The following is a 288,358-nucleotide window of genomic DNA, read 5'->3' as shown; positions in this document are numbered from 1 at the left end:
ACTCCACATCCTTGCAAACACTTGTTTATTGATTTATTCATGATGGCCATTCTGACAGGTGTGAGGTGCTATCTCATTGTGGTTTTAATTTGCATCTCTCTGATGATTAGTAAAATTGAATATTTTTTCATATGTCTATTGACCATCTCTATGTCCTCTTTAGGTAAGTGTTTATGCAGGGTCTTTGCCCGTTTTATAATTTGTTTGTTTTTGTGGTGTTGAGTCTTATAAGTTCTTTATAAATTCTGGATATTAACCCTTACCAGATGTATCATTGGTGAGTATGTTCTCCCTTTCAGTGGGATGTCTTTTCATTTTGTTGATGTCTTCCTTTGCTGTGCAAAATCTTTTTAGTTTGATGGAGTCCCACTTACTTATTTTTTTCTTTGGTTCCCTTGCCCAGGGTGCTGTATTAGAAAAGATTTTTATGAGAAATATGTAAGATTATACTGACTATATTTTCTAGGATTTTTATGGTCTTTAATCCATTTTGAGTTGGCTCTTGTGTATGGTGTAAGGAAGTAGTCTAGTTTGATTTTTTTTGCATGTATTTGTCCAGGTTTTCCAACACCATGTATTGAATAGACTGTCTTTACCCCATTGTAAGTCCTTGCCTCCTTTGTCAAATACTAACTGACCATAAAGGCATGGATTTATTTCTGGGCTCTCTATTATATCCCATTGATCTATATGTTTTTTTAATGCTAGTGCCAGGCTGTTTTGATTACTGTCACCTTTTTGTATATAGTTACATCAGGTACTATGATTCCTCAAATTTTGTTCTTCTTTTTAAAGATTGTTGATGCTATTCAGGGTCTTTTATAGTTCTGTATGAATTTTTGAAATATTTTCTCTAGTTTTGTGAAATAAGACCATTGGTATCTTGATAGGAATTATGTTGGATCTATAGATTTCTTTGGGTAGTGTGGCTATTTTAAGAATGTTAAATCTCCCCTTTTATGAATGCATTATATGCTTTCACTTATTTATATCTTCCTCAATTTTTTTCCTTTGGTGTCTTGTAATTTTCCAAATACCAATCTTTTATATCCTTTGTTAAATTAACTCCTAGGTATTTTATTCTTTGTTGTTGCAATTATAAATGGTATTGTTTTTTTAGTTGCCCTCTCTGATAACTGATATATAAAAAAGACCATTGATTTCTGAATATTAATTTTGTATCCTGCTTTTTTACTGAATTCATTTATCAGTTCTAGTAGGTTTTTGGTAATATCTTTAGGGTTGTCTACATAGAGTATCATGTCATCTGCAAATAATGAGTTTTACTTCTTTATTTTCAATTGGGAAGCCTTCTATTTCTTCTTGTCTGCTTGCTGTGACTAGATATCCCCTTGTTGGGTCGTTTCCTTTATCATGATGTCATTATATAACGTCCTTTGTCTCTTTCTACAGCTTTTGTTTTAAAGCCTATTTTGTCAGATATAAGTATTGCTTTCCCAGTTTTTTTTACTTTGATTTGCATGAAACATCTTTTTCCATTTCTTTAGTTTTTCTTCATATATATATAATTTCTCTGGTAGGTCTCTTATAGACAGCATATATATGGGCCTTATATTCTTATTTATTCAGCCACTTTATGTCTTTTGATTGGAACATTTAAGCCACTTACATTTAAAGCAATTATTGATTGGTATATATTTTCTGATATTCTTAGGGGTCATAGGAAGACATTATACTTTATTCTCCTGTATAGAAATGAATAGACTTCTATAAAAGCTAATTAACTCATTTAAGGATTTATATCATTGGACTGAGGTAAACTATTCATTCTATTACATTTCAGCATAGCAGCCACGAACGGGATGGGCTTTCTTTTTTGCAAACCATGAATTCCCAGAGGAGAGTCGGACTCTGTGGCAAGGCCTAAATTGAAAGAAACAGTACAACTAGAGCTATGATGAATCCACTACAACATTCTTTAGCTCCTTTTAGAAACTATTTAGTTTTAGATTTCTAACCACAGTAAACACATTTACTGCAGCTAGGATCTAGGTGGTTGTTGTAGCAAGGTAGTTCTCTGGGGTAATTGCGTAAATTCCCCTGTATAAAGAACATGGAGAAATTGTACATGAAAATGTTTTCTTTAGTGTATTGCCAGCCCCTAGTTTGAAACAAAAGGGAAAATAAGCATCATTTGTCATCCATTTTCTTTGATGCAAAGTCATTTTTGTTTTGCTTTGTTTTGTTTTTTTAACTTGCAATAGGACTTAATAGAGGTTCTGAGACAAAGAATCAAAGAGCTTAGTTCAAGCCTCAGCTTTGCTATTACAGTTTTGTTGCTTTAGACAAAGCCCATTCACCTCTGTGCTCCAATCTTCTCATTCACAAGTCTGTAATTAGAACACTAACCTGTGTTGGGAACCACCCTGCCTAGTTTCAGAAGCTGTAACCCCTATGGCTAAGGCTGAGTAAGTGACCTTGGGAAAATAAGCCACTAAGGAGACAAAGCTTATCTCCCTGGCAAGAGCGCTGATTCTTCTCCTTTTACTTCATCCATAAGTGGCCCCCAGTGCTTAGTTGGTTAGCCAATGATGGGTAAGATTCTTCAAAGGAAGGACAACCTAAGACAGGCACTATCATGGGTAGACCCCAGGGAAGGACTTCGGGGGGCTATGGAGAAAGGGGGTGATGGACCCTGGCCCCTGGACTTTGACATAGCTTGAGTCCTCATTCTGTCTGCATGAAGTCATCTAATCTCTTGGCTGCCTTACTTCCCCTGCCTGACTTAAGCCTGAAACAATGACAAAGGGCAGTGCAGCCCTGTGTTGGAAAAAGCGGGTTCCCCAGGAGATCAGGCCTAAGGAAGAATATATAAAATCCTATGAAACCTGCTTTGCTAACAGTGCTCTTAATTAAATGATAAGGGTCCATGAGAAATGAGTTTATTTCCCAAAGTTTTGTAGCCCCTTAGCTAACAGACCCTGCCTCAGAATAGGTCCTCAGAGTTCTATGTATGTTATCTATTGTTTAATCCTTACTGTCTGACAGTGATTAGTGAGCTTACCTGTATTCCTGTGCAAAATGAACCCAATAAAAACCCATTGAGGAAAAGGCTCTTGGCCCTTTTCCTTTGAGAGATAGGCCACCTTTCCTCTCCTAGCAGATCGTGTCTTGGTAGACTTATTCTCATCCATGGCAGCCGGGGACCCTGTGGGTGGATCTCCCCCCACAAACCTGTGTATGTCTGAGAATTAATTCATAAACCAAATAAATATTTGAATGAAAAAGTAGTGGGAGGATACAGAAAACTAAAAAAAATTACTTATTGCATTTGGGATAACTTTATGTTCAATTATATTTTGTCTTTCACCAAATGTCTTGAGCAGCTGCATAAATAAGAAATGAATTTGACTACAAGTATTAATATCCAAATAGTAGCTATCCAAATCAGAAGGGCATTTCCTGTTCAGTGAATATGAAGTCTGGAGGCAGAAAACAATTCAGGGGTTTTAGTAAAGTTCATGGCTTTCTTCCCATTCTGAATTATTTGTAGGGTATATATTTTGTCATCTAAATGTGTGTTTCCACCTTCTCTTTCCCAGAAAAAAAATGGCTGTTTACAACTGAGAAATCAACATAAGGCTTGGAAGAGGAGCAACTAGAAGTTAATTTTTCTAGACACCCTCCCTTATTAAACTTCCCTTCACACATCAGTGTCAAGCAAAAGGGTCTATAGCCACTCTTGCAGTGCAATAGACCTAACCTTACAGCCTGGAAGATAGGGAGCATGTAAGGGATAAAAGGATTGGTGCCAGGAATGACTTGGGGGTAAGCAACCAACAATATCTGCTAAATCTCAACCACAGAAAATTCAATACATTTTCTGGAGATCATAACTCACATCCTACAGTTGCTGCTGTTCCTTTACATTCTTACATGATTTTAAAAAATATTTTATTTATTTATATTTTATTGTATTGTATTATTTTATTGTCACTCAAGTAGTTGCCTACAAATGCTCCCCACCACTCCCCCTCACCCCAGCCATCCCCATCTCTCTCCCCTGATTCCACTCCTCCTTGGTTTTGTTCATGTGTTCTTTATAGTAAATGAGTGGATCAAAAAACAATGGTGTATTTACACAATATAATACTCCATAGCAGAAAGAAAGGGTAGGAGGGGCTCCTACCCTTTGCGACAGCATGGATGGAACTGGAGAGCATTATGCTAGGTGAAATAAGCCAGGTAGTAAAAGGGTAAAGGGTAACACCATATGATTTCACCTTTAAGTGGAACCTAATCAATAAAACAAACAAGCAAGCAAAATAAAACTAGAGACATTAAAATCAAGGGGGGAAGGGTTTTCAGGAACATTATTCTATTTTTTGTTTAAATAATCATAGCAAGATGACCTCAAGTGCTCCAGGTCTCTATTCATTTCATTTGGGACACAAAGATTATAAATTAGTTTGTAGTTGTACCCTTGGTCTAAGTCATTGTTCCCCAAAATGTAAACATCCTGTGGGAGTCAAATTATCAGCTTCACATATTAAGTAAGCAATTTCTTACCAACAAAAGGTTGGATCCTCTTTTTAAGAGCAGACAGATCACTAGCCTGGTCCCTATCTTTCTTTGGAATTTTTTCACTGTTAGACCCTCACTCACACTTTGTAAACTAGTCAGAGTGCAAACTGTTATACTATAAAGTTACCTACTTGTCCCTTTATCTGTAAATATAAATAGAAAGGTGACTTTCTACTCATTATTCTCCAAAGATATATGACCTCAATCAAGGTGAATTTCTATATCTGCTCTCAAGGCAACACAGGTGGTAATAATTTCCTCCTTATTCCTCACTCCTTCTAAATAAAATCTTTCCTACTTCATTGGGCATTCTATTGAACATAATATACTTACTAAACCACTGCTTTTTGCATTATCAACAAAACCTACTTAGAATAAAAGAAAACTGATCTGATGAGCCATTGAAACCAAACGGTCTGCCTCCTCTCCTCATCTTAACCTTCAAAATCTGACAAGAGGCAGAAGGACTCTATCCATATGTGCATGGCGGTCGAACTTGTTCAACCTCTCAAGAGTTCTAAAAGTAGGGTTGAGGAAGCTGGTATGGTAACCACAAGGAATAATAATCAGATTCTGCAACCCCATAGAATCCTCCACTGGACTTGATTAACCTTGAGAGGCTCTAGGACATGTTTCCAGAATAATAAAACAAAAACATATTGGCCAGGCTCAACCTTGCATACTAAATCCAAACAGCTCATTTTCTTCTAAACCAGGTAGGTGACATCTGTGGGGGTAGGGAATTAGGAAAGCTGTTTTCCATTTTCTTACACAAACAATGTATTTCTCTTCTCTTAGAGGAGTCGGGCTCAAATTCTCAGGGGTATTGGGAAGCAGTCTCTACATATCTCATGGGGAAAAACCCACAAGTTTTATTTTTTAAAGAGCATTACTGGGCCTTAGTCCTGTGTTTATGCACAAACCCCTATGCCCTCTTCCTGGCATTATTTCCCAACCTCACTAAGGGCAGCAAGAACAAGTCTATCTCCCTGATTCCTTTGCCCTGCCTCTTCCTCATTGTGGGAGTTCAATTCATAACAGTTTTATAAAATGCAAACTTACAATATCTAAAAGTGTAATATTTATGTAATGTAGAAATCTTTTTCTTGGATAAATAGATCGATGAGAGCTTTAGTTTGATCACGCAATGGGAAATGTTGTGTAAAATAAAATGCAGGCAAGAGAAAAGGCCTCAGATTTCAAATGCAGCTCATCTGGAAGGAAAACTTTAGCTTCTAAACCTATAATGAAGCAGGATGCCAAAGAGAGGTGACCTACTTTAAAGGCATGGATAGCCTGACAGTAAAAGGTGAAGAAGATGACAGGTGCTTTCAACGACATTAGAGTTGGGTCCTGAGGCAGAGAGAGTCTGTGTCTAAAATAAATGTGATGCTTGATAGGTTTTATATTCCTTGGAAACCTCTGGGAAAAATGTTTCCAGTAGTTTGCTTTCCAAACCTTTTTCTTGGTAAAAGTAAAGAGGGGGAATGTGTCACCTAAAACCCAAGCAACTGGCTTCCCTTGGCAGCTAAGTCAATCTCTATTCATAGAATGGGCATGTTCCTGAGCCTTAGCAATTTGTTTCCTGTATTCTCAGAACACATATCAGCCTGGTGAGTCTCAGTTCATGTGCTTGACATATTGCAGTGTTATACTGCAAAATAAAACACTCTTTCTCTCCAAGTGTACTGAGTTTTCAGAGGGGAGTTCTCCCCTGGCAGGCACATTGGTCAAATCTGGCGACTGCACCCACGACCCTGGTCTCCATGCGCACTGCGTGTTGTACAATGAAACACATGGCCCACTCATCATGGTAGCAAACACCTCTCTAAAGAATTCACAGAGCAGAAATAAGTGAGAGCTAATAGATAGTTTTGAATATTTACTGCAATTCCAGGTGGTTGTCACTACTTTTACTTATGAAACTTCAGTCTCCTTAAATTGCTACTCCTCGTATCATCTGTACTTGACTAAAAAGAAAAAATATTTCAAATGAAAATAATCTTGCTAATTATATAGTGAAATGTTATTGTATACTTACATTAAAATTTTTCCAATGGAATAACAGAAAAAGAAATACAATAAGAATCTAAAACATTTTATCTAGTTTTACATGCAATCATTTCTTTTATTTTAAATATGAAACTCAAAAACCATTGTTTATCATATGTATTTTGGAAGATCTCTCTCAATTGTATTAAGTTCATTCCTATATATTGTTTCAGGTGAGACATTTTATTTTCCTACACTTCTTTGTATTTTTAGGCTTCTGCTTAGATTGTTAAAATATTGTGACATCTAGATTGTCTAAAAATATTAAGATACAATTACTATTTTCTTTCTTTTTTAAAAATATTTTTTAAATTTATTTTTTAGAGAGAGGGGAAGGGAAGGAGAAAGAGTGGGAAAGAAACATCAATGTGTGGTTTCCTCTCATGTGTTCCCTGCTGGGGACCTGGCCTGCAACCCAGGCACATGCCCTGACTGGAATGATTCCCAGTGACGCTTTGCTTGACAGGCCCATGCTCAATCCACTGAGCTACACCAGCCAGGGCTACAATTACTATTTTCATTGTTGTAAGCAGGAAGACTTTTCTCCTACCTGAATAACAGTTTCTGCAAGGGTGCATGGGGTATTTAAAATAGAGGATGCTTAAGGTAATTTCCTGTTCCAAAGAATCAATGACCAGTTTACATCACAATGGAAAATATATGAGAGTTTTCTGTGGAATTTTCTTGCTCTTGCCTCTGAGAAGCACTGTTACTAACTGTGATAGCTAGTCTCCAAAGATCATCCCTCCTGTGAACTACACCTTCCTTTAATTAGTTGAACTTCTTTTAATTAGTAGAATGCAGCAGGAGTGATGATATGTGATTCCCAGTGCTACATGCTAAGAGACGAAGGCGTCCACCTGGGTATACTAGAACACTTGCTCTGGAGAAGTCATCAGCCATGTAAGTAATTCAATGACAGTGAGGCTGCCATGTTGTGGGGACTCCAAGCTTGTCATGTTAAGAAGTCACACAGAAAGCAAAAGATATACAGTCTGTTCCCATTTCAGCTGAGGGCCAACCTTGTGAACAAAAGCTCCATCTTGAATATTCATCTTTTTTTGTTTGTTTGTTTTTTTAGATTTACACCCACTTTTTTTATTTAGTTATTTTTCAAGTACAGTTTTTTGTCTATTTCTCCCATCCAAGCCCCCCACCGCCCCGTGCTCCCCACCTCCCTCCCATTTCCACCCCCCTTAGTTCTCATCCCTGTGTCCTTCCTATTTGTTTCTCCAAATCCCTCCCCCTTTTTCCCCTTAAATTCCCTTCCCTCTCCCCTCTGGTCACTGTCCCCTTGTTCTCTATTTCAGTGTTAATTGGACCTTTCAGATAACATGTGCTGCTGTGGTAGCGATGTTTCTGCAATTATATGAGAGATGTGAACCCCATCAGCCCACTATGAAAGACACTAAATTATAGTAAGCAACTAAGATTTGGGGGTGGTTTGCTACATAGCATTAGATAAAACATATTACCTAACTTCATTTTGATCCATGCTCTCCATTAAAGTCTTCATTTATCACAGTGATACAGTTTTCTTCATATATGTTGATCTTTTTCCTTTTTTTATTCCACTAAGAACAGGGCCTACATTTTGAAAGAGACATAAAAAGGTGGCTGGTTGGGTAGTAAATACCTTGTACAAACATACTATAAAGGGAGGCTCCTAATCCCCATTATATGTAGTAGTTGACTTTCTTATGACTTAAAGCAAGACATTGCATACTTTTCCCAAGTCTCACTGTATATAGTTTGTGTAATTATTACAGAATCTATTGCATTGAAATATTTAATAATGCCAAGAAACAACAACAAAAGTCAGGACTGAAAACCTATAGATTCCACCATAAAAGAAAGTTTTCCATAACAGAAAATTTAAATTTCTCTGTTCCATCCTAGATTTCTTTTGAAGATTTGTCTGATACCCATGAGGCTCATATTTATATCAACCATCTCTTCATTTAAAAAATGATCATTAAAATGACCTTATGTCAATTTCAAATGTTAATGTCACATTTAATTACACAGATAAGAAGTTGTATCTGATTCTATACTTAATATTAAAAATTCTTATCTAGGAAATGGTGATAAGAAAAAATAGCATGTTTTCCCAGATACTGTATTGTACACATTTAATTAAAGGCCAACTTTTCCAAGTCCTACCCTCCCTTGCTTACCTCACACTCCGCTGGAAATGCAGGAAAGGTCTAAAGCTTTGTGAAGGATGTTCATATTGATGTTTAGAGAGAATGAAGAATTCCAATATATGTAAGTAAATGAGCAAAAATAGTACCAAATAGAGGGGCACAGCTGGTTGCTAAAGCTAAAGAAAATGTCTGGAATTTGCCCCTGGGCTTCGATGCTTTGGTTTTAACTTTCCTTAGTTGGTCATTGACTTCTTGAGAAAATAATAAAAGAATCTAGACCCCAAAATATAAACTATATTGTTATGATGATGGAAGTATAAGTTTGAATTTTGAGGGGCATTATTGATGCTGGAAGTGCTGGTGAAGTAGACTGCCTGATCACATCTGCAATGGCTGATAAAATCCAGAAGCGTGATCTGTAGGCCTCCTGGAAAGAGAAGGTCTGAGGTTTCTTTGAGGCACAGCCCGTCTTAGCAGCCCAGGATCTCCAATAATGCTAACTGCTGCTTGCCACTCCTAAAAACAGTGTTTTCTTGACATTACTACTGACTGCAGAGAAAATCTTCCCCTTTTCTTCCCATTAGAACGTCCAGCTTGCTATGGAGAAGAACTGCCTGCTATGGGGAATGTGGTAGTAGTGCACTTTTTGCCTAGTGCTCTGGGCTGAGGAATAGATGGCAGTGGCAATGCATACTCACATGGGTTCAACCTGAAAGAGTATGGCCCTTGTCACCAATCACCACTGAAAAGAAAATTACCTAAAATAATTCTTACTTGGTAGCTGGATGACTTCCCTACCATCCTCAGAATATAAAAACTCAAGAAACTAGCCTCCTTAAGTGGGATTCATCCCAGTATTGAGTTCCCATATGGTGTTCATTATGTTCAGTATAGTGGAAAAAATTGACTTCTCTCCCCATCCTAGAGGAAAAATACTCACCACCATTGTACCTTTAAAAACAAGTTACAGAATATAGGTAGACAGCTAAATTATAAGTAAAAGGAGAAATCTATATGGAAGAAAAAATTATACCAAATTTACATAAATATTGAATTGCTTTTTTGACATGTGGGAAGAGAGAAAGTTTAGTGCTTAAAAATCAAAACTAGAACATAAAATGTCATGCAACAGTTTTTCCCATTGGTTTTCATGAAAGGAAAGAGGGACCGATTTGTCTGAAATTATGGCTGGTGGTACATATATTTAAATCTATTTGCTAGCATTTCTATTTTTAACCTCTGAATGTAGGTTAAGGCTGTATACTTTCTCACACTTCAATAGCTGTTAAATGAGACTGTTCTCAACCACCAAAAATAAAATTTTAGGATAGAGAACAAAATTGTCCCTACCAGTTTCTCTCTGCATATTAATATACTAATATTATTACTAGATTGCATAATTAAGACAACATATTTTAATAACTACCCAAATCATGAAAGTTATATTCATATATCTGCAGATATAAATTTATGTTTATTCAACACAGACAGCATGTTTCTATACTTACAACTAGACAGAGAAAACAAAACAAGACAAAAAAAACCCTTTCTGCTCAACCAATATCAATTGTTTGCAAAAGTACCTGAAATCAATATAAAAAGACAGATCTTTATAATTTTTACAAGTAAGATATTTCATTATGTTTGAATAGAATGGTCTTTCCCAAACAGTCCTTGGGTAGTTGTACTTTTACTTGACAAAAATTAAAAATAATAAATAACCAAACAGACAGTAATCTTTCTAAGGTTGAAAGATTAGAGAAGTATCAGATCTTTATAGGCTCTCAGAGTCTTTAATACACTAATGCAAATTGGGAATATCCAAAAGAGGCAAGTAATACACAGAGTGTGCTAAATATATTCGACTGAAAAACCCTTGTGCACACATAAGTGTGTGTATTTGTATGTGTATTCAACATTTGTTAACCCATAAAAGAAGTATCATTCTGGCTTCACAGCTTGGAGGAAAATGTTGGCACAGTGTATGATTTATAGAACTACATATTTCATACACACATACATACATGTATACACATCTCTCTATATCAAAAAATCACCTATATAAAACAATAGTTCTTAAATTATATAATTTATAAGAATCATTGGAATACCCATCTTTAAAATTGTGGTTTTGGAAGCCCCTATAAATAGAAATTCAAATTCAGTTAAGTTTTGTGAGGAAGTGAGAAATCTATAGATTTAGTAAGCACTCTAGGTAATTCCAATACAGAATTATGTGTCTTACTTAGAGAAACACTGATTTAACATTATATTTCTAATAAATTGAGTTTTGCATGTATTTGTATGTGTTCCACAGCCCAGTATCATAAAGTGAGTAAAGATGAAAATGCACTATTAAATTTAGGAAAAGGAAACAGTGTCCTCATTTATTGTCGCACTTCCCTCCACAGCCACTGAGGGATGGTAGAGATCTTTATTGGTCCTTATGTTATTGGTCACTGTGCCTGATTAAATACTGGATGCATTTAGTTTTGGTCTTTTAACACAGCCTAGGATGCCTCTGCTCAAAACCAGCAGCCCCAGGTAGTCATCATAACATCTCATGTTGGCCCACTTATCACAAGTCTTCATCTTTGGAATTGGATGTTGGGGAAGAGAAGGGGGAGAGAAAAGTAAAATGTTAACCTTTTTTTGACTTTTGCCTTTGATACCCCTTCAGTTTGTTTCCCCTCTTTTTCCATCCCTTATTGAGATACTCAATAAGCATTTACAAAGTTTCCATTTTAATGGTAGAATTCAAATCCCCACAGAGTGCTCACCTACACATGGGGAGTAGAGTTCATCCATCAACCACAGCAACAACAGAGGAAGGTGGGCCCTCATCATGTGGGAAGTGGTGCATTTTTCTGAACTGAAGAAGAAAATCTAAATAAATCTATCATGTATTTAAAGGCCACAGATATCATCAAAGATGTATGCACCTTGGATGGAGGGACCAGGTTTTCCCAGATATTGTGAGAGAACATCAGGAGGTTCAACTATTACCAAATGTTTAAAATAAACAATGAACACTTCAGAGATCAGTTAGTGCACTGGAAGTTTCAAAAGGCAAACTAGAGGGAACAGGGGCATGTTCTTAAAAGAAGGGTTGAGATCTTAAATAGCACTTAGGGTATTAACAAAGAAGATAAAGGAGTAATATCTAAGTGAATTTGATATTAATCAAATATCCAGACATACTTGATAGAAGAGGCTAGTGAATGGGCAATTCATGCATTTTCAGTGAATTTTAAAGAAACATGAGGGCTTTCTTTTTGAAACCTATAATGGCCCAACCTGTGAAGAAGATTTTAAACATGCTATTTTGGATCCAGGAGAAAACAACTAAGGATACTCCTAGAATAAACCTTTCTGGCAGTGTTTGATTTAACAATGAAATGAGAAGGGAGATTTGGTGACTTTAACTCCTCTAAGAAAAGAGAATAGGAGAGATTATATACTTTTCATTCATTTTTATTTAGGCTTTATTATTAACATTTTTATTATTATTTGTAGAAGAAAAATTAATAGAAGGGATCTACTTGGAAAGATCTGTTTTATGGAGATTTAAATTATTTGCAGCAACAAGGAACTGACTTAATGATGGAAGGGGATTTATAGTATTGACTACCTACTATGGTGTGTAGGTAGAATTAATTTTGATATGCATATTATATAACTTTCTCTTGCAAATTAAGTTGGGTAATATATTGGGTTGGCCAAAAAGTTCATTTTTTTTCCATAAGATGAATGTAGTAGTGCTTAGTTGTCTTTAACTTCATTTGAAACACTTTTGTTAGATTGTATTGTGACAGCTGTCCTATCAGTGTGCATTTAAAAAAACATCAGAATTGGTGAATTTTTGTGTAGCCATTTTAATGTTGAAGATGAAAGAAAACATGCAATATATTTAGTGTACTATGCTTTATTATTTTCAGAAAGGTAAAAATGCAACTGAAATGCAAAAAAACAAATAAAAGATTTGTGCAGTATATGGAGAAGGTGCTATGATGGATCAAATGTGTTAAAAGTGCTTTGTGAAGTTTTGTGCTGCAGATTTCTCACTGGATGATACCATGGTCGGGTAGATCAGATGAAGCTGATAGCAAACAAATTGAGACATTAATTGAAAATGATCAATGTTCTACCATGCCAGAGAAAGCTGACATGCTCAAAATATCCAAATCAACAAAGTTATTAGTGAGAATGAAAAAATGTGTCTTTTATTTAATGGAAAAAACCATACAGACTTTTTGGCCAACCCAATAGCTGGCCATGATTTGAAATGAAAAAGGGTATGGCAAGAGCATAAAGCTAGTGGTAACTCCTTTTGTCCTATCAAGAGTGTGGCCTTAGCCCTGGCTGGTGTAGCTCAGTGGTTTGAGCACGGGCCTGGGAACCAGACAATCGCGGTTTGATTCCCAGTTAGGGCACATACTGGGGTTGCAGGCCAGTTCCCTGCAGGCCAGTTCCCAGTAGGGGATGCATGAAAGGCAACCATACGTTGATGATTCTCTCCCTCTCTTCTTCCCTTCCCCTCTAAAAGATAAATAAATAAAATCTTAAAAAAAAAAGAGTGTGGCCTTAGTGTCAGCTTATATAATATCTCGCCTTTACCAGTTCTAACAGCCTTAGATGATCTTAACTTGATAAAATGTCCATGTTGCTAGACCCAAGGCATGCACAAAATAGTATTAAGGATCAAAGAGATGAAGATACAAGCTGGATATACATGGTATGTGTGTATATATATATACATAAAATCTCATAGTTTATATATGTAACATATATATTACATACATATATTAACTTCTGTCTGCTTATTCCTCTGCAAGACTGGATCCATGTTTCTTTGTGCATGAGTCTATGTCCAGTTCCTAGAGCATTGCCTGCCATATAAAAAGACTTCACAATTTACAATAGCCAAGAGTTGGAAGCAACCTAGGTGCCCATCAGTAAATGAATGGATCAAAAAATTGTGGTACATATACACAATGGAATTCTGTGCAGCAGAGAGAAAGAAGGAGCTCCTACCCTTTGGAACAACATGGATGGAACTGGGAAGCATTATGCTGAGTGAAATAGGCCAGGTGTTGAAAGACAAATACCATATGATCTCACCTTTAACAGGAAGCTAAACAAGAAAACAAACAAGCAAGCAGAATAAAAACAAAGACACTGAAATAGAGAACAAGGGGACAGTGACCAGAGGGGAGAGGGAAGGGAATTTAAGGGGGAGAAAGGGGAGGGATTTGGAGGAACAAATATGAAGGACACAGGGACGAGAACTAAGGGGGGTGGAAATGGGAGGGAGGTGGGGAGCAAGGGGTGGGAGGGGCTGGGATGGGAGAAATAGAGAAAAAACTGTACTTGAAAAATAACTAAATAAAATTATTTTAAAAAGACTTCAGTAAATATGTGTTGACAGACTTGCTAGCAATCAATGTTTTGTAAGTTTATGTAATATGAATACATCCCTATAGCCTTGTAATGTGTGAAAAGTCTGGTGTGCAGAACACTTTGTCATGAATTATACATTTCAACTCTTAAATTTCTTTCTATGTAACTCCATGCAAGCAACAAGAGCATGTGAACATTTAAAACTCTTGGATCCCTGCAGTGAGTTTGTTTCACAATATTATCTTCACTTAAAAACAATTTTGGCTTTCCCTTTCCAAATATTTCAATACCATGTGCTAGTGCATTATAAAAATGTTGCGTTATTCAAAGACACATTATGTTACTGTAGACCAAATTTACCCTTTCTATGTTACTTTTCACTGACTTTGGCTTGGTTTATTATAGCTCAACATAATACTTACCAATCAGTGATGCAGTTTGTATAATTTTTATAGTGGGTTAAAATAAAAGTATGTTTCCAAGGATTCTAATTGGTGACTAAAATGTAACTGGCTAAACTCACTGCGATCCACAGCCCAGGAATGTTTGCTCCATCTGTGGAGAATAAATCCTGATAATGGATGAATTCCTCAGTGGCCAACTTTCTTTGAAAAGCACTAACATCACGCTTCTTTTCATTTGTGTCACTAAAAAAAGGAAGAACATAACTTGGGTCATTAAAAAGCAAAAGACATAACTATATGTTAACATGTTTTAAACCCAGGGAATTGAAAATTATCTGGAGAAGCTCTCTGAGGTAGAAAGAGAATGTAGACTATAAATGCACATCACTTTCAGAGCATGGTAAAGTCAAAAATTTGTTCAATTGAGCCACAGAAAGTCGGGGACCACCTGTACACGTGATCTGTGTCTTGGCTGCTCCAGCAGAATACCACAAACTGGCTGATTTAAACAACACGCGTTTATACAGTTCTGGAGGCCTGGAGTCTGGTGTATGCATCAAAATCTTGGTAATTTTATCCTTAAATTTCTCATTCAGTTTTGCAAACTCTGGGTGTAGACACTGTGACAAAAGAGAGGGAAATGTGGGAGGGGGAATTTGGCTGCGTTTACAAATGTCTATCAATAGCAAAACATTCACAAAGAAAAAGCAAAAGAAAAACAAGGGAGGCTTATAGAGTGTTTCCATAAACCCCCTCTAACAAAAAATTGAAGTAAGGAGGAGATCAAACATTTATATATGGAGTGATCGTTTACGACAACCGTCCTCAGATTTTGACCCTTCAGACTCCTTAATGAGTGCTTGATTTGTCAGCTCTAACTTCTTTCTGGGTGGAGTCTGGTCAAAAGGTTAGAAAGAAAGGGGAAGGGGAATTATAGAATCAGAAAGGAAAAGACATCCTGACTCTGTGGTCTGTCTTCAGATAATCAGACCTTGTATAACAAAAAGAGAAAGTAAGTTTGACATTCATTAGTATGTAATAAAAAGTCCCTGATCAAGTAACAACCTTTGATCTTACAACTTGGATAAGTGTTTATTATCTATAATATTAATATACTTAAAGTTTAATAGTGTAGTATATTTGTATATATTTACTGGCATTTAGTCTCTGGAATAGATGTTAACATTTGAAATATTCTAATCAGGATTCCACATGCCAAATGATATTAAAATTAGCATATGGAAAAATTGCAATCACCTATCTATATTCTATAAGCAACTATGGGCAAATTTTTAATATTCATGTTTAAATTTGTACCAGAAGTCTTATTAATTAGCATAAGCAATTCTAGATAATTTTTAATGATTGAAAAAGTAATGTTAAAGATAAATGACCAGAAAATTTATAAAGGTGAGCCTGTATCTTCATAAATAGGATATAATAAGTTGATGAACCCAGAAGCCTGACCTCTTCCAAGACATTTTCCAAATGAGTGTTCTGCTGAGAGACTTAACCAAATCCTGCAGTCAGTATTTATTGCATTCTTGTGCTGTAGTGACTTCTTCATGCAAAATAGATGATAGCCTAAGAAACAGAGAGCCAAGGCATCAACACGCTTAACAACAGTTTGTAGAACTATACCAATATACACATATATATATAATATATACACGTATTACATGTATATATAATTCAAATCTATGTATTAGAATAATAAGACGTATGTATATGGCAGAATTCAGCCTGAGAAAATTTGAAGATTCCAGGTATTACAATTTGGTGGAAGAAACCAAAAGCTCAAGACCTATTGTAGGGGCTATTACTATTTATCAAAATACCCTCAACAGCCAAACTGAATTAACTTGTCTTGAAATAATATGAAAAAAATATGATTGTCATCATTCATTTCTAACTCACTCAATCTTCCCTATGAATTTTCACCAGATCAATATCCAATATATAAAATTAAAGTTAAACACATGATGTTGACTTAGCTTATTTATGCAAAAGTAGCATTTACTAAATAACCATCATATTGATTCATTTTTTTTACTATTTTTTTTGAAAAATTACTATTCTTTTTATATGGGAATATTTGTTAGTTTGACAAGGCAAAATACAATCTGTTCAACAGTATTTCAGTTTTCATAGAGATATATAATAATATCATGGTTATTACAGAAAATTATTTTTTCTCTTTTTTAAAATAATTTATTTAATTGTTCAGGTACAGTTTTCTGTCTTTTACTCCCATCCCAGGTCACCCCCCAGTGCTCCCCACCTCCCTCCCATTTCCACCCCCCTTAGTTGTTGTCCATGTGTCCTTTATACTAATTCCTGTAAATCCTTCCCCTTTTCCCCTGAAATTCCCTCCCCTCTCCTCTCTGGTCACTGTCAGCCTGTTCTCTATTTCAGTGTCTTTGGTTATATTTTGCTTGCTTGTTTGTTTTGTTGCTTAGCTTCCCGTTAAAGGTGAGATCATATGGTATTTGTCTTTCACCACCTGGCTTATTTCACTCAGCATAATGCTTCCCAGTTCCATCCATGCTGTTGCAAAGGGTAGGAGCTCCTTCTTTCTTTCTGCTGCATAGAATTCCATTGTGTATATGTACCATAGTTTTTTGATCCATTCATTTACCGATGAACACCTAGGATGCTTCCAACTCTTGGCTATTATAAATTGTGCTGCTATAAACATTGGGGTGCATAGGTTCTTTTGGATTGGTGTTTCAGGGTTCTTAGGATATAATCCTAGCAGTGGAATTGCTGGGTCGAAAGGCAGGTCCATTTTTAGTTTTCTGAGAAAATTCCATACTGTTTTCCATAGCGGTTGTACCAGTCTGCAATCCCACCAACAATGAATTAAGGTCCCCTTTTTTCTACAACCTCTCCAACACTTGTTTGTTGTTTTGTTTATGATGGCTATTCTGACTGGTGTAAAGTGTATTTCATTGTGGTTTTAATTTGCATCTCTCTGATAGCTAGCAACATTGAGCATCTTTTTATGTGTCTCTGGATCCTCTGCATGTTCTCCTTGGAGAAATGTCTATTAAAGTCCTTTGCCCACTTTTTAGTTGGGTTGCTTGTCTTCTTGGAGTGGAGTTGTATAAGTTCTTTGTATATTTTGGAGATTAAACCTTTGTCTGAGGTATCATTGGCAAATATGTTTTTCCATATGGTTGGTTCTCTTTTTATTTTAAAACTGTTTTCTTCAGTCGTGCAAAAGTTTTTAATTTTAATGAGATCCAATTTGTTTATTCTTTCCTTTATGTCCCTTGCTCTATGGGACATATCAGTAAAAATGTTGCTGGGTGAAATATCTGAGATTTTCCTGCTGATGTTCTCCTCTAGGACTTTAATGGTGTCACGACTTATATTTAAGTCTTTTATCCACCTTGAATTTATTTTGGTGTATGGTGTAAGTTGGTGCTCGAGTTTCATTTTTTTTGCACGTAGATGTCCAGTTCTCCCAACACCATTCATTATTAATGAATGCTTAGTAATTTTAACACATATGTTTGTTATATAGTTTATTCTGCCATTTAGCAAATAAAATTACTTGCTAATCCAAAAAAAAGCAGGTTAGCTCCAGAGCCAGATTGCCTTGTTGTGTACTCTGGCTCCACCACTTATCACATGTTTTAAAAAGAGCTTCCGTTTCTTTATCTGTTAAATGTTGAAAATTAACTTACAGCTAAAGATAAATAACCTTTACCTGTAAAATGCTGAAAAATTTTCAAAATAAAGTAAGATTTTATTTAAAGAATACAAAAATCTATGTGAGGAGCATAGCATGAAGACTGGCATAGCAAATATACTTGATACACACTGATTATAGGGGTCAGGTGGGGCATTATTTGAGATGAAAGAAGGTAAAAATAAAATGAAAACTAACATTAAAATATAATTTTGACAATGTTATTAATCTTTGTCTAATGAGAAACATATAAACAACCACTTTAGGTACTTTCCCAGTTTCATTAGATAAGATGCTCTTTCAGATGTCCTATTTTCAGTTTCTCTCCAAGATGTTAGCTAAGCACATGGAGGCGAGGGGAGGTTTCTGAAAAAGGTTATAGACAAGGAAGACTGGACCTTGAAACCCATACAGTGTCTCATGATCATTCGGACTTTATTGCTGAGCTTGAATTTCACCTTCTTTTTTGAAATATATAGTATACATGCATATCAAACTTTATTATTGACATCTACACTGATATGTCTCATAAAATCGCCAAGCAACATAGACCAAAGAAGACTATTGATTTTTTCCCTATGCCCAGTCAAACCCACTTTTCACTCTGTCTTCATTATCTGCTTCATCCACCATCCATTTCATTGTTCCTGTCCCAGAACTAAGATTTGTCTTATGTTCCTTTGTGTGTCACACTGTGTATTGGCAAGTCCAGTTGGCTCTTGTCTAATATGCTCCTGGTACATCCTTTTATCTTTAATTCCCCTCTACTGCTATATTCCAAATCACTATCATCTTGCGATGTCATCTACTATAATAGCTTTACCATCCTTCTCCATGCTTTCATTCTTGCAACTCATAACATGTTTTCCACATAGCCATCTCAGTGATCTTTTAAAACTGAGATCATGTCCCTACAATGCTTGAAACCTCTCTATGGCTTCCCATCACATTTAGATTACACTCACATTAGGTAATATAGCTTTTAAAATAGAATTTGATTTGGCCCCTCACTACTTCCCCAGCTTAGGTAGTATCATTCTTCTGTGGTATGAGCTCAATGATTTTCGCTTGATTTCCATTCTAGACTTCTGAATTTCCTATCATTTTACTTGTTCACCTATCCTTAATATTCATATATTTGTCTTTTTCTTATCCTGCAGATGCCCAATGATTCAGCTGAAATGTTACCTCCTTAGAGAACTCTTCTCTCATTATGAAATAAATCATCTAAAAAAACTCACCTAGTCACACTCTACCAATTCACATTTGAAATTTTCTTATCATTCATTCATTCAACTCATTAATTTAGTTTCTCTTCTCTGTCCTCACTATAATTTAAGCTACTTGAGAAAAGAGAATAAAACAGTGCCTGAAACAGTAGGACTGAATGAATTAAATAAAGTATTGAACTCATTGAAAAATAAATTGACTGGATCAATGCTATCATGACTAGAGTGATATGCTCTCAGAATTGATGATCAATTACTGCTTAATCAAGTCCCCTCTGGCTGTTTGTGTTGGTGCTCACTCCTAGGTTTGATATTTACCTGTGGTTAGCTTTAGTTTCAAAGCTAGACCTCTGTACAACATTATCAAAACAGCTCAAGTTCTTGCAGCTTGAATCACACCTTAATGTCCATATACATGCATAATCAATAAACTGACTTCCTTGAATGCACACCATCAATGCTGCTGTAACATCATCCCATGCTATGTTAGCAATGGACATACACGGGGCTTCTTCCAAGAGATTTAATAACCTAGGATTAGTGTACCACTAATATCTGTGTTCTGGAACACCTTCATACCTATCTGAGTATTTCTGAAAAGAGCTCCCCTATCCCAGCTCATCATGAATAATAATGACTTCACTGCACTAGTCAGTGGGGGGGGCGGTGGTAGATGCCATTGAGTGAACGTATGTTCTGTGTGGGCCTCACATTCAAAATGACTGAGCAAATAAAGCAACAAATCTGCATCAAATTTTGTGTTAAGTTTGAACATTCCTTCACGGAAGCTATTTGGATGATTCAAAAGGCCCCAGTTTTGGGCAACTGGTGATTGGCAGCTTTGTCATGACAAACGCCTGCTCATGCATCACTGTCTTGTACAAAGTTTTTGGTGAAACATTAAATCACCCAAGTGACTCAGCCCCGCTACAGCCCAAATAAGGTGCCCTGAAACTTCTGGCTTTTCGCAGAATGAAAATCATCCTTGAGAGGGAAGAGATTCGAGGCTGTCAGTGAGATTCAGGAAAATATGATGAGGCAGCTGACAACAAAGGGGAAAACTGTGTAAGGTCCCAAGGTACCTACTTTGAATGGAAATGAGGCATCCTTGTCTTATGTACAGTGTTTCTTGTACCTTGTATCTTCAATAAATGTCTCTATTTTTCCTATTACATGGCTGGATACCTTCTGGACAGACCTCATAGGTACAATAGAAACAAAATATTAACTGACACAGTCTCAACCTTGGACTCTTGTAACCTTTAGAATTCAGTAAAAGAAAAAGAAAGAGCCCTGGCTGGTGTGGCTCAGTGGATTGAGTGCAGGTTTGAGAATCAAAGAATCGCTCGTTCAATTCTCAGTCAGGGCATATGCTTGAGTTGCAGGCCCCTTTGGGGGGTGTGCATAGGCAACCACACATCGATGTTTCTTTCCCCTTCTTTCTTCCTCCCTTCCCCTCTCTAAAAGTAAATAAATAAAAATCTTTAAAAAAGAAAGATCATAGCACCTGTGAAAGACATGTAAGTGAGACAGAAAATTAAGAGATCTTAATATTAATGAAGCTAAGAGAGGAAGCTCAAAGATGAGTTCAATGAGAGATGGAAAAGTAACCACTGTCTATGAAATATGGAAGTCCTCTGGGACTTGGACAAACAGGCGCTTCACTAAAGGCACGTATGTAAAATGATGTAACTTAAGGTGAATGGGTTATTTTAAAAAGTAAAGTAGGGATTATAAGTACCTGTTTGGGAAAATATTAAAGTGAAAGGGAGCAGAGCACTGGGTTGTGAAAGGAGGAGAAGTGGTCAAAGGAGACATATTGTTTTCACCGCAACTGATCGCGCATTCCGTAACTGAAAGAAATAATCTGTGCGGTAGAAATAGATGTCGTAGTAGAAAGGAGAAGTGAACATAGCCGAATAAAAGTCTTGAGAAAGAGAACCAAGAAGATTTATACATGAAGAGAAAAAGACTGATTTATTATGAGGAGCGGGCTGGAATAATCATGGATGCTGAGAAGGCCCACTGGAAACCCGAGACCCAGGAAAGCTGGTGCTGTCATTCCACTCTGAGGCGGAAGGCCTGAGAACAAGACAAGGCGGTGGCGAGGCATTTGCAAGGGAGCAGGTGCGATGATAGAAGCTATGGATGTGAGGGAGTCAAAAACTGAAAAAGTTACATGCTGTGAATGGAAGGCCTCAATGAGGCTGAGAAATTTTGGAGTGCTGCTTAGAATAAGGGAGATGGACGAATAGGAGTTGGTAGTTTGAGAACATGCACTTGAAACTGAAATTTTAATTGGGTTCTCTTTTGTATTTTCATGTTGAGTTTTGTTAAGTTCTTTAAATGTTGAATATTAACCCTTCATCAGATGTATCAGCAAATATGTTCTCTCATTTCATGGGCTGTGTTTTCATTTTGTTGATGATTTCCTTTGATGTGCAAACACATTTTAGTTTGATGTAATTTTATATATTTATTTTTCTTTTGTTCTTCTTGCCTGGGGAGATATATCTGATAAAACATTGCTTGGAGCAATGTCTGAGGTTTTGCTGCCTACGTTTTCTTCTACAGTTTTTATGGTTTTCAGTCTACCATTTAAGTCTTTGATTCATTTTGAATTTATCATTGTGTGTGGTATAAGAAGGTGGTCTAGTTTCATTTTTCTGCACATATCTGTCTAATTTTCCCAATGCCATTTGTTGAATAAACTAACTTTAACCCATTGTATGCACTTGCTTCCTCTGTTGAATATTAATTGACTAAAAAGGTACAGGTTTATTTCTGGGCTCTCACTTCTGTTCCACTGAGGTCTGTGACTGTTTTAAAGGGCAAAGGAACTTGCAGTTATATATTGCAAGTTCCCCCAGTGAGGTCTCAGCCCGCCTTTCTGGTACTTGAGCTCTGAGCGGCACTTCTTGATGATTGAGGGGTAAGTCAGATGACGTAGGCTTAAGCACCAAGCCTGACTTGAAATCAGAATCTCTAATTTGCCTAACTTCTCAGCATGCTGACCAAGATGGTTGACACACAGTTTCCATTTACTTCAATGCTTTACTTAGTCCTGTCTGTGTGCTCAGCTCAGCATTCAAAATATGCAACATCACTAACAAGCTTATATAGCTCAGTCCATTTTCAAAGGACATCACTTTTTTCCTTCAAGAGACAAGCCGTATACAGCATATTGTCTGAAGAAGATGAATCAGTGTGAAGCATCCCCCAAATGCCAGAAAAGTAGGAGGATGAGGATAGATTATGAGTTTATAAAATCCACATGAAATATGCCCTCCAGTTATAAAATGATGCTCAGGAAGCCTGAGGAGTAATGGCAAGATTCTCAGTATCAATGACTGCTGTAAACAAACGTGCAGTAGACCACGCAAGAGGTGTTCCTGTGGGAGCTGAGGCATCGGTGGGATAATCCACTTATCTGTCCCAGGCATTCTCCAAGAGTGGTCCTGGACCAGCAGCCTCAGCCTAGAAATGTGTTAGGAGGGCACATTCTTGGCCTCCCACTGCAGACCGATTAGATCAGAAACTCTGTGGTCATGGGCTTAGACAACAGTGTGGTGACTGAGGGGCAGTAGGGGAGTGAGTGGAAGTGGAAGAGGGTATAAGGGGGATAAATGGTAATGGGAAAAGTGCAATAAAAATAAAAAGAAACGTGTGGGTGGTTTCCAACAATCTATGTTTTAAAAAGCCCTTTAGGTAATTCTCAGGTACTCCCAGTATGGGAACTCTTGACCTATCCAAACCATTGCAACAATTTGCACGGTAACATAGTCTGTTCTCAGAAAATCCTCCCACTGAAAAACCCTGTACCTTTTTTCATATGCCTTGCAATAACCTAATCCTCTGGGGAGCAGAAAAGAACATTACTGAAATGCAGCCAGAGAAGAGGCACTGGCCTCAGTTGTCATGCTAACTTATGCATGCAAACAGTGATATGACCTACAGGGTCACTGATTAGCAGATTTGGCCACAACTGCACACAGCTGCGAGGTCAGAAGCATCATCTTTGTTGGCAAAGAGCTACACAAATAATTCCTTAATTAAAATGCCTGTTTTGTACCTAAACAAAATGCACCACTAGTATTTACCTTATTATAATGAAAAGTCCTATGGACTATGAAATGTCAAAAATACATCAAATCGAATTCTGAGCCATTTTTCAATAAAGAAAGGTAGTAGAACATCCTGGGAGGCTGGTTGCTAATAGAGAGGTTATTTTAGGAGGACCTGCTGAGGACCATATGTGTTTTCAAAATTCAGGTACCTGAGATAGTGTGTGTTTAGCTGCTGTTTTAAATTCATCAGGAACATGCTGAGCGGCAGCCAGAGAGAAACCCACGACCAAATGATCAACCCAAACAAAACATATTTAGGTTTAGACTCTCTAACTTGTTTGTCTTACCCCCCAACATTCCCTTCCATCAACTTTGGCTGTGGCTCCTGCTCCATCCTGAGATGGCTCTGGTCCCGCTCCTCCGCATGGTCCAGGAAAGACCACAGCCAAGCCTGTCCTGTCCAATCAACAGCTGCCTGCTTATCTGACCAGAACAGCACCGTGGGGCAAAGTTCCTCTCCCTGAGATAAGCAGCCCCTTCCATTCTGGGAAATGAATTGGCCCTGGAGAAGTAATGTGTGCAGAGCAGATTACAAGGAAAATAGAAGCAGAAGCCAGAGTAGGACAAGGTAGAGAAAAAGAGATAAAGATGGAATGAGGAAAAAAATAGTGAGGAAGAGTAATTGGGTGGTAAAGCAGAGGGCAATCAGAGAAGCAAAACTGTTATTATCATCACTCAAACTTAGAAAAATTACACAGTATTCAAAAATTTGTAAACCAAGTATCTCTTCTGCAAATAACAACAACAAAATTGAAGAATCAATACTCTACAGCTATGTAGCAGTTTCACTCATATGGGAAACAGTTTTCCTATTTAATTCAATGCAAATTATCTCATTGTATTGTTTTCTATCGGTCTTTTAACATTGTTTATAATAAAACTATAACAAATCAGGCTTGTGATTAAGTATAGGTGAGCAGTATTGCTCAATTTTGGCAGTTAATTTTAAAACCATCTATTATACAAAAAATGCAGCTATAACTAAGACCTGATTTCATTCTCTATAATAACTAGAATTATACAAGTTTATCTTCCAACATCTATTTTTCTAGTGAAGAATAAGATCAATTTCCACCATTGCACTGCAAAAGTTTTTAATTCATGCCATACCTGACTGTTTAGTCAGGGCCACTGACCTCCTTCCCCTAAATTGTCAAATTGAAAAGAAAAATGATACCAGCCAACACAACAATAGCTGTCCAGTGAGAATGAATCAAAATTACACTTACTTTTTTGGTCAGGTCAACAAAAATATAATATATCTTTTGGTGTGCTGTGGAATTTTAGTAATTAGTTTTTGTGTGCCATGAGATGGGAAAGGCCGGAAATCACTGGAATGAGGTGACCCCTGGTGAGCCTTCCCTACAGCCCTGGAGAACCTTTCTCACTCACTCTGTGATCCATGAAATGGATCCGCTCTCATCACTTTGACTGACTGCAGATACCACTGCTCTCAGATGGAGTCATCAGACTTGAGTTGTGCAGAAAAAAATCAGATTTCTGTTCAAGGGATTATTTCCAAATGTCCACTTAATTTTTAAAGGAAGTCAACTGAACATATATCAAGATGATTTCAAAGAGTATAATTATGCATAATATTTTATATCTCCCAAAGAAGAATCTGTCTGACTATACTCTTTATTTGTTTTATTTTACTCTAAGTATGAGGATTTGGCAGGGATCTTGTCACAATCTTATTTTTTGGTCATATGTGGTTAAATTACCTGTGGCTAAAACTCATAATTGTGATTAATTCTAATTAAGAGGTAAAAACTTTTAAAGCTTTTTACTCAGGTAATGTGGATTTACTGCATCATCTTTGCTATTCACAAATGTTCTCTGTGTGAAAATGTGCTATTCTCATGCCATCTGCTAATGGTAACATTACAGAAGAAGCCAAAAAACTCTTTCCCACCAGCACTATGCCATAGGCATCTTTTGGGACAACTGGCACAAACACAGCAAGACCAGGAGCAAGAGAAAGTCCTGCCACAAAAAGCAAAAATATACGCTGGGGTGCCCTGCCGCCAGCACTAAGACTGCTCCCCGCTCTGCTGCACACACACTGTCTGCATGTGGGGAGGCGGCAAGAAGTCCATGCCTTGAGGCTGGATGGGGGCGACTTCTCCTGGGGCTCTGAGTGTTGTATGCACAGAACAAGGACTACTGGTGTGGCCTACAAGGCATCCAACAGTGAACTGGTCCACGCCAGTACCCTAGAAATGACCAGTACCCTAGAAGCGGACTACACTGTGCTCACTGACAGGACACTGGACCAATAGTGGTACACGTCCCACTAGGCATTGTCCCTGGGCCATAAGATGGGGGCCAAGCTGACTCCTGATGAGAAGGAGTGTTTAAACAAAAACAACTGGAGAAAATGATGAACAAATACGATAAAAAGAAGAATGGCACCATTAGCAGTCTGCTAGAGAGCAGTTCCAGCAGGCAAGCTCCTTGCATGCATTGCTTCAAGACCAGGCCAAATGTTGCACACAGATGGCTCTGCGGTAGAAGGAAAGAGCTGGAGTTCTCGCTGAGGAAAACCAGGAACCAGAAAGGCCAATAAATCTCCTCCCTCCTTAAAATAAATAAAGCCAAACAATCTTAAATAAAAATAAACATATAATGTTCTTGAACATGATTTTAAATCAGAACCACCAGAAATGAAGACGGATATGCAAATAGTGACTTTTACCATTTTATCTCACTCATTTTATTTTTTCAAGTTACTGAATCATATTTATTGTCTTGTAAACACCTCCACACATTAAGTCACATAAAACAAGTATAAAAATATTTCAAGAAATATTGCTAAACAGCATTTACCAACGAATTTCAACAGTCACATGGTGCAATGGGATCTATGTGTGCATCAGGAAGAAAAAAATTAGTAAGTATAGTGTTAGCATGGGAACACTGTCGTCTTTCCAAAGCAAGTTACACGGGTAGATATTCAATTCTATATTTGAGTCAGGCACCATTTTTTGATGTCCAGCCACTGACAAATGAAAGCCTCACTACTCACCACTCTGTCAGTCTGGTCAGAGCAGGCCGATAATAAAACCCAGATGCTCCTTTTCTTGGTACTATTTGTAAGTTCCCACCACAGGCCAGGACCTTCACCCCAACTCCACTCTGTAGCTAACACAACACAGGCCACTCACCATTCCCTAGTCTCTCTAGCCACTTTTGGAACATTTTAGTGCATGAGTTCATCACTCTTGACATAACTTTGAGTTGGGTCCCATCATGTTCCAGTAGTCATCTTACTCAGTTTAGCATGCAAATGCACACATGCAAGTTCAACTACTTGAATGCTTGTTATACAAATGATCAGTGTTCTATAAATTCAAAAACAATTATGCAATTTTCTACCATTGCAATTTATATCTCAACCATTGTTAAAAAATAATTTGTGTCCTGACTGTTGTAGCCCAGTGGATTGAGTGTAGGCTGTGAACCAAAGGATCACCAGTTTGATTACCAGTCAGGGCACATGCCTGGGTTGTGGACCAGGTCCCCAGTAAGGGGTGCTTGAGAGGCAACTGTACACTGATACTTCTCTCCCTCTCTTTCTCCTTCTCTTCCCATTTGTATAAAAATGAATAAATAAAATTTTTAAAAAATAATTTGTCATGTGTTTTAAATGCTCTACAGAGAAAGAAGTCCATTTTCATCCCATGAGTTGCAGTTGAAAGATTGAGTAGCCAGATTTTGGCCAGTAATTTTTTGATACTGCCAGCCATTTAAAACAAAAAAGGAAAAGAAAAACTTTTAAATTGCATATAACTCCTGCCAACTTATAAAATGTTTTCAATTGAATAAACTTGGAATGCATCAGTAATATTAAGAGGAAATAGGCATCTTGATTGATGTCTCTGAATGAATCACAAATGCTTTTAACTATCAATATAAATGTCCTGTTTTGATATCATTTGGATCATAACCTACTCAGTCATTCATTTGTACTTATGCCTGGGTCATACACATCGCCTGGGCTCTGACAATGTATTAAGCATTGTACTAAATCTTGGGAAGGCTCAGAATGACAATTTAGAAACTCTATTCAAGCAATCTAATAGGAAAGGTAGTCAATAAAATAAAGATTTCAACTGAGCATGTTCATGAACTTGATACACAGTATGCAACCAGTGCATTTAAAGTAAATTGTAGGCCTAGACTTTTTAGAGGAAGTGGCATTTTGCTAAATAATAAGAAGCCACCAAAACATCTGAGGTACATGACAGAGTGTGCCAAAGCATAGAGGGTTAAAACCAAGGCTATTCAAACTTAAATGGAAGTTGGTGGACAGTTCTAAAGAGGAGTACTACTGATGCCTGGAAGTAGCAGAATAAAAAGTAGGGAAAAGTAAAAGATCCCAAGGGACTGAAGATAAATTAAGGAGAATGAATACTGTCTTGAGCATGATGGAGAGGCATTGAAAGAATGATACAAATTTCTTTTAAGAAACTTTTCTGAATCTTTAAACTCATATGGAACTGAAAAGGCTCCAAACAGCCAAAGATATCTTGAGAAAGAAGAATAAAGCTGGGGGTATCACACTTTCTAATTTCAAACTCTATTACAAAATTATAGTAAACAGAACTGTATGGTACTAGCATAAAGATCAACTCATAGACCAATGAAACAAATTAGAAAGTCCAGAAATAAAACCCATGCACATATTGTTAAGTAATCTACAACAAAAACTTTTCATTAATAAATTGTCCATGAATCACTGCTAATTCAGTGTGTTTGTAGAGGGAAGGAGAGTCTAGAGCTTCCTACTCTGCCATCTTGCTTACTTTTCTCAGGCAAATGGCATTTTGAATGAGAATATATCTATGTGAATTTCTTTCATCCTCTAGTCATCTTGCTTCAGAAATTTAGTTTACCTAGTGCCATTTTTTTGCTAGATGCCAAAATTAGTACAGTACTGTATGCTCTCTCAAAATAAGCAGGAAAATTACCATGCTCAATATTGGAAAAAATCTAGCCTTCATTTTCAAGGGACATACACAAATTTAAAGATAAATATGAGAAATACTAAAATTTTAGAGAAACTAAAGGTGAATAAATTCATTGTAGTCACATAAAGCAGGGTAGATTAGCTAAAATCATTTTCAAATTGAAGTCATAAATAAAGATATTACATTTAGAAAGTGCTTAATATTTTGGTTGAATTTATTCCAGTTCTGTATTGTAGCTCTTCAGGTTTGTGTTTATATTTACATATACATATGCATTTGTATTTAGATTTAAACTATGTGATTGTTTAATTTGGGAGGTTTCAGTCTATCAACAACAGGAATAATTCAAGCTCTGTAACTAGCAGATACTGGCCAGGTCGCTGGATTACCATCACTAGCCAGATACTGTGATGGTATCTGGCTTCTGCCAATCACTCTATAATTGTATCTTACAACCATCCCAGACTTTTCTGACATAATTCAACAACATCAAACAGTTTGTAATTCTCTCTATCGCTTTTCCTCATGCTTAAAATCTCTATCTTTCTTTAAATTACCTGATTCACCCTAAGACTCAGTTTTGTCATCAGTTGCTACAGAAAGCCTTACTTGGGCCTCCCAAGCTGAGTTGTACATCTCATCCTTAGTGTCAGTAATGATGGACCAAGTGTAACATGCAGTTCATGACTACTTCATGCACTTTATTTGTAAAAATATACCTGTATTTTCCCTCTTCCCCACAAGACTCTAAATGTCTTTTAGAAGTGTCTTATTTGTCTTTGATTGCTAAATCAAAGGTCTGCGCAAAATTAGATGCTTAGTCAACTTTTGTGAAAACAATCCATTTATTGAAAATGAATACGCTGAAACTTTCTGAACACTTCAAATAAGCACTCTTCTACTATGCTTTAAAAATCCGGGGGTCAGCCCTGACCAGCATGGCTCAGTTGGTTGGGCGCCATGCTGCAAAGTGAGGGAGGGGTAGCCAGTTCCATTCCTAGTCGGGGCGCATGCCTGAGTTGTGGGTTTGGTCCCCGATAAGGTGAGTACGAGAGGCAACCAACTGATGTTTATCTCCTTCTCTTTGTCTCTCCCTTGCCCTCTCTATAAAAATATATCAACATTTTTTGAAAAAAAATTGGGAGATCAATTAATACTATCAAGAAAGTGAAAAAAACTCCATATTTTTAATTACCTAAGTTGTATCCAGAATATCAAAAGAGTTTTTCAAGCCAGTAATAAAAAGATAAGTAACCCATTTTTGACAAAGGATCTGGACAGACATTTCTCCAAAAAAAATAACACAAATGACCAATAAGCACAAACCACATAAGATATCACCTCACAACTTTAGGATAGCTATGATAGAAAAGACAAACACTTATAAAAAAATTAAAACGCACTTTATCAAGTGTTGACCGGGTTATTGAGAAACTGAAACCCACGTACACCCTCATACATGTCTGCTGGAAATGCAAAATGGTGAAATCACTTTGAAAAATTGTTTGGCATTTCCTCAAAATGTTAAACATAGAATTACCATGTGTCCCAGAAATTCCATTTAGCTATATGCTCCAAAGAATTAAAAATGTATTGCACTAAAATGTTTATACAAATATTCATAGAATTATTACTCATAATAGCCAAAAAGTAGAAACAACTGATTATTGTGTATCAATTGATGAATTGGAAATGGAAAAATGGGGAGATGTTAATCAAAGAGTACAAATGTTCAGTTATAAGGTGAATAAGTTCTGGGTTTCTGGAACATAGTATAGTCATTATAGTTAACATTATTGTACAATTGAAAGTTGCTAGGAAAGTGAGTCTTAAATGTTTTTATGACAAGAACAAAAATGGTAATTATGTGAAGTTGAAGGATGTGTTCATTTTTCATGGTAAACACTTTGCAATATATATGCGTAACAAATCATTACATTGTACACTGTAAATGTATATAATGTTATATGTCAATTATATCCATATAAAACTGGAAAAAATTCTAAAAAGTGGGAAGTGACTGCTAGTGGCTATGAGCTTCTGTTTGGGTGTGATAAAAGTAGTAGAAAATCTAAATTCGATTTTGGTAATGGTTCAACAGTGCTGTGAATATACAAAACAACAACAATATTTAATTAACCTTTTAAATGGTTGAATTGAATAGTATGTGAATTATGTCTCAATAAAGCTATTTAATTCAAGCATGCAGATATTACAAACAAAATAGTTCTGTTTCTTCAAATGCTCATATATGAGTTTTGTTCTCTGACTTCTCTAAAAGTGGGAAGGTAAATTTTAATCAAAAGGCTGCATGATAGATATAGGTGTAGAACAAAGAATTAGGGTTATCCAAGCAAGCTTCTGGTACTTATTTTTGATTAAGTAAAAACACTGCCTGCCAAGGATCCCTGTGTCTAGTCAGGTTCTCCCAGGTGCTAAGAATGAAGCATAATACTCCTTTTTCATTTTTTTGTCTTAGGTACTGTCTACAGATATTTCTGTAGAAGCAATATTATTTAATGTAGCTTACTAATACCATACAGAGTAAACAGGAGTTTCAGCTCTTCCTCAAAAGCCAGACTTAACTTGATGCTATTCACTAATTTATTAATGAGAAGCAACCCTTTGAAATTTTTTCAATTACAGTTTATTTTCAATATTATTTTACAGCAGTTTCAGGTGTACAACATAGTTGTTAAGCAATCAAGAACCACTGTGCACAGGACAATGATGCCACAGTTCTCTTCAAAGTAGGCACCTTGGGACCTCACACAGTTCTCCCAATCTTCATTAGCTGCCAAGAATCTCATTGACAATCTAACGTGTCTTTCCTTTCAAAGGTGATTTTAGTTTTAGGAAAAGCCAGAAGTCCCAGGGCACCAGATCTCAGCTGTAAGTGGGTCTGGGTCACCTGGGTGATTTGATGTTTTGCTAAAAAACCTCTACACAAGAGGTGATGCATAAAGGGGATCCTTACCATTATGAAGCTGTCAATCGCAAGTTGCCCACAGCTTCAGCCTTCTGAATCATCCGAGTAGTTTCCACGGAGGAATGTTCAGACTTAATGCAGAATTTGATGCAGATTCATTGCTCTACTTGCTCAGTCATTTCGGATGCAAGGGCCACACAGTACACATCCTCACTCAGCCATGTCTGTCATATACCACCCCACCCACTAGTAAGCGAGCATGTACTCACATTCACTCCTATATACAATGTTTCTTGTATCTTGCATTTTCTTTGGTAAATGTCTCTATTTTTCATATTACATGGCTGTATACCTTTTGGACAGGCCCCCATATGTTTCAAAGTGTTCCCCCACCTAGCACCATACATAGTTTCTGCAGTATTGTTGACTATACTTCTTATGCTCTACTTTACATCCCCATGACTCTTTTATAATTGCTAATTTGTACCACTTAATCCCCTGACCTTAGCAGAAGTTTCTTAAGTCACCCAGTTGTCAGGATGTTATATGGTATTGAACTTTGAAGGGAGTATCAATTTTTTCCTTGTTGACGCAAGTCTGGTGCCTTATTCGGCAGAACATTGCCTCTCAAAAAGTAACTCTGAGGCTCATTTATCTATGCTAAGAAGTGGTGCCTATTTTGTTTCTCTGGGATGGCCTGGACACTCCTACTTCCCCAAACACCTTCCAGCCAGTGTTTCACTGGAAGAGCTCATTGAGAGGACATGACTGCTAGTTGACCCACTGCTGGACCAGGCAGTTGGGGGCTCCTCACCCCCATCTCTGTCCTTGGAATGTATGCTCCATCCACCATTCCCACAATGGGAGCTCTTTGGAGATGCAGCCTTCAGAGATTAAGGTGTTGAGACCATCTGGACTGCCTATGTGGAACCCTGTTTAAGCCTATATATGAACTGAAGATTCTGATGTCTTGCAGCCACCCAAGACAAGGCTCATATGTAAGTTTTCTTGCTTAGTAAATGTGCCACCTACCAATCTGGAGTGACTGCTTTATTTGGTCTCTTCTTGCCCTCTGTATACAGGTGTTAGTTTCAGATTTCATTCAGGGAACTCCCAAGGCTACAAACCAACATCTCAGCTCCACCCTCACCTCCTTTGCATGCCTGCCTCATCCACCTCATTCAGATGTGTATTGTGATGTTCACTGTTATTAACAGAAATGAACTGGTTCTTTACCACTGAATGGATATTGCAGGCATATTTCATACATGTAAGAGACTTGAGTAGAAACAAACCTTTTGCTTCTCTTGAGCTTTTTCTTAGATTCGACCTCAAACAAAGGAGTCTTCTTAAAACTATGCCAGTGCTTCCCAAGATGTGCCCAGTCACTAGGGAATTATGGCTTCTGCACAGTGTGCTGGTGACATGAGAGTGGAGGGATCAGGAATGACATGGTCAGAAGAGCCGGCAGTAAGTTATAGCCCAATCAGTATTTGTTTCCTTGTAGTTGGTAAAGGCACTGATGCGCTTTAAATAAATTATCTACAGCTACAGTTAATAGTCCAAGAAAAGCCTGAATGACACAAGGATATATTCACCTTTGTGGAAATCACAGGTTTTGGTTTTTCCCCTCAAGGCACTTGCCTGTGGGAGATGCTGGTAACTGTCCTCCATTATTTCATATAATAGCGTTTGATTCTGCAGACTATACCAATAAAACCCAGTTCCTGAAACTGGGCTCGGTAGTTGCTTGCCCTGTTATCTCATTCTTATCTTTATCTTTTTATTTAAAAATTATAAAACCCAGTTACTTCCTATTTTCAAGTATCTTATTTATGTATTTTTAGAGATAGAGGAGGGGAAGGGAAGGAGAAAGAAAGGGATATAAACATCAATATGTGAAAGAAACATTAGTCAGTTGCCTCTCATATGCCCCCAACTGAGGATGTGGCCTGCAACCCAGGCATATGTGTGACCAGGAATCACACCAGTGGCCTTTCAGTTTGCATGAAGACACCCAACTCACTGAGCCACACCAGTCAGGGTACTTCCCATCTTTTAATGGAAGTGTTCCTTTCAAAGGCTGCAGGGTGAGGTGCAAACTAGACGGGCTAAATTTGCAAGGTTAGCTAGAATGGGGAGTCTTCACAAACATACCATGTAAAGCAGAAGCTAGGGGTGGTAACACCAGAATAAGATCAGAGGTTTAAGTCTCTGAATGTTCTTGAATTAAAACAGAAAGTGTGCCTCTACAGCAATTTAACACTAGTTGAAAGATCAAGCTAACTAGCAGAAAGGCAACCAAGTCATGTGTATAATTGGCCTTAGGTCCTAAGTTCAAGATCAGGGGAGACTCTTAAAGTGGTAAGAGAATTTCAGATGACAAGATTCTAATAGGTGGAAAAACCCTAAGGGCTACTAGAGTAACTGGTCTGATGATAATGAGAATTCAAAGTCTAGAGTCCAGCACAAAGAACAGTGAAGTTCTGGTACAGAAATACAGCTGCAAGGTACCTTCTTGGCACTCACCTTTGAATTTTTATTTTCCACTTCTTCATACCATAGCTAATAATGAGTCTCCAAGTTCTGTCAATTCGAACTTTTTAAAAAGTCTTCGGTGGGATCACTGTGCTCATCATTCCTCTCAGCTAATACAAAAGCCTCCCAGCAGGTCTCCCTTCCTTACTTTCTTCCAATCTGTTCTTCACCCTGCTGTGAAAGTGATCTTTCTATCGCACATTAGGAATTCCTTGTTTTATATCCATCGGTAACTTCCCATTGCCTTTAGTATGATACCAAACACTTTCTAGGGCTTTCAGCAGCGGGCTCTGCCTTGACTCTGCTGAATCCTTCACAACTACTCATCAGCAGCTGTGTGTAAGTGTGCTGGTGTTGTCCAGAGGCGTCATGGTCGCTCAGGTCTAATTAGCTTCACACGTTGTGCTGACTCTGCCCTGACGGAGTGCCCTTTATCCGCCTCCATTTTACCTGGTCGACTCCCACCTGTCCCTCTGTACGAAATTCGGGTTTTACCTCCTCTGGGAAGAGACTTTGTTACTCTCTCATCTTCCTTCCCAAGTCTGACTTTCTTACATGTCTTCATTGTTATGCTCAAATCTAGAATAACGAATTAGCTACTTACTGTATTGTACCTGCGGTTTATCAGTCTGTCTTCTCCACGGTTCTGTGTAGTCAGAGTGTTTTTGCATTTATTGCTCGTCATTTCCAGCACAGGGATCTTAAGTAGGTTTCAACTTGCAATCCAGCTCCCGGGCAGATAGCTGTCTAGGACAGGTGGAGGTCATCATAGTAGCAAATGATTGGCATGATTGATCGGTGGTGTCTGTCTTGGGTACAGGTTGTGGAAATAGCAACATGCATATCATATATTTGTGTTCTCACAGTTTTGGTGAATGATTTAATGAAAAATGCAGGCATTAAGAAAACAGTAAAATTTTATAGGACTAAAAGCAAAACTGAGTTAAGGTTGGCCCAGGAGCATTAAGCTTCTTCATGCCTATGAACAGTATTTGTATTGGAGTCTGAGTAAGGCTGAATCAATATATGATTATGCAGTCACGAAAGTTAAGAATAGTCTCTTCCTGGCATGTGCTCCCTCCCAGGAACACTGCCACGCCTTTCCTCTTTCTCAGGGTTGCTGCTTTACTTTTCTGTCCTGAGCTCTGAGGGTCCCCATGAGATGCGCAACCAAGAGAGTGATGGGAAGTGGCAGCTCGTTTCTGGCTAACCCCCGGCGCCTGTCTCCAAGGCCCCCTTTTCTGTGCCTTTTCAGTGAGCCCAGAGCAGCTCAGCTTTGGCTCGCTCCTGTCTCTGTGATTTTTATCTCTCATTGAGTCCAAGCAGCCCTGCCTAGACACACTGGTGTTGCTTCTTTTACCCTAAGCTGTTCCTTGTATCACTCTCCCCAGCTTTAATAAACTTAGTCTCAAAATAGCCCTGGCTGGTGTGGCTCAGTGGACTGAGTGTCGGCTTGCAAACCAAACAGTCGCCGGTTTGATTCCCAGTCAGGAGGACACATACCTAGGTTGCGAGCCAGGTCCCTCCCCAGCAGGGGGCGTGTGAGAAGAAATTACATACTGATGTTTCTTGCCCTCTCTTTTCCCTTTCTTTTACTCTAAAATTAAATAAAGTATTTTTTAAAAAAAATAAAAGATAATACAAAAGAATCAGTTTCATATTTGCTGACTCTAGAGATAAACAAGGAATTGTCATAGCTGGCCAGTAACGTATACTAAACTGAACTTTTAGATGGAAAGGTAAAGTTTCTTGAGAATCTTTTGAAGAGACAGACTTTTAAAATAATCGCAATTTACTCTGGCTGGTATAGCTCAGTGTATTGAATGCGTGCTTGCAAACCAAAGGGTTGCTGGTTCAATTCCCAGTCAGGCCACATGCCTGTGTTGTAGGTCAGGTCCCCAATAGAGAATGTGCGAGACACAACCATACATTCATGTTTCTCTCCCTCTCTCCTTCCCTTCCCCTCTCCATAAAAATAAAAATAAATAAATAAAATAATCACAATATATTTTGTCTCTATAAAGTATTGGAATTGTCACCAAGTGAGTACTAGGGATGATTACAATAACCTTAATAGACAAGCTGCAGTATTAAAAACGTTTCACTAATCTTAACATATATTAAGTTTATGGAACAAGTAATATGAAGGATCATGGTTTAAACTTAGAAAGCAAGGGAACTTTGTTGCTCCTTTTGTCCCAGGAAAGATGTCACCTTACAAGTGGGAGTGCTTCAGAAGACAAGCTGGGTCTTTCAATAACTAACTTAGAGCTCTTGGGTGAGATGCTCATTTGCTTCAACTTTTTCCCCATAAGTATGTTTTTTTTTAAGATATTTGATTTTTTAATGGTGGTTTAATGCTAACCTTCAAGCCTAAGATCACATCTTTCAACATTCTTGACCTATCTGCAAAGTTTATAGCTTATAGCAATGGTTGTGATTAGTAAAATATTCAAAGGAGATACACACACATGCTTGTTTTGTTTAATATGATGCTGTAGGTGGCAACCCCTTCTCACTTTGTGTCTGTTTTCAGGGAAACCATGTTCAGCTGTACAGTCCAAAAATACCACGTGGAAACAGTGGTATTTTGGAAACAGTGATTGAGTTCGCAATATAAGATAGAAAGCTCGGTAGCGTATGTAGCTGGTTTAACTGATGGTGTGTTCTTAATACGGACTTTAATTATGCCACATCAGCTTATGTTGCTAGATGATGGGAGCATAAAAATTGAGAAAATAACCCAAAGGACTATACCATTTATGATGGAAAGGTCAGAGAAGCAAGTAACTTGGCTCAAGTCAATTTAATTGAAGAAGACCTACTGTGATAGGCAAAAGGTTACACACAAGGCTAAATAAGCTTCTTGTTTTAGCCTATCTAACTATAGGAGTTAGAAAAATGTCACTTTAAGTTTCTGGGATTTTTTCCCCTGTTTATTTGAAAAATAATTGTGTTGGGATAGGATGACCAACTTTTAACAATTTGTTCTTAAACTGTTAGAATTTTGTGAGTCACTTGGCTGACTAAAACATAAGATAATTGCCTTGTAAATATTACTCATCAGGATATGGGAATTAGTGATGATCAAGTCATGAGGTTTTTCAAATTCTCTCATTATATAAAAAGAAAAACAAAGCATAATGTACATGAGGTCAATTAAAATGCAGCTACAGAGGTATTCTGTATATTCATTACTAACTCGGGCTTTAAAAAAAACTCAGGACACAGGCAAATACACAGGATGGGGCAAAAGTAGGTTTATAGTTGAGAGTACACGAAACAAAATCTATTCTTGTATCATTATTTATTAATTATTGTATTATTTTTCATACAAACAACTGTATACCTACTTTGATCCCATCCTGCATTAGAAAAGGTCTGATGAACACTGGCCAGCAGGCTCACTTGGTTGGAGCGTAGTCACCAAAACATTGCGGGTTCAATTTCAGGTCCTGTCAGGTACCTAGGTTGCACGTTACAGGGGCAGCAGATGATGGTTCTCTCTCACACTGATGTTTCTCTCTCTCAAAAATCAATAAACTTATCCTCAGGTGGGAATAAAAAAAAGGAAAAGAAAAAATGAAAGTCCTGATAAGCACAAATTGAAAATAAAGAAACCGTGTTGCCCGATCATTTTTGCTTTTGTTGTAGAGTAGATATTTGTCTTTTACTGAGGGGAAGGGCTGTTTCTCAGAATCTTAAACTGTTTTTCTTTCTTTGAGGATGGAGAGGGGCAGAGACAAGTTCCAACAGTAAAATTTGAAATTGCCTGATACTTGCTTTGCCAGTGTCTCCTACAGAAGAATGAATCTGGAGGCCAGCAAGGGTGACCTTGAGTCCTGCACACTTTCCTGGGGGGGAGGGAAAGGATGCTGCCCTGGCTGCCTGGGTGCTGTGTGGGAGGTGGCCGAGGCCCCAGCTGCGCACCGGGCAGGGCTCAGTGCTCACAGCAGCGGGGTCCTCACTGAACTGCTTTTGTGGTGTTTGATGGCGGATGTTGCTCTGTCTGCTATATTATTGATGATTTTTCATGTCTTTCTCAGTGAGACTGTAAATTACTCAATACTCTTTCCATAAATTTCTTTTGCTGCTTTAGTGAGCTGAAACCAGTTTATGAGGCATGCAAGTAATCTTCTGGACTGATCCAAGTAGCTATGGCCACAGACACTTGGGCTGCAATGTTCAACCTTAATTTTATAATGCCTTAGGGTATTTACAGATCTTAAACACGAATTGCCAAAATAGAGTGGTCACAGAAGATATGTACTTTAAAGCATGTATTTATTTAATTGTGTGTTTGGAGTGCTGAATTGACCACTGTTTTCTTAGTCCATGACCTTGGGCAGGTTCATTAACTTCTCTAAAAGTCAGTTTTCTCATCTATAAAAAAGGGACAAAAATCCTACTTACCTCAAAAAATTGCTTTTAGGATTGAAACAAAAGTATATACATAAAATATTAAGCAAAGTGCTTGGTTCAAGTGAAACATAAATAAGACCTACTTTTAATAAATATATTCTAATTCATATTGTAGTAGGAAAACGTATATTTTTAAAATCAATTTTAAATTTAATTTTGTTTCTCCTTTATTCTAGTACTATAATGTTGACATTTTTGTTTGATTTTTCAGTCTATTATCTCATTGTTTAAATTTTTAAAAAATAATTGCCTCATTGAATTGTTTTTTAGACTTCTGTGTGTGAAATAACCCAGGCACACGGGTAAGGAAATCATACCAGAAGCGACCTATTTATGTCGTATTTCTAGAACAGAACTATTTCAAAAAACTCAATTTTATGAAAATAAGCCAGCAGCTCCAAGAGTTTAAATGATTACTTGGTGCCACCCAGGAGTACCTGGAGTAAAACCCAAGTCCATACAACTTCAAACCTTTGCTACTTCTGCTTCCTAACTTCTGTGTGAGGCACCTGGTAAGCACTGAATACATTGCTTTAGCTCCTACCCCAACTGCCTCTTACTTACATCATGGATTCATTTGGGAAAAAAAAATGACTGATGAACTATAACAAATGAAGACTGAGTGGAGATAATTGATCCCTTTATTCTCTCTGTCCAAATATTAGAACGCTCAAAGTTATTAGAGGCAGGGTTGTAGGACATTTATACTTGCTATATATACAGTAAGGACTTTGGTAAGGACTCAGGAAGGACTTTGGTTCAATCCCCTTTCCTTTACTTCTTGCTCTATGACACGTCTGACTTCCATTTACCTATCTGTATAATGAGACTACTACTGTCATTTTTATATGAAATGAAGGAAATAGCTCCTTACTGTGACTAGATTGAAAATAGAAGTTATCAATGTCCTTTCATCACAGGAAAAGAAGGCAGAGTCGGAACCCTAAACCCAACTAAATTAGTATATGTGAGGTCTGTCCAGAAGGTAGCCAGCCATGTAATATGAAAAATAGAGATACTTACTGATGATGAAAGATGCAGGAAACATTGTACATAAGAAAATGATGCATCAGTCTCCTTCAAAGTAGGCACTTGGGACTACACACAGTTTTAGTCACCAGCAGGTGCCCTATTGTATTTTACTGAATGTAATTAATGGTCTGAAATCTCCTATCTTTCAAAGGTAATTTTAGTTTTGGGAAAAGCTAGAAGTCACAAGGTACCAGGGCTGTAGATGGGCTGAGTCACCTGGGTAAGTTGATGTTTCACCAAAAACTCTTCATGAGATGTGATTCATGAGTGGGCACATTATTGTGATGAAGCTGCCAATCACCAGTTGCCCATAGCTGCAAACTTCTGAATCATCCAAATAGTTTCTGTGGAGAAATGTTCAAGCTTAATGCAAAATTTGATGCAAGTTTGTTGCTCCACTTGTTCATTTTGAATGCAGTAAATATGCTCTCTCAACAGCATCTACGACCCCTACTGACCAGTACAGTGAAGTCGTCATTGTTCACATGTTCGCATTCCAGACCACTCTCCTTGGCTGCCAGGTTATATCGATTTCATGCAAACTGTTCTCATTATGTTAACAATGGCTGGATTTTTCTGGACAGACATAATTTAGCCAAACTTGGCACATCAGCAGAAACTGTGAACACCAACAATAGTAAACAAACCCTCGGGCTAGGTTTCTGCAGCTATCATGAAATTGGATCAAAACCCTGAGTTATTTAGTTTTCTGTGGTTTGACAATATAGCAGAAATATAAACCAAGACTAGATAGTCTGACTTCACTGACAATGTGTCACTAAGGCAACATCGATAAATGTTGACAACAGGATAAATCCACCTAATTCATATCTCAGTTTCAATTACCCAAGGATATATTTACACATAGTTGTATTAAATGTCTAATTTTTCTGCAGTTTCAGTTTTTATATACATTAAGTGTTCAGTTTGCCTATCGTTGCTTATTTTAGAGTCAAGGAAAAAAAGACCATTTTGCTATGGTGATCTGCTTATTATGACGTATATGTTTTGTCTTGTTTAGACAAGGTTTAAAAATATGTTCTGCATAAGCAACTTAAAAGTAATTTACAATGTTTCATTTTCTTTTTATTATCCATTTAACCATTTACATGATGACTTGTACTTCTCCACTTAGTATCTCCCAAATCCAAACAAACATGGAGTCCTGCTGAATTCGCATACTAAATAACTTTCTAATTCCTTCCCCACCACTGCTCCAGCTTTACTACTAAGGGGAATCAGAGGTTTTCTTTTTCTTAATCCTTTTTGGGATCGTGATTATTTTTTAGAAACAAATGACTCAAGAAGGACATTTAACTCCCCCTTACCTGCCTAAGGAATTCAGATAGAAAAACCTGCTTAAAGGAAGGGAACATCGCTTTCGAAGGACAGTATTGTCTAAGTGTGGCAGACAGAGAGAAAGCTAGCAAAGTCTGTTAGTTGGACTCCCCTGCATGTGTCCCACTGTTGCTGGGTGGCCCAGCAGGAATTCGATTACCATGCATTTGCCCTTTCTCACCTACCTGTGAACTGCTTTCTTTCCCTTCGAGGTTCCAGGCTCCTGCCTCCCTCCCCTTAGTTCAGAATGGCACATGAGCCTCAACTGACCAACGTATCCTTGGCTCCAACATTCTCAGGGAATCCCTTTACAGAGGGGTTGGCAAAAGTAAATTTACAGATGTGAGTATGCGAAACACAGAATTTATTCTTCTATTGCTCTGTATTAATTATTTTATTATTTTCTGCACATAATAAATTTGATTATTTTATCTTGTTAATCTAACTCATGTCAATTTTATTATTAGACCATCCAGAAGAACTTAGAAGGGTAGAAGGAAATTATCTACTCTTACCTACACTACACAGCGTGATTACCAGCTCTTACCATCTGTTACCACTAAGACCTCCTCTAGGATTCTGTATATCCAACCTCTCCCTGCTATCCAGCCTCACTTCATGCCAATTCTTATATTTCATGTTCAAGAAACACAAAAGAACTGGCAATTCTGTGGACATGCTAGACTAGTTCTCACTCACATGTCCTTGTGCATGTTACATCCTATCTCGCTAGATCTTTGTCATCTTATAAAACTTAGCTTTGACATTACCTCCTCCAAAAAGACTCCCTGACCTATCTCTCACCGCCAAGCTGATTAGGTGTGTCCATAGTATCTTGTGCATATCTCTATCGCTAGTATTTCTTCAACATAAAGAAAAACATAAATTGCTTAATTTGTGAGTCTGCTTCCCAAACTATTCCCAAACTATTCTGAGACCTCCTTTAGAGAGGAGTATGATATCATCACTGATCTCAGCACCTCGCACGATGCCTGACACGATTCCTAGGAGACACTCAATCCATGTTTGACTAAGCGAATATATTCATGCCATAATCTGCCAGAAAATTTGTTGTTGGGTCAGTTATAAATGCCTTCCTGAAATTTCTCACATTTATCAGCTGATTTATATTTTGCTCCAAGTCCAGTGTGAAACCATACTAGTCAGAGAAGACTTAATAGCATTCCACATAAATGCAGATGGACCCCTTGAGAGCATGATTTGCAATGAACATTCCTAGAGGAGTTTTGGGTGGAATTTTTATAGTAAGTTCTCTCAACTGTGGGGAATTTGTACAATTAATTAATTTAAGTCAGGTTTAAATATGTCCCCACCAAATTCTCTGACAAGGGCAATGTGATCTTGCTAAAGGTAAAAAAAACAGGAGTCTGAGACTGTGTTGTTTCTGGCATTAGGAAAAAAAATTCTTTCTCAAACAGAATGAGTAATGAATTAGAGACTAATAATGGTTTGTTTAAAAAAAGAAAAAGAGTAAAATTTAAAAACCTATTCAGAAAATACACACTTGATGCCAAAGACATAATGGACCATCCTCTTAGAAATAGGTTTATTATAATGGAAAAGAGAATAACTTTTTTCCTCTTTGAATTCAAGTCTCTCCAGCAATTGCTGAACCCTTTATTCATTAGTTGACTAATGATGAAAGCTTATTTTTTACTAACAGTCTATAGAGGCCAAAGGCAGACCTTTGCATATGTAAAAACTGTGGTTATCATTATGTGTTAAAGAAAATAAAGAATCAAAGCAAATTAGTCAAGCTGAAAGAACTTGCAAAGAATAGCATTATATTTAGCAGACTGAGGGGAGTAGTTCCTCTTTTTTCGTGTCCAACTATTCAACAAATAACTAAGAGAAGGACCAATAAAAAGCACTTGGGGTGAAGTAGGAGAAACAGGGAGGATGAATAGTACCAGAGCAATGTCACACTTAATAGATGCCAGTCATGGTTTGAAGTGCTTTACATAAATGAATCCATTAATGATCCTCACAACCTCAAGAGTTAGGCATTATAATCCACAAATTACCATGTTTTGCAGTGTACAATGTGCACTTTTTGCCCAAATTTTTGAGGGAAAAATAAGGATGCACATTATACATGGGTATAAAGAGTGCATGCCATGGGTATAATAATAGGTATAATAAACTCGTGTATAAATGTGCACCAAAACATTAGAGCACATTATGCATGGCAAAATATGGTATATGGAAACTAAGAACTTAAAAAACTTACCCATTTTTCAGACAACTTGTACTCCGACTGCAGAGTCTGTGCTGTGTGTAGAATGCTAAAAGGGAATTAGACATCAGCCCACAAGTGCCATTCATGAGAATAAAAATATTATGAGCATGATCTAATTGACACAAGTTAGTAAGCCAGGACAAATAAAATAGGAAAATTGAGATAAATTGTTAAGTGACCCAGCAGTTTACACATATCTAGTGACAGTTTACAACCATCTAGTAAGTCACAACATCTAGTCTTCTGGAACCAAGGACACTTAAAAGAAAATGGTTTATACTTCTCCCCAACCAGAGGGCAAACAGTTTACATCATCCTACTCAGACCGGTAACAGAAATCCAATTAGTACCATTTGTGCCAACCACACCCAAACACAGATGAAGTCAGGGGAATAAATGTCAGTTTGGCACATCAGCATATAGCTGATGAATATTCTATCAAGATCCTCCCCTAAGACCCCCCTAATATTCCCACCTTTAGAAAATAGGTAAGAACTTTCAAGACAAAAACCCAGAGTGGGTCTGAAGCACATGCATGCCCTTCTTCCCTCTCGTGGGTGCATCTTTACTTTTCCCTCCTGAACTCTAGGATCCCCGTGAGACTTGCGACCAGTGGAGTAATGGGCAGCAGCAGCTCACCCAGGGCTAACCCCCTGACCGTGCCTCCAAGGCCCCATTTTCCCCGACTTTTCAGTGAGCCAACAGCAGCCCTGCTGTGGCTCACTTCTTCCCTGCAACATTCTTAGAGAGTCAAAGCAGAGCACTGCCTAGGTGCTCTCTCAGGCTTCTTCTAAGATTTTCCTTTGTTTCACTGTCCCCAGCTGTAATAAATACTGAAAATCACCTGGATCTGTGTTTTCTACATGAAGTCAAGAATCCACATTTTGGGCCAGCCTGAGGTAGACCTCTTCCAAGCCAGGTCCCTTTCCAGTGACGTAATGAGTGATAGTCACGTGTTTTCCCTTAGTCACCACATTAGCCATAACATGGAGAAAAGTGCCTGGTATATAGGAGATGCTCAAAATATCCATTCTTTGAGTTAGTGGAGTGATAACACTGTTTTCAACGCTCTAAGAGGAAGGAGGGCAGAGAACTAATATATATCAACTAGCTTCCTCTCAGACAGGCACTATCACTACTCAGTTGCTCATTTGGATTGGTGTGTATAAGCAAGAATTCAGATGCCAGACTAGCTGGCTTTGAATCCAGGCTCCACCATGACATGGCTGTGTGGACTTGAGGACACTTCCTTTTCCTGTGCCACATTGTCCTCATCAGTAAAATGGGGAAAATAACAGTAGCTACCCAATAGATTAGTATGAGTAAAGGAGTGAATAAGGTAAAATGCTTATTAAAATAGTACTTTTGCAGTGTTATCTATTATTCCTAGTAGTTACATTTAATCATTAGTGCATGCAATACCCAACTTTAGTGCCTAGAGAATATCCAAATCAGTTTCATCTTGGATGGTTGTACTCTGTAATAAATGTCAAAGGAATGCAGAAACAAGAAAGGAGGTTTCAGGGAGATCAGCAAGAAGAAGGAAGAAGGGTTGGGGATACAGGGATAATTCAGGTAGATAAGAGATTATGGAAGAGAAAAAAATCCCTGGCTGGTGTAGCTCAGTGGATTGAGCATGGGCCTGTGAACCAAAGGGTTGCTGGTTTGATTTCCAGTCATGGCACATGCCTGGGTTGCAGGCCAGGTCCCCAAGTAGAGGGCGCATGAGAGACAACCACACATTGATGTTTCTCTCCCTGTCTTTCTTCTTCCTTTCCTCTCTGTCTAAATATAAATAAAATCTTTTTTTAAAAAGACAAAAAAATATGGCTGTGTGGACTTATGGAGAAAAATGATCTTGAAAAACAATAGTAGTAAGGTTTACTTGAGAGGATTTCAGCCCAGTTGTTAATCATTTTAATTTTATTTAAATCTATTGGTCTTTTCAGAGAAAAATCAAACCAAAGAAAATCTAAAAATGTAATACATTTACTTATATAACTCTAACTTCTCATATGTTAAAGAACCTTTGCATCTCCACTGATCATTAGATTTCTGTTTTATCAAAACTCAGTAATATAAATTTTCCTTGACAATTGACACAGGCCTGGCACTCCCAAAATCCTTGTGTTTGGCTTAAATCTATCCAAGAGCAATAGTGTCCTAAAACCATATTAGCAGATTTCTATTTAATGGCTTGTTGAAAGAAACAGGCCTTAAGGCAAGGCCCAGCGAACTGAAGTGTGCCTTCTAGTTGACACTGCAATTGAAAGTCCACAGCAGAGCAGGGAAGTAATCAACAGCCACTGAAAATGGACAGCTCTTTAATTCCCAGCCCTGTTCTCTCTGGGTCAGGCCTCAAGTGTAATGAGGCAATAGTGCCCGACAGCCTACTTTACTGATTTCAGTGCTGTGTGCTTTTTCTTAAGACAGGCAGGCCAAATGATAGTTTAGTTTGGCATTTCTTTCCAGTTTTTAAGGGTCTTTTTATTTTAAAATATTGGTTTTTATAGAAAGCATCTATTTGTGCTTTTTTGTTTTTGTCTGGGGAGAGGTGTGGAATAGAGATGTTCTGGCCATCTGTAGTTGATTCTGAGAGTAAACATATGCAGGCCCCAAGATCTTAGCAAACTATTTGTTCCATATGGTAAAGCAAAATATTCTTGTATCCTATCTCCAAACTAGGATTATTTCATACATGAATGAGAGAAAAACAGGCACATTAAATTGTAATCATGTGCTCAATTTCAAGATGTTAGACTCTCACTGTTGACCTTTATATGGTGGCCTGTTTATGAAAACAAATTATGGGAATTAAGTCGGCAAATGAAGCCACTATGAAAGGAAGAGAGAAGCTTCCGACTTAAGCACGAGGCTGCATTAAAAGCAGCTCGCTGCATGAATATATTTAGTCAGTAAGACAGTCAACTGGAAAACTAAATTAGGATCTTTAGTATAAAAATCGGGGGCTCAGTGAGAAATACTTAAAGAGAAAACTCACCGAGCCAGGAGAGTGATTATTTATGGAGGACAATCCAGTTGAACATGGTGGAGGTTTTTTCCCTAGTTTCAGAGTATAGAAGAGAGCTACAAGACCAAATAAAGCTTTCACAACTGTTGAATAAGAATACTTGGGCGATGAACAGTCTATTGGAATACGTTTAAACTGGATGAATGTCAGGTCTGCTCTTTTCATCCAAAGCAGGGAGAGAGGGACATGTCAAGACAATGTATGCATTTAAATATGAAGTATTTAAATGTTGTGCTTATTATGTGCAAACCCAAGGATGAGATAAAATAAACAGTGCATATATATCCAGTTACTTGCCTGACAAGTTCTTAATATATATATGTATGTATTTTAGCCAAAGCGGGGAGAGATTATTAAATTGAACGTTGGAAATGGGTGAAGGATTGTAGAATGTTGAAGAAGAAAAGAAAGCATGTATCATAAATCAATCTTAAACAATCATAGTAGAAAGATCATTTTAGTATAACTGATACTGGCTTGGTGCCAGGAGTAGGAGAGGGACCACAGAAGGCTGCCCTGGACGGCGTCGTGTTGCTCTTGTAACCAACTTGGTGCAGTACCTGATGACAGATTCCCGCCCCTGAGCAGAGGCAGGGTAGGGGGGAAGCATTGCATAGGAGTCTGCGTGAGGCTAGTAAGCGTAACTGATGGAAGAAAAAGCCCTCCTACCCGCTCTACTTTCTCTTTGAAGGGGGAACCATAGAATACGTGTACCTAAAGCTTAACATAGCGCGGGGAGGTGCGGACCTGGAAAAGGATGGGATCTGCTGGGGAGCTGAACCCTCTGCAGAGCACAGAAGCTTGCAGTGGGAGATTTAAATAAAGGGAAAGCAGAGACTCAGCCCTTCTCTTCCACTGGGATCTGTGGCCTGTGAGGGAGCACCAGCACAACTGGCAGCAGCAGTTGGAAGGTGCCAGGTGGCAACGGAAGCAGCTACGGAGTGAGGATGGCGCTGTGGGCCTGCAGCACAGACCCCAGGGAGTTTGAAGGCAGAGAGCAGTCCGCCTAGCAGCCTCGTGCTCTGAAGTACAGATAAAGATGGACTGGGAATTCTGGACGTGATTTTGGGTTTCAGTCTTTCTGTATTTTCTGTGTTTGGCAGAAGAGAGAAGTCTGGAAGCCTGCCATTCTCCCAATGGTGGAACATTTTAATGAAGACCTTTTTTTCCCCTACCAACCTTTGTCTTATGCCTGTGTTTGGTGATGGGAAGCCAAATCCCTTTTTTTGTTCAGTAACACCACCATCTGTTATGTAAGTGAAAAGTGCCTTTTATAAGTTTATAATATCTTTTTAAGGGATAGCATTTGCCCAGCTGAGGAAGCCTGGATTTTTGTGTGGGCTTAGCAACAGAAACCTAGAAAAGGCAATAAACTGAGTAGATGTTACTTCTGGGAAACAAAGAGAGGGTATCCAGGAAAAATGTTAGAACCAGAGAGGTATTAATGGATACTGCAATTCTGAGACATGATGATAAAAATAAGAGAGTATGAGACTCTGCTACATACAAAGGCAGTAAATTCTAAAAATAAGGCATGTGGTCAAAAATGGAGGCTCAAGAGCTGGAAGAATGTCAGAGAAAAGTAAGAGGTGGGAGTATGCATGTAAGGAGAGTATCAGAAGATTCTGTTATTGAAGGGTTCTGATGTTTTTTCTCCTTGGATAGACCTCCCAGTTGCGCACTGTCTCTAAAATATACCTGGCTGTTGGAACAGAAGGGTCACAAGTGCAGCTAAGTAGCACCATGAATGGAGGTAAAAGAAAGAAAGAAAAGAGGAAGGGAGGAAGGAGGGAGGGAGGGAGGGAGGGAGGGAGGGAGGAAGGAAGGAAGGAAGGAAGGAAGGAAGGAAGGAAGGAAGGAAGGAAGGAAGGAAGGAAGGAAAAGCTTCCCCAGCAGCAGGATGCTAGAGTAATGTGAAGTCTCGGAGAGGAGTAGGACTGAACAAAGTACAAATGGACTCTTAGAGTGGTGAAACTATAATATCATATTATCATAATGGTGGGTACATAACTATGCATTTTCAAAATGTACAGAACTTTATGGCACAGAACTAAACCTTAATATACACAAATTAAAATGACCATTTGGGAGGTAGGAACAACTCAGAATGGAACACAGAATGCAAAAACAAATGTATTGGATTTGTAATTGTATTACAAAGGTACAAAACAATTTAACTGAAGATAAAATATGTGATAACCTAAGTAATTTTGAAAATGAGTGAGGTATATAAGTCTAAAAGCAAAAGAAACTGAACCCAGAAATATATTTGAACTAATAAAGTTGTTTTCCATGGGGGACACATAAACAATTCTGAAACCAATATCCATGCACACAGGAAAGTAAGTAAATAGGCTGCAGGTGCCTGGAACCAGCTTTCTCACTGCTGGAGTGGGAGCTCTCAGGTGTGCAAGGGCAGAGTCTAGTATGATCCGTGTGCTAATGAATTAAAGTTTGAGACACCCCTCTGAACTCATTTTTAGCAATATAGGTGCAAATGGTTACATGTATAAATATGTATAGATAAATATACACACACAGATTATACGCATAAATATATTTTCTTGCTCTGTTAGCTGAAAGGGCCTAGAAGTAATGAGACCTTCACAACCAGAGGTACCTAGATCCTTATTTTATTCCATTCTCTAATAACAGGAGCAAACCCTCATTAGCAAAATGTCTGATTCTAAGACTGGGGCAACAAATACACTAGATGATCATGGAGTATCGTCTGCAGAAAGTCAGGAAGCACACAAAACAAACAGATAACAAACAACAACATGAAATTCCACGATGAAGGAGATATACAAAAAAATCACAGAAACCAACTGGAAGGGTTCCTTATGGCCAAAACTGGAACAATTTAAGCAACCGAATAAAGTAGTCTTGTGTTTTAACCCAAAGTGTAAAATAAATATCCTTGGGTTGCTGTTACCAAACCAAAGTTTATGTGCCCAAAGGTTCAAAAGGCCAAAACTCAGAATGTCAGAGTTTGGGGTAAGACAACATTTACCATTTGAGAAGGCAGCAACTGAAATGATGGGGCACCTACCAGTGCCTCCAATCCATCTTGCTCACTGTACTAGGTTAAACATTTTTAAAGGGCTAGAGGAACAGGCAAGCACAAGTACTGGTGGGGCAAGTTTTAATCAGAGAACCTTGAAACTTGGCCATTTTTGGTAAAGGAACATCAATATCACATCTTCTTGGACAACAGGCCCTTGGCTTTTGAAAGGGTTCCAGTGTTCAAATAGGGTTATGCCCTGGTCCTTTGGGGGCCTGTGTCTGTGTGCATGGTGGTTGGGGGAAGAGACTTTGGTTCCAGGTGCAGCTGGAGGTCAAAGGTATTTTTTCTGCACATGCTTTGACTGCATGACTTATGGTTTTGTCTGTTGTCTCTGAAAAACAGCTCCATACTTTTTAAAACAGGATAGCACCATTTGAAGTTGGTTCAGCAGTTACAGCTTTACTGATGAAAATGAATGAATAAAAAAATTAGAAAAATAGACAAATCTCTGGGGAAGAAAAATTTTAATAATTTATACAGATACTCTCAAGACACAAGAATCATAACCCTTGAAATGAATTGATGAAGATGGCACTTTATTTCTTTCTAAGGTCCATAGCTGTTTTAATGAGAAAAAAACATCAAACCAGCTTCAGTAGAAAAGCATTCTACAAAATACCTGACCAGTGTTCTTCAAAACTGTTAAAGTTATCAAAAATGAGGGAGTCTGAGAAGCTATCACAACCAAGGGAGTCTACAAGAGACGTGACAACTAAGTGTAATGTGTACTGATTATGGGATACTAGATAAGGAAAAAAGATACTAGGTAAAAACTAAGGAAATATAAATAAGACATGGGATTTAGTTAATAGTAATGTATCATTATTGCCTCATTAGCTGTAATAAATATCAAACTAATGTGAGATATTAACAGGAAACACTGAGCAGAGCATTTAGGAATTCTCTAAACTATCTTCTCAATATTTTAGTAAGTCTAAAAGTATACTAAAAATAAAGTCTATTAATGAATTTTGAAAAGACAGCATAAAAATCTTATTTGTGCAAGATATATACTATTACTTATAGATTAAGCTAGCATACATAAATTTTAAAAAATAAAGCAAGAAAGGGGGATTAAAACTGAAACTAATTGGGGTGATCTTGGTAGGCTTCATTGAAAAGCTAACATTTGAACAAAGGCCTAAAGAAGGAAAGGAAAAACTATCTTTGCTGTAAATAATAAGGATGGGTATCTGAGGGAAACATGTTTCTGGGAGAGGAAACAATGGGTGAGAATTCCTAAAAATGAGAGAATACTTGACTCAAAGAGAAATGCTCAAAGAGAAATGAGAGGGGCAGTTATGGCTCCCATGGGTAAGAGAGGGAGTAGACTTGAGGTCAAAAGGCACAGAAAATCATATGTGTGTGTGTCAGGAGGGGGAGGGGAGAGAAAGAGGAAAGAGAGATTTAGCTCATACTCTTGTTAGTGAAAATGGGTTTTTGCAGTGTTGTGAAAAGGAATTTCAAAGAGTACATGTGTAAGAGAAGTTTAAACATAGTGGCAAAATATATTGGAGTGAAGGGAAATAATACGCCCTCAGGGGAGTAGAGGGCAGGCATGATCTAGCATCAAATGCTCTGAGATCCTTGATAATCCTCCATCTTTTCTTGGTTTGGGGAAATGGGCAGAATTTCTTCCCACTATCCAACTTACTTCCTGTTTTTTTTTTTTTCTGGGCTTGTGCCAAGCCCTCTTCTCAACCAATGCCTTTCCTGGGTTTGTCAGGGTTCTGTGCCCTTATTCAATCTATTATTTCCCCAGACTAGGCTCCACCCCTGTATGTCACCATTTTGGCTCCTACAGTTCATGCCCCCAAATTTTACTGCATCATCTGGTTTATCCCACATGAGCTTACCTCCCCCTGTTCTATCATAGCTTCTACTGAGCATGAACCTAGCAAAGGAATTTCCTCTCCTGTTCTTATCCCTCCCTCAGTAATGCCAGTGAATAACCAGTAAACCATTCTTTCCTGCCCACTTCAGGGATTATACCCCTCAGCAAATGATGTGGCTGCCTCGTGGGGGGATCTTGAATGCTGTGGCTTCCTGGTGAATGAAGCTTAATGTTCAATTTAGCTCCCTAGTTTATTAGGTTTAATGTCTCATTCCAGTTGCTTCCTTCCTTTGTTAATAACTAGTTAACTACCAATGCTAACAATACTGTAAGAGATGTATTCCTGAGGAACTATGACACTTGGATATTAGTCCATTTGTGATGTAGAACCATTAGATTCAAGTAACCAGTGTGAGTCATCTAGGTTCAGGGAACTCCTGAGTTCGAGCCTCAGTGGGGAGGAACAGTTTGTTAAACCCTACTGGTGGTGATAATGCCCTCCAGTCAATGATGAGCAGAGTGGGCTCTGGAAAACTTCTGGGCTACAGCAGAGCTACTAACCTCAGGCTTAGCAACCACCAGAACAAACAATAGGTTACCAGCATCCAGTAGCAATTTTGAAGCCTTCTATTCCAAGGGAACAAAAAAACCTTTCCTCCCCAGCAGAAAGTCTAAGAATTTTCTCTGGGAATAAGGATGCCCCTGGAAGGCACTTTTAATTATCTTGAAGAAAAAGATTTTTAGGGTGGAAGAAAGGCGTTCTCCCTAGAAGGGAGAAGAGGATTTGGTAAATTTACTACAATGTTAAAATAACTAAAATATTATTTTTATTTCAAACTAATGACACAGGTTGTATAGTATAAAAGATATTCTAAATGGGCTACAAGTGTGCCAAGTTGGGAAACATGTTATTTCAGGAAATGGATGTGTTGGCCATTGTATGATGCATATAGTGTAGTGTTTGAAGACATGTGTAAAGCTCATTTAGGGTAAAGCTCATTAGGGAAAGACTCCATTTATATGGAGTCTTTCCATCTGAAAAAAATTCCTCCCTGCTTGTCTGCTTGTATATTGGAGGACAAGGTAAAGACAGTAAAAATTGGTATATACAATGGTAGGTTCCCAATTTGAACTGTTATCTTTCTATTCTGCTGAATTTCCACCAGGAATCTTCATGGGGCAGAATATTTGGTTTGCAGAATAGTTTATGCTGTACAATTCTTTTATAATAGAAAATGCTTTTCCCAGGGAGTCCAGAATTACAGTAGTTAAGGAACTAGATTGGGGAATTGTCAAATAACATATATATATATATATAAATCACTTCTCTGCCAATTTTTGAAATGAGAAAAAATGTATACAGTAAGAGCTTTATAAAACATTTGTGGAATCAAAAAATTCTAAATTGACCTAAGAGGTATATCTCAGAAATATTTTCCTATTCATTTTTGTATGTAGCTAAAGGAGCCCAAATTCTCTACCTTGAAGCTGCTTTTTTTAGGAATATATTGACCTTAAACTGTTTACTAATAAACAAAAGACTCAGAAAGAACCTTTGACCTGTCCAAGGTATTCAGACAGAGAAACCTTTTCCAGGTAGGAAATTTTAGGATGTCACCTTAGTTTAATTTGAAAAAATAGTATGACAGACAAGAGGGCTTCAGGCAGATGCCTATTAGCTTCATACCCACTAAGTCCAATGTCACTGAGTCATCTAGGAAGAAATTTTCTTCCACATGAGCTTCGTTCTTCCTCAACTACCTGTGAACTGCCCTCTCTCACTTCTGAAATCTAATACCCTGTCCCTCCCTTCCTCTTCTGTCCAAAAACGTCTTATAAATCCAGTATAGCCTCACTGTCTTTGGGATTTTCTTGGATTTATCATGCTTATGTGAATTCCCCATGCACATGTTTTAAACTCTAAATTTCTCCTGTTAATCTGTCTCTCTTAATTTGCCTAAGTAGCCTTGCCAAAAAAATTTAGAAGGTGGGAGAAAAAGTCTTAATATTTTTTAGTCTCCCCACATAACTAATGGTGAGGGAGAGAAAATGGGAAAGAGAAGGCAGCAAGCTAAAAAAGAGACTAATATGAAATATTTAACATCTTTAATATTTAACAACACAAATAAAAATTATGAAATGTGTTTCTTTGAAGCAGGTTTGTACTAGGAATTTGTGTCAGAAAGTGTATAATCAAATAACTTCCCCCAAATAAGAAAGACTCTGACTCTCTAAGATTAGATCACTGGTACAAACTCAGCAGTGGGGAAGATAAAAGCTTATATTACAAGTTGCAATTAAATATTAGACAAAAATAACAGTTTGTGGTATAAATGGCAACCCTTTAAAAGTCAGATGAAAGATGTCCTTATTTCAGGGCTGAAATAGAGAGACAGGCACATAACTTGCCCAGGAGGCTTCTCTGTCAATTTGCAACAAGCTGCCCCTTTCAGATTGACACATCCTTCAGCAGGACATGGGTCTCAGTTAGTGGAGTGTGGAGCAGATTTTGACATGCATGTCCCCTCTGCTGGGCACTCATGAACATGGACTTGTGCATTACAAAACCAAAACGTGGATGGGGAGAAAAGCACTCCTCCATCTTTGCTAACAGTACAGAGTAGGTGAAAGTCCCATTAACCACCACAGTAGCCTGTGCACTGGCCATCAGTGTTTAAAAATAAATATCCAGTAACTGAGGGGAAAAAAGAAGACTTTTATCTATAAAGAATGGATGCTAGCTAGGGTACACAAGAAATAGAAAAGGGGATCTTGGCTATCAGTTAACTTTTGTATTTAGTTACCATTATTGGGGTTAAAAACAAATTAATACTTTTTGTCCATCTTCTAAGTTCTTCTAGCTGGGCTAATAACAAAATCAACAGGCACAGATTAACAGGAGAAAACCAAATTTTTAATGTGCATGAGGAATTCACATAATCATGGAAATTCCAAAGACAGTGAAACAACAGTGGGTACATAAGAAATTGTGGACAAAGGAGAGAAGTGGGGTAACCAGATATTACATTTCAGAAGGGAGAATGGGCTACACCCAGGTATCTGAGGAAGAATGAGCACACATGACAGGAAAATCCTTGCTGGGTAACTCAGGAGCAATGGGATGCAAGGGGTTTCAAGCTGAAAGGAGGCTGCCCAGGGCCCTCCTCTGTCCCACATTTAATTGAAATCAGGCTAAGATTTCCTTCCTGAAGCAGGCTTCTCTGTCTGATTGGCTTAGGCAGGGAAGAAGGGAGGGTCAAAGGCTCCTTCTGAGCATCATTTCTTAAAAACCAGCTATCCCAAAAAGCAGCCTCAGGATGGCAGAACTTCTGTCCCTTCACGATTCGGGCTGACATTCAAGTTCCTGGGGTCAGAGCTGGTGTGAACTGCTGCTGCTAAGTATACCTTCCAGAGCAATAACTAAGTATTTCACTGGATGTCCATAGTTCATGATCTAAGGTACATTAGAAAGGACAGGTATTAAAGCTATATAGATGGAGAAATGAAAATTCTTCTTGTCCTTACTAGCACAGGCTTGTGAGTACTGTTTCTTATGTTCAGTTCTTTGGGAAAGTGAGTCTAGAAACTGTTAGAGACCAACTGCTGGGCCACATTCCCGATTAGAAAAATAAGTATTAGCCTCTATTTAATGTTTCTTTGTCTCTTCGTTTTCTTAGAAAGAGAAATGGGCTTCCATTGAAGAAAAAAATTTTAAGAAATCATAGTAGCAGCAAGAGCTTTTATTTTTAGAGTATATTATATTGGTGGCAGATAATAGAAAAAGAAAAGTGTGCTAAAAACATAGCAAGAGAATACCCACTATGTGCCAAACATCACATTACCCAATGAGAAATACCAGTGGCAGGACACTGGCCCCACCCTGCAGAATGCAGTGAGTAGAGCAGTAGACAAAAGGGACTTCCACGGATGCACACTCCACAGTAAAGGCCCACTTCTTTAGGTGCATATGTGGTTCAATCCACAAACCACCCAATGAGAGGAAAGTAACCATTTTACAAAGAGGAAATTGCAGATGAAGGAACTATGAATAATTTGTACAGCAAGCAGGACATGGAGCTGGATTTAAATCCAGCATGTTGTATCTGATGATGAAGTTTGTTATTATTAACCTATAAATTTGAGCTTTCTTCCTTATTAACCTTCCAATACTTCTCTGTATTTATTTATTTTTAGAGAGAGGAGAATAGAAGGAGAAACAAAGAAAGAGAAACATCAATGTGTGGTTGCCTCTGACACACCCCCTACTGGGGACCTGGCCCACAACACAGGCATGTGCCCTGACTGGGAATCAAACCAGCAACCTTTCAGTTTACAGGCCAGCACTCAGTCCACTGAGCCACACCAGCCCGGGCTAACCTTCCCATGCTTAAATTTATATCACAACAATTATTGATGAGAATTTTATTATAAGACAGTGGCTTTGAATAGAGGTCCCATTCACCAATTAACAAATTATTATTAAAAATATACAGGATATTACATTTATTATTGTTACCTCTATATAGGAAATTGTCAGAATATCACCCAAGTTCAACTATTAAATTCTTAATTTTAAAAGTTAAACACCATTTTAGAGCTAGACAAGGATTTATTTATGAGCTGACATTCCAGCTTTTATTCATATCAATGACTATAGATAATTCAGTGTTTTTAAAGGGCAAATCTGAGTGAACTGGTGCTCAAAAAGTAAGTGTATAACATGAAGTTTGACTTTGAAGCTCCTACTTTTTGGGATACACACCTACGAGAGATTCAAAAGTAGTCAGTAGTTATTTGTTTTTACCATATAGCATAGCCTTTAAAATCTCAAGTGCCATATGAATTTATTTTTTAACTACCTTTCACACAGAACATGCTTTATGATGGCATTATTTAAAATCTGAGTGCCAGTTCTATACTTTCTGTTGTGTAAAGAAGGGGAGGCGTGATTGTTCTGGCTTCTAATCAAGAGTGAAGTGTGGGGGAGTATAACAGATGCTGAACATTTAGTCATGCAGTCTGAAGTGCTGCAGGAGGATTGAGCCACGAGATGACTGTCCTGGATAAGCAGGCTGAGTACCTATGCGCAAAGCACATGTCAGATGGTATTTCCCCCCTGTCCTCTCCAGCGTCGGAAACCTAAGGCAAACAGTAGGGGGAGAAGCAATGTCAACTATTTTATGTCCATAGTTATTCCTAATGTTCTGTCACGGTTTGCCTCTACCCTGTTTCTTCTATGCTACTTCAAAGTATTCATTTCTTCAGATTGCAAAGCACAGTTCAAAAGGACATGCCTTCTTACTTACAAAGAACAAACAGGCAGAAATTCTTTAATGTGGCATTAGGTAGGATGTTTCACAAAATATGAACTTATGATAAAGGGAGAAATTTGTTCCCTTTAATGCACTTATGCATCTTTTTGAGACAAAGGAGAAAACTTAGATGCTCTCGGAGCTTGAATTGTTCTCGTTATTTCACCTACTAGATTTATGAATGAGAAAACTAAGGTCTACTTAGTAAAAGAGCCTATAGTAGAATCTAGTTTCCCAGCTTCCAATATCATTTTACTGAAGAGTTCCAATAGGGCTTTTTTGTAGATTCCATGTCCAGGTCATTTAAAGCAATGGGCAAAGAAACATTTGTCAGCACAACAGAAAAAAAATTACATCCAGCTCTAGAATACTCTCTCCCTAAACAATGCATAGCTTACTTGGGATTTTCTTTATGAGATTCCAGTCTTCTTCAATGCTCCATGTTTATCAATGTATAACAAAGACTTACATAACACCGATATGTTTGATTTTAGGTCCCTGCAATTAACAGAGGGTTTGTGGGAGTAGAGACCTGGTAGAATTTCTATTGTAAAGAAGAAGGTCTCAAGTGCCACGGTGCAGCGGCAGTTCCTCCCAAAACTTCCTCTGCTTTGCTTATTGTTGACTCAAATATTACAAAATGTCATTTATGTAAGGTGGAAGTAAATTTCATTTTGATGATTTGGGTTTTTTTGCAATTTTTAAATTGAGTTATTTTGCCCTTTTATTTTGTATTTGCACACATATTACAATCATATCTGAGGTCCAATGAGTCAAATTTTGAAGATAAGCTGTGAAAAGGAAGAAGAGAGTTCTAGGCTTATGCCTCTGGGAAATTTTAAATGGGTCAGTGATGAAGAATGAAAATATTGTGTCCTTTCACTGAAATTATAGGACAGGGACACAAAATCACCTGATTTTACTTATGAATGCATTTTACTGGGTTGGTGAGTCAAATCTTTCTATCCTGCTGGTCATTATTTATGGAAAACACCTTTCAAATGCACCACTGGTTTCGCCAAGTTTATAGCCATTTGATAAGTAATTGTTCAGAATATTTTCAACTAGTATTGGAATTCCAAAACAACCAGAATAAAAATCTAGTTTTGAAAGCCTGGGAAGCAATGAACTTAGTAGCAACAAAAGTTATTGCCCAGAAAAACACTAATACTGCCAGCATGCAACATTTGCACAAGCAAAATGCAATGATACAGTATGATAAAATGACATGGTTCCACTTTTGAATAGTAAACAAGCTGATGTATTGATGGCATGTTACATCATGCTGAAACTGTTGGGTATAGTAAATTGAAAAAGAACAGCTTCTCCTTCCAGGTTGATAAGTTGACAGATTTCGCCAATAAATGTCATGACAATAGCATTTATAGGATTTGCAAATGATGTTGAAATTCAGGAACACTTTTCTGCTGCAAATGTGGTAGGTAGTTAGGCATGAACAGAGCAAAGATGATAGGTGAGGTAAAGAAGGTCACCAGGGCAGAAAGCCCTGGGTGCCTAGCAATGCGCAAAAGTGGGAAAACAAGGACCTTCCCTCAGGGGCGACCTTTCCTGCCCTGGCATATTGCTAGTCACGTGGTTTTAGACCATCTTCGAGGAGGATCAAGAGGCCAGAGAATAGCCTTGTATAACCTCATACAAACCCTTTCATGACCACTTCCTTAAGGCACTGGACCCTCAGGACAGTGAAGTTCTGACCTATATCAAATAATTATAGGAACAAAGTCTTGAGAGTGTTGACCACATAGACAGAGTTTTGGTAAAACTAGAGGTGGCATCTAGGCCTCAGCTGTGTTTCAACTCCAGGCCCAGAAAAGCAGCAAAGCCAGACAGAACAGTGCCACAGCTGACATTAGGAGCAAATACAATTACTAATGACTCCCTTCCCCAGCACTGACCAACCAGTGGAAACCATGACCCTGAAAAGACACACCTGGAAAACTGATGAATATTCTATTGAGATACTCCCCTGAGATCTCCCCTAAAATTCCTGTTTTTAAAAAACAGGTAAAACTCCTCAAGACACAAAAAGCCAGTGCGGGCTCCCTCAGGAGCAAGCCCATACCTTTCTCTCACCCTCTTTTCTCAGGTAGTGTATTTCTACTTTTTTTCTCCTGAGCTTAAGAGTCCAGTGAAATCTGCGACCAGGGGAAGAGTAGACAGTGGCAACTCATCCAGGCTACCCCTTTGACACTGTCTCCAAGAGCCCCTTTTCTCTGACTTTCCAGTGAGCTAACAAGCAGCTCTACCTCGGCTCACTTCTGTCACTACGACTTTTACTTCAGCAGCTCCCTTCTTTCTTACAAAGTTTCTAGACAGCCAGAGCAGCCCCACCTAGGGTGTCTCCTGTTGCTTCTTCTGTCTTAGGCCCTTCCTTTGCCTCACTGTCCCAGCTTTAATAAACATGCTCTCAAAATCACCTGAACTCACACAGTGAAATCGTTCTTGGATGAAGTGAAGAACTCACAGGCTATATAGCCCAGTGTAAGGCAGATCCTACTCCAGGTCTGATCCCTTTCAAGTGACAAAAAGAACTGCATCAAACAAGCAAGGATAAGACAAAGTTTTGAAACAAAAGATTTGTCTTGAAGGAAGGCTGGCATCGGTATTGGTAGAGCCCTTTCAATGATTGGCTTCGCGGAGCATTTCACCTCTTGTAAATAATGTCACAACACATTGCTTCCTTCACAGGCAGATGCTGCTACCAAAAATCTTTTAGAAATGAAATTTTTTAAAAATCTTAGATGATGGTAAAAATGGCTAATTTTATTAAATAGTGACAATTTAGTTCTGAATGCTTTAAAAACCTTGTAAAACCTGGAAAGTTGCTTATACCTTTCGCACTGCATACAGAAATCTGGTGGCTTAGCAGAGGAATAATTAACAGGGTGTTTACGTTGAAAGTTAAGTTGCAGATGCTCTTGAAGTGTTTTGAAGATGAATGACTACAGGAAAGTGTCTACCTAGCAAACAATTTTTATAACACAAACCAGCTAAATAAGTGTCCTTCAGAAAAAAAATGTTTTGATTTCAAATGATGAGTATTAGAGTTAAGACAAAACAGAATGTTTGGAAAAAGCTTTGTTTGAAAAGGAAATCTTGAAATGGTTCCATGGCCACTTGGCACTGAGAGAGAGAGAAGATATTGGTGGATCTCAAGTCTTTCTGAAAACCATGGCAGCCAAAGTGCAAACCAGGAAGTATCTTTCCCACAACCCCTTCCACCATAAGTGCGTAATGGGGTGATGATCCTTTCTTTGAATCTTCTCAGCCTGAGAATTGACTTGGAGAAAGGAAAAACTTTGCAAACTGCAGTCTGATCATACATTTAAGATGAAATGTGTCAATCTGTCTGAAAACAAGTTCTCAATCTCTATGAGAGGAGAATAACTTCCCATTCATAGAAAAGCACTAAATAGTGTGTATGAGCAAGTTTCATTTTCTTTTTCTTTTTTTCTTTTTTAAATTGAAATGATTGGGGTGACATTGGTTAAAAATTATATAGGTTTCAGGTGTACAGTTTTATAAAACATCATCTGAATATTGCACTGTGCTCACCACCCAAGTCAAGTCTCCTTCTGTCGCCATTTATCTCCCCTTTACCTTCTTCTTCCTTCCCCCGCCCCCTTTCCCTCTGGCAATCACCATATTGTTGTTTGTGTTTATAAGTTTTTGTTCTTCTTACTGTTCTTTGTGTAATCTCTTCACCTTTTCCTTCCATCTCCATGACCCTTTTCCCCTCTGACAGCTGTCAGGCAGTTCCCTGTATCTGTGAGTCTGTTTCTATTTTGTTAGTTTATTTCGTTCATTCAATTCCACACATAAGTGAAATCACATGGTACTTGTCTTTCTCTGACTGGCTTATTTCACTTAGCACAGTACTCTTCAGGTCCATCCAGGCTGTCGAAACAGGTGAGACCTTTTTTGTTTATGGCCAACTAGCGTTTTATTGTGTAAATGTACCACAGGTTTTTTGTTCACTCAGCTATTACATGAGAACTTGGGCTGCTTGTAAATCTTGGCTATAAATAACACTGCAATGAACATAAGGGGGCAAGTTAGAAAACTAATGTATGCACCTTAGCAGTGCTAACAAAAAAGTACATTATTTAATTTTTATTGGAATGTTTCTTGGTAAGCAAATTACAGTACTTTATTACTATGAGTCATTAAGCATTCATTAGCATTACTTAGAAAAGTCGTTTGGACTTGTGGTTAATAAATAAATATGCATTTGTCACCTAACTTTTGCAAGGTTTTTTCCTAAGTACAGTAAATAATGTGACCAATTTGTAAGCTATGTTTCCTGCATCCCCATAACTTGTTATCTGCAGTGATCACATATAAATTTCACTAACTGCAATAATAGACAATATGGAAATTGTTGCTCATGGTTAGTACAGAAAACGAGTTCTGTAAGAGTTCAGAAGAGGTGTAGATAACCCCTAAAAGAGGAGACAAACGAGTCTTAATAAGAGAGGTGGACCTTAAGCTGTGCTTTGGAATATAAGTAAAATAAAAGTAGATAAAGTGAGACCAGAATTACAAGTAAAAGGGCTGTTTGATGAAAACTAACCTGACTCTCTTGACAAAAGAGCAAATTTTGCACAGAAGAATGGGAGAAAGGCAAATTAGAGATGGATGACTTGAATGACAAGGACATTGGACTTTAAGTAGTTATCTGTTGCATCGTACTAAAGACATTTGGGGAGATATTGTTGTGATACTACGTGAAGAGTGGTTCAGAGAAGCCGGGGATTAAAAGCAGAAAACCAATTAACAACCTTTGGCAATGAACTGCTTGTGAATTAACAAGAGCCTTCACTAAATATATTGAAAAGGTTAATGGAAAAGAACATTTTATTTTTTTCTTGATTCTATAACTTTTTCTGGAAGGACCTTATCAAAGTATTCCTGGAACTTAAAATCCATGTTTGTCTCCCTGAATGCAATTCCGCAAGGCTGAATAAATGAAATGAGTTTCATAAACTTGATATGAACTCATTAACTTCAGCGAAGGTGTGAAAGGCTGCACTCTTACATTTTCCAGCCAAGTGGGATGTCTATAATAAAACACCTATCACTTCAGGGATTTTAAATTAGCAAGCCATCTGGCAGAAAACAAATTAATGAGGACAGCATTACTCATGACGGAGGGCTTGAGTTTGACTCAGTGGGCTAGGCAGCATTGGGGATGATCTTATTATTTGTTTCTAAGTTAGTTTCATTTGTTATTAAAATATAATAGCTTTGAGGGTCACATTTTAAAACAGATTTCTATGTTGTAAAACCAAAACTATGCATGCAAAAGTCAATAAGTAATTATGCCTTAGATGCAAACACCATTGATTAGTTTAGATCTAGACAGTACTACTCTGTGGAGGTCTCATCAGATGTTCACATTCATTATTACCATAAGGCACTTGTTAAGGTCCAGTAGCGCCCTATTAAATTTGCTTGACTGCAACATCTTCTTAAGTTGGCTCCCTTGATGATGCAGGACTGTTGCTGTTTGAGAAAAACAAAACAAAACTAGTGTTGACGAGAGTGGAAGGGTTTATTCACAGCTGGCAGGTAGAAAGGTGATTGATTTAACTCTCAGAAAAGCAATTTAGCAGTATTATTAAAAACAAAAAATGCTCCAAACATTTCACCTACTAGTCTCATACATTTGACCATATAATAATTGTAACAATAAAATGAAAAAGAAATTCTGATTGTCTGAGAGTGGGTCCATAAACCATGCAAACCATGCCATATTCTTGTGCTGAAATAGTGTCAAGCTCATGACAGTTGGGGGGTTTTGAAGAGACACTGGGCAAGGAGTAAAGATGTAGGAGACTAGTTTATATTTGAGCTTCTGAAAGCTCACAGAATATTCTGAATCTGAAATGTGGGCTTTCTATGCACATGGCATAAATGCAGTCATAAATTTATATTATACACACACACACACAACTTCAAACGTATTCCATACTATCTGATGGAAATTCTTGCATGTAGACTTACAAGTACTATTTCTATATATTTTATAATACCCAAATTTTCTATGATAAATGTGCATCACTTTTTAAATTTTTTTATTTTTTATTATTTTATTGTTGTTCAAGCATAGTTTTCTTTTACTCCCATCCCAGCCCACCCACCCAGCCCTCCCTCCCATTTCCACCCTCCCTGGTTTTTGTCCATGTATCTTTGATACTTGTTCCTGTAAATTCTTCCCCTTTTCCCCTGAAATTCCCTCCCCTCTGGACACTGTCAGCCTTTTCTCTGTTTCAGTGTCTTTGGTTATATTTTTCTTGCTTGTTTGTTTGTTTTGTTGTTTAGGTTCCTGCTAAAGATGAAATCATGTGGTATTTGTCTTTCACCACCTGGCTTATTTTGCTTAGCATAATGCTTTCCAGTTCCATCCATGCTATTGCAAAGGGTAGAAGCTCCTTCTTTCTTTCTGATGCATAGAATTCCATTGTGTTTATGTACCATAGTTTTTGGATCCATTCATTTACTGACTGGCACCTAGGTTGCTCCCAACTTTCGGCTATTGTAAATTGTGCTGCTTATGAACATTGGGGTGCATAGGTTCTTTTGGATCGGTGTTTCAGGGTTCTTAGGATATAACCTGGCAGTGGAATTGCCAGGTCAAAAGGCAAATTTATTTTCAGTTTTCTTAGAAAATTCCATACTGTTTTCCATAATGGTTGTACCAGTCTGCAATCCCACAAACAGTGAATTAGGATCCCCTTTTCTCCACATCCTCTCCAACACTTGTTGTTTGTTGCTTTGTTTATGGTGGTCATTCTGAATGGTGTAAAGTGGTATCTCATTGTAGTTTTAATTTGCACCTCTGTGATAACTAGTGATACTGAGCATCTTTTTATGTGTCTCTGGATCCTCTGTATGTTCTCCTTGGAGAAGTGTCTGTTTAAGTCCTTTGCTCATTTTTTAATTGGGTTGCTTGTCTCCTTAGAGTGGAATCATGTGAGTTCTTTGAGACAGATTCACGTTATCTCCACTCCCATCATTGCCTGCAGGGGATTTTGGTGATTGAAGTTGTGATATTTCCATTCAGATATTTTATAAACTTATAACAAGTCAGAGTGATGATTTTCATAAGACATGTTTCAATGCCCAATCATATTATTGCAAGGCACAAGCAAAACTTCAGAAAAACTTCTTGAGGTTTTGAAGTGATGTGACTTCATTTTTTCTGAAGATCTACAGAAAATGACCTCCTATTTTGTTTCATTTGCTTTCTAACAATGATTCCTATAGTTTAAATAATTTCTCACATAGCTTTAAAATGTGACAAAGTCTGCCCTGGACAATGTGGCTCAGTTGTTTGGAGTGTTTTCCTATAAAAAAGGTCATGGGTTTGATTTCCAGTCAGGGCACGTGCCTCGGTTGTGGGTTTGGTCCTTGGTCCTGAGGAGAAGCAACCTATCAATGTTTCTCTTTCACTTTAATATTTATCTCCCTCTCTTTTTTCCTCCCTTCCCCTCTCTCTAAAATCAATAAGCATGTTCTCTGATGAGGGTAAAAAATAATTTAAAAAAATGTGACACAGTCTAGTGATATCCAATTGTCTATGTTCCTCAGGGGGTATAGCAGGGATTTAAATGAAATAGTCATAGGCGATTTCCTTCTCTACAACCCTCTGTCTCATCCCAGCAGTCCCAAGGCATATATAACCTGCAGGTTTAGAGTAATAAAGATTTTCTCCAGCAGTGTGTTCCTTTCTCCTCCTCCTGCTTCTCCTCTTTTGGTCCTCCGCAAGAGGAAATGAAATCTCTTGTTTTATGGCTAATTCTACTGAGTGAAGAAGTTTGATCATTTTGTGTCTTATGATGGCAAATAAAAAGGTATTAGCTAAATAACTACTTATTAAGTTCACTTAGTAGCTATAAGATGAAGAAAGATAATTATAATTTCTCCCTTTCCAAAGTTGCATTTACGTTTGATTTGTATTGATTTCTAAATCCTATAATTTTGCTTTTAAAAAGGAAAGAATATGAATATCATGAATGCAGCAATCAGCATCTCAAATTTTCATAGGTTAGTATTAAATTGAATTGAATCTAATATTTCAAATATGTCACAGAAATGTAGAATATGGTAATTATATCCAAAAACCTATGACAAGGATATAGATGAAAAAGACGTAGTTTTACATAATCCCACATGGAAATGGGTTAGGTTCCCTGGATTATAATTAACAATGTGATCTGTATGGCTAAGAGGCTAATGTGACCTTATGTAACGTTAATGGAAACAAGCGCCCAGAAGAAGAATGAGGTAGTTCAACTATTTCGTTCACTTTGAAGGAATTCTACTTCACTATAAAAACACATTTTTGTCTAAGTAATCACAATGATGAGATGACTTTAAAAAAATCAGTATTACATTTTTAAATGGTTAGAAAAAAGAATATTTATGGAATGAGGATAAAATAGAAGGAGTGTTAAGTTTCTTTACTTGAAAGGCAGTATAATGGGAGGTGACTATGTTCCATACTTACACTATCATGCATTTCTCATGTCAAAATTTTAATTTAATTCATTTCATGTTTTGAGTGTTCACCTTATTTCTAGCATGATAATGGGACTGAGAACCAAAAATGGGTTTTAATTCTGGCTGTTTCATTCACTATTATATAACCTTGGTGAAATATTTCATTTTATAAGTTATAATATTTTCAACTTTAATGTGGGAATGATCATACCTATTTCACAGGGTGGAGCCATGTGTTAAATTACATAATGTATGGAATATAACAGAGGTCAACTCAGAGCAAGCACTTGACCTGTCTTCGTGAGCATGGCTACTATTAATATTAAATATATTTAGTAGGTGCCCAGTGGAGTGAACTAGGACCAAAATGTTAAAATGGCTGATATACCAGATCTGTCCAGGAAGTATCCAGTATTTACTGTGGAAAATAGAGATATTTACTGAAGAACATACAAGCTGCAAGAAATGTTGTATATAGGACAATGATGCCTCAGTCTCCTTCAAAGTAGGCACTTTGTGACCTTACACAGTTCTCCTACTTGCCATCAGCTGCCCTGTTGTATTTTCCTAAATCTCATCAATGGTCTGAAATCTCTTCCTTTTCAAAAGTGATTTCAGTTTTGGGAAAAGCCAAAAGTTGCAAGGCACCAAATCTGGACTGTAGGGGGCTTAGTCACCCAGGTGTTTTGATGTTTTGCCGAAACCTCTGCACAAGACGTGATGCTAGAGTGGGTGCATTGTCATGATGAAGCTGCCAATCACCAGTTACCCATAGCTGTGGCCTTCTAAATTATCCAAATCGTTTCTGCTGAGGGATGTTCAAGCTTAAAGCAAAATTTGATGCAGATTCTTTTCTCCTCTTGCTCAGCCATTTTGAATGTGACAGCCACAGAGTACACATGCTCACTCAATGGTATCTCCTGCCCCTACTGACTAGTACAATGAAGTTGTCATTGTTCACTCATGTGCATTCCAGGTACTCTCCTTGGCTGTCAGGTTACAGCAACATTGAGCAAACTGTTCTCTTTCTATTAACAATGGTTGAAGTTTTCTGGAAAGATCTCATATTGAAATAAACAATAACTTTCTGTTTTCACATTCTTTACTGGCCCTTCTGAAACATTTTTTGGTTCACAAATGCCTTGGAAATTTTGATTAAAGCTATGAGTCTTCTCTCTCTCTCTCTCTCTCTCTCTCTCTATATATATATATATATATATATATATATATATATATATATGCATAAGCAAGCATAAACTCAAACACAAAATTTTGTTATTTCAGGAGTTAGATTTGCTCACTGAAACCCTTCCTTAGTATGTGTCTACAATAAATAAAAATGAATTAAATTGGTAAAATTAGAAATTTCGCAGAGAAGGACAAGGAATGTGCTTCCACTGGAAAAAAAATTTTGAGAATTCCATCTGTTGGGAGTTAATATTATGCATTCTATAAGTCTCAGTAATAATGCCGTAAGGACAAGAAACAAAAGATTGAAAATGTTATTCCAAGTCCAATAAATATTAGAGTTCATTGAGCAGTAGCCAAAGGATTTATTAAACATTCTCTAGACATAGGATGGCAAATGAGTTGAAAATTAATCCTTGTTCATTTGCTGACTTATACTCATTTTTTTCCAACAACTACATTGAAATCAGTATCAGAGTTAATGTTTTGTCAACAAAACAAATCCCATTGCACCAATTTTCTAAATCTTTGCAAGCCATGGTCTCTTTTGATAAACATAAAAAAATTCTAATTTCTCATTTAATGTGATTTGAAATTGCAAATAGCTAAATATTTAAATAAACATTAAGCTACTGACAATTTTGAAAACATTTTTTGAAATTAAATTGGGTCTTAAAAATCCCAATATGCCTTTCTTCATGTTCACTTTCCTTGTGCTTTGTCCTTATTCACTCCAAAGCTTGTTATGCACTTAAATAATATTGTTATACTTCTGGCTCGAGGGAAGCAAAAATAACAGAGAATTAAAGCAGTAATGCAAATTATTCTAACCTGTCTTATTTCTTTGGTTATTATGGTACCTAATGTCATTATCTGCCCTGATCCAGAGGCAAGCATTTGTCCCAAGCTGCAAATCATAACCCACAACTTGGATTCAAGAGATTGATCCAGGTGCAAGCAAAAAAATGGGAAAGACGATTGGAATCACTCTCCTACAGTTTAAACTGGAACAAATAAATTCATGCATTGGAGTTGCAAATATTCTGTATATATGCATGTGTAGCCAGGTGATCAGGGATATCTCTGTTTTTGTGGTCATAGAGGTATATGAATATAACATCAGAGGACTCCCTCATGACACAGGCAGACTGCAGATGCCCACAGAGAGCAGCAGAGGTGTAGGACCACACAGACTCTCCTGAGAGTGTCCAGTTCCAATGTGCCAGAGATGCCCTGATGCCTCTGATGTCTCCCTTCAATTCCATAAATTATGCTGTGTCTTGTCAATAAATTTGTTTTACACAAGCTAGATCAAGTTAAGTTCTAATCAGCTGCAATTAAAATAATACAATAACTAAGAATTTCAGGTTTTTATTTTCCTTGACTTTGAAACTTTTATTTAAAACTGTGAAATCTTTTCCAAATGAACTAGGAAAATTCTCAACTCTCCTCCATGAAAAAAATCCTTGCTCGGATTCAAGCAGGCAATAAGTGTCTTGGTCACTTCCCAGACCTCTCTTTTCCCTAAAGGTGACTTCATGTGCAAAAAGGCCTTGGTATCTGCAAAACATTGTGTAGTCAATCAAAAAAAAAAAAAAAAAAAAAAAAAAAAAAAAAAAAAAAATTCTTTATTTGTCTTTTTTTTTTGCGAGAATATTTTTTTTCTTTATCAAACAACCCTCTCTTTTCTTTTTTTTTTTTCTTCAGACGTGGGGTGGATTTTGTGGTTTGGGGACCTGTCTTTTTTTACTCCATTTTTAAAAAAAAAAAAAAGAAAAAGTATTCCTGGGAACAAAGATAAGAATTGTAATACCATGCTCAGAACTTTGATCTTTTACCTTCACCGAACAGACCACTGAACATTTGGGAGGGTGGTGGTGACTTGATTGAAATCTAGCTAGAATATGAATAAATCTTCATGAGAGCAAATGGACTGGAGAGTAAGATATCATCATTGGAGAAAATAGATTGGGGGATAGGTATAAAGACTGTTAAAGACCTATGTGAAGTAGAACATAGAACACAGGTACAGTGTGGTAGCATACAATGAGAAGGTAGAACACTATATATTTGGTTGTAGATTTCTTCTTCAATTGCATTATTTTCCTTGTTTTTGTCATCTATCTGGATGCAAAACAATTGTACAAAAGTGCTACTTTCTCTCAGTGTGCAAATCAAGTCTTTCGTTCGATCATTAAAAACCCATCTCTAATCCCTTCTCAGATCTCATCTACTTTTCCCCTTCATGCTCTCTCAGTCCAGCTGGACTGACATCTTGCCTTTTCTTGAACTTGTAAGACATGGCTTAGAGCTTTCACACTTAACTGTTTACTTGAAATGTTCTTTCTTCAGAAATCTGCTTGTCTTGTTCCTGTCCCTCCTTTAAGTTTTTATGTAAATGATGCCTTATTTTTTTATTTTATATACATTACCTTATTTTGCATCTTTGCTAAAATAGCAACCTTCTTATTATCCTTTCCTGCTTTATTATTTTCTTTAGCATTTAGTGTTTAACATCACCAATTCTTTTTTTCTTCTTTATTGTTTTCTCCACTAGCATATAAGTCCTAAGAGGTCTGAATGTTTTACCACTTTGTTACTGCAAACTCAGCATTTAGAACAATATTCCTAGAGTTGTAGTGCTCAAATATATTTGTCAAATGCATAAAGTGGTATGCTTTGCAATGTATGTAGCTGCTAACAAGATTTTTATATTTTTTTCATTTCAGTTATTTACACCTTATGTCACCACCACCTTGTGACTTGGGGCAAATTAGTGCATAGAAAACCTCTGAATAACAGAGGCAACTCACCCATTCCCACCTGACCAGGTCTACACACAACCTCCCCACTCACCCACCCCAATGCTCAGTCTCTCTCATTCTCTCTCAGAGAAAATGTGAGGGAGATTTTTTATTCTGACTTATTTTCAATGTTGAATAGAAGATGAGATCCATCTTAAAGTCAATTAAAAACAGACATATCATATGTACACATATTTCATCACATAGTCTGTATGTCTATATCTATATATCTATGTATATCACATGGACACAGACAACAGTGTGGTGACACCAGAGGTAAATGGAATGGGGACAGGTAGAAGAGGGTAAAGGGGGAATAAATGGTGATGGGAAGAGTTGACTTAGGGCGGTGAACACACAATACAGTGTACAGATGATGTATTGTAAAATTGTACACCTGAGCTCTGGCTGGTGTGGTTCAGTGGACTGAGTGCATGCTGCAAACCAAAGAGTTGTTGGCTGGATTCCCAGTCAGGGCACATGCCTGGGTTGTAGGCTGGGTCCCCAGTGGGGTCCATATGAGAAGCAACCACACACTGATGTCTCTCTCCCTCTCTTTCTCTCTCCCTTCCCCTCTGAATAAATAAATGAATGAATGAATGAATGAATGAACAAATAAATGAAATATTTTTAATTAAAAACAATTGTACACCTGAAAACTATGTAATTTGATTAACCAATGTTACCCCAACAAATTCAATAAAATGTTAATAAAAATGTCTACATTAGAAAGTAAACTATGTCCCCTTACAAACAGAATTGAGTGACAGAGGTGGGTGGGTGGGGGTCAAGGTATGGCGAAAAAGAAGACAACTGTACTTGAAAAACAATTAAAAATTATAAAAAGAAATTAAAATAGAATATTTACTTTGTAATTAATTGCTATTTAGGCATTTCCATTATTCCTAAGTTATTAAAATATAAAAGTTTAAATATTACATAAGAACTTCATGAAGATTTTTGTCTCAGAAGAAAAATATTGTCACTGCTCATTGTTCTTCATGTGTGTCAGCTGAAAATTAAATATATAATGCTGCCTAAAAAAAAACAAATGTATTTCCTAAAATACTAATATTACTTGATGGTCTTACGGGTGATACTCATTTTTTTATCTGTTATATTTTAAACTTTTATACTATTTTTTGTTGTGGTTTTTTTTTAATTGTAACTGTTGTTCAAATACAGTTTTCTGGCTTTTACTCCCATCCCAGCCCAACCCACCCCAGTAAAATTTTATACTATTAAGTTATAAATTTTAGAAATCAAACAAATGTTACGATATTTAATATTAAAAAAGAATAACGAGATAAGCCACAGATTGCAAGAAGATATTTGCCAAGATATGTGATAAAATACTGTTATTCAAAATATACAGAGAACTCTTTCTTATCCGGCTTTATTTATTTATTGTACTATTCCATTAGCATTTATCTTCCCTCTACCCTGTCCCACCTCCACCAAACCTCACCCCCTCCTGTAGTCACCAGAATGTTGTCTGTGTCCATGAGTTCTTTCTCTTTGACAATGAGAACTAAAATAGTTTAAAAAAAATGAACCAAACACCTGAATAGACACATCACCAAAGAAGACACACACATGGCAAATAAGCATATGGAAAGATGTTGCACGACACACGTTTTTAGGAAAATGCACACTAAAATGGCAGGATACCACTATACACCTGTTAGAATGGCCAGGACACTGGGGAACAGATGCTGGTGAGAAAGTAAAGCAGCAGAACCAATCATGCATTGCTGGTACAGCCACTTTAGAAGACTGGTTGGTATTTTTTTTACAAAACCAAACCTACTCTTACCATGTAATCCACTATTTACCACTCCTTGGAACTTAAAACCAAGAAGATGAAAACTTATGTCCATACTACAACCTGAAAGTGGATGTTTTTAGCTGCTTTTCATACTTGCCAAAACATGGAAGCAACAAAGATGTCCTTTAGTATGTGAACTGATAAACTGTGGTACTTCCGTACAATGAAATATCATTCAATGTCAAGAAAATAGATCTATCAAATCTTGAAAAGATACAGAGGAAACTTAAGTGCATATTACTAAGTGAAAGAAGCCATATTGAAAAGGCCACATACTGTATGATTCCAAATATGCAACATTCTGGAAAAGGCAAAGCTATGGAAACAGTAAAATCAGTGGTTGCGAGGGTGCGTACATGTCATTATAAATTTGTCCAAACCCATAGAAGGGACAACACAAGGAGTGAACCCTAATGTGAACTATGGGCTTTGGGTGATAACGGTGCTTCAGATGTGTCTGTGGGACAGGGTGTGTGTACATAAAACTGCTCTAAGGATTAAGTCTGTTAAAACGTTAAAGGAAGGAAACAAGGCTGAGAAGTAGATTGAGAACTTCGGTGGTGCCCATTATGCTCTCTTTGAATTGAGTGTGTTCCTTCTGTGTAAATCCATCAAACTGTGTACATATAAAAAACTCAACAGTACATGTTCATTTCAGTCCCTAGAAGTGGCTTGTGGTTTGACTATATCTGACTTCCATTGACATAAATTGATTATGTGCATTCAGAAAAAAAATAGTGCCCTCATTTAAGCTGATGTTGAAAATTACCTTTTGATTAGCATTCTACTTAATCTTCCTTTTAAAAAAAGCAGTTTACCAGGTACAAAACAGACAAAAGGAGGTTAATAGTATAGGAAATGGAGAAGCCAAAGAACTCATGTGTACAACCCATGGACATGAACTAAAGTGGGGGGATGCTAGAGAGAATGGGAGTATAGGGTGGAGGGGGATAAAGGGGAGAAAAAAATGTGACAACTATAATAGCATAATCAGTAAAATATACTTAAAAAATCAGTGTACATTTTATTTTAAAAATTTAACATGAGTATTTATTTGTCATTGTAGTGTTAATTTCATAAGCAATACAGCTTTCTCATACATATTATGTAAATATATATGCACATACTTTATAAGAAACAGCATAGGTCAGCAATAAAAATTAGTGAGCAGTAAGAGACAATAATTCAATTACAATAATAATGAAGTACAAAGAAAGTTATAAAGTCATAAGTTGAATAATTAAGGCAAAAATACATCCCAATTCCTCCCCCTGCCCCCTGAAAAAAAGAAGAAGTAAATCTCAGCAGACAAGAGCACTTATGATCACGGTAAATACTGGAAAATAAGTAGCACCTTTGGTCAATAAAATAACTGTCAATGTTTATCTTCAGAGAGCCTAAAGAGCATTTCTCATTTTGTAAAGAAAATAAAACTAGTTAATATGTACCATGCATTTAGCTGCTGCATAATTCAGCATTTGCATAAAGTATTTACTGACGAAATAAAAATGAAATCTTCAAAATAAACTATCAATTTCAAGATAAAATGATGTTTCTTTTCTATATCTTACTTTGAAAATTAGCCCAATAATTTTTCTAATAATCATTCAGCCTGCACCATAGAATAGCACAGTATTAATTTAATAATCTAGTGGCATCAATTTATCTCAATAAAGAAATTATTCTGTGCCTGGCGCTTTGCTAGGCACCAAAATTGTTGTTGTAACTAAAGTTATATCCTTGTCCACAAGGAGCTCACAGTCTAATAAGAAAGAGATAAACTTGAAAATATGCTCACAACTGCTGGCAAAATATACCCCCACAGAAAAATCCAACATTTGGTTTCAGATTAATTAGGTAGTGAAACTTAGAAATTACAACAAAGACCTTTCTAAAACAATATGTCAATGTAACAGAGTAGTATAAATGAAAGTTGTGTTAAATGCTTCAGTTATTCAAATGAATGTGCTTACAAATAAAGGAGCAGGTACATATCAAAGGGAATATAATCTTAAAATGACCACCAACAACATATTCCCGAGTTAAATAAAATCTATGTTGTATTCAGTTAAAACCAAAAATATGTATTGTATGAAAATGCCAGTTCTTGCCAAGTTTAGAATTACTATATATAAAAAAACAGAAATATGTATTGCAAGATCAAATCACAATCACTTTAAGTACATTCACCTGTAAGAAGGCAAAAAGTGGAAGGTTCTATCTTATATGTTTTAACTTTAAAAAGTATTTAATTACATTGATTTTTATTATTATTGCAATTTAAAAAATAAAATTAGCATAGCCATGATTTGTATTATGTAAAAAAATACTGACTGGATTATCTCAGGTTTCCAGAAAAGCTATCAATTTCACTATGTTAGTAACTGTAAGATGATAGTCTAAGTGATACTATGATCACTTGTTCAGTGGTGGTTAAGATATGTAAAGAACCAACAAATTGACTCCATTAATTTCTTTTCATTTAAAAATCATAAAAATACAGCCTAAGATATAATTATACTTAAAAAAATTATACAGCTTAACCCCTAAATCCAACCCCTAAAGAATTCTAACAAAAGTTAGCTAGGTGCAGCTGCAGCCAAGAAGTCTCGTATCGATATGCGCAACACGTCATCACATGTACCCTTTATCCTAATAATATTACTTTCAATACTTGCACAAATGTAATAATGGCATGAGAAAAAATATTTTTAAACTAATACAAGTAGTAAATAAAATGTTTTCTAAAGTTCCTCAAAAATAGGAATCATTCACTCTGGAAATTATTAGCACACTATTTTCAAGCATTTGGAGGGAAGTGCTTGTAAATGAAAAGCTTCGAATCAAATGTAAATTTTAGCCAATAAATGGAAAGATCCTGCCCTTTCATCTTCTAAACAGTGTATGCATTGCTGTAGCTGATCTCATCTTTACCATCATTACGGTGAAGGAGCTGCTATCCCGCTGATGCACTCACTGCTGCCGGGTCACGGGTCACGCTGACAGCGCAGAGTCCACAAACATCAGTTTGGTTGAATCTAACGAAGGGCCTCACTGACTGCAAATGCAATTAGGGCCCTGTTTGTGAAAGACTTTACTGTGACACATCTGTTTATCAAAACTTTTATTAAAGGGTGTTCTTAGAGTAAATATCCTTGATTAACTAAGCAACAAATACTGAGTACAGATGACTGTTTTTACATTTCACAGAGCAAATTCCGAATAACAAGTATTCTCCTTTAGGGATCTTTCATTTAGGAGTAATTTCTTTTTTACTGCAATGGAATCAAAAGGAAAAAAATCTAGAAAGGATTTCTATCTAGATAAAGTAAGAAGAAAGGTAAACAGGATCTCTAAGATAAAAGAAACTGGTTTTACTGTTGCAGGACAACTCTTAGAGAGCTTAGTATTAATAGGTGAATGACCATTTAAAAAGCAAACATTTTTTGAGATAGAGCCTATACTAATTATTTTATTAACCCATCCGCAGCTACTTAGGTCAAAAAATGTTGTTGAGGTGTCTCCTCAAGATTATACAATGGCAATAGTTTCTTGCATATGACTTAGTAATTCAACAAATTTGTATTGTGTGTTCTGTGCTGTGGCATTATACTTTTCAGAAATAAAAAAGTGACTAAGGCTTCTAGAATAACATTATGAACATAAGCTAAGGAAAGGAATTAATGGAAAACTGACACACAGATTCTATAAACACATTATCAATGGGTATTTTCATGACTTACATATTGCTATAACAACAAGTATTGGTCAAAAACATTCATCTCCCCTAGTTATTATGACTAATTTACTCAGAATTATCTGTTGTGAGAATCAGCAAATAGTCTTCAAATTAAATTTAAAAGCACAACTTTGTGAAGCGCCATTCAGTTAGGAGAAACAAATGCATTTGGAAACAAAGGGTTCCAGATAAGTTGGACTACATTTCCAGTAAAGCAAGCACTCACTCAGCAGAGTTTACCACCACGCAAGCAGCGGCCCACGCAGTCGTCTAGTGGTAGCACAGGTATGTGACTATACAGAGCCCTCAACTCAGCCTGTTCCAGCATCTTTTTGCAAAACTGTGAATATCTAACAAACCTAACTTAGAGGGTTGAGAAGATGACACAAATTAAGCACATCTTTGAAACATAAATACATTAAAAAGAAAATACAATACAAACAAAAATTATATATAATGCCTAGAAAATAAATAGTTCAGTATACATGTCCTTCCTTACTAAACCCAGAAATATTTTATACTTTACTTAGAATAACATGTGGTAGAAAAATAAAATCAGAAATGTGTGCTCTACTTTAATGAACAGCTGTGTAAACTGGGTCAAACTTAAAAATCCTTTCTTTAGATGCATGTCAAAGTAAAACAACAAACCTAGGATAAAAGTCTGAGAAGAACATTTTAAAATTTAACCCTGATATACATGTGAGACAAGAATTCCATTCTTTTGTTCATCTGACCAGAACTTTTTACAGATGTACACCTAGATACCATATTGAGTACCAGTGTTTTCATACAGAGCTTCTCTAGTCAATTTTGCCATATTTGAACTTAAAGGGCAAAGAGCTTGTTATACTGTGTGAGGAAAAATATTTGCTGAAAAGATAATGAGTTTAAAATCACTGAATAACACCTGCTGAAATACTGTAAATATTCAGTATATTCAGCACACCATACTAGTAAGTACTTCTGAAGACTGAAAAATATGGAGATCATGCAAAAAATCCTACACTAACAATGTCCACAATTAGATTTAAAATGCTAAAGAATTTGACCAAGACACTGTAAAAAACTATTGAAAGACAATAATTAAAAAAATTATTGTACAGATAAAAGAGGAAGGTAAAGTAGGGTGGAATTAAGATGGGAGAAAGGATGTAGTCTAAAAATTCCCACATGTTCCACTAAAATTAAAAAGCCTTTCTGCAATTTTACTTTTCCTCTTAAGGCAGGGATATAAAATTGTAACTCTCGACAGTACCCCAATAATTCTTTCGTGGGCTGAACATAAATCAAATAATGTGAACGAAAAGCAGTGGGGGACAGAAGACCAAAGTAAACCAGACTGCAGAACCCTGCAGGTTAACACCTACTGTGTGCAAACTGTTGACAGCAAAGAAGAGAATGCCAGAACAGAAATGTGATAGGAGCTCAGCATATTATTCAATTTTTAATCATCAACAAAGATAGTTTACGATTTTGATTATATAAATGTTATAATTACAGATAACTAGACCTCTCGGCTTTCTCAAACATGAGATCATATACCAGGATATGTAGAAATCAAAACTTTAAAAAAGTGGCATGAGTAAAGACTAATTTCAACTTTTATCTCAATAATTTGGATGCCGTTTGGTGTAGTGAACTGCTGGGTATGCTGTATCAGTACAGGACGGATGCTATGGTGCTATGCTTGATGGTAACTTTGGTTTCTCCAAGTTGTCAGGCACTTTAAGAAAATTAGAAACATACAGGATTGCAAGGGCCTAAGACAGAAAGATCAATAGTGATAGATTTTTAAAAATCGCATTCAAGTATATATGTATCATGCATAAGGAAGACATATTAACAAAAAAAGCTAGAATATATGCACCTTCCATATCCAGGAAGCCTTGCTTCCACATTCACACAAGTTCCTTTATTTGTGGAGATGAATAGTAATTGCCAAAAGTATACACTGTTGGCCTCAGAAATACGGCCATTGTTGTGAATCACAAATAAGACCAGATGCAGCATGGTGACATTGTGAAGGATTTAAGTCATTCAAAGCGCACCATCTGAAAGAAAACTAAGCAGAACAATATTCTAAGGATGCCAAAAGTCTTGAATTAGAGGAAATAGCAATGGCACTTGTTCAAACAAGTGTACAGAAAGGATGACAATGCAGATGTCTACAAAAACTGGAAAAATGAGTCAGGAGGTCGGGGCCACTGCATAAAATGTCGGGGATGAATAAGTATTGCATAGGTGAACCTGATCATTTGTACGACATAAACTTTTCAAAGTTATTTTTTGGCAATTTAGGATAATCCTGTAAATGGGTATCGTGTAAATGGGTATCGTGATTCTGAAAACAATGTTTCCCAGTAACTTCTCTTAATTCTTGAGTCATTATAAGTAACAAACAATATGGGGATTACTTATCCATAAAGAAAATAGCATTTCTCTCTAAATCTAACCTCAGGGAAAATATATTATGCTCGATTCATAAAAATATGTCATTATTTTTATGAAAAAGTCCATAATTGAAACAATTATGGATATTATATAATCATTAACGTAATTTGGGATAATGTGCATTGACTAGAAAAGCAGCCAACTTGAAATTATGTATTCAGGTTATACCAAATGCAGTCTCTAATAAACACTATATAAATCATAACACAAACTGAAGTTAAACCTAGTTGGTTTACCACCTAACTTTTGAGTTTTTTGTGGCTATATTGTATCATAGCTTTGCCTCTATGGCTTCTATTAGGAGGAAGCACGGCAGTGACACCCTACGGACTCTTTCTGCTTTCAGATAAACCTGAGTTTTAGTTTGGATTCTGCCTTTTAACGTCGGTGATTTGCTGAATTTCTTTGCATGTCTGTTTTTCATTTTGTTTCAGTCATCTATTATATCAGGCCAGCATCGGCCTCCATCTGTGATTTGGTTTGAATATCAAAAGGTATTAAGCAGGCAAAATGCATAATACAGAAATACTAGTTCCTTTCCCACTTTGCATTCTCGCTCCCTATTAAATTGAGCCTAACAGCCATACTTTTCATTTTGTTTTATTAAAAGTCTGAAATATTAAACGAATGAGAGAGTTTTTTTTTTAGGAAAGGTATTTTTTGGATGGAAAATAAGTTTCAACTAACTGATTAAAGGTGACTCTGCTTTTTAAAACATCAACTTATATCATACCGGAGGGGACCAAAAAAAACCCCCAGTATTTATGAAAGTTGTGTATTTATTCTTACATGTTTAAACTTCAGTCACCTTCAAAGTACTCTCCATTTGATGCAATACACCTATTGAGATACTGTTTTTCCACTCCTCAAAATAGTTTTTGGACTCATCAATTTTAATGCCTTTTAGTGTTTCTGCCATTTTTTTTTGGTTCACTTCTTCCACAAAGGCAAAATGTTTCCCTTTGAGGACTTTTGTCATCTGGGAAAACAAAAAGTCACTCTGAGTGAATAGGGTGACTATTCACGAGATCAGGTGAATAGGGAGGGTGGGATATGGGGGTCATGTCATTTGTGGTCAAACACTGCTGAACTCTCAGCGTGGTGCAGGCAGGTGTGCTTGTAAGTCAGCCACTATGAAATGGGCAAGTGCACTGAGTCTCAAAAAAAATTTCGCTGAAGCTGAATAGAGCCTCTCTCACAACTTCATCTCGTACATTATCCAGGTGGGTTCCTAGAACACTCACTTCACGAGAGAAGCCTGTACTCCCAGGGGCTCGCCCTCCCAAAGATGATTCTGTGTTTTAGAGATCCCCCTGTTTTTTGCATCTTTTGTGTCTGTTTTTTTGTGGTCTTTTTTTCTGTATCCTCAATTGCCAAGGGCAGCCAGAGAAGGATGCAAAATATACCTAGCAAAAAATCTAGCAAAAAATTTTGCTAGGTATATTTTCTGGGTATATTTTTCTAGCAAAAAATGCCTACATTTCTAAAGTCACATTCAAGTGTATCAAACCTAATGATTTTACTTATTCCCTGGTGTCTGGGGAAGGGAGTGGAGATCAGGTAGTTGGAACTTTGTCCTAAGGAAGTGAAAGTTATGAGCCATGTGAAGTTACATTGAGAAAACATCATGTTTTCCAACATAAAGTACATAAGAGCCTGACTCATTGCCTCTTAAATTTGTGCTGTTGGATCTAAAAAGGATCAGGAGAGAGGGTGGGGATAACACAGGACAAATGTATACCCAATATTCTACTCATAAATTAGTAAAGGCATATTTAAGCTGAAATGGTGAAAAATATGGGGTGCTCAGTTACCACAAATGGAAAAATAAACTAGCCAGTGGTTGTGAATTATGTTATACCCTGGTTTAAGATAATCTTCCTTCTTTCCAATTCCATAACAGGGGAATGGGATTGAAGAGGGTTAACAGTGTTCTCTGACTTTGCTTCCTAAACATCGAAATCCTATAGTTTTCTTAGGGGAAGAAATATATTCTGCACTAACACTTGCAGACACAGAAGCCAGCTCTACTTCCTCCTCCACTGATGTGACTACTTAACAATCAATATTCTAAGGTGATATTCTCTTTTCAATCTTCGAAAGTTTCAGTTAAAGCAACAAATATTGGATATTTTAACAAGTGTAAGGGAGTGGGAAGAGTGAACCAGTAGAACATTTTATTTTATCATGGAACAATTCTGAGTCCTGTATGTGAGTTCACATGGCTGTTTCAAGTATGTTCTGATTGAATTTTCCACATTTATGTCTGGGAATTTGTGTGTAGTGTGTATTTATAACTGTGCATCATTGCTACCAGGCACAACTATATATATCATATCCTGTGCTTTGCATAATTTCCCTTCCCTTTTCTATTTTTAACAGTTTATTATAATCAGTGTCAGAAATGAAAAGATAATGAAAATGAGCACAGAATAAATGTGAATTGGTTTTAATAAGAAATGTATCAGTATGTACATGAACCTCCTTCCGTGGAGAAAGCCACCGGGATGCCTCCACCACACCAGTGTGTCTCTACCAGTGGGTGATAAAAACAACTGCAGCCTTAGATCGAAACCCCACGATATTTACTTCGTTGTTTAATCCCCCCAGTCTGATACCTATGTTAATTTAAATATTACCTTCTGAGAATTTAAGACATTTTTGGAAATGTTTAAGATTGTCGAGCTATTAATTTTTGATGTTGCATTTCTTATGATGAATCAGTGACATGAAAATAGCTCATTCAAGACTGGATTCAAGATTGGACAAAACTGAATTTAAAAAATCAGTGTATACGCCACATCTCCTTGATTAATTTACCTATGGTATTGGCACATATTGTTTTGCTAAATATTTGAAAAATATAAATAACTCTTTCATAGGCAAAAAGTGAATGTTAAATGAAATATGGAATGTTATATAACTGCTTAAACCGTGAATACATTTTACAAAGCAAATCCTTAATATTAAGTATCACAAAAGCTTGTATCCAGGGACAATCTTATTAGAAATAAGAATGGCACCTGCCTCTACTGCAATAAAAGAAAAGAAGAACAGCAAATTCCTTTTGCCATCTTCAGAGTGACACTTCAGTAATCAAGCACTGAATGATTTTTATTAACCATGATCTTAAACTTCAGATCTGTAGACGTATTTAAATATTTATAACTTTAGTCTCAATGCACAATTTCCTTCCTGATTAAAAAGCAGAACTATCATATGCCACTGTATTCGAAAGTGATTCAGAGTCCCAGATGTTTTCACATAGTTAGGAAAATAAGAAACTGCTAAGTCAATCTGGCTGCCTTACTGCAAGTTGCTTGCTATTGTGTTATACACGAGCCCTGCACCTCCAAAGTGTTTAACAAGTCACACGGCTTCAAACCTAGAGGTTTTGTGTTGTTGTTGTTGTTGTTATTGTTGTTTTTAACAGTCTCCTGGCTTAGTCGTGTTCAGAGGAAGTCAATTAGTAGAAAGCAGAATTTTCAAGTGCTGCCATTCTTATAATGAGGCATGTTCAGTGGTGAGTAAAAGCCTATTTGTGATTTTGGTTTTTTGCTTTTGCATTTTGGGGAAGGGAGGAGGATGAGACTTCAGAGGGTTTATTATAAGCACCTCATATTCTTAGCTTTACCCAGATAGATCACTGATTATACTAACCCCCTGATCTCTACTACATGTTGGGAAATGTACAGCTTGGCCTATCTGTAAGACTGTCTACCAGGATTCAGGCTGATTCCACTTGATGTTTCAGTATGAGTTCTGGTTAAAATGAATCCCTGGTTATTACTTTCTGGATTACTAACAAAAATCCTTTTTAAAGTCAATGGATATAGCTTATTGCTTAGAGTAATTCAGGCTTTTAATATAATTTACACATTGGGTAAAAATTCTCAAAATTATTTGAGGATTCTATTTTCTAGCACCAGGTACTAATGGTCCTTTCAAAGAAATCATGTGCATGGATTAATCAAATCCAACAATGTTCAGAAATAATGGTTTTAAATGGAGTATTTTTTTCAATTTTATTTTACGTATGCAAATGCTTTTTTTACATCAGTTAGCTGTATTTTCAAATTAAGATCACCTCATTTTCACCCGTGTTCTTATCTTTAAGATCCACGTTGCACAGTAGTACACAGATATAATGCACTTCACTTGTTTCTGCATGGATTTTTTTTTAGGTAAAAAAAGTAGCTAGTGATACTCCTTTTGAACTTATTTGTCTTGTTCTCCAGAGACTGCAAGTGGAAACTCATTTTCTTTAATTCCATTTCACACTTCAATATCAGATAAAAAAGAAAGGTGGAGAGGGAATTCTTACAGGATTAAACGTAGTCCTGACTACTTCAACCAGGGGTTAGGAATTCGGATCTCTATGATCAAGACTGGAAGTCACTGGAAGAGTTGAAAGTTATTTTAATTACCAGAGCCAGAAATAAAGCCCTTGCATTGATTCTTTATATGCATGATCTCAAGTCTAACTGCCTAAATAAATTTTTCAAAAGAAATACTTAAGACCTGCCACTGAGAAAAGTCTCATCTCCATTATTAATTATGGAGTTTTATTTCAACTAAAATCCTTTCCGATATTTTGGAAAAAACACTCCTACAAAAGTTATAAACACTAAAATCAGAGATGTGATTCTTGCTACATATTAGTTTCTCTCTCTGAGGGATGACTCGCTCTTCTCGTACTTTTGATATTAATGTCACATTCTTTAGACTGCCTCAAGGGTTCAGATTCTCTGAACACAGGCTTATGAATTTTCTTTGCTTCTTCCAATTTCTTTTCCTTTGCAAGCAATCTATAGTTTATAGCATTGCCAATGAGCAGCCACACACTTGATAAGAACACAATAGCTCCACAGGCCAGATACATATATTTATATTCTCCAGTTTCATCCACCAATTTACCTAAGAGAAAGAAAAAACATCTTGTATGATAAAATAATAAATGAGCCACAAATAATAAAATTTTCAAATAAATTCTTCCACAAAACAGGTACTTATTCCTTAAGTTAATATTACATGATTTTAATAAAGAAAAAGTACTCTAGATAATACTTTAATATATGTAAATGAAGGCACATATGGGCACATCCAACACTATATTGCCAGTATATTCAAATTATTGAACATTATTTCCCTCAATAAAAATGTGCAAATAAGACGAAGTAAGGCAAATTAAGACAAAATGTGTGAGGGACATTTTTGTATCTATACATGTAGAAACAGATATACTTACCTGTCTATTAATTTACAGCATAGACTTTGAGATTGCTTCATTCCATTCCAGGCTTCCTAACTTTTCACTCAAGGGGAAAACTACATTCTTTAGGAAAGACCCAAAGGCTTTTATAAAGTTTAGAACAGGGTGCAATGTTTACAAAATTCTTTTTCTACACCCATCATGAGGCTAAACATTTTTATTGGCAATATCTTATTTAATCCTACCAGGTCATTCTGAAAAAAATCTGACCTGGCTACGCAGCCAGAGAGTGGCAGAATCTGGTTCAAGTCAAAGTCCATGTGGGTCTCAAATTGGTAACTGTTCCATAAAACGGCTTCACCAAACGCCTGGTTAAGTATTATGTCACTCCTGTGGGTAATCACAGGTTTGTTTTCTTTTTTAGTTTATCTGGATCTAAATTATTAAGACAGTAATCAGGAAGGAAATATTTATTCCATTTGATTATTAAAACATTTAAAAACCAACCTGGTACCCTATAATCTGAGGATTTATTAACTTTTAAAAATGTTTCAGTTCATAGTTTTGCCTCTCGCTTTTTCAGGAACTGAAATCTTAAGAATAATTATCAGCAAAATTGAGTGCACACAAAGTCATGTTGTTCACCCTGTGCTAATTCCTGGTGATTCTGACATAGACCTATTGGTTTAGTCAGAATATCTCTCATTCTTACTAAAATCTAGTCAGTAGCTAATATTAAATGTAGCTGCTTGTAAAATTACCCATGCAAGCAGGTTTCCTTGTTTTAACAAGGTAAATGGTGGAACAGGTTTATTTGAATAAATATGATGCATCCATAAGCATAAGAAAATAGCATAATATAACTTTCCATTCTAACTTTAAGTCAAATATTTCTATGCATACAATGACTGTGACACTTCAAAATACATAGACATTAGTTCTATGGCTCCATCCGAGGTAGTGTCACCTTGGGCTACCACAGCTACATACTTTCTGTTTCGGGAATTTTTTATCATGATCAGGGAACAATACATGATTTCCAGAACTAAAGTTTCAGCTCTGTGTGAGCACAGCAGTGAAAACGTGGGCTGAAACAAGTGAAAACCCTGCTTTCCTTACCCCACTGCTCTAGCTCAACTAAGAAGAGGAGCAGAGACAGTGGCAACTGTGTGAGAAGCAACTACAGCAAGACCCATTCATTCAAAAGTATTCCCGGGGTGCCTACGAGGTGCCAGATGCCACCTGTGGAGTGTCCGGGGTGGCAGGAGGCAGAAACAGGATGAAAAAATGGATGTATTCTGGTTACAGAATGAGCGCTTCAAGAAGGTGCACAAATCAGTTACTGTCATTGTCACAGCTGGCGCCATGGTTTGGCAACATTAATTCGATAATTAAAAAGTGACATTTTTATGATACATTTTAAAAAACATCAAACAACTGATATGGATAAAAACCTAAAAAATATGCCACTAATTGTCCATTTAACTTAAATTCTTAAGTTCATCTGTTCAGGTTCTGAAACAACTTTAGATCTAAATTCAACTAATTAGGAAATGTAAAAAAGACTTAAAAAAAACTAAAATGAACACACCCACAGCCTTCCAGGCTATTAGTATTTTTTTTCTTACAAAGCACATTATACACTAAAAAGAAAGCCTCAGTGAATGACTATTGATTTTATGCTTTTTGTCTTCCTTGATGGGAAATGTTCTTACCAGCAAGAGGAGGCCCAAGAAGCACTGGACAACACTCCACAATTGTGACGAGTCCCACAGCACTGGAAAATCTTTGAGCACCAACAAGGTCCATGAGACTTTCGAAGAGGACACTGCTGACACTCCCAAATCCAAGGCCAAAAAATATAGCATAAAACACCAGGCTCGTGTAGTCCTGTGCCAACGGGCACAAGAGGTGGCACACTCCATTGAACATGACTGCAAAACTGAAGAAGTACTGGATTCGAGGTCGAATGAGTTTGGAGTTTGCAATAAGTCCTACAGAAGGCCTCGCAAACATATCAACAAAAGCCATGATAGACAGCAAGAAGGCTGCAGAATACTCATCAATTCCCTTATCTTTAGCATATGGGGCCAAAAATATAACAGGGGCAAAAAATCCTAGGAACATAATGACATTTCCAGATAAGTATATCAAAAATCCCCTATGCTTGAAAAGGGAGAAATCAAAATATTTATCAATGGTTTTCCATATCGATGTCTTCTGATAGTTTTTCTTCACACTTGCCTCAGGTGCTGTCACGCCAACCTTAGTTTTTGACTTAGCGGTTTCTGTGGGTCCAACGGGTCTCATGAGGGACCCAGCAACACAGGCATTCAACAATATCCCTCCCAAAATCAAGAAACTCCCTTTCCAGCCGAAAGTATTAAAAAGGAACTGATTGAAAGGAGCTAATGTACTTAAGAAAACAGGACTTCCTGCCATGGCGAGTCCATTTGCCACTGGCCGTTTTTTATAGAAGTATTTGCCAATGATGGTTAAGGCAGGTTGCAGGTTGAAGGCCAGACCTAAACCTGCAAAGAACGAAAGGAAGAAAAACACACGCACGTTATGCCACTCACGAAAGCAATGGCTGTTCACAATGTTTATTCAGTTGGGTGAGGCAGAACTCAGAATGCAGTAGCAGGCAGTGATTTTTGTTAATGACAAAATCAACAGAATGGCACATACAAAGGTTCTCACAACTGGGCACTTGGTATGTCCAATAGTTTCAAAGCCCTTTCATTTTAAACCACAAAAGTAAAACCCAAAACTTTTATTGATGTTTAGCTAATCATAGAATAGACTGGAACTAAGATACATGATGAGTTCTTATAATCGCAATCACTTAATTCCACAGATAAAAAAGAGAGTCCATCTCTTTTTATACTGATATACATGTATATGGGATACATTTTTTCCTTGTGGAAAAGACCACATTTAAAATGCTTTCTTTTCATAGTTGAACAGACTAAATCCTTTGTCACTTACAAACAATCCTAGGTGTCCCCAGAGATATATCTTTAAAACTATGCAAATAATACAATGATAAAAAATTAATGCCATTAGTTTCATGTTCTATATCCTTTATATTACACGTCTCATGAATATAGATACACATGTGTGTTAGCTAACAAAGAAATATTTGGGCTTGAAACACATTCTTATTTCAGGGAGTAAAGGTTATTGCTTATATAAGTCAAAAGTTCCTGCTGTGTAGGGTACTCCTTGGCAGTGCTAAATATTGCCTTTGAAAACGAATTATTTCTTATAGCTTTCCAAGGTACTATTTAGCAATAGTAATGAATAGGTCTGTTTTAAAAGTACATAAAATGTATGTATAGAAATCATCTTTCTTTCACCCTTAGCTTAGGTATTACTCCATATGATTTTAAGGGCTTAGAAGAATTCTGCATTTACCAGTTTATGTAAATTGAGACAGTATTGCAAAGTGGTTAAGTATTTAGATTCTGGGACACTCAGTTCAGAGTCAAAATAACTATTGCAAACACTTAATGCACATTATTTTCTTTTTAAAAATATTTTATTTATTTCTTTTTAGAGGTGTGGGGAGAAAGAGGAGAGATATGTCGATATGTGAGAGAAACATCAATGTGTTGCCTCTCACATGCGCCACAACTGGGAACCAGATTTGAAAGCCAGGCACGTGCCCTAACCAGGCATGTGACATTACATAATGACCTTGTGACTATTATTATTATTTGCTAATATTTATGTAAAAGTAACAAAATGTTGAGCAATCTATAAAGTCTTATATGTTAATATTTATATTTAATTATTCCAAGAACTCCCAAAGAACAGAGATATTATTTCCCCCATTTTAAAGACAAAGAGAATGAGGCACAAGGAGGTTAATTTACCCACGATCACACAGTGACCATGTGCTACATCAGGTTTTTAAAAAGATCCGTCTGATTTCAGATACTGGCTATCTGAAAGTCTATTGGCTCATAATGACTTAAGATAAATTTCACGTAGTTGTATTTAATGGTTGACTCTAGAAGCACCAAAGCCTTCACAACTCACAGGAATAGAACTAAAGTTAGAATAATATAGAGGATGGGGTAAAAGTAAGCTTACAATTATTTGTATGGAAAATAATACAATTTTAATAAATAATAACAAACTTTTGCATACTCACAACTATAAATCTACTTTTGCCCCACCCTGAATAACGCTGTTGATATTTATAGGACAGTAAAACCAAAATCATCTTTTTTCTACTATATCTATTTGTTGGCCTAGCTTTATTTCCACAATTGTAATGCACAGTAGTTCAGCACAAAGTAAAAGACATTCTCTCCACTGTGACAATTTGTAGATGTAGTAAGATTCTCACTTACAAAAGGTATTTGAACATATCAAAAAAGAGAGCTGTCAATAAGTAGTAAGAGAAAGATTTTACCATCAATATGTTGTAGGCTTTAGTGAGTCTATTTTTTTAATCACATGATATATAAGTGCAAGGTTAGGCTGATCTAAATCATAATACGAAGAGATAATATTTGTCTTTTTATTTGTGGGCATAAGAAACATACTTAATTTCTTTATATTTTGAAGTTTAATCTTTCTTAAAACGGAGTACACATTTATTTGATTTAATTTATTATTGAGGTTAAAAAATAGTATTTTCTAAGTGTACATATTCAGGTGAGTTTGAGCCCACAGACTATGCACGAGCAACAACCACAATTGAATGGGAGTATGTCATTTGAAAACATTTGTGTTTAGTGGCAAATGGGCCTTATAGCGCTTTTAAACAGAATCCTTTAGTGAGGAAAAAAAGGGGCAGCGTCAACGAGCTCTACATAAACAGAACGCAGACACCAATAATTCTATTTTTAAAGCTCAGTGCATCCAGAAAATATCTTTCTGGCACCATTTTCAACCTATTATAATTGCACATGAGATACTCTGAATAGTAATAATTAATGAAAAATACACTTTTTGACAATGAAGCTATTTATATGCCAGAAAGCCTCTGCCCATTATCTTAACTGGTTGAGGAGTAAAGGGTAAAACAATAAAAACAGGCCGAAGCTGTTGTATTGTTGACATTTATATCATAGCGCAGTACATGTCTGATAAATCCTTTTTCCGTAACTTAAAATGATTTTGATTGGACATCCCATAGCTAGTATTTCCATGTACTAGATAAAGATCATTTAAGATTGTATCTGATATAAAAATAATTTTTAAGGAAAACAGTAAGAATATTCTCTTGCTCATGCTTTTTAGAGAGCTTTGTAAACAAAACCAGTGTTAAGATAACAAGCTGAAAACCAAACTTACCTCCGAGGAACCCGACAGTGAGGTAGAGCTCTATCACGCTGGAACTAAACGAGGCTGCGACCATTCCCGCCGAGCATAATAAGCCTCCCATCATCACCACTGGCCTGCTGCCGTATTTATTCACCAAAATACTGCTTAAGGGACCTGAGTGGAGATGGGAGTAGGAAATTTTCAGTTGCTGAGCCGTTTATTTATTTTTAACACCGTTAATTTTTAAAGCTGAGAAAGCGCATTTTAATTACCCAAGAAAAATGGTAGTTCCCCATGGAAAATAATGAAGACTTTTCAATACTTTCCAATTAGTTTGACTGGTTATCTGTAACCATACATAGGAAAGCACATAAAATAATAAATTAGAACTGCTTAATATATATATATATACTTTATGACTGTAATCATTCAACTTTTGATGGAAAAGTTTTTAAACAAGACATAGTTAAACTGTTGCAGTATCTTAACAAGTGCAGGTAAATTTATGTGACAAAAATCCAAGCATTACATAAATTATTTATGTGCATTAGAGTTCTATTTTTTAGTATACTGCGTGCACAGTATACTGTGCTCTTAATTAGAGTTCAATTTTTTTAGAATTCACTATGACTTTTCTTTAATATCATATTTCTTTGATTCTAAGACACCTATTGTTTCCATATCTTATTATACTCTCAACATTAGACATAAGGATGTCTTACACCTGATAATCTCTTAACAATTCCTTTTCTTCAGGCTCCAGTCACAGGTCTATGAATGCTGGAACTGGATTGTTACTTCTGTGGCTCGACTGCACAAAGGCAATACCTCACATTTCAATGAAACCACTTACGGACCATTTTAAAAGGAATATGCAGTCTTCGCTGCTGTCTGAAAAATCTTCTGTTGCCACACTTCGGTAAGGTCAAGAGAGTACCAGCAGCAAATGCACAGAATGGATGTAGTGGTGTAGGTGGAATTACCAGAGAAAAATGGTTGGTCTCTTAATTAAAATAGGCTTCCTCAAGGGTGAGGAGAACAATTTCCTATGTGAAACATGGGGGACTCAAAAACTAATTTAGGAGAGACAGATACTGACTAGAAAGAAGTTTTGAAATAAATGCCTTACTCAATCTATTTAATGTACATTTTCTAAATATGTGTGTATGCATAAAATATTCAAGAGTAATTAAAATGATTTAAATAATCTGTTTAAGTATGTCTAAAAAGCTTTTTTGGTAATTATAAAATTAAAGTTATAAATATTAATAAAGGGTTGCATCTTATTTTAATGCACAGCATTTTTTTCTTTAATGGTAACTTTATAAAATAGTGGGACAACTTACCAATTGAGGCTTAGAATCAGTGAAAGTCCAGGCTATTTTATAAGACTTGTCAATGTGTAAATGATTTGATTTCATATTCCCTTTTTAACTTAAAATTATATTTCATCTGAAACTTGGCACATTATTTTTCTTAAAATTACTTAACTAACTCAATTTAATTCAATTGAACTCAAATCAGTTTAATGCAGTATTTCTTGAGATCCTAGTGTGAAACAAGTTGCCACATGCTGAGGATAAAATAATACAAAATAATTATCAATTACTTGGGTTAATAACAATAACATCTCTTCTCCGTACCACTGATATTATATATACTATTTTCCATGTGGTGCCTCAATAATTAACAAATAAGTTAACTGATTATTACATTTTATAAGTTTTCCAAGAGTGCATAAATTTAAATTGGAACATAGGCTATGATTCACAACTCATTTGCAATGAATGTGAAATAATTATACACACACACACACATGCGCACACATATCAAGCCTTCTTGCATCACTGGGGATCATTGAGAGTAGTGAGTAAAGAAAGCATTCAGAGAAATTGGCATTTTTGTTTGTTCGTTTGTTTTGTTTTGAGGTAGCTTTGATAATTTCTATATTAGAATCAGTCAAGATGCAGTAAGAGTTATAATTTTAACAAATATTTTTATTTTAAGTTACATTCTTTAGTTGAATGATATCCTATATGAGATATACTTACACGATCCATCTATAATCTTTTTTCTAGCAAAAAAGAGGTGCTTTATAAATGATGATTTAGAAATAATCAAAGCTCCTCACTCCTTCATATCAAATACTTATAAAATATGTCTACTTGCTAATAGTTCTGGGTTAAAATTTAAACTATGATAAAATAAAATATACTCATTTTGTAAAGAATTACTAAACACTTAATATTAGCTTGAGGAGGCAGCTAACACATGTAAAACAACACCATCCACTACCTCTCTCCATCCTACAAGCAGCTTAGTTTACTGTTATCAAAGATAAAAATAAAATGAAAAAGAGCTCATCACATATAATTTTTATTAAACATGAGCTAGCTTCCCAGGTGTCCATTTTAATGAAACATAGGCTTAACTATATTCTGAGCTCATTCATTCATTCATTTATTAATTCAATCATTCTGGAAGTTTGTACTCAGCAAGTGTTTTCCAAATAATCATAATATTTAATCATTAGTTATGTCAAAAAAAGAAAATTCTGTACCTGCTTATAGTTATATCTGAGCTTATAAGTACAGCAGTTGTTCATCAAAATTCATTGTTCTATTTGCTCATCAAGCAGTTATAAAAAATGTCATGCAAGAACAATAATATCTTACTTCCAAAAAAGTCACAAAAGCATTAGGCTGTATCTAACTCAGACTATGTACTTACTAATTTCTTCAGATCCTGCTTTCCAATCTAAGAATTTTTAGTGTTGAGTATAATGGCACATTCATGCTAACTATGAAGTTGTAAAGGAGAGTTTTCTCAGAGAGTAGTGTAAGAATCTCAATACTGGCACCTATATTTTAGTTGCTTCTTCTATTTTCTAAAGGAAACTTTTCTCAGCTACTCTGTCTTATGGTTCTGGTTCCATAACATGTAGCAAAAGAATACACACTCTGGCAAGGCAGCTTTTGTGGGTTCTTATATATTGCAGAGTTTGCTCACTCTTAGAACTCCTATAGCACTTAGAGTTGGTAACACATATACAACAACACACAAAAAAGTTTACCTTCCACTTCATTAGTTTGAATCATGTTCATACATTCTATTCTAAGCTCTGTGAAGTCATCTGCCATATATACTATTATTCATCAATATTTATTGAGCTATTACTCTTCATAATCATTGTGCTAAGAGTTGTATTTGCATTCTTGCATATGGTTTTTGTGGTCATCTGATGTGGTTTAATGGAATCTGATGATATAATTGCCTAATTAAAATTATGTAACAGTTGAAAAAAATGAGGTGTATAAAGGATTTAGATAACTTGTTCAAGATCACATCAGTAAGTAGCAGAATGTGGGTATGAACCCAGGGTCATCCGATTTTAACACCGTGCTATTAACTTTGTGTAGAAGAGACTCAACAATAGCAGGGCTAAACCACCATCCTTAAAAAGGCCTGATTGCAAGTTGGTTTTTGTCTGGCACCTGGGAACTTGGATTTTAGATATATTCCCATCATCTTCCAACTGATAAGAGTGGCTCACTGCGCTTCAGCTATTTTAAAGAGGGTATTTTTAAGACTTTATTTATTCATTTTTAGAGATGGGGGAGGAGAAGGAGAGAGAGGAAGAGAAACATCAATGTGTGGTTGTGACTTGGGTGTCCCCTGCTGGGAACTGGCCTGCAACCCAGGCATGTACCCTGACTGGGAATTGAACCACGGTTGTTTGGTTTGCGGGCCTGAGCTCAATCCACTGAGCTACAACAGCCAGGGTTGTGCTTCAACTATTTTATAAACAAAGAGGTTTATGCTGAACATCTGCCTTCCTTCTGGGAGTCTAGAATTTGGTTGTATGCCAGACACAGAATGTCTATGCAACCAGTAACCCAACAGAAACCTTAAGCACTGGGTCTCTCATGAGCTTCCTTGTTAGACAGCACTTCACACATGTCAAAATTAGTTGGTGAAGAAATTAAGCCCATCCTTTGTGATTCCATTAAGAGAAAACTCTTAGAAGTTTGTGACTCGTTTCCTCTGTACTTTGTCTCATGGTTTTTTCCTCTGATTTTGTTTTGCCCCTTTTCATTGTAATAAACCATAGCCATGGAATTCATGGTTGAGTTCTGTAAATCTAGAAAGTGAGTCATCAAACCTGATGTAATCATGTGGACTGTGAAAATAACTACTGCACTATATTTCTCCTACTGCTAATTTTGGGTTTTGCATATAGCACTTATAAACAGATGTTAATATTTAAATTTTTTCTTTCATTGATGCTATAGATAGGGGAAGGGAGGGAGAAATAGAGGGACAGAAACATCAATGTGAGAGATACATCAATCAGTTGCCTCCTGCACTGACTCCAACTGGGGACCAAACCCACAACCCAGGCATGTGCCCTGACCAGGCATCACACTGGGGACTTTTCAGTTCATAGGAAGACATCCACCTGAGTCACATCAGCCAAGGCTTTGTTTATATTTTAAAAAGAAATGACATATGTATGTATGTATGCATGCATGCTGTTTCTATTGTTTTGTATATTGTTATCCTATTCTGTAGGCATAAACTCATAGTGCTTGTTTTTATTTCTTTTGTATATTGCATGAGTACATAATAAATGCTGTGAGAAAATTTGGGGAGTATGTTATGCAATGAACTGTTCATAAAACATGTTTGATCAAACTAAAACCATGAATTGAAATTGACTATCAATTTTCACAATATAAAATTTTTATGCATAGTATAAACACTAACAGAAGAAATGATAAACTGCTATAATTTATTTTTCATTTGCTTTATTTCCAATTTGTATATGTAGTATCCTGTCAAGTCAAATGATAAAAAGCACTAATGCAGAACTGAGAAAAAGTTGCTTGCAATTTCAGAAATTTATCTGTGTTTACTACCACAGTATTTTTCTTACTAACAGAGACTTTCTAAATTTGAAATATTTTTCAAAGAGATTGCTTTGAATTAAAAATCTGTTGCTATTTTAAATTGAACAGAGTATGAGCTCCTCGTTAGTTAGTAACTCCTTGTTTGCCTGAGGTCTATCTGTGCACTGAAGTTGGCATTGAAATCCACCTGTTTATCCTCTCCATTTGATTTGTTTCCATTTCAATTCAGTGAAAAACATGAGGGGAGAGACCCTGAAAATTAGACAGCAACTACCGCATTTGCTTTTTGAATGATGAAGACATAAATGTTACCCAGATAGAGCATAAGTTAGTATGCTGCTTGAAGATAAGCTCATTTCAGCTCCACAAAAGATAAATCTTTACCGCAGCTGAAGATACTCATAGTGTATTCACTCAGCATTTATACAGTATGTTAAGTATATAAAGCATTTGAATAAGTGTTTCAAGTAGCTGCAAAAGTCAAGAAAAGGACTGATTAACATAGTAGGTACATTTGGTGCTTAACAGGGATAGAGAGTGACAGGGTCCACAAACTCATAGTTTCTGCATTTGCTGTTCCCTCTGTTGGAAATATTGTCTTCTTTATATGTAAATAGTTTATTTTTCACATACGCAAGTGTCTGCAGATATATCAACTTCTTAGAGAGACTCCTCAGCATTCCAATAGGTGAAACTATCAAACTTTAATGAGGTACTAAATACTATTGTAATATACGCCTATACAACTATCTCCCATTTTCCATACTTTCTATATTAAATATTTTTTCTACTTTTGCTTGTTTCAATGCCTGCCTGCATTGGCCTGGTTGTAAGACAAGTTCCTCAATTTTATTTTAATAAGATAGTTATTTTTAGGTTCGTCTTTTCCTCTCTGTATCTATTCAACCACAGATTGTCCCAACTACGTATCATCACAATTGTTTAAAAGAGTTCATTAAGCTATGTATATTTGGGGAAACTGGACAAACTGACATCTTATCAAAATTGTTTAGTACAAATCAAAGGGCTTGAAAGTGACCATTCTCTATGCCCGAGGACAGAAATGCCAAGCACGTCCTTGGTGTTTACAGGTTACATCATGCTCAACCACAAAAAGCATTCTCACTTGTTTAAGGCTGGCAGTAAGGCCATAGCTACATAATAATAGAAATAATATTTCTTAAGGACTTGGCAGTTCTAAGCTCTTCACATTATAAAATCACATTTAATTCTATAACCCCTCTAAGAGTTATTATTTCTTCATTGCTATTTGTTTTATTTTTCATTCCCACTTTATAAATAAGGAAACTGAGGTGCAAAATAATAACTTTCAAGGACTGCTAAAGCACTCTGCTATAACTCCCTATTTTCTATGGGAGGAATGATTAAATATAGTTTACATGCATGATGTTTATTCTTAAAAGAATTATATTTAATACATTGCAAAAAATTAGATTTGACAATCTCTGTTCTTTGCAATAATGTTTAAGAAGGTAAGAAATAAGATCATTTAGGCCCTGGCTGGTGTAGCTCAGTGGATTGAGCATGGGCCTGTGAACCAAAGGGTCACTGGTCTGATTCCCAGTCAGAGCACATGCCTGGGTTGCAGGCCAGGTCCCCAGTGAGGGGTGTGCAAGAGGCAACCACACACTGATGTTTCTCTCCCTTTCCTTCTCCCTCACTTCCCCTTTCTCTAAAAATAAATGAATAAAATCTTTTTAAAAAGACTATTTATAGAAAGTGTTGGTTCTATACCAACACTTCTATAGCCATGCTCTCTTCTTCCATCTGAATCCTGAGTTTGTCCTACACCTAGCCTCCTCTGTGAGAGGGGGTGGGGCTTCATAAGCACTACAAGCAAATCATGATGAAACCATTCCCACTACCAAATACTGGTATGAACACAAGAATTTTGCAGCAATATAAATAGGGGGGAGATTTCTGGGGACTTCTCAGAAAGTATTCCCTGTCTTATAAAGCAATAAAATGTCTCAGTATGTTCTCATGACAGTGTGATGCCTGGAGGAGCCATAGTCATCTATGGACCATGCTGAGTGCTTGAAGATTGGGCACGTACTTAAGCCCTTAACAGATCCAAAAGCCAAGCAATCAACCCATCCAGCAGCTGTCTTACAGACCTCTTGTGATCTAATATCATGAAATTTCCTTATTAGTTTACCAATGGGCACTGGATTTTTCCTTACTTCCAGTCTATAATAGCCTAACTAACGTAATCATAAAAATTCAATTTCTATTTAAAATTTCATAAAATCTATTAAGACTTTCTCATACTAAGAAGTAGTTAACATCTACTATGTACCATTTTTCCCTCTAAAGTTTGAAAGACTACTTAATTTCAAATAATTATTTCAGTGTGATCTAACTAAAGAATATTTAAAGTGATTCTGTCATTTTCCAATTTGTTATATTTAATTAAATGTTGAAATGCTTCAATCCCAATAGGATTTTTGAAATATATATATATGTAATTTAAATGTATCTTAAATATATATATTTCTATTAACCAGTAAAGAAAAGTCAATTGGTAAGTTGAAGAAGTATATCTGTGTTAGACAATGAGTAAACAGTATGACCATTTCCAAAGGATGCTAAAATGCATTTCTGATCATGAATAGTTTCCCCTCATAACTCTTTTTGTACATAGAATACTGCACGAAATCTTATAAGATTGCATATTTTTCCTCCACCTATTCCTCAAAATTGGTTTTAAATACCACTGCCATATGTATTCCCTGAACCCATCTGCCTAATGTAATCCCCCTAAGCTTTTAACTGCTACATTACTTTGTTCCTATATCTCTTAAGATAGTAACAGCATTTTACCTTGTGGTATATTTATTTTCATATTTGTATCAATGGCTATAGTTCAAATTTTTGAAGGGCAGTGGTATAATTTATTCATATTTATAACTTACTTAGGCATAAGGGATATCATTTATTTCATATAGATAGTGATTATCTTAAATTTGTTTATATTAAGTTGTTTACTAAGTTGATTTAGGATCGTCATATAATTCTACAATTACTCAACTAACGTGGTATCGGTATTTGTCATAGAAAAGGTTTTAAGAGGATATTTAATCTACGAAGTTCTTTTCTCATCTAAACCATAATATTACCAAAAAAGTCAACTATATCCCAGGATAAAGGTCACTTTAGGGACATATATATGATCTTCATTCATCTTATTTCTTCTCTTTAAACGTATTTTGTTTTATGAATAAAGATGTTTTAAGCAAACAAAATTCTCAACTAAAGTTATAAGGTCCTCTTACCCCAATATCCTTGCTACTATTTACTAGAGCATGTACAGTATATATAATGCAGAGAGAAAAAGGTGTGTGTGTGTGTGTGTGTGTGTGTGTGTGTATGACGAACACAGAGACTTAACACCAAGAGAATGTGTTCCGAGCATCCTTTGTGCATCTTTCCCATAAGTTTTAACATGTTATAAAGCACTACAGAGTAATAATAGTTACTATTCTCTACTTATTTCAGGAAGTAAATAACTAATATTTAAGAGTCCTCACTTGGCTAATACTCTTGGCTAGCAACTCTGCATCCATTTTCTCCGCTTCTTCTTCTGGGAGAACACATATTCCTCACAGGCGTCTGCTTCTTGCCAGGCAGCCATATGCTCAGAGTATTACACTCTGTACTGAGGTGGTAATCACTCCTGTTTTATTAAGAAAGCCAATCGTGAAAATCTCATTCCCTTCTTCATTGAATGATTTAGGGCTGCACTTATGTTACAGTTCTGGCCAATGAGACATTAGTAAAAATCTACTAGCAATTTCTGGGAAAAGTTCTATTTCTCCAAAGAGGCACAGAGGAATCACTAAATGTTGTCTTATACACAGATGTCACCTTGAACCACAACAGCCATCCTGTGACTATAAATAGAATAGCCTTAGATAAACGCATTAGCAGAATTTTGGATTCAGACGTGGAGGGTTTTGTTTGTTGGTTTTTTGCACTTTATGCGAAGTGGTACAATTTTTGGTATAGAATTGCATTATTATTGAAATATAGCCTCCTGAATTATATAGGCTGTTTAATAAAATACTATACTTTGATGGTCTGGTAATTCACTAAAAAATGAGAGAGGGAGAGAGAGAGGGAAGGAGAGAAAGAGAGAGAGAGAAAGAGAGAGATGGCCTAAAGAAAAAGCTGAAACACATGAGCTGGCAGTTTTAGGAGCATCACAGTGAAGCAGACTTGGAACCCTAATGATGCCATTCCATAGTCACTTTGTATTTAAAATTCTTAGTAAATGAGATAGTGTGTTTACTTAGTATATAAGCCTACTGAATGCTTAAGCTGAAAGTATCCTTGCAGATAAGCCTGCAGTAAAATAAATTTTTTCCTTAAATATTGTGGTACAATGAAGGATGGACTTAGAAATGCCAAGAGTAATTATAACAAAAAAGGTTGGTTCAATCACATGTCTAATTGGGAAGCTGTTATTTAATTTTACGTTAAAGAATTGGTCAAAGAACATGTATAAAGGACCCATGGACAAAGACAATAGGGAGGATTAACTGTGGAAAGTGGGGGGTGGGTAGGGTGAGGGAGAGGAATGGGGGTAAAATAGGGCAGCTGTAACTGAACAACAATAAAAAAAAATAGCCAAGATCTGGAAGCAACCTAGGTGCCCGTCAGTAAATGAATGGATCAAAAAATTATGGTACATTTACACAATGGAATTCTATACAGCAGAAAGAAAGAAGGAGCTACTACCCTTTGCAACAGCATGGATAGAACTGGAAAGCATTATGCTGAGTGAAATAAGCCAGGTGGTGAAAGACAACTACCATGTGATCTCACCTTTAACAGGAACCTAAACAACAAAACAAACAAGCAAGCAAAATATAACCAAAGACACTGAAATAGAGAACAGGGGGACAGTGACCACAGGGGAGAGGGGAGGGAATTTCAGGGGAAAAAGGGGAAGGATTTACAGGAACTAGTATAAAGGACACATGGACAAAAACTAAGGGAGGTAGAAATGGGAGGGAGGTGGGGAGCATGAGGGCGGGGTTGGCTGGGATGGGAGTAAAAGACAGAAAACTGTACTTTAAAAATAATTTTAAAAAATTTTAAAAAAAGAATTGGATAGTTTTGTTTAATAGCTTGTTTTATGGGTTTCCAAAAAAAGCAGCACACATAAATTTACTGCACTACATGCATTTATAAACAAAATGATAACTTTAAGTTGACAAATGTTTATTGGTTTTCTGAATTTCATGAGAGTTTAGATAAAATATGTGACATTATCTGGATATGTCTTCGTGTTTGCCTTTAACCTCTTCATAACTGTCCTTACACACACACACACACACACACACACATTACAAAATTTTAAGAATGGTCTCTAAAGTCTCACTATTTATTCTTAATTGTGGGATATATATGTTCTAATCTATATAACATTGTTATTAACCTAGGAGACAATATTATTTTAAAAAATCACAATAAACCATTTCATATCCTTTGGCATTGCAAGAACCTTCATGAGCAGATCTGGCTTATTAGTGTTCTCAAAGTAAATCTAAAATGAATGAATGAATGAATGAATGAATGAATGAATGAAAGAAACACACTGTTTCACAATAAATGGTGCATGCTATTCTAATCAGTTTGCATAAGGAATCAACACATTCCAAAGACTATCACACGCTACCTGTATCGACAGCACCTGAGATGAAGGCCACAGAAAGTGGAGTAGCGGGGCATGTGGGCAGCAAACACTGGTTTCAGAGGCAAGCTCATAACAATACTTAAGAAAGAGGGGAACATATTTGCAGTATATTTTGATTTTAAAAATCTTAGGCAAAATATGAGAATATAAAAAGTGAAGGATAACTATAAACATCTGGAAATGTGAGGTCAAACCAAAAGCAAAAAATTGGAAATTACATTGTATATTTGATAGATAAAAGAAAGAATTGCTTTTAATAAGTTTAAGATCACTAAGAGGAGGTCAGTGGGGATTTGGGGAGAAGAGATGGAAAGCCTGGAGAAGAGTGATAACATAAGTTTCAGGAATTAAAAACCAGAGTCACTAAGATAACCCCGAGAAGGGAGACAAAACGCAAAAGTCTAACACCTGAGATACTTCATAGGTGTGAGATTCGAATCTCAGAAAACTTAAATTTGTATGGAGAAAAATATGTGGAAAAGGAAGGAGTATGTATTTCTACTCTTTACTTAGCCAAAACAATAGGGAGTGTTTTACTGGTCTACCAATTAAAATTCAATTCCCAGCCAGGTTAACATTTCCATCCTGACTTTCAGTAACAGAGAACTTGTGAACACCAAAAAATAAAATAAAATAAAATCCCCCAGCTACGTTATCAGAGCTTATTTTTTAAATATATATATTTAAGGTGTACACAATGATGTTTTGATATATGTATACACTGTGAAATGATCACCACAGTCAAGCTAGTTAACCTATCAATCACCTCACACAGTTACCTTTGTGTGTGTGCCTGTGTGTGTGTGGTGAGAACACTTGAGAGTCATTCTCTTGACAAATCTTAAGTATAGAACACACTGTTAGTAACTACAGTGTCCACGCAGTGCGTTTGGTCTCCAGAATTATTCATCTTACAACAGAAAGTTGGAGCAACATCTCATGTTCTCCATTCTCCCCAGGCCCTGGCAACCCCTGTTGTACTCTCTGGTTCTGAGTTCAACTTTTTTAGTTTCCACACATAAATGTATCATGCAGTTGTTGTCTTTCTGTGTTAGGCTTATTATACTTAGCATAATATCTTCCAGGTTATCCACGTTGTTGCAAATGACAGGATTTCCTTTCTTCTCTCTTCTTTTCTTTCTTTCTCCCTCTCTCCCTTCCTTTCTCTCTTTCCTTCCCTTCCTTCCTTCCTCCCTCCCTATCTTCCTCCTTTCCTTCTTTCTTTCTCTCTTTTGTTTTCTTCCTTTCTTCCTTTCTCTCCCTTTCCTTCCTTCCTTCCTTCCTTCCTTCCTTCCTTCCTTCCTTCCTTCCTTCCTTCCTTCTTCTTCTTCTTTCTTTCTTTCTTTCTTTCTTTCTTTCTTTCTTTCTTTCTTTCCTTCTTTCTTTTTCTTTCTTCTTTTCTCAGGGCTGGATAACACACACACACACTACATGGACACTAAGATATTTCCAGATTTGGGATACTGTGAATAATGCCACAATGAACATGGGAGTGTGGGTATCTCTCTTTGAGATAGCAATTTTATTTCCTTTGGATATAAAGGAAAGTGAAATTCCTGATCATACGGTAGTACTATTTTTAATTTTTTGAGAAACTTCTATATATTTTTTCTGTAATGGCTGTAAAAATTTAAATCCCCTCCAATAGTGTATGAGGATTGCTTTTTTACCTCATGGTCACCAGCATTTGTAATCTCTTGTCTTTTTAATTAAGCCTTTCTAAGAGATGTAAGATATTTCATTATGATTTTGATTTGTATTTCCTTGATAAGTAGTAATGTTGAGTATCTTTTTATATACCTGTTGGCTATTTGTATGTATTATTTAGAAAAATGTCTTTTCAAGTCCTTTGCCCATCAGGGCCTCTTAACTGAGGTAAAAATCTGTTCTTTTAGGGGACATTTGAAAATGTTAGAGAATGCATCTATTTTCATGGGAATTTGATGCACTGGTAGTATTTGGTGAAAGGAATCAGAGATGTTAAACCTTCTGCAATGTGTTAAGACCTACAACACAAAGATAGGGCCTCATACTGTTCAAGTAAAAGTTATGTGATCCCATACTAAGAATATTGTAGAGCAACTTAAAGACTGAAGAGTGGTCAGACATTTATAATTTTTTATCCTAAGATTTTCAAATAGACTATTTCATGGAGCTTACAAATAAAAGCTACAATTTAAAATATGTTAAATTATAAATTTCTTATGTGACCAATTCTGGTCCAGTTTTGACATTGTATTTTAAATTAAATTTATTGGAGATTGTTTTACTGGAAAGGCTTACATTCTTTAAAAGCAATATATATTACTTATCAAAAATGGTTTCCTACAATACACATGCAATCTGTGGGTCACTATTAGGTAAAGAGCTAAATTAGCCTTTCTATCTTGTTCATTTTGCTATATTTTAGTATTAACAGTCATTATGACATATTTATTATAAATTTATTTATAGCATTTTTGGAAATGACATGATAAGAAAAAATGCAGAAAAGCATAGAACTTTAAAAAGATGCAATTAAATCTCACCATTGTGAAACATATGTAACTCATTCCTGTTGAAACCATTAAGAATTGACTATATTAATTAACTGCTCATCAAAAATTAGATGTTTAAGGATAGAATACTACTCAGCCAAAAAGAAGATAAAATATTGCACCCTGGCTGGGTCAGTCAGTGGTTGGAGTGACATCCATGCACCAAATCCTGGATTCTGATTGCCAGTCAGGGCACATAGTTAGGTTGCAGGTCAGTCCCATTTGGGGCATATGTGGGAAGCAACCAAGGGATGTTTCTCTCACACAATGGTGTATGTGTGTGTGTCTCTCTCTCAAATCAATAAAAATATTTTTTAAAAAAGTGAAATAATTGCCATTTGCAACAACATGAATGGATCTTGAGAGTATTATGCTAAGTGAAATAAGTCAAACAGATAAGGATAAGATCATGATTTTATGCTCACCTTGATGTTTCCCTCTCTCCCTTCATCTCTAAAAGCAATGAAAAAAATGTCTTTGAGGATAAAAAAGTTAAAAGGATTCTAAGAAAAAGTGAATGTTTTTATTTCTGTCAAAGAAAAGTTCAGTTCCCTTCACTGAATGGTTCTCGAAAACCACAAGGCTAAGTGGTTTTTAAACTTCCTTTATAAAGGTTGACAATCTTATGGCTTGGTAACTTGCTTTGTAATTCATTTATTCAACCAACAAATATATAGACAGTACTTTATATACACCAGATATTTGAAGTGCTTCCTTAGTTGCTGGGGATTAAAAAGACCCTACCTTATCCTACAAACAGGTGACCAGATTGTACTCAAAGGAACTTGGAGTTTAGTAAATAAGAGTGGTTCAGACACACAAGAAAACTGTAGTCTGACACTGTTATTACAGAGATTTCAAGACAGTTATAGAAAAGGAGCACTTAAGGTTGCTTCCAAGAGTCAGGGAAAATTAACAATTGATGAGAGGGAAAGCACTGTATCAGAGGAAAAAGTATGACTCCATATACATGGCAATGTAGGTAGCAGAAGTGATGGAGTTTTTGTTCAATGACCTTCCTTCTAGCTATGAAGCCATTAAGGGAGAATTAATAATGTCTAGCTATGAAGTTTTTAAGGGAGAATTGGGTGAGAATGTAGACCATTGGTAAAAACTAATGTTTGTTAAGGATAGTCATTTCAAATTCTAAATTAGTTATTTTCATCTATTCTCTTTACTCTTAGAACATGTCATTAGTTAGAACAAAAAGCACTTTTGAACAAATGAAAGTTCAAATCACTGAAATTTATTCTTTTCATTGTAACTGAGATGTTTACAAAGGCTACCTTAAGATTGGTTTTCATTGTGACTCATTAAAAAAACAAAATAATTTATGTTAGTCAAACAAAATATAAGGTAATTTAAAGGATTGAATAAATAGACACAGAGGCAACAAAGTTTAAGGCAAGTCACTATTTTCTATATCTTTATAACATCAATTAGGAGCAAGAAAATCACAAATACACTGAGATTTTATGTTTCATTACAAATAATAAAGTAAACATTTGTATATCAGCCAAACAGAATTTGGAACTATTGTTCTTCTTCAGAATCATAAAAATAAGCAAACATCCCATCATAGTACTTACATAAAGAAGTATCTTTCTACTCTATCTATCTATCATCTATCTATCTATCTATCTATCTATCTATCTATCTATCTATCTATCATCATCATCTACCTATCTATCTTTCCTTCTTTAAAGATAAATTTTTATGGAAGATTATGTTCCTAAAATATTTAACAGTCATGAAAACAATGTACTTCTTATTTATGGGCATCATTTTCAATATTTCTGTACCATAATTAGGGAATTTTGAAATGATAAATTCTCCCAAATATTCAAAGACTCAGAAACCTATTATCAGACATTGAGAGAAAAAACTAAAGCCTATGCATTGATTATTTAACAGTGAATAGTTCTGCATCCCTGGGACTCACTTGAAGTTACACTGAATGAAGGCTGTAGAGACCAAGAAAAGCTCTCCCTGCAAACACAAGAACATGCAATGATACTTGAAATTAAAGATTATATTGTGAAGATACATGTGAAATTTTTCTGCAGGTGGTATTAAATATTGGAGATATTGAGAACTAGCTGGTTAAAAACACACTTGGCTTAATATTTAACAGGAAAATGTGTGTACAATGGTCCCAAATATTTAATTAATGATAACAAAGCCACTGACTCACCCATTTGCTAAGTCAGGTCTTTTCACAGTACCTGGTTGCAGGTTTACTGTGAAGCATTAGCTTCTCCTCAGCAGCAGAGAAACAGCTGAGGTCCAGAGCGCTGCATTTGCCAGGGACCCTTGCAAGGTCATAGGTTTAGTAAAATATCTGAAAAGATACTTTTATTTTTTTCTCAAAACATTTTCCCCAAATGTCATGATATTTCAGGGACTGTAAAATCTGTAACTACCCCTAGAAAAGCTGCAACATAACTAAAATCTCGGTTTAGACTTAGTTTCACAAATACTAACTCTGAACCGTTTTGTTCTTGGAATAATAGTGATCATGTTTGTGTACTTCTTAGCAAGTATAACCTTTGATTTTTAAACTAATGTGATCCACAGAATTGAAAAAATTCTAACAAAAAATGTCATTTTCATTTCTCTATGACCACTGAGAACACAGGGCATCTATTTGTGTTCAACAATAACTCTCATTAGAAAAAGCATAGTGGCTAGGCTTAATGTCATGCTAATATTACTAATGCCCAACTGGAGAAACAAAGTTGACGAGCACTGACTTAAAATAATTCTGCTGGAAAGACAATTTTCAATATTTGCATAATTTACTTCTAAATGTACCACTGCATTATTTTATCATTCAGAAGCAGAACAAAGCATTAGGAATTAAAATATTTCCTCATTTCAATTCAACATTTATCTAATTAAATATTTCCGTTTGTATCTTCAACCTGTAAGTCTCTAAACAGAGGTCTATTTCTATTTATTTAAAAAAACCTCAGGTAGAAGTGATAGTCCCCTGGAAGGGTCAATGAGTGCATATGGTTTCTCTTTATTTTTACAGTGTCAATCATGGACTCCTATTTGTACTAAATACATGTCATTTCAGAGTTTGATTTTACTCTAATGTTGGTTTGTATTTAAATCTATGGCAATCTCCATTACATTGAAATTATATTTTACTTATTTTGAAATAGTTCATGACAAATATATATATTAAGAAACAGTGTTTCACCCTGGCTGGTGTAGCTCAGTGGATTGAGTGCGGGCCTGCAAACCAAACAATCGCGGTTTGATTCCCAGCTGAGGTACATGCCTGGGTTGCAGGCCAGTTCCCAGGAGAGGATGCACGAGAGGCAACCATACATTGATATTTCTCTCCCTCTCTCCTTCCCTTCCCTTCTAAAGATAAATAAATAAAATCTTCAAAAAAGAAAAGAAACAGTGTTTCAAAAAATGATGGATATTGAACATTAAATTTACGTTTGAATAGAATGCAAAACCAACAGTGCCTTAGTCTTTCTTTCTCACAGACCCTCATTGTTTGCCATGAGCAGGCACAGGGTAATACAGCATGATGTATGAGAATTCTTACGTCGAACTGTCAGACTTCTAACCTAATCCCATTTTATGGCAGACTTTTTCCTTTTATTTCTTTTGAAATGGGTATATTTTCCTCTCTGACACCGAGAAATAAAATCAAGCACAAGCAGAACTCTTACTTCCTCCTGAACCGTTGTAAAGCAGCTCAGTCCTTTCTCACAGCTGCAATGCATCATAAATTCAAAATAAATTACTGGCCATTAAGTCACAGACTCCCTGCCATTCATATTACAAATGATGGTTAGACAACAGGCATTACTGGAGCCACCCTTCATCTGGAGAGTTATATGGATAATCTTAAGCCAGAGCACATTAAAATGATGCACTGAAACTTACAGACTTCAGGAAGGATGGAGCATGTTATGCGTGTGATCAGAATATTATTAAGGTGCCCCAGTAGCAAAAAACCTAGTTCTTCCTATATAAAACTTATGTTTCTGAGGTAGAAGTTAAATATATCTCAAATCAAAATGACTTTTCAGAAACCTCATAATGGTGTACTAACTATAACCCAGCTATATGCCATCTTAAGCACACAGGGCGCTCAAAACATATTCATGAGCTGTAAAAGACAACTTTGCATTCATTCCTGTATCACGTTTTAAATTCTGTTCGAGATGATTTAATTATACAGGAAATGCACAAGGCTTATTGTGGTGTCATACAAAAGGAAACTTCAAGTTGAATTTTAAGAAACTAGAGAGTAATAAATGAAAGTATAAATTTACAGCAGCATGTGAGGATTTTTAAAAAGTGTGATTATAAACCCAATAAATAACTTTCCTTAATTTATTCATAACTTTTCTTTAGAATATTTGAAGAATATCTCATTACATAAATAATATTAAAAATTATAATTATCTAACTCACTGATGTCCCCAAATCCACATCATCAACCAAACTCTTAAGGGAAGTTTAGGAATATATGTGAGTTTAATCTAAATCTCCCAGATTACAGTGTGAATTCCCCTCTATAGCCAAATAAGTCAGGCTTGAAGTGAGATAACTCACAGTATTTGCACAGGGATGGCGTATAGTTAGCATTTATGTGTGTTTGTTCACCTTTCAGAGCCCATCTTGGGTCTTCCTTACATTGGGAACTTCAGGCATTTGTTTTCACATACCAGTGGGAATGAATGCATACTATTTCAACAAAGGTGTTTTAAAGTGATCTCTTATGTCAACTCTGATGGAAATCGACCCTTCATCTGACACCCTTCTATTCTGCAAAACTGGTGTTGGCAGGGAAGGGTAAGAAGCCTGGCGATGACTAAGCTGCAAGTCTAACTGGATCTACATCAGCCATGCAGTCACTTTAATGGAATGAAAGGGGAGATGAATTATTCACGAAGGGGGCAGTCAGTATGAAATATCAGTTCAACTTTTACAAAGTCCCATATAAAGCAGCAGAAAAAAAGGATTTTGAGTATTTGAGAATAGTAATAAAAGATGAAAGGAGTTGAAACTTTCTGAGAAAGGCAAAAAAAAGGAGGGGGATAAGCCCATTTTGGTCACATATGGTCTTTTTGTGCATCATACCCTTTCACATACCTGCTTTGATGTATTTCCTTGAGGACCCATTAAGATTAAGAACCATTATGATTTTTGATATAGGATGAAAACATGTACCATTTTTAAGTATACTACACACTAATGGGGCTTTTCTATCTATATATGTATATTTGCATAGCACCTTTATAGTATATAAAGACCTTCACACTTTTGTTTATCCCACCTGATTTTTCATAACAATCTAAAATAGATATATATCACTACTTTAGTGATATAAACATCACTCAAAAATCATTATTTTACAACTACCAAAAGAGATTCTCACACTGGTTCAAGGACTTGCCTGGGATCATGTAGTTTCCAATGGTAAAATTAACGTTTGACCCTATGTCTTTGCCTGTGGGTGAAATATTTATATTAAAATGCCACGGTATTATGAGATAATATTTCTTTATAGTTTATAGCAGTGCTCAACACTTTCCTTTCTGGGCATGGGTCACATGACCTCAGTGGCCTGAGCTAAAAGCTGCCTTGTTACCACACTGCAGATACGGAAGTCAGACTCAGAGTTTAGATGACTTGCAGGAGGGTCACATGGCTAACAAAGAGTGGAGCAAAGACTAGTATGTGGTCTTTTCATTTTAAATCAAAGTGTTTAGATAGCCAATGAACTCAAGGGTTTGAAAAAGTACTGATACAAGTTAATAGGATTCATATCTGGGACTCTCATCCTGCTGTCAAACACTTCAAAGCACTGAGCTTGTGGCCAGGACGCTTGCTGTCCTACAGACCAGTCCTGGGATGTTCTGCCAGTCACTTAACCTTCCTGAACTTCAGTTTTGTAATCTAGAAAATGATGATCACGACTTTCCTCAAACTCATGAGTTGTTAAAAATGCGAGTGAGGTTTTACATATTAAAGAATATTATAAACTTTAAAATATTATAAACTTTAATGTAAACATTAAAATGTTACTGTTTTTGTCATGTAAGATTGTCTGAAAAACTCTTAAGGTAGTTCTTTCATAAGCTTTGAACATACATAAGAATAAAATGTAAAAATCTTAAAAAGCTAAACATGTTTGAGCTTGCATATTTTATGTTTAATTTAATATACAATATACATTATTAACTATTTATTATATAAAAGAAATTAGATCAGGCCAAAATATGCACTTGGCATAAAGACATTTCGTATCTGTCCTGGCAGAGATTTAATATATGTATTTGCTTTAGATATTCATGATCCTTTGTCTTGTGGACTGATATCTTTTCCTTTCTTTTTGTTTCTAACCTATGAATAAGGCTTTTACGGGTCTTGGGATATGTGTGGCAAAGCTTCATGGGAAAACACTGCAATAGGTGAGCATAGGTGATAAACAGACTTCCAAGTACAGAAGTTTCTGAGAACTATTAACAGAATCATATTTTAGTAGAAAAACATAGTACTAAACCACTTTATTCTGAAAAGTTTTTATTTCAAGAGAGAGTTGCTGAGTACAAACATGCCACTTGGAATCTAAATACATCTTAAAATAAATTAAGAAAAGAAAAGTAGCATAGATAGACTTCGCCCAGATGCTCAGTCTTTGTAATACAGCCATTAATCTAGTCCTCCTTGGCTAAGCCATTCCCTATTACTTCTACACCATTCCTTCCAGTTACTTCTTTTTTGTTGTTGTTAAATAAAATTACTTTCTGCTTTACCAACATAATACTCAGCTGCAGCAATATGACAGTAAGTTTTATGTATACTTATATGCTAACATATCTAATTCCCACACTTAAAATATATTTGTATGCCATGTCAGGATATAGGGGAATCTTCAGAAAGTCAAGTAGTTTATTATTTTAGGAGTTGTGTTTCCTAGTTATCTATAATGTTAGAGAGACCAATCTTTTAGAGTACATATAATACTATTCATGTGGATGGGACTAGAGACTTAGAGTTCTCTTTGGTAAATGCCGTTGATAGAGATGTCCCTAAATTAGTGTCAGATAATCTTTACTTTTTGTATTTGGAATTCCAGAGAACACTAGCAATGATGAGGAAAGGTGATAGCAATAAGTGGTATGGACACCTGCAAGGTAAGGCTTCAATAATTTCTAGGAAACTGTGAAATGTTGGTGAGAATCACTGCCCTGAAAATTCAGTCTAGATCCCCAGAAGTCATTGGGTCACAGTTAAGGTATGTGTAGATATTTAAGATTCTTTTTGCAAAGAAAGCTTATAGGCCACCTACTTATTATAACAAAAGTAGATCCTTAATAATTATAAATAATTTGAAAGAATGATTCTCTTCCTAGAACCACTTTTAACTTTACCACAGAAGCAACTGGATAGCAGTATTCAGATACTAAAATAATTGAAATTTCCAGCAAACCTCATTGTGCCATTTGAAAGCTGTGTTCAGCTTTTACTAAACTATTGTTATGTCTTCAGATGCCCACTTTAACAGGCCAAATTTTAAGTGACAGATTACATCTAGTGAAATTGAAGCAGTAATCAAAAAACTCCCAAGAAACAACAGCCCTTGATTGGATGGTTTCACAGGTGAACTTTACCAAATATTCTGAGAAGAATGAACACCTCTCCTTGTTAAACTGTTTCCAAAAACTCAGGAGGAAGGAAGCCTCCCGAGTTCATTTTACTAGGCCAGCATTACCCTAATTCCAAAACCAGATAAAAACACTACAAAAAATATAGGCCAGTGTCCTCGATGAACATATGCACTAAAATCTTCAACAAAATATTAGCGAAGTAAATACAGTAATACTTCAAATAATCATACTCAATGATCAAGTGGGATTTATTCCAGAATTGCAAGTTTGATACAACATTTGCAAATCAATAAATGTAATGAAAATGTGATGAACCACATAAATGAAATGAAGGGAGAAAACCACATGATCATATCAATAGGTACAGAAAGATAATTTGATAAAATCCAGCACCCATTTATGATAAAATCTCTCAGGAAGGTAAGAATAAAAGGAACATACCTAAACATAGTCAAGGCCATATATGACAAACCCACTGCCAGTATCATAATTGATGAGCAAAAACTATAAGCATTCTTCTTAAGATTCCAAACAAGACAGGGATGTCCACTTTCATCTTTCTAATTCAACATAGTACTGGAAGTCCTAGCCTTAGCAATCAGACAAGAAGAAGATATAAATAGCATCCAAATTAGAAAGTAAAACTATCTTTATTTGCAGATGATGTGACATTGTACATAAAGAACCTCAAAGATTCCAACAAGAAAGGACTAGAATTGATTAATGAATTCAGCCAATTAGCAGTGCACAAAATTAATACCCAGAAATCAGTTGCATTTTTATACACCAATAATAAACTAACAGAATGGGAAACTAAGAAACAATCCCATCACGGTTGCTTCAAAAAGAATAAAATACCTAGGATTAAATCAACCAAAGATGTAAAAGACCTGTACTTGAAAATTATAAGACACTGAAAAGAAATTGAGGGAGATACAAATATGTAGAGGCACATACTGTTTTATATATAGTAAGATTAATAATCATTGAGCGTGAAAGTTCAAATACTATTTTTGTCAGTACTCTGAGAGCACATCCATATTCTTGGAGGCAAATTCACATTATCCATTTGCCATCTTAGTTCAAGCCACTGTCATTTAGTGAGAGACTATTAAATGCTGCCTAAAAACCTGCTCACAGCCATCACAGCCATACTTGTCTACAGCTAAAAGGAGAATATGCAGTGGATGCCACCATGTCTCTACAGGAAATATTTAGGAGCAGAGAGCTAGACCTTTGTGAATGGCCACACCCTTCTATCTGGTCTAGTCCCATTATGTTTCAGATTCCTGTCCATCCTAACCACTCCTGAAGTGGTCTTATATATCCAGGCTGGTCGGTCAAATCCATCACCCAACACTCACTACTTCCCGCCTTTCTGCTACACTCTATGGAGCTACAATTCTTTGTTGTTGCTGTTGTTTTGGTTTTTTTTAGTGTTATGGCTATTTCACTGTAAAACTACTTCCTCTGACATCCTCTGAATTGTGAACTATTTTATCTCTCACACAAGTACTTCTGGGCCAGGAAGTGGCATGAGTGCTTCACCTGTCCTCTGTCAACCTCTGAACTTTCTCTCTACTATTGCTCTTTCTTCTATAAGTCTATACGCTCCTTTGAAGCTATTTCCATCAAGTAATACCACCCTCTCCAACCTTTTTCGTGTACCTTTCTTCCACCATTTTTGCATCTTTGGCACCTGGCTTTCTCACCCCCTCATATTTTCATGGCTAACTCAAGGCTAAGTGTCTATCTCCACTTCACTGCCAATAATCTTTCTTTGAAACATCAATATACATGTATAAGTGGCTTCTCAGTTTCTTGACCTTTTTATATACTCTGTTTTTTGCCTTTGTTTCTCTTTGTGTTTCATTTTACTTCAATGATGCACTGCATGGTAATAATTAAAATCAACCATATGGCACTACCTTCACCCTGCCCATTCAAATGTAAATATACCCTTTACTAACATGGACAATTCATTTCACTTGCTCCCACTCTCACTATTAACAATTTGTTAGCCTCATCAAGGTTTCTAACCCATAAATGTTATTGCTACCCCTCCAACCTCTAACATACATCAGGTTCTCCTATCTTTCTTTCCCTTGTAGAACCCAAATTGGATGGTAATTCTCACCACAACTCCTTTGAAAGCAACCTTGACTTACTTACTCCTCCCACTGTAATGTTCATCTGGAAAATAACCAGCTAACCCTTTCCGATACACAAAAACCTAAAACTTTCCGTAGAAAAATCATAGGACTATACTGACTGGTGCCTTTAAAAAGCTTCAGATATTATCTTAACAGTGTCCCAAAACTACCCCACACTTTTCAAATATTCTAGCTTTCCCACTGTCAGAGAAGTCACACACCACTCCCTCCGTCCTCAAAATACCGAGCTTGCCCCTCCCAGTATCCACCTTTCCACAGGCAGCTGGTAGCGACTCTGCAGAAGTCATCACCAGAAGCTAACTCATCTTTCTGTGACTAAACACACCACTCTACCTGAATGTGCACTCTTATTCCTTCTTAATACAATATTTATTTCCACTTTACATTTTCAATGATCTTGCTGATAGAACTGTAATACTCAATATCAGTTGGTGAAAGTTTACTCACCACAGGATATTATTTGGAGAGAGAGATACTGATAACTGCGCCTCACAACTAATCCTTTTGAATACCATTCTTATTTGGATAAGTAAATGAATTTACTATGATTATTATTACAGCCTAGAGTTCCTTTCTTGTTAAAGATAACTTTGCATATCTCTATTTTGACACTTATGCATTGACCATAGAGTATAAATCCCTCCACAATTTTATTTTCATGTATTGTGTCACACAAAGTTCTTAAGCTTTTTTCAGTGAACTTTCATGTAACTAATGATTACTCAGAGGTAAGCCTTTTGAAGGGTTAGACTGCAGACTGCACGTAATAGACAAAGGACAGGTAGCTGGAGAGCCCAAACATCCCTGACAGCCAGCACCCCTGACGGCCTGAAGGTGGGGCATCCAGCACTAAAAGTCACACTTTCTGCCTGGTTCTGTAGCCTTTTAATTTTCAATAGTATTTATTAATACACTCACTGTTAACAAAGTCATTAAAATCCAGTGGATCGGAAATTAGCCAATAAAATTTGAGACCATATATTTCAATATCCAAAAGCAGTGAAAAGAGTGACAAGATGGTTATTAATCTATACCTGAAAACTTTAAATACTCTTTTTTCAAAATAGTTTAAAATGTTTATTAAACACACACACAGTTTGGCCAACTGAAGACAGCTATTCTTTATATTCCCAAAGGCCTTTCTCCACAGAGTTTTAAGTTGCTGTTATTTCCTACATGAATGCCACTGGAGATCTAGAAATCCATAGGTCAAGATCAACCCAAATTAGCCCCCAGGCTCATTTCTAATTATAACTGAGATAACTTTAAACGTGGTCAGGGTGAAAACAAAATTGAGGTGAAAAAATGCTTCTGAACTCTGCTCACTAATTCATAGTTTTGATCTCTTCCTCAGTTCCCAAACTTGAATGAAAGGGTTTAGTCCACAACCTCCCTGTGGCCTGCTGAGACCACACGAAACACAGTGTGGCAATTGGAGTCACCTCTCTAAAAAGAGAGATGTTATGTTTTGAACAATTTGAACAATGCCAAGTAAACTGTCAACACTCAAAAAATAAATTACAACAATAAGAACAGATAGGAGTTGTTAGTTCAGGGAGAAACAAGTAGAATGTCTAAACAGCTAAGAAGCTGATTTATAAGAGATAATTAAGAGAAAAAATGAGTAGCTTGGTCAAAGGGTACTAAGGAAGGTGATGCAGTAACTGTTCACACCATTTGAAAGGATTAAACATGTTGAAAAGTAAAAGCATTATTACTGATCAAGTAGGATAGCAATGATAATCACTATAGAGCTTAGATTTGTTCAGTACAATTTTCAAAATACATCTCACATAAGACAGTTATTTCTAAGAGAAGAATGTTATGTTTTATATTGTACCAGGAGAGATGAAGAAGTCTGGCCCAGCAAGGAGAAATAATCCTGAAAGATGGCACCATACAAGCCCTTGAGTCAAAAGCAAGTGCCTTCAATCCTACACTGTTGTCCTCTGTGTGGCTTTTGGGAAACTCATTTTTTTGATTTGCTTTAACTGTAGAGTATGGCAGCAATTGAGTGAAGGAGATTTTTCTTCCCTTTGTAAATGAATATGCATATATATATGATTATGATTCAAAGTATGCAATGTTTCTTTGAATATTAAATTATGTGGAGTTGGACGTAGATTTTAGCTGTTGAATGATAAACTATCCCAGGAACACGACACTAAGCACTCACGAGCAGCATTCCAACTCTTAATAATGAAGGCGAGCAGAAGTTCTTTCTGCATCTCTTTGATTAAATATAGATATGTTCTTAAGGAAAAGCATTATTCAACAATATTTGTGGAGATGGACTATTATTTTTGGGTATTGAAATATCGAAGCTGCCATTTTAAGTGATTTATTACATAGTAGAAAGCATAATATACTTTGCATAACTTATCTACTGGTCTTTTCATAAACTAAAAATTTTCTATTTTTGTCATTTCACAGGTTAAAAAACTTATATGAAACTGTATTTTCTCTTTTTTCTAACTATTGTATTTTTTAAATTATCATTTAGTCCCCTTATACCTCCTCTCCCCCTGCAATCACCCCACTGCTGTCCATGTCCCTGAGTCCTTTTTTCCCTTTTGCTCCATACTTCCATCCCCTAAACTCCCTCACCCCCTTTGCTGTCATCCTGCTTTCTATCTTGAGTCTATTTTGAGTCTATTTTGCTTGTTAGTTTAGTCTGTTCATTAGATTCCACATATGAGTGAAATCATATGGTACTTGTCTTTCTCTGACTGGCTTATTTCACTAACCGTAACGTTCTCCAGGTCCATCCATGTTGTCACAAAGCATAAAACTTTCTATTTTTATGGCTGAGTAACATTCCTTTGTATAAATGTCTCATAGTTATTTTATCCAATCATCTACTCATTGACACTTGGGCTGCTTGCCTATCTTGGTGATTATAAATAACACTGTAAAGAACACAGAGGTGCTTATGTTCTTTTTAATTAGTGTTTTGGGTTTGTTTGGATATATTCCCAGAAGTGTGATCACTGGTCAAAAAAAGGAGATCAATTTTTAATTTTTTGAGGTATCTCCATACTGCTTTCCACAGTTGCTGCACCGACCTGCATTCCCACCAACAAAATATTTGTACAAAGGGTTCCCCTTTGTCCACATCCTCACCAGCAGTTGTTGTTGATTTATTGATGATAGTCCTTCTGACAGGTGTGAGATGGTGTCTCATCATGGTTTTAATTTGCATTTCTCTGATGATTAGTGACATGGAGCCTCTTTTCATATGTCTATTGTCCATCCGGATGTCCTCTTTGGAGAAGTGTTTATCCAGGTCTTTTGTCCATATTTTAATTAGGTTGTTCTTTTGTTGTTGTTGTTGAGTTTTGTAAGTTCTTTATAAATTTTGGATATTAACACCTTAAGATATATATGTTCTCTCATTCTGTGGGTTATTTTTATTTTGTTGATTTTTCCTTTGCTGTGCAAAGACTGCTTAATTTGATGTGGTCCCAATTGCTTATTTATTTATTTATTGTAGTTTCCTTTCCTGTGGAGATATATCTGAAAAAATATTGCTATAAGCAATGTTTGAGATTTTGCTGCTTATACTTTGTCCATGATGTGTTATGGTTTCAGGTGTAAAATTTAAGTCTTTAATCCATTTTTTATTTATTCTTGGGTGTGATGTAAGAAAGTGGTCTGGTTTCATTTTTCTGCACATATCTATCCAATTTTCTCATTACCATTTATTGAATAAATCATTTTAGCCCATTGTCTGTGTTTGCATTCTTTGTCAAATATCAATTGACTATAAAGGTGTAGATTCATTTCTGGGCTCTCTATTCTGTTCCATTGATCCGTGTGTCTGTGTTTAGGCCATTGCCTTGTTGTTTTAATGACCATGGCTTTACAATATAGTTTGATATTAGGTAGCATGATTCCTCCAACTTTGTGCTTTTTCAGGTTGCTGTTGCTTTGCGGGCCTTTTGTGGTTCCGGGTAAATTTTTGAAATATTTTTTTCTAGTTCTGTGAAATATATCATTGGAATCTTGATAGGAATTGTGTTGAATTTATAGATTGCTTTATGTAGTATAGACATTTCAATGAAATTCATTTTTCCTATCCATGAACATGACATGTGCCTCTACATATTTATATCTTCTTCAGTTTCTTTCTTCTGTGTTTTACAATTTTCCAAGTACGGGTCTTTGGTTATTACATCTTTTGTTAAGTTTATTCCTAGGTATTTTATTCTTTTGGAATCAACTGTGAATGAAATTGTTTTACTAACTGATTTCTGGTTATATATTTTTATGTCCTGCTACTTTGCTGAATTGGTTTATCAGCTCTAGTAGCTTCTTGGTGGAATCCTTAGGGTCTTCTACGTACAGTATCATGTCTTCTGCAAATAAAGACAGTTTCACTTCTTTCTTTCCAATTTGGATGCCTTTGGATTTATTCATCTTGTCATACTGCTGTGACCAGGACTTCCAGTATGACGTTGAATAAGAGAGGTGAAAGGAGACATTACCATATTCTTCCCTGTTGTTATATTCTTAAATAAAGAAATTCCATACGTATCTCTATTTTAAATAAATTATTTCTAAAATACAAAAATACTCCTATGATTTCTTGCAATATATTGTTAATGAAAATATTCTCATGACATCATTAACTAGTTAATAATGCTCCATTTAATTAAAGTACAGAGTCACATTTGTCTTAAATTCTAGCCCTGTTCTGTTTTGCAGCTTGGCCAACATCTTAAATAAAAGCACCTAACTAGTTCCAGAAAGTCTACTATAAGTTCTATCACATAAAATACAATATGTATTTACTTGGAAAGTAATGCATCAGACTAGCAAGTTCATTACAATTCTTTTAAATTATCTATAACTGATATAAAATCCTGAAAATGAACCTTAAGAAAAAAATTGAGAGCTAGTTGTTTAAACATATTTCTAATATTAATTCTCTTATTCTTATTTAACAGTTTTATTTTCTTCTTTCCTTATAGATGTATGCACCTGAAAACTGATACTGAACTATGACAACAAGCTAAGGTTTCAGGGGAGACACCTGATACGTTCTCTGGCTGGTGTGAAAGGTGAAACAGCACCCTGCCCCACCACATGAACAGTACGCTTTCTTCCACTGTCACCCAATCTTCAGAACTAGAGTGAGAGGTGGACACAAAGCTGTATTCCACTGATGACCTCCCTGAGGCCACCCTGCACTTCCATGGCCTTTCAGGTCTCTCTGCTCTGAAACTTTCTTGGAAAGTATGTATGAGTCCTGAGGAGTTGATGAGGTGTCTATAATATTAAAGCCATATACACATATATATACACACACACACATACATACACACATATATATATCATACGAGGTATATATTTTATAAAACATATGTAACATTAGATATTATATAAATATATATTTTATAGCCACAATTAAATTTTTCATCACCAAGACTGTATAGCCTGTATGCCTGTTTAGGAATATAAAAGAAGGATTTGTAAAATGTTCACTAACTATAAGCAGAAGAATGGTTTTTATATACATTTAAAAAAGGCAATGGAAATGAAAAAGCAACACAAAGACAGTAACAACAGTTTACAAAAGTTGTTTTAGAAATTTGTAACAGACAGTAGCTGAAGGATTTCAGAATTTTTAGGAGAATTTTCTGCATATTTACAGCATGACCTTATTTATAATAGCACATAAAGTCATATTACACAATGCCTTGCATCACATATCCTATAATTTCACATTTTATGTTACAGGGAGGAATTAATTTCAAATATGGTCTCTCGTACCCTATAATAAAAGGCTGACTCTCAATATTTCAAATCCTCTCTGTCCCCAGGAAGTCTTGCCACCCCCACTCCCACCAACTTTGGCTCTGACAATTTAGGTTGCCCTTTATTATTTTCTCTTCCACAAAAGCAGTTAGCACACTTATCTTTAGAATTATCATACAGATTTAATAATTTTTACTTCTCTTTCTTTCTAGATGGACAAAACTCCTTGGTCAAGAATCATATTTTTTCATCTTTGTACATCAATATCTAACCAAATTCCTGGCCCATAGGAAGATCTGACTATGTGTTTATAAAATGAAAAGAAATATGAATGAATGAATTTTGGTCCTGAGACAGAAAGCAACTCCTGAAAACTCACACCATTATAGAGTAGCATATCTAGGAATAGAAACCATCTTTCACAGCCTATTTTATGACTATTATAATGATTTCTATAATAATTCAGTTCTTCATTCCTTCAAAATATACTAAGCACTCACTAAGGATACAAAAGTGAACAAAAAGAAGGAAAAATTAATTGTTAATATTCCAAAGAGGGGCTGTAAGATTACCTTCTAAATCTGTACTTCTAACATGGTAGCCATTAGCCAACTGAGGGTTTTTAAAATTTAAATTAGTTAAAGTGAAATACAGTTAAAATCAGTCCCCTTAAACTAACTTGAACATTTCAAGAGTTCCAAAGCCACATGTGGGTAGTAGATAACATATATTAGGCAATCAAATTTAAAGAACATTCATATCATCACAGAAAGCTCTATAGAACAGCACCATTCTAATAAAAACTGTTACAATTAAAAAATAAAATACAAAAAATTAAATTTTACATATGTTTAATAGGTATGTAGTGCTATCTAGCTGTGGTTTTGCTTTGCATTTTTCATAATGAATAATGAAGTTAAACATGTTGTCATATGCTTAGGAATAAAACAAGGTGAATAAGTAAGCATAAAAAAGAAGAAAAAACTAAACAGCAGTGATAAGTGTTACACAAGGAAAAATAATGCAAGAAAGCAAAGCAAAATTTTGTTAATGTGATATTAAAATGGAAGCATACTGTGTTCATGGATTACATGAATTGACATCATCAAAATGTCTAATCTACCCAAAGCAATTTACAGATTTAAAACAATCCCTATTAAAATACCAATGACATACTTCACAGATATAGAACAAACATTTCAAAAATTTATATGGAACCACAAATGACCCTGAAAAGCCTTAGCAATGTTGAGAAAGAAGAACAAAGTAGGAGGGATCACAATACCTGATATCCACCTACATTAAAAGGCCACAGTAATCAAAGTAGCCTGGGACAGGCATAAGACCAGACACATAAATCAATGGAATACAACAGAGAGCCCAGAGGTGAACCCATGTCCCTGTGGTCAATTAGTATTTGACAAAGGGGGCTGGAGCATAAAATGGAGTACAAATAGCCTCTTCAACAAATGGTGTTGGGAGATCTGGACCAAAACATGCAAAATAATAAAACTTGACTACCAATTTACACTATACACAAAAATAAACTCAAGATGGATAAAATACTTAAATATAAGTTGTGATACCATAAAAGTCCTAAATGAGAACACAGGCAGGAAAATTTCAGGTATTCTACACAGCAATATTTTCACCAATATGTCCCCTAGGACAAAGGACATAAAGGAAAGAAAAAACAAATGGGACTTCATCAAATAAAAAGTTTCTTCAGGGCTAAAGAAAACATCAGCAAAATGAAAAGGGAACTAACTGTATGGGAAAATATATTTGCCAATGATACCTTGGGCAAGGGTTGATCTCCAAAATATATAGAAAATTCATGTGACCCCCCCTTTGGGAAAACAAACAACCGAATTAAAAATGGGCAAAGGATCTGAACAGACACTTCTCCATGGAGGACATACAGAGGGCACAGAGACATATGAAAGGATGCTCAGCATCACTAGCCATCAGAGAGATGCAAATTAAAACCACAATGAGATACCACTTCACATAAGTCAGAGTGACTATTATAAATAAATCAACAAATAACAAGTGCTGGTGAGGCTCTGAAGAAAATGGAAACCTAGTACACTATTGGTGGGAATGCATACTGGTGCAGCCACTATGAAAAACAGTATGGAATTTCCTCAAAAAAACTAAATATGGAATTGCTTTTTGACATGGCAATTCCACTGCTGGGACTATACCCTAAGAATCCTAAAACACTAATTCAGAAGAACTTATACACCACAATGTCCATAGCAGCATAATTCACAATAGCCAAGTGCTGGAAACAGCCACAGTGCCCATCAGTGAGTGAGTGGAACAAAAAACTATGGTACATGTACATGATAGAATTACTACACAGTAGAAAGAAAGGAGGAACTACTAGCCTTTGCAACAGCATGGATGGAACTGGAGAGCATTATGCTGAGTGAAATAAGCCAGCTGGTTAAAGACAAATACCATATGATCTCACCTATAAGCAGAACCTTAAACAACAAGACAAGCAAGCAAGCAAAATATAACCAGAGACATGGAAATAAAGAACAAACTGGCAGTAACCAAAGGGGAGGAAGGAAGGGACTAAGAGGGCAAAGAAGTGGAAGGGTCATCAAAGAACATGGATAAGGGACACATGAAGAAAGATGATGGAGGGTGGAAGGACTGAATTTGGAAGGTGGAGATGGGTAGGGTAGGGGAGAGTAATGGGGAGAAAATGGGGACAACTGTAACTGAACAAAAATTAAGAAATAAAATATAATAAAATAAATTAGATTAGATAGCTCTAAAAGATCTCTCTGGAAAAGTGAATTTTGAGAAAAGAAGTATAAGCACAGAGGCAGCCATTTACAAATTCAAGAGAATATCATTTTAGATAAAGAAAAGAATAGGTAAATCTGCGAGATGAAAACATGGCTGACGTATTCTAAGAATAGTGGGAGGACATTGTAACTAGGGCAGCATAAGAAAAAGGGAGAACAGTATTCAGGAAGTCATAGTGGGAAGTAGATATTCAGAGTAGGATGGGATTCCTTGGGTAGGTTTGTACAGAGGACAAGGCTGGATGTAGGTTACGAAAGAATCTCACTGCTACCTATATCCAGAAAACAGCAAAACCAAATTATAGGCTACAGTGCTATTGTGAACTATAAAAATGGTGCCTTAAACAAGGTAATGGCAGCAGAGATTTTGAGAAGTGATTAGATGTTGGATTTATTTAGAAGATAGAACCAAAAGATGTGCTAATAGGGATTAAGGAAAAAAGAGAGAATTAAAAGAGAGTTGCAAACTTTTGGGGCTTAATCAACAGATTTGGGGAGAATATCAGGAGGTCAATTTTATTCTATTTTTTATATTTATTATATTTTTACATTAACTTTTAGTCCTCTACACCTCTTTCCCCCTAGCAATCACCACACTCTTGCTCATGTCCATGAATCCTTTTTCTTCAGGAGGCCAATTTTAGACAGGTTAAGTTAGAGATGCTTATTAGGCATTTGAGTGGAAATGTAGAAAGGAGATTTATATGCAGTTCTAGAGTTCAGGAGAGACTGAAACTGGAGATAGAAATGTGAGAAGCATCCACTTATAAATAATAGCTCAAGCCATGAGAAAGTATGAGTCACCTATGGATCAAGTACATATGGAAAAGAGAAAACAAAATCCAAGAGCAATCCAATGTTGATAGTCTAAAGAAGTAAAGAAACATGAAAAATAAGTATTAAAATGGTATGGTTAATAGCCCAAAAACCACAAGTGTGCTCTTTTACAAGTAAAATTAAGAAACTGTTAATGAGAGAGAGAGAGTGACCTAATACTATACCAAATGTTGCTAAAAGGTCCGGTATGATGAGGACTGAGAAATGACAACTAAATTGATAACAGAAGTCAGGAGAGATCTTGTAAATAGCAATTTCATATGAGTGATGGGAATAAAAATCCAACTGGAATGGGAGTAAAAAAAATGGAGAGAAATTAGACATAATTAATATAGCAACACTTTTGAAAAGTTTTGCCTAAAAGGATGGAAACACAGTTGTCACAGACAGAAAATATGGCTCTGGAGAACTTTTCTTTGTCTTTTTCCAAGTTGGAAGATATTATGTATATTATGAGAATGATCATGTTGTAATGGGAGCTATTGCTTTTGAAGGAAAGAGAAGCAAAAATTTCACCTGTGGTAATGTCCTTGAATAGGTGAGCGGTCAGATAAAAGGCATGGGTAAGGGGGTCGCCCTTAGCTGGAATGGAGACGGTACTGAGAGCTGGCGAAGGATATAGGCTCAGAGGTGAAAGGTGAGAAAATGTGGCAGTTGAGACATGTGGCAGTTCTGATTACTTCGGCTTTCTAAATGAAGCAAGAACTGAAATTATCACCCAGGATGAATGAAAGAGGAAACAACAGTGGATTCTGTGAATGGTGACTCAGTGAAAAATAATCATCCCATAGAAAGGGAGGGAGACTGGGGTAGGGCAACAGAACATACAGCATGGTTACCAGGTAGCTGGAAGGCCTAATTGAGATTACTGAGCGTGAATTTAAAAAGCCCAGTTAACCCCGCAGCACATATTTCTTCAGTTACATTTGGCTGTGCAGAGGTAGGTGCGGAACAGGAGAGAGCTAGCTTTAATCGGTTTTGGTTTCGTCGGTGTATACAGGAACATTAAGGGATACGGGAACAGGAGTGGTGGGTATGTGAGTTGAAATGGCATGAAAAGAAGTGATAATTACTGAACCTGGCAGTTAGGTAAGGAGGGTAAAGATGGCAGGAGGGAAGCAGTGATGTGGTAATTGGCAGTATCAGCAGGTGCATAGTACCAGTGGGGTTGAAGGGATAGTAAAGTTCAGTAAAGTTAGTAGAGCTGTGGTACGGAAGAAAATGGGCTGGAAGACAGGATCTAGTGATGAAGAGTAAGCTATTAAAAAGTTGATACTATGAAGGGTTTGAAGTTGTTGGTAATGATGTTTTGAGACACAAATGTAGGAATTAGGGTCTCCCTGATGAGAAATTGAATAGTAATGATGATGATGATGATAATGATGATGACAATGATGACTATTTCATGCATTACCTTTGTCATTACAATAGAATATCTGAATTAGAGTCCATAATTCCTTTCCATTTCATAGAGAAATCACTAAAGCTTAGAGGGGAAAGCTAATATGCTTAAGGAAATATTGGAAACAAGAAATTCCTAGGACTACCTGACTTCAAATGTATACTTTCTTTCTTCTATTTTATTTAAGTAACAAGAAGTTCACACTATTATGACTGGTTCTTTTTAATAATAGAAAGACATATTTTTAACGATTTTATTTATTTATTTTTAGAGAGAGGGGAAGGAAAAGAGAGAGAGGAAGAGAAACATCAATGTGTGGTTTCTCCTCATGTGCCCACTGCTAGGGACCTGGCTCCCAACCCAGGCATGTGTCCTGACTGGGAATCAAACCTGCAACCCTTTGGTTCACAGCCCATACTCAATCCACTGAGCTATACCACCCAGGGCAGAAAGATATGCTTTTACTGACATAAGAACTAAGTATGTGTTCACAAGACTATATATCCTATTTCAAGAAAACAGCCCTGGCTGGTGTAGCTCAGTGGATTGAGTGAGGGCCTGAGAACCACCGATCACGGTTCGATTCCCAGTCAGGGCACACGCCTGGGTTGCAGGTCAGTTTCCAGCAGGGGACCCACAAGAGGCAAACATACATTGATATTCTCTCCCTCTCTCTTTCCCTTCCCCTCTGAAGATTAATAAATAAAATCTTAAAAAAAAGAAAACAGATCAAATTCATGAATGTGTGCTACAAGAAAAAGAAAACATGACCTAATAAGAAATTTTAGTCAACTAAAACACATAAGTGTGTTTAATATAAGAAAAAAGTGAATAATATAAGAAAATTCCAAACTAGGAAAAATCTATCGTCCTTCCATTTCTGTGCTCTTTTGACAGTGATGCCATAAATGGATTTGATGAAATATCCAGCTGTTGTACATTATCGCAACCTGGAGATTAGGAAAGAAAAGAAGGAATAGTGGTAAAAAATTCTTATATAATTAAAATATAAGAGTGAACAGAAATATGAGTCTGGTTTCAAGTATTTCCTTGAAAGTTTAACATGATATCTTGTTAGTAAACTCATAATTCAGCAATCTACAATAAGGATGAACTGATAAAGAACATATATTAAATGCCTTTGTTTCTATCTATATCTATATCTATGATTCATAAATTTATAAAAACTTTAATTGCTCCTGTTAAAATTTTGCTTCAATTCACTTTTATTGGGATCATAAACTCTATTGGGTTATCATTTGCCTATAGCATAAAATTGATCTTTTCAGGCTTCCCTTGGGCCCTACATTTCCTTCTCCTCTCTCACTGCAATTACAACACTGGACAATTAAGCTCACACATCCATTCATACACTCCACACCTTTCAAGACTTCGTACTATTTTATTGTACCTTTTCTTAGACTTGGTATTTCTACTCAGTAAAAAGAAAAATCTGATTTGTCTTTCTTAATAGAAGAGGTATCTTTATTTCAAAAGCAAACACAAACTCACAAATTGTGTTTCTAATCAATTTCACTTCTCTGCTTTGAATTTTCACTGACTCCATTATGTTATTGCATTTGGTGCTCATTTTGTACACAGATTGTATTAAAATCTCTTAAAAATGCGCAGCCATTCCAAGCTAAAGCAGATAAAGCACATCGGTTTCTCTGCAATGACAATGGATTCTGCAAGTCACTTAACCCAATGTCAGATACCTTTTCTCAGCCATTGCATTAAAAAGACAAGAAATGAGGGGAAAAACCTAAAAGATACATTAAACATAGACTAAAAGTTAAAACATCTCACTTAGAAAATTTCTAGAAGAAAAACAGGCAAAATATCATCTAGACATTTTGATGGCTCTTTCCTTTTTATTTCTATAATTTTTTCAGGTTGAAATCTAAGGCAAAGCTGGCATTGTCAAATGATAACTCTCCTTCCTAATCCATTTTCCCTAGTTTCCATACTGGAGATTCTGTTCAGGTCTTTGGATAATTTTGAGTTTTCAAAACAGCTTATATAAGTTCAATGCTGGAGCATGACCTTAGCATACGCGGGGGAGGTGGTTAGTATGTTTGCCCAGATAACGCACTGTTCTTTCCGTTCTTTTTGTTTTTAATTGGGGGAGATGAAAAGAACCAACAGAGTGTTCACACATACACATAAAAAGAAGCATAGACATTTTATTTACACTACACTGAAGCAGGGATGTGTTAAGTAAGGGGACAGCATGACTCAGCTAGTAAGTGGCAGTACTGGAGTCTCAACGCAGCCACATCCAAGTCCATAACCTAAACCACTAGTCCACTAGGTCGTGCTACCTCTACAAAGGGGAAGGATGCACACAAAAAAGACTACTTTTGTTTAATGGGAATTTAGTTTAAAAAAACAACAGTTTTTCATCTTTGCAAGAAGAATTTTCACTAATGCCCGTCATTATGCACTTCAAAGTAATAGGTGAGACTGCCAGTAGCAAAAAAAAACATCTCCTAGAAAAAATATAATAAATGATTACAGTTGGAAGGTCATGAATATTATGTATCATTGAAGGTAAGACAGGTAGTTTTTTCAGCCTTATTCAAGTCATTCTATGGTAAATAAATGTTTGTGACTTAGCCACAGAAGCAAAAATCATTATCTGAAACCAAACAGAAATTCAGATTCTTTGTAAGATACTTTCTGTGTCACCATTATTGACTTTCTGAGGAAGAATGAATGCCAAAAATATAGGAAACAAAAAGCATTTCTATTTTCAAGTCTGTTTCTTCACAAGTACATAATTTTTTTAAAAATCTATATATAACAATGATGTATTCTATATGTGTTATATATAACACAATAACAGCTGCCTCATTTATTTTATCTAAGAGAATAAAATTAGTCAATGAGACAAAGGGAGAGTTACACAAATACGACTTTAAAATACACAGTGAATAAAAATGTCTTCTTTTTTTCTCCCATGAGTATATTTTGGAATGTTAATAGTATGCATGGGCCAGGCTATTCTGTCAGTGAAAGCAGTTTCACATACTCTTGAACTGCCTTGAACTTTCAGTTCAGTTGTGTTTGAAATGACACGGGAGCCAGCTTTACAGAGTAGAGGTTATGCTGCCCTTGGAATGCTTTTTCCAGCTCTAAGACATCTCACGTTTAATTTAAGGAACAGCTCTGAGTAATATTTCTGACACAATGTAAAGGTATTTAATACCATTTCTTGATAGGAGCAGTGTTCATGAGAAAGGCTCTACTTCATTTTATCAGAGTCATCTCATTGAACTTGTTTTTCTTTGTCTGAAAAGGCAAGACTAACTCTATCTAGATGTGTTCTGTGCACTCTGAAGTAATCATGAAACACTCCTTGCATCCAAAAAGCATTTGGAAGGTTAATGACAACCTCAAAGTGCTCAAGGGCACTCTAAATGAGGTTATTAAATTTTAACTCTTTTCATATTTCTGACAGACGGAAAAAAAAGTCTGCCCCACACAACAGGGTCAAAGAATATCTGGAGGTTTTCAAAAGTTTCTCCATCTCTAGATTTATGGGAACTCTTTGGAAAATGATAGAAGTCTGCAATCCTGAGACAGATCTCTGTTTCGAAAACACTCTCCATGGCCCAGTTCTTGCCCAAAAGTCAAATAAGCAACCATCTGTTATTTGCGCCACATGGGTTTCACGAATGTCATTTCTACAGCACACACCATTTCACTTTCCCACTAGCATTACTACAGCTTACACCAGCTGAAGAAAAATCTCAAACATTTTTAACTTACAATATAATTTCTTTTCTCTTAATTAAAGGAACTAAAATGATGCTTTTGTGATTTTGGTCTATAGCTGATTTTTATGCTCCTATTATCAATCAATGTAATCATAGACACAAATACTGCATTATCTGGTAGAAGTCTGGAAAATTTAAAAGTAAGTCCAAATCACTTATGCATACCCAATGTTTTTTCCTTTTGTCCATTAAGATTTCACTTATGTTCTTATTTACAGATATGCTGTACTCATCATCTGAAGAAAACAGGTGAGCCTAAAATATTTCAGAGCTCTAGTTACTAGATTTATTCCTTTTCAGCCTTCCAAAACTGCACATTAATTCTGGGGGTGCTGGAAAAATATAAAGATTGCTTCTGTATGGCCTCTCATACAAATCTCTAGTCTAACCATTAACTGAATGAGCGGTGAAGCCAAAACAAACCAACATGACACCATAGTACCCGAGACTCCCAGAGTGTGCCGATCACATTTTAATCACATTTAATGCACGGCTATGGAGCACCACTGTAGCATCAGTCTTCCAAAACCTACTAACAATTCCAAGAAGCTTTCCAAAGCTTTGCACTCAATGCCCTCCTAGTGACCAGAAAGATTCTAAGTGTAACTATTAACACTTCTGTCCTGAGAGAAAGTTGTATTGCTTTAGTAAGAACTTGCAAAATCCAGTATGATAATTGGTGTCTACCTACATAAATGCTGATGTAAATTAGTTCCCAGGTTGTGCAGACTTATCCAACTCTGAGAAACAACAGATAAAACGAGTATAATGAAAACATCGAGTAACTCCAAATTTTTTTATACAGCACAGGAAATGAAGTCTACTACCACAGAAAAAGTCTCTAGGTATGATTGATGCTCATTATCTTTGGATTCCATATGTTTTAAATTGCTTATTTACTAAGATTTATCCATAATGCCCCCCCACATCAATACTTGTGGTGATTTTCCAGTCATTTATGGAGATGTGCACAGTGGGAAAAACTGGAACCACCTGACAGGTATGCCCCCACCCAAGGTCACACAAGGAGACATTCCACCTTCTTGTTTCAGTTCTCTTACTATAAACGAGTCCACTTCTCTACTCAGTGCCACATTTTCCACATTTTTGTACTTCTTGTTGGTAATTTCTCTGTTTAAAATGTCCTTAAAGCCTAGTGCTGAAGTGCTGGCTAGTGTATCTAAGCATAAGAAGGCTGTGATATGCCTTTTGGAGAAAATATACCTTATATGTTACATAAGTTTTATTCAGGCATGAGTTACAGTGCTGTCTGGCACTAGTCCAATGTAAATGGATCAAAAATATATATTAAATAAGTCAAGACACCTTATTTAGATACAATACAACAATGTCATGTATTGATCAGTTGAATAATGTGACCAGAGGCTTATAGGAATTTAACCCTGTATTTCCCCTAAGACCAGGAACTGTGTTCATTTTCAGTCCATAAAAATTTCATAGAACATTAATAATGCAAGTAAAGAGATTTCATTGTATTTTAATACATTTTGAATTATGAATATGCCCCTAGAATGGAACAAAATCGGGGGGGCACTCAGGGCTGTGGTCTCGGCACTCCAGATGCCCGCCTCAGGTCCTCCCTATGGCGTCTGCATGGACACGACGTGTGTTTCCCAGGATCAGCCCAGTGACCACACCTCTCCTCCTCTTGTGGTCGTGAGCTCACATTCCCCTCCTTTGGCCACTAGAATGCTCTGTAACTCTCCCTTTCGGGGCTTTCACTTACACCATTTCTTCTGCTGCAATTTTTCCCTTCCGTTTGATTAATGCTGCATACTCATCATTTAGGTTCAGTTCAAAGAAACATTTCCTGATCACTCAGCTATGAGATGTTTTATATTTTTAATAGTTTCATGGCAATCACTGTGTTTCTTCACTCATATGCTTCATACCTATAATTAAATAAAGAAAGATGAAAATATCCCCTTCAATATCCCCTTCGTATCTTGTAAGCACAGCCTGTGTCTGATGGCCCAGGATGGTTTTCTAGGTGCCAAGCCAGTACTAGGCACACTGTAGATGCTCAATGCCTATCTGTAGGATAAATAAGTGAATGAATGAGATTATATAAGGTTTCCTTCCAAGTTATGACACTGGATTACCTATGCATCCCCACCTTTTATGGCCACAAACAAATATTTGAGCAATAACTGGGCAGAGCTAGAGTTTTGGCCACAGCCAGAAGCCTCACCTTAAGGTTAGGTCTCTAAACCCCACATCTGCACGTGTCATTCCAACCAGAGGAGTGCACAGGGCAATCACTCCACCAAAGTCACTACTGTTAGAATAAAGAAAGACAGACATAGTCAAAGGGTCTTTCCACTTCTGACATGATCCATCAAGCTTAAGTCACTCACCACATGTGAAATATAAATTTCTATTTTTATAAAGTCCTTTTAAAGCAGTTATTTAAAAAGCCGTCGCATGTTTTCAATCCTAATATACATGCTCTTTGAGGGTGTGTAGAATGGTTTCTTCTTCTGAAAGTAATATCGGTAGAAGTACTTTTCAAATCAATCAGTATAGCACAGGGAAGTATTTAATGCTAGACCTCCTTCGGACCTCTTATGAACTTAACCCTACATATATCTATCATACATCTATTCTACTTAAAGAAGAAAGTACTCAATGAGGACTAATAGTAATTCACAGAGAATGAAGAAGGATCAAAGAAAACAACATGGGTGCTGCCTATTTGTCAGCTTGAGCTACCATAACAAAATACACTGAATGTTTTAAATAACAAAAATTTTTTTCTCACAGTTACGGAGGCTGGAAGTCCAAGCCAGCCAGTTTGATTCCTGGTGCTAGCTCTCTTACCGGCTTGTAAACCAGATGCCTTCTTGCTGCCGTGATGGCCATTCTTTGGTATGTGGCATGGAAAGAAAGAGATCTTTCTCTCTCTCCTCTTCTTATAAAACTGTCAATCTTACTGGAGTAGGACCGTACTCTCAGGATCTCACATTTAATCTTAGTCACCTCCTACAAGCCCTATCTCCAAATACAGTGAGAATGGGAGCTAAGGTTTTAATATAAGAATTGAGGGAAATGTGGGTACAATTCAGTCCATAGGACTGTCCAAACTACATTATAACACTCATTGCATCACCATTTTTCTCCTCTATACCCTTTATGGTGATGGAAAAAATAAAATTAATTCTAAAAATGAGAACAGCTAACACATACATACATACATACATACATACATACATACATAACTCACTCATTGCTCCAGCAGGCACACCATTGCTGTCACCAGTGGCCACACACCCCACAGCCTATTTCACAAACCCCATGACTTCAAACATGACACCACTTCTGTGCTACTTTAGGATCATGGATTATCTGCAACCACCTCATCTGAACATTTCTTATGGCATCTGTTTCTGCACATCACTAGTCTCTGAATCAAACTTGGCCTTGCTTCACCAAGTTAATGGCTCCTGGGTGCCAGGTGCAAAAAATTCTGAGAAAGTGAATTTCTGGCTTTACCTGGAAAGTCAGGAAATCAGAAAGTTGGGGATGCCCCAAATATAGCAAGGATTTTTAAAGGTGTGCAATGCCCCAAAAGAATGACCAATGTCTACTTTACCACCTGAATAGTGAGTAAAGACCATGGATTTTCTTTTAGAACTAAATATTGATCTATTTATTCCTTACTTTACCCTCTTTTTCCAAACCTAATTGGACAGGTAGCTCTAGTCAAACTTACTATTCATGAACCCAAACTGTGGTTTAATTCTATAATAGTTAATATCAAGATCAACAAAAACAATAGAAAATTTCATAAGCATGAAACTCAGTACTTTATATATATTGAAATCCTGATATTATAATTTCTGACAATGATCCTGAGCAGTAGATACCACATGTGCATGTACATATCTATGTTTTCCTTTTTTTGATTTCACAGATGGGGAAACTGAGGATCTAGGGTCAACCAGGTGGCCCGGACAACAGAGTGGCAAAGTCCACCCTTCTTATGTTATTCTGAAGCTCATTATTTTCACGACAATGCTCTTTTGCCTCTCACTGGGACATTAAACTATTGATAAAGCCTCCTGAGATCCCAGAAATTTCCATATCTGAGCTCCACCTAAGAGGTCAACTCTTACAAAGTTCAATTGAATTCTCTAGATGGCTACTAAGTACTATAATTCATGAAGCAATCAAGTTTCTAAATACAGTATGTACATTCTGATGTATATCTAGCTAGCTACTTGGCTACAGAGGAATGAACTAAATGCAGTGTTACCAATGAGTGATTAATTCAAAACTAACACATTGGTTTTATTTGGGGGGAAATCACATACTAGTTTACTTTTTAAAAGTAGAGAAGGGAGCACTTGTTTTGTCCCTTCAAAACTGTCCTTCCTCTGGGAACAGTCATACTTCTCTTAGGAACTGCTCCTTTTCTGACCCAAATACATACAGTTTCACTCAGGTGGCCCTGAGTAGAACTATATACATTCATCCACTGCCTGCAAGAGCAGGTGCAAAGCAGGCCAGATCCTGGCAATGTTTACAATCTGCCAAATTATTAACTTAGAGAAGAAGGGTTAGTCTTTCTTGTGTCAAATTTTAGACTGAAACACGATACTGAGATGCTGATAATTGTCTTCCCTGAGTCAGAGGGCAGATATCAAAATAAATAAAGTTAGCCCCTTGAACAAAGCAGAGGGGAGAGGAGCAAGAGCAATGTGATAGACAAATAAAAGTCACTGGTGTGTGTTGACCTGGAAGACAGGGCACTTATGCTGCTCCTCCAGTTTATCTGCAGGAACGTCTCTGTTCAGACCTGAGGAATTCTGAATAAGATCTCTGTTGTTTGCAACTAAAATATATCCGCATAAAGTATGTAATAATATAATAACAAATGTTTAGAGGAATTTTAAGCTGAAAACCAGAAAAGATCATCTTGCCAGGTCATATAATAAGCAGGATTTTTTAAGTTAGTAAGTGAAATGTTCACTATCTAAAACACACATATAAAAAAGAATTTCAATAAAGTTTCTTAAATTTTTTTCTGCCAAAATTAACATTTAGTAGTGCTCCAATATTATTTGGACTTGATTTTCGGCCCTGTGTAGGGAAAGTATCTCCTGGAAAAGTTTCACAGGCCTCAGTATACTTGCCATCTGCCCTTGACCCCTGTCTCCTTCCATCCCTGTCTTGAGAGAGACAAAAAGAACTTTAATAATAGAAAGTGAAAGGTCATGAGTTCATTCCTACTTCTGTGCCTTGAAGTGCCTGCTTCTTACTTTTATTCCCATTAAAACTGTTGATGATGATTTCTACTTACAGCTCCTCTTCTATCTGAGTCACTGAAGGCTTCCTCTTCTCAAACAGAGATCCGAAGAAGTAGCACATCTACAAATCTTCTCATGACATAATATATACTCACTGACTAAGGGGCTCTCATAGCCTGTACTAGTCCCCACTTATAATTTACATAATTTATATTGTAGCTACACAACAATCTAAGAAGCCTTCATGTTTGTATCAATCAGTATAACCTAGGTCGTTCTACACAGCACAATGCAGAAGCTTAACAAATTTTTTTCTTATTCGCAGTATAAGATGGGCCAAGGCTCTTCCCCTTTGCAGCCGTGCCATATGCAATTAGGCTGCTGCAGGAGGTAAGAAGGAAAAGGAAGATGCACACCAGTTGGAACTGCCTTGTCTAGGTGTCCAGGGTGACCTATATCCCTCCACTCACAGTTCATTCATCAGAACTGGTCACGTGGCCTCGATCTAAGTAGAAAGAAGCTGCAAAATATACAGGAGGCCGTGGATGAATGGTGAGCATAATGGTTTCTGCCACAATGTACTATATTTCCTAGGACAACTTTAGCAATATCTATGTTCCTGGATGGAAAAAAATCTACCATGGTATAGGCATTAGAAGACCCCAGACCTGCTTGCACAGAATTGTCCAAATGAACTGGATACGCTCTGGTTTTTATAAAGCTAAGATGAAAGCCTTAGGTATCTCAAACACAGGAATGGAATAAACTTTTCAAATTTTATATGACTTATTTTAATCTTTATTCCACAAAATATCTACAGCACAAAGCAAAATGACACAATGTGTTCATTTAGACTTGAGAAAGAATAGAAAAATACACGTTGTATATTATAGTCACAAACCTCCTATGCATAAAACCTGTTGCCTTTTGGGCCTCCAATAAAACAAGCCCACTACTCTAAGGCTTGGTCCTCTATATGTAGAGCCGTCCATCACAAAACCACCACCCTTGTTGTAGCACAACCAGCAGTCACCTCTCACATAATACAGAGGAGTAAACTACCAAGGAGGCAAAGCCAACTCCCCTCTCCACAATGGCTGACTCTTCCAAGTGGTAATGAATATTACCAGAAAAATAACATGAGGTACTCACAGACCGGAATTCAGTAACTGTGTAGCTAACTATGTGTACATTATCTTTTGATAGAGGAACAAATACAAGGATTGTACTAAAAGATAATCCTATGTAATCAATCACTCTTCACGTGATTTTGTCCATCTAAATCCTCATGTCCATCTAAAACAATATAGAAAGTTTAGATTCCAGTATGTTTTCTACTTCTACTTAGTGCTTTATTAATGGGTTGACCACTTTGCTTGGCCTACTGCTGAAATTCGTCGGAACTCCAGGAGACCATATGGACAAGCAGATGGGTTGTGTAATTTAATGTCGTTATGCTAAGGATGAAGTAAAGGATAAACATAATTTGCATTCTTTCCCAACCTTCCTGCATACCTTTTATTACTTTCATTTTTAATTCAGACATCAGAAGGGAAGATAATACCTTGCTACAAAGGCCCAGATGCCAACTAATTACTACAAGAAACCCCAGCCCTGACATCACAGGCCAGGCCTCTGAACACACTCCATCTTACCCAGTGACCCCTCCGTGGTGATTAATAGGTTGAGTGCTAAGCCCTAATGAGTGTGTCAGATCTTGGATGTTCTCTAAGCTAATATAATTAGCAGTATCATATCAAATAGGGTATTTCAGTCACTTGGTAGAAAGATTCATACTTTATAGTAAATTATATGTCTTTTCACCTTATGGTCTTTGAATTTATTTTATAATCATCCATCTAAAAGGACTCTATAAATAGAGGTCTTTGAAATATTAAAAGAAAATTTTAATGTTTTTAAATCAAATATTTACTTTCTTGTACAACAGTAAATCCTTATATCATGCAGAAATTGTTTTCAGAAATGCTCGTTGAAATGCAAGTTTCTGGACTCTACAAACAGAAATTCTGATAAATGGGGTTTGGGGTAAGATTCAGAACTATGCATTTTTAGCAAACTATCCATGATTCACACGCAGAAAATCTGTGGACCACACTTAAAAAACAACACTGCCCCTTTAATAACGGGATCAATGTCTGTGTCCTGGACTAATTAAATCTATTGGACTTTTTGTTGTAAATAGTTGTTTCTGAAAAAATTATTTGCACTCACAGAGGAGGAATTGTTTTCATATTGAAATTACGGTTTTAAATGTGACAATCATATTTTGTTAAGAGATTAAAAACTAATTATCAAGAGAAGACATGAATATTATTTCCAGTAAAACACGTAAGTGTATGAGGCTCCCATTCAACAGTGGACATGGCAGAGAGTAACTTTCCTATCCCGTTGACAGTGGGCCTGGAATTGCTTTGCCACATCTAAGGGAATAACCAAGAGTAGCAGAATTTCTGTAATTCCTGGCTTGTTTCTGTGCCCAGAGATGACATTAAAAATGCCTGATGACTAAGGACCTTAAGCTAAATTCCAACTACTTACCTGGATCTCACCTAAATATTACCATCAATTGTTACATACTAAATAATTTCATGTGTCTGGTCTAGTATTGCTTTCTTAATACAACCAGACACAAATGCCCGTTGATCTTTAATAACATGTTTTATTCATCTATTAACCTAAACATCTGAGGTAGTTTTTTTTCCAAACTGATAACTATTTAACCAATCTCCCATTTTCTTGATGAATTTGAAAGGAGTTCTTTTTTTGTACTTTCTAACATTTATACTGAATGTATTAGTAGAAAAGAATGAATAAAATACAAAATCTACTTAATGATAAGTATATTATAGGTATTTACTTATAAACTGATACTGAGATTTAATGCTTTGAGAAATGTGTTTCAGACCTAGCCGGGTAGTGGAAGGAAGGCTGCCACCTGACCATAGTAAGTCTGTAAGCACATTCTGCTTTCACTGAGTGGGGAATGAGTGTTGGGGTATCAAGCTCTGTCTGACACTCACCAGAAACGACCCCACTTTGTCTCTTTTGTTAGGAAGCCTGCGATTCCCAGCAACCCCAGCCCCTGCCTCCAGGTAGGGAGGTAGAAGAGTTCTAACCAGTGAAATGTGTGCAGAAATAACTTTGTTTCCCTTCCATACCCGGCCCCTAAAATATCCCGCTGACTTCCATGCTGTCCGAATTCATTCTTTGTCCAGCTGGATGGAGCAGCTTTGGAAACTACAAAGCCTTAAGTGATGGCACAGCCACTGGGTAAAACAGCACTTGAGCACTTATTGCTTGAGCAAAATAAACTTGCATTGTGTTAAGTCACTGGGATGTTGAGGTTGTTTGGTTAAATCTAACAGAGTCAATTAAGGCTTCACTGTTACAAGTTATACAAAATTTTGCCCTGACTGGTGTGGCTCAGTGGGTTTAGCATCATTCTGCAAATGGAAATGTTGCTGGTTTGATTTCCAGTCAGGGTACGTGCCTGGGTTGCGGGCCAGGTCCCCCTGTAGGGGGCTTTCTAGAGGCAACTGATTGGTGTCTCTCTAGCACATCAATGTTTCTCTCCCTCTTTTTCTTCCTCCTGTCTCCTCTTTCTAAATATAAATAAATATTTTTGAAAAATAAAAAAGTTATATGAATTCCTTTCTTGCTTATAAATTCATCAATTGTCTACTCAACAGATAATTATGAATCTCTAGGATCTGAATTCCAAATTCACTAGACATATTAATCCACTAGAGGAATTGTTTCAAGTGTATTTAAGTGGTGGGAGGAACTATGTATCTTAACATTAGCACATTTTGGAGCTCAGGACAGGATGACTTTGTCACCTTACAAATTGTTATTAAAGAACATCTGACCTATGAGATAGATGAAGAAAACCCAAAACACAATATCCACTACTTCTACAGTCATCAGAAATGACACAGTTATCAACCTTAAAGCAACTGTTCAAAAAAGAATCTCAGAAAGTGATTTAGGAGTAGAATGTTTTCCTCACCCAGGGACATTATTTTCATCACTTTTTAGAAAGAGAGAAGGTCAGGGGAAGAGACATTGAAACATCCATGTGAGAGAGAAACATTGATTGACTGCCTCTAATAGGCTCACCAACTGAGGAGGGAGCCCACAACCTAGGTATGTGCCCTGACCAGGAGTCAAACCCATGACCTTCCGGTTTATGGAACACCACTCTGACCGTCTGAGCCACACTGGCCAGGGCTAGAAGTAGTGTTTTTCCTAACATACCCAAATAGCATTTTAAAGAGACCACTTGTCACTGGAACAAAAATGCATACATTAACCTAACAAAAAGGGTAAAAGAGACATATACTGAATTAATGTAAACTTGCTAGCATAAAGTGGAAAACATACACACACAGGATTACCAGAGGATCAAATGTTTGCGTTGGTGTGCAACAGGCGATAGCCTAAAGAACACTTATTATGTCATTAAACAAACGACTGTGGTGGGTGAAGCCCCTGAGTTAGGTCTGCAGGAAGCCGAGTCTAGATCCGGCTCTGTCATTTTCTGCAGGCAAAGAGGGAGCCGTGAGAAAGGCAGAAGAGCACAGTGGTGAAATGTTCGGGGTCTCAATTTCTATCTGCACTAATGAGCTATTTGGCTTGGAAGAACTATTTTTCCTATGTCCTATGTCCTCAGTTACAGAATGAAGAGAAGACAATATTTTATAGATTATGAGGAGAAATACACCATGTGACACATTTAGAGAGGCTTTAGCTAAAAGTTAATACTAATAAATATTGGATATGTTTACTAATGATGGAAAGTGAGGAATTGAAGTTGATGGTTTGTATGTGTTCTTTAAGCACTTATATTCTGAGTTTATTCTTGTCTCTTAAAGTCACATACACAGTTGAATAATAAAAACTCAAATATAAATACTTTAATTAATGACTTTAAAAAATCTATGAGACAGTTGGTGTGCTGTTGATATTGATTGAAAGAAGGGAGGTGACATAAAAATGCACTAATTAATTTATATATACATATATATCTTTTAACATTCAGAAATGATATGGTATTTCGATTTATTCATTAGCCTTCCTGAGTCATACCTTCGTTTAACATGAAATGTAACAAAATAATTGTCAGACAACCATTTTCATTTTAAAATGTCATATTTAATAAATACTACAGAGATAAAGAATTATTTCATAGCACAAACCTGAATGAACCAAAAAGGAACAGGATAACACTACACCTTTATAGCTGAAGGTGAAGTACTTCCTAAGCTTATAGATTGCCAACAACTTGAGTTTCTTTCTTATTCAGAAGAAAGCATTTCTACTAACTGTAGCAATGGTAAAAGATGATACTAACAGTGTAGTATAGACCCCATTCCAAATTAAACTTAAAGGTGCTTAGAAGTTCCAAAATGTAGTGAACCTTCATTTGCGAAGAAATCCCATTTCAACAATATCTAGTGAGACTCAGAATGATGTGAGTAGTTTAAGATACTGAATCACTAAAATTATTTTTAAAAACTCAGTTCTAATTATCTTCTTAGTTGATTTGAAGTGACAATAACATGACACTACATGTGAAACATTGTGGCGTGGAAGAATTGTTTTCTTAATCCAGAATTCTATGTATGGCAAAGAACCTTACCTCCTGCATACATAACAGCCAGCATGATGGATGATATCCATGCTATTTCACTGTAGGTAGTGTTGAATATATGCTGGATTTCTTTGAAGAACACTGTGATGGCTTTGGGGAAGGCGTATGAAAATCCAATGCAGATGAAAGATGCAACCACCACCACCCAGCCCCATCCTCCATCAGGAGGTGGATGCAGTGGTGCGCCACCTGCAGGTGGCGGCATTTCTGCTCTTCTCTTGGAATCTCAGGTAACCTACATTAAAGTAATGAAATAAAGCCTTAAACCATATTTTCCTTTTTATATATCACTCTTTATAGTCACTAAAACAGCATTTTCTGGTTCAAACTACAACTATATAATGTTTCATGAATATTTTTAATACTCTTGTACTTAGAAAGTCATCAGAAAATTTACCAAAAAAATTAAGTGAGGTATGTAACTTTGTTATGTGCTAGGACGCGAAAGCATTTAATTTGTTTATGGAAACAAAACGTACTTTAAGGGAAGTTAAGACTTCAGATCTGTATTGAAGTACTGGCCAAAGAAATGAAAGCTGTCTTGATCTGGTTTCTAATAATGAGTCATCTAAAGGGAGTCATCGCCACTTAAAACAGAATTATTTTTAAATCCAAATGTCTGCGTTTTTACACAAACGTTAAAAGGGACCATTTATTAAAGCTGATGAATTATAAAGAATTAAAGAGTACACACACATATTTTAGAGTTTCATTTTAATAACTGAGAGTACTTAAAAATATTTCAGTACAGATCTATTTGGTAAAACCGTAAGATTAGAAATTGTGTGGTTCTAATGAACTAAGTTTGTTTTAACTCACTTCTGAAATAGGTACTATTTCCTATCATTTTATGTATTTTTTGTAGCAGTAAAATTCTCTCAGTCAGATGGATGATATGTTATTGTTTATTAAAAGAAAGGTACTGTCTCTTCTGGATATGCCTAGGAACACTTACCTGCTAGCTTTATGGTATAGAACAACCACTCTCCAGTGAAAGCAATAATCACACATAATTTCATACAATTGATAATATGTTAAAAATATCTTTGTTCCCTAACATCAGTGTGCCTTTGAGTTCTGTAACTGTGCTGAATTTATTGATTAGTTCCAATCATTTATTGGTCAAGTCTTTAGGGTTTCTATAATGTAAGGTCATGTTACCTGCAAACAGAGACAGTTTTGCTTCTTTCCCTCCATTTGGATGCCTTTTGTTTTCTTGTGCAATTGCTCTGACTAGGACCCCAGCACTTAGTCAGCATGTATTCATTCTGATCTAGTCATTGACACACGCGGACACCATGAAAAGATGTGTGTCATCCGTATATTTACAGTCTGCATTTCTGATAATTTCTGTTTTCTTAGAAATAACAAAAATCATCTATTTCATGTGAAGTCAGGTTTCTCCTCGACTATCAGTTAACCTCACATGGTGGGTTTACAGCACGTGAGCATTGGAAATAGTACTTTCAAATAGCATAATACTTAAGAAAGAAAAAAAGAAACATTGTTCCTATTGGTCAAACCAGCCGAAAACAGCAACCTGAATCTGAATTTATATATTATTGAAGTTCGTTAGTATATTTTAAAGTAGTCAACTTTTTATTTCTTGAAAATATCTTTTTTTAAAACCTAGAATACTGGGGAAATACTAAAGGACATTTGAGTGGGTACCTAGTTTTTTTAAATTTCCAAAGTGTAAAGTCAATTATGAAATTTAAAGTCCTCATTGTGCAATTCTCCTGCTTGTATAAAGAAAAACCATATTCTGTTATCTATTCATGAGTTTAAACTATTGCAGTTTTTATTACAGGTGTTATAGTAAACACTTAAAATACAACTGGACAATCTATTTTTAGTCATTTAAAAAGTCAAAAATAACATTTCTAAATAATTTCCAATATATTTAAATAATTATATCCATGTGAATACTGAATTTACTGATACATAATTGTGTTATAAATACTAATATTAAAATTTACTAATGAGATAGGTTAATGTTGAGATTTCCATTTTGCAGACAGAAATTTATGCTCACAGAGAAGTGAAGGGGCCTTTAAAAATCATTATAGGATTGAGTTACTTTTTTCTTACACCTCTTTCTATTTTTGTAGGGTTATTTTTTATAATTCACCAGTTTCTTTTTTTAATATTTTATTTATTTATCTATAGAGGGGAAGGGAAGGAGAGAGGGAGAGAAATACCAATGTGTGGTTGCTTCTCATGTGTCCCTTGCCGGGAAATGGCCTGCAACCCAGGCGTGTGCCCTGACTGGGAATCAAACCACGATCCTTTGGTTCGCAGGCTGGTGCTCAACCCACTGAGCTACGTCAGCCAGGGCAATAATTCACCAGTTTCTTAATATATGATCTTTTGTTCTCCATTTCCAGCATGTTTCCTTAATTTTAATTATAACCACGTACTCCAGATTGCAAGTCACTACTCTTACATCTCTTTGTACTTTCTTATCTCCAACCTGCTTTGTTTCTTCCACATAAACTGAAATCTTGTGACTGCTTAACTAAATCATCGCAAAGTGAACCCCAAACCACTGAACCTTTGAAGATTTCTACTTTCAAGACTGTCTCCTGTTTCTTATTAACAACTCTTGAGTTAACTAATAGTCAAGGTCCAAATCATATTAATTCATTGGCCTCATGTTATTTTCCTATACAATTTATGGCTTTTATTCGTGGGCATAATCAAGAAAAACAGAGTTAAAAGTATTACTTACCTGTTGACTGATCCCCACTTGAACGGACTTCTTTGGTTTACACGTGGGACAGTTAGGCCCAGTCACTATTCCTTCAGACGTGCTATTTGAAGGTGACACAGAGGATGAGAGATAGAGCGGACTCCGGTTATCTAAAGAAACAGACATACAAGGGTTATGCGAAAAACCGAGTTCCACAAGCTTCATCGGATGCACCAGCTATAAGTCACCCCAATAAACTATGACCATCATTCAACATAATTAGCAAAATTGAATATACAGGGTTAGGCAAAAGGAAGTTTATTATTGTGAGTATGCAAAACACAGTTTATTTTTTGCCCTCCCCTGTCTATATACATATTTATAAATATAGATATATGCACACATATATTATATTTACATGTCTTTGTTCATCTGTTGATAGAACTTGTAAGGTATGAAAAATGATTAAACATGTGCCTGAGGAAAAATAAAAAACATAAAGTGAAGAATTAGTGTCTTAAAAATAATTAACAATAGATTACTTATCTACCAACATGAGAAGGAAATTTATTGGAATTCATTGAGTAGAATTCAGTTAAATAAAATATCCACTGTCAATGGAAATAAGTAAAATGTTTAAAAGAAAATTATTAGAAATACTATCAATAATACACATTTTACAATCAGACAAACTAGGCCATAGGAAAAAAAGCATTTTAGGCATTCTAAAATGCATTTAAAAAGCATTCTAATTCTTCTGATTTAGAATTCACACTTCCTAATCAAGTCTGGGTCACAGATGAACCTGCTAATACATAAAATACCTTTATTTCTTCTTAAATCTGGCAATGAGTATATGGCAGCTAGTATTTAAGAGTTTATTTGGTTTGGGCTAAGCATCCTGTGCTTAGATTTAGGGCTAAGAAAAAGTCAACTCTTGCAATTAAGTAACCAGTTGCCTGCCTTGCATCCAGGGCTGCCTGTCCTGGGGTGCCCAGTGAAAGCAAGGCAGCCACCGGGTCAGACAAGGCTGTATGAGAGGATGAGGAAAGTGTGTATTCTAGCTGCCAAGTCAATGAGGAACTGAGGGTAGCAACTAGAATGAAGATTGGTAACAATGAGAAAGCCATGGATAAAATCTAAGACATAAAGCTAGAATTAAAGTTTTAACTTGTGCTAAGTATGAGGAGTTATCCTAAACGGGTATCCTGGGGCTGGGATAACAGTAGTGGGTAAAAAAAGGCTCACATCCTTGGGGACCTCTGTGACCTTTTAAAGCTAGGTACCATGTTTTTAGACTATAGGACGCACTCCCCAATTTGGGAGGAAGGGGGTGCATCGTCTAGTCCCAGTGTTGCTTACCTGGCTCGCTGTGGGGGGGAAGGCAGTGGCCTGTGTTATTTATGTTATTAAATATTTTACTGCATTTTTTGCTTCAAATTTTTTTTCCTCCTCTAAAACCCAGGTGTGTTATGGTCTGGTGCATCTTACAATTCAAGAATGGCAGCTCCATTCTACCACAAGTAACCAGCCCATCCAAAAACAGAACCCCTTTTCTTTTCCTTTCTTCTCTTCCTTTTTCTTCTCTTCCCTTTCCTTCTTTTCTCTTTCATTTTCTTTCTTTCTCCTCCCTTCCTTCCTTCCTCCCTCCCTTCCTTCCTTCCTTCCCCCCTCCCTTCCTTCCTTCCTTCCTTCCTTTTTTGTATTTTGAGGAAATACATTTTCTCTCAGTTTCTTCTGGCAGAGAGAGCTGCCCTGAGTTCAAAGCAAAGCCTCAGAGAAAAGCCAGAAGCTTTCCTGAAAATTGGACTCTGTCCCTCCAGTCTGTGCTTAATTAATTATCTTGGTGGTTTACAGAAGCCCACAAAATAACAGAGATCTTGACAATCCACATTCTAAGTGCTCATCAACATTTCTACAACATTTTCACAGTGCCTTAACCTAACTGGCCTATTTTCTTCCAGAAAGATCACTCCAAATCCAGGTCTTCTTTCAACAAATTGGCCAATCCAGGAACTCTCTGCTTGATAGATATAGCAATGATAAACTATTTTCATCCCTTTCTTTACATCAATTAATATACTATATTTTATACATATTTATGCAGGTATAGTTGTACAATGTGTATACTGGCCTTTAGTTTTAAAAATAAAAGGCATTAGAATTTGTGTCTGACTAAGGGAAAAAGCAGAAGACCAGCAGTTCTTAAAGCAAGTTGAAAGGCTGTCCGTTAAATTGGGAAAGCAACTATTCTGGGAATGGCTTCCTGATGTACAAGGAGGCGTAAAGCTCATTCTACTCTTCTCTACCAAGGCAGGGTTAATTACTATGGTGAGGAGCTGGGCAGTGGTATCAGCAAATTTGGTTTATTTGTAATTCACTCATATCCCATTGGCTTTACTTATAACAGGGTGCATAGAGAAAAGTTTTAGAGTGTTCAATTATTTTCTAAGGATTCAATTAATTATCATAGTCCCCTAACTAAGAGGGAGTGGTGTTTTATAATTCACATTCATAAATGAGGGCCTAAAGACTCAGAGGTGTGGAGTGATTTTTCCGCAGTGATCAGATTGGTAGCATGACCAGGATCTGTTTGTCAGGCCCAATGTGACTCATTCCACTTTAACACACCAACTTGGAGGCTGCTCTTTCTGCTTACACATATACTCTTTCAGATTTACTTCCATGGTGAATTTCCAAACTCATGTCTTGCGTAAAACCTCACCTCTCTTGTCCACTGGAATTCAAACACTTGTTCTGTGGAATTCTAAATCCTACCTATCCTTCAAAGTCTTTAGAAATGCGTCATTGTTCCAGCGTACTTATATCTTTTTATAATGTCTTTGAGTATATAGAATACAGTATATAATTGCTGCTAATGAAAAGGTGACTTACTGGCTACTAAAAGTATTTGGCTATTTCAAGTTGTTGGGGAGGAAGAAACTTGCCTCTACCCTCGAGGTTCTTCTGATGAGTTTAGTAATCAAATGGACATGAGACAGATTAGCAGGAGATAATGACAAAATATAATACATGGGTAAGTATGGGAATCTGAAATACATGAGAAAGTCAGAGACCTCACATGCACAAGAGGGTCAGAGGTACAAAGGGGGATTGAGGTACTAAAGACATTCTGAGCTAGGGATTAGATCATGCACCCTGGGGGCTTCAAAGGGTGACTGCAAGATAAGAACAGACCTTCAGTGAATCCAAGTTTGCCCTGCTCTATAGATAGGTCAAAAGAAGTTATCTCCGATAATGTCTTTATGAGCAAGAATCCCTAATTCAAGTTCTTCTGGGTAAAGAAAGGGGCAGAAGTATCTCTTGAGCCTGTGACTAAGGTTGCCTTTAGCTCAAAATAATCTCTATCACAGAGGCACGTGTCGTGTTGGCTTGTTCTGAGCTCTTGTCAACTGTTTTTCAAAAACGTATGGGTGGCCTATACTGACACACTAGAACTCTGCCTTGTCTTCTAGAAATCAATGGGGGTTGATTGCTTTATGGAGAAGATGATGTAGGATAAAAAACTGATGAAGCTCTTAGTGACGGTCAACAGTTAGACTCTAGCGTGGTATTTCAGGGCCTTTCTCATTCAGTTGTACAAATATCAGAATGTTTCTTTACGTGTTTTATGAATAATTATTTCTTTAATTTCTAAAATCTAAATCAGGGTGCATCCATTTATGAACCCTTATAAATACTTTATGCCATTCAGCAGTTTATGTTTCAAAATACAGTCCAGAAATAATGTACTCAGCAAACTAGTCCCCAGTTCAATCAGTATTAAATCAAGTTGTTAGGAGACTTTTGGCTTCACCGTAAATCCTTCTAGATAGCCCACAGATAAAGCATGAGTTGTTCTTTACAGCCCATCTAAAAAATGGCCTATCTTTTCTCCTAAAAGGATAAATATTTCCTTAAAGAATAACAAACTGGGTATTTTTTGCTATTTCCTCTTTCTTCTATAAAAGAGTATAATGATGTCAATTAATACACAATGTTTAAGTTTAGATGACAACTCACCTTAATTTTATAACAGGAATTAAACTAAACCAAATATTTTTTTTCCAACACATAAGTGACTTAAAATTAGAATCTAATTTCCAGGGCCTTTTCTTTCTCCTCTTACAGTGGACCATCTTTGAAATCCTCTTGACTGATTTATTTGACAACTAGACACAAGTGGTATCAATGGGCATGGCCCACAAAATGTTAATAACACAAACCTATTTTTAAATGTAAATGATTGCTGTAGTTAAAAGGACTCTGGAAATGTTAATTGTAATAAGGTCATACTAACTACAGATTTTTTAACAAGCAAATTAGAAAATAATATGAACTAGCACACAATTATTTATGAAAAATTGAAAATTGACATCCATTAGCAAAAAATTCCCCTAATTTCTAAAACACTACATTTAGAATTGTATAAAAGCAATTGCAAGTGGGAACACTCGCTGCCAAAAACTATGTCTGTGTCCTGTCCTAATTCCCACAACCTGTAATATGCCTTATATGGTCTCATAAGTAAAATGTTTGTTTTCCCCCAAAATTCTTATGTTGATACCTAATCACGAATGTGATGGTATTAGGAACTGGGACCTTTGGGATGTGACTAGGTCATGAGGGTGGAGCCCTCAATAAAAAGATTAGTGCCATTATGAAAGAGGCCTGTGAGAGTCCCCTTGCCTCCTCCGCTGTATAAGAGGACACAAGAGGATGGCCACCTAAGAACCAGGGAGCTGGTTCTCGCCAGGCACTAAATCTGCTGGCGCCTATTTAATCTCCAACTTTGCAGCCTCCAGACAGCCACCCAGTCTCTGGTGTTTTGTTATAGCAGCTCTAACAGACTAAGGCTTATGGCAAAAAGCTGTAATTAAGTTAAGGATCTTGACAGAGTTTATCCTCTATTATCCAGGTGGTCTAGCAAAGCAGTCTCATGTATTCTTATGACATGTGCACTGACCAGCAGTGCCCACGGCGTCATGGATGAGATATGAGACAAATTCACACGGACTGCCGAGTCCTATGGAGGGAAAGGGCCGGCGTGGGTACTCCCTCAAGGGGGGAGGGCCTCCGAAGGGCCTGGCCACCCTCTCAAGGGGAGAGTGGCTTGGAGCGGCCTGGTAACTATCTCTCAAGGAGAGAGAGAGAGTGTGCTGACCCTTGCTTAAACAGCCTCTTATGTATTTATTTTTTTTTGCACAGGAGTTCAGGTACAACTTATTAATCACTATCAGGCAGTAAATAGTAGATAGTATACGATGAACCATTAGGGCTTCTTCTAAATCAGGGTCTGTCAGCTAAAAGGCTACAGAACTTTGGGAACATAAACTCTTTTTCTGCTCAGGCCTTTATCATGTAACTAAAAGCATTTTCAGCAAAGCAGGTCTCACAGGATTGGTAAAAATTCTTTATCTTGCCAGGTTACCCGGGCCCAGTGCTAGCTGCTGAAAGGTTGCACCGTCTACCCCATCACAGGTCTTCAGGCTTAAGTGGATTAGAGCCAGAGAGTGCTTCTCCCAGAGGACATGGGGACTCGGGCTTCCTCAAAGCCGGGGGCGAGGGTCCCTCACTCCCTCTTTGTCCCAGCCCCCCCCACCAGTCCTTCCATGATGGCTTCCCAAGTGATCTTGTCGGGCCTAGGTTGCCCCTCCTCTGAGGGCTCTCACCTGTCTCTGACCAGCGGACCATACTTTGGGGGCAGGGAGATGAAGCAGAGGCAGCGTTTGCTACCACAGACAAGCTTTGTCTCTTTGTGGCTCGCATTCCAGAGGTTGCTCACTCAGCCTCAGGCATGGGAGACGGTTTACAATACCTGAAACCAGGCAGAGCAGTTCCCAACATTCTTACAAGACAGAGGCAACGGGAGCTAAGACACAGACACACAATAGAGAAGACACAAAAAAGCAGTGATATGAAAGAGGAGCCTGAGCAGAAAGTGATGTGGTCACAAGTCATGGGACACTGACTGCCAGCAGTACCTAGAAGAGGCATAGAACAAATCCTTCCCTGGAGCTTCTTTAAAGAGACACCTGGGCCTTTGGAAGTGTGAGAATAAATTTCTTTTGTTTTTAGCCACCAAGTGTATAGCAATCTGCTATAGCTGCCTTAGGAAACTGACACAGCAGTGGGGGTGACATCATTTATAAATGCCACAAACTCAGGAATTCCACTGGAGGATATGTTCCTTACAGGCAGATGTGCACACGTGTGCAAAGAAATGTGTACAGGATGTCTAGGGCAACATCACTTGTAACTTGAAAGTCACTAGAAAAATGGGTAAACTGCTGTATGTTTATAATATAATATATGACTATAAAAAGAATGAGGTAGATTTTATGCACTGATATGGAATGCTGTTAAAAATAATGTAACAAAAGTGAACTGTAAAACAGGCAAATATGATTCCATTTATCTTAAATTGTATACACAAAATGAAATATCATATTTGGATATGTATAGACTTTACTGATGAACTTTTAGAGCTAATAGTAATAATTATGTATATTTGGTCATCATTTATGTATACAGTTTTGTCTCTGAAGTAAAAATTGTAATGGGAAAAGGACCTGCTCTCCTTTGATATAATAAAGCCAAATATGACGGTTAAAAAAAAATTATTTAGAACAAGACATATACATAAGTAGCAGGTACCCTTGGAAGTGGTTACATACAATTTATATATATTTTGGAAGTGGTTACATACAATGTGTATATTTTTTAAACATTTAAATATTATATAATGAGTACAGCTTATTTTTATTAAAAACTTTTTGTATTTTTATAAAATCTTCATTTTTACACATTTAAAAATCATTTTTCAATTACAGTATATCAATTGTAGTTGAAAAATATTTTTACAAAGATGTAAAAAATAAAATAAATAAAGACTTTACAAAAATGCAAAACAGAATTTTAGTATGCAAACATAAATGCATTCCCTTATATGTTAACATGATTGTGAGTTGTAGCAGTTACTTCTGTTTGAAGGAAACATAGAATTCTTATCTTTATTTTCCAATGCTTCATCCTGTTAGCTAAATTTCCATACAAAGGTAAGTCCCTGTTTATAAATCTTATCTAGTGGTTCTCAAAATGTGGTTCTAGTTCAGCAGCATAAGCATTACCTGGTAACTTGTTAGAAATGTCAGTTCTGAGGCACCACCTCAGACCTACTGAGTGAAACTCTGGGGAAGATCCAGCAAACCTGCAGATTCGTTAAGTACTGCAGGCGATTCTGATGTGCAGTAACGTTTCAACATTACTGGGCTCTCCTCTTACACCCTTGCAAATGGTGTTTTAGTCACAGTTTTAACCTTTTTGCAGTTTTGAGCCACCATGATGTTGCACAACTCCTCAGCCCATTTCACTATTTCCTCCAACGGAAACGTTCCTCACCATTCTCTTCCCCCATCCAACACGTGTATAACTGAAGACACAGAGTTGTAAGCTGCCCTATTCATGAGGGCCGACTTTGACACCAACCCTAACTCCCCACGCACTGTGCACACTTTTACCATCACATGTATGGGTCTATACAATACTTGACTTTATTCTCAGAACATAAAAGGTGTTCAATAAATATTCTCAAATGAACAAAAGTGAAAAGGAAATTTATTTATTGGAAATAAGAACTTTTACCTTTTTTTCTTTTTATTGAATTAATCAGGGTGACATTGGTTAAGAAAATTACATGTATAATGTGTTCCTGTGTATAATGTGCACCTATGTTTTGGGCCCAAACTTTTAGGAAAAAATGTTTTGCTTTAATTTTTAATTCAATTTTTAATGTATTTATAGTTAGAAACAAAATCGATCATCATATTCCAGGGTATTATTTTACACATGGATATCATTATTGTTTTCTACAGTTACATTTTTAATACATAAGCATAAATAAAAGAATTCAAAACATTTATTTAGACATAAAATTAGTACTACTCATGTATAATGTGCATCCTTATTTTTCCCTCAGAAATTTGGGCAAAAAAGTGCACATTAAACATGGCAAAATATGTGATGGTTGCAAAGCCATTTCTAATAACTTTCCCACTTTTCATATTTAAGTGACATCCCTGGTCAACCTGGAGAAAAATGGAATTACATGTAAGAGATTTAGGGTCTTCTACTTTGCATTTAGTGCAAAATTAAACAGTAAAAACTCTTTGAAGAGTTTTTACTGTTTTGTTTCATCCCTCAATTTGAAAAAGTGATTAACTGACACTAGAGAAGGGGAGTTAGACAAAAATTCCTGGATGTTTCTAGAAAGAAAGGCCAGAGAATACCTTTCTCACTTTTCTATTTAAAAGTCCATTTAAAAAAAGAATAATAAAAAAATTCATAAGATTTCCTGTTACAAATGATGAGATTCAGAAATATGTTAGAATCCCCTAAAAATTTCTATAGAATATAATGCCATTGGGGGCAGAATAAGAAACAGCACCACAGGAAGGGAAGCATCCTGGCCAGGGCGTCAAGTACCATGGTTTTCTGATTCACCAGGATAAGCTTCCTGGGCCTATTGATGCCTGTGGCTCGCAAATGGCTAAGGCGAGGCACATTTCTTCCTGTGGCCCATTGCTCTTTGCAGAATTCTGGATATATTTAGTTCCACCTGAGACATATCTGTCACCTAACATTCTGTCAGCCATAATCTCATAATTCTATGACCCCAGGCCCCTATTTCCCTTGAATAATCATGTTTATAGTATGAAAAAACTAAAAACAAAACCAAACAAACAAAAACTCTGAACGCCTAACTTTGAGAAGTTGTTGAATATATTACTGTAATCCACTTGCTAGATTCTTATATAGACATTAAATGATGATTATAAAAATTATGAAATGTGGGAAATATATAATATTTGGTAAAGAAGGTTTGATATAAACTATGTGATAGCAGAATTTAAAAATATTATATGTAACAAAAGAGATGCAAAAATACATAGGTAACAGTGTTAGAATGAGGCTTGTAAAAATTATATTTCCTAAATTAAAATGCTGAGGTCAAAAAATTATATTTCCTGAATTATAATACCTTTATCTTAACATGTAAATATTACCTTAACATGTAAATAATATTATCTTAAGATGTAAAATAACACATAAATAACGTATAAAATTACACATTTAACTATCTGCCCTAATTTTGGCTTTTATATCTGCTTTGAAAAATGACTTACTTTTAACTTGTCTACAACTAATTCCAATATGGTTATTGTAATATTATACAGCAAAGTTAGAAACTGTATCTTCCTTAAAGATCTTACTTCCATTTTTGTTTCCCTTTTTATTTGTTTTATATTATTTTGTTTTTAGTTATACTTAAGTAAAATTATGAGGGTCTATATAAGTTGTAAAGAAAATACCCAGAGATTGTCCCCCTACATAAAATGAGATATAAATTGCATTTGCTGATTATTAATTATCTATGTAAATAACAATTACTGTTATATATTATGTTACAAGTAAGCATCACTGATTAAGACATTTGATACTTTAACATGAATTTTTTTATAATTCTATTTGGTAGCTATTTCCTCCATTTTGCAAACAATAAAAAAATTCAACCAGGTCAAATACCTTTTTTAAAGTCTATCTCTAGCATTTGTTTCACTCTAGGGCAAGGCTCCTAAAGAGTTAAGAGCCATGCACTTCCCACCCCCTTTATGTTTCTCTTCAACCGTGAGTTACCTGAAGTTCACACCGCCACCCTTTCTCCATCCTACTGTCATTTGCCTGGTCTAACACTTGCTCTGCACAGGTCAGATGCCTGGGTGTTCTGCCCTCCACCCATCCCCACTCTGTGCTTCCCCAAGCACTCCAGCTGGCACTCAATTAGTTAGAAATTGTCAAAATAGAAAGAGGACACTAAAGCCAAAGCCCACGAAAACAAACTACCCACGAATTTAGAGAACTGGCACCAATCAGGATTAAGTGATGTCAAAGGAAAGGGCTGTGGAACTCAGGACTCTAATCGCATCATCAGTTGTCTTCTGCTATACACTTACGAGTGAATTGAATTGGTGTTCTTTCTGTTGTTCATAATTATCTGTCTCCTACTCAAGCTTGTCCTGTGTCCTTATCCACTGACTCTGGGCTAAGCCATATCACCAAGAAATATAAGCCAATGACATATAGGCCATGTGCAAGAGTACACTTAACATGTGTCTGCATGTGTTCACCTATACCTGTGGTCCTTATATTCCAACATGACAACATGTACTTTTAGTTTAGATCCCTGAAAATAAGAGCCTGTTTGAAGGTAAGCTAAACCCATGAGAGCCCATGAGAGCTATAGCTGACCCATAGCCTCCAGGTAGCATGAAAAAGACGTTAGTATCTGTTATGGTGAATCCTAAAATATTGGATTTGTTTGACAGAACAACATAATCTCAGGTTGGATGTATAAAACAAAATCTTGAAATATATGGCATTTCTTTAAGGGAGGGCAGCTGGTAGTGAGGACCTTGTTAGAAGAGCTTAGAAGAATGAGAATTTATGTTAGGCAGTAGCAAAATATTTGGTAATACTTTTGTTGTGATATCTTGAAAGGCAGAAACTACACACAGTGCAGTTGGGGTAGGAGGATAAGAAAAAATGTCAGTGTATGAGTTGGTGATCCTTAGCTATGGTCAACAGATACCAGGAGCGGCAATGAGGTCATAATAGACGTGACCTGCTTGCAAGCAGGAATGAAAAGGGTAAAGGGATAAAACACGTATTACAGGACTTGCAGGGCTGAAAGATACATTCCACCCCCCCTCCCAACCTTCAGTCTGGTAAAAGATCCTCAAGTATGGCTTTAGTACCTTCCCTTAAACCCTCTTCCAAGCTGAAGTCAGACACCAGGAAATTCTTCCAGTTTGCAAAATAGTTATGAGTGTGGGTGGTGAAGAGATCAGTGGTACATTCCCGGGAGGTCTAATTAATTTTTCTATTATTAAGAATATTTAGAGAAACATGTCTCACAAAGAACTGAGAGTTACTATTTATACTAACTAGAATCAAATAATTTTAAAACCATGGTTCAAAGGGTTATAAGATATGCTATTGTCTTGAATAAAAATAGTGACTATTGTAAATGTAAATGATCAAATTGTTTCATGTGACATGTAGAGATATTATAACATGAACAATTTAAATACATGCATCACAGTAAATGTCACAGTACTATAATAAACTGTTGTAAACCTTTGAGCTGGTAACATTCACACTGGCTCTTCGTTTCTTTTTGTAAATGTCCTCTGAGGTCCCTTTGCAATTCATATTTGATTCTGTGACACTAAAATAGTTCTATTTATAGACTTTCTTAGCATGTGAAAAACATATTTCTTCCTTTCTCTGAGAAAATATTACTGACATTCAAAAATAACTAATGAACAGAAAGGCATTATTTGAGCAAGTTTTCTAAGATTCTAAAAGCTAAAGGCTGAATGAGAAAAGTGTTTTTGAAAGAACTAAGTGAGGGGATTCTTTTAGGTAAGCAGACAAGGCAGTGTGGTTTAAACATGAGAGGCTACTAAAGGTCAAGTATTTGTTCCTTAAGTGTGCTTAGATTTTTATTCAATTTCCAAATCACAATTTAGCTTCCATAAAAGATATCATATGATATCCTCAGAGGATGTGGTGCTATAGATTCAAATAATTTTTCATTTATCAGGATTAAAATATTAAAGTATATTGTCATGTTTGTTAAACAAATATGTTCCCATAAAAATGGGAAAAAATTAAAATTATGTTCATAAAATTTAAATAAGATATTATTAATAATGAGTAAAGGTTGACTATTTACAAACATTCTTAAAGATATTCCTCTTGTCAAACTTCTATGTAAAAGTTATGACGCTGGCATCCCTGGGGATGGTCATTTCCTGTAAAAGAGCAATGGGACCCAGCTGAACTAGGAGGCAGAGCTGAAAGTGATTGCTTTCACCATATCTTATCACGTTCAAAGAAGATGCTCTCTAAGGAGGCCTTACTGTGAAGTTCCACAGAATCCAGCATTTCAAGCACCTGCATTTAGAATTTGATGTTATTGTGCTGTAATATTCACTGAACCATTGATGAAGAATTTAGTGCTGACTGGAACCAAAATGAACCCAAAGTGAACCACAACCTAGATGAGAGCTACACAAGCTGCTGAGAATAAATCAATAGGTTTGATCCTGCTTGTCACTTCTGGAAGGTCACCAGAAAGAAGCATCATCACAAATGCAGAGGAAAGAAAAACTCATTCCCTTTCTCCTTTTCTTACTACTGGACTAGTCAAGCCCGTGAACCCCACAAAAAATACAACACAGTTGTCTGGGAACTGATGACATACTCACGCCACAGCAAATTAGAGGTAACTAAACTACTGGAAACACTTCACCACAGCTCACTGCGTTCATTCTTCTCCCCCTTAGCTTGCTCTTACAGGCTGCCCTCTTTCAGGTTTGGCTGCAACTGAGCAGCGCAGACATCCATAATTCCAAGCATCATTTTGATCCTAATTTAATTTTTCCACATTTTAACTATTTGAATTAGATTTTGTTTCTACCTTGCCTTTTTCTCATATATCGTGACATCTACCCATCATCCTAGACCAGAAATTCTCCTGCCTGACTGGTTACCATTCCAGTAGAAACAATTCACTCATGTTTGTTCTGACTTTGCTTCAGTTTGCATGAAGAGCTCTCAGTCCTTTGTCCTAATGCTTCCTTTCCATTCCTTCGTGCTCCACAAGAGAATGTTATGCTTTCTCTGACACTTACACCTCAGCCTGACGTGACAAGCAGCTGCCCTCCCTGTCAATCTGCTCACTAAAACAACGTTTTAAAGCTGGGAACAATGTCACATAGGGGATTCCTGTGGAAAAAGATTATTTTAAGATTATATTTGTTTCTGAATGAGGGAATAGAGAGAGAAATAAGGGGAGAAAAACATCAATGTGGAAGAGAAACACCATTGAATTGGTGTTTTTTCTGTTCTTCATAATTATCTGTCTCCTACTCAAGCTCGTCCTGTGTCCTTACCCACTGACTCTGAGCTAAGCCATATCACAAGGAAATATAAGCCAATGACATATAGGCCACATGCAAGAGTACACTTAACATGTGTCTGCATGTGTTCACTCTATACCTGTGGTCCTTATATTCTGACATGACAACATGTACTTTTAGTTTAGATCCCTGAAAATAAAAGCCTGTTTGAAGGTAAGCTTGCAAAACATTGAGGAACAGGGAATACTCCCAAACTCATTCTGTGAGACCAGCATTACTCTCTGATACCAAAGTCAGATTAGGACACTACATGAAAACAAAATTATACACCAAATTCCCTCATGAACATTTGTGCATATATTCCCAACAATATACTAGTAAACTGAATTCAAAAACCCATAAAAGTATCACACGCCATAATCAAGTGGGCTACATCCCTCAGTACTAATGATGGCTCAACACAAATCCATAAATGTTAACAGAGTAGAAGATAAAAATCATATGTTCATCTCAATTGACAAAATTCAATGTAATTTTGTAACAAAAACTTTCTAGAGGTTACATAGAGTAGGAATGAAACTCAACATACAAAAACCATATATGATAAGGTCTCAACTAATATCACACTTAACAGAGGAAAACTGAAAGATTTTCCTCTAAAATCAGGAACAATGCAAGGGTATTCACTCTCCCACTTCTATTCAGCATGGTACTAAAGATCTCAGCTAGAGCAAGGAAGCAAGAAAAACAAATAAAAGGCATCTATCTGTAACAGAAAAGAAGTGTCTCTGTGAATAATATCAACCTACCCCCAAAAAATCCTAAATAATCCAACACAAACCAGAACTGATCAATGAACTCAGTAAAGTTACAGGATACAAAATTATATACATAAAGTATCTGCATTTCTACACACTACCAATGAACTATTTTAAAATAATTTTTAAAAAACCATTTATAATGTCAGAACAATAAAATACTTAAGAGTACCTTTAACTAAGGAGGTGAAAGATCTGTGCACTGAAAACTGTAAGGTTTTTATTTTAAAAATTGGAGATAGAAATAAATGGAAAGTTGTCCGAGGTTCATGGATTACAAAAATTAATAATGTTAAGATGCCCTTACTAATCAAAATAATCTACAGATTCAATACAATCACTGTAAAGACAGTAATTTCATTTTTCACAGAAATAGGAAAAAAGGAACATTTACATAGAACTGCAAAACACCCTAAATAGCTGAAGCAATCTTGAGAAAGAACAAAGCTAGAGACATCATGCTTCCTAACTTCAAAATCTACTACAAAGTTTTAGTAATCAAAACAGTATGGTTTTTATATAAAAATAGACACATAGACCAATGTAACAGATTCAAGAACTCAGAAATAAATTCATGTGAATACAATCAACTAATAATTGACAAAGAAGTCAAGAATAATAAATGAATAAATGATTGTCTTTTTTAAAGTGCTGAAAAACATTGAATAATCACATGCAAAAGAATTAATTTGAGCCCCTATCTTATACTAATCATAAAAAATTAACTCAAAATCAATTAAAATTTAAATGTAAAAATAAAATCCTAAAACTCCCTGGAAACTCTCGGAAAAATGCTGAAAAAAGTTCCTCAACAATAATCTTCAGAAAAATTTTTTTTGATATGATACCAAAAGCACAAGAAAAAAAAGCAAAAACAAACAAGAAAATGAATTTCACCAAATTAAAAAGCTTCTGCACAAAGAAAGAAAGAAATTCAAATGAATAAAATGAAAGGACAACATACAGAATGGGAGGCAACATTCACAAACCATCTGTCTTATCAGAGGTTAATGTCTAGTCTATATTAGAAACTCATACAACTCAATGGCAATAAAAAACAAAGCAATCTAATTTTAAAATGGGCAGAAGACCTAAATAGGCATTTTACTAAATGGTTAGCAGATATATGAAAAAGATAGCAATTTCACTAACTCATAAGAGAAATGCAGGTCATAACCACAATGATATATTGCTTCATACCTGTTGGAAAGGCTATTATTAAAAAGACAAGAGATACCAAGTGCTGGCTAGCACATGGAGAAAAGAGAAACTTGGTGGATTATTGGGAGAAATATAAATTAGAAAAGTCACTGTGTAAAACAACATAGAAATTCCTAAAATATTAAAAAAGAACTATGTTAGGATCCAACAATACCATTTTGAGTATACATCTAAAAGAAAATGAAAACATCATCTTAAAGAGATACCTGCATACCACATTCACTGTAGTATTGATACACAATAGCAAAGACATAGAAACAACCTAAGTGCCCATTCACAGATGAATGGATAAAGAAAATGCATGTGTAATAGAACATTATTCAGCCATAAACACAAGGAAATTCTGTCATTTATGCCAACATGATGGACCTTGAGGACTATGCTAAGTGAAAGAAGATAAAGACATATACTTTACAAACTCACTTACATGTGGAATCTAAAAACATTGAACTTGTAGAAACAGAGAATAGAATGGTGGTCACCAGGGATTGTGGAGTAGGGGAATTGGAGCTATGTTGAATGAAGGGTACTAACATCCAGTAACAAAATGAATAAATTCTGGGGATCGAATATTCTGGGCACTGTGACTATAGTTAACCAAACTTTATTATATACTTAAAAGTTTCTAAGACCGTAGATCTTAAATGTTCTCACCACAAGATAAAAAGGATAATTATATTATGTGATGAAGATGTTAACTACCTGTCTTTGGGTAATCATTTTGCTACATATATTTGTATAAAATCATCATGTTTTACATCTTAAATTTACAAAATGTTTTATCTCGATAAGGCTGAAAAACACAGAAACCTCCTCCCCCAATCTCCCACATACACACAAACACACAAAAACGATGAGTCAACAGTAAATTTTAAAAAATGGTTTTATCTTTAGGGGTAGGTTGGGGTGAAATAGAAAAGGAATGAATCATTTCAAATGATGTTTTTAGTACATTCTGCAGTTGAATGGTAGGTTGCAGAATATTCATCACACTAATCTATTTTCTATCTTATGCAAATGTTACTTAAACTTGTTTCTATTTATTAAATATATATGTGATATAAAGTACATAACAAATAGTAATGTTTTGTATCTCCTTAGTACATGAAAGTACTGCAGGAAGGGATCGTATACTATTATCCTCCTTGCCTTCATTCACTGCATTTTGTTTCATTTTTTCATGTGACATATTTAATTCTTTAAAAATACATTTAAAAAATCAGAATACCAAGTATTTCGAATACCAAAGTAGGTATTCAAAATACTTGGAAGAGTAAGAGAAAAGTGATTTCTTGGTTTTCTAATTCTCAGAAATCACAAGCTCAGTTCATGGGGAACTGTACATAATTATTTGTCATTGTCAAGTACATTCTCTGTGCTTGAGTAGATAATGGTAATAAAATCCAATAACTAGTAAACAGATTTTTATATAAGCATTAGTGTTACTGTTAGGTGCATTTTTTAAAAATCAGAAGCTACTTAACATCAAAAAACGAAAAAAGCAGAATTATGTCAGCCTACTAAATAAACACTAGAATTAGGTGTTTTATAAAATAAAAGCATTTTAAAATTAGTTTATTCTAAATGCACATGTTCTTAGTATAAAAACATCAAATTTTTCATCCAATTAGTAAAAGAACACTGTAAAAATACTAGAAAATGATGTAAATTGTTTTTACCTAGAAGCATAGTAAATCAGAACCAAAATGTCAAACATTAGTCATTGAGAACATCAATCTGTACAATGACTCTGCTGTCAAGTTCAGGTTGAGGCTTTATCATTTTAGAAACAAGAAATCCATGAGTCATATTTTACCCGAGACTCGAGAATACATGTTCACGCTTGTACCCTCATACATTTCTTGACAATTTGCCAGAAGGTCAATCGACAATGAAATAATAGAGATTGTAAGCTCTGACCAGATTTCATGAAAGTGGATTTAATGATTATTTAGCTCGCACTGTCATTTGGACTCATGAATATACCCACTGGAAAATATGAGGTAGTCTGAGAAACTAGAAAGACATATAATAGTCCTGAAGTGCACTCATAATTAAATGCATGATGTGTAAACACTGAATAACATCAGAATATCTGACTCCAGGTCATTTTTTCTAGAGTGAGCCTTCCTTTTTAACATTTTATAGCCAAAGAAGTATAATTCATTAATTTATGATAACTACATAATTTTTATTATTGTGCACTGTATTTATTCAAAAACTATAACCCAACTATGGTAGATTGCAAAACTGGTCACAAATTATCCCCCTCCTTGTAGTCACCTCTTTAAATAGTTCCTTTTCACATTAATTCTGGGCTTAGCCTGTGACCTGCTGTGTGCATTAGTCTTCGTGGGCTGTCATAACAGAATACTACAGATGGCTTGGCTTAAACCACAGAAATCTATTTTCACACACATCTAGAGGCCAGAAGTCTAAAATCATGGCGAAAGCACGGTCAGGTTCTAGTAAGAGCCTCCTTCCTAGCTTGCAGACAGCCACCTTCTCACTGGGTGTTCACGGGGACTTTTCTTGGTGCATGTGTGCAGACCAAGAGAGATCAAGCTTGCTGCTGTCCCTTCTTAAAAAGGAAACAATTCAGTCAGACCAGGTCCCCACCCTCATAACATAATGACCTTTTGAAGGCCCCATCTCCAAATACCACTACACTGAAGGTTAGAACTTCAACACATGAATTTCGCGGGAATATAAACAATTAGTCCATAACATGGTGGCCAATGAAACAGCAAGTAGATACTCCAAAACTATTGGTGCATTTGAGTCTCTCTTCTTTTACTATTCTTGGTACTCTTGTCATTACCAGCCTATAAAAAACCCAAGCTAGAGGGCTGGATAAGACACATGCCCTTGTCCCATCTTAGTTCTTGCTAACCTAGACTGGTTTGGTTATGAATGGCAGGGCCTAAGAGCTGATGACCAGTGCTATCACTCTCTGAGACAATTATCACTACAGGTTAGCCCCACCCTCCCCACCTGCTGGCCCTTTCAAATATTAACACTAGTTCATATGTCACCTAGGCTCACATATCCTTCTTTGGACATGATTACATGAATTACTGGTCACCTTAAACAGGTCTACCATCAAAGCTCTTCCAGGAGAAGGTTCCTTCATTTTATCACTTATTACTCAAACAACCCCTGCATGGAAGGAGTTCTTCTAAAATTAGGAGTACAATGGTAAAGCAAGATAAAATCCATGCCTTCACAGAGTATAAAATGCTTTGAAAGAATAACAACAACTATGGCAGGTGGGGGGTTATAATATTCTGTGTCATCTTAACTAGAGTTATCCGACCATCAAACTACAGAAGAAGACTACAATGATTATTCTCAGTTCTCCCATTTGTGTTACATAGATATTATGCAACTCAATGCATAGAAAATAATTCAATCCATTCTAAGACTTATGGCATTAAGGTGTAATTTTCTCATCAAAATCTAGATGAGCAAAAAATTGGTCTCTGGTAATAACTAATGTATTAAGGAGTATAATTAAACCTGCCAGAAAAGATCATAAACATAGTTTGGCTAAGTTTTAAATGAAGAGCACTATTTAACCAAGTGAAAAGAAAAGACAAAAATGACCCAGGAAGAATACACTTTGCAAAGGTTCCTGGTAAAAGAGATGCTGATTTACTTGGAGAAATAACAGATGAAGTCAACTCCCTCTTTCTGTTAGACAATCAATGGTGCCCTGGAAAACATCACAGCAAAGTCCAACAAAGGCTGATGGCACTTGAAAGAACTGATGCACAAAATGAAACTCATAGTGTTAGCTTCATAAAATGTGTCCACTATTAAATTCAGTGCTATGGGTAAGAAATGTGATGTTTTCTTCACTGGTGCCTCTGTCCTCCTAGATTATATGAGACAGTGATTTACTATTTCTATGATTACAACCTACAGCAAAAAGAAAACACATTAAATGTTAACGTAAAAAATTTATTGCTAAAAATTAAATATCTTAAGTATTACCAATGGACAAAGAAACCTGTATTCACTAACAACTTGTCTAGTCTCTGTAACACAGTATGCCACCTTCCTGGGTTAGATTTAATTTTGTTCAACATCATGAGATTCTTATCTTCAGTATTTATTCTATCTCTATGTTGATGGCACAGTTGTACTGGTATATTTCAGAGCTACCCTCAAGTAACAACTGAATCTATTGGCCAGTTATAGTCAGCAAGAATAGCTCAAAGTTCATTATGCCAAAATTAACTAATCATTTCTGGTAGATGTTCTACACTCATATATACAGTGCTAAAAATTCTATTCAGTGGGTTAGCTTCTTTATCGGTGAAGTATTATGTAGCAAAATCATCCTGACATGCACATTATACTGCTCAAAATTCTAAATTTTATAAATTCTTGTAAGATATTTTATGATAGAGGTGATATAAATAGAAACTTTCTTCCTATAAAATATCTCAAGTCACAATCAATATAGCTTTGTTAAAGCTTCGGTTCAAATGACTGACTAAATCTAAAACTGCATTTGAATTAAAATCCTCATGCTATATTAAGTACTCTTACAGAACCATATCAGTACAGAGGTGGCAAAACCTTCCATTTAGTTAAGAATACAAGTAAGTCTCTTTAATTTTTATACAATAATGCCACTTTTGCAATGTACCCAATTAGAATAGAAAGCAGATCTCTTTGATCACAACAGACAATATGGAACTACCAACCATTTAAGTCTTGATTGTTTTCTATCCAACTTTAGTCAAAAGTCAGTTAACCAATCAAGGTAATTCTATGATTTGCATTTGGGTATAACCCCACTGCTACAAGCACAAGGTGATGAAAAATAAAATCTGAAAAGCACAAACCAAATTAAATAACTAATCAAAACAATAATAACAACCACAAACATCTCCATTGCCCAGAAGCACAGTGTGGTAAGACAGTGAGTTGGCTGGATCTGTAACCTGAAGCAGTCAATGAGGGAGAAGTTCATGTTCTGCATAACAGAGGGGACTGAACTGAGAGTCTGGCTGACTAATGCCAGCCAGGTGCTGAGCTGGGCCTACCTTCCGGTACCTTCAGTCCCTCCTGAATGGAGAAGAAAAAATGAAACTGTTTCCCATCACCACGTGGGACAGTTTTTGTTTTTACCTTAGAGCCAGTGGAACACAGGCAGAAATGGCATCAAAATCCAAAGGAAGCAGAAAGAAAGGAGCTCCTACCCTTTGTGACAGCATGGATGGAACTGGGAAGCATTATACTGAGTGAAATAAGCCAGGTGGTGAAAGACAAATACCATATGATCTCACCTTTAACAGGAACCTAATCAACAAAACAAACAACCAAGCAAAATATAACCAAACACACTGAAAGTCAGAGCAGGATGACAGGTCACCAGAGAGGAGAGGGGAGGGACGTTTAGGGAAAAAGTTTGCAGGAGCAATTATAGAGGACACATGGACAATAACAGGGGCAGGTGGAGGTGGGAGGGTAGTGGGGAGGACTGGGGGGCTAGGCTGTGGGGGGGCAGAAAACTGTACTTGAACAATTAAAATGTGGGGGGGGGGAGAAAAATGAAGCTACTCCATGGCTTAAATCCTAGATTTCTTCAGCTTCCACAGAAGCACAGGATGTGGAACAGTGGTAACTCCCTTACACTTCAAAAACTGCCCATTGAAGTTGTACCTATATTGCAATCGTAAATTTCTCTCCTGGGTGTGCGCAAAAGATGTGTAAAAATTGTTTTACAGCAGCATGGAAACAAGACTTTTAAAAAATTAGAAACAATTTGACTATGTATAAAAAATATTAAAGTTTATTTATTTGTAGAATGGAATATATAGTCAAAATGAACAAGCTAAAGCTGTTTTAGGCATTTCGAAGAAAGCATGTAGCAAAAGGAACCAAAACATGATGGTTTAGAAAATTCTCAGCCTATCCAGAAAATATGCTCCAAAAACAGTCTAAAACAACCTGAATCCAATCAATTATCTCAGTAGGAGTGAGGAATAGAGATTCAAGTATCCAGAAAAGATCTGCAGAGAACCCTCTTGTCTGGTGACTTCAGTGTTCTGAATTACACAAGAGATGGATGAAGTATTTTTAAAATGTTCTAGCAGCATAAACACTACCAGACTGCACTGAAAAAGAACAGAGATAAGATGAGACTAAGAAGAATGACTCTGAGAGGAGAACCACAGATGCAGAGGCCTCAGCTAAGGGCCTGCTCAGTTCTAGAAGGTAGAGCTACCTGCTCAGCTATAGTGGCAGGGCTGAGGGCGTGAGGCCATCCCAGCAGGACCAGAGGACAGGACAATGGCCATGGAGAATTGTTCTCAAGACTTAAAACCTAATGGAATTTGCTCTGCTAAGTTACAAACTTGCTTTAGGCCAGCAACCCCTTTTCCCTTCCAATTTCTACCTTTTGTAAAGAGAATGTCTATTTTATATGTATCCTACTACTGTATCTTGGGATAAGATACTTGTCTAGGTTTCACAAGTCCACAGATGGAGAAGAATTTTGCCTCGAATGAGCCATTCCCCATGTCTCACCCATACTAATTTACATACAAGGTGATGCTGGAATGGTTAAGGCTTTGGGGATGTTGGAATTGGGTGAACATATTTTTACACGGGAAGGACTTGAGTCTGGGGCGAGTTAGGAAGCAGACTGTTACGGGTTCACTTGTGTCCCTCACAAAATAACTTTAACTCCTAACCTCCAACACTTCCGAATGTGAGCATACTTGGAAATAGGTAATATAATTAGTTAAGATAAGGTTGTACTGGAGTAGAGTGGATCCTCAGCCAGTATGATGGGTGTCCTTATAAGAAGATGGCTGTGCGAAGACCAAGAGACACAGGGAGGGTGGCACATGGAGATGGAGACATACTCTGAAGTAACGCAGCCACAGCCTGGGCCCATCAGAAGGTAGAAAAAGAAAGGAAGGATACTCCCCCTGGAAGCTTCCAAGAAAGCACAGCCTCGCTGATACCTGAATTTCAAACATCTAGTCTCCAGAACTGAGAGAGAACATGTTTCTGTGGCTTTAAGCCACCTGGTCTGTGGTTTTGTTGCAGCAGCCCTAGAAAGGGCTCCGTAATAATTTATAGTCTGCAAGGTAAAGTTTTATATAAACTCACAGTTTTCATACGAAACAAGTGAAGGAAGCACTATTATTATCGTTATAAACCTTGTTTATAGGTCACTTAATGGAGTTTATTTCAGATTATGTGATTTACCCAGGATTTACAAAGCAAGTTAACTGAGAGGCTGGGATTTTGAGCTAGGTTTTCTGATGCCTACTCCTTTTACAACATTGAAAACATTGATATTCTCTGTTTCTTTTTATTTTTTTAGATCTTGTGTGTTTGTGTATGTGTGTGTCTTTAATATCTATAGGTAACTGCCAAAGGGTCTTGGTGAACTTTTTAGCAATTCATGGAATATACTAGATAATGGGCCAAAGAAGCATAGAGGAACTGTTTGATAGTAACCTGATTTGCGTATTCTCAGTTACAAAACCCTGAGAAGTAGGCAAATATCTAATGGACACAGTGAATAGCACCTACATATTAAATACATAAAGCCAGGTTCTGAACACAAATATCTAATATCAAAAGATGAATTGAAGAGTCTACTAAAAACATGATAAGACAGCTATACATACTCAACTTAAAAAAGACAGTCTTAACTGTTAAAATCTCTTAGTTTTTTTAATCATCATAAATCAAGTAATTGTTTTATACTTAGATTCCCTAAAGATTGATTCAGACTTTAACTGATGATACTTCATTATTTATCTATGTATTTTCATTTTACTCATATTTTAAATTTTCTTAATTAGTGAAATTTCAGCCACCTAACATTTAACTTATAAATTATGCACCAGTTCACATGACTTGACTGTGTTTCAAAATGAGAAACAGTAGAACTCCCCCTCTTACCTTCAGGATATAAATATACATACACAAATCCATATTCAGACAAGAAGGACTAGATTAGATAAATTATAATAAATTGATACACAAATTTTAGTGATGCCAAGCGTGAATCTGGAAAATATCGCTTCGTATCTACCCTTTAAATACCAGAGCTGATTTAGCTATACCTTCAAATGGAAATGTATGAAAGAATACAATATGATTTCCCTTTCAAAAACATCATAAACATGGACTCAAATCATTAACTCTATGTGTCGGCCGGTAACCAGAGACTTTGATTTCAGTCCCAGCATTCCCAGTAACTGGTATGACTTTGACTCTCTGCACTTAGTCCCTCATCTCTAAAATGGGATGTTCTCCACATTTCCACTGCACAAGCATCAATCACTGCCTGACATTTAATTTGATTTCAAGGGAAATATAAATGGAAAACTGCATATGTAGCACCATAATAAAGTTTAGCTTTTGATGCTTGTTTTTCTGTATCACTTGGGTTTACATATGAGCAAAACAAATTTTATTGGCCTGGAATACTTGCTGAATGAAAATAACAATGGCTAGATACTTTTAAAAAAAACAGAAACTCTCTAGTACGTTTATCTAATTTGTGGCGTTAAGTGGTTTAAGCAATATATCTCTTTATGTTGAGAACTCAATGCAGAATATGATTACTCAGTAAATGTACAGAGCAGATGCTTTTATTTTTAGAAGCTAGCTTTGAAAACTGAAAAATTTATAAATTAATGCCTTTAATTATATCTAAATTAAACAGATGATATCACCTCAATGTTAACTATACAATATATTCTTATTTTCCCACAATATAATCCCAAAGTTTTGGGGAACAAATTGCCTAAGCTTCATAATAAAACCTAATTTATTTTTACATTTTGTTAAATAAAGTAAACATACGCATTTATAAATCATTCTGATTTTTAAAAAATAAGATTGCTTTTGATATTTTTATACTAAGTAAAAGTGAAATTTTAGTGGTTAAAGATTCAGTGTTATTTTAAAATTTTCAATGTTAGACAAGCTTTAAAACTTTCCTGACTAATGAAGACTTTGCAGACTCTATAAGGTACTATATTATGTTAAGTAGCTATGATTAATATATCTGTCAACCAAAAGGTTTAAGAATGACAATAGTTTCATTAAGACATTTAAAAATTCTATTTTCCTCATACAAGCAGAGTGATTCATTAGCTTAAACTCAGTACAACTCAAAAACAAAAGCTTTTTTTCTGTTAGGCAACATTTATAGAGTTTTTCATTATTTTTTCATCAAGCTCAAAACATGAAATCATTCTATGTTACAGGAATTTAAAAACCCACAGATTTATAATCTGTAGTATAGTTCAGCATGGACACAATTTGTATAATTTAAAAATTACCTGAATAGAAAAAGAGCATGACTTTGACACTTTTCCCAGGGCTCAGAGACAACTGATCATTAACATTTAGCCAGAAGCAACCTTGTACACAAATCTCAAGACTCTGTTTTTCCCTTCCCACTTCTGCCTCTCAAAGAGGGAAAGGTAGCTCTCTCTCTTCTTAAACAACTCGCTTTGACACTCACAATTAGTTTATACTTTCCACAGTTAAAGTTAGCTTGGCTTAAATTATAACATGTCTTGGGTCAAAGAAGGTGACCCATCTGGCAACTTGAACTGCTGAATATAATCTTCCGATTCCCTTTCTCTGATGTTGATTCAGCCTCATTTTGAACACCAAACCAGCACATAAGTTAATATCATGTATAGAACATATTGTAAAATTACTATACACATAATGTGTCAGTGAATCTTCACTGAGTCTAAGACTAGATAGCTCAGTAAGTTTTGAACAGTAATAAAGAAGCCAAGGTCATATGCTGAATCCCTTGAGAGCCAGTCAGTCAGTTTCATTTCATTTCCTAATCACACATTGCAGTCCCTACTCAGCCAGCCATTCTGTGCACACATACCATCTGCCACAAAAGTTCTCCTTGAACGATGGCGAATCTGATGGTGGGGCAGTGTTGCCATATTTGCTTTAGAAGAAATTACAAGAACCTTTACAGAAATAAAGAGCTGTTGCTTATTAGGTATTTCTCATATTCTAGGTAGGTTTTTACCAAATAATTTAAATCCATGATCTTCCTATAAGCCATATAAGATAAGCATTATAATACATAATTTAAGTATGAGAACTCTAAATCATAACTCTAAAGCTCAGAGTTTTGATTACTTATGTCAGGTCATGTAGTTAATAAACTTGGGTCCTGGATTCCAATTCAAGTTTGTATCCAAATTCCATTTTCTTCTCCATGAAACAGCAGTGCAACTTTTTCACAGTCAGTGGGTGAGAGAAGTTGATTTCCCGTGTGGGGGATACCATATTTAGATGTAGGCATTAAGCAATAGCCTATTATAAAATGCGCTTCCCAAAGATTTTGATAACCGCATTTCTAAATACATAGAATGTTTACAAGAATAATGTAAATAATCTCTGGGCATTTGCTATAATTTAACCAAATAAAGCAAATACCTTTAGAAGATAGAATGTGGTATATTTCTGTACCCTCTAGTAAAAACTTTAGTTCAAAAAATAAAAGCATCAGGAAATTTTGTGTAGTTCACAACTAAGCACACGCTAACATGCCAACCAAATTGCAGCGTGGGTAGCAGTCATGCAGCATGTCTGACGATCAAAACCAGACATCTTTCCTGAGAACTCTCCAGATACCTTTATCCCAACACAGTGAAGTGCTTAGTAGCTAGTAAGTGTTTAATACATTTATTTGGGGTAAAATTACCTGATGAGTTATAGGTGATTCATTGACTGAATATAACTTCATTTTGTACTGGGCAGAGGCACTTCAAAGGACATTCTTTTTCAAAAGATGTGGAGGAATAACAGGTCAAAGGGTTGTTTATGTTATCAACTACTTTTGTATAATGCAAATATGATGGTAATAATCAATTTAATGCAAATAAATGATTATTGACTTTATAATTGTAAACATGTTTTCATTAGAAGAATGCCACATGTAAAAGAGTTGTATGTATAATTAAAATATTTACTTAGTGTTATTATAAAAAGTTCTACAGTTAAAAGAAATACAAAGATATGTCCAGTTTTATATATAACATTATGTTATCAAGAAAGTAACTTAACCACGTAAGATTTGGGGGAATCTTAGACTTGGGGGGAATGTGAACAATATATTTTGTATAATTTAGTTTATTGTTATTGTAGTATTAAATCTTTAACAATTACTATCTTGAGTGATAGAAACTGTGGTTTGTTAACTTTATAGACCCTTTTAGAAAAGTTTAAAGAGCTCCAATTATACATTACATATTTGTTTCTACATGTACAATTCATTTTTCTTACTAAATTATTTGAACATCTTAAGTATTCATTTTTAGCAAATCTACCAAAAATTCAAAATCACATGATTTAAACAGTGTTTCCTGAAGTAGAAAAAAACTGCAAATATAATTTAGTGACTTTAATACACAACTTTTAATGCCTATGTAATCACAGTAAAATTTGAACACTTTCACTCACTTTACTTACAAGAAATATCTCTGAGTTAAATTACAGAAAATCACATTATCAAAGTTGAACAGCTGAGTTCTTTGTGTTTACAGATAAATACAGACAGTTGTGACTGCTCCATAAACCTTTTAGAAAATTAAAGCCAAATCCAGAAAGAACTTGTTCACCACGAACCTCAGGGGAGAAAATAGCTGAAGGTGACTAACCTTTGCCAAGGTTACAAACTCTCAAGAGTAATTCCAAAAGTATGATAATGTGAGCTCCTATTTTTAGTTCCAGTTTCCAAACTTTTGCAACAATGCAGGTACAGGGAAGAGAGGAAGTATACTCTTGAGAGGAAACCTGGATGAAGAGCACGTGTGCTCCTGGAACAGGCTGTTGATTCTGAGTGTGAAACACAGCAGTAGGGTCTTGGCAATGAACTTGTTCATAGTAATATTCCCAAGTTCTGTGTGGCATTTGCACATTTCCCTTGTGAGATCTTGATGTTATTTTGCATTGTGACTAAGGAGTGGAAATCCTTAGTCATAATGCAAAAATCCTTAGTTCATCTGGAATCCTTCGTTCATGTGGAAATCCCCCAATTTTTCATCTGAATAGAAAATGCAAGAAATTCTATAGGACAGAAACCTCATACATATATTTTGGGTGAAAAAAGGCAATAAATAGTCAGAAGACACAAAAGTCAAAGTCCTCATAACTACTATGTGAATCTTCAAATGGAGTCCTTTTCTCATTTAGATAAACTTTTTCCTGTATTGTTTTCCTGGAAAAAAAGTACCATAATCTTAATATCCATTTAAGCAAAACTGATTGTGATCCCGTTTATGTTCTGAATTCCAGAATCATAGTAGAGCTAAAAGTCAGCATGTACAGGAGAAAATAGTGCAGATGTATTCCCTGATTTAGTTATCCCTCAGTGATAGAGTAAAAGTGAATTGTTAACCTTGATAAGCATAAAAGCAAAAAGTCTTTACTTAAATTTGATTTCACAGAACAATTCCTTTGAAATGAAAGGAAAATGTAGTGGGGGCAAGGTGGACCTAAACAGAAAATACACAGGAATTGTATCATTTCCATAGATTTCACCATTTTTGTTGATGACAGTGGCTCACTGCTAACAGAAAAGAATTACTAGAAGTGATTTGAGTACATAGAACATTTAAGACCTTTACTTCTTTCAGTGCTATCCAGGCAATAGAGCATCTTACTATATTCAGCCAATACAGGAAGAATGTTCATAAAGAAAGTGCTTTAAAAATATCTTCTAGACCAGACTTTGGATTTCACTTAGTCCCCTGATGTCACCCTCAGCATGCACTGTGGTCCCACGGCTTTCTGTTACTTGGCTCAAAGTCTCAGAGTCAGCAACCCCATCTCCTCCTCCCTAGCATCCAATCAAGTTACCAATCCTAGTTGATTCCACAAGGGTTAGTGTAGGTAGCCAGTTAGGTATGAATAAAAAAGAAGGGCGCAACCTGGCAGAGCCTGATCAGGTTGGGAAGCTATAGCTTTGCAGACACTCTAGAGGACAGCTGTGTCCTTTGCCAAAGGGACTGTAATCAACCACCAAGCAAACAAGAAAGCCTGGCTTTCCAATCTCCCTGGGGAACAGCCAGCCCATTTATCTGGATTCTGGGGGTTGGGTGGTTCAGGGGAGCAGTTACACAGTCTGGAGGAAGTCCTTCTACTAAGCACATGCATAGTAGAAGCTAGACGATGAGCAAAACTATGAAGCAAGTGCAATAGGGGCCAAAACAGCAGCCATAAAGGAGACGAAAATCTGAGAAAAAAATCTGATAGGATAAGGACACAAAACCCAAGAAAATCCAGGAAAGGAATTGAGTAGGGGGAAGCTTCAGGCTAGGCCTGGGGATGTCCAAGAAAGAGATTGGAGAGTTTGAAAGAAAACTACCCCCTCCCCAAACCCAAGAAAATATAACCAAAGCTTAACAAAGGTCAGAAGTGTGCATGTTCTCTCCCTTTAGTAGTCATGGGGGCCACAGTGCAGTGCTGACAGCAGGCTGGGTGGGAACAGAGAATGTGCTGGACTACTGGAGCCTCAGATGCTGGGCTGACAGCATGGCTCTCTTCCTGGGCTTGGTGGGGACAAGTGCTAGCCTGCAGGCCTACAGGCTGGACTTCTTCACAGTGAGACAAAGCTGAGCCACCCAGTCTTGGGGGCGACATTAGGTATAGTGTTCCTGGGGGCAGGCCTTTGTTTTCACTCCAATCAATCTTTCCACTACACCTCAAATCCTCCTATGCATGTATCCTTGAAATGCATTTTGTGCAATACTGTGGAAGAATCCTATTTCCTTTGGTAAAGCAGAGACTCAAATCTATTTCTTTTTCTTTATTCCCACAGGCACCACTTAAGTTCAATCAATTTGGTACCTTTCCAACTGTTATGGCAGACTCCAATCTCTCTCCTTGAGCATAGCCTCAATATCTCTCACTAAATTTTACAGCTAATACAAGCTCAGACCACGACACACTGCTAGTTAAAAGAGGTCGATAACTCTTTACCTCCCCTTTCCAACACCCACACACCACAGCCAGCTGTGCATGTGTGTGCATGCACACACACTCCTCCAAATGCCAGGGGATATGTTATCAGATAATATGATCATGCCTGTAGTTTCTACCTGTCATTACAGCCAATAATATTAACATGCAGAATGGCTACTGTCAAAAAGACCAGAGATAACAAAGGGTGGCAAGGATGTGGAGGGAAGGGAATCCTGGTGCACTGTTGGTGGGAATGTAAATTGGTATAGCCACTACAGAAACGGTATGGAGAGTCCTCAAAAAATTAAAAACAAAACTACTGTTTGATCTAGCAGTCCCACCTCTGAGTATGTATTTACATAAAGAAGATAAAACCACTGTCTTAAAGAAATACCTGCACTCTCACATTCATTGCAGCTCTATTCACAATCACCAATGTATGGAAGCAGCCTAAGTGTCCGCAGATGGATAAATGGATGAAGACATATATATACACATGAGGGGGACCCCAAAAACCAGAATTATCTTCTGGGTGGCAGGTCCCTTGCAGTACAGGCTTCTGATAAGTAAGTGTTCTAGGAACCCATCTGTATCAGTGTACCAGGTGGGGTTGTTATGAAAGGCTGTGTTCAACTTCAGTGAATTTTTTAGAAGACTCTTTCAATACATTTGCCCATTTCATGATGGGTGATTTATGTGTGCACTTGCCCACACCGAGTTGAGTGTTCAGTAGTTTTTGGCCAAAAATGACATGACCCCAATGACATGGCCGCACTCTCCTTATTCACCCAATCTTGCCCCAAGAGACTTTACTTTTCTTTCCCCAGATGAAGAAAGTCCTCAGAGGGAAATGTTTTGCTGATGTGGAAGAGGTGAAGCAAAAAATAACAGAAGCACTAAAAGGCATCAAAATCAAGTCCAAAAACTGTTTTGAGCAGTGGAAAAAACATCTTGTGTATTGCACCAAATGGAGAGTACTTTGAAGGAGACTGAAGTTTAAACATGTAATAATAAATACACATTTTTATAAATAAATTGTATATTTTTAGTCCTCCCTCACATGTGTGTGTATATACATATAGATGTATATATGGTAAAGATAAAGACATACGTATTATACATACATAATTCAGATACAGAAAACTGAAATTCTGCCTTTTCTGACTGCATGGATGGACCTTGAGGGCACCGTGCTCAATAAAATAAGTCAGACAGAAAAAGGTGGACCCTGTATTCACATAGGAATCTAAAAATATTAGACTCAAGGAAACAGAGTAGAATGGTGGTTGCCAAGAACTAAGGGGTGGGGAAAGAAATGGGAGCTGCTGGTTGAAGAGTACAAACTTCCAGTTATGAGACAAATTAGTTCCAGGGATCTGAAGCAGGGCATGCTGACTACAGTTAACGCTACTGAGTTGTTTACTTCAAAGCTGCTAGGACAGTACAGCTTTAATGTTCTTGTCACCACAACAACAATGATGTGGCAATTATGTGACGTGGTGGGTGTGGTAAGTAACCTCACTATGGTAAATCTTTTGCAATACACACTTGTTTCAAGTCATCTTATGGAACACCTTAAACTTGCATATGCAACATGTCAACTATATCTCAATGAACCTGGGGAAAATTAAGTAACTTAAAATCATATGGCAAATGCAGTTGATAGGAGTCAGAACAATGCCTCGTACCTGATAAAAGTGCTGTGGATTGCATGTTTTATTCCCCTTTGCTTTCCTGTGTAAACTGGACTTTCTTGGCACCCTCCTCAGCAGACAACACAGCCCATGCACCTTTTCTGCTTCTGTCTGGCCTCGTGACAGGACGCGAGCTCCTCACTAGGCTCCATCCCTGGGGAGGCAGCGATTTCCTACAATGTGCTCCTGCCATCCTTCTTCACCCTGTTCTAAAGGGTTCTTTTAAAAAAGTATTTGATTTAACTGGGATTCAAACCTACACTCCACTTCTTACCTTGAAGAGATGACATAGCCTCTCTGAGGTCCAGACTTTGCACCTACTGGCTTCCTATTTCCCAATGGAGACACTTCTGGTAAAACAGCACTTTGGTCCACACCCGATTACTGAATTCAGGAGAAAAATACTAAGCAAGTGTAGTACAGACTTTTCTTGTTCATATATGCCTTCCTACAGAGGAGGGTGCATTCTGGTTTGATCTATACCATGTCATAATTTTGCTAGGGTAGCTTCTGCTCCTACAAAGAGAAGCTTAAATTTGGGTGGTAAATTGAAATTAGGAACACCATTCGAACATATATAGAAACCACATTCTCTAGTTCACCATCAGTTTTTAAGAAGCAAATAAGTGAGACAAAGGGACTAGCTCAATCTATTTTTCTCTTCTGTGTCAATGAATCAAGTTAACCAACATTTAGTGAGTAGCTAACACACAAAAGTCATGGTGTTATGAATAGTAGAGATGCCAGGATAAATATGACAGGTTCTCTTTTCTCAAACAGTCACTTTTTCATGATGTAAGATAAATTCATGTACAGTTAACAAGTCAGAATTATTACAGCTGAAATAGAGATATAAAGTATTATTAGAGTTCTCATATAATATAATATATAATTTAACTCCACCTCACACATTCATATATCCTACAGGTAATAAACAAAATCATAAAACCTATTAAGACATCTGCCATAACACTGTAAAGCTGTTCAGCATTGTTAGGATTTCATTATCAGGATAATATCATAGAAAAGCTCCCTTGTGTCTGAAACCAATATACTTATTAACCAGATTTTCCATAGACACATTAGCAAATGTGACCGATTTGCTCATAACAGGAAGTCTCAACTCATTATTTCTGGACCATAACATGGAGAAAACTAAATATAGAATTAAAAAATTTTCCAAGGCTTCCTATTCTGCCAAAAGTGTATAAATCTGGCCAATTCAGACTAGAGAAAAGGCCTGATTGTTTGGTAAGCAGCACTGGCATCTACCCACAAACCCACGATTGATATAAAAGACATAGCAACACAGTGAGCAGCTCAGTGAAATCTTTAGTAGACAGAACATTATGGGGTCTGCTCTGCTCACCTCCCTAGTGAAGTTTTTGTTGTGGTTTCAAGGTAGAAAGCTGCATAGCAGTCAAGAAGACATGGCAATATATGTGGTACAGAATTACTTCAAATCTTCCACTAACTCGTTACAGTGATTTTTGCTGAGATAATTGTCTCTTTCTCTCTCCCTCTCTCTCTCCTGCTACTTTTCTGTCAACTGCTGGATTAAAGTTAAAACAGAGACAAGAAAGAGCGATATGCTTCAGTGTTCAAGTTTCTCTGAGGCCACTCAAAGATCTCATATATATATCTCCACATAGTTAAGTGCCCTGAGGAAAGGCTTTCTTAATTTTCTGTGATTTTAGCTGCATCCAGGCAAATGAGATGCTTATGAGTGGCATGTAGGAGCAGTGGGGCTGTAAAGTAGATGTTGAAGGAATGGACCAAAGCCCAACATGAAGATGCCAAATGTATTTGAGGAAAAACAGAAATCTTGTTTAACGGAAGCACACGGTGTAATTATTTGTGTTTGTGTCTTAATCACATATTCAACTGGCCTGTGATTACAGCTGGTACTCAGTATACATAGTCTGTGTTCTCAGCTCGTAAGAAGTAGACAAGGATAAACCAATTCCCCTAGTAAACCATGTATCCAAAGGAAGTGCATGATGTATTATGAGGAACCTCACAAATCATACACTTAGAATGGGACAAAAATTAAGAAATCAAAGAGACCTGTTGTTCCACGATTGACCTAATGTCGCCCTGGCATCAACCACTTTTCTCTCAAACTTCTAATTTTACAGTGTGAGGTTGTTTTAGTTTTCTAGTGTTACTATAATAAACTACCCCAAACCTAGTGGCTTACACCAATGCAAATGTATTATTATACAGTTCTTGAGGTCAAAAGTCTCACTAAAATCAAGGTATCAGTGGGAGGTGTGGAGGACAAGGTTTCCCTGCCTTTTTCAGCTTCTGAAAGTCACCTACTTTCCTTGGCAAGCTGAACCCTCTCCCTGATATCACCTCTCCTTGGTTTATCAGGTTCCTAGTCATTCTACTGGTGCCACGCATATGATCAAAGGTTATCTCAAGGTTATCGAATATAGCAACTCATTCTCCCTCACCATGTAACATAACATATCACTGGGTGTGGGGATGAGAATGTAGGGAGCTCTTATCCTGCCTTCCTCATGGACAGACCAAGATTTGGCCTGAACCTGAGGAAGAAAACAGGATACAATCATAAACTTGGTCTAGGAACTTTTCATGGCAAACAGGTAAAACCATTTGGTAAATTTATAACACTACTCTTGTACTATAGGGAAAATATGTAATAATACAAATGCAAAAAAAGAACATGGTTATGAGAACATCTGACTTTAGACTCTCTCACAAGTTATGACGTCTTGAGCAAGATATTGACAGTGCTGAGCATTAGTTTTCTCATTTGCACACAGTTAGGATGATAATTCCTGACCTGCTTCACACTGGGATCAAATTACATGACGTCATTAGTGTGGAGACTTTTTGAACATTCAAGGCCTATACAAATGAAACATATATATAAGGAATCCACATGTGGTCATTTTGGTTAAAATACAGTTATTTTTTAACAGGGTATCAAGACAAAGGTAAATAACCTTAAGTATATACATATAGCATCTATATTTATTTTAAGACCAGCAGTCACATTAGCATTATTTTATTAATTATGGAAATTTATCACTTATTACCTTTATAATGTCATTTTGATGAAAGATTTATGCAAAATTTAGCTCTATTTTATATATGGAGAGACTGAAGCTTAATTTCTTGACTAGGATTACACAGAACACAGAGTCACAGAAGGACTAAAGGCTCAAAGTACAAACTTCAAAATCCATTCTTTTTTTTAAAAATGATTTTAAATACCAGATAAGCCAAAACTCCCATTCACATTATGATCCACCAGTTCTGCTCACAAAGCAGCTCTATTCATTCAAGTCCTGGAGTCCTTGGCTTTCAAGATTCTAAGGTTTCAGGGGAAAGCCTCACATATTAAGACTGACTCCTGGGAGAAATGGAGATTAGAGTGACCATCTACATATTGAGATGCAAGTTTTTAAAAAACGGAAAGGGTATCCAACTCCATTTCTGCAAGACTTCATAACTAGCTGGCTGAAGATGCTATTTGCCTTCTCTAAATCTTCAAGGGTTTGTTTATAGGCTCCCTTCAGAAAGAAGAGATTTAGTTCAATAACCACACATCACCACTAACCACATCACACACCACCACCACTTTATGATAAAGTTATATCATAAATAACTTTATGTGTGCCTGCCTTTACATTATCTGTCCCAAGCCATATTTCCTAAAGTGCAGAGAACTTCAAAGAGATTCCCTTCATTCCAATGGGTTTGGGATTTCAAAACAACAGCTTACTTTTAAGTTTTGGGAGACTTCTCCCTCTGCTTTTAGTAGGCACATACAGTGATTTCCAACCTTTTTCATCTCATAACACACATTAATTACTAAAATCCTGTGGCACACCAAAAACCATATTTTGACAATATGGTGAAAAATAAAGGTATAATTTTTAATCATTCACACCAATGGCTGTTGTGTTGGCTGTTGTCATTTTCCTTATTTGACAATCTAAGGGAAAAAAATTGGGATGCCTGACTAAATAGGCAAGTATTGCATGTTTAGAAGAATTCTTGTGACACACCAGTTAAAAATCATTGGGCTAATGTATAAATGCATGCATATGTGTGTACTTATAAAGAAGTAACTTGAAATTTTTATATAAATACATTAGAATTCCATTACATTAGGTGTATTAATGAAAAATTTTGAAATGACATTTCAATAAGATTATAAGGTCAATTAATAAATCAGAAGCACTTTTAAAAGATCATCAAAGTTTGACCAATTCTTGGAGGACTAGTATTTAACTGAAAATGTTGACTATTAAGTTAGTTAATATTTCCAAAATGTTAGCATTGTGTTTGGGAACAAAATAATAATAATAATAGCAACAAGAGGATTAATTATTAATAAGAACTACTTAAGAAAGGGAAAAATATTATTAAACCAATATAATTAATCAACATTCAGAGATGATACAGAAAAATGTACATTGTTTTACAATAGCATAGTAAATTGCAAATATTATTTAAATATATTTCAGAGGAGCGAAGACTAAGAGAAGAGAAAGAGGTAATGCAATGTCATTCAAATGGCATTTGTTACTAGATTTAACCAGAAAACCTTAACACTGTAGTCTAAAATGGAAGTAAATTTGCTTGCTGTGTTAAATTCCACTACTATTATAAGCAGATTATGAATATATAATTGCCTCATTTAGGAAACTGCATGTGAAAACTTGTCAATTTCACATGCCAAGAACTTCCTTATAGTGATCACTTAATTAATTGGATTTTAGAATGAATATTAAAATATATTTTATAAAATTACTGGTATTATTTACACAATACAAATTTATGTAATAAAGTTAACATCTTTAAATATACATCTTACTACAATTAATTTTCTTTCTTGCTTTACTGATTACCACTGAAATATACCATTTTGAATGCATTCATTTACAAATATGATGATATATCAGTATTTTTTGCTACAATTCACTTTGGCCTGCATAGTTATATTTCTTATCCTATGCCTAAAAAAAATCCTTCATACATGTAAGATAAAATGTTACTAATATTTGAGAATGAGAAAGTTTGTTCTTTTCTTTTTATCTCAACTATAAACTTATTTTTAAATGTGAGTTTAGAAATTCTCTAATTTTTCTATAGAATATTAGACTATCAGTTAATTTTCATTTACAATAATTTGTAGTGCAATTGTAATTTACAGAATTTTGTTATGCAAAAATTGGGCAGAAAAAGTTTTTTCATGTGTATGTTTTTTAAAACAAAAGCAAAAAGACTTTAAAAGGTAGGTGTTTGTGGGCTAATATGTAAAAAAATGACTAATTTTACAGTTATATGATCATATCTATTAAACCTTTTTAATTATATTTTATTGACTTTGTCAATTGTAGTTGCCGCAATTTTCCCCCTTAGCCTCCTCCACCCAGCACTCCCAGTCCCTCAGGCAATCCCCACACCATTGTTAATGTCCATAGGTCACCCTAGGTTCTTTGGCTACTCCCTTTCCTATATTGTATTTTATATCCCCATGGCTATTCTGTAAAGACCTATTTGTACTTAATCCCCTCACCTCTTCACCCATTCCCCCACACCTACCTCTCATCTGGCAACCATCAAAATGTTCTTTGTATCTATGATTCTGTCTCTGTTCTTCCTTGCTTAGCTTGTTTTTTAGATTCAGTTGTTGATAGATATATATTTATTGCCATTTCATTGTTCATAGTTTTGATTTCTTCTTTTTCTTAAGTACCTTAAACATTTCATATAATAGTGGCTTGGTGATGATGAACTCCTTTAGTTTTTTATTCTCTGTGGAGCTGTTTTTCTGGTCTTCGATTATAAATTATAGCTTTGGTGGGTAGAGTATTCTCGGCTGTAGGTCCATGCTTTTGATGACTTTGAATATTTCTTGCCAATCGCTTCTAGCCTTCAAAATTTCTTTTGAGAAATCAGCTGATGGTTTTGTGGGAACTCCCCTGTAGGTAACTAACTACTTTTCTCTTGCTATTTTAATATTCTCTCTTTATCTTTAACCTTTGGCATTTTAATTATGATGTGTCTTGGAGTGGGCCACTTAGCATCCATCTTGTTTGGGACTCTGTGCTTCCTGGACTTCCATGTCTATTTCTTTCACCAAATTAGGAAATTTTTCTTTCATTATTTTTTTCAAATAGATTTCCAATTTCTTGCTTTTTCTCTTCTCTTTCTGGCACCCCTATGATGCAAACGTTGGACTGCTTGAAGTTGTCTGGGAGGATGCTCAAACTATTCTTGTTTTTTGGATTCTTTTTTCTTCTTGTTGTTCTGCATGGTTATGTTTTGCTTCCTTAGGTTCCAAATCATTAATTTGATTCTCAGCTTTATCCCTTCTACTGTTGTTCCCTTGTAAATTGTTCTTTGTTTTAATTAATGTATCCTTCATTTTTTACTGGATCTTTTTTATGCTGTTGAAACCTTCACTAAGTTTCTTGAGCATCCTTATAACCCATGTTTTGAAGTCTGCACCTGATAGATTGTTTATCTCCATTTTGTTTAGTCCTTTTTCTGGAGTTTTGATCTATTCTTTCATTTGGACCATGTTTCTTTGTCTTCTCCTTTTGGCAGCCTCCCTGTATTTATTTCTATGTCTTAGGTAGAGCTGCTTTGACTCTATGTATTGGTAGTGTGGCCTAATGTAGTAGGTGTCCTGTAGGGTCCAGTGGCACAGCCTGCCCTATAACCCAAGCTGAGTACTAGAGGTGCACCCTTTGTGTGAGCTGAATACACTCTCTTCTTGTATTTTAGATTTGATTGCTATCAGCATGTCAACAGAAGGGATTTACCCAGGCCAGTCAGCGGCAAGGACTGGCTGCGACCACTTATTACCAACCTCCGTTGTCCATGGAGGATTAGCTGTACAGGGTCAGGGTCATTCCAGACACTTCATTTTCTCTATATATACCACTGGTGCTTTTGAAGCTGTTACCCCAGTGCTGAAGCTCGAGTGAGCAAGTTTGAGTAAGTCCTGGTATGGGTTCTTTAAGAGAAACTGCTTGGAACTGCAGAAGTTTCTTCCACCAACTCAATCCCCATGGGTTTTGCAGCCAGAACTTATGGGGACTTATCTTCCTGTCAAAGGAGCCCTGGGCTATGGGGTTTAGTGTGGGGCTGGAACTCCTTGCTCCCAAAATATCCCTCCCAAATGTTTATCTACCACATGTCAATGTGGGGCCAGCCCCTTGTGTGTCTCTCCTCCTACTAGTCTGGATGGATGTGGTTTCTTTAATTCCACAGTTGTCAAACTTCCATTCAGATTGATTTCTGACAGTTCTGAGTGACAGCTGTTCTATATTTTAGCCATAATTTTGATGTGGTTGTGCAAGGAAGGGAGTTGTGTTTACCTATGCGTCTATCCTTACTTGAAGTCCCTAAATATTTTTAATGAGAAGTAGTTAAAAATAAATAAGATGTTTTCACTATGTTTTTGACATGCCTTTTGAACTTCTGAGTAACTTTGAACTTGTAAAAAAGTTAGTATTTATGACCTTTTGAATTGTGCATGTCAAAACTATGGATATGTTTTACAAAAACTTTACTTATTGAAAAAAATACTTGCTTTATAATTCCCTTAATGTAAACCCAATGGTAAAAGCTAACATTGTGTTTTTAGAAAAGTCCAGAGCTAAAAGAAATCCCACAATCCATTATGCTGAAAATCAACACAAATAAGAAGAGGAGGCAAATTCCGGACTGGCTCAGCCTCCAGGCTGTGTTAACGTCCAATTTCTTATCCAATTATCAGGTAGGAAAGATATGACATTTTTAATTCTGTAATTTGAGAGACCATTACTTAGGTAATTTAAATGGTCATACTCTTTAGAAAGAACCTGCAGCTATTTCAATACTGTGCTTTTAATACTCTGTGGTACCATAAAGCTCTGTCTGGTATATAGGCATCTCATAATTAATTGACTTAGGAATTTTAGTTGCAGCTAAAATGCATTACCCAGGGTTCATGATCTTTTCCAAAATGAACAAATTTTAATTAAGACATAAATAAAACATTTTTACTAAGGTGTTTATTGAAGAAGCTAAATATGTATGATGTAGAGGAGCAAAACATATTTTACATGTTTACCTTGGTTGGTTATTACCTACAGAGTAAAAAAATGAAAAATTATATCAACTGAAATAGGTAATTTTATTGGTATAGTTGATAAAATAGACAAAAAATCCTCCTAAAATAAGGAACTGTTTTTAGAAACCAAAGTAAAGTTACAAGGTTATTTAATTCTATGCCAATCCACACTCAAGTTTTCAGGAGAAATAGCAGATAATTCTACTCTCTTACAAGAGAGAATGTTTACCTTTAACTTAACAGCATCAACCAATTGTGTTTGTAAATATTCAGTGTTCATTGGGGCTTAAAAAAAGTTTCTTAAGTGAAATATTCATTAACACCTCAATCATAATTCCCTATTTTATAATAGTTCTTGTTTGCTTAGTTTGTTTTTTACGTTCAATTGTTGATAGATATATATGTATTGCCATTTCATTGTCCATAGTTTTGATATTCTTCTTTTTCTCAAGTACCTTAAACATTTCATGTAATAATAGTTTCGTGATGATTTAGTTTTTAGCTTTACCCAGAGTTCCTGATCTTTTCTAACAGTTCTTTATTTTAGTAGTTGTCATTATTTACAATAAAGCCAAAATAACTGGGAACCCATCTAGTATTTTCTTTTAAATCTCCTTCTTCTTTCCTGCCTACAAATCCAGAAAACATGTTTGTTTTGGAAACAAGAGGAAAACACTGCAAAAGAACTTAAAATGAGTGATAAACGACCAAGACAAAAATGTGAAATCACATCGGCTGATCAGTTTGGCTGACTGACCCAAGGTGGAAGCAGGTGATGGCATTATGACATGCTGACGAGTGTCTTTTGTGGTTAAATGACAAGCATGGGACATCACACCACCTCACACTTTTAGATATCCCAAAACAAATGTTTTAAGTTTACACAACATTCAAAGGTTACCTTTGAAAGTCACAGGAGACAGATTCTGTAAAGCTTTGCCACCTACAAGTACAGAAACACTCTTTACAACTACTGTATATAGCCATTGTCATAACCAACATCAAGGAGATCTATGGCACCCCTTAATAAGTACTATAACCTAAAATTTATAAACAAGTGCAATGGAATTACATGAGTGGAATCTAAGGAAATGACTTACACCATCTTGCAATGAAAATATAGTGAGAACAATAAGACAAATAGTTTTCATTGCAGAATTTTAGCAAAAATATCTAATGCACTGATCTTATTCACATATCATTGCTATGGAGAAATAAACTGTCTGCCCTTCTAACTGAGGAAATCAAAGATGAGAGAAAATCAATTGGTATTGAAAACAAATATAATTTCTTTAGTACCGCACTGAAAATTTACAATGAAGGACAAGGCCAAAATACATTTTGAAGGCATATCTTAATAAGCTCGTCTGGCTGATGGGTTCCTATGCTTAGTTTATCACAGCTCTACGATGCAGGTGGGGGTGGCTTGTATGGGGAATTGTGAAATGAGCCAGAGACAGAGCAGCCCGTATTAGCTACCATCTCCCTCACACCCAAACTGACATTTCTCTTTTATTCTATGAAGCAAACTGTATACCAGAGCCTTTAGCAATATTACTTTTATATATGATTAGAGTGGACACATAAAGTGTGGTGCTCTTAGGGATGTGCCTCAAAGACCTCTGACTAGAGAAAGTGTAACTGACCAAGGAAGGGCTCAAGCCGTTGAGCTCTGAACTCCATTGCTGAGTTTGCACAGAGTCCACACTTCCCAGCAGCTGCTCGCAAGCTACACCTAAGCAAACAGGGACACTAAAGCAAGTCATTCCCAGGAGATGTGGGGCCCTCTGATGAGTGATTTTGCCCAGGGATTCCTGCATTGGCTTACCTGGCATATGCCATATATTCATTAGTTTTCTTCAGGAAAAATAAACTATTTTTATTACTGAGTGTCAAAGCCCAGGTTGTTGCATAAACATCAAAAATTGAACTCAGTGTCACAGTTAATTTTAAGATAATGGTCAGCTTCTTAATGTAGTTTTAGGAGTTGTAATACATACAGCAAATGAGTTAGAAAAACTACAGAGACTTTTGTTCCATGTATCTATAACCTCTGATAGTGAGAGATTTCTGAAACTTAATTGGGCTACTTCAATCTTCTCAAACTACTCTTTGATCAGACTAACGCCCCATGTTATAGAACAGGAGACAAGACTTCAACCTCAATTTTGCTCACCTTTTCCACATGCCCATACAGTGAGAAAATGTCTCTTTCACGAAAAACACCCTGAAAACAGTCATCAACTATCAATGGGTGGTTGGACTCTGTGATGTATAAAATACACTTGAAGCACTGAAGTTTGATGATTTTTATAAGAAAATACATTGGAAAATGTTGTGTTTTTCATATAAGCCCTTACTTCATACAAGCCACCTTTTTTTTCATACATTGGGTCTATAGACCCAATTTAAATTTCTTAATTTATGTTACAGTTATCAAAGTGCTCAGATAATACTATGTTGTATTTAAATACAGAAATGTTACATTGCTATATTTAAAATATCACTAAGCAGGAATCTGTCCTAATCATCAAAAGATAATGATATATAAATCCTAAAGTCTAAATACTAAATCATTACAATACAATGCTTTGAATAAGTGAAACAGAAAATCATGTCTGTAAAATAAATTCTAACGTCAAGTTTAGAATTTTTAAAATAAAATATCAAGTAAGGTCACAAAACCAGTCAATTTCACCCAACTCTTTCACTGAACTGACCAAGAAGAATGTGCATCAGCCTGGCGCCTGCCGAGCTCTGGCAGGCGCCACCCTCTGTCAGGCCACACATTGCTGTAGATGATGAGTCAGGTCACGGCACTATGTGGAATCAAGCCAGCAAAACGCCTGTAAACCAAAGCTGCATTTTCAAACTGGAAGGCATTGAATTCCACTGATGATTTGTTTCTGTCACTGTCAAACCCTTAATAAACTGCGTCCTCTGATCACAAATCCTCTTTCTCAAACTCACCCTCCTCCAATTATGTATTTTTCCCATCTGGATCATATTTTCAGACCACCACACCCCTTTGGATGTCCATCCCAATGTTTGCTAATATAATCTTTACAGTCTTTTTAAAATAAATCCACGTCCCCATTCCTAACCTAGAAATTGAATTGTTTTGTCTGCACATCCTTTCCCCCTTCAGGGCATGACTTAAATGAAGTCCTCTTGAATGCTTGCTAATTCCATACCTTTAAGTCCAGAAAAGAGGCTCAGCATAGACCCCAGTTCTACTCGGTGCCTTCTGTATCATTACTATTTCAACTCATGGCAAAAAAAAAACTTTCTTCAAGTTCATTTGACTAAGCTGTATCACCCTGAATATTGAGACTCATCAGCTTTCCAGTAATTTCTTTAAAATCCATTTCTCTTCACTCCAAAGTCTCACTGCAATCAACATTCATAATCAATACCCATGCACTGCAATGACTAACTGAGCCAGAGGATTCACAACCTCTACTTCCACCCTCATTTCAATAACCCGCTTCCACCTTGAACCTCATGGCCGTTCTGAATGGTTCTATCATTGGAGCCTTAAACACTGATATTCTATTTCCCAATTTTAGTTTCTTATCTTTCATGCAACCTTAAAAACATTCTATCAATGCTGCTCTGGAGTCTCCTTGAAATTTTTACTTTCTTGATCCTTGCATATTTTAGCTCTTTTACACCCTTAATTTCTTCTCTGCCCAGCTGCAACACCAATTCACTCAAATCCCAGTTCTGTTACTTACTTATTGGTAAAATATCTTTAAAAAATACTTAACTGGATCTTAAATTGTTTCAAATTGAGAAAAATATGTATAACACATAAGAAAGAAGGAGATGTGACAAATGTATCTACTTTACTAGGTTCCACGCACATTTTCAACATTTAATAAATATTAATGTCATCTATAATCAACAACATTCCCAAGTCACTCACACCTTGGTCTTCTTGCAAAAAGGAGCCTGAAACTTTCAAACTCAGAATGGACCCAATAGTTCTACTCGGTACTATAGTACCGAGTAGAACCAGAAAAAAAATGAATTAACTTCACAGGTTGATGCCATTGCACATTCATAGCTTCTAGTTTCAGCCTGATTCTCAAAGCCTCTCCAGTGAGCTCTTCTCAGACCTCAAGGTAGCTTCCTATACTTCGCATTCTAGTTCTAAACACCTTCTCTCCTCAAGTTCCCTAACCACTCTCAGTCATCACCTGCAATTGATTTGACTTTATTTATTTATTTATTTATTTAAGATAAAAAAAAATTGTTGTTCTATTGCAGTTCTCCCACTTTTCCCCTGTTGCTCTCCCCTGTCCCGCCCTGCCCATCCCACTCCCAGTCAGTGCCCCTCTATTGTCCCTGTCCATGGGTCATCTACACTTGCTGTTTACCTAGGCCCTTCCCCTTCTTTCCTCCCTTATACCCTGCTCCCCTCTGGTCCCTGAAAGTCCATTCCTTATCTCTGTGCCTCTGGTTCTATTTTTGCTGATTTGTTTGTTTTGTTCATTAGGTTCCAATTATAGGTGAGATCCTATGGAATGTCTTTTGCGCACAGAGAAAATAAAAACCATCATAACAGGCGTGAAGTCTCACAATGTCTTATATCTGTACACATTTCCATATCTCTATTAACCCTTCCCTCATTTTCTCCTACCCTGGTGGTAGAGGTAAGCTCCTTCCTAGTCATCAAATAAGCCCTCACTTGCTTTGTGATAATTTCTCCTCGACCTTTGATGTTTTCGCCATCTGACCTGACTTCTTTCCCCTTCATTTTCTTCTAATAATGGCTCTTTCCCCTGTACTATGTTCTAACACTGAATTAATTTGTTCCCAGCTCATCACATGCTATTTCATAACTTCATGTCTTTACTGCCTTAGTAGATGTCCATGTCTGTCAAGATATCCTTTTCCCTCTTTTCTATCAGGCAAGATCCAACTTAAAGGTTCCTCCTTTGTGACAGTAAAACACAAGAAAGACATATGGGAGAGGATGATGAGAGGTATCGACCCAATGAGGAGGTTCCAGGAAAGGTGATAACAGGGAGACCTCACATTATCTTGACTTGACAGATAATAATGACTTTCAATTATGATGCTAGATTTCTTGATTAACTTCTGTCTTCCATATACTTTTATACTTATTTCACAAAAAATATTCCAACTTCTCCCTGACAGCTAAGAAATAGAGTCTTAAGCCTTTCCGACTTGCAGATAATTACAAAAATATCTCCAACTGTCAGAAAATTACCAGTTTTCCATCTGTTTATGATGAGGTTTTGAAAGGTGAGAGGAGAAAAAGAAGTTAAGCTTCAACGCACATTTCTTGGCAGGAAAATCAAAACTAAATAAACAGAGATCATTGACTTTGATTTTTCTGCAATTTTCACAAATTCCTTTAGTACCAGTACTTATAAAATCATTATCATACCAACCTAAGTTAACTTCTGAAACTGAAATGTGGGATATAAGAACCTTTGAGCTACAATAAAGCTTGAACCTAGATTGTAATTAACATCTGGTAAAGTTTCACACTGTGTTGTGTTTTTGTGCTCACTACTTTTTACTTGCTTTATTTTGATCTTCCGGGTTTATTAAGTTGTAAATGACATAAATTCTCCTGTTTGACCGCTATTTAGATTTTCTGCCAAATGTTAGCAATACGCAAAGCCAAATATTCAAATTTGTGAAATACTCGGTATTTCTAGTTCAAAATCACCCCCACGCTCAGCTGCAAGAGGAGAGGCTCTGCTCTCTAAAGGGCAGCACTGTCATCTCCATGGATATGTATAGCTTCTTTTTAACAGATGTAGGTCATTGCTGAGATAGCTCCAAAGTCACCTTCCAGAGTTGAAATAAAGACATGACATTTGGCCACAATTTTCTTCAGCTCTGTGCAAAGGCTGCTGGAAGACCAATGTTTTCAAACGGTTCGGCTTGATTACAGTGGTGTGGTACCACTTATCTAAAGCTATTTTAACCATCTTCTTGGGTTACAGTTAGCTATATTACAAATCTAATAACACCTACCCACAGGAAAGTAAGTACATGCAAACTCTGCTCTGTAATCTATTTAACAAAGGGCACTGTATTTTTCTTCATAGCATTTATCAAAATTGTTATTCTACAGTTCTTTATATTTCTAATGCCTGCCTGTTGCGGGATACATTCCACAAGGGCCTGCGTTGTCCATGCATTAACTAGCACAGTGCCTGGATGGCCAACAAATGCCTGATGATAATATGAATGAACGAATGAATGAATGAATTAATTAATGAGTGGGTGGCCATATACACTATAACAAAATTTGTATGCATTTATGCTGGTCACTTTACACTCGTGCTGATAATGTACACATATTTCACAGACTCAGTGGGACACAGAACGGTGTAGAATAACAAAGCACTGACTTTCAATTCAAGTGAAGTGAATCTAACCCCAGATCGGGTATTTAATAGTTTGGTGATCAAAGACAGGTGAATGAGCTCTATTTTCTGATCTACAAAATGGAAATAAGTGAGTTGGAGTTTGGTATTATAGATAATATATGCAAAAGTATGCAGCACAGTCTAAACCATGGGGCAAGGCCTTGGTGCAGAGGTAATATCATTTATTAATATTTTAAATATATTTTGAGTATATTATGCTAATTCAAATTATCACAGAGATTTTAAAAATTAACAGAAATGTCTATTTTGAGCATGTGCACAATAATAATTCATTCATAATTTATGGCATTAAAATGAATTTTCCAACAACTTTGTGCCTATTTTCTCAATTATTATAAGCTGTTTCAACAACTTACTTTCAAATAATTTCATCATTCTTTACTCTGTACACTATTTCCACACTCTTCACAGCCATTCTGGAACCTGTCCCAGTTGGTCCTCATGATCATAATCTTAATGCTTAGAGCAAGTCTCTGGCCTAGACTGTATGCTCATCCTCAGTCCACTTCCCGCATCGTCTCCGAAATGTATCTCCCTTCTGGACTATCCCTTCAAACAATCAGATCCAACTTCTCTCCTTAGCATTTTTCACCCATTTATTCAATGGACTTATACTGAGCACCATTTATGTTTTAATTTTAATGTCTGTGTCTCCTGAAATTTGTTATTGTAAAAAACCTAATGTCTAAGGTGATGGGATTAGGTGGAGCTTGGTGCTTAGAAAAGGGATTAGCACCTTGTGAAAGAGGCTCCAGAAAGCTAGCTCGCCTTTTCCACGAGGTGAGGACACCACAGGAAATCTGTGACTTAAAAGAAGAGGCTCCCCTGACCATGCTGACACTCTTTTTGGATTCCAGCCTCCAGAACTGTGGGAAATAAATTCCTGTTGTTGGTGAGCTTCCCAGTTTGTGGTATTTTGTTAGAGCAGCCTGAATGCACTAAGACAATCTATGTGCCAAATACTGTGTTAGGTTATAGAGTTACACAGGTGAACTAACAAGGTCACCAGCATCAAAGAGCTCACGATATAATTAGGGGAAACAAGACTAGAATTAGGTAATTCTGAAAAATGTAGTAAAGTAGTGAAATAATTATGTGCGTGGTCTTTTGAAAATACAAAGAAAGGATATCTAACTTGCCTGGGGTAAGTAAAAGACAGGGACAGAATTCTAGAATGAGCAATGCATCTTAAATATAAGGAGGGATCGATGGACTAAGAGAACAAGGAGAAGGGCATTCCAGGCCTGAGGGTCAATATGAACCACAGAAGCAAATAACAGTGTATTCGTATAGGAAATGTTAAGACAACAAATTTATTTGTATTGACTTTATGGGAGTAACATTAATTAATGAAATTGTATGGGTTTCAGGTGCACAGTTTTATAATTCATCATCTGTACACTATACTATATTTACCACCTCAAGCCAAGTCTCCTTCTATCACCATTTATCCCTCCTTCACCTTCTTCTACCTCCCCCACCAACTTTTCCTCTGATAAAAATTTAGTTTTGAAACTCTTGTTCTACCAGTTCACAAGGTATATCTGCGGCATAAAAATGTATGAGAAAGGGCTTAAGTTAGATTGTTTAACTTAAAAACAATCTGCTTAAGTTAAACAGATATGTTTAATTTAAAATGAATTAACATCACAATTTCTTAAAAATCTATAAATGTAAACACTTTTCCCTCAACTGTGTAAAATAATATTAGGAAACATATGCTTTGTGAGATTTTATTCAGTGTCTCAAGTTATATGGATAGAGAGAGTACTGATATTCCAAAAATGGTAGAGTATTAGTTTCACTGCACACCTTTCCGTCAAAGACAAGCTCAAAGCTGCCCCATTAATGACATCCAGGAGAAGCTACAAACTGACACCCATTGGAAGGTGCAGTCAATAAAGGTCCATTAAGCCCTAGGTTGCAGACAAACATGAAAATTGACTCCCTCTTCCACAAATGAAGCAAGTAAAAACCAGCGATACCTGATCATTTCAGTGGCTCTCCCCAAGTCAGAAATATCCATGCTAAAATGATGTCCTTGAATGTAAAAGTAAAGATGTCATAAAGATATTTTTAAAAAACAACATAACAAAGGCTACCTTTATTTATATTCTGATACATGTATAAATAATAGTCCTAGAAACAATTGTACAATTATTGAATAAATTTGGACTCATCAAAAAAATTCTCCTGTTAACGCAATAACTAGTTTTGTGTTCAATAAGAGAAAGGATTTCAGTTTTGTTCACCCCACTTTCTGTATCTCAAGCAAAGTAAGTTCTAAGAAATATTTTTGAATGAATAAATGAATGAATGCTATGTATAAAACTAGACTCAGGACAATTTTATAGCAAATAAATACACAATGCCTCTGTCCTACCAGGAGATACAAATTAAATTAAAATACAAACTGAGAGAATAAAAAAGCGATCATAGGAATAAGAGGCGGGGGGAACGGCTCCTTTAGCTTCTGTGTTTAAGGAAGGTCTCCGTGATGGAAGAAGTGGGGGAAGGGTGGAGACCTAGGTGAGTACTACGCATGTGCTGTGTCACATAGTTCTCACTACAGTGTATCCTGGCAGCTATCACACCTCCGGTTACAGACTGAGAAGTTACAGCTTAAAGAGTTTATACAGACTGCTCATATGTATTTATACACACGTAGAGGTATATGTGTACACACACATATGCATTGTTTAAAATTCTATACAAATATTGTCTTAGGTGTTTTGTTCAACTAGAAATCCTTTTAAACTTCTTAATTTGCCCTATGAGTCATTTTTCATATGTTTAGTTCTTCTCAAAGTACCTACACAATATTAGTGCATAGGTTCCTAAGGAAACTTTGCCCAAGCACCAAAATATTCTCTTTAACATATGTTTTTTATTTTTTAAAAAGACATTTAGAATATCAGCCTCTTTATTAGGTTGCCAAGTGGAAAAATGAGTATTTTCAGTTGTTAATACATGGCAACAGTTCTTCTGGATAGGAGCTGCCAATGACTTTCATTACATGTCAATCAAATGGTAAAAAGGAAAAGAATCCTATGCAATCACAAACACTTGGCATGATAAACAGTTTTAGTAGCCAAGGGTGGTATAATTCCTCCTGTTATTTATATAGATAAAATCCAAAATTATTTTAGGAAAAGCACTACATCATTTTTTCAGAATCTCATTTAATTTCACAAAAGAAAAATAATAATAACATTTGGAAAAATAACATTCTAAAGTAATTTTTTTCTGTTAAAAAAAGTCATTTTTTTTAGTGCAGGGTTTGAGTTAGCATGAGATTTCACTTCAAATGACAGAAAGGGAGATTTATCAAAACTTAAAGAGAATGTCTAAGAGAATGTATAATTCTCTTAGTTCAATGTATAAGAGAATCAAAAGATCCCCCTCACTCTGAGAAAACATCAATTATGAAAAACAAAGAGCAAATCACACATTTCCTTTGGGTCTGGTTACTAATTATGTAATTCCAACATCTCCTTTGTTTCTACTAATTTTCCCGAGTCTCCTTTCAAACACTTAAACTAAGCAAAAGGCTGAGAAATAGGTCAACATCTGTTAAATTTAAAGAGAATGTGTAAGTTGAAATAATGAAATTCCTCATCCCCCCAAAAAAATCAACTATGAAAAACAAAGAGTAAATCACAAATTTCCTTTGGGTCTCCTTGCTAATTACATAAATCCAATGTCTCCTTTGTTTCTCAAAGTTTTCTGAGTTTCCTTACAATCATTTAAACTGGGCACAAGGCTGAGAAACAGACCATCAACTGTTAACATTGATCCAAGTAGGGACATGAATTGTAAACCCATGATTAGAATAATACCATGAAAATGTCGGCCATTCCTTATTGGCAATACTGTCTTTTGCTCCATCATTTTGGTTATGCAGAATGGTTTCAACTCCTTCACTATCACAAGAGTTTTGTGTTGTAGTTTCAGCCGGCTTTGATGTTTATCCATTTGTTTGCTTTGCTTGTAAACTATTATCTGTGAGAACATTCTAAGAAGAATGAAAAAGGAGCAAAACAATGCAATGTTCTGTATCAAACAAAAACTGGCAGAACAAGCTAAAAACAAATCTCAGAATAGAGAATGAAAAAAACAAAGAAAGATGGTAACAATTATAAGAACATTTTGAAAAATTAACTGTGGTGGTTGCAGCAGGGAGAGGAGTGTAAGGGGACGAAATGGTCATGAAAATAAAATACGTTAAAATTACTTTTTAAGAAGAAAAGAAAAATGACCTTTCCCAAGTCAAGTCTTAGAATTGCTATGAATCTTTAGAAAATAAATCATCATATTTTCTTAAGGCTTCAAGGTCAAAGCCCATGAGCCAAAAGGATTATGAAGTTTATTCATATATGTATTACTGAGTTGATACTTCCTAGTGATAGATAAAAACTAGATAGGATTATAAACTATTTAATCCATAATTAACTATTAGAATTAGAACTAACTATTCTAATTCAGATCATGTTGAACAACCAAGGTATAATGAACCTCAAGTATTAATAGAAAAGGTACAGGAATATGTAATAACTCCTCAGGGAACATGAAAATACCTACGGTGGTCTTTTCACTCACTTGACATTAATTTAGTAATAAGTATTATATTTCCTGTGTTAACTATAATCAAACAAAACTACCAGAGATTCCATACACTTATCTAAAGAAAAATAGAAAACTTTTTCTTGAAGATTATCATGGAAGAGGTTTTAGTATTTATACTTAATGACTGGAGAAAATCTTTAGGAAATAATTCTAAGATATCTAAGAATTGTTTTAATAAGAGTAAGGCTTTGTCTCTAAGGTCAATCGCTAATAAGCTTTGTGGAGCTAGAAAATCGAGTTAACCTCTGAAAATGAAAGTTTCTTTATTTCTAAAATTGGAATATATCTCCTAAATTACTGAAAGAATAAAATAATATACTGTACTACTTGAAAACAGCTTAGCATTGGCATGACACATAGCATTATTAAATATCTTTTTTTCCAGAAACAAAGGACAGTATTGTTAAAACTTTTAGTTTTAAAATTCTTCCTCTGTCTAGAACTGTAGTTCTTATAAAATAGAAAACACAAGATTGGAAAATAATGGCAACATTAAAAAAAGGCAAGGACCAGAACCACAGGACATGTTTGTATTTAGAGGGGACTGTGAAGACAGAAAGAGGAGGGAGGAAATAGGAAGAGAATGATGAAAGACCAGAGAGGCCGCAGGGAGACAAAGAGGCGGAAATGGCTAGTCACCGTACAATATCAGATTATTATTACATTCAAAATAATTGGGGGAAAAGTTATCTTGTCCCGAAACACATTCTGTTTGAGCCTTAGGCACGTGCTCAAGGTACTTCAGATTTGAGATTAACATTTGGTGGTGTCCTCAATTTACATACTGTTTAAAAATTTAAGTATTTGTGACACATTTTTTTTCTCTGTCTTCCGATGTTCACACACAAAGAGCCAAGCAGAAGCTGCTTCTTTTATTAACGGCACTCTGAGGTTGAAATAAAAATAACCATTTCATTAAACCAGAAAAAACTAGATTTGCAACTGAATAGCGTAACTTGTTAGTCTCTTCTTTTCTACTGAAAGGGTGGAAACTGACTATTCTTAACCATCAGTATGGTCTCCATTTTCTGTAAAGAAATAAGCAAAAAAGTCAATGGTACTTACTGGTACAGACCACTACGGAAAATAGGAACAAAATCTCCTAAATTATTCAAAATCAGGGATTATTTTCTCATAATCTATATACTATCTGAATACTAGTATGTCGAGTCTATACACTGAGAGAATAACATTTGATTAACACAATGTGTGTGGCAATACAGGAAAGCTGAACTCTGATCTTAAATGTATATAATCAAATGCATAATATACCTCCAAAAGTATGTCCTGCCCATTAAATTCACTAAACATGGAGGCCACTGGGCTGATGTGGCTTTAATGCCATGGTTGCCTACCTCAGCAAACCAAAATCCAAGCCTGTAAATGCCTCAAGGTTACAATATCAAAATGCTAAGGAGAGCCAATCACAAACAGCCAACTAAGCTCTAAGCTACAGCCAATCAAATAATTTCTTTATTCTGCTTCTGTATTTCCTCTATAAGACTTTACCCAAGCTCCTATCAGTAAAGCACTCTTATCCACTTCTGCTTTGGAATGACCCAATCCAAATAGATCTTTGTTCAAATAAACTTAAAATTCCCAATATGCCTCATTTTATCTTTCCCATGTCTCTCTAGCTGAATTTGATCACCACCCCTACAACTATATAGTGAAAATGTCCACTGATAAATTACTATTTGATACACGTATCTTTTCTCACCAAGTAAAGTGGAACTGCCCGGTTACTCTGCAGAATAATTTAATCAGAAAAAAGCTTAGAAACTTTTTGTTCCATACTTAAAGAGGATCATTTAATCTCAAATTTCAGTGTTGAAAATTTTCTATATTAAATTTTTCTCTTTGGTTCTTTCTTGACATTATTAACACTGGTAAAGAAGTAAAGTCATCTTCCCTGGCTGGTGCAGCTCAGTGGATTGAGCATGGGCCTGTGAAGCAAAGGGTTGCTGGTTTAATTCCCACTCAGGGCACATGCCTGGGTTGCAGGCCAGGTCCCCAGTAGGGGACACACGAGAAGCAACCACACATTGATGTTTCTCTCCCACTCTTTCTCGTTCCCTTCCCCTCTCTCTAAAAATAAATAAATAAAATATGTTTTTAAAAAGAAGTAAGTTCATCTGAGAAAAATAAGAAGAGTTCATGTTTAATTTCTTGGAACCATCATAATTCTTACACACATCTTAATTTAAACCTATGCAGTTTTGATCATTTTCGTGAGCTCATGAATGTCAAGCTTCATTTATTTAAAGACTGTTTAATCAGTTTTTAATAGAAATAAATTAATGAAAATCTAAGGGGAACAAACTCAGTTTACCCTACACAATTGTTTCTAAGTAAGAGTTAATTGAAATTGGTGAAGTAATTATATTTAAATATGTACCAAAATAATATCTCTAAGTATTCATTTATGAATTTCTCTAAGTAATACTGATTTCTAATATGTTGTTATTAATATACGTAAATAATTGCAAGGATACTTGAGTGGTGAAGAATTTCTAAGTACATGTACAGAGGCTTCCTACTTTAATAGACATACGGTAATAGGCCAGTTGGAAATCCACCAGTTTAAATATATGGAAAATTTGAAGGATTTTCTCAGGCAAATGCTTTTTTCTGATGGACAGGTGAGTCAGGTCACAAATATCCCTTTTGCCTCCTTTGGACTACACAAGTCTTGCCAAATTAGCATCCATCGGAAGTGTAGGTAGGTTTCAGGAAATCGTAACACAATTTCTTGCAAACCCTTCATGGAATTTACTATTGTATAGTTGATGCTTGGATTTTCGAACTGCAAACTGAGTTTCAAAATGCTAAAAAATACATGAATTTATTTCTAGATTTTCAAGTACAAAATAATGCATAAGTGATTAATTAGTAAAGGACACTTTAATATTACCTAATGATAAAAGCATTATTAAACTGTGCTCTTGTTTATTGCATTCTGTGATTTGTAATGCGCTCTACCATAAGCTCACTTTGTATATAAGGCTGAGGAATTTTCTTTAGCCAGATTCCCAATGGAAAGAGAATTGAGGACATAAGTCACAAAGGCAATGTTAATAAGGGGCAGAAATTCAAGCTCTGATAGTACATTTTGTACCTGGATATAGGAAAGAACTTTCCAATTAGGGCCAACAAGTAGAAACTAACTCCAAGCTGAGATTTATAAGGAGAGGTCAGCAGCGTATAATGAGAATTTGGAGCACATACATCCAGCTGAACACCTTTAGTATAAGCATACTTTCTAATGCCAAAAGCTAATGGCTCCAAGACAATAATAAATAATAGTGAGAGAATATTCTAGCCTTGGATTTCAGAAAAAGAACTCTGCTGGCCTTATACAATTTTCACTAACAGTAGCTGAAGGAGTAGTTCTACAGGGGTAGTTACATGCCCCTACCTACCTCAGCTGCACGAGAATATGTAAAATCACAGTGGACAAGGTAAAATCTTCTCGTTGAAAGCCATCCTATTCTACATGGAATTTACCTATAGGCATGTCCTTGTAGAAAAGAGAGAAAGAGAAATCGGTCACTGCCCACATTTCCATCACTCACTGCAGATCATTCCACACAAATTTTAAAGTACATTCTACATAAAAGCATTGGAATTCACTTGGCACTCACAGTGTACCTACCAGAACAATCTCACAGCACTCACGTGTATCAGGCCTCCTGGAGCTGTGCCCTGCGCAAACAACAAGGCCATTGCAACCAGCCCTGAAGTAATGTTTAAGAACACAGGCCCCGGAGTTGGCAGGTCTGGAATCAAGTGACCCTAACCATGTGACCATGAGCAAGTTAATGAACATAAGTTTAGTTTCCACATGCATAACATTAAGATAATAGTATTAACCACCACTAAAGGTTACTGAGCAATAAATGGAAATAAAACATGTAAGACACCACACAGTAGTGAGCTATGAAACTAAACCATTTGATTTGTTATTATTACCTTGTACCAATCTTTGTAGAAAGTGCCTCAAAAAAAAATGAGCAACATGCTGATTGACACATTGAATATGAGACACCTGAATTTTTAGAGAGTAAACTCTTGAGAAATATTAAGAAGCCACATTACTCTTATTTAATTCTTACCATGAAAATGGACATCATACAATATGATGATGTAGCTTGGTGATCTCGCACTGACTGATGTGATCCACTGGGATCGGATGTATTGGTACTCTCCCTGGCAGCCACGCTGCACAAATCGCAGTTGCCTAAGTGCCACACTTTCCCCAGAGCCCAAGGAAAGAGAACAGAGTAGGGCAAAGGTAGAATTGATAACAGCAAATATAAACAGGAGGATAAAATATTTACCAAGAAGACTGCCTAGTTTTGTAAAAGGAAAATAAAGTGCAAGGGCATTGTAGCTTTTGAGCATTCGTGCAAGAACCAGGATAATGCATCTGGAAGTCATGTCATGTCCATCCCAAGATTGGCTGCGCAATTATGATTCTCCCACGCAGAAACGGCCTACAAGTCAGGTGTATCATTAACAGCAGAAGGGATTCATCGCCTTTGGGGGACCTTTATACAAATCCTTGTCTCCTCCTAATGCCCATCAGCCAATTAATTACAACAGTTTCTTCCCACAGCTCTCTCTTCACACTCTTACTCCCCAAGTGTGTATCAACCCCACAGATGCTGCCCCCAATATACCTGTATTTAGTTACTACCTTGAGTGCATATAAAATAGATCCCAAAGTACACCTGTACATAGTTGCTACTTTGGGTACAAAAAAGGTTACACTGAAGGCTGCTCCTCCTGGCATTTTACAAATAAAAAAAATACGCTGAGTTATTCTAGTTAGACTGCAGTGGCTCTTAAAATGGCTTTGCAGAGGTTGCACCCCAGGGGATAGTTGGAATTGTTTGGAGATTTATTTTCCTCTCAAAAGTGGGAGGGTGTTACTAACTTCAGGTGAATGAAGGCAGCACCTGGCTTATGGGGAATCAGGGTAGCCGCTTAAGGCTCTTAACTCAGGGCAACACTCACTCACCCTTCCAGTCATGCCAGTGCAAGATTAAAATTCGCATGGTCCAGAAAATGAGCGCCCCCTGAAACGCTGTGCCCTAGCTGTCTCCCTGGCCTCACCCTGGTCCCAGGCCTGGGTGGAGGCAGGGATGCAGCGAACATTCCCCACAAAAGGAATTATCCAGTTCAAGGTGTCAGGAACGCTGACATTGGGAAACCCAGACTGTCTTAAAAAATCTTTTAAAAAACCTGAAGACCTAGGTTAGAAACATTTGATTCCCTCCCTTTTTTACTTAAAGTTACAAATTTAATATCACACATATGTTATATGTTCCTCAAAGTGAAATTATACCAAATCCTAGCATATAGGTCAAATCTACTCTATTCCTATTCACATAACCTGCCATGAGGTTAAATTAATCTGACCTTTACTTCCCAGCGTTTGTGCTCAAGCCCGTCTTCCCTCTGTGGCTGTGTCACTCACTCATTCCGTCCACCCTTACGGTCCAGGTGCAAAGGTACCTTCCAGTTAACATCTTCCTGTCAAAATGTGACCTCTTCCTTCTCAGACTTCTTTCTTTCCCATATGGTCCTTATTACACAAGTCATTTACTTATTTATCTCTCCCCATCCCTACTCCCTCCAACACAAGCATGTACACAAATACACACATACTAATGTAACTTCAGTTACTAATGTAACTCCTTACAGCCATGGACCACATTTTCTTTATCTTTACTTTCATAGCCACCTCAGTGTGGAATACTGACTTTAACATGTAAAGTACTCAGATGTTTTAAATGGATCAACGAAGCAGGTATACATAACATTAGTAACAGACAGCATGAGCCGTAATATTTCCTGCTGACTGTCTGAATCTAAATTTTACACCCCATTATTAAGCCTTGTTAAACCAGTACCAATTTTCTTTTCCTGGTGGATATTTCCATCTATTTCAAGTTTGATATCCTAGAATTCTTTTTTCTAAAATTTATTGATTTTAAAGAAAGAGAGGCACAGAGGGAAAGGGAGAGAGAGAGAGAGAGAGAAAGAATTTGTTGTTCTACTTTTTTATAGATTCGTTGGTTGAGTCTTACATGTGCCCTGACCGGAGATCAAACTTGTAACCCTGCCATATCAGGATGATGCTGTAACCAACTGAGCTACCCAGCCAGGGCTCCCAAAATTCTCAAGGTTTATTTTTGTTAGGTAACTGACTTGACATTTTGCTACAAATAAAAGCACAAAATGGAATGTATTTTCTTCCCAATGGCCTATTCTAACCACAGAGGAGCTCATGTCTTTGAGACCAAATTCAAGAAGTTAGGAGCCTAAAATCAAGAAGAAAATAAATCTAATTCCTAACAACGGTTGAAGAACTAGCCTGGTAATATGTCAAACTCTTCAGGAAGCTAAATAAACGCAGTTTAAAAGCACATTTCCATTAATCTCTACCTCACCTTCGACCTTAAAACTATTCTGAAACATTTCTAATTTTGACTTTTAACCAAGAATAAACTAAGACAGTCTAAGTCATTAATATCTGGCTACAAATACCTTCTTTTGAAAAAGAATACAATACATACGCAGTCAAATTTTCCAGCTAATTTTCCTTGAAACTAATGCATTATATTTTACATTTCTAATATGTGACTTGAAGGAAACTGAAGGCTTTCCCCCGATGGATACCATAAAATTACTGATTTTAATCTTTTCACCTTATCAGAGAATCAGGTTAACCTTTACCTAGTACCTGGGAAGATAAAAACGAATCTTTCAAGTTTATTAGGAGACAGTTACTGGGAGGAAATAACTCTACTGAAACTTAAATGCATATGAATGCATTACACACTCATGCACACACTGTTAGGTTTTCTCAGGAAGCTGTTTGACTCTGTGATAAGTATGAATAATTTTAATTGTTTGGTCCATAGCCATTAGTTAGGAGAAGGGAGCTGATTTATTCTGAGTACCCAGTATGCGCCAAGTAATTTCCATCTTTCCTTCATCCCTGCTAAGAGAAGTTTCACCCCTTACTTTTTGCAGATGAAGAGATGGCCTCAGGTTTAGCAAGTTGCCAACATTCATACCATTGGTATACAGTGTTTCTTAAAGCATGATCATCCAACTATGTAAAACTACTACTCTCCACAAAACATTACAGATTACATTTAACCTAGGAAAGGCAGAAAATATGCCCATATTTTCAGAGTGTTCCTCTAGTGGACTAATATATGCAACTTGACTTTAAGCTATATATAATAGTGCTCAAGGTCAATCAAGGACAATGAGCTTCCGGAAGAAGAAATGCACCACATTGAGGAAAGCAACCACAACAGGAAGCCATCGTGGCTCTGGACTTTCAGCGGTGTACAAACAGCAGGAGGAGTCGGAGGTCCCGCCATTCAATCAGTGCTAACCCAGTTCTCACTCCTTCGCTCCTTGTGCCAACAATCGATGATTCGGACCTTCCATGTATGTGGCCCTTTAGTGACTATTATACAGCAGAAAAAGGTGTAAATACATTTTTCTTCAAAAAGTGTATATGTAATACATAAAATATTTAAAAATCAAAATAACATAAGAGTTCCAAAAGAATTATTAATTCAGTGAGTGCTATGAAAATTCAAAAAGAGCAATAGATTATTCTAGCTGAGGTTATCAGGATTGGCAGTATTAAAAAAGATGAAGTCTGAGCTGCCTTTGAAGGACAGCCCATATATCAATAGGTGCAGACTATATATATATAAAGTCAAGAAATCAAAAGTTGGGCTACAGAAAGGCATACAGCATATTCAGGGGATGAAATAAATACGAAGCTTAAGAAACTCTACATAGGTACACATTCTTAAACACTTTGTAGCAGTAAGTTTTTATAGCAATAACATATATATTGTCAATCACTTCCACTTAAAAGTTGCTGTTAAAATTTTATCTTTGACCTGGCTGGTGTGGCTCAGTGGACTGAACACCTGCCTGTGAACCAAAGGGTTGCCAGTTTGATTCCCAGTCAGGGCATATGCCTGGATTGCAGGCTAGGTCCCCAGTAGGGGGTGCACAGGAGGCAACCACACCTTGGTATTTCTCTCTCTCTTCTCCCTACTTTTCCCCTCTGTCTAAAAAATAAATAAATAAATAATTTAATAAAAAATTATTTTCTTTCATTTTATTACTTATGAGTTCATTATTTTTGTAGTTTAATGTACAACATGCATACTGGCCATAATATACTATTTTAAACAAATATGAGAAGAGCATATCATCTTAAGAGTTAGATAAATAGCTTTCAGATACAAAAGTTTTGATTATTATTATTTGAGAAAACTTAGTTCTCCAAATACTAGTCTACCATTGTATATAGCAGAAAAGGAGACAAATAGATACAATTAGATAAAATATGTTTGGGGCCGAAATGTTTGTGGAGCCTTAAAATTCACAAGAAGCTCTAATGCCCAGTGTGACGATATTAGGACGTGGGTTTAAATAAGGACACAGGGGGATGGGATTCTCATGATGGAATCAGTGCCCTTCTAAGAGACCAGAGAACTTTATCTCTTGCTCTGTAGCTCTCACATGCCCCCCCCCAATCCTGTGAAGACACAGAAAGAAGGTGACCATCTACAAGCAAGGAAGAGGGGCTCTCATCAAGAACCAAATTAGCCAGCACCTGGATCTTGAACTTCCCACTCTCCCAAACTGTGAGAAGTAAATGTTTGTAGTTGGAGGCACACAGACCAAGAACATGATGTGTTTTCCTCTTACTATACAGCACAAAAGACAGATATATAAACATATCGTCATGGTCAAATGTGCTAACAGCAACAACAGAGGTGGATTCAGTTCTAACAAAAGCCATAATTCTTCCTATAGGACGCTGGCATCATTTCCTAGAGAAAGTGACAGTGAACTGAGTTATGAAAGACAGGAAGTGAAGAGGAAAAGGTTTGATAGGTCATCTCAGATACAAAGAAACAATTCTTGGCGGAGCTTTAGCACATGATGACCCTGAGTCAGTGCAGGATCAGAAGGGGAAAAACCAAGATTGGAAACATAGGATGGTGCTTGACAGCAAAGGAAAGCTAAGGATTACAACAGTGAAGGGAGATCAATGTAGGTTTTTAAGCACAGACAGGATATGACTGGATTCGTTTTTCAGTAAAAGTGCTTTAAGGGCGACTTGGAGAATTACCTAAGTGAACAGAGAGAAGCTGCAGAATCATTCGGGTGTGAGACTCTAAACCATGGCCAGGGAAACAAACAAACACACAAACAAACAAAGACGTTGGATTCCAGGATATATCTTGAGTCTTAAGGGTTTGGTGAAAATGTGGATGTATTGCATAGTTGGTAAGAAAAGTCAAAAATGGGCCTGGTGTTTCCAGCTGGAAGGATGGGGTGGATCTTGGTGGACCTGTAACATGGGCACACTGTGACTGGAAGAGTGTCGCATGGGCAGTGGCCATGCAAGACTGCGGCAAAGGAGACCAGTTAGGGCAAGAGCTGTAGACAGGGAAACCGTCAGCATGGAAGGGCTGAATGGAAACTCTGAAGGCAGATGTGGCACTGAGAAAAGAGTCGAGGAGAGAACATGGGGTGTCAGAAGTAGTGTGAGGTGACAGAAAAGGAGGAGTCTGTGGAGCAGACGAAAGCACGAAGATCATCAAATGTATAAAAAAGAATGGGAACTGAGTAAAGATGACAGATTTTCCAGAGGAAGTCCTCATAATTAATCTTACATCCTCTGAAACTTTATGAGCAAAATATGCCCTTTCTTAAAAGTAAAAAATCTGTCCTCAGGAGGCTGCTCTTCTATAACAAAATTAATGGCAAACATCATACATAGGATGATGAATAACTACAAATCAAAAGATTGGTATAGACACATATGTATATAATTGTATAATAACAGTTTATGTAAGAAATGAATATATACTTTACACAGCACAAGAAATCTTAAAATAGTGGTCTATCAAATTTCATATCTTTCTAAAGGAAATTTATTTAAATTGTTCTAATTAAATGCAAAAGCAATTAATGGACTTTTTCATCACTAAGGTTGACACATAATGCCACAGGAAATTACTTATGGTTTAATTCACCGACTGTGTGTAAACTCTCTTGGGTTCCAGGTCAATGTATGAAGCAGAGCCTGGTGTAAGTGATAGGAGACTGATGGGGAACTGCAAGACTGGCTTCATTTCTAAGGAGGGAAGGTTTTATTTACAAGACTACTCAGCTGTGAAGCTGAAGTAATAACGTGAATTAATTTATACACTCTGCATTTAAAGGTCGAGTACTTTTAACAACTTCTCTCCATGTTCCTGAGAGTAGGAAAAAAGCTATATTAAATAATATTTATAAATGCTTGAAGAACAAGGTCTCTTAATGAATGGTACACTTGAACTCCTACATGATACACATTCAGACGGAAAGTTTACATTGATTTTACTCAGTGGCAAAGAAGTTAGAACTGTGCCGGTTACCTTTTTGTTTTCACCACACAAAACTTTATTTCCTTGTCACTCAACTTCACCAAGATATCACACCCTATAAGACTGAAAGTACAGAGGCAAAATAATCAAAGAAAAAAAAGTAGAAGATTGTATTTTAGAATTCCTCTGTTCAAGAGTGTATTCTAACACATTGACTAATAGTATATTCATTTCTGTGACAGGATTGGTGGCTGGCAAGCAATGAGGAGAACCCAGAACCTGAAGTCAGGGCTCCTCTGTTTGAGTCTGGCCCTGCTTCGTATTTATGTGACTGTGAGTGAGTCACTTAAAGCCCCTGAGCCTCATTAGGTGCATCTGTAGAATGTATTGCATTGGTCCACACTGCTGAACTGATGAGATGAATCAATGAACTCACTGGGTTCACTGTAAAAGACTGTACAAATTTCAAGCATTGTTACTTTTATTTACTTCTTTTTAAGTTACACAGGACTTGGAAATAACTGAGAGCATAACTGGATGTACAACTTTGTGGGAGTTAGGTAAGTCCTGACCTTTACCTTGAAGTCACATGGTCCTTCCCTTAGAAAGGAAAGAACAAAAACTAAAAATAGAACCTTCTGGCACTTACCAGGAGTACGGAGAAAACTAGTGCTTGAAATGTGTAAGGTTTTCCTAGAGTTATTTAGGTAAAAAATTAGACTTTTTTGTAAAATGCTCATGATTCTACTTTTATAATCTATAATGGTACCTACTAATATACTCTGCTTTTACCTCTTAATGATCTGCCCACCTAATACAAGGTTTCACACACAATAGGCTGTCAAATAAATGCAGGATAAATTGAAATAGGAAAATTTTCAGGTGTGAAATGTTACACATAATATACATCGGTCAATGGGATTTTTTAAAAAATCTGTCTCTTTAGGTAACATTTCTATTACTCAAGCATATTTTACATAAAAACATCATATTAAATGTCTCAGCAAATTAAGAAGTTGTTTCATTTCTATTTCACCACTTTACATAGTCATATTTGCTACCACGTTCTTTCTTTCAATTTGTATGTCATTGGTTATGAAGAAACATGCCCAGGAAAACATGTTTGTACCACATTGCCCTAACCCTAGGTCATGCCAATTAGATCAGGGCTTCTATCCATTAAGGGGAAAGAAATAACTAATATTTATTGACTAGTCACTATATCCAAGGCACTACTCTTACTTTGTCCTCTCCACATGTAATAACTTATTTACTGCTCATCACAACTATGATGTAGTACTACTGTTATCATTCCCATTTACAGATGAAGAAACTAAGCCACAGAATCCTAAAGAAATTTTCCAAGACATAACATGCCAGCAAGGTTTGGAGCTTAGATTCAAATCCAGACAATTCAGCAGAAGTACTTGGGCTCCGACCATTACTGATACTGTCCTAAATCTTTTGTACCACCTTAATACCATTTTTAGTTGAGGCTAAGACAATTTTATTTTGTATCTCAAGAATTTGAAGTACACATTGATAGACTGAGTCAGTTGGATGGTGTTGGACACTAGAGGTGAAAGGTCATTTAGCCCTGCAACAAAATGGAAAACTGGTAGGCCCTGGGGAAAACCAGCCCTGGAATACCATTTCAGCAAGAGCTGACTACACTTCCTGAAATCAGGGTCCGAGAAAATCCCCTGAATTTCCAATCACTGAACTTGTTACTTGAGTTGATTTGTGCAAGTCCTTGCCCCTGGCAGTACAAAAACCCCTCCACCAGGAACAACTAAAAATTGTACACAAAATATAAAAAAGTAAATAGAAAGGAATGTCCAGAGAGTAAAACCAACTGAAAGCAGAAGTCAGGTGGTTAAGGGGAGCACTTTATTCAGGTGTCCTCTCAGAACATTTGATGTATTTAGTGGACTTGAACTTGATGGTTCACAGCCCAAAGGGTGTTTGCAGTAGATCACAAGGCCCAAGACCAGCCGGAGATGGAAAGTCTACAAGATCATATGCCCTCCTGTGACTCGATTAAACTGCATTGTCATTGTACCAGAAACATCGCAGGCATCACACTACAGACTGCTGGTGGTTGCAGAGAAACTAGTCTGTCCCTAAACTGGGCACCAGTGATGGGGAACAGAAAATACAACATGAAGACTCAAGACCAAGTGATCCCCCACATGGTTTTACAGCCAAATTGTGTACTATCAAGGTGGTTCAGACATCTAAAACAGTTTGTGGTGTTGGTGAATGACCCAGGCCTTGGAAGAAGGAAATGTAAACTCTCTCAACTAGTTCATCTAATTTAGCCCAAGGTTCAAATAATTCCCATGTGATAAAGATCCAGGCTATGCTCCTGTGTAAGGCAATATGAATCGAGAGCCAGGAGGAACTACAGAGAGTAGAATCAGATTGATAAAGACATTACATAGCAAAAGGAGCAATCGGAAAATATAAATTGAATATGCTTTAAATAGAAGGGAATTAAAATGTGATTAAAACCAAGAGATCATGAGAATTACAGTAACTAAACATTTTTAAAAATTGTCCATATAAAACTTATTGTTGAAACCAAACAACCCCCCACCCTCAAAAAAGCAAATAAATAATAAATACAAAAATGTCCAAGAGTGATTAGCTGTGGGAAAGGGACGTGGGGGACAAAGAGCTTAAAAGCTATGGTGTCAGACAGTGAGAGGTGTTAGTGACAGGGCAGATTCACTCACTAAGGAACAGGAAAAAAAGCCAAAAAACACAGAGACACACACCATTTTTTCTTTATTTCAAAGCTAGTGGTATCATCACTAGGGAAAAGCTGTTGCTCCCTGGCCACTGCTCATCGGTACAGCTAAATACCACACCACACAGAAAATTATTACCAAATGAATCACCAATCACCACAGAAGGAAGCTGTAGCTGAGCTATCCAATCCAATAGTCAATAACCACATGAAGCTATTTACATTGAAACTTAATTAAAATTGAGTTCAAAAATTTAGCTCCCCAGTCACACTTGAAATTTCAAGTGCTCAATAGAGACATCTGGCCAGTCCCTGTCATCGGACAGTGCCAGATAATGATGTTCGAATCAGTGTAGAAAATTCTATTAGACAGTGCTCAGAGACATTTAAGATAGCAATTTTATGAGCTGGGAGTTGAGGAGGATGTATTAAGCAAGAAATAACAAGGTAAACAAGCAAAAGAATGGAAATAACTGATAATCTCAGTTATTAAAACTCAGAACCATTTATCAAAAGATACTACATAGAAAACAAACAGAAGAGCCTTCATCTGAAGGATAGCACTTTTCATATGCATATACATAATATATGAGACATATCAATAATCTGTGTGAGCAATAAAAAGATAATCACACAAAAAATGGACTAAAGACAGGCATTTCATTCCATTTGATGACAGAAAAAGATAATTACAGTATGACTTATTTTTATACATACCCTTGTTCTATTTTAAATCAGCAAGAATAAGAGAAGAGTAACAACCTATTTTTCAGCGTGGAAGGAGGATTACATTGCTTTAGGCAGCCACCCAGCAACATATAAGTAGCTTGATAACAATGTTTGAACATGTAATTAAATAAATACTTCTAACGTTAGCTTATCCTTCATTAAAAGATAGTTTTCTGGTTCACCTAACAATTTATCTTTAACTCATTTTGAGCACACAATAGAGTACTTGGGAAAAACATAGTATACTTATGGACACTGTTCACTGAGTGTAGAATTGACAAAGGCATTAATTTTGTATTTACTTCGGAAGAATCAGAAAACACAGAGGGGTGCGTGTGATTGGAGGGGAGGGTGTGTGTGAGTGTAGGGCAGGAAAAGCACACAAAGTAATAAACATATGAGGAAATACTGAAAATATAATTGAAATGTGTAATTTCCTCAAAGCAAAGCAAAGTTGCATCCCCGAATTGGTGGTTATTACTCTGCACCATCCTCTTTTTTTCCGGAACAAGCATGGGCAGGAAAAAAAAACTCACCTTCTTAGCTTCCACATAAAAATAAGTTTTCATATTTAAAAATAAACTTGTTTATGTACCTTAACATTTGAAACAACACTACATCTACATTGCATTAACAAATGATCTAACTTACACTGTCTTAGTTTTAACCAGAAGTGTAAGAGAGGCATTAAAGGGGTTTTGACCATTTATTCTGGCATATTATAAAAAAGTAATGTTATTACACAGCCTCAAAATAATTTAAACTATAAATTAGTATCATAAAATACCAAAGATTCACATGTGGTGATTTGGGCAGTGTGAATATAGGCCAATGGTTCTAGAAGTAGACTCAGTCTGCCAGAAAGAAATATGCAATGGGGAATACTCTGCATGGACTCCAGGAGATTACCAGGTGATTTCACCTCTCATCGTCCTTGTAATCTGAGAATGAGAGGGGAATAATCAATACCTTGGCAATTCTAGTACAAGGTAAATAGTGTTAGCTGCACAAAGAGTGGGACATTCAAGTCAGATTAAATATCTTAGTATGTATGACAATCACTAGTAGTTAGTAAAACTCTATACCACAAATCAGAATTCTAACCCAATCCACTGTACGGATAGTAGGATTTAGCTTGTAGGCTGAGGTTCAAGGATTCTTTTCCCCAGAAGAGACAGTAAAGAACACTGCAGTACCCCAGTCCTCAGAGGACTGGGGAGCCAGAGATTTCCACAACCAATAATCGGTGTGGCTCAGTTGGTTGAACAGAGTCCTGTGGAGCTCGAAATGTTGCCAGTTTGATTCCTAGTCAGGGCATGTACCTGGGTTGTGTGCAGGTCCCGGATTAGGGATGTGAGAGAGGCAACCAACTGATGTTTCTCACACATTGATGTTTGTCTCCTCGTCCTTCTCCCTCTTTCCACCTTTCTCTAAAAATAAAATAAACAAAATATTGTTTTAAATAGTATGTGGAACCAAGCATAAGATACCCCTAATAACAGAAGAAAATGGGACTGGGAAAGTCAAGCTCATGAATACAGGCATGTAACTTCTATTACAAGAAAACAAGGGGCTGCCCTGGCTGGTGTGTCTCAGTGGCTTGGGCGCTGGCCTGCAGACTGAAAGGTCACCAGTTCAATCCCCAGTCAGAGCACAAGCCTGGGTTATGGGCCAGGTCCTCATTTGGGGGTGTATAAGAGGCAGCCAATTGTTGTTTCTCTCTCACATCATGTTTCTTTCCCTCTCTTTTCCCCTCCTTTACCCTCTCTCTGAAAATAAATATATTTTTTAAAAAGGATCTAGATTTGACAGAACAACAGTGGAGACCCATAGGTCAATCAGCACACACCAAGTCTTGAGTCAGATTTGTTGTTGGGGAACACTGCTAAAAATTAATCCTTCTGATTATCAGTATGGGGAACCCTGTTCCAGCTTAGCCTCACTACTTCCCAGACACTGCCTCTATTCAGAATGGCCTACCAAACCACATTGTATTTGGGCTGGTTTTATAAGCACAACTTTACACAGATAAATAAAGCAGACACAGATTCTGGTGTGAAGAGCAACTTTTTACAAAGTAAAACAAACAAGCAAGCAAAATATAACCAGAGACATTGAAATAAAGAACAAACGAACAGTAACCCCACAGCAGGGTGGGGGGGATAACAGGGGAAAGAAGGGAACGGGTCATCAAGGACCTTGTATAAAGGACCCATGGACAAACCAAACAGGGGAAAGAATTGAGGGTGGGAGGTAAGGGTCAGGGCAGGGGGAAGTGGTGGTGGGAAAATGGAGATAACCGTGCTTGAACAACAATAAAAAAAGAAGAAGAAATGCAGAAAAAAGTAACCCTGTAAATGATAAAAACTAAATATCTCTCCTCGTTTTGGGGGGTGGTGAACTTTCTGGCCTAATTTTATGCTTCTGATGAATAACTCCATATGGTTGCCCTTGGAGATATATCCTATTGTGCATTTGATTTCTCTTCCTCGCAGTTGTGCGCCTCCTACTTCCTAGAACTTCCTGCTCCCTATTCCTTCCAAAGAGGAAACACACATCCCTAGTTCTCTCATGCGGTCACAGGGGTAAAAGTACAGATGCCGGAGGGGGGGGTGTTTGTTTATTTGTTTTGTCTTTTTTTTTTTTTTTGCAAAACCAAGAACAGAAAATGATTAGAAGGGCCTTAGTCACTGAGTTTCCAGGCTAATAAAAATGTCAAGAGAAACGTCATCATTTTGTGAGCATCACATGCCAAAAACTGTGTTCCACACGCACAGGCAGGACCAGTTGCCTGATGCATGCGTCCTTAATATTCTCTCATGCAGACCATGTTGTGCTGCCTTCATATACAGTAGTTCATAAACACAGCACTTTACAAATTCAATAATCACTTGTACTTTTTCAGAGAAAAGGGTTTGTATATAGATAATTTCCAGTTGATCTGTTTTACTTTGCACATAAAATGCCAACAATTAATCTATAGCATGAGTAATGAAAACTTTTTCATAAGTAGGGGTCTATAGTTGCAAAAAATCAAAAACCATTCAACATGGCTTAAGGAAAGGGGAGGAAAAGAACAGTACCAATGTACCAACATAGGACTTAACTGCAGAGGTAAGGCATTAGGCAGCTGCCCTGTCTCTGTAGGGTCCTGAACATTTCAAATGTTGAGTATTATTTAAGTGTTACAGTGTGAAATCTGGGTGGCTACTTTCAGTATTATTACTTACTAACTTTGCGAACTTGGGTGAGTCACTTAATATCTCAGAGCCTTAGTTCTCATTTCTGTAAGGTAGAAATAATGGTACTTACCTTGTGTATGTGGATTAAACAAGATAACACATGTAAAGTGTTTAGAATACTGCCTGAGACAACGGGCACTCAATAACACAAGTCATTGTAAGAACATCATTATAATTGCTGGTTTTGAGCATATGCTTCACTCTTCCCTTAGCCTGGCAGCTGCATCCATTTGCACATGTTAGTGTAGCCACCAGCTCAGAGTTAACAATATCATATAACTTCAGTGCCCACCACTTCTGATCTGCTCAGCCCATGTCATGTGATACAGACAAGGTTACCTTCTCTAGAGCCGTGGATAAGAATAGAGTCCTCAGAATCTGTCCACAGGGAACGAAAGACCTGCCTTTCTGGTATGAATGCTGCCAATTCGCAATTTAATAAAAATGTAAAGAAGACAATTCACAGAGAGTTTCCCTCTCAGGCTAATACTAAGATACATTTACTAACAAATGAGAAAATACGAGCTAAGAAAAATACAAGCTGCTTGCAGATGGTAAGTTTACTGTATGCCTGCAAACCTTTTAACTGAAGCTGGACAATCACTTTTTCATGGATTCAGTAAGATTAACACTGAATGAAATACTGGGCGAAACTACCTCTAAGTTCTTTTGACTGCATGATTACATTGATACAGACATATAGTGTAAAATCCATGACACTAAGCCTGCAAGTCTAGAAATTAAATTTTCCTTTGTTTGCATCCTACAAATCTGAAAAAGAAAAGGGTATACCTTGTAAATCAGATTTGGTAAAGGTTAAATGTCCATTTCAACAGGAAGTATTTGATTTAAAATCTTCACAACAAATTGAGAAGTCGCTGGAAGAAGGTTCAGTACTTTAGGGTAGGTAAGAAACGAAATGGATCCACTGAATAGTTGTTTATAATCAGGTGTTATAAATAGGAGAATATAAGGAAAGAAAAATCAGAAAAATTTAGCAGCATAAAATTCTACATAGAAAGCATAGCCAACTTCCTAGTAAAACACCATTTCTACTACTGACATATCCTTTGTAAACTAAAATTTCACTGTAGATAGGTGTTTCCCACAAAATTAAGAAAAAAGTGAGTTGTGAGCAAGGAGAAGGAGATGACAGTGTCACCTATCAAAAGTCACAAGCATTTCTCTTAGGAAGTGCTTGACCTTAATACCTGCGTGTATGTTATTACCAAAAATGCAATTAGGAAGGTAAGATCACACACAATGAGAGTGTGTACTGAACAATGAAGACTGCTAATAGCAATGCATTTTGGAATTGAAAGAGAGCATTCTACTTGAAAGAAATTAGCTTTGCATAGTCTTTATGTTCATTTCCTCAGAATGTGTAGGAAGTGTAAAAGGAAAAGTCCACTGTGCTGTTTTAGTAGACTTGTAAACACTAGTCAGAATTCAGGGAACCTGTTCTTGTACTTCCTGAATGAAGGTGACTTTCAATCACTTTTAGTCCCATTATTGAGTACAACAATATTTTTAATTTCATCGGTCTCAGTCATGCTAGAAAGACTGGAATGAGATTATGTGGAAACATAATTAGCAAAAAAAAATATTAAGCGTCTATATTTTAGATGCCAAATTTAGATTGGTAAGCCAGGTAGTTTAGTAGGTGTTTAAGCATGACGTATATAAAATAAAGCTTTAGAATATGGTGAGAAAAGGTGATTTAGAGATGCAGAGTTGTGTGTTTAAGAAAATCTTTGCAGTCATGAAGTCTGATAATCAGAGAAGCATATAAATAATATTAATAATTGACAAAATAATCACAGTGACTTCACAAGGGAAGTGTTCAAGTAGTCCCTAGTATTTAAAGAGTTTTGAGTCTTTCAGGCCAGATCCCAGGTCTCAACAATTACTTCTTCACTTTAATAATTCCATTTGGCATTTTCCTTTCTATTACTGTTGAATCAATATTCAAATGTTATTACCCCATATGAGCTCAGTATTTGTCATTTCATCATGAAAATGGTGGCAGTGGCTACCTACTCTGAATACCTGAGAATGTCGTACATTTACAACCCCGCAAATGTAATCCAAATTTAGTTACTCTCCAGGCACATTCAAGGCTCTATAAATAATACTTTCGAAACTCTATTTTGTCTTACACACAAAGGTCTTTCCTCAAGGCTGTGTTTCCTAAATGGTGTTTCATAACATTTTTGTGCTTTAAAATTATTTTCAAAAATGGCGTCTGTAATTAAATAAGTTTGAGAAATTTTGAACTTAGGCATCACTTGAATAACTATAGATTAGAGGCTAGTGCCTGTCCAAAGCCAAGTAGAATTTTATGACTATATTAATAATGATGGATGAGAAGTATACATATATTTAATAAGAAACCATTTTGCCTTTATAAATCTAATGAATGTGCACTAATTTAAATAACATATTCACATGACTAAACACTTAAAGGATAGAGACATTATATATGCAGATTATTTTTTTATTCCATACTTTGTGGAGAAACGGAGCTAAAAATATTAGAAAAGTAATTTCATCCATACACTACATATTAACTCAAAATATCATACATTAGAAAAACACAGACTAATCCAGCCATCTCTCTAAAGAATGCATTTATTCTACAACAGATAACTAAAATCTCTAAAACCTCACCAATTTAAGTAAATTATCAGACAAAATATGTCTTTTAACTGGGTAATGATGATGGAAAATATATTATTAAGCGTAACAGTGAAAATGAGCTCTAGGTATCTTTTAAATAATAAATGTTGGGGGAACCATGGGAATACATTATATGTACTTTAGTTTTCCTCATAATATGAGCTTATTCTATAAATGCTGAAATGCCGTTCATTTCCTTGGACAATACTTTTCTCCAGAATAAAAGTTACTCAGTTTCCCTATCTCATTCTATTTAACATTATTTCTTTTTTGCCCTTACAGACAGCTGACTTGAAACAATTGAATTGAATAACTAAGGAATAGAATCAGGTGGTCTCAAGAAGATGACAGGGTTATTTTTACAAAATAAAAGTGAAGTAATATAACTTCAATGGGAATTTTATTTGTATTTGTAAAAAAACTAACATTTTTTCCATTAGAAACTAAAATAACTATCAAAATTTAAGATAAATTCAGGTATAGCTAAGAGCTTGCTTATAGAGGATAAATGTAAATTTAGACACTCTTAGTGGTCTACCAGGATATCTGAATTGCATGACAAATAATTTTTTGTCTAACTTTTTTGTGTTCAAAGTAAACAATGAAATGCTGTGTCAGAAGCAAAAGAGAGAATTCCCATAAAATGATGTTATTTAGGTACTATGGGATGCTTCCTACCTTCAGTAAATATATTAGTAAGTGCCTCCAATTATTCTGTTATATGACGAGCAAAATGCTGTACAATGAAATCCCTACTCCATGTATTTATGTCTAAAGGTTGCAGGCTCAGGGTGGTAAAGCTACAAGCCAGTCACTTTAGACATCAGGCTGTTGCTTTTCCTTGATGCTTATCTTTGTCAGCTTGGCTTTTGGCGACGTTAGGTTCCCATGACTTTTATTTGCAGTTTCCCCTTCCAGTAAAACCAAAGGGCATTTCCAGGAACAGTCACTAGATCCTGGCCAGAATCAATGCCAAGATTCAACCGAGTCAAGCAATGGAGCAAGAACCAGGCCAGAGTGTAAAATAAGGCAATAAGCAGGCTCCAACAAGCTCTCATCTTTTTTAGACTCTCTGGAACTTGAGTCACAGGGTAAGTCCACATCTTATAAGCAAGGTACAAATCAAGAAAACACAAGTGGCAGCTACCCAGGAGTCTTTATGTTGATTAGGGCACTTTTTCAGCAACAAGTCAAGGGTGGAATTCTGCGACAGTAGCAATACCATCCATGATACACCAAGAACAGAAGTCCATAGCAAATATAAGAATGCCTGGCAACTTCACTCTTGTCACTGTTTGTACTATTGTGTGAACCTCATGGGGCACTTGTTTCACAGAGGCAGCGAACTCAGCATCTGAACGTTTGCAAATCTTGGCACACACTGCTCTCCACATACCTGTTTTCGACTATCAGAAAATTCCTCTTACAAGAGATTGTAAAGATTACAAAACGGTAAAAGTCAATGTCAAAGGAAGGTAGAGAGTTTTTATTGGTAACCTTATGCACATTTGAAAGAAACGTTGTACTGGAAAATTGAGAAACTGTGTGGCTGTTTTTATTTTCAGTTTTCTAGGAGTTGGAGAGACTTCAGGAATCTAAAAAGGGGATGGATGTATAGGACAAAAAATGTATGATTTAAAAACAGTAAGTTTAATTCTCTAATGAAATAAAGTTAAAGCATCACGGCACTTCAACCATCTCAGATTATTCTGATGCCTTTTAATAACATGAAGAGCACATTAGAACCAATTCTTTGAAATCATTAATGATTTAATTACAAAAGATGGTCCTTTTCAGGAGCCAAAATATCCATGTAAACATTTTTCTCACCCTGATAGTTCATCTAGCAATATCATGTTTGTTTAATAATTAATAATCTTCAATAGGGTTATTGGTCATAATCCTAGTATCTTTCCAACTTGGATCTGTAGTTCCACTTTTGTGAAAGCAGCCTAATGATACAGGAAAACCTGATTTGCGCAACCTATCTTTGTTTGAATTGTTAGCCTTAGACTCTTGGTTTTGGTACACTACAACTTATATACAATACAGTGTCAAAAAAATAGATGGTCTATGCTCTTAATCTGTCCATAAAAGTATTCAGTTCACGATGGAGCATTTAGTAAAGGTTAAAGAGGGTCAAATAGAAGGCAAGGGAAGGAGACTGACTTCCGGTAATAAGTCCAGAAAATGTATTACAGAATTGTACACTTGAATCTATATAATTTTATTAGCCAATATCACCCCAATCAATAAAATAGAAAATGTTTCCATGGAGCATTTCTTGTTTTTCCCATCAACACTTTCCTATTAAGTACAATTCAGTGGGTAGTAATACTAACTGATTATATTCCCACACCTCAATGTTTAGATATCTTATCGCAGTCGAGTATGATGATATTTCACGTGCAGCGCACGAATTATACCTTATTGTCGACTGTAAAGTCCCACTGTATTTTAAGAGTATTAGATATTATAAAGCTTTGATAAATAAAATATAATGTTTAACTCAACTGCCTCACATTTTGAAACATGTAGTATCTCAATCACACCTTTTGAAGTTATGTGTTACTATGAAAAAACAGATTTTTAAACATATGCTGAAATTTCATTATAGCACCAACTTCAAAGTGCCTATCATTAGGTTATGGTTAAGAGCTAAATTGCTTATAATGAGGGCCTTCCCAAATCCCTTTGAAATGGAATTTAAGATGGACTTTTACATTGAATTTCAAATCATAATGAAGTTCTGTTCTTTTAATGAAGCAATTATTAATAAGATTTTATTTTGTAGATACCTTTCTTATTAAGGTATAAATGGAGTTGAATGTATTTAACTTAATATAGTATTATCAAGAATTCAAAAATAGAATACAACGATATTTAAATCCCAAATATTTAGACATAGCCCTAATTCACTAGTGTTAATTTAACTATGTCTATTTGATTTCCTAGCCTTATATCAGTCCCAACATATACAGTTCATAAAGTTAACATTCTTGAAAAAGGGATTATGTATGTGTACTAAGGTCAGGATGTTTGTGGCCCCCAAATTCATCCCAAAATGATAGTATTGGGAGGTGGGGTCTTTGGGAGGTGCTTAGGTCATGAGGGTGAAGCCTTCATGAAAGAGATTAGCAGCTCCCTCATAAAAGAGAACCCTGCAGAGCTCCTTAATCCCTCCTGCCAAGCAGAAATACAATGAAAAGTCTGCAACCCAAAAGAAAGTCTTCATCCAACCAGGCTGGCACCCTGGTCTCAGACTTCCAGACTCCAGGAGGATGCGAAACAAATTTCTGTTGCCATAGCTACCCAGTCTGTAATATTTTGTTATAGCAGCATGAAAAGACTAAAACGATGTGCTAAAGGAGCTAAATAAATTTTTGCCAATATTTAAAAAAATTCTTTTAATTTTGCCTCTTGTTTTTTAAAGAAAACTTTCCAAGAGTGATTGTGATACTCACAAACATGACTCATTTCATTAACACATTAAAAAATAATAGAATGTTAAGAATTTCTCTCTTATCCTTCCCATAATTTCCCATTTCTATACAATGTGAGTTCAAAGAGGGAGAATTCAACTCTATCTGGAATGGCTACACAAAGTGGAGTGGGAAATGTAGATTTGGGAAATAAAGCTTTGTTATTTAACCCATCTAAGACATCAGGTGCTTCACTGCCATCCTAGATTAGTCAGAGCGCCGTTGGGGTTGTCCGATAATGACTTTCAGGAGATGACACGTGCAAAGTCTCTACAGCCATACCTCTGGCACACAATTACCACCAAGTGTGTCACTTGTCTTCTCGTTCCCCTTTTCCAACTCCAAACACCTGAGTATCTAAATCCTTTTGAAAATCCTTAAGACACCAAGATAATACCCAAAAATTATATTGTCAAATTTAGATTTTATAGACCTCAATTCATATCTGAATGTATAGCTGAGGAGATATTAAGCATTACTGCTTCAAAACAAAAGTTAGTAAATAAGAGTCCCAATAGAATATGAAATAATTTAAAATGGCTTACAGACTGAAACAGTTGTATGGGATATTCACTCTTAAATGAAAATTAAAGACCAAATATGCATAATAATTTTGATCATAAATCCTAGAATATCCCAAATAAACAGTACTATTATGTTTCTAAGCATATAATTTTTTTACATTGATGCTAGGTTTATAGAAGTGTCTTTTCCCTTTTTTGGAAACATTTGAAAGAAAATGTAGATAATGTGCCCCATTCTTATTGAGATAGAGTAACAAATCTGTTATTGGTAAAAATAAAGTTAAAGAAATAAAATTTGCATATCTCCACACTGCAATATTTTTTCTTAAATGAATGCATATATTGCTTAGAAATTAATGGTAAAAAAAGGAAATAATATTTAGATGAGCTTTAGACCTGTAAATCCTCCGGTAGCAGGCCATGACCATTACTGTGTGTAATTAACATTCTCCTTGTGGCACCAGTGGCCACAGTGCCCTCCAGGGAGATGTTAATGTGGCCCCTGGGGAGGGACTTACATTTCCTCACACTCCCTGAGGCTTCCCCTGAACCATCCACCTTTTCCCATCTACTTATTATTCTGTCATATCAATTAGTGATATGCAAATATTTCTGCAGTACCTGCTGCTTTATTTTAAGTTCAGAAAAAGAAACTGGTATTAACTTGCATTGATTCTTTGTTTTCCTTCTGAAAGAGGCCATCCTTTTAGGAAAATGCATTCAAGAACTTTACTGCCTCATCGAAGAAACTTTGCAGTAAGAAACTAGGACCTATATAAATATTAGAAAAAGGAGGGGGAAATGGACAGTAAAAACAACTGAATGTTTACAAGTAAGGAAAACAAAGAAGAGTTGTATGGCTCAATGGATTTGATACAGGGTGCAGCCAGGGCGGGGGGCCAAGAAAGATTTAGAATGGTGTCCAGAATTCAAAGTGTATAGGAATATTGGAGAGACATATAAGATGTCCTCACCGCCCTCCCCCAGGGGGAAGAGACAAATAGAACCAGGGCCATTGAGAGCTGTTTTGCATAGCAATAATTTTGCAGCTGACCTCTGGAATGATTATTTAACATATCCATAATCTTTAACTGGTTTCATAGATATGTTAAATAGCAGTGGCCAGGTTTTGAGCCCGGGAGAAGGGAGTGGCGGGAACCCAGGATAGAACTAGGGGCTGCACCCCTGAGAGAGAAGGCCTGTGTGAGAGCTTGGAAAAGATGGGCTCCAGGACATGAGGCAATAACTGCCCAGGTGAAAGAGAAAACCACGCAGCTTTGCCAGAATGGAGATCCCTGCAGCCAGGTGAAGAAGAAAGCCACAGGCTTTTGGTGGAGTGCAAACCCCTGCAGCTTTGGTAGAAGAGGCCCACGCGGCATTGGGGTGCCCCCTTTGGCCACGTGGCCTGGGAAGCAGGAGAGACTTTGACTGGAAGATGGGTGAAAGAACTCTTTGCCAGTGGACCGTGAGAAGGTGCCACATGACTTTGGATTAACTGGAGATTCTGCCTGGACGGCGACATAGTTGATGGTGCCAGTGAACTGAAACACGGACGTATGCTTCTTTTCCTGAGAAACGGTACCCTGAATTAGGGCAGGGGGAGAAGGAAGCACTGTGGGCGTCTGTGGTTATCCTGAAGTACTTTGATATTTTTATGGGGACATTGGGTCAGCCGACAGCTGGCAGAGGACAGACAAGCCCAGTAGGTATTAGTACACCCTCCTTGGGAGGGGCCCCTGTTCTGTAGCAGTATTTGACATCCCTAGGTGAGCCAAATATTGCCCTTCCTTGGACCTGTGCTCGGTAACAAGCTCACTGAAGAGTCAGAGAAAAGAGGACTTGGAAGCAGGTTCACGGGGTTAGCACAAGATAAGCTGCCCCTGCCCATTGCTCCCCAAATGCAAGTCCCAGGGGGTCCCTTAGAGTTTAGGAGATGCACCCCTGTGGGGGAAGAAAGTCAGGGGGCATGCTCCCAGAAGGGAGAGTGCAAATTCATTTTTATTAAATTTCTGGAAGTCCCTTCCTGTCTATATTTTAGCTTTAAAAATTTCTCTTTTTAAGAGAGTCAATGTCTTGGTCATGCTGAATAAAAAGAATCTATGTACTAGTATTGTACTCTGAAGTCAATTATTTTTCCATCTTATCTTGGTATTCTCTTCTATAAACAGTAACATCTATCTCACTGGACTATCTTAAGTTTTCAATGAGAAGAAGCATAAAACCTCTTGGCACAGTGTTGCCACTTAGTTGTGTTCAATATCTAGTATTTAGTTTATTGTAAATTATTAGAGTATGTCCAGCATGCATGCATTTTATGAAGGTAGTAACAGCATGGGAGACAAAAATATATATTCTCTGTCCTCAACAGAAAATACCTAACCATTTTTATCAAATTAGTAAATATTTTAGATCAGTTATTTTCTACGTGGACTATACTTTAGTATTGCACATTACAGAGTAACACAAAAAAATCTTATTTTTAAGCAATTCACCAATTGATTCAAATGTCTCGAGTTGAGGAATCACCGTTCTAGATAAACACTTGCAAAAATACACTCATAGGCAAATGATTATAATATTATATGAACCATGCATGGTGATATGATTCTTACACTTCAGCAAACTTTCATATTTGTCCCTGTTTCACTCTTGCTTCTGAGTTTTGGGGACTTACAATGGCCATCTCTTCATCTCACTTCAAATATTACCTATCCCTCAGCTCCAAAAGATTTCCACTTCTTTCGTTAATGTCTTCTCTAATTCTTCTAAAATCTTAGAGCAGAAATGAACAAATATCATTCCCCAAAATACTGGAGGGGGAGTATTTTAGGCTTTGCAGGCTTAGTCACTGCTAACCAACTTTGCCAGGCACCTAGAAAGCAGCCACGGAATATATTGGTAACTGTATCCCAGGAAAACTTTATTTGTAAAAACAAACTACTGGCTTAATGTGGCCCAGAGACTATATTTTGTCCACCTCTGTTGTAGAAGATCATTAGTCTTTATTTATTTTGACAAAATCCTATTCCAGATTAACCGTTAACTAGTACATGCAAAGAGTGCATCTTTGCAGTTAGTTACAGTCTCTTCAGGAGGTCAGGCAAGATGACTTATACAAATTTTTTCATGCCTCTATGCAGAGTATTTCAAATAACAATAATTATTTACTGATTTAAATTAATTTAAGGTATGAGAGTAAGATCTAGTTGCCTTTAGCATCTTTACCTATATCCAAACACCTATGGGAACAGTGCCTCGGAGTTTTCTAGGGGACAGGCTCATCTTCCTGAGTCCTTATTCTCTCTGTAGTGAGTATAATATATCTCACATGGCAATAACAAGGATTATAAATACAATATATAAAAGATTAAGCATATAAGAAGCATGTAAATGGCATCAATAATTATGTTGGTATACATTTTGGTCTTAATATGAACAAACATCTCTAAATGATGATAATAGAAAAATTGTTGTCTTTTTCTTTGTGTTAGTTTTTTAATGTGCTTCTGTGCACTACTGTAAGTGGAAAGTAGGAATATTCATCTTAAAATTCCCTTGGAATGTAGTCCCAATTGACATTACTTTGTGGCTAAATAAAAAATTCAGCACAGCCCTGGCTGGTGTGGTTCAGTAGATTGAGCATCGGCCCACAAACCAAGAGATCACTGGTTTGATTCCTGTGATCAGGGCCATTGGTCAGGGCACATGCCTAGGTTGTGAGCCAGGTCCCCAGTCGGGGCCACGCAAGAGGCAACCAGTCAATGTTTCTCACACACATTGATATTTCTCTCCCTCTCTTTCTCCTTCCTCCCCCCTCCCTAAAAATAAATGATAAAATCTTTTTCAAAAAATCAGCACTTAAGTTTTTTGCAGCATTGATATCAGTGCCTGAATGTGCCCCAAACTAGAGCTTTGTCCATGTTGAGTAGAGACACAGTATTGTCAAGTCAGTGAGTCCCTGCTGTTGTTGCTTTATAAATCTCTTGATCTGTTCAGGCTGTGAATAGCAATGTTATAACACACACTTCTGCACAGAAGAGAATTCCTCAAGAATAGAAATGCTCTGTCAAAAACACATGGAGTGAAAATAAGCAAAATAACTATGATTAGCATTTATCAGTACTGACGCTATTTGCCCTCCAACAACAGCCCCATGATATAGGTTTTATTGCTTACACTTTAAAAGATGAAGACATTAGAACCTGCATAATTTACATATTTTGATTTTGGTTAAACAATTAATACATTAATAAGTAAAAATTCCTATGAGTTCTATCTATCTACGATGTCTCTGATCCAACCTGTGACACTGAGATGGAGAAAAAGGGAAAAGAAGGGACAAATGGGACCAGCTACAGGGAGAAGATGACACTGGACATCTACAGAACGTTGACTCAAGAACAAGATTGCTTAACCTTGCTTGGAGAATATGTTCAATTATTTGAGCTACTGAAGACTAGGAGGAACTTGCTCTTGTTATTCCTAGCCATCTCCCTAACATCTGAACTGGTGCCTGGGCACTAATTTGAAAAAACACATGCACCGCTATGTTCACCGCAGCATTATTTTCAATAGCCAAGATGTGGAAGAAGCCCAAGTGTCCTCAATAAATGATAAAAAGTTGTGGTACCTGTACACAATGGAACATTACTTAGCCATAAAAAAGAATGAAATCTTACCATTTGTGACAGCATGGATGAACCTAGATGGTATTATGCTAAGTGCGATAAGTCACACAAAGGCAAATACCTCATGATTTCACTAATATGTGGAATCTAAACAGCAAAATATATGAACAAATAAAATTGAAATAGACTCACAGATACAGAAAACAGACTGAAGTGAGGAGAATTCTAGGGCTGGGTGAAAAAAAGTACAATGGTGAAGTAGCAACTTACAGTTACAGAATGTCACTATAGCATAAGAGTATAGCATAGGAGCTACAGTTGGTAGTATTGTAATAACTAGGTATGATGCTGGGTGGGTACTGGAAATACTGGGGCAACACTTTGTAAAGTATATGTCTAACTACTATGCTATAAACCTAAAACTAATATAAAATAATATTGAATGTAAACTGTAATTGAAAAATAAATTAAAAGAAAATAAAATGGTGTCTGGAGCATAGGAGGTGAATAAATAGTTGTTAAAGAACTGTATTCTCTGGCTTCAAATATGTCTGAGGCTTTATTTAAAATCCCACTTTACCGCAGATAGGACATGTACAGATCCATGAGAACTCACCGGCCCTGCTGTGTTCAGGCACCCACACCCGAGCCTGGAGCTTCTGCAGGAGTCCCACTGCACTGTGCACACTCGACCCCGACTGCCTTGCGACCAGCGCTGAAGGGATCATATTCTGGAATTATCATTCAGTCCCTACTGGCTCTTCAGCTTCTCTAAGTTCACGAGCAGTCGCAAGAGGTCATTGTTTTCTCTAAGCTTCCCAGTTTGGTTCCACATGCATCTTCTAAATAATAAGGAAGTCTTATCGTTCTGCTGACTCTGAGCTTATCAGACAGTAACTCATTACAGCTGACTAGTCTTTTTTTTCAACATTTCTCAAACTTCCTTCCTCTGGAATCTCTTAAAATCCACTGCACCATTGAATATTTTAAAATACTAACACTGAAAATATGTACTATGGTTAATAGGTTCAAATCCGATCCCTCCACTGATGCATAACATTGGGCAAGAGACTTAAACCTCTGTGCCCTAATCACCTCATCTGTAAAATGAGGGTCATAAGGTTTAAAGACTAAACTAATGAAAACATATAAAATAAACACAAAAAAGGATGCTTGGCATATTAAAGTGTTCAATAAGGGCAAGCTATTTTTATTCAAAGGTTATCTCTGTAGCTTAACCTAATAGCTTCTTCTTTGGTCCACTATTTCTAAATTCATTTATTTTCTATGTACATGTACACATGGCATAGTTGTCATTTTAGTGGTCATGGCATTCATTCTCCTTCCTTCCTTCCTCCCTCCCTCCCTCCCTCCCTCCCTTCCTTCTAATGGTTTATTCCTTTATTCACTCACTGCACTGAGGGCCACAGAGAGAAAATGTTCAGCCACGAGACAACAGTGGGCTCTTTCACAGGTGGATCCCCCTACACACCTTGATGGCTAGTTGAGTTATGAACAAGACTTCTAACATTTTTACTCATAAACAATCATTTCCATCCTAAACGATTCTGTGCATTTCTCAACTTTCCTAAACTTGAATGCCTCTAAAAATATAGCCACGTTAAAAAAAAAAGCTCACCCAGGTCATGTAAAGAACAGGTAGAAAAACAGAATATGTTAGGTTAATGGAGGAATATAGACGTGTGAGCTGTCGTATGTGCAGGCTGTCAATAAACCCAAAAGGGGATTCTGTGTGGTCCCATAAAGCTGAGTGAGGACCCTAGGTAGAAGCAATGAGAGTTGAGTCACAATTGTAAGTGGCTTAAAAAGAACAGGCTGCCTCCATGTTCACGCTTAAAGTAAACAATAGATGATTGTTTATTGAATATGCTGAAGAAACAACACATAAAAGTGGAAACAGATGCCCTCTAAGTTCCTTGAGACTCCATAATCCACAAATATGAATACATTAATATTGCCGACATCCAGACATGTCTAGTATATAAAGAAACTGAAGACTTATACAAATGCAACTATAGTATTTAAAACAAATAAGACTGATCACAAATGCAATGTTATTGAGGAAATCTGAAGGTGGTGTTTAAGCTTAGCTTGAAGACGAGATTAAAGTTAGCTATGGAAATAGCAAGACATTTGACCATTTTAAGATGAAAGGATAGTATGACCAAAGGTACAGTGTGATGAATGTGATGAGGCCCAGGGGACAGTTCGGTTTGACTTGAGTACAATGGCAGTGGGAGATGAGCCTGAAAAAGCTTTCTTGGAATGGCAAGGGCTGAAAAGTTGGTCCTTAGACCTAGGTAACAGGAGTCACCAGTGTTATTTACATGTAGGTAAGGGAGAAGTACTTCGGTTAGAGTATCTGGTGGCACATACAGAATTAACGTGTACTGCAAGAGACTAGATGTGAGAGGACCCTCCAAGAGACCACAGCATGACTTCAGAAAATATGCCAAAGTGCCTGACTCCATGGCAGCATCAGAAAAGAGGAAACTTGGGATATGCCAGTGTCAAGGTTTAGCAACTGACTGTGAGGGCAGTCTCAAATTCACCTAGGCTAGAATGCCTTGAAGTGAAGACCCATAAAAGTACAGAAGGCAGCAGAAAGAAGGAAGGCGCAGGAAGTTCAGAAGAGACCACAGCGTGTTGGTGGTGTTAGCCACAGGAAAGGGGAGCTGTCCAGCAAGGCGTTTGGAAAGGTCAGCCTAGAGATTATGTGAAGGTCAGGGCTGAAGATCATGGCTTGGGAGTAATTCCTATTGATGTAAAAGCTGAGGCCAGGAAAGGATGAATTTTGCCAATCAACAGAATATACACAAAAGCAAAATGCAAAACAGAGAGGGAGGAACCCGTCCTTCAGGGAGAACAAAGTGAAAGGAGAGCCAAACAAGCTGCAAATGAGCAGTCAGAAAAGTAAGTGGAGAACACGGAGGGCGTGGAGGCCAAAACAGGCCTGGGAGGAGCAGCAGGTGCTGGTACTGCCACAGGCTGTTGACGGTTGAAAGCAAATGAAGATTCAGTGCCTAGGAGACCCATGATAATCTGATTATTAAATGTTAATACTTACATACACCTTACAAAAAAGACCTGGCTGCTTCAAATCAAAGTATTTTCACATGAGGTTATTTTTATTGCCCTTTGACGAAAAAGCAAAACAATTTATTATTTGAAGATACTCTGATCTCAAGGCTCATTTCCATAAACATTCTCCATTTGATCCTGTTGGACAATCGTTTTCAACCAAAGCTAGTACTATTGTTCCAAGGGTTAAATGCAAATGTAGGGGCACTTTGGGTCATTACAGTGACTGAGGGGAAGCTGCCAGCGTAAGGGGTACAGGGGACACAGGCACCACAGGTCCTGTGATGGAAGCACCATGCATTTCCCCGCAGTAAAACGACATCTGGCAAAAATGCCAGCTGTATCACCTGTTCAGAGACATTGTCATATGAGGCCATTTATCACTAAGTGGACTTCGGTATATCTGAGAAAAACTGACACAACTTCAGATTCTGAAATTTAAAAAAACTGATTTAAAAATAAGGTAAATATTATGAATGTAGTTCATCCCTTAGAAGTTTTTTTAAGTTAATACATTTCTTTTACTTTACTGTTTATTCCTACCTAATCTAGTTTCAAATGAAATAAGTCTTCAAGTAAATTACTTAGTAGGGCAGCTTGTAGAAAAATAAGTTATAATTATTCCACATATTAGCTCTAATCAGAATCTGAGTAGGGGTATAGATAATTAAGAATACATCTCATTGCATTATTAGGTGAGGAAACAGCCAATGTTTGAAATAAAGTGCTTTCTTAAAAAATGCCAATATTTTATACAGGTCTGTATTTATCTAAACAATTGCATTCTCTTGCATTCACCACTCATAATAAGTATTTTTAATAGAAAATTGCTGGCTTGATGCCTAATATTACAAAAATGCATCACCAGTTTAGAAAAATGAAGCATGTAGACATTTTTTGGCAATATTCTACCAAATTCTATTTGGTACAATTTTGCTAGCAGCCTAAGATGTGTAGTGAAGGTTGTCCCTTCCTCCAGATGGGGATCCCCAGTCAGCTCTTCTCTCCTGTTATGACTGTGAGTGGGAAGTGGACCGGGCACCAGGGGTCACCACTTACAGGACCAACTGAGAGAATGCAGCTTTCTCTAAAAGTTTCTCTAGAAGTTAAAAAAAAAGTTCTCTTATTTACCAAGACTTTGTGCAGTTGTTTCTCAACTCGTTTCTTCGCAGCTTTGATCCAACCAGTGTGGAGAAAGCCCGTGACACACTAGGATGACTTCCCAGACAGGGAAATCTATTTAAAGGTTTATTGTGCAATCAAACACGGTTATATTGTCTCGTGAAAAACCTGCATTTCCAAAGATTCCCCAAAATTTGTGAACAAGAATCAGCCAGTGATCCTGGTGACAATGTAACAGACATAAGGTCTAATATTTAAAACCTAACACTCGCTATCACGTATTGAGTTATTTCTATGGATGTGCTCCACACAGTGCTAATTGCGTCCAAAGCATTGTCTTGTTTGACCTATAAACCAATACGTGAAACTGATTATGATCTTATTTTTGCACATGAAGAAACTCAAACTCAAATTTACACATTTTTGCAGATGAAGAAACCAAAATTTACAGAGGTTTAGCAACTTGCTCTGGCTAGCAGTTGGCAGAGCCAACTACTGCTCTCTGCTCTCAAGGACCATTTCACCGAGGGAAAGAGGTAGAACACCTACCCACATAATTGTAATTCCAGCTAAAGCATAGTAACCGGCCTAGGTAAGTCCAGATCAATTTCGATGAAGTTCAGGTGAACACAGATTACACCAAAATAAAGGAACCGAGAGATAATTTTTTTTGTATGGGGAATGGATTGTAAGGGAAGAAGGGGGATAAAAGACATAAAAGAGCATAACTATTATTTTTAACATAGTTAGCTAGATATCAATAAAAGAAAGCACAAAGCAAATCAGACGCAGCCTGTTTGTTTAACCCGGAAGCTATAGCTTCACACTCCTGCCCAGGGAACCACCAGTCTCTGGGTCACTGGGGGAACAGGTAGGACAAAGAAGGGGGAGGTAAGGACAAGCCCCTAGAAGTCAAAATGGTGCAGGGGGAGGTGTTTGACCACAGAGGCCTGTCAGTCTAACCCAGGAAAGGGATTATTGGTCAAGGGGCGGACCCATCAGAAGCCCTCAAAAGCTTGGAAAGTTGGTTATTTTTAAAAAGCTTCTTGTTGTAGCCCCAGGGGAACAAAGAAACTGTCTAACTCTCTCTCTCTCTCTGTCTTGTGCACGCACACTTTTGCACTCTTAGGAACCCACATTCAGCCTGTGCTCTCCTGTGTTTTCTCTCCATAACCATGTGGCCCTGGATACTGCAGCCCTGTACTAAGCTTTAATGGCACAGGATCTCTGGGCATTGGCCCCATTTCTGGCCCTGATTTTCCATGGCAGGATGGGCAGAGATGGGATACTGGAAACCCAGGACGTTCACACTATCGATTTTGCATGGAGCACCCATGTACATCTTACTGCCAGACCTTATCTCCTTTTGTGGGTTCCTGAAAATGCTTTTCCTCGTGACACCACGAGGACCCCACTTCCACCAGCAACCGTATTATTTCATGCCACTTTATTTGTCAGAGTAGAAGACACCTTACATTTGTTATCTTCTTCGTTGTAGGGAAAAACCATACACATATTACTCCATGTTGCAAACAACTAAGTCAACCAGTCACTCAACTGACGCTTGAACCCAGAACCCCTGAAGGTATAAGTCATCCTTGTTTGTTTGTTTGTTTGTTCCACATTGACTACATTTGTTTTTGATATTTACTGGGTATGTTCAACTTTTGCTAATTTCTCATCCCAAAGAAAGAATACTTTTCTAACTCACATGAAGTGACTAGGTGACTAGCTGCAGGACAAGGCAAAGGAATCCCAACTATTCTGTCCCCAGGGAAGACCCCTGTGGGACTTCCTGGCAGATTTAGAGAAACAGACAGGAAAGCAGACTGACTCTCATTTTCCTTCATCCTCCTCCTCTCCACCTCTGTTTCCCTCCTTCCTCCTTCCTTTGTTCTTTTCTATAATCAGTTCAGAACTACGATGTGGCCAGTACTGGGCCAGAGAACTGGACAAAGTCCTTGTCCTCATTCAGCCTCATCCAAAGCAGAGACTGTGTCACTTAGTGGTTAAAGCAAGACTGCCAGAGTGCTTGTCCCAGCTCAGCCACCTAACGAGCTGCGCTATTTTCGCAAGTTACTTAACTCTCTGCGTCTAAATTCCTCTTCTTTGACAGACCAACCTCAAACGGGTGATTAAGAAGATAAAAGGAGTTAAAGTATACAGAAAGTAGTAGCACCCTGCCTGGAAGATGGTGAGCATTATAGAGATGTAATAATCACTCTATTCTTCTTCAGCTTTTTAGAGAACATGGATTAGGCTGTCCAAAGTCTGGGAGATATGACAGCTCAGTCTCTTCTCTCAAAAAGAAGAAATCAATCTACTGTCAGAGATAATCTTCAGGGAAGGAGTGTCCTTACCTCATGGCTAGAAGAAAATCCTCCATCTCTGTTTTACAAGGCCATTCTCAATGGGTGAAAGAATGCGGCTGAATATACCGGTGTCTAAGTCAAGACACCCTGCCTATTAGCAGATCCTACAAACATTTCTTAGACTGTTAAATTCCTTTCAAGTTATTTAGTATAAGTGTGTGTTCCACTGAGAAGAAAACTGCCTGAAGGCAAATAGGGTAGGAGTAAGAAAAATTTGGTTGACTAGACATGCATTTTTTAACAGCAGAATTGCAACCTCATTCATCTTGGTAAACACAGTTTAGTGTGTGGAATGGTTTTAGGGTTTTTAAAATAGCTAGTTTCTACTTTAGGTGTTTTTCATATCCTTTATTTCTCACTTCATGGTAGGTACCACCAATCCAATTTTATGGATAAGAAAACCTTAGGATGAGCTTGTTAAGTAATTACAACCTTACAAAATGCAGAACTGAGACTGAAATCTAGGTCTAACTATAAAGTCAGTTACCTTTTTCCATGTGAATGTCTCAAAAAAATGTTCAGCGAATGAATATAGAACTAAAAGCAAATGCAGGAATGCTTTTGCACTGTTGGTAGGAATGCAGACTGGTGCAGCCACTGTGGAAAGCAGTAGGGAGATACCCCCCCGCAAAAAAAAAACAAATGTTCCTTTTGACCCAGCGATCCCACCTCTGGGAATATATCCAAAGAAACACAAAACACTAATTTAAAAGAACATACGCACCCCTATGTTCATTGCAGCGTTATTTACAACTGCCAAGATATGGAAGCAGCCCAAGTGTCCATCAGTAGATGAGTGGATAAAACAACTATGGGACATTTGCACAGTGGAATACTACTCAGCTGTAAAAAAAAAAAAAATTATACCCTTTGCGACAGCATGAATGGACCTAGAGAACATTATGCTAAGTGAAACAAGCCAGTCAGAGAAAAACAAATATCGTATGATTTCACTCATATGTGGAATCTAATGAACAAACTGAACTAACAAGCCAAACAGAGACAGATTCATAGAAGATGACAACTACTAGGGAGAGGAGGGTGTGGAGGGATCTAGCAAAAAGGAAAAGGACTCGTGGACATGGAGCAGTGCAGCGATTGTGCAGAGCAGGTATTAGAGGGATAATTGGTAATGGAGAAGATACAATAAAATTTTTTTAAAGAGTTCCTTTTATTTCAGATCCATGATCCCAAAATAGGAGTCTGGATAAAGAATATTTCTTTAGGTCATTTTGCTGTCCTTTTGTTCAGGAGGGCTCAAGGCCAAAAATATAAGCCAGGTAGTATAAAAGTAGATACATGTCTAGAAATAACATTGGCATTTACAGGAAGATGCACTAACTGGACCTTGGGAAATAAGGTGTTTAAATTTCAGGTTATGTACCACTATTAAACCACTCCCTGAAGGAAAAAAAAAGCAATACCTAAAATTCCAAACTTTTGATGTGAATTTTGCAAAAATCCGTCTTTACTTTATGAGTTATCATATAAGACACTGAACTGCTTAAATGATGTTTCCCTTTCGCTGAGATCATTCAATTGCCTGCTCACTTAGATTGATTTAAATGAGATGTCAGAAGCAGCAAATGCAGCTAGGATTGCTTCACCAACGGTAAATAAGAGAGGCACCTTGCTCAAGACTCATCTACTCCCGGCAAGCCACCACCCAGCTCAGACTTTCCCGCCACACTCCTCCAGATGCACACCCAAGTACTTGTGGTTCCAATGACAGGGCACATGGCAGCCCTCCTGAGCTCTGTTTGGGTACAGCCGTAAAGCACCAAGTGGCAGAAGGGGACATCCAGCGCCCACTGCTTTCATCTGATCAGTCTTTGCTTCATATCACTCTAATCAGTGTCTGCTATTTTATGCCTCTGATTCATTTCTTATTAGATCCAGGAAGAGAAGAGGAGATGAAATATTATTAGCTTTTCTACTAGACCGAACCACTCTCACTCGACTCGGCCTACTCAGTACTACTTCTGAAAAAAATGGAAGCAGACACTTATAGAGAAGCCACTCTTCATTTCCCCTCGTGCGGTGCGTGGGTGTGATGTCCTTGGCCTAGACCACAAAATGTTCTTGCTAGCCCTACCAGGAAATTGTCCCCTGGTCACAACCAGTCTGCGATCGTTTTCATGGAAGTAACGGAGAAAAGCGGGTGGAGAGCAGCTGCGGAAGAGCACCTGCTGAGGGACTGCAGTTGGCACCCGGACCGCCGCCTCCCACCCTACCTGCCTGGCCCACCGCCTCCAGAGTGGCGCAACAGACTGGGAAGGCAGTGTGAGCTCCGGACGCGGACGCGGGCCCTCTGAAAGTCACACTCTCCTCCCAGGGCGCATACCTTGCCAGCACACGCCTTTCCATCCGCCTCCTAACCCACCCTGCTACCTGCGGACCAAACAAGAAGACGACCTTCCCTGTACTTCGTTGCCACGCCCCTCCTCCCCCCCAGCCGCATCCTAGCCGAGCCCCGAAAGTCTGTTAAAAGACAAGACACTTCCTACGTACCCTCTGACCACCAGCCACACCCTCGACCCCACCTCCTGCGGCAACCAGGCCAAAGTCGCTGCCGGCCCTGGGCGGGATGCTAGTGAGAAGTGCACTGAGTACCTGCCGGTCGGGAACTATCCCCGACAGACTCTTTGGTCAAGGAGAGTAAGAAACACCTCGCCAGGAGAGTCTCCGTGCAAAAAGCCTAGAACGTGAGCCCCTCCTGACCGAAAGCACGCTGGCATGCACAGCGCTCCCCGCCCGGAGGGGCCCCCTGAAGCCCCCCGGAGCTCCCCCACTCCCGACGCGCGCGCCCCAAACTAGCGCCGGTGCGCCCCCAACAACTCTTGCGCCACCGCCGGCGCGCAGAAAGACGCTAGCTCTCCTCTGGAGGCAGCTTTTCGATTTTTTTGTGTGTGAGTGTCTATATAAGGGCTCACTGGCAAACTGCGTTCGGAGTGTTTGTCGCAGGCGTGCTAGTAATTTTTACCCATGCGTGCGCACGGTTCCTGGGGCGGCAGGGTGCAGACGCACACTCGCCTCCTTCTCCAAGGGCGCCTCCCCTTCTCTTCCTCCTCCCACCCTCCTGGTGAGTCCATTACCTGGTCTCCGGCACTGGGTGGGCCCTGCAGCCCTCCGTTCCCTCTTAGTCGTAGCCGATTTGCCTCGCTGCCACTGGGTGAATGGAATTATTTATTTATTTATGTCCACTGACGTGTCCTCTCTGGCCACAGCCGGAGGTGGAGGGAGAGGAGGAGGAGGAGGCAAGGAGGGGAGGCGCGGCTGCTGAGTACTCCAGTGGGTGCCAAGGAGCGCGCCCTGGGTGGGGAAGGGGAGGATGTAGTCGTGGAGAACCCAGGCTTTGCCGGAACCCAACGGTCTGGGATGGGGTGGAGGGGACCGCCACCCTGTGACTCAAGGAGGAATGAGCATGCTCGGGTGACTCCACTTCACGTTTTAGTTTTGACCAACAAGAAAGGCAAAAGTCTAGTAGAGACAAGTTACCAAGATTCGTCCGCACAGGCTTTAAGCGGAGTACTCTGGCGCTTAACCTAGGAGCCGGGCAGGCAGTAGCTCCAAGTGGATACCCCAGGGAGTTATGCAACCTATAAAAGCCTGCAGGAGAGAAGCCTGGCAGAGTGCAGGACGATCGGAAGATTCCCTTTGTGAGCTTGGAGGGCAAATGTTGGATTATTTTTCAATTGAGGTCTTTTGGAGGGAGCGATAGAGTGGGGATGGCAGTGGAGATTAGGCTCACCAACCAAATCACTCTAAGGAAAAAATAAAATAAAATTTTCACTGTGGGAGGAAGAGTTTAGAAAATAGTACAAGAACTTTAAAATAGATAAGAATAGAAAGAAAGTCATTTGTAAATAATCCCTTTCATTTCTAGTTTCTCAAGTGATTGAATCCTTCAAAGTAGGAATTGGTTATTTTACAATGAACAATGTTAGGAGTAAGGCTAATCCCACAGTCGTTGGTTGGGCCGCTTCTGCCTTTCTCTCTCCCTTGTCTACAGCATGTTTCTTCGGGAAATTCGAAACAGGAAGGGCTAGAAATGAACACTGAGGCTGGTTTTCTTTAATGTCTTGAAGGTTGAATTACTACTGAAAGAAAAAGAAAACCGTCCAGAAGAATAAACACAGGCTTGGATTTGAGAATTCATATTGCAGTTTTTCTGTCAATTTAACTGACCCCACACCCCATTGCTGCCTCTAAAAAGTGAAAAAGATAAAAGGTTACATTAATCTAGATAATAATATAACTTCCTAGAAGGTTTTCTTTGTTTATTTTAGAACTTAAATCATTTATAACAAACCAAGATAAATTACCTAAAATAGAGCCCAAAAGACAAAGCAAAATGGTAATAATAGTGAAAAATTACACTTATTTAAGTCAGTGGAGGTTCAGACTGAGTCACCCCAAGGGATGCGTCTGTGGTATATAAATTGCTTTGAACTAAAGGCAACTTTAGCCACAGACTCGAGAGAAACTTCTGTCCCTAACTTTACCTACTAGACTATGAATTACGGCCTTTTCCCTTGTGATTGTCAAAGATAGCCTCTTTTGACTTGGCTTTCAGCCAGAGTAAATGTCTATTTCCTAAACCTCTGTGGTTCTTATTGCCTCCAATGACCCTTTGAAGTGCTCAAGGTACATTATCTCATCCCTAGTGCAGGTGTCCTACATACCTGGGCCTGCCTTTGCATCTCTGAACCTCTTGTGTTCGGGGAAGGCAGGGTATGTATCATATTTAGTTCTTTTCTGTGTATGTATCAAATTTAGTTATTTTCTTTTGCTAATCTGTGTCATGTCTATTTGGCTGTTATAACAGCCAGGAGAGCCATGAGGGTAGGGGAACATTTCTTCTTCCACACAAGTGCTTATCATTGTCAGGCACTGTTCTAAGAACTTATATGGATAATCTCAATTAATACAATGACCATATTAGGTTATTCAGCTTTTAAAATTTGAAGACAAATTAAGTCACTTAGCAAAATTCACATTGCCTTCTGCCATCGCAAGCTAGGACAAAATTTGAATTTTAGTGTCTGAAGGCACAAAGCAGAAATAATATCCACCTTTTATTGTTATCATGAGATTTAAGTGAGATATGTGAAGAGAAATGTAGATAATATGAGATAGTGAATGGTGGATATTATTAGTAACTTCAAAAGGTTTGGAAGACAGTTCCACAGAGAGAGGGATAGTTTGGAAACTAAGGAACTATGGTAGAAAACTCTAGAAAGGAGTTTAAGTTTTTTAAAGCTAAAATGTGCAAATTGACAAATGTGTAAGATATAGGCATTTAATAATGTTGGAATGTCTAGCAGTGACAATAAACATTTCATTTTCATTACAAAAGAATATTAAGTTTTTAAAAAATTCAGATTCACATTTCAAGGTCCTCTTCTTCTATGTTTGCTAATGACATTTTACCTGCTCATTCATTACCTTTATTTCAAAGAAGAGAAGAAAGAAAAAAGACCATGTATTTTCTGAAGTTTGAGCCTATTCTCCCTTTTCCATCTCTCTGGTCTTTATGTTTTGTCCTGTATTTTTTACAACTTCATGGTCCTGGCCTATTTAACTCATTGCCAAACTCTCTCTATTTTAAAAAGATTTTCTTTATTTATCTTTAGAGGGGAAAAGAAGTAAAGAGGGAGAGAAATATCAATGTATGGTTGCCTCTCGTGCATCTCCTGCTGGTACCTGGCCTGCAACCTAGACATGTGCCCTGACTGGGAATCAAACCACAACCCTTCAGTTCACAGGCCCACGCTCAATCCACTGAGCTACACCAGCCAGGACTCATTGTCAAACTCTTAAACATCACTACCCATAGCATTATATCATAAATGTAGCACGCTTTCTTTTTAAGTCTTGTTTTTCCAACAGTTAAAACTCTGGATCCAGTTTTCCTGCCACCCCACTGTTAGTATTTGGGGCTTCATTGGTGAATCCCCTGGTTGCTATGACTAAGCATGCTATGTAAATATTTGGTTGGATTAGAAAAGAATCTGAAAGGAGAATTAGATGACAGACGGCAAAGCCAGTCAATTTATCACAAGACTACAGTCTTAATTTTGTTCAAATATTGAGGAAAATATGTATGACTTAGGGAAAAAGCAAAGCATATGATCAGAATTTGAAATGCTTTTGATAAAATGTTTGCCTTGATTTCTTTTTATAAGGTCAAATAACAGTAAGAGAAACAAAGTATAGCTATATACTCAATATTCTAAAAACTCCACAAATAAGCAAGCCAGGGAATACATACCCAACAAAAACTCCTTAAGCGCAAACATCTTACGCTGTATAACCGCAGCCTCATGCTCAAGGTTTCCTGACTCTTCATTTCTCAGCCGTACCGTATCTCCTCATATTTTTTTTCTCCGTTCTTATTCCCGACCATTTTCTCCACATCGAACCTGCCTAAACTATTTTTTCCTTTAAGGCCCAGCAAATATGTGATTACATCTGTGGCATTTCAAGGACTCCTTCAGTAAGAATGAATTCCGTCTTCCTCTGTGCTCTCTCCCGTAAGACATGTTGCTTCTATTTAGGACATTTTCTTTCCACTGTACAGCATGGTTATGATCTTCTTGTGTGTCTCCTGACCTGTTAGGCTGTTGGAGGGTAGAGATGATATTTTATTCATATCTGTAATCTTCCAGCATTCAGCGCAAATTCTTGTACATTGAAGGAAATTAATACCGTCTGCCAAATGAAGGAAAGAGATGGTGGTGTGCCATTAGGCAACAGATTTGTGGGAGAGGCTGTTGGTGCTCCCAGGATCCGTGATCTACATGGCACTGTCTTTCTCTGCTTCTCTTCATTATTTTGAGGCCATCTGAGGCCATTAGTTTTAATTAATGGCGTGTGAATGAAGTGAGGTAGGAATTCAGAACGAGGCCCTCAACATGCGCCTCTGTGGTATACGGACTGCTTTGAACTAAAGGCAACTCTAGTCATAGGCTCAGAAGACACTTCTGCCACCCCACCCTTAACAGCCCAGAAAAATTTGAATTAGAGGCCTGGCTTATAAGAGATTACCCGCATTAACCTTTCTCACCCACCTATATGGCAAGGCAAACTTTTCCTTTCTAAACATCTGTTCTTCTTAGTACCGCAAAGGCCCTTTGATACCCTCAAGATGCATGACCTCATCCCTAGCTCAGAGTGTCTTACATACTTCAATCCTCCTTTGTACATCTCTGAACCTCTCGTGCATGTAGGATCTCAGGCTTTCTCATGTCACACCTGAGGTTCCTGTACATGTGTATGTATTAAATTTGGTTATTTTGTCTTGCTAGTCTGTCTCACATCTATTTGACTATCAGCCCGGCCAGAAGAATCTTGAGGGGAGAGGAAAGTTTGTTCCTCCCACGCAGTGGCGTGTCCTGTCTGGGCGACAGGCATTCAGGGCCAGGTTGCCTCCTCATCTCTTGCCTCTCCCTGCCCTGATAGCTTTATGTTTTCAAATGGAGTCGCTACAAAATGGAGTTTTTAAAAGATTGTTAAAAAACTGCTTGACTTGCATTAGGCCCTGTGTGTGCCAGAAACAATTACTGTGTTTAGCCACTGAGATTTCAGGCTTATTTGTCATGAGAACATAACCCAGCTTATTCTGACCAATACAAGGTGATAAACCAATGTGCATCTTACTTAATAAGATGATAAACTATAACAGCATAAAGACCCAATGAAACATGGAGCTTATGAAAATGCCGTAATGTGTGCTAAAATATATATATATATTCTAACCCAAAATTGACATATAATGATCTTTTCATAGAGAAACTCTGTGAGAGCCAAGTTGGGGTGTGTGTGTGTGTGTGTGTGTGTGACTATGTAAACACCACACAATGGATTCATTTTAACTGAAGACAAAAGACTCAATGTCCCAATATTCCCCTCAACCCGAGTGAAAAGGAACCTGCACTTGCCATACAGGGCAGTGAACTGTGTCTGAAATTGTAGCTGAGTAGCCGCTGTGAATATGATGGGTCTGACCTGGTCTCATAGACAGGACAAAATAGAAAAGATATTTTTCCACGGCCTCTAAATTTATATGTTAAGTACATCCATGGAGGCTACTTTGAAAAATCTTATCTGGAAGTATGGGGGTTCAAAATGATTTACCCCAAGATGTCCCTCTACAGAATGCAGCTTGTTTTGAACTAAAGTCAATTTTACTTGCGGGGTCAAGATTTTCTGTCCTTCTCTTAACTACTTAGAAGAACTTGAATAGGAGCCTTGAGCATAATAAGAGATGATCAGAAAAACACTGTTCTTACCTACTTACAGGGCAGGACAGACTTCTATTCACTAAACATCCGCTCTTCTTATCATCTTGCAATGACACTTTGAATCCCCCAAGACACCTTACCTTATTCTGAGCTCAGGATGTCTTATACCCCCATGTTCCCTTTTTGTCTCTGAATCTCTTGTGCATATGGAGTTTCTATATGTACGTATGCATTAAGTTTTGTTATTCTCTCATGGTAATCTGTCTCATGACCACTTTATTATTAGATCAGCCAGAAGAACATTGAAGGTTAAAAAATGACGACTCCGCCACAAGTTGCTGCTGCAAGCAGGACAGCTCACTGTCTGGAATCCCACTTACCCACAATGCTACTACAGATGAGGAAGGAGATCCTGGGACCTCTGACCCGAGGCTGCAGAATACAAGGATTCTCACCACGTCAGCGTACACCCCCTTCTTTGTCTGCAGGTGGTGGTAGAAGCCAGAATCTTTTCCCCCTTCTAAATTTAGGTTGGGAACATTTGATTTCCTGTGTTTTGGAACATCTGTTTAAGTGTGGACAACAAAAATTCACTGTAATAAATCACCAGTTCCTAATTGGGCTGATTGTGGGGAGTTGTAATGCCCCAGGCCTGCAACTTTTCTAGTGAAATGTTTTTAAGCCAGCTCTGCCCATTATTCTGTTGCATCTAGGTCAACACACATTTGAAATGTCAGAAGTAACACCCTTTGAAGGTGTAACCACCCTCAGTAGAGCACATAATATTCTCAACTATCCTGTAATCTCATCTCTGCCTTGCTTTCTCCCACCCTCCTGTAACTTCCTTGGTTCCCTCCTTAATTTGAAATGCATAAAAGATACTAAAAACTGTTATTTTCCTGAGCATTTGCGATCTTGTTCCTGAGCATATGTCTTCAGTTTTGCCTTAGATAAACTCATAAAAATTCTCTACAGACTTGAACACTTAACAGCCACTAAAGATAGGGCCACCACCTTCCTTAGCCTGACTCTGGAAGCAAGCCTCATTCTGCAAGGGCTGCATCTGTTTGCACTCTTTTTAGGGGATGATTCTTGCAACCATAATATTGGTTCATGTCGCTATTAAGATTCTACTCATCCACGCCAGACAAGGGATCCTTTTAATTGGAAAAACTTCTATATTATAAAAAGAAAAAAAGAACTCTTTTTGAAGAGTTTTCATATTGTTGTAAAAGCTATTCATTAAGATTCCCTTCATATAATGGAAAGATAGAAATTAGCACAAAAGTCAAATTGTACTAGAATCTTTCTACTTCCCTTCAGATATTGTAAAAGTTAGGATATTAGAAATTCAGAAGTGTCTTGCACTTAAGAAGAAAAAGGCAGGCAATACAGATTTCAATACAAGTTAATGTATTATGTCCTAAGAACCATGCTTGCTAGCTGTCGAGTTTAATGCTCCATAACATGGCTACAAAGGAATGGAGGTTAGATACCATTTGTGGCTAGGATCCAGCCAAACTGCTGCCAGCTCTCAAGGAAAAGATAAAGTTACAATTGCTATCATGAGAAATGTCCCAATTAGCAAATAAGTAAATAAATAAATAAGGGGGGAGAGCTCAATAAAATGGACGTTGCTGGGGTCAAACAAAAGTTTAGTACAACAATACAAAAAACTGAGTGAGGGAGAAAGGCCGAGTGGGCCTGTGAGTAAGGAAAACCTTTCCTCTACCCTCAGGGTTCTTTGCCTGCTTTAATGTTCAAAGAGGCAGGAGGCCGATTAGCAAGAGAAAAGAACCAAATTTAATCCACACATATATAGGGGAATCCCACATACATACACGAGAGTGTCAAGGACCCCACATGCACGAGGGGTTCAGAGACAGAAGAATTACAGTATGTAAGGTATTTTAAGTAAAAATGAGGTAATATACCTTGGAGGCTTCAAGAGGTCGTTGTAGGATGTATAGTGAACAAGAGTTTGCCTTGCCCTCTAGATTTAAAAAAAGATTTTCTCTAATAATCTCTTATTATGGATAAAGCCCCTATTCAAGAACTTCTAGATAGTTAGGGAGGGACAGAAGATTCTCTTGTTTTTAGCTAAAGTTGCCTCTAGCTCAGAAAAATTTGCATATCACAGAGGTACATCTCGAGGTGTTTAGTTCTGAACCTCTACAGCCAGGCTGAACACCTCTTTCCCTTCCTGCATTAGAGAGCATTAAAGAAGTAATCATTGTGTTTCCAATTTGCATTTCTCTGATGATCAGTGATGTTAAGTCTCTTTAAATATGTCTGTTGGCCATCTGCACGTGCTCTTTGGAGAAGTGCCTATGCAGGTCCTTGGCCTTTTTTTAAATTGTATTGTTCATTATTGTGGTGTTCAGTTGTATAAGTTCTTCACAAGTTTCAAATACTAACCTCTCATTACATGTATTATTGGCAAACATGTTCTTCTGTTAGTGGTTTGTCCTTTCATTTGGTCAGTGGCTCCCTTTGCTGTGCAAACCTTTTGGTTTAATATAGTCCCATCTATTGATTTTTATTTGTTTTCCTTGCCTGAAGAGATATATGAGAAAAATATTACTACAAGCAATGTCCAAGATTTTACTGTCTATGTTTTCTTCTAGTATTTTTATGGTTTCAAACCTTAACTTTAAGTCATGAATCCATGTTGAGTTTATTCTTGTGCATAGTATAAGAAGGCGGTCTACTTTTATTTTTTGCACACATCTGTCCAATTTTCTCAACACTGTTTATGAAATATATTGTCTTTACCCCATTACATTTTGCCTCGGCCCGCGAGGCAGTCAACGGGGTCCGCCGATATACCTCTAACGGATGAAGGGGAATGGGACAGGAGGCGCGAAGAATGGCAGCAAGACAAAGGATTCTGATCAAGCTGCAAACTTTATTTTTCCGAACTGGGTATATATATAGGGGGGAGGGAGAGGAAGGAGATTAGGTTGCTTGCTATTGGCTAGCTTGAGACAAAGAAGGGCCCGCTTATTGATTACTTGGGTGCAACTGGTACTCGTGGACACCTCATGTGCCTGTAGCCGATTGGCTTTGTGGAGCGCACAGGTTCCTGTAATCAATGCAAAGTTTTTAGCTAGAAGCCAGGTGTAAGGTTCCCAACAACATTTCTTGTCTTTTTTGTCAAATATTTAGGTGTGGGGGCGACTTTCCTCTCAAGTCCCCCTGTGTACCATGGATGAGAGTAAACATGACTGAGACATGATGTGATCTGCTTGGGGAGGAGAGGTGGCCAGTTTCCCAGAGGAAAAAGGCGTTGAGCCCCTTCCTCCAGGTGCTTTTATTGGGTTGTAATACACAGGAATACAGGGCAGCAAGGATCAAACAGTAGATAACATTTCAAAGAAATCTGATGGCTTAGTATGAGTCAGAGTCTGTCAGGCAGAGAGTTTTAGGGTTTCCTGCTCAAACCCTTAACGTATGAATGAAAGCACTCTTAGCAGAGCAAATTTCACAGGTTTTTCAGGAAGTCTTTGTGATGCCTGATTTTTCCCCAGGACACACTCTAGCAAGGCAAGGAGCAGCACCTCTCCCCATCAGATATTCAGGCTTAGGGGGATTAGAGCCAGGAAGCGCTTCTCCCAGAGGACATGGAGACTTGGGCTTTGTCAAAGCCAGGGGCGAGAGTCCATTGCTCTTTGTTGCCCACCCCTGAGTCCTTCCATGATGGCCTCCCAAGTGGTCGTGTCTGGCCTAAGTTGCTCCTCCTCTGATGGGTCTTACTCATCAAGGACTTCTGACCATGCTTTGGGGACAGGGAGGAAACTGAGGCAGCATTTGCTACCAGAGACAAGCCTTGTCTCCTTCGGTGCTCATCCTTAGCCACAGAGGGTAGAGGGTTACAATTCCTGAAACCAGGCAGAGCGTTCCACAACATTTAGGGACCATAAAAGAGTGGGTTTATTTCTGGGCTCCCCATTTTGTCATTGATCTATATATCTGCTGTTATGCCTGTACAATGGTGTTTTGATTACTACAGCAATATAGTATATTTGATATCAGGTAGCATAATTCCTTTAATTTTGTTCTTGTTTCTCTAGAAACTATTCAGGGTCTCTTGTGATTCTATATAGACTTTTAGAATATCTATTCTAGTTCTTCGAAATGTGCCATTGGTGTCTTGATAGGAATTGTGTTGAATCTATACTTTGCTTTGGGTAGTATGGACATTTTATTGATATTAATTCTTCTTATTCATGAGCAGAGTTCATGTTTCCACTTATTTGTGTCTTCTTCAATTTATTTTTAAAATGTCTTACACATTTCTGAGTATAGGTCTTTAATACTTTTGGTTCAATTTATTCCTTGGTATTTTTTAGTGCAATTGTAAATGGGATTGTTTTATTAGTTTCTCTTCCCTTAGTTCATTATTGCTATATAAAATGCAACCAATTTCTACATATTTATTTTGTATTTTGCTACATGACTTAATTCATTTATCACTTCTAGTATTAATTTTTGTGGAATCTTTAGGGTTCTCTATATACAGTATCATGTCGTCTGCAAATATTGACAGTTTTACTTTTATTTTCAAATTTGGATGCCTTTTTTTTTTCTTACCTGCTTGCTGTGGCTAAGACTTCCAGTACTATATTGGATAAGAGTAGTGAAAGTGGACATCCTTGTCTTGGTCCTGATTTTTAGGAAAATGCATTTTGTTTTTGACCTTTCAGTATGATGTTGGCTGTAGGTTTGTCATATAAAACCTTTGTTACATTGAGATAGTTTTTCTCTGTGCCCACTATGCTGATTTTTTTTATAAGTGGGCTCTGGATTTTATGAAGTGCTTTTTCTGAATCTACTGATATGATCATGTGATTTTGGTCCTTTATTTTGTTTGTGTGGTATATCAAGGTTATTGATTGGTGGATATTGCACCAACCTTGCATGTAATCTTATTTTATTCCAACAGAAATGCAGTTGGGATTCAACTGTTTCTGTACATTATCTTACCCATCCTATGGCAATACTTTTAAAATAAATGCTAGGAGGTCTCTGTTAATGTCTGTGAATGTTTAAGTGTGTTATGTGGTATTTTCTACCTCTGAATGATATTGTGACTTTATAAAAAAGAAACTCAGTTAAATTGGTTTACACAAACTTGTGCTTATATGATAATTCTCAAAAACATAAGAGAAATTAATCCAAATGTTGTTTAGAATCATGTAATTGGGAAAATAATTTGATATTAAAACTGGTTTTAGTTTGGTTTGCTTCAATAGTCATATTTTTATAGTAATTAGCATTAAATGATACTTACTTTTTACCTGGATTTATTAGTTAAATAAGTTCATGTTATTGCTGTTGCACAAGTTCATCAGCAAAAGCAAAGTGGTATAATAAAATTTTTTAAAGTAAGCTATACCTAATTGTAGGAACAAGTAAATGAAATGAATGTAAGTAGAATGCAAGTTCCTTTTTTAGGTGAACTCTTTAATGATTATTATATTTTAAAAAAATAATTACCTTTGTCTACTTGGTAACTTGGAACTTTAAAGTTGCTAGATAAATTAAATGATGGACATTCATTGAATGTCTAGAACATCTCCAAATAACATAACAAAACATCAATTACTGAACATCAGTTCATTTACTTTTTATTATAGAAAAACTAAAGATATTTGTGTTTGTTAGTAAATACCTTGTGTCACAGTAAACAAATTTCATTGTGAGGGTGGAGGGTTGAACAAAAAGAAAAAGAACTCATGGACATGAACAACAGTGTCATACTTGTGAGGCAGTGGAGGTGGTTGGAGGTGGAAGGGGGCATAGGGGGAAGAAATGGTGATGGAAAAATACAGTAAAACTGAACTATTATTAAAAATGTTTGTGTGCTGTGAAGGAATACATCAATTTTTAGAAATTATAATGTATTTATAAATGTATCAATTTAAAGAATACTGGTGTAACAGATAGCTTACAAGGTTTTCATTAGTTAATGTTTTTAAAGTTTAAAAATTCTAAACTATGTAATTAAAACTACAAAAATCAATAATATTAAAGAAAACTGTGTATACAAGAAAAGTACGATATGCTTTGGCGTAAAAACAGGTATGATATAAGGAGATATATTTTTGAGGGGAAAAATAATTTTTAAGGTAAAGCTGGTGGTTTCAGAATGAAAAAAAGAGAGAGAAACAACAGAACAAAAATCTGAATGTAAAAAAAAAGTTGTAGAAAGTTTGTGGAACAGAAATTTTAAGAATGAAAATTTTAATCATTAAGTAAATTTAAATATAAAAATTAAGCTGATGCAAAATTAGAGTTTGGTTTTCTCTCTCTCTGCTAAAGGGACTATTATTGGTCTGCTTACAGTGTTGTGGAAAAGTGTTCGGCCTAGAAAGCAAAGACTCTGTGTTTTTTCAAAATAATTTATTTTTTATGTTGTCTTAATCAGATCTTTAATTACTTAAGAAAACTGAGTTTCCTCAATAGTAAGGAATAAGTTTTGCTAACAATTTTGGACACTTCTCTATTTGTGTTTGAAATCTTCTATTGCCACTTTGGTTAAATGAGTAATTAAATATTGCTTTATTATGACTTATGTTCCTATTTAGTCAAATGTCCAAACCTTTTGATGTAATTTTATGAATGTCCCCAAATTTAAATTACAAATATAGTGTGGACCTGAGGATAACTTTTAGGTATTCCCATAGGGCCACTGAAACATCCCAAATATTTGTTTTTTCTTCTTACAAAAAAAGATTAAACCAAAAGCCTGTACTAGAATAACATGAAAGCTTTGTCAAATAACAAAATAACAATTATGTTGTATTCGCATAAGTATATGTTATAAATGTTCCAGACATACACGTAAAATGCCTGGAAATCTGAGATTTCCTGATGTAAGATGTCCATCATCAAAGTAGAGGGAAACACTGAAATTAGTGAACCTGAGTATCAGACTGTGGCACACAGAGGAAGTTCACTGCTTTTCCAAGAAGACCTTTCATTGCTGTTCTTTTGCTAACCTCATGTCCCTGTAACTTGGCAGCAGTCTGTTCCTGAATCAAAGAAATTGAGATGGGTAAACAGTGACTATAAATCATATAAATAGGATCATGGGAAGCCCCAACTGGAGGTTTGTTTCTTTCCAGCTCCCTGGCACTTGTTCAGTTTTTGTATTTTATCATTCACCATAGTACACTGGGGCTGGACTTCATTCAAATGCCATTTAGTATGGATTATCAATCTGAGCTTGTTGCTGTCTGACTTCCTGGATGAACTGAAGCGTTATCCTGCCACAAGGCAGAGGCCATCGCAGGGGCAAAGAAATGGTCAGAAGACATGCTCCTACTTAGGGTACCCCATCCATGATCTCTAGCAATTGGGGAACTCACTTCTCTGAGCGAAGTATATGAACCTTGATGAACAGCCTTGAAAACCTCTTGGAAGGATGACTAATTCTGTTGCCCTCAATTATTAGGCAATGTCAACAGGACTAATAGAAAAACTGGATTCAAGCAGAACAAGTTTAATTACATAGGACTGCATGAACTGATGAAAATGATTAAATATTTATGACTTTTTATTTGAAATTGCTATTTTTTTAAATATTTGGTTTTCCAGATATAAGAAACCACATTTCTCTTAAACTGCCTGTGACTTAGAGCAATTTGGTAAAATATACCTTTGTAAACAGAATCTACTTTTTTCTCTCTATATAATCTCTTCCATAATTTTGAAACTCTCATTGAATGATGCTTTTATTTTGAAGTAATATGTTTGCATAAGTTCAATAAGAATCTATTTTCTTTATAACAAGACACAAGGCTTTGACTAGAAAGACATATTTGAGAGAGACATGCATACACTCGCTGATATGAACATAAAATTTAAGGAATTAAGATTGACTGTGAAAGGCAGTAAAAGCTCTTTGAACAAACAGCGTGGTACCTTGCTTACATGGTTCACAGTGGTTGTTCCAGGTAAAGAACAAAGGTTGCTTACCAGGAGATAATAAAAAGGGGAGCTCAAGGAGACAGGAATTGACCCCAAAGTTACAGGTCTCACAGGGCAAGACTGATGGCCAGTATCTTGCCCAGCTTTTTCTGACCTGAAGAAACCGTTTCAAGTTCAATTTGAAGATTCCTTATGAAAAATTCCAGCAAAGCAGATTCAGAAGAGCCTGTGTGGTTCATCTTCAGACCAGTTACGATCCTAATGCAGTGACCACACCCCGTGGCAATCACGTTTGCACATCGAAGTCGAAACATTGGCACATTCAGTGTCCTGTGCGACGTTCTTGTAGATTTTTCCAATCTGACCTGCAATAGATCGCCTTGGTTATTGAGCTGAAGGGTTAGCCAGAGACTCGGAGACATGTTTCAGAAATGACATTGGTCTTTACAAAGGAGACAAAGCTTTCTTTCATGATGCTCAAGACTCAAATAGAAATTGTTATTTTTTGTCAATATGCCAGCTTTGTTTTATTTTAAAATAAATAAAACTTCTTGACATATAACTTACATACATTAAAACACAGATATTTTAAATGTATGGTTTGATAAATTTTGACAAACTTATATGCTCAGTTAACCACCCTTCCAATCAAAATATAAAATGTTTGCATATTCCCAAAAGGTTTCCTGTACTATTGTTATTCAGTACTCCCACAGCCCAGACGGTCACTAATCTGGGGTTTATCGTTTCAGACTAGTTGGTTTCCCTTACTCTAAAATGTTATATAAATTGAACAATATAATATGGACTCTTTGGTATTTGTTTTCTTTCACTCTGCATATGTACTTTAATGTAGCTATGTGTGCACATCAGCAGTTGCTCCTTTCATTGCCGGGTGGTATTCTGTTGGGAGAAAATGCCACAGGTCATTTGTAGACTCACAGGTTGATGGATATTTGGATCCATTTTATTATTTGTTCCTATGAATATTTAAACACAAATGTATTTGTAGATATGTGTTATATCAAATTTGATTTTAGTACCATGTTAAAGTAACAATAAAATATTTGAAATGAGTATTTCAGATTCTAGGATTTGTACAACTGGGTATAGACCTATTTTGGGCACTTTACTAATGTACTAGTTTGTTGAAGATGTAGATAGGTTTAAACTTCAATTTTCTCATAAGTAATACAAGCTAAATTTGGTTATTAAGAAGGGTCAATCACACACTTGGGGAAGGGATATGCTGGAATGTGTGTATTATGTACAACTGAAGCACTTTCCAGATGATTATTTTCTGCCGGGAGGCCCTTATAGCACAGCATTTAACAAGGCCATAGGAATGTGAGGGTGAGGAGCACTCACATCACTAGAATATTCGTCGGCCATTCACTTCTGTAGTTCAGACAAGGCTGTTACTAACTAAGCTCACTGATAACAATGAGGCTGATCAGGCCCCAAAACGACATAATTCCACACCCCTGTGTTTGTCTCTCTGTATTAGGTAGAGCTGTTTTGACTCACTGTCTTACTAGGATGGCCTGTTGTAGAAAAGCACACCCATAAGTTGGATGGCACCAAGCCTTAGGTAATCGCCAGGGAGGGGCAGCCGTGTGGAACAGGTTGATGGAGTCTCATAAGGTATAGCAGCTCTGTGGCTCTGTGTGGGGGAGGGCTCAGAAAGGGGACAGTGCCTTTGCCTGGCCTCTGAAGTCTTCTCCAGGAGGAAGCTGACTCCCAACACTCACCCTGATGCCACACACTTCAGTTTCTCTCCACTGGTGCCATTCCAGCTGCTGCCCCGGTGCTGGAGCCCAGAGGGAGTGAGTCTACATAAGTCCTAAGTCCATTGTGGTCCCTTTAAGAGGAGACATCTGCAAATCCTGGAGTTTCTTCCACTGCCCCAACCCCCACTTGTTTTTACAGGCATATTGGGGACTTACCTCCCTGTCACTGCAACCCCACGCTGGGTGGTCTGGTGTGGGGTTGGGATCCCTTGCTCCAAATGTATCCCTCCCAATTTTATCCACCACACATAGATGAGGAACTATTCATTCTGCATCTCCATGCCTTCTCCCCTCCTATCCATTTTAATGAGTGTGACTTCTTTAATTCCTTGGTTGTTGGACTTTCATACAGCTTGGTTTTTCTGACCATTCTGGGTGATAGCTGTTTTGTAATTTTTGCTGTGGTTGTGCAAGGAGGCAAGCCATGTTGACCCAAGCCTCCATCTTAACCAGAAGTCAACAGGCCAGGACTTATTTAAGAAAAAAATCAAAACTATGAACATCAAAATGGCAATAAATTTACAACTCTTACAATTGAATCTAAAAAACAAGCTGTGCAAATAAGCAGAACAGAAACAGAATCATAGATATGGGGATCATTTGGACGGTTATCATTTGGGAGGGGAGAGGGGGACATGGGGGAAGAGGTAGAGGGATTAAGAAGTACACATCAGTACAGAGTAGACAGGGGGATGTTTAAAACAGTGCAGGAAATGGAGTAGCCAAAGAGCTTACATGCATGACCTGTGGACGTGAACTAAGAGGGGGATTGCCAGAGGGAAAGGGGAGCACCAGCCGGAGAGGGGCAAAGGGGGATTGCTGGGACAACTGCAATAGCATAATCCATAAAATATATTAAAAACAAAAAATAAATAAATATTACAGCAAATAAAAGAAAAAATATAATTCAGTGCCCTGGCAGGTGTGGCTTAGTTGTGTGGGGTATCATCCCACACGACAAAAGGTCTTGGGTTTGACTACTGGTCAAGGCACATGCCCAGGTTGAGGTCTTCATCCCCAGACGAGGAGCATATGAGAATGCAACCAGTCAGTGCTTCTCTCTCACACCCATGCCTCTCTCACTTTCTCTCTCTTTCTCCCCCTTTTGTTCTCTCTCCCCACCTCTCTAAAAGCAATGAAAAGAATGTCTTCAGATGAGGATTTTTTTTTAAATTCAAATACTGTGTATAACTAGCAGAAGTCAGGATACAGAGATTATTACAATGACTGATGTGCTTGGTGTGGCATCCTAGAGGGTTTCAGCCACAGTGTTACAATAATTACTAGAACGTGATATACCAAGTGGCACAACAGATGGACAGCTGTCAAGGACACTACTCATCTTGAACCAGCAGAAGAAATCAAAGTTTGATCGCTGGGATGGGAGGCACTCACATTTTAAAATAAACTTTTTTAAAAAATCTGAGCCAGTTTTTAGAATTCAAATGCTTTGATTATATAGGTGGCTGGTTCCTAGGAGAAACATCTCTGCAATATCATGACACGATTCCCTCATCTTTCTCAAACGAGCCTTCAGCCATCTCACTGGGAAAGGGGAAAACCCAGATAAAAGAGGACTAAAGAATAGAGTAAGTGAGTTTCCTTACTCCCCTTCTTGGTGTTTGGGCATATGGGCCCCAGATAATAAACAGAGTTTGCTGTGTCAATGGACAGATTCAGTGGCCATTTCCCACCTAGCATTAAAACACTGGAAAGTTGAGCCAACTCCCACATTGCATCTTTGGTGTATAAAGTAAAAGTTATTATAGTGGGGAAGGCCAGTAGAAGTCTTAGAAACTGATTGATTGGTTAAATAGGTTTATTCCTATGCCAATCAGAAGAGACGATGAGAAACAATTCATTTTCACGTGGAATGGAAAACAATATACATTTAGAGTTTTGCCCAATGGCTCTACTAACTCTCCTGCCCTCTCTCATAACATAGTAGAAAGAGATCTGACCATCTGGATGTTTGACAGAACATCATGTTGATCCATTACATTGATCTACTACGTTGATAGCATCATAGGTAGCAGGCTGAATAAGCAGGAGGTGGCACACGCACTGGAGTTCTTGGCAAGATGCACCACTCCAAGGGGTGGGAGCTAAACACACATAGTAATGTTCAGAAGCCATGACCTTCCATAAAATTAATAAGGGTCTAATGTTCCACGATGTGCCAGGATATCCTGTCTAAAGTAAAGATAAATTATTACACCGTGCACTTCCTCCCATAAAAGGGAAGCATATTGTATCTTTGACCCTTCTGGTTTGGGAGGCAACATATTTTATACCTATAGATACTGGTCTGGCCCACAGATTGGAGGGTTAAAAAGCTTCCATCTTTGAGTGGGACCTACAGGAAGAAAAACCCTTGCTTGCTGAGAAGCCCAAACCAACACTCTCTATTGTGTTGGTGGTATTGGTGGGGCCGGGGGGAGGGGGAGGAAACACCAATGGGGTTTGTGACAATCCCCAGAGAGAGAATCCCATTGATGTTCCCTGGTTTTGGAGCAAGATCATGCCATCTACACATAAACACAGGGATTATAAAGTAGACATGAAGATTGTGTTCTTCCTTTCCCACAGCACTGCATTTTGGAGGTGCTGGTCCCCCAAAAGAAAACACTTTTTCTGGGGGCCACAGCAAGCTCCCATTGAATGATAATCTCTGGCCGCTGCCTGGCCACAACAGGAAAAAAGAGAAATCACTTTCTTGGCAGGAATAGTTGACTGATCGTCAGAGGGAAATAGGGCTGCCCCTCACACACTGGGTGCAGGAAGGAATACATGTGGAATTCAGGTCATTCACATCAACAGCTATTGATAACCATTTACTCAGTTGTTTCATAAAGAGGTACATCAAACCCAGGCTGAGACGGGCATGGTACCCAGGAACTGAGGCCTGTTTGTGATGAGGGTCTGGTTCACACCACCAGGCAAGTCACTAGTGTCAGCAGAGGGGTGACAGCTGAGACTGAGGGAAATCTAGAATGTGTAGTTGAGGAAGCAGAAAATCTCAACCGAGTGTCACTGGCGGCGGCTCCAAGCATGACTGTTGTGGCAGGAGCTGTCATTTGTCCCACTAACCTCTCACTTCTAAGTCTCATCCAGAAGAGATGCCCAGCAGAATCCTGCTCCACCAGCAGTTACTTCTCCAACATACATGCGGAAATAGATGCCAGTGGTGCAAAGAATGAAGCATGATCGATATGAAGATGCACCCCCCTTCAAAGAACAACTGCCTGCAGTAATGTCGTCGGCAGACAGCCTGTGGTGGCCCTCCTTCACCTGCACTAGTGAGCAAGGCGAGGGTGGAAGGCCTGGCCATTGTACCCCACCACTGGACACTTTAGGAGGCCTAGTGTGGACATGCCTCCTGTTTACTGTCAAGATCAGTTAAGGAGAATCAGTAGATGCCGGGGGATCACCTGATTTCTCCTGGGAGATCCATGCCAAATTGGCCAAGGCTTTGTTGCCTCTACATCATAGTTATATTGTATTTGTTTCTCTGCTCAGTCTTGCCTGTTCCTTTTCTAATAAACACCTTGCCCACCGAATGCAGTGCCATTGTTCACTTCTGGAGAACCCAACCTGTGACACACCTATTCAGAAATGCAAAGCAGGCACTGTCCCTCTCTGCCTTCAGAGTCAAAACACAAAACTATGTGAAATTCCTGCACATAAAGATTGCACAGTATGACCAAACCAGCAATAAAATTAATCAGGTAAATATATAACTATCCATCACTTACTTCTTTTTATTTATGTTTACTTATTTTGCTTTTTTAACAGAATTTAATGTGGTGACATTGGTTGATAAAATTATATAGGTGTCAGGTGTGCGATTCTCTGATGCACACGGTATTGTGTGTTCACCACCCCAAGTCAAGTCTCCTTCCATCGCCATTTGTCCTCCCTCTACCCTCTTCTACCTCCTTCCAGCGCCCCGCCCTTTGTCTTTTTAAACTCTGGTTAAGTCTTAAATCACATTCTATAATTTTAAATTGTTGTGGATTAAATCACTCATTTACGTGGTACTTTTAAACTTGTATTAGTATGCTCACCTTTCTAAGTGAATTGTGTTTATTTTGAATATTTCATGCAAGTGTAATGAGCTATACTTTACCAGGTCTTTTTTAGGTGAACAGCCTGTGAGTTTTGACAAACACACCGAGACCTGTAACTCCCACCACAGTCTGGTGGTCAAACCAATCCTCTTCTCAGCCCTTGGCAACCAGTGATTTGGCTTTTCGTTTTATACTTTTTTACTTTCTTCTCTCTTTTTTTTACTCTGCACCTTTTTTTTTTCTCGTGACATTATAGCCTTCTTCACAATCACGCCTGGTATTTTAGGTTGAGGGCCCTTGAGTGACATCAGGCAGCCCCTCGGGCAATAACTCCCCGGCTTCTTCCGAAACATCTTACACTCACCAGCGGAGGATTTCCGCTTTGGTGCCACAGGATGTGTTGATCCGGCTTCTGCGTTACCTGGCTCTGGGGCTTTACCTTCTGCCTTTTCCCATCAGTCAAGCTAGCTCCTTCTTTCTCAGAGTTCATTGCTTTAAGGTTCAGAGATTTCCCACTTGAACTGAGTAAATCACAGAGAGGCTCCAGGACTCATGAAATCAAATGAATTTATGTTTCAACTCTATAACTCAGAGTATATCACCTCCTTTCTCCCTATAAGTTTTAGATTTAAATGGCTTACAGCTTCATTAAATTGTAAGTCCATTTAATAAGAAACACCTTTTACTGCTAGCACTTGAAGTAAAAAATCACAAAGGATAAAAAGCTTATTTTTAGATAACAGAAACTAAGCCTAATTCAAGCCTTCATCAAGCTATACCTGGATGATTAAAATATTCTTCTAAATGGTTCCCTACCTCTAATCTTATTTCTCTTTGAACATTTAATTCTTGGCAAGAATATCAGTGTTATCTTTATTCCTCTTTAAATCTTCCAATAAAGCTGAAGTGTTATTCAAAAGTGAAGGCAAAAGAGAAGCATGCATGGTATGTGTGGCATTTAACATGGTATGCAAATTCATTTGAAATAATGTCTGTGTTTCTGGCACAATGATAATATAATAGCTTTTTTTGGAGGAAGTCCCTTCATAAAAGAATTATGGACATATCATATTTGCATTTCCATGACAGTAACAATTTGTAGTTCATATAATATTTTCCCATCCAGCTAGACAAAAATATAATAGGAGGATGTGATTTGGAGTTTAGAGGAGTCTTAGGTTCTTGTACTTTTCCACAGCCTGAGAAAAGAAATACGAGTACACAATATTATTTGCCTTTGTGGATGAGAAGAGGATGAACTGATCATAAATTCCCAACTGGTTAGGTCACCGTGAGCAGTCACTCCCTGGCCATATAACTTCTTTAGTAAAAAGCTTGTCTTTGCCTTAAGTCAGCCCTGTTCATTGTTTCAGAGCATCAGGTTAACACAGGTTTGAATTGCCCCCTTTCAGACTCCTTCCTCTACAGTGGACCACCCTCAAGACAACACAAAATCTTAACTATTTAGTCATCTGATTCCTGCCATTCTTTCCACCACCTTCACGTGATCTTCCTTCTTTTCAAAGGCATAAAAGAAACTGCAGAACTGTTAACTCTCCAGAGTGTTTGAGATCTTGCTTCCCTGGCTTGTGTCCTCAGTTTTGGCTCAAAGAAATTCACGAAGATTCTCTACAGGCTTGGCCTTTTCTTACATTGATACCTTCATTAAGTGTTTTTATATAAGAACCTAAGGAAGGCAATGTATCTATCAAGTTTTTAAGTCAGCTTCCAATGAAAAATAATTACCTGCTGCTATTTCTTAGTGAACATCTGGTTTCCTTGTTTCTATTTAGAATAAGAAACAGCTCAGAAACCCACTAGTTCTCAGTCTCAATTGATTTAATGGAAACAATTATGTTTTTTATTTATTTTCATTTCCTAAATTGCAACTATTATTATCTCTAATCTTGGGTTTTGATTTATTCTTTATTTTACAGATGGAATTTTAGAATGTGCTGAGGAAACTTTCAAACCAAGTTGCCCCCTTTTCTTGTCTACCTGAGGTTATATCATTATGTCATTTTTATAAGCACAGGAATAAACTACTAGGTAATAATTGATAGCAGTCCCTTACAAGTTAAAACTTGAATGATTAGTCAATATATCTGAAGGTAGAAACACTTGACTATATTTTAAGATATTTCTCCTATAACTTTTAATAGGTAAGGTCTTTCTTTACTTTTTGCTAGCCAGATCCATATCTGATCTCAAAAAGAGAATCAATAATTTAACAAATATCTATTGAGGGCTTTATGTGCAAAAAAATGAAACAATAGATATTTCATAAGTGCTGACTATATATCAGAAACTATGTTAAATATTTTATACATATTACCTATTTAACCTTCATAACAAACACAAGAGAAAGACGTTTAAACCATTTTGCAAATAAGGAGACTGAGGCATATACACCTTAGGGACTGTACGCAAGTCACACAGCAAATCAGTAGCATCCAGTCTACTCAAGTTTGTCTGATTTTAGGGTTTGTACTATTACTCAGTATGCTATCATGCTCTGTTCTTTTAGTTGGAGGTACAAAGATAAATGAAAAATAGTCCTTGCCCCAGAGAACTGTACTGCCTCATAGATAATCTAGTTAGAATATTCATATAGGTCATTATAAATCAAGGGGGAAAGAAATGATCAGCCTAAGAGTTTAGATCAAGTGGTATAGCAATTCTAGTTAGAGTGAATGAAGCAACTTTTTGTGGTTGAAGGAGTCAAGGATGGTTTCTCATAGGAAAGAAAGAGCAGAGTATAATAATTAATAGCATGAACTAATTGGATTTAACTCCAAGCTCTGCTACTCATTAGCTGCATGATCATGGGCAGCTCTTAGGGGCTCAATTTCTGCATCTATAAAATGTAGGTAATAATAATTGTTTTATAGGGTTATTATGAAAATTGAAAAAGCCAGTATGTATAAAAGCAGGTGGAATCATGCTCACACTCAGTACTATTTGTCTGTTTATTTAAAAAACATTTTGAACAGGACCTTAAAACAGTAGTAAAATCACCTTCGAACATGGTGAAAAATGAGAAGAGGTAGAGATTAGCATTTTTTTGTGGACATAGATCCTTTGAGTCACTACGGAAGTTATTATGATTTAACTTTTAAAGATTCTGTAACTCCTAGGGGTAATATTTGAACCCCAGTTCATAGCACATGCAACAAAACTAACTCCGAAGTCTCCCATATCTACATGGCCTTTAACTGAGCTCATTTTTTTCTTTATGTTCTACCAGTCACTAGGTCCTTCCATTTCACCTCCATAATTTTTCCTAACTCCACCTTCTCTTCTTATTTCCAACTGTCTTTGCTGTCCTAAGGATTACCACTTTCTACTCCCTTTCAATTATTTCCCTAATGTTCTTTCTCTCTCTTTTATCCCCATCCTTCCCTCTTTCTCTTCTAATCCCTCTGAATACCCCAAACTCATTTTCATTTGAAAGAATAGATTTGAATCTGTCACTTCACAGATCATATGTTCAAAAGCCTCACAATCCCAATAGAATGCAATCCATGTTATAAAAAATAATAGAAACCTGAATGTCTGTGTCTAATTCCTCGCAGAATGACTCTGGCTCTCTAAGGTGAATCGTTCCACTTCACACATTCTTGGCAGTTCCATCTATCTGTCTGCTCTTCCTGCTTGTCAGCCTCTTCTCTGGACTCTTTTTATAATATGATGTAACCAACTTTTCTAACAGTCTCAATTATGGGGAAAAAAACTAATTACATCCATGAAGAACCTATTACAAAATGAACACAGTGACCACAGCCCCAACAGTTTAGATAAAAGACTAGAAATTTAAAAGGAAGGTTTTTAAGAATTGTAAAAGTAAATGACACTTATGTTACCCTTCCCTGACCTTTTAATTGAACACATTGAGAATTCTGGGGAGTAGCTTTGGGAGAGTTTGATATGGGTTCTCAAATATTTGGAAATGTATGTGAATTTAGAAACATAGATATCTGTGCCTCTTTCTTGCCTGCACGAGTCTGAATGCTGGAGCTAGTGAAGAAACTAGGGCAGCAGGGAAGAGAGAGAGAGCTAATTTCTGATGCAATTCATCTGCCATTTGGTAAACCAAAGATGCATAAGATTCCCCACATGGCGCTCAGATGCCTAGTAGTGTACCTGGGCTTGAGTTGCCTCAAATGGTTCCTACTTAAGAAGCTCTACAATGTACCTCCAGGAGATGGAAGCTGAAGACATGTAGCAAGAGGTTAGCCTGTGTCTTTGCCCATATCAGGAAACTGAGAAAGTTCACTTAGGGCTGATGAAATACCACTATCAGTAAGACACTTGCCTACATTCCTCCAAACTTTGCTCTGCCCCTGGCAGTACAACCAGAGGGAGGAGTAAGTGAAGGAAAACCAGATCAACTACTTCTTCAGAACAGCAGGTCCCCAGGAAAACACACAGGCCAAAATTGAAGGAAGAAACTTTAACTGGAATGAGCTGGAAGTTTAATGTAAGGTAGAATCAGATTTCTTAATTAAGTGTAGTCTCAAAGCTGTGTAATCTTTCTCTCTTGTCATTAATAGGGTAAGTAGCTCTTAAGTGGTAAATTTTACAAAAAAATATAAATAAAATGAGAGGAAATAACACATTGTTTGTCCCATCAGATTTTGCTCATTTAACAAATCATTTGACTGTAGAATCCTTCCTTACCAGTAGAATCTTAACTTACTTAAAATTGTCACTTAAAAAAAGGAACTAATCAAAGGAAAACAGTCACTACACCTTTCCCCACATATGTCTTAATCATTTTGCCTTGCAGCTCCTTGAAGGAGTTATTTGTACTGTTCACCTCCGCTACCTCATCACCTCCCCTTCCATACTCAACTCTATGCACGCTGCTCCTCCAACCTCCCCTTAGCTGAAGCAACACTTGATGCCCTTTATTTTCTACAACCAATAGATATTGTTCACTTGTTTTATTTGAAATCTTATTAGTACATAATACTTGAAGATTCTATCTTTGAAACATTATCTTCCATTAGCTTCCATTACCATTGCATTGCACTCTCCTGTCTTCCCTCCAATGTTTCGCCCAGATATTTTCAATCTGCTTATAAGATCATCCTCTTTTACAAATTTAGGTGTTGGAGTTTCTTAGGGCTTCATGCTAGATCATCTTTTCATATAACTTTATATGCTCTCTAATAATCTTAATATTTGCAACCATAGTTGTCATCTATGTGTCAGTGACTTTCCTATTTATTTTATGTCTATATAGTTAAAAGCTTACTTGATTCTTCCATTTAAATATCTCAAGTGCACTTCCAATTTCACATATGTGGAATATATCCTCCCTCCACTCTTTTCTCTTCTACCTTGTAGTAAGAGAAGTAAGTAAAAACAATTCAAGAATGCTTTACCATTGGCTACTGGTAAACACTGTAAATGCTAGATGCTTAGTGTTTGATTGATATTTTGAGCGTAAATAAAACCTAATTAAGATTTAAACAGGAAAATTGAAAATAACTCTATAGCATATTGACAATAAAATTGAAGTTGATTTTGCTAAGAAGCTCATTTAAATGCATAAAACTAAAAACAGTTTTATTTAAGAAAACTATATGTGATTATGATTGGGCTTTGGCAATTGATTTCTTTTCTATGGGGAATTTATAACAGTTCACTAATTTATAAGTAAGTTCTGTATTTATTTGTTTATTTTTGTCTTGTTTTTTATTTGATTGCTTCTTCGTGTTTACCTGTATTTTGTTAAGTGCCTCACTTTCCTAATATTTCTATCTCAGCAGAACTTATCTTTGGTATAGTTTCTGCTTTTGCTTATATTGTCCAGGAGACTTAGTCTAATCAAATACTTCAATGTCCATTCATTTCCATTATAGAAATGTATTTCAGTTATGGCTATAAAGTCTTCTGTTTTAATATTAACTCTATATTTTACCTATATTCTACTTGTGGTCTGTTTGCCTCCTTGATCAGTCACTGATAATTTCTTCCTCTTCACTTGCGTTGCCTGCTTTTACATTTTCTTTAATTTTTTTTTCTCCTTAACTAATGGGTTGCTCCATCCTCAATACTTTCTTGCATAGCAGAAGAAGCTGCTTATCTAGTGGAAGAATCTAAATACATCTCAGTGGTATTTCTGTCCATTTCATCTTTAAAACAGGAATTCCTAATATTTTTGGTATCATGAATCATATGTTGATCTGTTGAAATCAGGAAGCCCTCTGTCTTAGATTTAAATGAATAAAATCAAATGCATAGGATTATCAAGGGAAATGTATTATTTTGGAATGCATTTAACAAACTATTTAACATTATCGCATAAAACTATATGCATATTTTAAGATATTTCATACAATGAGATAGCATGGATCTAATAATTTCCATATTCTAAAGTAGGTATGAGTTTAGAATGTTTTCTTTTTTATTGAATTTATTGGGACTACATTGGTTAATAAAATTATATAGGCTTTTGGTGTACAATTCTATGTTGGGAACTGCTCTGCCTGGTTTCAGGAATTGTAACTGCCCCCCATGACTAAGACTGAATGACAGACCTCTGGAATGTGAGCCACTAAGGAGACAAAGCTTGTCCCCCGTCCCCAATGCTTGGTTGGTTAGTCTATGACAGGTACAACCCCTCATAGGGGGGCAACCTAAGCCAGACATGATCACTTGGGAGGCCTTCAAGGAATGACTTGAGGGGCTGCAACAAAGAGGGAGTGATGGGCCCTCACCCCTGGCTATTCTGACATAGCCCGAGTCCCCATGTCCTCTGGGAGAAGCTCTTCCTGGCTCTCATCCACTTAAGCCTGAAAATCTATAATGGGGAAGGCGGTGCAGCCATTTGCTGGCTAGAGAGGGATCCGGGGTGATCAAGCCTAAGAAAGAATATGTAAAATCCTATGAAACCTGCTTTGTTTAGAATGCTGTCATTGGAATGATAAGAGTCCAAGCAAGAAGTTTGTTCCTTAAAGTTTTATGGCTCTTTAGCTATCTAACCCTGACTGAGAATAAGCCCTCATAGTTCTTTGAATGCTATCTATTGTTTGATCCTTACCTGTATTCTTGTGCAAACAAACCCAATAAAAGCCCCTGGAGGAAGGGGCTCTGGGCCCTTCTCCTTTGAGGGACTGGCCACCTTTCCTCCCCAAGCAGATCATGACTTGGTAGTTTCACTTTCATCTGTGGCGGAAGGGGGTACTTTGTGGGCAAAGTTGTCCCCACAATTCTATAATATATCATCTGTATATTGTATTGTGTGTTCACCACCTCAAGTCAAGTCTTCTGTCATCACCATCTACTGCCCTTTACATGATCCTGCTTCCCACTAGTCCCCTTTAGGGTATTCTTTTTAATTAATTGATTTTAGAGAGAAAGAGAGGAGGGAAGAGAAAAAGAGAAATAGGGAGATAAAGAGAAGCAATGATTTATTGTTCCACTCATTTATGCTTTCATTGGTTTATTCTTGTATATGTCCTGTCTGGGACATATATGCCACAACCTTGGCATACCGGGATGATGCTTCAACCAACTGAGCTACCTGACCAGGGCCAAGATATTTTAAAATATCTACAATAACTCATATACATTATAAATAAATCTATTATTTTATTAGTGTCAAAGTTATAGGTACTACTGTGATTTATGATTTAAACACAATACTTACTTTAATGAGAAGTTAATGAAAATTAAGTATATAATTTTAATCCAGATTTGCTGACCCATGGATCCTATCCATGAATCCTACAGGGATCTAAGAACTCGAGCTTAATAATGTCTGCTTTAAAGCATGCTCAGTCTACAGCAAGCAGTCATGCAAAAATGCATTAATTTCATGAATATTTATTGTATTTGATATTGATCATTCTAAAAATTAAAGCCAGTAACTGGTTCTTAAAGAATTCACATTCTGATGAAGATAGACATTTTAAAAAGTATAAAATTAGATTATTTATATGCTGTATTAAAATTATCTAAGTGTCCAGTAGAAAAATTACAATGTAGTAGAGAATATTAAACAGACAACTATATTATATATCCATGCTTGCTTTTTAGAAGGGAACTTTGGTAGCATTACAGAAAACAATATTGTTTGGAGACTGATGATGATAATCACAATAATAATGATGATGACGATGATGGTGATGATATGTGTGTGTAGAGAAGGACAAGGTTGAAAATGTCGAGAAATTAGGAGCTGGGAAAATCTCAAGATTTATACTTGAATTACCACATAGATAGTTATGCTGTTTACAAAATCAAACTTGTGGCATATTCTGATTTAACATAAAAGTTATATATTCCTTTGGAAATAGGAACTTGAAGCATTGGTCAGAAATGTCCAGCAGGCAACTCAGACAACAGGAGAAAAAATAGTACTGTGTTGGAGAATCAGTGATATGTAGGTGATTTTGTATGAGCTTACCAAGGAAAGCAGATAGAGGAAAAACAGGAGGCTTAAGAATGGAACCATGAAAAGGATCTAAATTTAAGGGGTAGCAAAGGAGGAGAAAACCCTCAAATAAGGAATTCTCATTGAACCAGAAGAAGACAGATTGATGCCTTGGAGAATAAAGAAAAATTTCACTTTAGCCCTGTTAAAAAAGATCAACTTAGTAAATTTTAAAGACCTTATTGGCCTTATTCAATGATTTGTGAATCAAGTAGCACCCAGTCCAGTAGACAGTAAGGAGCTCTGAGGAACTATTCAAAATAAAATACTTTTGTAGACAGATGGAAGTGAGAATAAGAATGTTATACTAAGCAAAAAAGCAATATGGTTATTGCAATGTTGCTTGCCTATAGGGGATTGCAGGGATCTATCAGGCAGATTAACTAATTTGTGTTGATCAGAGAGTTCCTGATGGACTGGTTTAGTATTCCATTGCTAGGAAAGTTGAAACTGTAATTATGTCTCGGGTTGGTGATATTTGGTTTAGCATAAGTGATTCCATTTTAGGGCCTGTTGTCTTATTTTTAATAGCCCTTTACTATTCATTCTACTATATAATTTCTTCTTTTGTATTCATTTGGTAATTATACTTTTGTTGTAAAAGAAGATTTAATATTATGCATATTTACAATTATTTTTAATTCTTGAAGAAAAGGATAAAAAATTCCACACATAATTTATATTAATTCCATATCTCTCTCCTAAAGATATGATATGCAGATTTTCATTGTTCTTTTACAGTACAGTCTCTTTCTATTTTATATCATGTATTTTATCTTCTCTGGTCAACTCTAGACATTTAAGGATAAAATTTTTGCTAAAGACACTACTTAGTTACAAAATCATGATTCTTTATCACTCCTCATTTGCATTTACCATAAACCCCTTGCTGTAGTTATAACTTCTTTATATTTCCCCATCTCATTCTAGTGCCCAATACTTTTAAAAATGAATGACAAGTTGATTTGCCTGGGGGCACTAAAAAATAAGGGTACAGGCTTTTCTTCCCACATGCTTCTTAGCACTGGGAAGTTAATATTAGCATAAATCAAATGACTCAGTTTTGAAACACAGAAACAACAGTGAAAGTCTTTTGGAATTTTCCTATGGCATCTTAAACATTTTAAGGGTATTTTAAATGTCCTACTGGAATAAGTATTAATGTATCTTTTTAAATCTAATCATTTTGAAATACGTCTTATATGTATTTTATTTTCCTCACTTTTTAATCTTCATATCATTTCAGTTTTTGTCTATTTTATTTCCAGAGTTTAACTATTTTCATTAAAATTTTTATCTTTTTAAAATGTGATAAATGTACACACAAAAATACATAACATAAGTGTACACAGCTTCAAATTATTAAAAAGTGAACAACAATTAAGCTACTAAGGTCTAATATAGTGGCTGAATGAATAAGAAAATAACACCCTTACATATTTTGTTGAGAAGAGATACAGCTCAGCTCAAAAGGCACACACAGACTGAAAGTAAAGGGAAGGAAAAATATATTTCATGAAAATGGAAATAAAAAAAGCTGGTGCAGTAATACTTGTACTAGACAAAATAGACTTAAAGCAAAGGCTATAACGAGAAACAGTAAACTACCCTACAACTCCACTTCTGAATATTTTTTCAAAGGAACGTAAAATGCTAAATCCAAAAGGCATATACATCCACATGTTCATTGCAGCATTATTTACAATAGCCAAGACATGGAAGCCACCTAGGTGTCCCTCAATAGATGAATGCATAAAGAAGTGGTGGGGGGTATATATATGATGGAATATGATTCAGACATAAAAAAGAATGAAATCCTGCCATCTGCAGCAACATGGATGGACTTAGAGGGTATTTAGCTGAATGAAATAACTCAGAGAATGACAAATGCCAGATGATATTGCTTATATGTGGAATCTAAAAAAAAAACAAAATAAATGAACAAGCAGAAAAGAAATAGACTTATAAGAACAGAGAACATTTTAATGGCTGCCAGATGGAGGAGAGCTTGAGGGAAACAGGTGAAAATGGAAGCTAGATTAAGAGTTACAGAACAGTCACGGGATGTATAGCTTAGGAGATACAGTGAACAGTGTTGCTGCAACTGTGTACGGTGTCAGATGGGCACTAAACTGATCAGGGTGGTCACTTTGTAGGTTACATGAATGTCTAACCACTGGGTGATACACCTGAAACCAATATAATATTGTATATCAACTATAATTGAAAAATTAAACTTATTAACATGAAATATACTTTTAAAAACTGCCCAGGTCAAAGGAACATTTAGAGTTTCCCAAGAGTCCCCCACTTGCCACTTTCCATTCTTCAGCTCTGTTTCTTGGCTTTTATAACACTTCTGTGTATCACTGTCTAATTTCTACATTCCAAACAATGCATTTCTAAGCATTATAATTTAGTTTTTGTTGTTTTAAAAATTTATGTAAATTAAGTGATACAGTATGTATTTCTTCTGCATTTGACTCTTGTCATTCAGCATTGCTTTTGCACTTTCAGCAGTGATGTAGTTTCATTCACTTTTTTTCACTTTGATTCCATTGTATGGATGAATCAAAATATGCTTATCTGTTTTGCTATTGATGGTCTTTTTGTTTACTACTACACTGTTGCTATTAATATTCTTTTGCCCTTATTCCCAGTATTTTATATGCTCTCAATTGCCATGGCTAAATATGAGAAATAGATTTGCTTGCCTTAGACTTTGCAGATTTTCAACATTAGTAGATAAAAACTTAAGGTTTTTTTTTCCCCAAAGTAGTTGTACCAGTTTACATTCCCAGGAGCATTTTATACATTTTTGTCACTCCAAATTCTTTCCAACATTTTGTATCATCAGACATTTTTATTTTATTCATTATGGTGCTTGTACAGTGGTATTTCATTATGGATTTAATATGAATTTTTCTTACTTATAATGAGGTTGTATATTTTCATGTGTATATTGGCCAGCTATAAACTCTCTTTTGAGGAGTTTCAGCTCCTCATCTTCCCCATTTTTCCATTGTATTGTCTTTTTCTTATTAATTTCTAGGCATTTTTTAATATGTTCTGGATACAAGCCTTTTGTCCATTACACAGGCTGTTTACTTTGTTCTCCTTTTATGTGATTTTCATTTCACATTCCTAATGGTGTCTTCGGCACGCCAAAGTTCCTAATTTAAATGTAATCTAATTTATAAATCTTTCCTTTATTATTATTTAGTTATGTGCCCTGTATGAGAGATATTCCCCTGTCTTGATGCCATGAACATATTTCCCTTTATTTTCTTCTAGGAACTCTATTTTCTATTGCTTTCCCTTTCACACTTCGTTCTGTGAGTATTCGTAGTGTGAAGTAGGGTGAAGTTTCATTTCTGCACGTAAACACTCAGTTGTGGGAGGACCACTTAACGCTGCACTGCTCTGCAAAGCCGTCTTCCTCTGTCACAACCCAAGTGCATACCCATCACTGGGTCTGTCACTGGGTCCTCCATGCTGGTGACCTATTGCCGTATCCCCATGTCAGCACCACGCTGTGTGATTTTTAATGGCATGAAATGTTGTTATAACTACATCTATTATTAGTTCATAAGCCAATGTTAATTTAGTTTTTCACATATTTACTCGTTTTTTGTGATCTTTGTTTCTTCTTGCACTAAACACTGGTCATCTGGTGGTATTTCCCTTAGTATCAGTCAGCTATTAGGGAATTCTTTCATTTTAGGTTTGTTTGAGAATGCTTTTATTTCAGGTCATATTCTAAAAAGAAATTCTGTTAGATAGAAAATGTTTGGTTTCAGCATATCGATAAAGTATTCCATAATTTTTAATAAATTTTTCCTTTCTTTTGTATGTTAAGATTTTATTTATTTATTTTTAGAGAGAGGGGAGGGGAGGGAGAAAGAGAGGGGGAGAAACATCAATGTGTAGCTGCCTCTGGTGCGCCCCGAACTGGGGATCTGGCCTACAACCCTGGCATGTGCCGTGACTGGGAATCAAATTGGCAACCCTTTGGTTTGCAGGCTGGCACTCAATCCACTAAGCTACACCAGCCAGAGCAAACTACTTTTTGTTTTTAATTGTTCATTACAGTTTTTCCGCCTTTTCTCCCATTTCTCTCCCCTGCCCTGCACCCGCACAGTCAATCCCCACCTCATTGCCTGTGCCCAGGAGTCCTCTGTTCATTTTTCTTGACTTGCCCCTCCCCTTCTTTCTCCTGTTACCACCCTCCTCCCTTTCCTCTGGTCACTATCCGTTTGTCCTTTATTTCTATGTCTCTTGTTCTATTTTGTGCATTTGTTTGTTTTGTTGATTAAGTTCCACTTGTAGGTGAGATCATATGGTATTCATCTTTCCCATCTGGCTTTTTTCACTTAGCATAACGCTCTCCTGTTCCATCCGTGCTGTTGCAAAGGGTAGGAGCTCCTTCTTTCTTGCTGCTCCATAGTATTCCATTGAGTAAATGTACCACAGTTTGTTTTGTTTGTTTCTCAGTGGGTGCTGCTGGCTTCCCGTCAGCCTTCCTGTGTTTTGCACTTCCCTCTTTTGCTTTTCTGACTTGTGAGTCGGCCAGGGAGGTTCTTTCAAATGTCCTCACCATTGCCTGGATAGAGGCCTACTACCCTTAAGTCCTGCCCATCACTTTATATATAATGATGCTGTTCTTCCAGTGAAATCTCATGCACTGGTTCATAGATCCTCTCCAGCTAAACTCCACATGAGTATGGCAGAGTCCTTCTATGTTATCCTGAAAACTTAAGTATAGTCTATGTGGACTGATCTTGTTACTTTGTGGTGATAACAGATTGTGAAACATTTCTCCTAGATTCAGCACTAGTATGGTAGGGAGTATTTATAAACTTATTTTTCACTTTGTGTCATGGCAAGAATCTCTGAATAAAAGACATGACATAATATCATCTGATGATTTTCACTGGATTTCAGTGTAAACCAGACAAAGTAAGTGGACAAAACTAGGTTTGGGTTCCGTAGAGCAAATCTCATTGTATAGAAACAGATGTCCTTTGAACACGCTGAGGAGTTATCATTAGGCCTCCATTGAATGCTACTATTTCTCTCTTTACGTAGTTTTAATTGTTAAGCAAGCCTCACTATGAAATAGTATCCTATGCAAATCTTGACCATTGTATCAGTGTACATTTCTAATCTTTTCCCCCACAAAAAACTTTTATGGATTATTGGAAGATGGCGTTTTTCATCAAATGTTGTCTTTATACAGGCAAATATCTGTTTGTGTTGGCAGTTCTTATGGTATGATTTTCAAGCCTCCCTCTGAAAACACTCATTTATAAAGTTTTTCTAAAATGTGGGGCCCTACCCTGGCTGGTGTGGCTCAGTGGATTGAGTGCTGGCCTGCAGACCAGGGGATCTCTGGTTCGGTTCCCAGTCAGGGCATATGCGTGGTTTGCAGATCAGGTCCTGGTTGGCGGCGAGCAAGAAGCAACCTCACATCAATATATCTCTCCCACTCAATCTCCCTCCTTTCCCCTCTCTCTAAAAATAAATAGGTGAAATATTTTTAAAAAAAGACAAAAATGGAAGAATCAAATCTGGGGCTAGAGCCTATGACTGTGCACCAAATGGCATGGGCCAGTGCAGAGCTGTAAAATCAGAATTACAATTTTCCCTTCTCTTTCAATGCTGCTTCCCTTCCCAAGGGCGTATGGGTATTTTGGAGTAAGCACATAGCTTACTCCATTGTTGACTTTTGTTAAGTTCTAATCGACTACATGTGTTTGGTTTTTTTCTTTGCACAAACTACTAGTAAGACTTATTTTTACTTTGTGACATTTCCATTGACTTTTCAAATCTAAACCCATATGGATTAGTCAGAGATTTTACAAATAATAATAAAAATTAGAACTAAGCATTTATAATTTTTTAAGCAGAAAGGAGTATATTAAAAAGATACTAGGTACCTCACAGTCTCTCTCGTCAAGCCAGAAAACCAGACTTAGAGCCCACTCTGTGTGCAGCTCCTTACTTTCTGAGTCCCTGTTGGGTGAGCAGGGTGGTTACGGCTCTAAATAACATTTCAGAAAGAGTGTATCCAGCTTCTATACTGACAGGCAGTTTCTGCTTCTCCACAAAACTAGTAAAGTAAAGAGTTTCCCAAACATAGAAATGAGGTTCAGAAGATGAAGAGCTATAAAAATTAATAATGTCTACTACTCTACTTTATAAGTTTAAAACGTATTCTGTAACTGGCATGGAACCTTTCCTTTTATTTAAATGGTAAGGCTACAATGTTCTTACTATCTTCTTATGATTTATTATATAATTTTATTAGTTAATGTTAAATATAAAGAAAGATTTGGACTAGCAAATGTTAACTTTCAAAATTAGCTAATGAATGCAATAAAATTATATCATGTTTGAAAACAAATTCTTGTTAGGAAATTACTGCTTTATGTTACTAAAGCAGTGCTTTTAAAATTATATTTGAGAATCCATTAATTGCAAGAGAATAACAACTTTAAGATATTAGATTATTGCTTGAATGCGTTCTGCCTGACAATTAGAGCTGTTAAAATGCAAATTCTTAACCCCACTTCACACCTATTAATTTTTAGTCTGGGTTAGGTCCCAGGAATGTAGATTTTTAGCAAAGCATCTAGGAGATTGTATGCACAATAAAATTTGAGAACCGGTAAATACAAGTTAACTTTACCTAACATTTTTGAGAATTCCTTTTCTGAACTCCTAGTAGAGTTAAAACCAGGTTTCTTTGCAACAACTGCACTCTGATATTGAAACCAATAAAATGGCAAATTGGTTCCTATTTATATCTTTTTAATGTTTAATTTAATTTCTGAATAGGTAGCACATTCACATGGTTCAAAAATCAAAACAATATAAAAAGATATATATAGTTATTATTCTTGTTCTGGCTCCTGCTTTCATCCTTTTTATCATTTTTATTAGCTTGTTGTGCATGCTGTAGTGCTTTTATAGAGATATTTTTATTTTTTCTTCTTTCTTATGTAAAAATAGCAAACCATACACTCTTTTATTCCATACTTTTGACATTTAATATATCCCGAAGATCTTTAAATATTAGTAAATATGCATTACCACTCATTAAATATTTTAATAATATTGTTTTCCCTAAAGTGCTTTCTGTTTTTTAATTAAATAAAATTACTTTACTGATATTTTTTAATACTTCACATTATATTACAACATGAAGAAAAAGATTCTTAAGAAGTGGATATCTAGTTGAGAAAGATGAAGTTCCAAAGAGACTACTCAATTTTATTTTTAATGACATACATGTCTCTATTTTGTGAATGAGGAAACATTAAACTATTAGGCAAATGAAAACAGGACTGAGACAAGAAATTGAGAACATGTCTGAATATTTTCTACTTTTAATAATAAAAGTTTGTCAATGGAAACATTTGAAGTTGTGTTATATAAAAATAAAGCTGACTGCTGTCATTTCAAGATGCTGTTTGAAACAGTGATGTTAAAACTACCTTAATTTTTATAATTATTACTATTAAGATTCTTTTTTTAAATATTTTTAAAGTTTATTTATTTATTGTTAGAGAGAGGGTAAGGGAGGGAGAGAAAAATCAATGTGTGAGAGACATGTCAATCAGTTGCCTCTCTCATGTCCCACCTGGGGACCTGCCCTGCACCCCAGGCATGTGCCCTGACTGGGAATCGAACTGGTAACCTTTTGGTTTGCAGGCTGGCACTCAATCCACTGAGCCACACCAGCCAGGGAAAAATAAGATTCTTTGAATCACAATTACCAACACTAAAAGTTGAAACATTTAAAATTGGCATATTTGTAGGTAAAAATAAGATTAAATATTGGCAATCAGGAAGAGTTTAACCTAATAATAACATAAGTTTTTGAATTGAGACCTGAGACACTTTCAGTGACAGAGACGTCAGGCAGAAGTTTCACCAAAAGGCATTACAGTCACAACATCATGTTGGCCACTTGTGCTTGAAGTGGAAAAACAAAACAAAAGAGGAAGAGATACAGGAACAATAACAATGCACCATACTTTTCACTTAAATTTTCAATGCTCATCAGAATTTCTGGTTTAAGTAAAAGGAAGATTATAGAATGACAAATTATGGAGAATACACTGTTTCATGGGCATTTGTCCTCATGCAGAAGTGTATGTGTATTTGTGGCTTTCAAAGACCCAGGGTTCTAAATTTGCCAGTGGTACATCAAACAAGAATTTAATCTCCAAATTATATAAAGAACTCATGTGACTCAACACCAGAAAGAAAAACAATCAAATTAAAAGTGGGTGAAGGACCTGAATAGACACTTCTCCACAGGGCCTTGAGACATAGGAAAAAAATGCTCAACATCACTAACCATCAGCAAGTTGCAAATTAAAACCACTATGAGATACCACCTCAAACCTGTCATATTGGCCATCACTAATAAATCAGCAAACAAGTGCTAGTGAGGATGGGGAGAAACGTGAGTGGTAGTGCACTGTTGGTAGGAATGCAGACTGGTGCAGCTACTTTCCTCCTACATGGATGGACCTACTCTCCAGGTCCACCAATGTTGTTTCAAAAAGTAATTTTTACAAGGTTTTTTTTATGGCTGAGTAGTATTTCATTATTTTTTATCCATTCATCCAAAGGTGGGCACTTGAACTGCTTCCAGATCCTGGCTTTTGTAAATAATACAGCGATAAACATATTTTGAATAGCAAAAACAAAAACTATCAACAAAATGAAAAGATAACCTACTGAAGAGAACATATTCACTGATACATCTGATACAGGCTTCATATCCAAAATTTATAAAGAAATTACACTACTCGACACAAACAAACAAATAATCCAATTAAGAAATGGGCAAAGGACATAAATAGACTCTTCTCCAAGGGGAACATACAGGTGGCCAATAGACATATAAAAAAGATTCTGAATATTACTAATCATCAGGGAAATGCAAATTAAAAGCATAATGAACTATCAGCTCACTCCTGTCAAAATGGCTATCCTTAATAAATCAACAAACGAGTGTTGGGGAGGATGTAGAGAAAAGGGATCCTTTATGCACTGTTGGTGGGAATGCAGATTGGTGAAGCCACCACTGAAAACAGTATGAAGTTTCCTCCAAAAACTAAAAATGAAATTGCTTTATGACCCAGCAATTGCACTTCATAGACTATATCCAAAGAAACCCAAAACACTAATTCCAAAAAAACTTACGCACCCTTATGTTTATCACGCTCTTATTTTTGATGCTTTGTTTTAGAAGTTCATCAAACATTTGACAGATGCCTATTTTGTCTTCCTAATTAGATTGTAAATACTTCTTGGGATTAATGCTCCATATCTTCTAGTTGTTGTTGCACATGTGTATATGTATGTGTGTGTGTGTATGTGCGTTGGCAATTTCCATCACTAACTGGTACAAAGTTCTACATAGAGTAAAAAGTAAAGAGCTGTTCCCTAAATAAGGGTTTCAGTTTCTAGTAAGATTGGAATCCTGTACACCTTGAAGAATGCAAGAAATACAGGAGAACTTTTCAATGTTTCAGGTGAGCAATTTATAAATTTGAGGTGGTTTAAACCATTATTTAACCATACTTTCTGAAAAAATTCAGAACAGGGCAAAAATCAGCATATTCTGGTTCACAGAATCTACTCATTTTTCCCTCACATAAGGCAAGTGTGTTAATATTAACATCTTGTATCTCAAAAGTTTTTATATTTATTTTTGCTCTCATACTGATAACTCTTCTGTAAGATGTTCTTACAATTATATAAATGTAAGTACATAATAAAATGCTTACCTATTGACATGGATTGACTTAAACTACTCTTTCATCTATTTTTAGTTTATTTTCAGTTTTGAACCACTCTAAAGCATTGTGTGGATGCCTTTAACTTAAAACAAGATACTATATTTAATTACCTGACAGAGATATTTCTCAGATGCTTTCATTTAATTATCATTTTTAAATGGCTTCATTTCATATCATTTTAATACATTATCTTCCCTTTATCTGTAATGAAGGTACAAGATGGCAAAGATAACACTTGTTACTTTGGTTTTTTTGGCTCTTTTAAAATTTAGGAAGGTCCTTTTGATCATTTGCCCTTATAATATTTCAGGCTTAGCACAATATAAAAGAAGAAAAATTTACTTTCAAGTTGCATTAAAATGGGAAACAACATTTTGAAAATGGTTGTAAACCACTCCTAACAAGGCAGTATTTCTCCAGAGTAAAAAGATAATTAAAACACCTACAAACTTTCCTGGATCTTCAAATCTGGGTGTAACCCTTTTCCATGCTAGTGTGCATAATTACAGACACTTTCCTGTTCAATCTTGTGGCAAGAGTGTTTCCTGAATGTAATTGTGCTATTTAGAAATTATGCAAGCATATGCATTAGAGATTTTCATCTTTAAGAAACTCTTCCCAATTTACGAAATAAGGTAGAGAGCCAAAACTGAGCAAAAATGATCTAAAGAGAAACCTGAAAGTTGAGAAGAAAGTAGTGGGAAAAAAAGGCTAAGCAGAAGGAAGTCAGCAAGAAACAACTAAGCCAGGCCAATGCATTGCCACCCGCCACACCACTGACAGTGATGTGGGTGTCTAGGAGGAGGGCCTGGACCCAAACCAGTACTGCAAGATCCTCAGACAAGCAGTGTACCCACTACAGATCAACGGGGAGGACCCGTCCATAGCCACACAAGTTCCATGTAGAATTGTCACTCACTCATTTTATCTAAGAATATTCACCTGTAGCCTGGGGGCCACCTGAGTGACATTAGCTTAAAGGTGGCAGGTAAGATCTATGCCAAAAGAGCTTCTAGGAGGTAGCTCATTTTCTATGACCTTAGAGGAGAGGGAGTCAAGTTGCAAGTCATGACCAATTCCAGGAATTATAAATCAGAATAATACTTTATTTGTATCAATAACAAACTGTGTCAAGGAGACATAACTGGAGTTCAGGGCAAATCTTGGAAAAATCAAGAAGGGTGAGCTGAGTGTCATTCTGCTGTCTACTTGCTTATGTATGTTACCTCATCTTAACTTTGACCTCAAAGATGAGGAGACACAATATTGTCAAGAGATACTTGGCCCTGATCCCGAATGACTTTGTGAGGCAGAAGTTTATCATCCGCTCTAAGATCATCAGATATATAAGAAGTTTCTGGGATGAGTTGGGATTCCTAGAGATTGAAATTCCCATGATGAACACCATCCCAGGGGGAGTTGTGGCAAAGCCTTTTACCACCTCCCACAATGAGCTGGACATAAATCCATACATAAGAATTGCTCCAGAAATCTATCGTAAGATGCCAGTGGTTGGTCGCACTGACTGAGTGTGAGAAATTGATTTGAAGGAATTTCTGAAATGAAGGAATTGATTTGACTCTCAATCCTCAGTTCACCATCTGTGAGTTCTACATGGCCTATGTAGACTTATCATAATCTTGAAGGAGATCATAGAAATCAAGAAGAAGATGATTTCATGATTGTGCAGCATATTACAGGAAGTTACAAGGTCACTTATAATCCAGGTGGTCCAGAGGGCCAACCCCACAACATTAACTTTACTCCACCCCTCCAGAAAAATCAGCTTGAGAAAGCTTTGAGGTTGAAGATTCAGAAACTAACCTCTAAGAAACTTAAGAAATTCACAAAATTCTTGATGAGATTCATGCGGCAAAAGCTTTTGAATGCCCACCATTGCAGATTACAGACGGGCTCTTAGATAAGATTGTTGTGGGGAGTTACTGGAAGTGACGTGCATCGGTCCTACATTCTTCTGTGTTCACCTGAAGATACTGAGCCCTTTGACAAAACAGCACTGCTCTACAAAAGTCTGACTGAGCACTTTGAGCTTTTTGGTATGAGGAAGGAAATAGGCAATGCCTACAACAACCCGAATGACCCCATAAGGCAGCAGCAACTTTTCAAAGAACAGGCCAGGATCAAGCCCAATAGAGAAGACAAGGCCATGTTCATAGATGAAAAATTCTGCGCCACCCTGGAATATGGAGAGCCCCTGCTGACTGGGGCAGGGGCATGGGGGCATCTTCTCACAGACCCCAATAACATCAGGGAAGTATGTCTGTTTCCTATCCTGAAACCTGAAGATAAGAAAAATATAACTGTTGATACACTGGAAAACACAGCAACTGGCACTTCTATCCAGAAAATAATAATTGCAAGTCACATAAGTCAGGCATTTTTGCACTTCTGCAAAAGATCAGGGGCTGCAAGAGAAATCTTATATGTTGCTATCTGCTTGACTATTGCAGTTCAGTTACCACAGAGAAAAGCGATTGAGAATTGCTCTTGTTACCAAATAAACCACTATGTCTGGCTTAAAAAAACTTTTCATTTATTGATGAGAGAGAGAGAAACATCAATTAGTTGTGCCACTTATTTATGCATTCATTAGTTGATTCTTATATGTGCCGTGACTGGGGATTGAACCCACAGCCTTAGGATATTAGGATGATAATCTAACCAACTAGCCAGGACCTTAAACTGTTTGTCTCTTCAAAAAAAAAAAAAAAAAGAAGAAGAAGAATTATAGTGGAGGTCAGCCTGGATTAAACAGAAAAGACAGAAAAGGAGAGTGTTCATTTTTTTCAAGTATCATCTAGATATTTGCCTTCAAGTACTTCCTCTGAGAGGAAAGTATGACTTTACTGCAGCACAAAAAGCATCCCTGGGGAGATGTCAGAAGACCAGTTTTCTACTGCAGGGTGTGTGGCAGCAAGGAGCAAAGGCTGGTTTGGCAGATGTGGACTGACAAAGTAATATTCCTCACTGCCCAGCAAGGAAGCCTACTGAGTGTCCTTTTAGTGTTAGACCGACCCCTGAGCTACTTGGAGGATCAAGGGGCAATGCTAGCTCCCCGCACTTGCTACTGGCTTTTCTTCAAGAAACGAGTGTAGTGTTCGAGCTAGTTCTAGTCAAATGTGGACAATAAACTTATTGAGAGTCTTTGTACCCCATGTGAGGAGCGTATATAAATAACCAATTGGTTGAAACTCCTTGTAGAAGGACGTCACTGGGAGGATGTGACCACTGATCGACTGGCAAGCTAGACCCAGGCAACTGGAAATTCTTCACCCCCTTCCCTGTCCTTGGAATGTACTTGTATGTTCCATCCATCACTCCCACAGTGGGAACTGTTTTCAAAGATGCAACCTCAAAAGAGTAAGGTAAGATCATCTTGAGAGTTCATGTGACTAAACCCAGCAAAGGCCTCTATATAAACTTCTAAGATTCTGGCAGGTGGGTGCAGAGATACTCCCTGTGTGGCTGCCCAAGATAAGCTAGCTTCCTAAGCATGTTCCTTTGCTTATTAAAACTGCCATGCACCAGTCTGGAGTGGACTGCTCCTTTCTTCCTTCTCTCCTTGCCCTCCACGTGTAGGGCCCAGTTTTACATTTCACTGGGGAAGCTCCTGAGGTTTTGAACAAGTACAGCTACAGCAGAGCAAAGCCAGAGATTCCATTCTTGTTAGTATATACTTTCAGCTATTTTCCTCTTTGCCTTTGTTATCATTTACATGCCACACTAATAAATTTACACTGGGTGAAGAGAGCATTTCTTAAATAAGGGAATGATCTCTAATCATCTTTATGAATTTGTGCTGTCATTAGCTTGGAGGTCACACAGAAGAACTTTGACTTCTTTTAATGAGGACAGGAATACCTACTATGCCCATACTGTCGGGTGTCAGCAAAGGATTATCTTCTCCTGCTGAGGAACAGTAATACCTTTTTGAAGGACTATTATTATCTTATCAAAAGTCAAAGATACATGAATGAATCAATGAAATAGTAAATGCATTTATTATATAACTTGTTAAGCTTGATAATCCTTGCTAAAAGATAAGTATTTGGTGGTCTACCAGTTAATAAGCATTGACAGATTTAGCTGAAAAGCATGTATAAGATTTTTGGAACAATTTGCACTTGAATTAAAATGTGTGCACTTTAACAGCTGGAAAAATGGGCAGAAGTCATTTCCCTCTAGCGGTAGAAAAAATAGAAAATTGCTTACGAAGAAGATATCAGCATGAACAGATGATAGTTAAAGATCTAGCTCACTGATTATAAGTGCTATTTTAGAAGTCTCACTTCTGCACAGTTCCTATAGCATTAGCAGTATTCTGGCTTTTTCATAAACCATACATTTGTGGCTACAAGGAGGCAAAAGTAATTTGATGTCTTGCTGTTTCACATTCAAACTTGAAATGAATAGGGATATGGAAATGTTACAGCAGTAGAGACAATTTGCTGGTTCTATCATACCTGCCTTGGCCAGTATGAGTCTTGATATTAACACTTTCAGCTTACTTTAAGATACATAGAAAGTTCACTAGAAGAAAGGACATAAAAGCATAAATCTTTGTTATAAGTAGTAGTAGAGATGTCACTTTGACTCCACAGTTCATACTTCCTAAAGGATCACCTGGCTCCACCTTAGTTTCTCCATACATACATTTTGTTGTGTACTGTTTGGTTTTTGGTTTTTTTTTTTTTTGCTTTTTTATAAAAGTGTTCTTCCTTTTTTCTAAGTATTTTTAATTTATTGATTTGAGAGAAAGAGAAAAGCATCAATTTGTATTTCCATTTATTTATGCATTCATTGGTTGATTCTTGTGTGTGCATTGACCAGGGATTGATCCCACAGCTTTGGCTTTATTGGGATAACATGCTAACCAACTGAGCTACCCGACCACAGCCTGTTTTTTTTTTATTTTTTGTTTTATTGGGTTTTTGTTTGTTTGTTCATTTGTTTGTTTGAACCAGAAATTTGGCAAAGGTTCCAACTGAGTGGCCCCAGTTGAAGCTTGGATAGAACCTATTGCCCAGGGCTCAGCAGTTGAAATAAAAACAGTGTATCTGGACCCAGGGCCTCAGATCTGCAAGATGATGTTGGGGCCTGTGTAATTTGACTTGGCGTTAGGAACTTCATACACCATCCTCAATCATCATAGCATTGATTCTCAGAGAGGAACACTAACTAATCATTTAATAACAATTCTGCCACTTTCCCCAAGGCCCCACTGGAGTCAGCCGGGTGTCAGACCTTGTCTTCTGTGTTGCGGGCCTCTCTTCGCTCATCAGTCACAAAGACACACCGCCTACCTATTTCACCACCTCCACCACCCACCACCTACTTGACCACTAGACTTGAACATATATAGCCAGCCAGCCCTAAAGATAGGGAAAGAAACCTCAATGCCTTTGGATTTCACTTTATAATATTTATTTTAAAATAAAAAATAATGTTATGTTATAATGTTTACCGGATACATAATAATGTTATCACAGCAGCGATAGATAAGGTAGAATCAATTTGTAAGACGTAATCAGCAACATGATATGGGGATTGTGGTGAATGTGACATGATTTGTTACATGCAGTACAGGATGAAAAAGGACCAGGGCAGCATTCTGACTTGCCACTCCTCTTCTGCACCTAGAAAAAGTATGCTTCTGAGCTGGCATTTTTAATTAAAGTTGGCACCAATCAAATTGGAAGCACATGAGTTAGACATTACCATTTCTGAGCGATAGGTGAGTATTCAGTTTCCTGTTCAAATGAATTGTCTAATTCTTTGTCTCTTTCTATTAATATCTCTGATCTCTTAATTTGTATTTGCATCTGCTAAAGAAACAAAAAAGGGGAGGTGGAAGTAAGGTTGCATTTGTATCTGCCAACCCCAGAATAGCATCGTCTTTCCCATGTTCTCACTTTTTCTTCTTTTTCTAGATTTAACTTTGCCATTTTTTTTAAAACTGTGGGATTCTCTCCACTTTAGGTATACAGTAAATAACAGCTTCTCAATTTTTCCAATACTTCTTCCAGAAGAGGCTGGGATATTTAGAATAAGGTATGGGACCAACAGAGGCAGAAGTATCAATTTTTACCTGAGTGTTGATTCCTGTTCCATAAACTGCCTTGCTCAGCCATGGTCACTGTATAATACACAGTTGCCTCACCACTGGTCTACGAAAGCTCTATGCTTATGTCTGTGGATGCTAAAAGTACTAACTTCCCTTGAAGCTCTTGGTGCAAGCTTATCTACATTGTTTATAAATGTTTACTTATTATTTTTAGTTTATTTATTTTTTATTGTTGTTCAAGTACAGTTATGTTCATTTTTCCCCACCACACCCCCACCCCACCCCTTCCTGCCTCTCACCTTCAATCTACCCTCTTTGGCTTTGTCCATGTGTCCTTTATAAATGTTCCTTGACTGCCTGTCCCCTATTTTCCCCTTCATCCCACTACGTCCTCCCCTCTGGTTATGGTCAGATTGTTCTTAATGTCAGTGTCTCTGGTTATATTTTGCTTGCTTGCTTTCTTAAGTTACACTTACAGGTGAGATCATATGGTATTTGTCTTTCACCACCTGGCTTATTTTGCTTAACATATACTCTGCACTTCCATCCATGCTGTCACAAAGGGTAGGAGCTCCTATTTTTCTGCTGTGTAGAATTCCACTGTGTAAACGTACCATAGTTTTTTGAACCACTCATTTGCTGATGGGCACTTAGGTTGCTTCCAGCACTTGGCTATTGTAAATTGTGCTGCTATGAACATTGCGGTGCATAGGTTCATTTGGATTGGTGTTTCAGGACTCAAAGGATATAATCGCAGCAGTGGAATTGCTGGGTGAAAAAGCAGTTCCATTTTTAGTTTTCTGAGAAAATTCCATATCGTTTTCCACAGTGGCTGCACCAGTCTGCATTCCCAACAGTGCACTAGAGTTCCCTTTTCTCCACAACCTTGCCAACACTTGTTTGTTGATTTGTTTGTGATGGCTGTTCTGACTGATGTGAAGTGATATTTCATCATGGTCTTAATTTGCATGTCTCTGATGGTGAGTACCCTTTCACATGTTTATATTAATGTTTTCAACCTGTTTTAACTTATTACACATCCTGGCTTTACTTAGATGAATTGTTGGTTATGAAAGACCCCACTCTAAACTTTTGACTGAGCTCCCTTCACATAAAGATGCTTCGTTCATATTCTGGTGGTTCCCAGTCTGGGAACTAAGTGCATCATTCTATGTGCCTGAGAAGGGATCCTGGCAGCTGGAACCCCTTGGTGATCAATCGCCTGCCCTGTCTATCTCCTCTTGCACTATATTCTTTATTTCAAATAAGGGCTAATGTGCATTTTTCTTGCACATTACTCTCGGAGATCTGTGTGACTTTCAATGACCAGATCCTGTGTAATCAATGCAAGCACACCCTTTACGGGGTTCTTTTAAGAAGAGAAAAAGAGCCATAGAACTACTTTCCTGATCACTGACCTTTGAAATAGTCACTTGTGTATAAACACTAGCATTGAAAGATTTAATTTCTAAGAAAATGGTGATACTGTTTGGAGACTATATTTACTTCTCACTTTGTTTTTTCACTATTTGCAATGTGATGACTGTATCATATTTTTTAAATGAAACACACAAGCACACATATATAAATGACTTAGAATATAGATTGAAAGAGAGTATGTGGAGACATATATATGGCGTATGTGACATAGTAGTTTCTGGGGCCAGAATCCTAGTTCTAACATTTACAGTTTGTAAAATCTTAGTCACTTATTGTTGATTATCTGCTTCAGTTTCCTCATCTGTAAAATGTGAATAGTAGTAATACTAAATTAAATTAACTTGTGCATATCTCGTAGTGAGTGATCAGTTAGTGTTAGCTATTATTATTATTATTATTGATTCTATTATGTTTATATAAGACATAAAATGGACAAAAATGACATTGAAAAGAAATTGGAAGCATTTTTCATAATGTGGAGATTTTTCACATTAAGAGTAAGGTATACAACAGCATAACTCATACTTTTAAAGATTTGTATAGTTATTTTATCAAAGGAATAATAGTAGCACAAAAGTAAGCATGTGGATATTATTCTTTAATTGTGAATATCTTTATTCCTAAATCATGTGGAATTCTATTTAAAAGAAAATGTGTGAACTCTAAAGTATTATATAGGGGTTAGTGTTACTAGTTATTTGAGTCTGGTTACTGGTTTTAGTGCAAAATGATGCTCTTGCAAAAACTAGTTATCATCTACAGCACATCATTTATGTAGAAAAGCAATTTTCAACAGGTGTGCTGCAGAATTTTGAAAAGTGCTGCAGAATTTTGAAAACATGCATTCCCCGACTATTTAGTCAGGAGCACTGACCTCTTTTCCCTTAGATTGTCAAATTTAAAAAATGACAACAGCCAACACAACAATAGCTGTCTGGTGTGAATGAATCAAAATTATACATATTTATTTTGTTAGATCAGCAAAATAATAGATTTTGGGTGTGCCACAGTTTTAGTAATTAGCTTATGTGTGTGTCAGGAGAGGAAAACGTTGAAAATCGCTGGAGTAACATGAAGAAGTGTGACTGGTACTGAAACTACTGCACTGTGGTCATCACTGAGACCAGACTAGTCCATCGTGATGTTTCGATTTTTTGATAAATCAATCTCCAAGGTGCAGTTCACTCACAGTGTGAGTGTGAGGCTACTTACCTGGTCAAAGTACATCACTTTTGTCCTCCAGTTTTCATATTGGCTTCCTGTCAGGGTCTGCATCGATTTTAAAGTTTTATTGTTGATGTTTTAGGCACTTAATGGCCTGATACCTGCTTATATTAATGATTTGCTTATCCCCATGGGGCAAGAATAAATTTTGAGATATTCTTCTGCTAGCGGGATGTCAGTCTTAAATGTCACCTTGAGATTAAGAGTGCAAAGGCTTTTTGTCTTTTGTTCTTTTTGCAATCAGTTAAGACGTTAGAAAATAACACATCTTTTCTAAAGGTCAGTGGGGCATCATGAGGAAATATAGCAAGACCTTTGATTTATAAAATTAATGTATGTTTCTACATTTTAAATAAAATTTATAATAGACAAAATCTCCTAGAAATGTTACAATAAAATATTACATCAATAAACTGTTAAAGTTATTAATATAATGTTCTTATAATATTTTTAATCTTAGAAAATAAATTTTGTGTTACTGAGTGAAAGGATATTTTACTTGCTCTCATCTGTGACAGTAACAAAGGTAGTTTTCTTTCTTTTGTTTTTTCTTTCAAAAGTCCTTCTCTCAAGATAGTTTTTTTAAAAATATTTTATTTAGCCCTGGCTGGTGTAGCTCAGTGGATTGAGTGCGGGCCTCTGAACCAGAGTATCGCAGTTCGATTCCCAGTCTGGGCACATGCCTGGGTTGCAGGTCAGTTCCCAGCAGGGGACGCATGAGAGGCAACCATACATTGATATTTCTCTCCCACTCTTTCTCCTTCCCTTCCCCTTTCTAAAAAAAAACAAAAAAATATTTTATTTATTTATTTTTAGAGAGAGGGAATGGGAAGGAGGAAGAGTGGGAGAGAAACATCAATGTGTGGTTACCTCTCATGTGTCCCCTTTTGGGGACCTGGCCTGCAACCCAGGAATGTGCCCTGACTGGGAATCAAACCCGTGACCCTTTGCTTCACAGGCCCGTGCTCAATCCACTGAGCTACACCAGCCAGGGCTTTCAAGATGCATGTTTTAATATTCTAAAATATTTAGGATAAAGTTCATGAGTGCAAAATTGCTATAGTATATTTTCTAATCAATCGCTAACAGCCTTTTCAAATTTTGTGTTTGATTATGAAGACTGAGTTATGCTAGGTGTTTATGTTCAATATATTTGGTTAGTGATATATGATTAATCCCAATCAATTGTTTTTTTTTTGGGAAGAAAACAACTGTTTTATGTCAGTGTAAAGTGCTAAAACATATTATATAAAATTAACTATTTATGACTGCACATGGTTTTTAAAAGGAGTATTAATTTATAAATAGGTAAGGCCATATTTATGTCCCAGTATTATTCCTATTTTTCATTTTAAATTTAATTTTATTTTTTAAATTGTGGTTCAAGTATAGTTGTCTCCATTTTTCTGCTGCTGCTTTCCCCTGCCACTCCCACCCTCAGTCCCACTCCCCTTTGGCTTTATCCATGGGTCCTTCATAGATGTTCCTTAATAGCCCTTCCCCTTCCTTCTTCCATTATCCTCATCCCCCCACTTGGTTACTGTCAGTTTGTTCTTTATTTCAATATCTCCGGTTATATTTTGCTTGCTTGTTTGTTTTGTTGATTAGGTTGCACTTATAACTGAGATCATGTGGTATTTGTCTTTCACTGCCTGGCTTATTTAACTTACTTTAATGTTCTCCAGTTCCATCCATGCTGTCACAAAGGATAGGAGCTCCTTCTTTCTTTCTGCTGCATAGAATTCTACTATGTAAATGTACCACAGTTTTTTTATCAACTCATTTACTGATGGGCACTTAGGTCGCTTCCAGCACTTGGCTATTGTAAATAATGCTGCTATGAACATTGGGGGGCATAGGTTATTTTGAATTGGTGTTTCAGGATCCCAAGAATATAATCCCAGCAGTGGAATTGCAGGGTCAAATATTCTAGTATATTCTGTAAAACAACCTCTTGTATCTATCCACCTAGCTATATTTTGTTTTGCCTCTCAGTTCACTGCCTTGTCTGCACTTGCTATATTGACAATTGATATTTGATAACTTACTATACATCTAATTCTCTGTACATAAGATAAAGTACAAGAAAGTATCTTGAACACTGAGTGCTAAGTAAGTGTGACATATAACCATAATTTAACTATTATTATTTTGTGTGAAGGAAAGTTTTGCCTATGAAAATGACCTGTCTTCAGAAGGGATTCTTCCTGCTCTGCCATCTCTCTTACATACGATTTGATTTTTCTGTAAGTATGTAATGGTATTCCTTCTTATATGTACAGCAAAAAAAAAACTACACCTTTAATCTTCTATAATATGGTGAAAGTAAAAGAAATTATTCCTCCTGGACTTTTAGGTGAGGTTCTTCGCTAATAGCTTAAGTCAAAATATAAAAAGTGAAAGACCAACTATTTATTAAAAGAGGTTTTAAAACTGTATATAAAAATAAGCCCCCAGATATAAACTTTTTATTATTTGTGATTCAATTTCTATTTTTCACAATATGAATGACCTGATTTATAAAAGGATGTTAGCTATTTTTACACAAATCATGGTGTAATTTTCTTATATTTGAAAATAAGCTCTATAGTATATGAAGAAAAATATGTTAAATATATCTGATACTTTGGAATTTATTATCACTGCAAAATTTATCAGGAAGCCACTTTGTGACATACTGTGTAAAGTACACATGTATCATGTTGCTGATGTTGATTTGATGATAATATTGACAGTTTTATTACTAAATTCCTAAGCAGAAGAAATACCGAAAATTAGATTTTTAATCATTTTATATTACTTTAAAATGTAAACCATGGGCTAAGCTCTAAAATTATTTTTTCAATATTGTTAACTATAATACTTTAATAATCAAAATACATAACATTAAACTGATATAATTGTACAATTTACAATTGTACTATGAATTGTGTAAAAATGGCTAACTTATCCTTTTATAAATCAAGTCTTCATTTAAAAATACATGATAAATATTAATGAATATATTTTGGCCATTGGTTTACTGTAATTATCCAGTTTAGCTGCCTCAACATTCTTATTTGGTGTGTACTTGGCAGTATCTTCTTTTTATATACTCTAAAATTCCTTTCATTGTGCTGCAGCTGGATTCATTTGTCTATGGAGTATGTAATCATATTTATTAGATTATCATTATTAGGTTAAACCATGTAAAATTGCAGATATTGAATAGTTTTTGACCTACAGATACATTAGCTGGAGATTGAAAAAAATAGTACTTATGTACTAGAAGGACAAATAAAAAGCCTTTGATTCATGATGGATGACCAATCTTTAAAAAGTTATTTTTTCTTATATTAATATAATATTATACAATACAATATTATATTATATAGTATATATTATATTATATAGTATATAATATAATGCTTTTCTTATAAAAGCATTATATAATACATAATAAGGAAAACTTTTATTTATAGAGAAATACACTAAAATATTATAGAATCAAATTAATTTATACTACATTATTATTTATTATATGATAAAATTTATTCTCCATGAATGTGCAATATGCCTCTTTAAGAGTCACATTTTGTCCAAAGATTTTCACAACAGGTTACAATTGTGACTTAATAGTTTTTAGAACACATAAAAAAATTGAATCTCAGACTTTTTCCTATTGTATAGTACACTTTAAGTGCACCAGGAATAGATTTCTCCTGCAGTAGGAACAGATTTCATTGTTTTCCATCTTAATTTCTGACCTACCAATTCAGTCTACATGTTAGCTGTTAATAAAATGTGTCATTTTAGCTCATACCATTAGTTCCCAAAACTCTTCAGTAGTAATTTCTTTCTTATGAAACTCAAGTGTCCTAGAAATTATGTAGATATATGGCTTCTTTGGGAAAATTCTTCAGGTTCCCATAACTGCACCGGAGCAATTTTTAGGTCTCCCATAACTATCGACCAAATATGAGCAATTCACTTTTTCTGAGGTATCATTGTAATGATCAGATTGAGTCTTATACATTAAGTCTTAAGAGCCTTAAACCTACTTGGCTTTTAAATAAGAACTCCAAATTGAAACAGATAATACTTTTTTTTGTAAAAATATACGTATAACTTGTTTTTACTATAGATTTGTGTTAAACTACACACTCATTTCTATTTCTAAAGCAAAGTATACAACTGAGAACAGGGCATCAGCCCAGAGACTAGTAAGGCCATACAAGACTGGGAGGTGTTACTTCTGTTAATTTCTTGTATTGACTTTCACCTTCTTGTTATTTCATGTTTTGTCCTCATTCATACCTGTGCTAATTCAAAATAATGTTTATCTTTTGTTCTAACAATTATAACACATGCTCTTCTCTCAATACTCTAAAGTCCAGTTACTGCTGTTGTAGCCTTAGTTCTTGACTCGCACCTTCCCTGGAAGATCAGAAAAGGCAAATCCTCCTGCAGTTTTCAGTCATGTTTCTGCTCTCCCGCTCTGTTCCTTCCCTCACCCCCAGGTTTCTACAGGCGGATTTTAATCTTAGAAGATACTTTTCTGTGAGTTTCACATTAGTTAGTCAGCACTGGTGATAAGGCTCTGAATTGGCTACAGCTTTTTGTAAGACTTTAAAAAGTATATTTTTATGCTAATAAAAAAATTCTTCGACTTAGTTTATTGGAAATGTGAATGACTTCACCCTGCAGAATACTCAAAGACAAGCCCTTTCTGGGCTTCCCTCTCTCATCTTGTCTCATCCTTCTGCTTCTCTTCCTCCTCCGTTTTCTTTTTTGCCCCCCATTCATCAATTGTCTTAGTCTTTTTGTTTGAGATTCTTTGACAAAAAATTCCATAGACTGGGTGGCTTAAACAACAACCTGTTTCTTGCAGTTTCTGCAGGCTGGAAAGTCTAAGACAAGAAGTCAACAGATTTAGTATCTAGTGAGACTTCATTTCTTGGATCATAGATCTTCTCATTATGTCCTCATATGGTGGAAGGGGAAAGAGAGCTCCATAGGATTCTTTTGTAAGAGCACTAATCCCCTTCATGAGGGATCCACCCTCGTGACTTAATCGCCCTCCAAAAGCCTCACCTCATAATATCATCATATGGAGAGTTATGATTTTAACATGAATTTTGAAGGAGATATAAACAGTCAATTTGTTACACCAATTAAATTCAAAGTCACTGAATTTTATTCAGCTCCAAGCACCATTCTCAAACTAGACATGATGTGTGCAAGAATTTTGTCTTAGGTCTTATTGAGTGCACAGTGCTATAGTACTGAGCACACATGCTGCAATGCTGAGAGGAGAAAACTGCCTGGAGAGAACAGGGGAAAGTTACTAAATCAATACGAAGAACTGGGGAGTAATGAAAGAGGTACATTTCAGGTGAACTCCAAAAACAAGTCATATTTTACAGCATGGAGTGGAGGGAGCAGGGAAGTGGTTTTTAGGAATGGGGATGCCACATGTATGAAGACACAGAAGCATGAAAAATCGTGACCTATTAAGGGAACAAGGCACCATGTTAGAGAGGCAAAGGAAGAATAAATCTGAAAGCAGAGGTAGTCCATCTTGAGTCGTATGTGTGTTGTTTAATCTCTACCTAGAGGGGTTTTGGGTTTTCTGACTGACCAGGAATCTCATTATCATCATGCCAATAGGATGTGTAGCCTATCTTGATAAGTAAATATTACCAAAATCAGAATATCACTGTGTTTGTCCACTACGAAAACTAATGACTGGATTATTACTTGTAACTCTATTTATGGGCTATAATTCTTAGATGTTATTAAATGTTCCAAGTTACAGAAATGGGGAAGTTAATTATGGTATATCTGTAAAACAAATTGTGAAATAATTTTAAAATAATGATTTTGACATTGAAAAATGACAATAGCACATTGCATTGCTCACTCATTTAACTCATAAATAGATGGTACACATGCATGCACCGAAATCAAGCCTCTATTGACATCTTGGCTTTGCCATTTACTAACGATGATACAGACACCCCATTACAAAAGTATTCTGCCTGGTGGATCTTACATTCTAGCAGTAAACAATGAATAAATCAACTAGTATATATATATATCATACCATATGTTATAGTCTTTATGAAAAAATAAAACTGGGTAAGAGAAATAGGGAATAAGAAAGGTTAAAGTAAACAGTAAGCACTTTGTTATAGAGGTTTTAGAGAAGAAATTATAATTATGCAATTTAAGCAGTGCCTAAATTAAGTAAAAAAGTGCCCTGGCTGGTGTAGCTCAGTGAATTGAGCATGGGCCTATGAAGCAAAGGGTTGCCAGTTCGATTCCCAGTCAGGGCGCATGCCTGGGTTGCAGGCCAGGTCCCCAGTTAGGGGACCCATGAGAGGAAACCACACATTAATGTTTCTCTCCCACTCTTTCTCCTTCCCTTCCCCTCTCTCTAAAAATAAATAAATAAATAAATTTTTAAAAATAAATTAAGTAAAAAAGTTAATAAGTATTTGGAAATGGTGTTGGAAAAATTAGATAGGTATGGGGAAAAAATTAAACTAGAGCAAATGGATTAAAGATTTAAATGTTATACTCAAAACCATAAAAATCATGAAAAAAAAACATAGGCAGTTAAATCTCATACATTTCTAGTAGGAATATTTTTTTCTGATATATCGCCTCAGAAAAGGGAAACAAAAGAAAAAAATAAACAAGTGTGACTACGTCAACTAAAAAGTTTTTGTGCAGCAAAGGAAACCACCAACAAAATGAAAAACCAACCACTGAACTGGAGAACATATTTGCTAAAGATACATGTGATAAGGGGTTTTATCCAAAGTTTATAATGAACTTATATAACTCAACACCAAAAAGCCAAACAATCTGCCTAATCAACAAAACAAATAAGCAAGCAAAGTATAACCAGAGACATTGAAATTAAGAACAATCTGACAGTAACCAGAGGGGAGGGGGGAGGTGATAATAGGGGAAAAAGGAGGGAAGGGTTTTCCAGAACAACTATAAAGGACACAAGGACAAAAGCAAGGGGGAGGGTGGAACCAGGGGAGGAGGTGGGGATGGTTGGGATGGGTGGGGAGAGTGGGGGATAAATGCAGACAACTATATTTGAACAACAATAAAGTAATTTTAAAACAAGAAATTGGCAAAGGACCTGAATAGACACTCTTCTAAAGAGAACATACAGATGGCCAATGGACATATGAAAAGAAACTCAACATCACTAATCATCAGAGAAATGTAAATTAAAACTGTGATGAGATATTACCTCACACCTGTCAGAATGGCAATCATCAATAAATCAACAAATGACAAGTCCTGGTGCGGTTGCAGAGAAAAGGGAACCCTAGTGCACTGTTGGTGGGAATGCAGACTGGCGCAGGCACTGTGGAAAACAGCATGGAGTTACCTCAAAATATTAAACGTGGAACTGCCTATGACCCAGTGATTACGCTTTTTGGAATATATCCAAATAAACCTGAAACATTAATTTGGAAGAATATATGAACCCTTGTGTTCAATGCAGTATTATTTACAACAGCCAAGATTTGGAAATAGCCCAAGTGTCCATCAGTAGATGAGTGGATAAAAAAGCTATAGTACATTTACACAATGCATTGCTACTTAGTTATAAAAAAGAAAAAACATCTTACCTTTTGCAACAACATGAATGGACCTAGAGGGCATTTTGCTAAGTGAAATAAGCCAGAAAAAGATAAGTACCATATGATTTACACGGAATCTAATAAAAAATAAATGAACAAAGTAGAGACAGAATCATGGATGCAGAGAACAGACTGACAGCTGTCAGAGGGAAGGGTCTGGGGGCTAGATGAGAAGAGTAAAGGGATGAAGCAAAGAAAAAAGATACACTGAATCACGGACACATGCAACATTATGGTGATTGCCAAAGGAGAGAAGCTGGGAAGACATGGAAGAGGGTAAAGGGGGGTAAATGGTGAAGGAAGGAGACTTGACTTGGGGTGGTGAACACACAATGCAACGTACAGATGAAGTATAGAATCGTGTACCTGAAACCTATACAACTTTATAAACCAATGTCACCCTAGTAAATGCAATAAAATAGTAACAAAAATTGATATTTCGGTGAAGAAATTTCAAGGAGAAGGAAACAGCAAATACAAAGACTTTAAGGCAGTAGAAAGTCTGGTATATTGGGGATAAAAAAGGAGGAGTTGATGTAAAAGAGAGAGTAAGAAATAAGGTCAAAAAGTTTATCTAAGATTTTAAGGGCTATTTTATGGACTTTTTCTTTGTGCTGCATGTTGGGCAGGCATTTCAGCAGATAGAGAAGATAGGGATGTATTGTTCCTCATGTCGGAGAGTTTAGAGTCAATCAAAGAACACAGTAAACCAGGGCTGTCAGACTCATTTTCACCGGGGGCCACATCAGCCTTGTGGTTGCCTTCAAAGGGTTGAATGTAATTTTAGGACTGTATAAATGTAACTACCCTTAACAGTTAAGCAAAAGCTTGGCGCTGAATTTCTATTCAGCTGGGCCAAGATAAAACAAGATGCTGGGCCAGATAAAACAAGGTGGGCAGCCAGATTTGGCCTGTAGACCTTCTGTTTGCTACCTATGCAGTAAATCCTCCCTCCCCAAATGTTATTTAAAAGGTTTAAAGCTTTTAAGTAAATTTTTAAAAAGATTTTATTTATTTATTTATCTTTAGAGGGGAAGGAGAGAGGGAGAGAAACATCAGTGTATGGTTGCCTTTCATGCATTCCCCTGCTGGGAGCTGACCTGCAGGGAACTGGTTTGCAACCCAGGAATACACCCTGACTGGGGATCAAACCACAATTCTCTGGTTCACAGGCCTGTGCTCAATCCACTGAGCTACACCAGCCAGGGCTAAAGCTTTTAAGTAAATTTAAAGTAAATTACTTAAGTCTCTTTACCAATGCCACATGCCTACTAAAAACAAAAGTTATATTTGAATGCATCATTTTATTGAAGAACACTTATTACTGTGAATTTATTTCACATGAACACTGGTGATGTTCACTGAAGATTACCTACTGTCTATCATTCCTCAATTATTGACAGCCATAATTGTCTTCCTTTAATATCTAAAATAAGAATATATCTACTAAGACTTCCCTAACCTCTGCAGATCTTGGAATATATATTGATCCTCACTATATACAATATGGAACAGAATTAAGAGATAAACTGAAAAATAGCAAAAGTCAAAGGAAACAATATTAACAATTAAAGAATAAAGAACTTTGAAGTAACTAACACAGGATTCATCCTTCAACTTTGAAAATTTTAAAAATGGATAGAATATATAAAATAGTTGGTTTTGGATACTGACTGACAGGCAGCCCAGGATTATAATCTCTGAAAACAAAAATACTTTCCAGGTGACCAACCAATGAAGAGAAGCACAAAATAGCACAAAGGGCTTCCTGCATTGAGGGGACAAAGACGTTTGAAGAGGTAAAGATGACTAAACCTTGTGCACCAGAAAGCCAGAGAAGAAGAAACTATGCATACCCATTTTGTTGAATATATAACCAGTTCTTTTCCTTACCTGTTTGTGGCATAGGATTCTATTTTATAAATATATCATAATTTTAATAAATTCCCCTATTGATGAATATGTCAGATGTCAACAGTACTATCTATGGGGTTAAATTATAAAGCTATTAAATTAAACTGCTATGAACATCATCATGAAAGTCTGTGAGGACAGGAGTACATTTGTCATGGGTAAATGACTAGGAGTGGAATTTCTGATTAGGTGTAGGCTTAATTTTATTAGAAACTGCAAGACCACTTTCCAAAGGGGTGGTACTGTTTTTTACACCCACACATTGCATGAAAACCCTGTCATTCCACAACAATGTCAATGTTCAGTGTTATCAGTCTCTCCTATCTCACTGTGGTTTTAATTTGGATCTCCACTGTATATAAGTCATTATAAATAATTATCTTGAATTCCACTTTATATATTTATTGGTCATTTATCTATGTCTTCTTGTTATATTCTTAGTCAAGGTTTTTGCACATTTTTAAAAATTTAGTGCTAAAACTCTCCAATAAATTCTTTATTTATACTTGTTCCTGTAAACCCTTCCCCTTTTCCCTGAACTTCCCTCCCTTCTCCCCTCTGGTCACTGTCAGCCTGTTCTCTATTTCAGTGTCTTTGATTATATTTTGCTTGTTTGTTTGTTTTATTGATTAGGTTCCTGTTAAAGGTGAGATCATATGGTATTTGTCTTTCACTGCCTGGCTTATTTTGCTTAGCATGATGCTCTCCAGTTCCATCCATGTTGTTACAAAGGGTAGGAGCTCTTTCTCTCTTTCTGCTGCATAGAATTCCATTGTGTAAATGTACCATAGACACATGGACAAAAACAAGGGGTGGGTGGAAATGGGAGGGAGGTGGGGTGGGCTAGGGTTGGGCTGAGATGGGAGTAAAAGGCAGAAAACTATACTTGAACAATTAAAATGAATAAATAAATAAATAAATTTTTAATTTAAATATTGTCTTTTTTAACATTTTGTTTATTTATTTACTTACTATTTATTTATTCTATTATGGCTGGCCTAATTGTTTTCCCTGTTGCCCTCCTTCCCCACACCATTGTTCATGCCCATGGGTCCTTCATACATGTTCTTTAACTAACCTCTTCCCCTTCTTTCCACAATTTCACTACTTTCCTCCTCCCCCAACATTTCTGGCAGCTCTCAGTACTTTATTTTTCTTGTTCATACAATAAATGAGATTTTTTTCTTAGTTTCTCTTTCTAATAGTTCATCGTTGGTGAACAGAAATGCCATCATTTCTGAATCCTGACTTTTTATCCAACTATTTTGCCTAATTCACATATTAGGTTGAGTATGTTTGGATGGAGACTATAGGTTTTTCTGTGCACACTATAATGTCATCCCCAAATAATGACAGTTTTACTTCCTCCTTACCAATTTGCATGTATTTTACCCATTTTTCTTGTCTGGTTTCTGTGGCTAAAAATTCCAGGACTATGCTGAATAGGAGTGGCGAAAGCAGACACCCTTGTCTTGTTCCTGATCTTAAGGAAAAGGATTTTGGGTTTTGCCCATTGAGTATCATGTTGGTACTGTTTCTCACATATGGCCTTTCTTATGTTGAGCTATACATCCTCTATGCCTACTTTGGTGAGTGTTTTATCATAAACAGGTGCTGTACCTTATCAAATGCTTTTTCCACGTTTATTGATATGATCATGTGGTTTTTGTCCTTTGTTTTGTTTATGTGATATTTACATTTATTGATTTGTGAATATCATACCTCCTTACACCCCTGAGATAAATGCCACTTGATCATGGTGTATGATCTTTTTAATGCATTGTATGAATGGATTGTCAATATTTTGTTGAGGACTTTAGCATCTATGTTCATCAGAGATTGGCCTATAATTTTCTTTCTTTGTTGTGTCTTTACCTGTTTTGAAATTAAAATAATACTGGCCTTGTAAAAAGAGTTGGAGAGTCTTCCCTCTTCTTAAATTTATTAGAATAGTTAAAGAAGAATAGGACTTAGTTCTTCTTTGAGTGTTTGGTAAAATTCATGTGTGAATCTATCCAGTCCAGGGCTTTTGTATGCCAAGAGTTTTTTGATTACTGCTTCCATTTCACTAGTTGTTATTGGTCAATTCAGGTTTTCTGCTTCTTCTTGATTCAGTTTCAGAAGATTGTATGTTTCTAGAAATTTGTTCATTTTGCCCAGGTTGTCCGATTTCTTGGCATCTAGTTGTTCAAAGTAATTTTTACAATCCTTTATATTTCTCTGGTATCAGATGTTACTTCTCCTCTTTTGTTTCTAATGTTATTTATTTGAGTCCTCTCTCTTTTTTCTTGCTGATTGTGGTTAAAAGTTCGTCAATGTTGTTTATCTTTTCAAAGAACCAACTCCTGAATTCATTGATCCTTTGGAATTTTTTCGTCTTTATGTCATTTAATTCTGCTCTGATCTTGACTATTTCCTTCCTCCTACTTGCTCAGGGCTTTGTTTGTTGTTGTTTCTCTACTTCTTTGAGATGTAGTGTTAGGTTGTTTATTTGACATTTTTCTATCTTTACTTTGGCCTGCATTGCTATGAACTTCCCTCTCAGGACTGCCTTCACTGTGTCCCATAATTTGGGGTTGTTATATGTTCATTTTCACTCTTTTCCAGGTACTTTTTGATTTCTTCTTTAATCTCATTGTTAACCCATTCATTATTTAATAATGTTATTCAGTCTACAAGCATTTGAATGTTTTTTAGTTTTTTTCCTTGACGTTGGTTTCTAGTTTCAAGGCACTGTGATCAGAGGAGATTCTTGGTATGATTTCAACTTTCTTGAATTTGTTGAGGTTTGTTTTGTGTTTTACCATGTGGTCCATCTTTGAAAATGTTCCATGTGTGTTTGAAAAAAATGTACATGTATATTTTACTTCTTTGGGGTGAAATGCTCTTTAAATATCATTTAAGTCCATTTGATCTAAAGTGTTGTTTGATGCTACAATATCCCTGTTGGTTTTCTTTTTTAATTATATTTATTTTATTTTTAGAGAGAGGGGAAGGGAAGGATAAGGTGAGAAATATTAATGTGTGGCTGCCTTTTGCATGCCTCCTACTTGGGACCTGGCCCACAACCCAGGCATGTGACCTGACTGGAAACAAAACCTGCAACCCTTTGATTCACGGGCCCATGCTCAATCCACTGAGTTATATCAGCCAAGGCCCTGTTGATTTTTTGTTTAGACAGTCTGAACATTGTAGACAACTAGATGTTAAAATCCCCTACTATGACTGTATTGCTGTGGACCTGTTTCTGAAAGTCCTTCAAGATTTTCCTAATATATTTAGGTGCTCCTGTGTTGGATGCATAGATGTTTACAAGGGTTATAGTCTCTTGTTGGATTACTCCCTTAAGTATTATGTAGCGACCTTCTTTTTCTCTTGTTATGGTCTTGATTTTGAAGTTTATTTTGTCTGATGTAAGTATTGTTGCCCCGGCTTTTTTTTATTTCATGTCCACTTGCTTAGAATATTTTTCCATCCCTTCTACTGTAAGCCTGTGTAGATCTCTTGTTCCGAGATGGGTTTCTTGTACTTTGTATTTCTCTAACATCAATTTTTGTTAGAAGTTTTATCTATTTGTTTAATTTCTCCTTTCATTCATGTTGTCTGTGTATTTTTATAATTTCAATTTTCTTTAATATATTTACAGTATTTATTTTGCATTTCTTGCTAATTCTAACTTTTGAATCACGTGTGGATCTTCTTCTAACTAATTTTTCTTCCTGACTATTGGTCACATTTCCCCTTTAAATTTTATGCTAGATATGGTACTTAAAATAACCATAGGCATTGCAATTGATATAATTTCCCTTTAAACAAAAGTATGTTCTTTTTATTAGGAAGCAGGCACTTCATTTCAATCAGGAACTAAAATGGGTTGAAGCTGAGTTGTAACTTTAGTTTCTATCCCCTTCTGATTTAAAATACCTTGAGCTCTGTATTTGTGTGTTCTAGGGGCTCATTTTTTTAGAATGGATTGGAAGCTAAGCATCAGGATACTGTGCAAGTCCCCTTCTGTGTTCCAGCTCAGCCTCGATATTCAACACTGCTCCTAACACAGCAGTCAGCTCTCCCATCGGTAGGGAATTGATGTAAAGGTCCCACGTTGGGGAATTGATGGTTGGGCAGAATAAATTAGGTCTGAATTTTGGTCCCTAATTTTGCCAATCTATTACGTGAGCTGAAGAGGTAAAAGCCCCACTTCTTCTTTCCACTGCATAGATTCCCACACTTATGACACCCCAACCTTGCATGTGTTGCACTAGACTTGCCAAATGCCCCTTTATGGTCACAGTTATCTGCTCACCTAAGAAGGCCTCACTGCTACCTGGAATTTAGCTCCTGTAGACTCCTCGTATCAAGGTTTATGTATCTATCCATGTACGAGTTTTAGTTACTATATTTTCTACTAATTACAATGGAAACAAAAATGTGTTGGGACCCTTTATATCCTGACTAAAAGAACTACTAGTACATTGTCAGTAGTTTTTTCTCTTATACATTATCCTGAAAATTCCTTGAGGACAGTGATATTGGTTTCTTCTGCATTGGTATTTATGGAGGTATTTGAAGTGATCATATAAAGTCCTGTTCTAAAAATTATGGAGAATCTTGAAAGAAATGACAGTAGGAGATGCATGTTGCTCATATAAGAGAATTTGTTTACATTCTTCTGTTGAAAATTCATTCCCTTGATCACCTCAGTGCAAACATGTTTTGCATGTTTTAAATTTGATAGACACAGTTCTGCTGTTTTCATTGTTTTACCTCATGATAGTGTATGTTGTTATTTAATAGTTATGGTGTCTCAAGAATCTAAAATTACCAGTGTTATCTACACCCTGATCTTTCTATTATGTAGTCATACAAGTATATGCTTTTAACTCTATACCACTTCATCAGTAACTGCTATTTTTCACTATTTATTAATTAGGATATGTCTTTGAGGTTCACTTCTGGAAGACTGGAGTCTGAGTTTACCATACTCAAGAACTGAAGGATGAGGAGTAGTTATTTTAAGTAGTTATCATTTATTGAGCAAGTCAGCATATTTTATTCATCAAGAACTTAGGAGAATGAACAGTGGAGTCAGACTAATTAGATTCAAACCCTAGTTCTTCAACTTTCTAGTTATGTAACTTTAGATAAATTATTTAACCACCTGGGTTTCTGTTTACCCTTTGTAAAGTTGGCATAATAAAAATTATCTACACCAAAGGGTTACTGTAATTTTAATTAACTTTATAAAAAGTAGGTGGTAAGTGGAACTGTGCTACCTCAGAAAAAGTGTTATAAATGTATTATTACTCATTTTATTAATATTAAAAGTCCCTACTACCTAGGTACTTTGGCCTCTCACAAAAGTCGAGTGACTAATTCTGAGATTTGTCTTGAAATATTAGTCAGAAGTTCCCAAAAGAATTGAGTAACAGATGATAAATAAAATATAATATGCAAAATTATTCATAAAAATATAAAAGCAAAAGTTGCGGGTGTTCCAGGAGGCAAAAAACTTTGTGAGATGAGAAAGTACATTGGTGTATGTGAGCACATTCAGGGATGGATAAAGCATGGGTTGGATTATAAAGACTATATATTTTGGCAATTTTTACATTTCAGTGCAGAGGACTCTGGGGTATGGAAGACAGAATAGATAATATGAGAAACCAGAAACCTGGGGACCATGTAAGAGATGGGTGCAGTATTTCAGGAGGTCAATGGAGATGTTGGTGCAAAGGTCACCCCAGTGAGAGTGGTGAGTGGAGAATGGATAGATGAGATGAGTTTGAGATTTGAGGCTTAAAGATCAATTTGATATGCTCTGTTATGAATACAGGGGAATTGGGACTTTTAGGGCAATACATTGGTATTTGTGTGAAAAACAAATCATCAAAGATGTTCAGACATACTTTTGTTTGTATTAATTTTGTAGAAAGGGCTTTCTACAGTGGATCCTGAAGGACAGGTAGGTTTCTAAAGCCAAAGATTGTGGAAAGGACCAGGGACTGAGATTCTTTTCAGCCCTACTTTTCAATTACCCTAAATTACATAAAACAAAATTTGCCTTAGTTTCAGTAGCAAGAAGCAAAAATCTATCTTAGCCTCTTGAAGTTCAAATATTTATTGAGACTTCAAGAACTGTAGGCGATGTGTCTTAGAGTCATCTTAGTTACAAAGGCAAAATTCAGAACAC

General features: G+C 36.7%; 1 protein-coding gene and 1 pseudogene across 9 annotated transcripts; one reads left to right on the top strand and one right to left on the bottom strand.

Annotated features, from left to right (window-relative positions):
• Positions 1–71,737: 71,737 nt before the first annotated feature.
• Positions 71,738–226,857, bottom strand: SLC16A7 (solute carrier family 16 member 7). 9 transcript variants are annotated; one of them, XM_053661916.1, is made up of 7 exons: positions 226,641–226,857; positions 203,717–203,824; positions 138,642–138,772; positions 135,899–136,145; positions 87,399–87,542; positions 83,804–84,619; positions 71,738–81,793 (listed from the first exon to the last, which is right to left on the bottom strand). In XM_053661916.1, the coding sequence occupies exons 4-7, from the start codon at positions 136,113–136,115 to the stop codon at positions 81,528–81,530; spliced, it is 1,443 nt and encodes a 480-aa protein (XP_053517891.1). In that variant the 5' UTR covers positions 136,116–136,145; positions 138,642–138,772; positions 203,717–203,824; positions 226,641–226,857; the 3' UTR covers positions 71,738–81,527. The 9 variants fall into 9 exon arrangements, with proteins under 9 accessions (XP_053517891.1, XP_053517894.1, XP_053517893.1 ...); XM_053661919.1 differs by lacking the exon at positions 226,641–226,857 and adding an exon at positions 226,057–226,124; XM_053661918.1 differs by lacking the exon at positions 226,641–226,857 and adding an exon at positions 225,780–225,926.
• Positions 226,858–244,712: 17,855 nt separating this feature from the next.
• On the top strand, positions 244,713–269,220 carry LOC119065851 (lysine--tRNA ligase-like; annotated as a pseudogene).
• The last annotated feature ends 19,138 nt before the right edge of the window (positions 269,221–288,358 follow it).

Source organism: Artibeus jamaicensis, unplaced genomic scaffold (assembly GCF_021234435.1).
Source record: "Artibeus jamaicensis isolate MK-2021 breed Jamaican fruit bat unplaced genomic scaffold, CSHL_Jam_final contig_233, whole genome shotgun sequence".
Taxonomy (NCBI): Eukaryota; Metazoa; Chordata; class Mammalia; order Chiroptera; family Phyllostomidae; genus Artibeus; species Artibeus jamaicensis.
Note: the sequence above shows the minus strand (reverse complement) of the source record. Positions and strands in the feature narration are given on the sequence as shown.

What these genes read in the sequence shown, in the direction of transcription:
- SLC16A7 (XM_053661916.1), bottom strand. Translation starts at nt 136,115, where the DNA reads ATGCCGCCACCTGCAGGTGGCGCACCACTGCATCCACCTCCTGATGGA. An exon ending in GGCTGTTATGTATGCAGGAG is followed by an intron (nt 87,543 to 135,898) that starts GTAAGGTTCTTT and finishes ATCTCCACTCAG; the next exon opens with GTCCCTTAAGCAGTATTTTG. An exon ending in CACTGTCGGGTTCCTCGGAG is followed by an intron (nt 84,620 to 87,398) that starts GTAAGTTTGGTT and finishes CGTTCTTTGCAG; the next exon opens with GTTTAGGTCTGGCCTTCAAC.